The sequence below is a fragment of the Xiphophorus hellerii genome, chromosome 22, assembly GCF_003331165.1.
Source record: "Xiphophorus hellerii strain 12219 chromosome 22, Xiphophorus_hellerii-4.1, whole genome shotgun sequence".
NCBI lineage: Eukaryota > Metazoa > Chordata > Actinopteri > Cyprinodontiformes > Poeciliidae > Xiphophorus > Xiphophorus hellerii.
In genome coordinates, this window is record NC_045693.1 from 23,442,979 (window position 1) to 23,731,336 (window position 288,358).

The 288,358-nt window shown below is 39.5% G+C and overlaps 6 protein-coding genes across 24 annotated transcripts in view; 4 read left to right on the forward strand and 2 right to left on the reverse strand.

Annotated features, from left to right (window-relative positions):
• The first annotated feature begins 23,007 nt into the window (after positions 1 to 23,007).
• On the forward strand, positions 23,008 to 171,227 carry slc8a1b (solute carrier family 8 member 1b). Of its 2 annotated transcripts, none has more exons than XM_032552898.1 (11): positions 23,008 to 23,596; positions 36,186 to 37,112; positions 39,951 to 40,115; positions 40,627 to 41,417; positions 120,800 to 120,909; positions 137,418 to 137,563; positions 141,896 to 141,995; positions 157,499 to 157,684; positions 158,672 to 158,761; positions 164,856 to 164,959; positions 165,077 to 171,227. In XM_032552898.1, the coding sequence occupies exons 2-11, from the start codon at positions 36,237 to 36,239 to the stop codon at positions 165,347 to 165,349; spliced, it is 2,841 nt and encodes a 946-aa protein (XP_032408789.1). In that variant the 5' UTR covers positions 23,008 to 23,596; positions 36,186 to 36,236; the 3' UTR covers positions 165,350 to 171,227. The 2 variants fall into 2 exon arrangements, with proteins under 2 accessions (XP_032408789.1, XP_032408788.1); XM_032552897.1 differs by lacking the exon at positions 120,800 to 120,909 and adding an exon at positions 120,310 to 120,428 and having other exon boundaries at positions 23,010 to 23,596.
• A 16,670-nt stretch (positions 171,228 to 187,897) lies between these two features.
• Positions 187,898 to 193,940, reverse strand: LOC116713700 (uncharacterized). 5 transcript variants are annotated; one of them, XM_032553929.1, is made up of 7 exons: positions 193,795 to 193,940; positions 193,363 to 193,593; positions 191,636 to 191,827; positions 189,966 to 190,135; positions 189,705 to 189,854; positions 188,952 to 189,124; positions 187,898 to 188,878 (listed from the first exon to the last, which is right to left on the reverse strand). In XM_032553929.1, the coding sequence occupies exons 2-7, from the start codon at positions 193,576 to 193,578 to the stop codon at positions 188,433 to 188,435; spliced, it is 1,347 nt and encodes a 448-aa protein (XP_032409820.1). In that variant the 5' UTR covers positions 193,579 to 193,593; positions 193,795 to 193,940; the 3' UTR covers positions 187,898 to 188,432. The 5 variants fall into 5 exon arrangements, with proteins under 5 accessions (XP_032409820.1, XP_032409819.1, XP_032409817.1 ...); XM_032553928.1 differs by having other exon boundaries at positions 193,789 to 193,906; XM_032553926.1 differs by having other exon boundaries at positions 193,717 to 193,906.
• Positions 193,941 to 201,053: 7,113 nt separating this feature from the next.
• On the forward strand, positions 201,054 to 206,185 carry thumpd2 (THUMP domain containing 2). Its single transcript, XM_032553942.1, has 11 exons — positions 201,054 to 201,271; positions 202,164 to 202,302; positions 202,388 to 202,819; positions 202,929 to 202,987; positions 203,258 to 203,335; positions 203,422 to 203,474; positions 203,598 to 203,685; positions 204,064 to 204,135; positions 204,323 to 204,437; positions 205,427 to 205,547; positions 205,766 to 206,185. The coding sequence occupies exons 1-11, from the start codon at positions 201,146 to 201,148 to the stop codon at positions 206,058 to 206,060; spliced, it is 1,578 nt and encodes a 525-aa protein (XP_032409833.1). The 5' UTR covers positions 201,054 to 201,145; the 3' UTR covers positions 206,061 to 206,185.
• Positions 206,186 to 207,577: 1,392 nt separating this feature from the next.
• Positions 207,578 to 257,862, forward strand: LOC116713100 (mitogen-activated protein kinase kinase kinase kinase 3). Of its 9 annotated transcripts, none has more exons than XM_032553054.1 (35): positions 207,578 to 207,812; positions 223,287 to 223,344; positions 223,609 to 223,699; positions 223,835 to 223,899; positions 223,987 to 224,042; positions 225,962 to 226,009; positions 226,346 to 226,388; positions 226,508 to 226,580; positions 226,813 to 226,944; positions 227,872 to 227,934; positions 228,085 to 228,166; positions 229,355 to 229,471; positions 232,112 to 232,190; positions 232,286 to 232,344; positions 234,891 to 234,953; positions 237,953 to 238,005; positions 238,208 to 238,246; positions 240,456 to 240,530; positions 246,087 to 246,138; positions 246,227 to 246,593; positions 248,986 to 249,092; positions 249,209 to 249,250; positions 250,161 to 250,245; positions 250,363 to 250,442; positions 250,729 to 250,789; positions 250,938 to 251,055; positions 251,287 to 251,345; positions 251,541 to 251,644; positions 252,892 to 253,063; positions 253,168 to 253,236; positions 253,360 to 253,452; positions 254,244 to 254,314; positions 254,771 to 254,826; positions 255,862 to 255,915; positions 256,296 to 257,862. In XM_032553054.1, the coding sequence occupies exons 1-35, from the start codon at positions 207,717 to 207,719 to the stop codon at positions 256,381 to 256,383; spliced, it is 2,970 nt and encodes a 989-aa protein (XP_032408945.1). In that variant the 5' UTR covers positions 207,578 to 207,716; the 3' UTR covers positions 256,384 to 257,862. The 9 variants fall into 9 exon arrangements, with proteins under 9 accessions (XP_032408945.1, XP_032408951.1, XP_032408948.1 ...); XM_032553060.1 differs by having other exon boundaries at positions 246,227 to 246,422; XM_032553057.1 differs by lacking the exon at positions 256,296 to 257,862 and adding an exon at positions 256,091 to 256,289.
• A 2,068-nt stretch (positions 257,863 to 259,930) lies between these two features.
• arhgef33 (Rho guanine nucleotide exchange factor (GEF) 33) lies at positions 259,931 to 278,320 on the reverse strand. Of its 6 annotated transcripts, none has more exons than XM_032553066.1 (17): positions 278,031 to 278,316; positions 274,357 to 274,400; positions 271,972 to 272,136; positions 271,531 to 271,652; positions 271,231 to 271,427; positions 270,513 to 270,620; positions 269,553 to 269,679; positions 268,863 to 268,995; positions 267,939 to 268,046; positions 267,723 to 267,815; positions 265,373 to 265,521; positions 264,524 to 264,634; positions 264,220 to 264,398; positions 263,029 to 263,483; positions 262,730 to 262,942; positions 261,096 to 261,235; positions 259,931 to 260,907 (listed from the first exon to the last, which is right to left on the reverse strand). In XM_032553066.1, the coding sequence occupies exons 1-17, from the start codon at positions 278,080 to 278,082 to the stop codon at positions 260,781 to 260,783; spliced, it is 2,523 nt and encodes an 840-aa protein (XP_032408957.1). In that variant the 5' UTR covers positions 278,083 to 278,316; the 3' UTR covers positions 259,931 to 260,780. The 6 variants fall into 6 exon arrangements, with proteins under 6 accessions (XP_032408957.1, XP_032408956.1, XP_032408955.1 ...); XM_032553065.1 differs by having other exon boundaries at positions 264,524 to 264,613; positions 277,985 to 278,316; XM_032553064.1 differs by having other exon boundaries at positions 264,524 to 264,616; positions 277,985 to 278,316.
• A 7,058-nt stretch (positions 278,321 to 285,378) lies between these two features.
• The window catches only part of slc17a5 (solute carrier family 17 member 5), an 11,651-nt gene continuing 8,671 nt past the window's right edge, over positions 285,379 to 288,358 (forward strand). Inside the window, exons 1-3 of the mRNA XM_032553073.1 lie at positions 285,379 to 285,556; positions 287,495 to 287,691; positions 287,819 to 288,052. Coding sequence (XP_032408964.1) covers positions 285,472 to 285,556; positions 287,495 to 287,691; positions 287,819 to 288,052 — 516 coding nt within the window. The 5' untranslated portion in view covers positions 285,379 to 285,471. The remainder of the gene's footprint in view (positions 285,557 to 287,494; positions 287,692 to 287,818; positions 288,053 to 288,358) is intronic.

A 288,358-nucleotide genomic window follows, 5' to 3' on the forward strand; every position in this document is an offset into this window, starting at 1 on the left:
GTGGGAGCAGCTAAAATATTTAGCATGTTCTTCTATTTGGTCTTTCCCTTGTTTAAAAAGTAAAAGACTCTTCTACAAAACCACTGCAAAAACACACTGGATCGCTGAAGTTCAGAGTCAGCAGTTTTTTCAAAGCAGATAAAAAAAAAAGAATTGAATTGAATTCTGTTCCATAATTTTGTATTTTTAAATTTTCCTCCTTAGGGTAGATTCTTCATAATTTTGCTGTAGTGAAGAGTTAACAGTTTCCTAAATAAATAAATAAATTTGTCCTTTCGGCACCTCCGTCCATGTGGTTGCCATGGCCGCAACTTCCCCTCACGCTAGCTTTCTGTAGCATTGGCACCTCTTAGCGATTTAAACATGTAAGAGATTAAATAAACTAATGACATCTTCAGCACATAACCGTGAAGGAAAAAATATTTTCGAAATTCCACAAAGGATAACATATTTATTTATTAAAACAAATACATGCCACATTTTATCAAAATTTTCACATTTTGGCTTCGGCTTTCCATTCGGGCCGCAGTCCAAATTGTTGATGGTGTTTTATGCGGCCATTAATGTGGCTTTTTACGTTTTTTTTATCCAAACTCCAAGTGTTATGGATCGAACCTTTCTTTAACGTTTGAAATTATACAAAAGCAATTCATTTCCATCCATGGCCGCTCATCTCCAGTCCTGACCGCGTGTGCAGCGGTGCGGACGCGCCTCGTAGGAACGTCTGGGAAAGAGGGTTGGAGACGGCTTTCCCCGACAGGTGGTTAAATTACATAACTCCTTAGTCATGTAGTTTAACTTAGGCTACATATTTTCTTTTCTCTGTTTCAAATTGAAAAATACTTTATAGATCCCAAAGGGAAATTAAATAAAATGCTGGTAGTGTACCGACAGCTGGAAGGGCCAGTTCTTGCCATTTGGGACTACGGTGCAGCACACGAGGCTGTAGTCGGTTAATTCACATTCAGAGCTTTTTTTGCAGCCCTATACCTCTTGTGTGTGTTTGTGTTTTCACCCTTGCGTAACACTCTTTTTGTAATCAAGGCATACAAAGTAAGAATATGTTCTACTTACATACATTAAAAGATTATCCGAGTGTTTGATGTAGTTTCATAGTTTCTCTTAGAGGCCGGGGGTCTGACTGGGGAATAAGAGAGGGTTAGCATTTATGGTACTGACTAATATTAGGAAAGATCCCGGGGCTACACTGCAGTCTGACCTCACAAAGACAGATATTCAAACTGGTGACTGTGAGTTTTCAGACTGACCGGAAAACATTACCGAGGCGTCCACTGTGATTAGCGCATGTGTAAATGTCAACCTTGTTTTCTAGTGCCGACAGTGAACAAAGCTGTGCGAGGACAGACATACAGAGCAGGGGGAAGGTGAGGAAACTGGGAAGAAAAGGACAGAAAAGCAGGGATAAAAAGAAAAGAGCGAAGACAGAAACATTTGTAGCGGAGAATTACTAATCAGCAAAATGAAATGCAGAAGAAGCTGGTGATAAAGTGAACGGAAGAAGATAAAGACAGCAAGGAAAAGAATCAGCATGTTTTTAAGACTATTTAAGATCGGCTAGTCCTCATATTTATTTAGCCCAGATAAATAACTCCCATGGTTCCTTTCCAGATTTAACCTAAAAAACACATCAAGGCTTTTAACCACATTTAGACGTCAACAGATATCTTTTTACATATCCATTTTAATATCCAAGTCATGTAGATAAATGGTATTATTATCACCTCTGGTTATTTCACAAAACTTTGCTTTGGCTTTCCATTTGTCCTGCTAATGTCTGGTTTAGTTCATCCAATAGAGTCATTCTTACAATGTTATACTTGTATTCACTCAGTTTCCATTCTTTCTTTCACTAATGTATTCACAATACGTAAGCCATTAACATGTGCTTTTAACTGGGGCTTTAAATGAATCATTGAATAATTCAAGTTCCTTGATTACTAAAAATCCTCGTGGCCCAATGATCAGCTTCCAAACTTTGTTACAGTAACTTTGTCTGCGGTAACAAATGGTCTACGGCTAAACTATTCAAAGCGCCGGAAGATCATATGCTAGCCACTGTTTTTGGCTAGGGCGGGAAATGTGAGGTACCAAATAGAAGTGAGCAAAAAGTGACAGAGACGGTCAAAAGTGTGGAAACATCTTAAACTGGATCGAAAAGACAACACTGCACGGTGCATGCGCTGCAAAACAGAGTTGGCTTTCCACAGCAGCACATCCTCGACGGTGCAGTAGTCAATCGTAGTTGCCGGACTGTTTATGCTTTGCAAAATGTGTTTACCTGAATGTGTGACAGTCACATAGCGCATGCACAAGGAGGTATGTTTTGGCTAACGCTGCGTGTACTGACTAATCGTAGTGGCTTATGTAGATGTATGTAAGCTATCAAAACAACAAAAACAACTATGCAGCACTTAGTTGGGTTAGTTACAGATAGTAGAGCTGAATCAATCTGTCACACAGAAGTGAAACTGAAATGAAGGTTTGACATGCTCTGATTGCATTACATGCAAAAATGTAAAAGAATAAATGAAATGGGTGTTGCGTCAGCGTTCTTTTTGGTGTATTTTTAATAATGCACATAAAATAACCTTAACTGGCTTTGCAGAACCTGACTTTTTTTTTTTTGTCAGATTACTCAATTAATCCTCAAAATAATCAATAGATTACCCAGTTACTAAAATAACTCTTAGCTCTGTCTGTAACTGTGGCTGGTTATTTTACTGCTGCTCTCCCCGGCACCTTTGTCTTCCTCCTCTCTTCTCCGTCTCTTCCCCTTCCGTCTGATCTGATCTTCTCTGCTCTTTGCTCTGCTCATTTCCAGCCACCATTTTAATGTCTTTTCTTTCACTCCTTCCTTTTTTGGTGCGATCAGCAAGACGCAATCTGCAAGTTTGCACATCGGTTGGCTTTCTCTTCAGCTCGTGCCATTACAAGAGAGAATACTGAAGGATTTTTTTTATCCTCTTTTTCTTATAGATTAGGGCTTCTGGAACAACACAGCAATTATTACTTCTTGTACTGAATTGGCTCTGTCATGCATCATGTTGACAAGTAGTTCTTTGTTATGCAGTTTATTGAGTTTTGCTACCGGCACGCAGAAAATCCTTGCTTTCACCACAGTGGTGCCTCTTCAAAGCAGAAACTGTGTGAAAAGGTTTCTGCAAGGCATCAATTGGCCAATCATTTGTGTACCGCAGAGAAAGGCTACTGGGCAATTTGCCATTTTGATTTGGTTTCATCCCGTAGCGCTAAATTACAATGACAGAGACAGTGAAGAAAAACGAGAAGAAAAAACATGCAGATCAAAATAAAAATCTCCCATTTTTCTGTAGAAAATGCATCCTCACTTTTTTACAAAACGCAACTCGTCTTTTCTCAGACTTGAAAGACCTGACTGATACTGAAAATAATTAACTTTGAGTCTTCTTCCCATGGTTACAACTTCCAGATAGAGTAACGTCAGTGGAACAAATTAGCTCTTCAGGATGCTGTATTCGGCGATCGAGGAAAAAGGGTCAGGGTCAAGTCATCAGCCGATTTCTTGGCCCGTCTCCATTAGAGGGGGGTGTTATGTAAAAAAAAAAAAAGTCTACTTTTTTGTGCTTTGTAATGTTATAATGTTAATCCCTCATCAAAACATGCCTGGAGTGTTGAGGTTTAGTGGTGAATATTCAACTGTGAGAGCAACTCATCCCCATCTCAGTGTGTGGTGATTTCATAATAACTCTTCGGACACTAATATGACATTTTATTATCTTTTTGTCATGATTTGGTTTGTGAAGAACCCAAAGCCAGAGACGTCTGTGACAGAAACAGACACTGTAATATAATAATAAGAAGACTTACAGGGACTGACTCCAAGGAAACAGGAAACGGTAGCCGGCAAACAGTGGACCATGTAAATGTAAGGAATGTCAAATAACCGAGAGGCTTAAACACTGACCAGTGCCAACCATTTTTCAGAAGCAAACTGGTTAGCGCCACTTTGTTAGGAGCAGAACTAAAGCTAAGTTCTTGATGCATGAGGCTGAAGAAGAGTCAGTGAGTTGAATTCATAAATTCCATTTGTAAAAACCAAAATATAGCTGGCCCATTTCTCATGCTACCTTTAGGAGTTAGCAGGACAAAATGGCTTCAAGCAACAGTTGGTAATCCCATTTGTTAGCCTCTATCTAAGCTACGCCCTAAAGAGGGCGTTCCCTAAACATCCTTCAACCTTAGCTTTGAGGGCGCTTCCTGACATGTCATTTCCTTTAGCTTTAGCTTTGCAACTAGCCAAAAGAGATGGAAGAAAAACACAGAATTATTTATTCCCAAGGCAAGGTAATTTTATTTATATAGCACATTTTCAGCAACAAGCCAATACAAAATGCTCAACACTATAGTTGGTGAGTTTTGAACGACAGCATGGTGAAGCGAAGGCCCTTACATCCTTTGAGTTCTTAAATGTTGTTTTTAAAAAAATAAAAACAACATTTTAGGTCGTGATGCTGATCCTAAATTCTGAGTCAGCATCTTTTTTTTTGATTTTTTCTAAATCCTTACAGGTTGCATTCACAGTTAAAAGAGATAAATTCTAAGATTTTAGGGCTAGGCTGAGACAGCAATATTGCAGAGTTGTTTCTTCCCGTTCTTTTGTGATTAAATATTAATGTGCGACTTTTCAGACGACAGCATTAACAGGTTTTGTCACTGAAGGACTGCTGACGGCACACGAGTCGACATACCGTTTGTTTTTTTTTTCTATGAATGAATTCGGAGTTGAAACCTTTTCCGTGGCTTGTGTATTATCCATGTGATTTCTAAAACAAGAAGAAAAAAAAATGTAATGTAAATACTTACAGTGTGATGTGCATACATTCTTTAACTGTAGCCTACTGTTTGACCTTAATTTAGCTTAACATGCGAAGAAAGATACTTTTGACCAAATCTTTCTTCATCATGGTAAGGTGATCTAAGGAGTGCTGTGCTGTTTTGTTCTGCTGTTCTTAAAGAAGACCAGGGCTACTAAATAGCACATAAGGAGAAAGAAAAGGAGAAGAAGAGGAACAAGAGAGAAGCCCTGGGCAATTGTATTTTTTTTAGCACAACCTCTTCATATCCCCAAAAATAGTTTGCTTATTTTAGACTGCCCCCAATACCAGAAGAGTGGCTGCAGGTGTGAGGGACAGAGTTGTAGACTTGCCCGTTCCTGAATAAAGTCACACCATGTAATAAAGTAAGGAACAGAAAAAAAAAAAAAAAAAACATGCTACAGGCATTTCAAATGTCATGCTCCAGTAAAAGAAGCACATGCAAGTCACAGTGTTTGTGTAGAGTGTGTTTATTGGGCTGCAGGGGCCGTGTGTGTAGGCGTGCGTGTGTGTGTGTGAGAGAGAATATGTCACCTGGAAGTGCAGAGTTGTGACAGAGTTGGTGGGAAGGGCAGAAGGCCTGCAACATTCAGGGCTCAAGAGCAGCAAAAGGACAGGTAGCTTTGTCTCCTGAAGGCAGCCGCACCATCAGGCCATGAACACAGCGCAAAGGAAGGTCTGCTGCCACGGATGCTAGTAGCAGCTCTCAAAGAGGAAGAGAGAGAGAGACACAGCAGCAAACTCCCAAACCAACCAGTGCTATGTTACTCTGAAATGTTTCTATGAGTGCAGGTGTGCCTAACGTGCATAAAAATTGGAGTTATAGCTGAGGAAATGGAAATCCCATTGGATTCCTGATATCTGTCATGCTGCAGTGTAGGAACTTTCCTCAGTGCACACGAAGCTTCTGCGTGGTGTAGCATGAAACTGATTGATTTAATGACGTATCATTGTCTCAACATTTGAGAAGCAACAGCGTAAATTAGACAGCAGGGTGAATATTTGGGGTACAAATAGTTGTAATACCCGTAGCACAGAATTATTATGCTAATTTCTTTTTTACACTTCCTAAAATAAAATGAGACTGTGCATGCTACAGTTCCATTTGAGTTTACTCTTTGCATGTTTCAGGTTGCAGTTTGAGGATCCCCACTTCTTTCTGGTCCCATTACCTGAGACTCACCTGATTCTGGATCTCCTCTGTCTCCCTTCTCTTCCATGGCCGTCCACCTCTAGTCGTTCTCTGTCTGCCCGCTCTCAAAGAAGGAGACAAGAACTGCACTCCATCCATCCACTCCAGCACTTACCTCCACAAATTCTGCTCCCCCCTTCTACCAAGGCCGTAAAACGGAAATATCAGAACAAACATCATTCCAGCTTCTCTTCTGCATCATCGTCCTCCTAAACAGTTTATCTTTCCCTCTGCAGATCGCGATGCTGGTCCTGGTGAGAACCGGACTCGTCTTGTTGCACTTTCTTACTTATGTAAATGTTTAATACTTTGCATGTCCTTTTTCCTGGAACAGGTCAGGAAAATGCCTGACATCACGTCAAGTACCAGGTGTGTAGGTGTAGGATAAAACGTATCTTAAAACTAAAGGCTCACTGGCAATAATAAGGTGATGAGGGTGGGAACCTGATCTCACTCTTGGTGTTACGCAAACATCTGTACGGCCATTCAAACACGATAAAGACAATGTTCAACAAATCTTCTACTCTTAGCTTGAGTTCAAGTGAATTATGTTATGCTCATAAAGCCACAAAAATACTAAGACAGCCCAGCAGAGTTGCTCTTTGACCAGAAAAGCTTTCTGTAATCCATCTACAGTTTGCTCAACGTCACTGTGAGTGCTGCGATTTCAAGAACCAAAGCATTAGAAATACATTCCTTCAGCCAGCGGGGTTATAGGGAGGGCTTTCTGTGTATTTGACTTGCTTCCTGCACATGCCCTCTGATCCTGTTATGATTTTCTTTCTGAGGTGTTTGAATGCTAGTGGGACACCTGAGAAGCTTTCTCATCTTTTCTTCAAGGCATTGTCTTAAGTACCCGGGTCTTTTGCTGACCTGCATCAGAAAAGCTGCTTTGATGATGGTTGCCAGTCCCGTGACACGAAAGGGAGGATGGACCAGAGAAAAATGGTTACACAGGTGGCAAATTTGAATTTTTTTGTAATAAAGTTTCTATAAGGTATTTGTTGTAAAAGTCAATTTTCCAACCTAAATTTAAAAGATCCTAGTTCCATAAGACACATTAAGGTTTATGAAGACAGAGGAAACCCCCGCTGACCCTTGACCCTGTGGTTTATGCAGCTCTATGAAACATCAGAGGTCGACTTGAAGTCTTAAATGGTTTTTATGTTTGCGTCGAGTTTGGGCCACGCACGCTTAAACCAAACCTTGGTTTTCACACTTTGTATTGAGATGTAGTTAAATGGCCCGATTGAAGGCGCTGTCAGTTTAAAGTTACAGCCTGCTGAGATGATCTTTTTATGTCTGGACCTAAATATATAGCTGGCTGACTGTAGAGCAGCTGCGTCTCTTGGCAGATTTTCTTCGAGGGTAAGACAAAGGAATGAGTGAGCAGCGTGTGGGCGTGCACATGTATGGGTGTGTGTGTGTGTTTGGGGGCATGACACACAGAAGGCTCGTCTCTTCCCCCCCCACCCCACCACCACAGCTGATGCCTGATACTCTGTCATTTCACCTCTCTTACAGTTTCACCCTCTTGACATTTCAGACTAATCCAGTTCAGCAGACTGATCACTGCTGCCCTGCAGAAACTTCATCAGTATTCAAAAAGAACCAACGGATTTCTCTCATTGAACTCCAACATTTGGCTTTTTTTTTTTTTTTTACAGCTAAGCTTAAGCATCATAACAAAGCTGCACCTGTCTCGGTCCAATCACCTCTTGACACTTGACTTGGCCCATGCAACACGAAGAAAATGTGTGCGCCACTAGGGGCTGATGACGGTCAGCTTTCAGAGGCCTAACCACCAACCACCAGCATCATGGAGACAACACACCTAATAAAAATAGCATTCAGGCCACACTCTGAAAAACAAAGCAAATGAAAAAAAATCATGACGTTTCCCAGACTTCGTAATACTAGACCAAGTGAAACCGGCTATAGTAGACACACATTTTTATTTTATTGTTTTTAAGACATTGCCTTATGTAAAAACAGGCAGTGGGCGATAAAAGGGACACGTTTTGGCCAAATGTTCACAATGAGACAGTAATCTACATGGCCGTGTTCTTTAAACCTCCCTCAACAGATGATTGGTAGCGTAGTGTTGCACAGGTTAGCAACGCTAAGTCCCATCAAAGTTCAAGTTTATAACGTTTACTTACTGTTCAATTCAACCTTATGCCGCCTTTGCTTGATTCTATAACTCACAACAGCCAAGACATGGTAATTGGTATTTATGGTTTGGTTACAGTTAATACATTTTAAAATGTAGTATGCAGCACAACTAATAGCCTGCTGAAAAAAAAAAAATTAACAAAGTTGGAACAATTGTACCAGCTGTAGCAACCAATAATTTCAGGACACTCTTGTAAAAGAGATACTGATTAAATAAAGGTCGAGCATGTGAATGGCCAATAACAAATTATACAATATAAATATTAGCAAAAAAAAAATCATTTGGACGTTTTAAAAATGTTACGAACCCATTTCATAATAATTTGCCTAGAATGCATTGAAGTTTTTGGGCCAATGCCAGACTAGTGTTTTGCAAGTAACACAACATTGCATGAATAGAAATGAATTTCTTGAATAAGAGCCAGTTTTTGCCAGAATTTGTGGTGCAGAAATAGAAATATCCTCTGTTGTGCTGCTGAAAAGGCTAAAAAAAAAAAACAGCAGGTAAATCCAGGTGTACCAGCAGCGAGTTAAAGGTGAAGCAAACATTTTCACAGGCAAAAAACAAACAAAAACAGAAACGCGAGAAAAAATACACTTACAGTAAAGCTACATTTTCAACAAAAGAAAATGTTCATAATACCGCACAGTTGGTAAGAATAGTACAAGATGTGCAGATTTAGCACAAAAAAACAACATCAAAAAACAGGCCATTTAAAAGAAATTTTAAAAATTGCAGTAGATATTAGAGACTTGTTTGTTGGGAGCAGTGATGATTATAAATTCCTACAGCTGCTGCCTGAAAGGATTTGTGATAACACTCCTTTGTGAAACTAGTCTGTCACTGAAGGAGTTGTGTACGTCAGACAGGCTACAGGAACATCACAGCTTTCTTTCTTCTTTTGATGTGAAATCTAAATGCAGGATTTCACTACTGATTTATTGTTAACCATTTTTTACTCTGGTAGTCTTATGACTTTATATGTTTGCTTACTGACCACTCAGACAAAGCCTCTTCAAATTTCTGCTGAAAAGTTGTCATATTGGCTCATAAACTTCCTTCCATCATTAATAAGTGATTATCTTATTGGCTTTATTCTTAATTCATTCTGAACGGTCAAAATTACTTCACTTTTGACAGGCGTTACTCTGTTAGCCATCATGGCAGCTGTTACATTATTGACTGTTTGCTACAATGCATCAAAACTTTTAGGCAATTCCTGTGCGTGCGTGTGTGGGGGGTGGAGGCGTGGGTGTGTGTGTGTGTGTGGGTGTGTGTGTGTGTGTGTATGTGTGCTAGTGACTCAGCGTTCTTTGTAAATGTTCTTCTTGGCAAGATTGCTCACTTCCATCCCATTCTCCAGTCAATATAGATATATCAGTATTGTGTGTGTGCTGGGATGTGGGGGTGTGTGTGTCAATGTAAATATATTAGTGCCTCCTTCCACACATTATATATATATATATATATATATATATATATATAAAGCAGTTCAGCAGTTTTCAAAGAATTATTGATTCTTTTGTGTTTAGATTGCGTTAGAGTTATCCTGCCTGACAATAAATATTTGTGTTCATTGCCATTTTGTTTGCTTACAGAGTGTGAACGAACATCCCTGGCGGTGCTCAGTCAACATTTGCTGGCAGGATTGATGATCTTAATATAAAGATATACTTAATTCTTATCTTCTCTCTTTAACCCTTTAACTGTCACGAGGACACCGGTGTTCTCATGGACCCATTGACTCACATGTAAAGTGTTTTTTGGGTGACAGTTAAAGCTGGAGTTTGTAGTTTTTATTAAAAAAAAAAAAAAAAAAAAGAATTTTTGTTTTACATATTTCTCAAAATTGCCACTATGTTGTGACAGTATAGTATGAAACAGATCATCTGTGAAAAAAATAGGCTCCTCTTCTCCTAGTGTTCCCAGAGCTAACAACAGAAATACACAGCCCAGTCCAAAACAACCAATCAGGTCTCAGCTCTGTCAATCATGCTCGAGTGATTGCTGCTCACACTCTTCCCCTTGCTCTCCACTAGTTCTCAATTGTGAATGCTCAAGCTAGTTAGCATGAGACCAATAATGGAGGATAAACAGTTTTCCTGTAATGGAAAGCTGTTCCTCCACCATTAGCACAATTAGCAGCACGTACGAGATGGCGATTGACAGCGCTAAGATCTTCCCCCTGGCTCTGATTGGTTGCTTTTGACCAATCCGATTCTCCTGCAGCCGCAGCAAGTGAACGGCCTTGATTTATTTTTTTTCATAGGCTATGCATCTCGCATCATTCTGTCAAGACATGATGACAGTTTTAAAGAAAAATACATATTTGTATAAAAGTTACACACAGCAGCTTTAGTCCAGTTTTGAATCATGTTTTCGAACAGGCTGGATGGATGACCACCTAAACACCACAGACCTAGTTTTCCGTCTCCAGGAAACCAGGCCAATGAATATAGTTGTCAAACTCTGGCCAAGACAAACAACTTTGTTTCAAATCAGCCTGCTGCAACATAGCCCATCACCGTCTGCATGCTGGTCGACTCGGTGACAGTATTCTAGGAAATTCATGTTTTCTCTGGTTATTGCCACATTTCAGGCCGAATGAGATTCTCAGCTGAATTTCAGCATCAGTTATTGTTATGGAGATTTCTCCGCAACTAAACCTGTTTAGAGTAGACGCCAGAGAGCTGATGTTAAATTAAGTTTGTCACTGTGCCACCACCACCTGCCAGCCCAAAGCTGTCATCTCAGGGGAGACGCTAAAAGGGTTTTGAGTTATTGGAATAGATACGGGGCTCGCTCCAGATCAGGCTATTGAGTTTTTATGGATCCATAATGCTCCAATATAGCTTTTACAAACTATTCTTTTTCTTTTTTTTTTCTCCTGTCATCAGTTAAACACAATGTCGACTGCAGAATGCCGATTTACTTTTTTTTTTTTTTGTCACACATCTTTCATGGAAATTGCTGACAAGATGAATTATTGAATGCCCGGCTTCTACTGTCGTACGATTATTATTGTCGGCCGTCTCGTATTTTGTCAGTGTTTTCTCGAGTCTGTTGAAGGTTTTGGTGTCAGTTCCGATAAACATGATCTACTGTCATCTATAGAAGGCAGACACTGTACTGAGTTTTGAAAAATATTGACGTGGTTATGAACTGTCAGCTTGCTAAAGTAGATTTCTGAGCTGCACCTTTTGTTTTAGGGACTATAATTTAAAGTGTTAAAGTGGCTCTGATGCTAAAAGCCTGCGCTCTGGGCTCTTTTCACCTGTTGTTCTTTTCACATTCTGAAAGATTGAACTAATTGGACAGTTTGCTTTTGGTTGAGATTTTGATTTGTGTCCCAACTGCTCAATGTCTTTAAAAAGAAAGAAAGAAAAAAAAAGTGCACACTCACTCGCATCTGTGCATGATGGTGTACATTTTGTTAGCAACACTGAGATGCACAGCAGTGCACAAAAACCCAGAGGGGGAACTGTTCTGTCTTGTTAGGAAACGTTGCTCCAAGTGCAGCCTGCAGCTCAGTTTTAAGCTTAAAGCTATAATTCTATGGTACAAAAACAGTCACTAATGACTTGCTTGTCAAACCATGAATGTGATTCATTAAATTACACCTGCTACGAGATTTGAACTGTTTGTTTTGTCTGCGTTAATTTAAGTTTAATTCTGCGCCAAATCACTTCTAGAGGGCACTTCAACTAGTTAAAGTAAGGCCCAACAGCTTTATATAGCAAAATGTTTTCCCTAAAGCAAACATCTAGCGGCAGCTGGGAAGAAAAAAAAAAGAAAAAAGAAAAGATGGGCAAATGTGTGTGCCTGTTTGGATATCAGTAAGGCTGTTTGGCGCATGGACAGCAATGTTTTTCTACTGCAGTGGGACGTTAAAACTGAGCTGAGCAATGAACGTATTAGCAGCAAAATGGTGGACACATTAAAAACGTTGCTATGCAGTAAAAAAGACAAAACGATGGCTGTGCATCCGACCAGAAATGTTTTCTTTTATCAAACTAGAGTTAACCTCTTAAAGCTGGGGTATGTTTAAGAAAGTTTTTTTTACATATTTGTTAAAACTGTCACTATTTCATGACAGTGTAATATGAGACATGAGAAAGATTGAGCTCCTCCACCTTCTCCCTAAGCTACTGTTACCCCGCTTCTGGTCAAAAACAATAAATCAGACTCAAGAGGAAGGTCTTAGCACTGTCAATCATACTTGTGTACATGCCGCTAAATGTGCTAATGGCGGAGAAACAAATTACCATTCCAGGAAACCCTCTTATCGGTGGCCATGCTAACTAGCCTTAGCATGCGTGGCAGACTGAGTTGTGGTGAACCAGCTGTGGGTGGGGGAGCGTGAGAGTGATGGACAGCTAAACCCCTCCTCCTGGTTCTGATTGGTTGCTTCTACAATCATTAAAGGGAGAAGGAAGAGGAGCTCAGTGTTTTTTTTTTCACAAGTTATCTGTCTTAAATTATACTGTCATGAAATGACAATTTTAAGTTTCACACAGCTGATTTAATGTACCTTCTTGGTGTCTCCAAGTGTTTTGTTAAAGTCAAGTCAAGGTCATTTGTAGCATATTTTCAGCATTAAGGAAGCTGAAAGTGCTTTACATCATGAAAACTTAATACAGACACCAATTGTTGAAACATGCAATCAATATTACAATTTGTCAAATGCCATCATCGAAATCAAAAGGGTCGATCTAGTGAGCAGCTTCCGAGTCAACCTTCCTCCTGACTCAGCGAAGTCACCGGCCTGCCTGAGCCGACCTGCATGGAGGCAAGCCAGCCTCGCAGGTCCAGGGAGTGACATGCACATGATAGATGGCTTGTGCGACCAGCCAGCTGCAGGAAGCGTTTGCTTTTTACAGGGAGCCACTTTTTTTTATGAAGCTGAAAACACCTTGGTATGTCTTTAAACGGTCCAGAAACAGGTCAGTCTTCTGCGAGGGACAAACACCGACAAAGTGGATTATGGGATTTTTTTTTTTTTTTTTGCTTAAACAGTCAAGACTGGCAAGCTCAGTAGCTATTACGTTTTTGTTGAATTTTCAGGAATGAACATGTAAAAACCCACTTTTGACTTTTCTCTAAGAAAGCAAAGCTAAACAAACAAAACAACTGTTTTTTTTTTTTTTTGGAAAGACTGGAATGAAGAGACTACCTTTATATAAAAATAGAGACATACACAAAGAGACATACACGGTCACCAACGGTCACATGTTTGGTACTCGGCTACATACTTGTGCACCAAATGTTTCCTGTGATTAAGATGAACAAGACAGATCTTGTGAACACAATATCATGTCTGGTCTCGTCTTTTGAGTTTTAGCCATCGTTACGCCCCTGGTTTTGTTACGGTCATGGTCTTGGCAATTTTCTGCAAGAAAAAGGTTTTGTTATTATTATTATTTTTAAAATATTTATTTACCAAGATTTAAAAAAAAAAAGGATTGAAATTAAAACGTATAATTAAAACAAGGCTGTTTTCTCAATTTTTTTTTCAAAAACAAATTCGGGTAAAGTTTTTAGGCTGTCACAGAAACTTTGCCTTAATAACACGCAGTGATTCATTGTATAAGAAATCGTCTCTGGAAACATGATGCAAGACGCTAAAGCCGGCAGAGAATGTGCTTTTTGAACTCATAGTTTGCTCATAGTTTCCAGCTAAATGATCTTCAGCTTTTTTTTATTTTTTTCTTCCCCCACACGCTTATTTTGCTTATTTTCGTGTTGTCAGCAGCAATGTCTGATTGGCGGATGAGATAATGGTTGTGCTCTAAGGAGGCGTTCTGCGCTGCACCTCTTGTGAATTCTCAATTGACAGCCATAAACCTTTACCCTGCTCCAGTTTCGAGTCTCTTCCTCCTTCCCCTACCGTCTTGTTCTTTATTTCAATCAGCTTTTCCTCGGCTAATTTAAAACTTTGTCATTTATAATGAAGCTCTGGGTAAAATTAGTGAGTAAGCTGATAAGCTAAGCATGCAAATTAATAGGGAAAAACGGTAGAAGTCGCAGACTTTCAACAGTTTCAACTGTGCCAACTTGCTTTTTCCGAGCAGAGCTAAAAATGTTTACCTGAATAAAAACCCCAAAATGAACTGAATAAATGCAATTGCCTGTTAGAGCTTATGTATGATCCGACAGCCTCGGTAATCCTGTTTACTGGACTCTAAAAACATGATGCGTCATGATTGTTTGTGCCTCGTACAAAGCCACAACCTTGCCAAATGATCAATCTGCAAGATGTAACGGCAAGGAAAGACCATTGGGTCTTGAGTTGTCATCTTTCAGGGACATAAACTGATCACCTCTTTAGTCCCAAAGGGTTCCTGTGACTTCTTCGGCCCTCATCAGCCATCTAGTGTGTCATTCTCTCTGACAACTCTCCGTTCGCTACGTCAGACTCGTTGTTAACCTCGTTTAAAAGCTGTTCGCTTCCGCAATCAAACCCTTATCTGTTCCTCTGCTCTCCGTCTCTTTTTTTTAAATACTTCTAACATGTAGTTTCCCCTCTTTGGCTCCTTAACCTTCCTTCTGTCCTCTTGGTTTTACACCTGCCCTTCTGCTCATCCATCATTTTGGGAAAATTTTCTGTCTGCAATCCCAAATATGTTCCTCCGTTTCGTCTGCATGTTTGGCATGTCTCTACAAAAATCTTTTCTCTCAATGCCCTGGGCCTATGCCTTGAGGGGTTTTCATGAGAACTATGTGATAAATCCCTCATGAAGCGGCTGGACTGGATGTGTAAGGAGCAGTCACAAGGGTGAGACAAGACTTTGAAATCACTAATCCACTTTCCTTTTATTTACTTCATGGTGTAGTAGTTCTGACATGATTTGGAAACACAAAGTACTTTGAAAGCGCGTAAAACCGTATTTTCTGCACGACAATTTTTTTCTCTATTTGCCTTTGTTTGAGGCCAGATTTGAAATGTTTCAGAACATCAAATAAATTTCAATCAGACATGAGTGAATTCAAAAGGATGTTTACGTTCACCTGTTTGTTGTCTTTACCTGCTCGTCCTTACAGGATCGCCAAGGAGATGGCGCTCGTTTCTATCAGTCATTAGGCAGGGCAACACAAGCTGTGTTCCCACTGAACATAAAGCTGTGACATTTCTAAAATAAATTTGCTTAATGAAAAAAGCAGCAATTTTGACAAAACTGGCATGATGAGGTAGTTTGGTTTTTTTTGCCATGTTGAAATTGGTTTATTTCACAAAACTGCGATGGAAACACTTTCTTTCCCGCATCGTACAAGTCACATGATCCACCACCAGATGTTGCCACTGGCTCAAACCACGAAGAAGACAACAGGAAGTAGTTGAATGATCATGGCGCAGCATATTTTTGTTAAAACTGTTTCTTATTTAACAGCAGTTGAGCAGTTTTTTTTTCAATTTTAGCAAAATATCGGCAAGGTTTTGCACACACTTATAATTGAAACACACCTGCAGAGACAATTTAGAGACCAATACAACTAACATGGAGAAGGCTTGGAGAAAACAAATTCCATGCAGAAAGACCCGGGGCTGAGATTCAAACCCAGGACTTTTTTGTCACAAGGCGATGTTGCCACCCACAGAAACACTGTGCAGTTTTCATTCATAAAGTGAAAAATCTACCAAAACTAACCTGGCTCTGTCTGAAAACGTATGAATGCTTTTTTAAATCACTTAAACAGAACCTGTCTGACATTCTGGTCAGATTTGACAACAGAGTAACTCTGTCTGGAACTCCAGCAAACCAAAGCGAGAGCCATTATCCACAAATGGAGAAAACATGGAACGCTGGTGAACCTTCCCAGGAGAGGCTGGCTTACTAAATTTACTCTAAGATCACATAGATGACTGGGGTCAAATAAAATAACTCATACAAAAACATCTGAAGCGCTGAGAATGTCTATTTCTTCAGTTAAGAAAACAACAACAAGAAAAGATCACGATGAAGCATAGCAGCTGCTTCACATTTCTACAGCTGAAACTTCTTCTCAACTACAACAACGCAAATTAATGCCATAATGTGATTGTATTATTTATCTTTTTTTATGTTTGCGTTGATACTGTGTTAATCGTCATACTGTAAGAATCTCATAATGGCCGTACTACATTCTGGGGGCTTTCTTCATGTACTGAACTCGATCGCGTCCTTTCCCCAGGTACAGGAAACTCTTGCATCATTTTGGGTCCGCTGCCTACAAGTTTGTGAATGACAAGTTTTAACTTCTGAACCACGTCATTGTGCCTACTGTCAGTGTTTTTGAACTTCCCCCGCTAACCTTGTCAGAGGCTTCTGCTCAGATTGCGAGATCCTCCATCCTTTTTCGCTTTGCTCGGTTGTCCAAAGCAATTGCATTGTCTGTTAAAAATCTGGACATTTTGCTAAAAAGCTACAGTCACCGTGTCTGTTGTCCTCACCGGTGGCCTGATTACCAAGCCCTTCACCGGCACACGATTGTCAGCCCAGTCTAGCTTCCCTGGGATGAACTATTACGACTTCCCCTGTTGAGTTATGCTAGGCTTGTCTGCGGTAACTCGCTGCTCTTGACATGTCTTGGCGTTTCCGCGACGATGCCACCCTGTCTCCGTCTCCCTAACTATGCAGAATGCTAGCACGTCTTCTCTCTGTCTCACACATAGCGGACCTCAGACCCCGTTTTCTCATTCTGAGAGTGTTTCTGTGCTCAGGAATTCGCCCGTCTCAGGCTGCTACTCATCGTCTTCTCCCATGACCTGGCTCTCATTTCACCATAATGCAGTGCAGGAAGGTGGAACCTCTTGAGGATCTGGGAGCGTCTCTCATGATTCCCTTCACCAGGATGCAAACATCACTAGGAGACACTGAAGTGCAATTGAAAAGAGTGATCAGACACTCCATATGACTTTTCTTTTTCTTATTTCTTTCTCTTGTTTCCAGATGAATCATTTTTAAACCTTAACTTAAAAGTAAAATAAGGTGTCCTCTTTTTTGCTGATAAGTTTGATTCATTCACCTTGCATGCTATTCCGGTGTGTAGTTTTTGTCACATAAAAACAGATGTGTACATTTCTACCACAGGATTAAAAAACAACAAATTTTATTAATCCCCCGGAAATTTGGTTTCCAGCAGCAGAAAAAACCCCAAAACAGTTTAGTAAAGACTTTATATAGAATACAAGGAAACACCTTTAATGGAGGAATTTGATTAAAAACATAAATAAGCAGGAAAAAGGAAAGAGAAGATTTGAGATGGACATCCTGAAGGGAACTCTTATTAGTCTCTTTGTGCCTTCTGTGATGTTATCAGAGTTTAAATGTCTTTTTAGGAAGGTAGGTTTGCAGTAAATTAAACCCTGATTCACAGCAAAATAGAAAAATACAATCAAGACATATAAAGTGACTCTTTTTTAAATTTTACAAACACCTCTGTGTAGTAGCTTTAGGAAAAGAACAAACCGGAGGCATACCAATAATTTTGTTTCTCGTTTTCATATAAAACAGGTTTGAAGACGTTGATCCAAACCAACCATAGGATGGATCCTATAGTTAAAAGTTAATTGATTTTTTTTTAAATATTTGTATTCGTATGTAAGTTGTGATATCACAGTTAGTGCTGCACAGGGTTTATAAAGGAGTTGGACACATTACATATAAAGGAAACATGTGCTTCATAACGTTCTGTGGAGTCCTGTTCATTTGAGTCCCCTCTGCATTACTTTTCTAAGTGGGATCGGATTCATTCCACATTGACCAGACTGTCTAGATCTCACTAAGACAGATAAAGAAAGGCTGAGTCAACTTGTGGTCAGTGTGAACACACTCTCAGTTTCCCTTCGTCTTCTTCCTGCTTTGGTCACCTGCCAGGCCAGCTGTTCTTCGTTCACAATTACCTCCAGAGACGCCAGCTCTAAGTGAAACTTCCCAGACTTTCTGTGTTGTTTTGCTTTGGCTCTAGTAGTTGTGCTTGAATGTTTTTGGCTTGCACAGTGTGCGACCTGTTTAGAGCGTTATTGTTTTCCTTTTGCCTGATAAACTGACATCGACGAGGTGAGTCCCGCTGTTTGCCTCTTTTCGTGACTTCATAATGATATATTCTGGTGTGGTGTGATTAGATGAGTCAAGGACTGAGACACAGACTACCTAGATGTGATTCATTTGTTTTTGATTTATCCAGAAAATCCGTGCTGCATGGCCTTGGGATACCTTGCAAAAAAAAAGTTTAATACAATTGCATAAGACAGACATCTAATTTTTGAATGAATAACTTGATTTGAAATGAAACTTTCTTATACTTGTATTGTGGATCCATGATTGCAACTTGAGAGAACAAAAGCATTGTAAACATGAACGCAAAATCATTTGGGGCAAAAAACGAAAAAGAAAATGCATGTGCCAAAATATAAAATGAGTTAATGCATAGTTTTATGTTCAATCCTTTCTTATTTTTTGCTTGATTTGACATGTTTTTTTTTCTGACCTAAATTTTGAAGGTCTCCCACATCAAATTGGAAAATGATTCAGTTTGATGATGATTTAATAAAAGGGGGAAGAGCTTGAGCTAGCAGGGGTGGGCAACTCCAGGCCTCGAGGGCCGGTCTCCTGCAACTTTTAGATGCATCTCTACTTCAACACACCTGAGTCAAATAATGAGGTCATTAGCAGGACTCTGGAGAACTTGACTGCACTTAGGAGGTGATTCAGCTGTTGGATTCAAGCGTGTTGGACCAGGGAGACATCTAAGAGTTGCAGGACACCGGCCCTCGAGGACCAGGATTGCCCACCCCTGATAGAGCATACTTGAAATTCCCTCCTTACAGATTCGCCAGTGACGGCAGTGAATGTGTGACTGCAATAAACTTGCAAAGTTGTGTGAGTAAAATGGGACAGGAAATGTCAAAGAATCTGTGGGCTTTGATTTCCAGGCTGGGCATCAGGTTGTTTCTGACCTCTTGCTGTTGCCAAAAATACTTTGTTCTTTGAATAGGATTTTTTCTACTTTATTATTTACCTTTTTGATGTTATCCAATGGTAACATTGTGGCAGACTTAAACCCACGTCTGCCACACTGTTTACTACGGTGCCATGTATGCTGGTGTACTGTTCCACGTGGTCAGATTACATTCCTGTCAGCATCAAGCATCTTTCAAGTGCATAAGTCCTTATCAATCCACACAGGACACTTGCATGCGCTGTATGAGATTGAATAGTGCTGTTATTGGGTTCGTATTGGTGCGATATTTCGAAAGCAGTGACACATGTGACTGTCGCTGCTTTCGAAATATATATATTGGGTGTGAGAGTTGCATTGTTAGTCTGAGGATTTGTAGCCATGACTCAATGTCCACACAAATCTGGACATTTAGCAAGAAACTGGGAGGAAGTGGCTTTTCTTCCAATTGCATGACCAAGCAAGTGAATAGCCAAAATCTTATAATGATTGTAAATCAATGAGTTCCATTGAAGTCAATAGATCATCCAAACGTTCAAAGGTTTTGTATATTTCACCGCAGCAAGTTTTGTACAGCAGAAGTGTTTACCTTGGCTCTGAACGCACATGACGGAGCAGCTAGAGGCGACTTCCAGAAGCGATCTGTGTCGGTGCTGCTTTTGCAGCTGCTTTCTTGTTTAGTTAAAAATATCCAAATTCTCAGGAAACATTTATTTTTTCACCAAAGGCCTTCTGCTTACATTTTTGTGGTTCTCTTGTATTTTATTATTATTATTTTTTTAATAAGGGGATGTGGGGGTGGGGGGAGAAACACCTTGGTGGAATCTCTGCTGCTTGTGAGATGACTGTGTTCCTTTTTAATGTGGCCTTATATGGATTTAAGAATGTGTTAAATAAAATGTGGCCAAAAGTGTCCACTACCTCGGCGCATGGAATGAGGAAAAATAGCTTGTAAAGCACAATAAAGCCAGCCGGAGTGTTCTCACAAACCACCCAGGAGGCACGTTACAGCCACCTCTAAAAAAGAGAAACATCAACACAGAAGTGGGTAGATGGGAGGAGAGGATTATTTTAAAAAAGTAACATGGCTTCAATATGAACTAAGATTTTATTCATTTCATCATTTACAAATTGAAATCACAAATGGCTTTTATGAAGGAGGGGAAGGAAACAGGGTGACATCACCAGATGTCAAGTTTTGATGAATTACTTTGGTAAAGTGTTGCTTCAGATCAGCAGATATGGACCGCCTTTGTAAACACAAAGTTTTGCTGAAACTAGAACAGCTTTGTTCAACTGAAGCGGGCCATGGTCGTCGTTGGCGTTTCTTCGTATGTTTCCACACCTGAAACATGGCAGTAACTTTTATCAGCTGTTTTTGGCACACGCGGACTCCAAAAGGCTTTGCTGGACCCTGTTGTTTCGCTGACTAACCCCTGGGAAACCTCTGAAAAGTTGAACATGTCCAACATGTCGCAGCAGCCTCTTGAATGCTTCGTCTCACCCAGAAGTGCAATTTATACTGAGAATAAATGCTGCTAGGCTCAGTTTATTAGTTGGGTTGCTCGTGAAGGCAATCTCTTGCAATGGATTATATTAGAGCATTGGATTAAAAGAGGGTGAATACATATCTGTGCCGCACTTTTAAGTTGTGAAACGTCTTAAACCGTGTCTTTTATTTCCGAGTTTTATCAGAAATCAATCAAAATTTCTAGTAGAATGCTCTAAAACTTGTGGTTGCAATATGACAAAACGTGGCAAAAGTGCAAATGACTGCTACTCTAAAGTCTTGAAACACATTCACTTTGTGTTAAATCACCAGTTTGCTGTCTTGAGAAATTCCCTTTGGGGTTATTAAAAGTATAGTCATTCATTCTTTGAGAAGTTTATCTATATAGACCTTAAAGTGAGATGTGGTGAAAGGATTATACTTTGAAACTCCATATCAATTTGTATAAACTCTTATTACTTTGTAGCATCTACATGTTGATCTCCCAATTGGTTATCAAGGATATGAAATCGGTATTACAGAGCCACCTACAGCCATGCAGATATTTCACAAAGGCGTTATGGGAATATTAAAAAGGTACATATTATTAAACTACATGTAACAAATTAGGAGAGTTGTGACGGACACCTTAATTTAAAGAGAGATTTTCTTACTTTGAAAATGTACAGTTGTCCCCTTGCTAGCAAGCCCGCCTTTTAATTTCCGTCATGGCTTACAGATTATGAACACGTAAAACTGTTTCTGAAATTACAACATTGCATAAGATCAATAAAATTGGATATTTTACACTTCGAAAAAGTAGCTATACATTTCTATGCAGTCACTACGTGGTTGAGCTTCCTCCCTTTTGCATGAATTACTGCATCAATGCAGTAATTGGTGTAAAGGAAGCACAGATTGCTTTGATAGCCGCCTTCAGGTTTTGGGTCTGGTGTCTCTCATCTTCTTTTTACCAGGTCATAGATTTTCTGTAAGGGGCAGGAGAGCTTCCTGGCCAATCAAGAGCACAATGATCATTTAGAAAGATTTTGGTATATTCGGCAGTTTGTGCAGGTGCCAAGTCCAGCTAGAAAAGAAAATCAGCGTCTCCATACAGCTTGTCCGCAGAGGAAAGCGTGAAGTGCTTTAAAATATAATGGAAAATGGCCACAGTGACTGTGGACTCCAAAACATGAATGGATCTGCGACAAGTTACCGACGACTGTGGAAACATCCGAAAGAAGTTCAAGCGATGTAGATTCTGTGCCACCCCACTCTTCCTCCAGACTCTTGGTTCACAATTTCCAAATAAGATGCAAACTTACTGTCAACTTATCTAAATATGAGCGTGCAGGTGCCTGTCTCTGATTGGTTCCTAGACGACGACGGAGACGTCCAATTGGTGGCCTCCCGGAGGTGACGGATGTAAAAACTGCTGAGGCGGACTTCCTGCCATCCATCCTCAGCTCATTTCAACCGGAGCCACTGTTAACACCATGTAAAGTTCTGGAGTTTGTAGGAGTGAGCTGCCGTTTCTGTTTCCTTAGTGTTCTCATGTTTTTCTTAGTTAGGGAGGTAAGTTTTTGTCATTTGGTTTATTTACTTTCAATTAGGTAAGTTGGTTAATACTTAGTTTCCTTTTGTTTGTTGTTTTCGGCAATAGCTCCCTCTGAAGTCATATGATCCACTTGCAACATCTCAATCAAAAATACATCTTTTTTTTTTTTTATATATATAATAAAATGTTCAACTTTGTGTGTGTTGGCTGCTTGGAATCTGAAGAGGATGGATCCTTCATGTTATGATCTGGCCACCCTGACGGGTCGTAACAATCACTATTTTTGTTCTTCCCTCTTTTCTGTTTCTTATCTTTTTTTTTTTTTTTTAACATTGGACCTTCTTACTCACGATATGAAATGCAGCTTTGTAAGGAGATATGGACGGTTTAATTTTCTTTTTGTTGGGCGTAAAAAAAAATGACAGTGGAAGGCAGCTTTTAATAATTAACTGAATTCAATTAAGATTTGAATTATTTTCTTTTTGTGTATCTTTTTATTAGTTTAACCCCCAACAACTATTTATTTTTTTTTTTTTTTTTAAACAGACTTGGGTCGCTTTTAACCACATAAGCGTTGGTCTAAATTACGACTGCTTAAAAAATAAAAAAAAATAAATTGACCATTTCATTGGGTTTCTCGAAGAAAGCAGCAGATTGACACTAAAAACCTGCGATGGGACATGAATCCGGGGAGGGGACATATTGACTGAGAAGTGAGGCAGGGGCTCCTACAACACGTGAAGGGGGAGGAAAGAAAAAAGGAGGGCGGAGGGTGAACTGATCTTCAGAATGTGGGGGTGTGTGTGTGCGTGTGTGTGTGAGAAGGAGAGGAAGGAACAGACGAAAGAGACCTGCGCGCACACACGGACACTCTCACGCCCACACACAAGCACTCTCGCTCTCCTCCTCTCTCTTTTCGCGGAGCCGGGGGAGAAACCGGGAAGGGAAGAATGAGGAAGAGGTCCGCTGCGCCGCGCGCCTCCTCTCAGCGAATGCGGGTTTGCTGATGAAGCGCCGCTCCGGTCATCCGATCATACAGGTCACTCAGGTCGCGCTGCATGGAAACGAGGAGTAGGCAAGAAGAGCGAAAGATAAGGGCAGCAAATAAGGGGTGGGGGGAAAAGAAACCCCAGTGTGCATGGGAATTCGGACTACTCTTCCCTCCCTTTGTGCGTCTCGGTGGTTGGATACGCTGTCTTGACTAGCGTATAAGAGCTGCCTGCGTCTCCATTACCGTTCCCCACTACGGGCTTTACCTCCGCCACCACTCCTCCTCCACCGCCTCCTGCTTTTACTCCTTCGACTTGCTCGCATCGCAGAAGAGCCGTTTTACTACTTAACTGCGAACCGTCAACTCCGGATCGAGAAGGTAGGACACGGACTCCTGGATGCTTATTTATTTTTTATGTTGCTTTTTTTTTCTTTTTTTAATTTGATTATCATTGCGGGGGTCCAGGTCTGCTCCATGGTATCGTGTTGGTGTATGCAAGTTTTTTTTTGTTTTTTTTTTTTGGGGGGGGGGAGTAAACTGGATGCAAGAAGGGGTGTGTGTATGTGTGTGTGTGTGTGTGTGTGGGGGGGGGGGGGGGGGGGGGTCAGTCTCGGAGACCCGAAGAGAGACTTGGAAGCACCATGCGTCAGATGGCTCTGGATGGGGATGCGTTCCCTCACTCCATCCTCACTCGCCAAGCTGCGCTTTTCATCTTTGATTTGAAAAGAATACAGTAAAGGAAAATAAAAACCTTTCCTGTTTGTAGACAGCTGCGTTAAGGCGTAAGCTTTGTTTTTTTTTTGTTTTTTTTATTCCCACCCTGTTATCCCATTCATTCTTCTAACCCCCCCTTCACGTTTAAGCCCATCCTCCTGCCTCACCTATTTATGGAGAGATGGTTAAGGATTCAGATCACGTTCGGATCGCCGCGCTCTCCTCGCCCCCTTTTGTTGGCATCCAGTGTGGAAGTTTGTGCGACAAACATGCGCAGTGCCCGTTAAACCAGTGGAAGGGACGGATGCGCACCGGGAGGCACTTTTGCGCAATCCTCCTGGGCCTTGCATCCTTTGCGCCAAACGGCACCGGGGCTGTTGTTGGTGTAGCCAGTGCGCTTTGGTCCCCCATCAGGTGTGTGTGTGGGGGGGGGGGCTGCAGCGTAAGTATGAATGGGTTCAGTTGAATCGGCTGGATTTGGACATAAATAATAATAAAAATGTGATTTTTAGATGATGGGTTAAGTCAAACCAGCATTTATTGCCCAGATATGACTCTACATACAAGCTTCTTTTGTTCAATCAAGGGCTTTTTTTCCCCGCAGATGACTTCATTTTTTTTTATGGGTATGACACAGAGCAACTGTGGGACATCAGCCATGAAGTATGAAATATTTATTTATGACGGTGAGCGGGGAAGAATGAAATGGTGCCAGGGGTCTGAATCTGCTTCATTTAGCCGTTTTTACAGCAGGGACGCTGATGGAACCGGAGGTCTCATGATGCACCAGCCATGCTTCGTTTCAGGCAATGAGATGGGATCTGATAAGTTCCCACATGATTAAAAGCTGCTTTTATTTCTAGATGCGTGTTGGGAGTTTTGGGTGGCTCGACATCAAGCAACCCTCCTCATTTTTATCTTTTTTATATATATATATATATAACTAGCAGAGGTTGTAATCACAACTTTTTCCAGGCTTGTAGCCATTGCAGTGCAACAACTGACTGGTCAAAGGAGACGGTGGCAAATGAATGTCTAGGCAGAGATTTATTGTGGTTGGAAGACAATAACATGGCATGTTATGTAGGCTTGAAACCGTAGGAGCCGTGCTTTAGGCTGCATTAATTGAAATTCTGCTTTTTCTTAGACTATCTTATGCACCATACCAAAAGGTCCTTGTACAAACCGCAGCTTACAGCAAATGGAATGATCTGATTTAAAGGAAGCTGACAGAGGGCCGACGCTGGAATTTTTATTATTTTTTTTCAAACTTTTTGCTGGCTGCTCTCAACCCAGTTTGTTTTTTATTTATTTATTTTTTATTATTTAAGAAAATATGTCAATCGCAGACTCAAACGTGGGTTCTCTTTGTAAACAAAGGTAGTTTCAGAGTTTGCTTAAAAACAATCCTTAGATCTGTGTGAAGCTAACAGTTAGCTCTAGCTAGCGTCCTATCTGATTTATAATATCACTTTTAAAAAAAAATACACACAGCATGCAACTTTGATATGAAAAGATATCACTTTAAGTTTTTTTTAAATGTCTGAAAAACAATCACAAAACACCATAATGTAGCCATTAGCTGCTGCTGTATTGCTCCTCTGATTCTTCCAGAAGTGTTGTAAACTTTAGCGTTTGTAATTATGTTGACATTTTTCAGGTGACATCTTGCGCTTATTCCCTGTCCTCTCTTTGATTTTTTTAATTTCTTTTTTAGATGCTGCAGTTTCCTGGAGATTGAGTTGCAGTCAGGTGTATAAACAGGAGTACAGCTCACAGTCTACCTTTGGTGAACATGGAAATTGTTCAGCTGAGGGGGGGAAGAAACACAAAAAACTTGTCAGCAGCCTATTTTGAAATGCAGGAAGATGAAGTCTAGCAGCGCAGTACCAACGGGATATGAACGTTTTGTGGTTAAAAATTCCTCTTAAGTGACCAAAATCGGCTAAAATATGAGATCTATTTGGACAGCCTTCCAGTACTGTTTCATCTAAACTCTAATGCAAAATACTTTGACTACAGGAAAGGGAACCAGTAGGGATGACTTCACACAACCTCACTCCTAAAAATCCTTTTAACTGTCAAATGTAGCGCATTTATGTTACAGCCTACATTACCACGATTCCTCCAAATCACACCGACTCATTTAAGATGGAGGATAAGTCATACTATTTATTATTATTATATATTTTTTTTTACATTTTGGTCACTGGCTAAAGTCATGGGGTTAATTTTGGTGAACGTAAAGAAATACTTCACATCAGTGAAACGAGTCACCGGACTAAACCAAGCAGATCTTTGATCAGCAAATGTCACGCGTTTTATCCTTGACAAATAGACTGAGTGGAAATATTACCCTCATGAGAGTGTTTCCAGAAAATATGGGCCCATTTTTCTCTTCGGCAGCTTTTTGAATGAGGTTGGAGTAAATGTTAAAAAGAACCCATTTGTCGTTATAGTGGGGTCAGACCAGGATGGGAGTCAGACGCTTCTACCTCAGGAGAAATCCGTGTGCCAATTCCTAAACAGTCAGTCTGCGACTGACCTGGTTAGAATTGATGGAGGCGCAGCAAGACGAGTTTTATCCTTCCACGGAGGACAAATCTGCTGGCAAGATCAGGTGTCATGTTAAATCAGGGAAGATTTGTTGGAGCAGCCGGAGTTCATCGCTACGCTAAACCCTTGCTAATGCAAATATGCATGGAAACGGCTGATTGATGTCCAGCCTAGAACTTGAGGTTTTTACACATTTACTGACCTAATTCATTTAGGACTTTTTTTTTTCTTCCATAATGCAACAATCCTGTCAGGTTACCGGTTGAGTAGAGTGGGCATCTCCTCGCTCTCACCTCTGGTTCTGAGCTGGTCATCAGGAAAATGTCCGACCAGAACATCGAAATGGAAGTTCACACTCGGCCTAGGTGATGGGCCGCTCCGCTCTGTCGGGAAGTGAATGATGTAGCTGCATGTAATCCACAACAAGAGAGACTCGCTATGTTGAATCCAGCTGGGGAAAGTGTTTCCCGCAGTCATGTATTCCTCAACAAATCCACTTTCCAAAACTTAACTTTCAGAGCTAAGAAAGATGATGAAAAGATTGTGTGCTAGATATATATATGTATATAAACCCTTAAATGCCGTCTTATTTCAAAAGCTTTTATTGATGTTCTAGTATCCTCCTTTAGCGGTTAAGAAGTGTTGCTCTTTGGTTAAAAGAAGTGTCTTGATTGCCACTACAGTTATTAGTTATTCGAGTCTCTATCTTGTGAATCCAGTGTGTATTTGATGCCAGATGATTCTTTTGGAATCTCAAAACAAAATGATTTGTTTTCAGTGAACCAGATAAAATAGTGAGATGAAGTTTCCGAAGTTGATCCAACATTGTAGAATCCTAAAGACATTTTGGCACCTTTTGTTTGAAGAATGTTAAAGAACAATCTCACAGCTCAAGTGGTTTTGATACACCATTGAAATCATCTGGTCTTTGTTTTTCTAAACTGATCCAAACTCAACCTAAAGAGTAATAAAACGCACAGAATCCACACTCTGTATTCAACAAAACCGACATGAAAAAGTCACATGAAGTGGGTGTGATTTGAATAACATTGCTTGGATCATGTTAATCTGTCAATTTCCTTTTTCCTTTTGTTGTTTTTGGCCCATTGTTTGTGTACATTGCTCTGTTGTCTGGCCCGTTTTAGTCAGGCTTCGTCACTTTGACACATGGCTTCACACTTGACTCTAGAATAAACAGAGGGTCAATGGCAGTCAATGACAAGGTCATGTCATTGACTGGAAGGACTCAAATTTTTTGGTTTCAAAATGACCTTGAACCATTTCTCCTTCATGTTTGACAGTTGGCAAGAGGAGAATTTTGGTTTTCACAAGACATGATGCCGTATGGCAGGGGTGGCCAACCAGACAAAGACCAAGAGCCACATTTTTTACCAAGTCACCGCAAAGAGCCACATCATATGCCATATGCATGGGCACACATGAACATCAACCCATCCCTTCCTCATACTCATACTTTTGCTCAGCCAGATTTATTGTAAATTTCACACACTATTTTAACACTGAAGTGGCGCTGAAGGTTTGAAGCCTTAAAATGCGACAAGGACACCTGACATATAAGGCAGAATGGCTTTCCACTACGTTCAACAAAAAAATATAAATTCTCCCACTCTGTCAAAAACGTCCTGTGTTAATCTTCATATTTTCGTTTTCCTGTGCATTTTTTCCCTGCCATTTTGAGCGCGAAAGGTTTACTCATGATTTTACTCTTACTGAAAAACTGCGCACATGCGCATTTGACGAAAATACCGCATTGCACTCAAGCGAAGCGAAACTTGGATATTATAGCGACCCTACAGTATGTGCTAAATGTTACTGGATGTTACGCTGTTTAGAGATTAAAATTAGAGTGTATGATTTCCCATTGTCCGCGAATGCATCAGGATGGATGAGAGAGCGAGGGGGCGGGGGAGTGAGAGTGAGGGGTGAGCGGAGGGTTGTGTGAGAGCAGATGGCAAACGACTGGAAAGAGTAAGGCTGCAAGAGAAACAAAGACTGTTTTTTGTTTGTGTTGTTTTTGCGTGGTTACGGCCAACAGTAATGGCGTGCTGCTGTTGTCGATAATTGACAGTTCATTTGACTACTTTTCGTCATTATTGCACGTCTGGCAGACTATATGACCGGAAGAGCCGCATGGAACCGGTCAAGGAGCCGCATGCGGCTCGAGAGCCGCGGGTTGGCCATCCCTGCCGTATGGCTTCCAAACTAGGACATGGACCAATTATGGTTTATTGAAGCCACTTTGCTGATTTCAATTAACTAATTCAATTAATCATGGAATGATCTCACAATCAGCCTCAGATTAATTGACGGCAACAGTTGCTTTGACCATGTCATTGCTGCTCAATTCCCCCCATTGGCTTTGTATTTATGTATGTCCAGTCCAGCAAATGGCCACACAACCTGATTTTACAATTGTCACCAATCAACCAAGTGTTTGTTGATTTGCAGAACCTCACTGATGTTTTCCCTCGTCAATCCCCAGTTAGTCAAAAGTGTCTCATTTTCTCACAACCTTTCCTTCCTGCTCTTTTTTTATTATGAAAATAAGGAAAAAAAGTAATTATTTTATTTTGTCTGGATTAAAAAAAAATCTAAGAGATGAATGTGTCTTCCAAACTCTGACGCCAGTTCTGGGAAGTGACTTTAAGGCCTTTTTTTGTGGAAAGTTTAAACTATATAGTTTATCCCTAAAGATGGCAGACCATATCTGAAGCTGCACCACCTCTGACCCCAATCCCCTCTGCCGGTCCTCTTTAAAGCGGTCCTCTCTATAAATGATTAATCCAGTTAAAAGCTCATCATCCTGCTTTCCCACTTCATTTTGATGCCTCATAATGTGAATAGTCTTTTGTATTCTTTTGGATGTTCTCTACATTTGATCACGATGTTGGATGTTTTTCTGCATTTTTATTTTAGAAACGTATTTTGGGAATTCAGCTTTCAGCTTTTAATATCTAAAATCAAAATGATTTATCAAGGGGTGTAATAAAAATTTGGATTGACGTAGCAATCTAAACTGAATCAAGAAAAAAAACCTTAAGCCGCTTAAACATAGAATACCAAAAAGTCCAATTTATTTTAAGAAACTTGCTATGCAATGTTGACTTCAATTAACTGTTGGATTACAATTGGGGGGAAAAAATTGGGCTCATCTTTGTGTATAAAAGCAGTTTATTTAAGATGTTTTTTTGTTTTTTTTCCCCACAACATGTAACTAATTTGAAATGGCAGTGTTGGTCATTGACCAAAGCTAGGACTAGATTTATGTTTTCAGGTTTAGATCTGGTCCTTATGAGGTGCACCAAGTAAAATGTTTACTTAAATGTCACTCACCGTTTCTCTGAAATGCAGCTCATCTAAAATGTTTTTGTGCCGCTAGTGGCCTTTTATTTATTAGTTGCCTGACAGGAAGAAGGGCAGACACGCAGTGAGTGGCCTGGGGTGTGGAATCGAATCCTGAACAGCTGCGTGGAGGACTATAGACTCCATATTTGATGCTACTGTTGTGAGCTGGTTTGGTTGGATTTACCCAGAATGCCTTGTGCTGTAGTCTGCTTTTTGCTTTTGAGGCAGTCCTGTCCACTTGCATCCACACATACGCATTCAAATCGCACCGGAGTTCAAAATTCAGATTCAGAAATACTGTATTGATCCAAAGGGAAATTGAATGTTGTGACTCGTATCAATTCAGATTCTTCAGAGAGTTGATATGGATAGCAATGGCTGTTGGCAGAAAAGATCTCTCGTAGCAGTCTGCATTACAGTGAGTCCGAAGAAACCTCTGACTGAAGACACTTTGTTTTCCCAATAAAGTCTCATGAAGAAGATGATCAGGGTTGTTCATAATTTCCTTTTCATGAATGATGTATGTGAGAATGTGGCTATTCTTATTTATTAGTTTTTTTTGTTTGTTTTTTTGTTGTTGTTTTTTTACCAGTTATTTGTTATTTCTTACATTGTGTGAGAATTGTGAGACAGTTGTTTTTTTGTTTTTAAGCATATGTACTGACTGATGGCACTTTTTAAATTTCGTTGTTCTTGTGACAATGACAATAAAGATTTATCTTATCTTTTCTGTGTTTATGAAGATCTCTCTTTGCATCATCATCTCCAGAGGTTTCACATTCAGTCACAATTCACTTCAACCAAAACGAGACCCAGGTCTTTAGACAGACCAGAGTTTGCATTTTTGATCCGCATCAAAATTGGATTGCGCATTCACCCCTCCCCAAATAAATCTGACTTCCTAGGCAAACCAACTAGAGTAAAATTAAAGTGGACTAAACAGAGCTGGTGTGAATTCACTCTTAAAGGAGCCCAACGGGTTTGCAGGATTTCCCTCAGTGTATTATAAGCCTGGCTGGCCACCAGGCTTTACTTGTGCCCTCACCAGGCTTAGCATTGTTAATTTTTCTTAGTTGTTTTTTAAATGATTGCCTTTTTTTAAGTTTATAGTTAGTGTTTAGGTATTAATCTTCCAGTCTTCCAAAAATGCATAACTATCAAGTAATATTTTCAAATTTCCTGTCAACTTTAACATCTTTTGACTTAAAAATTTGCCGGCCAGCTGGATGACTGCCCTAACGCCCCGGGCAACGGGCTTAGCAAGTTTTCTGGGGTAAATCCTGGGTTTGCATTCACTGTATGCATTGGAGCAAAGTCACTCACTGGTAGTTGGTTTTCTTTTGAACCAACTTTGGTTGTATAGATTTTGTTTTCTATTGTTTTGAACATTGTGGATTGTGTAAATATGTCAGTGGACAGATGGACCCAGACAGTGAGTGGGAAGTAATTAGGGGTGTGGGTGTGGGTGTTTGTGCCAGATTGATCACTTTCTTTTCTCCAAGTGTTATAACATGAGGATGACTTGGTTTGAATGGCTTCTGGGCAGACTTAGAGTAAAAGCTCCACACCAGTCCTAATGAGTTTATCTTCAGCTCCCTGCTGGGGTTACTTTGTATCCACGTTTCCTTTTTTGTTGTGCTCCTGCACAAAATCCCAAAGGTTTTATTATTTACCTCTTTGGAAGACATAATTGAGTAACTTTTTAATACTTTCATTTACGTCCCTGTTCTAGTCTTTTTTTTAAATTATTTTTTTTTAACCACAGTATATATATATATATATATATATATATATATATATATATATTTTTTTTTTTTTTTTTCCCAATATTTCTTGTTTTTCAGTATTTGCCTCTGACAAATGGCAGCGTTGGGACCAAAGTAGCAGGTCGCATGGTTTTAGTTTCCTCAGCTTTTGTTTTCTGACCGTGTGCCTTTGGGAATCCTGATTTACGGCTCCCATTTCTGGGCGTGTTGGCGTCTTTCTTTGTTAATGTTGCTCATAAGACAACCTGTGATATATTTTTAAAACATAATTTTCAGCTCTAAACAATTCAAGATGTCAAACATCTAATTCGAATTCAGTGCTTAAAAAAAAACGTGCCACATTTTCAGCCATATTCTTAGGTATTACCGTTTTAATTGAAGTTATCCCACTAAACAGACTATACTTTGGTTTTGTAACAGATTTTTGGGCTCCGAGGACATTTTATAGTTTGAGATAACTTTAGCAGTGTTCAAGTAAACAGCATAAAATGTCACCACGTTGTGGTGTGTTATTAAATATATTTCTTTGTTCTTAATATGTATTTAAGGATTTTATTGTTTTCTTTGTCCTTTGGCTAAATTGATCAATCTGTGTCCATCAGGCCTTTTTTGGTGCCGTTTACTCCGTTTCAATATACATTTTAAGTACACTACCATTGAAATTTTTTTTTAGTTCCCTGATTTTGAAATTCCTTCAAAAGTTCAGGTTTGTGTTTACTCAATTAGCAGAAGGTAAATTTAAATGTCATCCATCTGATGGGAAAAAAATTAACTTTTTATTACTTATGCACAAAGTACTGCAAATGATCGTAATCAGGATTGCTGGCAATGATTTTACACTGCTGGCCTTGGATATTAACAATAATACGAAAACCCTTTGCACATGTGGTAAAGGGGAGTTTGTCTTTTTTTTCCCTCAAAAGGTTCTTTTTAAATGCTGAAAGTCGCATTCGCGAGGTTGGAAAAAATAGAATATTTGTGAATATTACGCATGATTGGAAGGAAGCTACTAATGGCTTTCATTAGAGAAGTTGCATCAAAACTATTTCTATACCAGTCATTTAAAAGAACATTTACTCGTGTCCAGTAGGAACACAAAATGAAGGTTTCGCGTTACAAAGTCGCCATGGTTGACCACATTTTATTCAGGGGGATTGTCAACTGTTGCCAGATAAAACTTAACATCACAGGTTGTTCTCAACGGAAAAGGCCAACAGTCCGACTCTCAGCTGCGGTCACAGTTGCTCATGTGGCCCTTGGAGTTAAATAATTTCCAATCCATCGGTCTGTGACATAAAATCCTGCTGGAAATTTAAGTTTGTGGTTGTAATGTGACAAGAAGTGGGACAGATCAAGGCAATGTGTTCTTCTATGTTCCATTACAGATCAAACCCATTTCATTTGCTTTTTGTCTCACTTTAATCTGCTAACGAATATCACAAATGTCGCTGTAGTGTAGAAAGAAAAATAATCCATCTCATGTTGGCGCCAAAACGGACTCCGATTGTAAATCGCCGACTATTTCCGCAAGCCGTTTTATATAAAATTACTGGTAATAAAATCTTGGTGATGCTCTTTTCCAGTCTTCTGAATGGTACAAAGAACAGCAAATAGTTGCAAGAACCATCGCAGAAAGTAGTGATAGCTGTTGTGTTGCCTCCTGTTTGCTGCGGTGTGACCCAAACTGGCACCAGGTATTATTTTAATGGTTTTCTCCTGAAACTGCTGTACAGGAGAGAGGGAGTCTTTATAAGTTATTTTATTTATTCTTGTTGAAATATTTGAAGTGAAACGACTATTGGAAACCCTCGCAGTGATTAGAAGGTGAAGTTTGACAATTAAATGTATTTATGACCCGTTGACTCCGGCTGACGTTGTGGAAATGAGTGCACCACATCTGCATTGCTATGTTTAAATTAGGTGTTGTGCATCAACCTTTTTTTCTTTCTGCTAATGAATATGAATGTTGTAATTCTCCTAGGACTCAAAGAACATTTATGCACAGCACTGTACTCGGTACATAATTTCAGCACAGCTTTTTCTCCCTTCAATACTAAAATGTAAAAGTGTTCCATTTGATCATAATCTAGGAGCGCAGCAGTCAGTAAGCTGATTTAATGACTGTATACATGTCCAGTTTAAACAGGTAACACCTGTACACATTTAGAGCAGTTAAAGTGGTGTGGTTCGCTGCGGTCAGTAAGCCGTTCCAAAAATGACATCCCTAAGTGAAAACGGGCAAGGCCCAAATTATCACCACATGTAGCTTTATTTGACCACACAACACTGGGTGTAATGCTCAGAGGCGTAATGTTTAGGGAATTAAAACTTGGTTTTTAGGTTTTTATAATTGTGATGTGAATTTCCTAATGTCTGAGCATGTTGGGCCGGCAGTATTTAAAAAAAATTAAAATAAATAAAAAATTCCTGCCTCCTTTATTCAGCCCAAATGTTTCAATTCTCATTGGACTGAATTCAGCGCCAGACAATGCCAACACCCACAGACATGTTTCTGAAGACTACCAGTTTTGGTTATGTCACTTCTCATTTGGCTACAAATGGTCTGACTTGTCCAAAACGTATGAGTTCTGTGGTGGGGAAAGCACATCTGTCGATTAAGTTGTGCACGTAATGGCCAGCATGTGAGGGAATAGTGAATTATTGTCCAATGGATTCTGTGGAGGGAATGATTGTAAAGAGAATTTAACATTTTTATGTTAATCTGAGTGGAGACAAAGGTGGGTGTTTGATGTAAGCTAAATGCCCTGATCTTCTGTTAGAGAAATCTAATCTATAAATTCTTTTAATATAGTCTTGAGTGTACAAAAACATAAAATATTCCACCATGTCATGTCATTATACAGATTAAGTCAAAGTAGAAGGTCTGGAAATTAGTCTAATTATGTTTAGAAGTAATTTGAGTTTCTTTTTACTTTTTCTTAGGGAAGAGTTCCTAACACCCAGTCAAAGGGACAAACCTCATGGAGTGTAGTGCAAAGCAGGGTCTTCAAACCGGGCCTCGAGGGCCGATGTCCTGCATTTTTCATTTATTAAATTTTTTTTTTATATCTTTGCTTCAGCACACATTCATACAACGAGCTCACTAGCAGGACTCCGGAGAACTTGACTGCATACTGGTGCTGCGTTCCAGTTGCACGTGGAACTGGGAAATTCTGACTTCCCGGTCTGAAAAAAGATCAACAGGAACGCCCCCCCCCCCCGAATTTGATTTCCCACTGGGAAACTGGGAGCAACTCCAACTGCCTCCAGTTACGACTTCGCGTTTCAACATGGCCGCTCCTCGCATCAGTTGTAGCAAGATGTCGTGGAAACAGGTTTATTTAATAAGACGCAAATAAGAAGGAGTCCAAAATTAGTGTAGCATGTAGCACCCGAGACTCTAGGCAAATAAAAAGCGGTGTTCACTACGGGAGGTGAAGCTTAAAATGATGTTTGTAAGGTGTACTGAACGTAATATTCATGAATGCAGCCATGTCAAAAACCAGACTTTTTAACTGGAACGCTGTTACCTCCGGTCTGACATCAAACCCTGCTCCTGGTTGAGATTTCAAAGTTAACTGGAACACAACATAAGGAGGCGATTCAGCCATTTGAATCGCAGATGTTCAAATGCTCAGATGTGTTGGACCAGAAAAACATCTAGTCTGGTGAAGATCCCTGATATGTGACCGCATTAGATTTTCCTTCTAATAGTTTACATGCTTTTCAGCTTCAATGTCCTTCCAACACTGGAGGCATGAGGATTTAAGTTGCCAATCAGGTTTTTGTTTCCTATCTGCCCCTGCTTTGTGGATTTCGTAAGAAAATTTGCAACGCACTGTGACCAGCTAGCGATGTCAAAATCTTAAACACAAAACTTGAATAAACTTGAGCTAAAACACTCCCCAGTGAGGAGATTTGGAAATGAGTTATGAAACCTGAATTCACTCATGTTAGATCCATGTTAAAATGAATTTGCAGTTTGCAGGTCTACTGGATACACTGACTACTTGTAAACAAAATGTGCAAAATGAAGAGCTTCGTAAGGTGACATTCACTTTAAAACTATGCTGAACATGTTTTTCTCAGAATCTGCACACACTGAAAATGGTTCACCCTTTTCCCCGCTTAGTTAATTCAAGTCTCACATTCAGGCAATTACAATGCAAAGGTGTTCAAATCAGCAGGAAGACACAACCAAGAAAATCTAATTCAAGACTTTATGTTAATTGCTTTTTTAAAACAAAGCATTATAATTCTATAAAGTCTTTAAAAAAATGTTTTAGTTCCAATATAGTGTTTTTTTTTCATTTTAAAGAATGGAGAGAGAGTCTTTATTATCACACAAAGGGAAAGTTTAGTTGTGACAGCAGAATCACATAAATATATATATATATATATATATATATATATATATATATATATTTTAAATGAACTGAATTTCAGCTACTTCAGTTTTGGGAAGAAATTATGTCTAAATCTCACACACCCAAATCCACAGCCATTTTTTTCTACTGTTTGACTAACTATCTTTTCTTTGTTCTTGTCTCTCTCTGTCTCTCAAGGTTCAACATTCCCATTAACCTTCAACTCCTGGTCCGGGTCTCGCCATCAACATGGGCTTCAGGTGTCACTCCTCTGCCCTGTCTCCTGTGCTGAGACTAGTGATCATTACTGTGATCCTCCTCCTCAAACCCCAGAGTGCGCTGGGCGGTACCGCTCCCGAGCACAGCCTGGGCAGCTCCGTTTCGGCGGTGTCTACAAACAAAACTGAATGCAGCAAGGCCGAACAGTGCACAAACGGGGTCATGCTGCCCGTCTGGGAGCCCCGAAACCCGTCCTTTGGAGATAAGGTCGCCAGGGCGACGGTTTACTTTGTGGCTCTGGTCTACATGTTCCTCGGCGTGTCGATCATCGCGGACCGCTTCATGGCATCGATAGAGGTCATTACGTCACAGGAAAAAGAGATCACCATCAAGAAGCCCAACGGAGAAACCACCACCACGACGGTCCGGATCTGGAATGAGACGGTCTCCAACCTCACCCTCATGGCGCTGGGGTCATCTGCTCCAGAGATCCTGCTCTCCGTCATAGAAATAATAGGTCACGGGTTTGAGGCCGGCACACTGGGCCCCTCCACTATTGTGGGTTCGGCGGCGTTCAACATGTTTGTCATCATCGGGCTGTGCGTGTACGTTGTGCCCGACGGCGAGACGAGGAAGGTCAAGCACCTCCGAGTCTTCTTCGTCACGGCAACCTGGAGTATCTTCGCCTACATTTGGCTCTACCTGATCCTGTCGGTGATCTCCCCCGGCGTCGTGCAGGTCTGGGAAGGCCTGCTCACTTTCCTCTTCTTCCCCATCTGCGTGGTGTTTGCCTGGGTGGCAGACCGCCGCCTGCTGTTCTACAAATACGTGTACAAGCGCTACCGCACCGGCAAGCAGCGTGGCATGATCATCGAGACCGAGGGGGATCGTCCGCTTCCATCCAAGGTAAGCCTTCGGGATATGACACAGCTGTCACTGCTACAGTCAGTACCAATGAGGTTTTTGTAAAGATCTAAACCATAATAAAGAAATCTGAGTTAAGTTTGACTTTATTATAACTTGATTATGTGTTGCACAGTTTATTTTGGACGGCTTCTCCTGCTGAAAGGCAAGGCGACATTAATGATATAGCTACTTGTAAGCTGAATTCAACTCGAAGTGCTTGTATGTAGGTGTTAACAACAACATACATTAAGGTAAAATGAATCTAAGATTTTGATTAAACAGATTTTAAAACAAAGTGAAATAAAAACTAGATTAAGAGTAAGAAACGGTAAATAAAACAGTTTTTAATCTTGTTTTTAAAGCGCGCAAGGAGTTGGCATTCCTGAAGCTTCTTCCAAGTTTTTGGTGCATAAAAACTATTTTTGGTGCTTCAGCAGGTTTAGTAAGTTTGATTCAGATGATCTTAGAACTCAAATCTGCCAACATATTTTAGGCATTAATATGCCATCTTTATAAGTTTGATGTATTTGTTGAGACTAAAATCAGGATCCATGATCACATGAAGATTCCTGGCTTGGTCGGAGCATTTTAAACCAACAGACTGAAAGTGGGCCCTGATTTTTAACCTGGGCTTGTGTATTTATCAGAACAGCCGACGAGTAAAAAGAGAACAGAATCGTCATTCTTTGTTTGTCCACACATTGCAAAAATTTATTTTATCAGCAGCATAGTATCAGGTAAATGGAAATCACACACATGCACATAAAAGGGGTAATTAAAAATGACATGGAGATGGTGCAGTAGTATCACATTCACACAATGAATTAGATGCACTTAGTTCGCTGCATGAGTTTATGGGTATTTTGTATTTATAGCTACTAACAGAATAAGTGTATTAAATCCCATCAAGGTAAACTGATGCAATTAAACTTATCACTGCAAACACAAATAACCTCTGTAATTTAATCCATTTCCTGTTTTTGACTCCGATCAGATGCTTTGTGTGATGACGCAGTGTATTTATGTAATTACATTTCCGTTGCTGTGGTGAAAACCGTCCTGTTATTTTTTCACTCGCTGGATTAGTCGTTTTTTTGAATTTTGGAAACTGTGCAGAATTTCTTTGCTGGATTAAAACTTCTCCATTCCTACAATAAAGGCATTTTATTTCAATTTCCAGCTGAGGGTAAAAAAAACAAACTCCAAATTAAAGCCAACAGTATTCCTTAAGGAGGAGTTTCATAACTGCAGGTTAGGCACTTGGTTAATAAAACATTCTCCTAGGTAAAAAAAAATGTAAATGAACATTTTAAGTTTTCACTTGACTGATCACAATAGAGAACCAGAACTCAGATTAGAGTAGGACCCAGATTTGGTTTTAGTCTGAATTGTTTTACTTGACATGGCTAAAACATATTCTAACAATTTAATAGTTAGATGTTAAGTTAACAATAACACCTAATATTATGTATTATACCAACAAATAATCGAATAAACTATTACCAGTTTGTTCAATGGGAATAACTTGAAATGTATTTGTTTTTTAGTTATGTTGAAAAAAATGCTTTACTTTTTTGTAAAGCCAACTTGTTCAAACGTGTTTTCTCATACTGATTTTCGTCCGATGCCGAGTCACCGACGTTCACATGCCACTTAAGTTCACTCAATTTTGTTTTATGACAAATTTTATTTTTCTTGTCCGTTACTGTAAAATGTTGGTCTCCACTCCAGCACAAGGTTAAGACGGTTTCAGTAGAGCTGCTATATTGTTTTTTTCCCCTCAAAACTTCAACAAACACTAAATTAGGTTTAGTTTAATCACTTACAGGAATATCTCACACTGCGTATATGGCTGCTAAGTCTTCAGTAAACACTCATCTTGCCTCTACTGAGGATCTTTGTGAGCTGAAGGCGGAGGCCATGCAGAGATTTGGCAATTGCTAGTTTTCGGGATTAAAGTACATTGAATACAGTTACAAATGTAACTTTTTAATACAGCTCAGTTTGCATTACACTGATAGACCAGATGCTGCAGCGAGCTATGCAGTCGCTCATTTGCTTCTATTTTATAAGGACATTCACAATAAAAGGTTGGAACGTTTAGCTGTGGTAAATGTGTGGTTCTCCCTGGTTGTTTTCTTTTTTTACTAATACTTTTCTACTAATACGACGATACCAAAGTGTCAAGTGCAACCATGCTGATAGTTTTATACAGCAGAAGTTGGAGTTACTGTTAAGACAATAAGTAGTGTGGTAATTACCAAGATTTTATTATTATTTTTTTTTATCCTTCAAAGGACAAGTATTAACTACTTTCCTCCTGGGCTTTTTTTTTTTTTTTTTGGAAGGATTGTCTCGAATAACCAAGAAAAAATAAATCAGTCCAATTTATTACAGCCAAATAAATAACAATGTATAGAAACAACAGAGAAATGGAAATGGTTTACAGTTTCAGCACTGGACACCAACACTATGAGTCCTTAAGGGACAAACAGAGAGTGGCCCCCAGCAACATGATTCACTTCCTTTTTTCCGGCTTTAACAAAGCTACACCCTAAAGAGGGCGTTCCCCTATGCAGCCATTTCATAATGTGTGTGTGTGGGGGGGTGTACATGTGTGTGCACGCAAACAGATAAGATATAAATCTTGTTTTTAAATTTCATCATTTGGATCTGAAATAGAAAAATTACTTTCACCTTAAAGGAAGGAACAATCCTTTATGGGTTTTGTAATATTTTGAGAAGTTTAGTTTTTTTGTTTTGGTTTTTGTTTTGTCTTGGGTTGCTGATAGTCATTGTAACTCCTTTTTTTCCTCTAAATAATTTTTGTTTTTCTAGGTGGACATTGAGATGGATGGAAAGATGCTGAATTCTCATGGTGTTGACTTCCTGGACGGTCCACTGGGTTTGGACATAGATGAGAAGGATCTGGACGAGGAGGAGACCCGCAGAGACATGGCCAAGATCCTGAAGGAGCTCAAACAGAAACACCCCGACAAGGAGGTCGGTATCTCAGCTGAAGGGATTCATTGTCACAGCTGCCTCACTTGGACTTTTTTCCTGGAGGTTTATTTCCTCTGTAGGAAATAAAATGACAAATCTGCAACAGATGAGATGCAGTCCAGCTTCATCGTAGTAATGAATGGTCAAAACTGACAGATTAAAGCAAGTTCCAAAGGAAATAAAGTAGCTGTGGCAACATGCTGGTTAAAAATTAAAATAAAAGATCCCTGGGATAACAAACCCACTCTGCTTTGGTCTTAATGCCACACAATTTTCATTCACAAAACATTTCAGCTGGTGAAGGATGTGCCGCTTGCTTAAAAGAGTCGCAAATATCAATGGTCAATCATGTGTATCTGTTAGACGTCAGACTCCAGTGTATTTACTTTGCATCTCTTACATAGTCGGTAACGGTTGGCCAATCCATCAGTGATGAGGGACTCAATATATTTAAATCAAAATCTTTTTAACTGCTTAGGTGAAAATAATTCAGTTGTTTTCCTCTTACTAGGTGGAACAACTCATTGAACTCGCCAACTACCAAGTGCTGAGCCAGCAGCAGAAAAGTCGAGCTTTCTATCGGTGCCAGGCCACCCGACTCATGACGGGCGCCGGCAATATTCTGAAGAAACACGCTGCGGACCAGGCCCGAAAGGCAGTCAGCATGCACGAGGTCCGCTCGGATGCCGGCGACAATGACCCCGTCTCCAAGATCTTCTTTGAGCCGGCCTCCTACCAGTGTCTCGAGAACTGTGGCACGGTGGCTGTGAACGTGGTGCGGCGAGGCGGCGACCTGGGCAAGACCGTTTCTGTGGAGTACCGGACGGAAGACGGCACGGCCAACGCCGGCTCCGACTACGAGTTCACGGAGGGTGTCGTCGTGTTCAAGCCGGGCGAGACCGTGAAGGAAATCCGCGTGGGCATCATCGACGACGACATCTTCGAGGAGGACGAAAACTTCCTCATCCACCTCTCCAACGTCAAGGTGCTGACCTCCGAAGGCGAGGAGCCGGAGGAGAACGAGTCGGCCAATCACGTGGACTCCGTGGCCTGCGTCGGCATACCGTCGACGGCCACAGTCACGATATTCGACGACGACCACGCCGGTATCTTTACGTTCGAGGAACCCGTTTGCCACGTCAGTGAGAGCGTTGGCACGATGGAGGTGAAGGTGCTGAGGACGTCCGGAGCTCGCGGTGTGGTCATGCTGCCCTACAAGACTGTGGAAGGGACCGCAAGAGGCAACGGGGAGGACTTCGAAGACTCACACGGCGTCCTTGAATTTCAAAACGACGAAATCTTGTAAGTAGCCCCTTGAGCACTATTTGATTTCAAATCGTGATTACTGCACAGTAACATTTGACGTTTGCAAACCACAATTTATGGTTGAGGAAACGAGCCTGTCCAGTTGTGTTGGTAACGATGTGGGAAGCAGAGATGTTGGTTTGATGTGGTGGCCACATGACGCGGCGTGGCGGACGGCTCTGCATCAGTAATCCAGGAGATCCAACAATCCCGTACCTGTTAGCTTCTACCCCCTCCCTCTTTCAATTCCTCCCCCCCCTCATTTCATCTCATTTATTCTCATTGAACTTCTCAAGCCTGCGATTTACTTCGCCATGCCGCTGGTCTCCCCGAGAGGAACGCATTGATTTCTCCACCCTGTTGTTCTTGCGCAGTCAGCACAACGGCTTCAGCCGCCACTGCTTTGGGAGAATGGAGTTACTGGTTAGGTGGCTGCTGGTTTGAATTTTAATTAGACGGAATCTCCTTGTTGTTGGAAACTGAGTCAGATGTGCAGAAGCAACCCCGGGAGTAGTTGGTTTTGCTGGAAAGGGCTCAAAAATTCCACCAGCAGGATGTCGGTGAATGCCAAGAACGAACATGTGTTTTGTTGACTTGAGTCTGAAGCACAAAAGCCTTTTAAGCCATAAATCAAGTTGCTCTTTTAGATGGCCTTATACCTTGTGAAAACCTCCCCGGGCAACTGACTGTTGCAAGCTAGTGGCTTTTTTTGTTGTTGTCTAGTCAGTGAAAAGGGGCTTTAATTTAAGGATCCCCGCAGTGAAAGGATGAATCTCCTGTTCAGAGCTTTACTTAGAGTACTTGTTGGACGGTGAGTCATGGTAAGCATTGTGATTGCTGTTGGACCACATTACAGGAAGCCTTTTGGCTCCACTGGTAAATGCAGCATCTGTAATCTTCATTGTGAACCACTCGGTGTGGGAAACTTGATCCAAATATCAACTAGGACGTGGATCACAGCCACCAGGGTTTTCTTCTTAACAATGTTTTTACTGAGTCACTGAATTTGGATTTTAGGTTTCATTAGGTTGTATTTAGAACTGTAGTTTTTTTATTTATTTATTTTTTATTGGGTGGTTGACATTCGCTCATCTACTTCCTTTATCATATGTACAAGAAAAAAAACCCCCGATCCCTCAAATTCCCATGATGCTCAGCTCTTTGTTTAAAATCATTTTCTGTAAGACTTAAGATGTTGATTTCTCATGTCGTTTTACTTTTGTCAAACAAGACGTCGGTGCTTTCAACTCCTCTCCATAAATTTTTTCTTTTTGTCGTGGCCTTAAGATTTAAGCAGGATACAATAAACTTTCCAATTTCAGGAGTTTATCCTCGTATGGCTAATTAAGGAGAGATTTTTTTGACAATATTAATGCAGGACTATAATCTACTCATAAAAATGGGATTCACAAAGATCTGTCATTGGTTATTTGACAGACCTCATTAGAGCTGACCTACTGCAAGTTCCTCTCCAATAACTCTGAAATGAGATCTTGAATTACGTTTGCTGATGATGTATTAAATGACTGCTGCAGGTTTACTGGACTCTTTGGATAATTAGAATGATTCATTTTAGGTTCTAATAAATCATTTAGATAAATCAATCTGAACTAATTTTAGGTTGGTGGTTTGTTGGAGTCAAAACGTGCTGAGATGTGTGCTACTTCTGTTTTAAGTTTGTACGCTGTAGTTGCTGGCCGTTTTGCCCTGGTGGAGCTGGAGGAGTTTTGATGAGCTAAAATGTCTGTCGCTGTTTTCGCCCTTGGAAGTGAAAGTTGTTCCAAGTGTGAAAGTCAGAAATGATGCCTAGAGTAGAAATTCCTACTGGGGACGTTGGAGGGTGTTGAGTAACTCCAGCTTCAGTTCCCAATATTTCTTTTGTGCACAGACAACAAAGTGGAAGCAGCAGGTCTAAATCTTTTTTTTCTTCTTCTTCTTTCTGATGGATTTCATCATAATAAACCTGTTGTGCATACAGTTATAGTGTCAAAATTGGCTCATTTAGTGTTTGGATGCTTATCATGGAGATATTTCATAGATTTTTATTGCTAATAAATAGCAAATCCCACCAGTTTACTGACTCACGATGAGAACAAAGCTTCCTGACCAAGTCAAATGCAGCATTAAAGCTCAGTTAGTCCTTTGTTTAAGCATTTAGGATTAACATGACCTACAGTAAACCAGAGGCAAAGTAGGATTTATTGGAAACCAAAAGCTAACTTGCAGTCCTTTTCAGATATTGGCTTTGCCTGTTTGACCCTCCAGGTAAACTGTTTGCTTGCGACCAAGACTGACTCAAGCAGGATTTTTAATCATATCTTTGAATGCAAAATGGAGTAGAAAGTACAAAGTTGCCGATATGAAAATAATTACATTTGCTAATGATTCTTCATATTCACATGCGACTGTTTTGTCAGAGACAGCGGTAAGCAGACAAGTCCATCGATGTAACCAGAGGGTGATTTCTAAATGCCTCCAGCAGTTGTCTGTCCTGGTCTTCAGCGGCTGTTGATCCATGATGAAACATGACATTTGGTTAGTAAGAGGAGCTGCTTGTCTTGCTGCAATTAACAAACAAACAAAAAAATAAAAAGCTGCACTCAGAGTTGCTTATTATTGATAATTGGTGCAGAAATTGGGGAAATGACAAACATTTTGGTAAATAAATGAGGAAATTGCCCAACATATTTCCAAAATGTTTCTAGTTCTGCTAAAAGTTATAATTATTATTTTTTTATTTATAATTTTTTAAAAATAGAAATAATTTAAGACATAGTACATGCATAAAAATAAGTTCAACGTGGTTTAATTTTAATGGCTACTCTTGAATTCACGTTTGACTTCATGTTTTCTTTAATGCAGGACTTTAATGTAGGACTATAGATTTTTGCGTTTAATCTTTGTTTCTGTTAATTAATTTTCTGCAGCTATATTGCATTCGCGCTAATATTACTTTGGATCCCTAAACATTTTATTAGTGACGAGGAATTAATAAAAAATATGTTTAATACCTGCTTAAAGGCCAAGTTTACTCAATTCTAATTAAATATTACTATACCGCAGCAAAAAAGGTAACATTGGGGCAAAAAGGATTTTGTCCCGCAACAAATTAATAAGTAGAATACGACACAGAACATTTGATGCAATTAACCTTTTAGGAAACCTAATTACCTTTGACTGTTTAGCTCTAAATGGCTTTATTATTTATCTTTTAGCATAGCTCTAGTAATTGAAAAACGTGAATTTATGTTTGAGAAAAGTAAAAAATGATGGTCCAACAATTTATTGGACTCAAAGGGGGAAAAAAGGTCTGTGAAATTTTCTGGCTTTTTGTTGGGTGTGATCGAATTCTCGAAATAACATGAACTAACATGAGTCGAAGTAAATGAAACAAAAAAAAAGCACACATTACCCGTTTGCTTTATGGAATTACAAATAAAGACGGCTGATCTAAAGAAGATTGCCTGCAGATTGACTCGTGACGCGAATATTTTTCCTTCAATAAAGGAAAGATCAATAAAGGGAGGCAGTTGTGAAAGATGAGTTTGACTGGATGTGGAGATTGGACACTAAAAAAGAAGATGGAATAAAGGTTTGCCTTCCCAAAAGTTTTAATTTTCTTTGACTTTTTCCCCCCTGCCTTGTGTTTCTGTCTTCCGTTGTGGCGGTAAGACACTCGGTTCAGTTTGTTTCTGGAACAGTAGGCGAGCGTGGACTTGCATGCATCAAAAACAACTGAGGAGCAAGATTGCCTCTGTGGTGAAAAGGGTGAGCAATGACAGCAACACAAGCAAGACAAAAAATCTTAAGATAAGAGAAATTCACATAAAATACCATTCCCTGTTTCCACTGCTAATTCTGTCAGGCTAACACAAAGCATTTGACACGCACTAGTCACATTTTTCATTTTGATCCCCTCCCTAAAGTATGAAATATCCTCAAGTAGCTCAAGTTATATAATTTCCATAGTCAGGGAGCCTGTAGAGAAGCATGGTACAGTTGAAAATCAAATTATGCTCCCTCCTACACACACACACACACACAAGCACCGACACACGCAGCGAGCAGACTGCGACTTCGCACTCCAGTAACCGGCATAAATTGGCCATGCGACACACACACACCTTCTCAAGGAAAGAAAAAACAATGTGTACGCGATATTAGATGCTTGTTGGATAGGTCGACTTTTATTTTGTCACCTGGTTGAACCTGAGCAGTTGTTCAGTTAAGAAATGTAATCAGAATTGGAGTCTGTCCAGCAGAATGAGTAGCAGAATAAACACAGGTACTCTTATATTTTCTTTCCTTCAATCACTGTGTTAGAAGTGGATTATTGTTCGGCACGCAGAGTACTGCATGTGTTAAGAATTGCAACATCTTTCCCAAACAATAATTCCGCTCGACAATTGTTGGCAAAAGTGTGCAAACTTATGAGAGTGTGCTTAGAAATGCTATTTGCCCTAATCTCTGTTGGCTGTTTTTCTTTAGACTCTGTGCTTTTTAAGTCATTATTTTTACTGTTAAAATAATAATAATAATAATAATAAAAAAAGGTCATGATTATATTTTTGTCGTATTGCCCAACCCAAAAACTGGTATTTTCATGAGCAGAATATTTTATTTCTTTCTTTCCCATGTGTCATTGCCTCAGTTGAACTGGTTTGGGTTTTGACCGTACCGTTTTAATGTCCTCCTTTCCTTACTCTTTCTACTATGCACTACTTTGTGCTGGCCAGTCACGTACAATCCCAGTACAACACACCGACGTTTGGGGTTAAATATGACTAAATGTGGAAAAAGTTATGAGGTGATTCAATGACATGTACCTCTATTTTTTCTTTTTTTTTATAGCTTGACGTTTTCTTTAACTGCATTTTTTTGTGTGTGTGTGTTTCTGTTGTTCTCTGTTGGCCAGGACTCCCGTGAAGAAGAAGTTGTTGTTTTTTTTTTTTTAATTGTGGCAAAATAAAGGTTAAGTAAATACTTTTTGCAAGGCACCAACTAATCCCCCTCTACCAGCAGTGGACAGACTTGAAATCTGTTCGGTTTTTGCCAGATTGCGCGGCGTCTTTTGATTCGTTTGTTTGGCGCTGCCGAACGAAGCGGACCAGAATCTGCTCTGAAACGCAGACACAAACCCACACAAGCTGTGCTTTAGGAGGTGTGAAGGTTGTTCTCATGTTGCAGGGAACATGTAAAACAACACCTCTCTTGGCAAGAGGCTCACACCTGTTATAGTTCGTGTTTGAAACGGAGAAAAATAAAAAATAAAACAGTTGATCTTGTGATTTCCGTCACCGGGAAACTCAAGCGACTTACACTGGGGACGGACTCGAACAAACCGTTTTTATTTTTCAGATTCTTTTTTTTTTTAATTAGCACCTACTCAGATTAGCACTTTGCTCATTTTGAGAAATTATATTGGCTGTTGAAGGAAAATAGTCACAAAAAAAGGTTTGCTTCACCCAAAATCTGCTTTCCATATCTCAGGAAGCAATGATCCCTTCTCTTACATACTTCCGCATAAAGGTTATTTGGCAATGCCAGATGCAACCCTCTTGTTTACCGTAAACAACACTAAATCACTGCGAAGATTGTGTTAAAACACCCTATTAAACGGATGCCTGAACTGGATTGCTGTGCGTCTTTCTTTCACTTCAGCCACAGACCTTTTTAGAAGAATTACAAATGTGGAAAATTAGTCACTCTGGCCACTTTTCGGAGTGTGACGGATGACAAAAAAGTGGCAAAAGAGGAACTCAGAGGAGAAGGAAAAAGGAGGGGAGGTCAGCAGGCCAGCTGCCTCCACAAAATAATATTACCTTGGCAACTGGATTCCACTGGATGAAGGGAGGAAAGAGTCATTGAGAAAGAGAGAGCCGCAAGAGGGAGAGAGTGATAGAGTAAGAAAGGTGTTGTGAGGAGAAGGGGGAAAAGAGAGGGATGGACCAAAGGGCCAGATGGGGGAGCTGTTTGTTTCCTCATTCTTATTTATTTTTTTCCTCCTGCTGCCAGATGCATCTTCTGATTAGCTTTATTTTCTAATTTAGATCTATCCACGAGAAGTGCGCTTTGCCATAATTAAATGAGGATGCTGAACAAGTACTTGACGTCCCGCCGCAGCGCACACTTCACGACTCTGAAAACTATTAGCTCCAGGGTACGGAACGTGACGCGCCGTTTCTTTTCAGGTCCAACAAAGACACAAGTTGTTCCGAGTCAAAATCCAGCGCCGCAGCTCCATTGAGCCTCTGATGTGCTGCAGCGAAGTGATTCCTCTGCCGTCATTCTTACAGTCGTGTACCAGTGTCCCTTTTTCCAACACGGATAGAATTTGGTTTTCGTAGTGGATTGCTTAACTTTTTCCCAGTCACAAGGTTGCCATGTTGTCCACTGAGCTGTCCAAATAAGCAGCCGCACCCATTTCCAGCAAAAGCTTGGGGTTTGCTTTTGCAGTTCACAAATTTGGATACTGACTCATGTGTGAGTTGAAAAGTGTGACTCTGGGGTTTGGAGATCTGTATCCTAAGACCTTTTTTTTTTTTTTTTTCCCTTAAACGTGCTGTTTAATGGTGTTTAAAAAATCTGTTGTGCTGTTTATGATGTTTGGCTTTTTTGGTATCTGACTAAAATGACTAGAGTTGGGAGTCCTCTCTAGTTTTCTAGAGATGTTGGTCACATTACTCGTGTTTCCATAGCAGTTTTGCAAAATACACTTATTTCGATGCAGCTGAAAAATCACCTCATCGTAGCGCAAAATGTTTAAAAAAAAAAAAAAGTTCTTATTTCTAAACTTGCATATTTCCTTTATGCGAAATTTTATTTAGCAATTTTGCAGTTATATGGTCAATGGAAATGCAGCTACTGTTTCTTACAAGGTGGATGAATTTGTGTTAATTTTAGGTTTTTCTAAGTCTCTTTTGTGTCAAATTACTTCACACCACCATTTGATGTCTTTTTTTTGCCTCTACAGGCAAAAAAAAGGATGCAAAGCTCGCTTTTTAAAAATTTAATCACAATTATAGCTATAACAAGGATAGCAAAAAAAAAAAAAAACAGTTTTATGCAATTTTTAAAATACTGGTGGATCAGCTGATGATTTGGGGAAATAAATATGCTTTTTTTTATGTGGTAAGGTAAATGTTAGCGGAACTGGTCAGAAAAGTAGGGTAATCTGTCAGTTTTAAGCAATATGTACGCTGAGGTGAGTGAATCTGGTTTTCATCACCTTGTCTCAGTGGGCGTAGAAACATTTAAGTCAGATTAAACCAAAAGCTTGAACTGCCAAAGAATTAGCATAGCTGAAAAATGGCTGCTGTGTAAACGACTAAGCCACAACAGGTTGTGGGATAGTTGGTTCTTTTGTTAGCTGCAGGTCCATTTATTGAGGTGTAGCTCCTTATTGTTGCAAATCTGGGACTTTTCCAAACAAAACTGCTCATGTTTCTGGTAAGAGGTCGCTAGATTGTACTTTTTCTATGGAAGGATCCGCTTTACCAATCAAAATGACAAGAGTGTAATCAGTCTAACACCACTGCTTTACCTAAAGTTTTGTTCTAGTCGGTCTTTTGCAGTAGGAATTATTCAAATTAATGAGATGACATTGTGGATTACAATCTGATTCAGTGACATAATTATGTTTTGCTACATCACAACATCAGCAGTATTGGAAGACATAAATTTCTTGATCTTTTTTTTTTTGTTAAATCTTGACTTATCAAATGTTCAGCTCAGATAAACGGAAGCTGCAGCTTGACACGTCGACTGAGACGTGCATTTGGAGCACGGTAATATGTCTTCCCTGAATTTGTGAATTGTGCCCACTAAGCCCTGGGAAGGCAAGTGGGACTGCTAAAGCCAATAAAACAAACAAACAAACGATAAGGCCAATGTGCCCGTATTTGCTCACACAAAGACTGGCAGTGGGTGACGGCTTTATGGTTTGCAGTGTGTAGCTTATCTAATCAAAATAAGAGCTCCAGTAGGATTCCTAGCCTGTCTGCCCCAAGTACGCTTTTAATGGCCGTATTTGAGCTGGTTAATGCTGTCGTGCTGATGCTAATTATTTTTGTTGTGCCAGGTCCAGGATGCAGGATCTGAATGTTACCAGACTATAGTGCCCCGTTTGTCAGAGTGTTGGTCCGTGTGTGGGATTGATTCTGATTTCTCCTGGGTTTCTCCCATTGGAGGCTTTTTTTTTTTTTTTCCCAATTCAAGGAAGCACCAAGGTATGTTTTTCTTCTGGCCTTGGAATCATCCAAAATACGCTGAACATCAGGAGTTCATACTCAAATGGACAAATCTAAATCTGCTACACTAGTTGCATAAAGAACTTGCCAAGAATTTTTTTTTTAAATGACTATAAAGCCATTCTCAAACAATGGTAGCAATGTTTCTTTGTGTGTTTTGTCATTTAGACTGTCAATTATAAGAGATCAGAAATTGTTCTTCCAAGGAGAAAAAGTGATATTAAGGTTTTTTTTTTGGTTTGTTTTTATTTGCATTTTTAGAGACAGGAGCATTCAAATTAAATCTGTTTTTATGTTTTAGTTTGATGATTAATTTGTGTGATTGTGCATTTAAGAATGTCATTGGGTTAAGGAGGCACACGAAAATAGTTCCCACAAAATCAAGACCACATTTTCTGCGGGCAGACGCCAGCATGCGTCTGTGTGAACTCATGCGTGCTTTTGGATTTACTCATTAACACATGAACACTCCAGCTTGACTTGTTCGTTTCCTTTTCTTCCTCTGAATGCTGTTCCATTAGTGCCCCGTTGCCGTAGGTAACCACGCCAATGGCTGGTGCGCTATGCGGTCAAACGCTCCCAGTCGTAGTAAAGCTCAGGCTATTTCACGCTCCGATAGGCCTCTCTTTCCGTGGCTTTCCTTTAGTTTTCCATTTATTGTACTGTACAGAGAGAGGGAGCGAAGTGTGAAGACGGGCTGAGGAAAGGGCAGGAAATCAATGGATGTGTGGGAAAAAAAATTACTAATAAATACGAAAGGACAACAGGGGCGAGTAGGCAGGTGCATTGAGTCTATGAAGGGAAGTTGCCTTTAGAAACAATGAGTACAATTAAAGCGAGTCGGACAAAAATGCGAACACTCTGGGCTTTCAGATTAAAGTTTCTCTACTCGCACTCATGTTACGTCATTTCCTGTTTTTCGTAACCTTTTATTATTGTCTTCATAACTTATGGGTGAGAACAAGTGGTTAAGTATGTCTTGGTCAGTTTTCACACATTCTCCTATTTTTATAGTTGAGTAGTTTTTGAATAAACACGGAAACAAATAACCGACAAAATGCTAATATCAAATGTTTAATGTGCAGTATTTTAATCGTTTTGAAATATTTCCTTGTGTCATTCTAATCTATTTGTGCCAGAGATACACCCAAATAATTTAGTAACCTATAATTCAATATTTTGTCACATAATCACATTTCTTTACCAGAGACTGAATAGATAAGAAAAAATACTTTCATTGGTTGTCAAAGCAGGAATAAAGAAATCTGACATAAATTCACACCTGGTTGGTGCAATTGCCACAAAACACATGGCCACTTTTGTAACATAAATTGCGCAGATGTCACTGCGAATGTAAAGTCTGACAAGTCATTATTTGAGTTTCTTTCGGTATGGCAACAATTTGGTCCAAACTTGACCATCTTGGCTGAATGAATAAAAAAGAAATCAGAGGAAGGACAGATTTAAAAGCCTTCCAGGAGTAGTTCAGTTTATTCAGGCTGTAAAATTTGTAGTAGATACCAGGAAGGCCAAGTGGAACACAGCAAAGATGCACCTTTTTATCCATCTGAGGCTTCAACCTTCGTCTGTCATGGAACGTGATTTATTTGGAAATTCTGGCTGCTTTTTGGACCAAACAGATAAGATAAACACCAACACTGCCGTTTATGTAATGCTCACTGTACCTATTGCAGCCTGTAGCAGAAAGACAAGAAAAAAAACTGTTTTCAGGAAAGATATAATTTACTGGCATTTACACCCAAAAGTCAAAGATGTACAAAAAAATTATGTGATTGGAAATTGGTGACAAAACTCTGATTGGTCTGATTTTGATTAAAAGAGAAATCAGTTCCTGCAGTGCAGAGCAGATCTCAATTTAAGATTCAAATTGCGCAGATTTAATATGGATCATTATGCAGACTTCATGAATTGAACACATAAAATATACAACAATTTATTTTTTTTCCTAAATTGGCCTGATTAAACCTGATTAAAGCACTTTCCAATTGGAAGATTCTCATGAGCCTTGCAACAGGACCGGAAAGTCAAACATTTGATCTGGGAAAAAAAGTTCAAAGTTGCATTATGTGAATCTTAAATGTCACGTTCATTAAGCAGCACACTGAAAAATAATAACTTAGAAAATTGTAAACATAACAGTTGAAACAATCTTTGTCCTTGATAGGATAAATCTGGATTTTTAAAGTCAATTGAGAAATCAATAGGTAAATGGTATCTGTATTTCCACCCAATTTTACCTTTAAATACAGAAAAGAGTCTCCCTTAATGCTTGAGCGCTTTCAGCTTTGTTTTATACCGCTTTATCGTTTTCTCAAGTTGTGTACAAATCAGAGGACAAAACATCCGATCTTCTTTTTGTCTTGCAAGCAGCATCAGTGGTAGCAAAGAAAACAGATGCAAGTGTTAAAAATAACTAGACCAGCTAAGCCAGATTAGGGCTTTAAAAATTGAAACGGCCAAAAAAATAAATAAATAGTGAAGCTTTGTCTTTCTGGAGCAGATGTGATTTTGACACCAGCGCGAGTGATGTGATAACCTCCTGACAGCTACTCCATGTACGTATCTGTTGTGTGACCTTTCAGTAACCTGGACTCATGATGAACAGATTACATTAGAAAGGATCAGCATTCCACAATAAAGGCGTATTTGAAAATGAACTTAAGTTTGAGCTTGTCGGATTTGCAATGGCAAACATTGTTTTGTTTTGTTTAGTTTTTTTTTGGTAAGGCTTTCAGTATTTTGAACATTTAGACACAACTGTAAAAACATTAAAATGCCAACCTTGTAACAGTTTCTCATTAAAATGGCAGCCTAAATGATGATGATGATAAACGATCCAGTTTGCAATACTAACCTGTACAAAAAGCTGTATGGCATAAACTTGGAAAATGTGTCTTTTTTTCTGCTCAACACTCCTCTGTCTTCTTTAGTGCTATAATACTCGGTAAGAAGCCTGACTTTTTAAGATCTTATTCTCTTTTTTTGGCACCAGAGGCCATTGACAGTCACTAAATAGGAAATGGGTGGTGGGAGGAGGAGGAGAGAAGGAGCGGATGTGCAGAAAAGGTGCAAAGGCCAGGAATTGATCCCAGTATGGCTATGCCATCCCACAGCCTCTGCACCATGCAGTGACCCTGATGTCACATTTTAGGAATTGGAGAAAAAGAAAAAAAAATCCAAATACACAAAAATGAGCTCATCCAAACACGGTAGTAAAAAGAGATGCTACTATATAACAATTCAGCTGCTTACTTTATTGTAAACTTTTTAAACGTGTTAAATAAGACCTCAACATTGACACTGAAGCCCTATATCAGCTTCTAAAAAAATCAAATCAAAAAATCAAATAAAATTGTGTTGCGTAAACGAGCTATTCACTAATAGCTCGTTTACACAACACAATCAGGAATTTAGTTAAGTCATCAGTTCCTTCCCATAAGTTGCCACTTCATCCCAACTTTCATTTCGGAACTGTCCAACCATTGCCTTTCCGTTTGTCTCTTTGTAGTTCAATATTTTTTAAAATAAAAATGATCATAAAAAGGCCCAAATTTCTGATCCGTGTCTAATTGCTAACGCTGATGAATGACTCCTTTTACTTTTTCGGGCACAAAAAGAACCAAAGAATGAATTGGTGAAGGTCCAGAATCAACAGCAAAGCCAACACCTTTTGTCAAAATAGTCTGTCATGTGTTACTAATGCCCAGTTCTCAAGTCTCCACCCAGAAATAGGTTAGACTGAACAGGAAAAAAAAAATCCTAAAACAAAACAAAAAAACATGCCAACCCATCTGTTCATCTGAATTTGTATCAGTTACCGTTGTGTGTTTTTTTTTTTTTTATAGTTTATTTAGCATACTTCTTTTTTCAGTGAGTACTTTGTCACGGGAATCAGGTTGTTCAGATGTTTATCATTAACAGCTACAGCAGCGGGCATCTCCTTTTATAACGCACCTCATCTTTATCAGTGCACTTCCAACTTGGTCTAATCCTTTTTTGGAAAACTTCTCCCTTGTTGCCATTTGACCAAAGCTATGCTGGCTATGTTTACATGCTGTAAACAGAAAATGATCACACAGGGTAAAAGAGAGGGAGGCAAGCAGACGGGTGTGGACAGGGGAGGGAGGGTCGAACAAAAAAATGCTTTCGGGCTGGGGAGAGATGGGAAGCACTTCTGGGTACTCGATCATGTACATGACTTAAGAATCTTTTCATACTAAGATAGGTGTACAAAGTCAGCTACAGCAGAAGTCCGGCTAAGTGGTCTAATCCATCATTTATCACATGTGATTACAATGGAGCAGATATATTAGCCTTGTTGGATCCCCGTGCTTGCGCACAGCTCCATTCATCAAAAATGGGAGAAGAGAATGAAATCAAGTAGAGGAGAAAGTGATTAATATGTCTTGGACAAAAAAATGCCTGTATAAAATATTAATGCAGCCCAGGAGCATTATCAGACTTAAAACTATGGACAGTCGTGACAAATCAGCCTATGGCTGTGAAGGCATGGCGCAAATACCACTTGTAGTAATTGGTTTGCCTTTGGTGGTACTCTGAAGAAATACTGGTATTATTTGCATGATAAATCTAACATGATCTGAGATGGAGTGGATGGTATTACACTAGGACAGGGGTGTCAAACTCCAGTCCTCAAGGGCCAGTGTCCTGCAACTTTTAGATGTGCCTCTGCTGCGCCACACCTGAATAGAATAATTAGGTCATTAGCAAGACGCTGGAGAACTGATCTACACAAGGAGGAGGTGATTAAACCATTTCATTACAGTGTTTTGTACCTGTGGCACATCTATAAACTGCAGGACAGCGGCCCTTGAGGACTGGAGTTTGACACCTGTGCACTAGGAGGAAATGATGCGTTCAGTTTACATTTAAAGTCCAAACTTGGAACAGGGAATAATGACAAACCAATGACAACCAGTTTCAACTCTGAGCATGAAAACCAACGGCCATTACCAAGACAAGGAAATATGTATATATATATATATATTTTTTTTTACTTTGGCTATGATTAAGTTTTCTATTTAAGTGTTTTTGAATTAAATTTTCTAGGTTGGTGTCTGTGGGGAAGTTAAAGGTTTGCGAATCAGTAATGTAAAGAAGGGGTTCACAAAATGTTCCATGCCATGAAATGGCATTAGCTACTGCTGGTAAACCCAGAGACGAAGCTACAAAATATGTAAGGCAACGCTGACTTTTAAAATGTTTGTTCGTCTCTTCTGTTCACTATTCAATAATCATTAGTTTCATTTAGCAAAAGGATGGTTCCTTCAGTCGTTTTCCTGACAGAAACTTTGCACTTGCTACGTTAGCTTGAGGAGCAAGCTAGCTCAACGAGAAAGATGAGCATGGCAAATAACATTTCAATAAATTATTTTTTCTTGTTTTATAATGATTGAAAAGCTGAATCTATTTTATATATAAAATCTAAGGGGTTTTTTTTCATTTCTTTTTTTTTCTTCCCTCCAGTTCCCACTAAAAACCGCTGCTTTAGAGAATAAACACTTATCCAGTTTTAGTATCAGCATTAGTGTTAACTTTGAGTCGTCTTCACTCTGTAGCAGCTTCCACTCTAACAGTTGTTAGTATTGCGTTGTAAAAGTCAGCAGGATGCATACACTGACTGGAAAACGGTTTTAATTTACGACTAGCCACTCACCTTTCTGGCCAAATTGAGCTTAACAAAAAAAAAGAAAAGCCAGTTTCGGTCACCAGCCATTTTCTGGGTGGATTTCCAATCTTATCTTTTACACTTCACTCATGTGTGGTCCAGAATTGGAACCCTGAACCGCTGTGTGATTCAGGTAAACACTTTCTGCAGATAAACTGCGTGGCGAGCTGAGAGCTGCGTTTATCCAGAGAAAGCTAAACTGATTTCTGGTGCTTAGTGGCTCATATCACTGCAAGAGATTTGATGCAGGACAGTGAGTCGGAGCTTATAGGCGGAATATATATCTGATGGCAGTCTCTCTCTCACACACACAATCACTGCTTCTTTGATAGGGGCACTGCTGGCTGCACCGAGAGAAAAGAGACACGGCATGCCCTGCGGTTAAGTGCAGCTCTGGACGGCGCACGCACACGAACGCACACACACCATTTGCTGCAGCGACTGCAGTGAGAGCTAATATGCACAATCTCCTCTGTGCAGAATCCTGGGCTTACAGTGATTATTTATCCATCTCTTTTCATCTCTTCTCCCACTCTATCGGTGGAATACAAAGCTGTACGTACAGTATAATACGTCTTCATGCTTCCTCATTTAAAGAAGCTCATCAGAAGAATCCAGGCTCTGATCTATAATAGATTTCACCTTTTAAATCCAGTCGAGGTGTTGAGGGGATTTGGATAAAGGGGTAGAGACAGCTAGTGGGTGTAGAGCCGCGAAAAAGCTATTTTTTTTCTTTTTTCTTTTTCCTAATATTGTAGATTCGCTTCCTATACAGGATCCTCATTATCTGGAATTTTAATATGAAACGCCGTCATTCTTAAAGGTTTGGGAGCGTTGTTGTACATCAGTGTTGGATTGCACACACTGGGTTTGGTGGGTTTGAGAAGGAATATTCTTTAATGATGTAAAAGCCTTGCAAGATGAGTTTAGAATGCAGCGTACAATGACTCGATGCCTCAATGCCTCAGTTTGCCTTTTCCAGTGTGTAAAGTTGGGGTTTGTTCATATCATAAATACATAAAGATTTGTTTCAATTCATTTTCGTTTTGTTTTCTTTACAAACCCACCTTCATTACCTAAACTAGTCTTTTATCACCAGACTGGACAGAATAAAATTTCTTTTTGGTAGTTTTTGTCTATTTTTTTTTTCCAACTTCTATTTTTGTTCACTAAAGTTGTTTGTGATCATCTCACCACAGCAGCATTGAAAATCTAGTATTGTCTGATAACTTGTTGGGCTGCCCAACTAATGCCAGAAATTTTGATTGAGAGGCGTTTCAAGGACAGCAGCTACACCTTTTGACGAATGATGGCTTTATTGCTTTCCTTGGCAGCCACAAAACTCTGTTTCCAACTAAGACAGAGTTTCTCCGTCTAGACATGAAGGCTGCTATGAACCCTAAATCCCGATGCTTTGTTACACATCAGTCGAAACCTGAAGCAGTAATAATGCAAGGATTAATTACCTGCTGTCAACCAGTAAAACATTCGGGACTAAGCGTGCACTGCTGGACAGAAATTGCTGACCAAAGCATGATTTCCCTGACCTGTCATCAAATATATTATAGAGGCTGTTCCCTTTTTACAAATGCTGTTGGGTAGATACTTGCCATACAAGGACACACACACACACAAAGATATATAATTTAGCTCAAATATATTCTCAATAACAAAGAAATCACATTAGTTTTTTTCTTGCTAGCAACATTCACATAGTATAAGCTAAAAGTTTGGACTCAGTCAATATAGGGCCAAACATTTGAAGTTATTTTTTTTTGCTCAAATTGCCCTTAAAGAAACTTTCCACAGGGTTGGGAGTATATATTCTGTTATCAAATGTCGCTTTTATTGATCAACCTTTTTTAAATTTGTTATTCAGTTTAGCTTTAGGTACATAAACTAAATTTATCAACTTAAAGAAAACAAACTGGTTGAGGCAAAAGTAGCTACTTCTAAGAAAGCAAGAAAAAAAACAAAATGCCTGACAACGGTTTAGTAGAAATATATTCTAACTCTTCATATAACAGTTAAATTCTTTTGTCGCAAGGTACACAAACGAAAGTGTTTTTCGTTTTGTCTGTAAATTTGATTTTGCTTCCAAACCTTTGGCCTTTTTAAAGTTTGCTTTATGGATCTTGTGCTGTTGCGGTGTGGACAGTAAGCTACTATACATACTGTTCTGAACAAATCTTCACAGCTGTACGAATTTCATCCAGTCTACCCTCCCATCAGTGTTTCAGTAGCTGCTTATGGCTGACTTTAAGTGAGGTTGTGCGTATGGCTGTCATGAACGGCTGGAGTCTGTCCATCCAGATAACGATATTCCAGGAAGAGAGCTGATCTAACATGGAGAGAACGCTTCAGTAGATCCATGTACATAAGTCATATGTGGTCAAAAAGTCAACTCTGTAGAATGAGATGTGATTTTTATCTATAGTAGCATTTAGATAGCCATAGCATGCGCACTATGATGCTGTCCTCAAAGCAGTTTTGTCTCTGGTCTTCAGAATACAAAATGTAGAAACGCCTTCAGAAGAATTTGGTCTCCAGCGCTACCACTGCTCACTCCATGGCCTTTCCTCTCACTGTTATAATTCTGTCTCTTTCACTCAATACCCAAACTTATGACCTGAGGTGACTGGGTATTGTCTGTAGCTTCCCTCCCCTTTAAAATGCTGCCCTGGTAGAAATCAGGGGCTGCAACTAGTGGTCAGAGTTCAAACAACTTCCTTAAAATCAAGCATTTCAATTCTTTAAAATGATATTTTTTGTATAAATATTAAACCCTGTAAAACCCAAATTAAGCTGCTTATGCACAGACATTTCAAATGTATGCAGGGAGGCTAAATCCAACAGCTGACATTTAATATAAAGTCTCTATAGTGTGTGCGCTAATTCTGCTGATAAATTATTCAAACTCTTCATGTCAGCTTGAGTCTGCTGGGATCCGACCCGACTAGTTCTCCGGTGTTCCCAGGCATAAAAACGCAGTTTGGGAATTCCAGCGGGGAATTCCCCTGGTAGCTTTGATTCAGAAGAGGCTTTTGGTCCTGTTAGATGCTTGTAAGCTCTACCTTTCAGTCCTCATGTCGGTGGGAGGCCTCAGACAATTTCAGTATTACAAATGGGAGTTTTGCGATCGACGTTCAAACTCCAGTGTTGCGTAAAGATTTGTCCCGATTCTTGCTAATTCTGATTACTCTAAGAACAGCTGCAAGTAGGCGTTCTAGCCTTTTGCGAGCTGTCATTGAGTGGTTAGCTGACTGCTTGAGGCGATGTGTAAAATAGTAAAATAGTATTTTGATATTTGACATTTTACAATATGTTTAGCATGTGGTCATGAGTGTCACCCTGCATGTGTGTAAATCCTAAAGTATCTAAATTCCTACCTCTAGAGCCAAGATTTCCAAAAGACTAACACCATTTTTCAAACCCAGACTGCTTGATAACTGAGGTCAAACTCAATTGGGCAATAGAGATCAGCTTTGCTGTGATACTCTTGGCCTTAATGTTGTCTGCCTGAAGTCTTTTGCTCCCTCGCTGCCTGACATGTTGCAGAAAATTGTTTCCTTTTTAAACAGCTTAGTCATCCTTAAAAAAGCAAACTCTTAGACTCCCTCTCTCTGTTACTGCATCCATAACAAAGAGCCTGACCAAGTGACGCTCACATGGTGTTTACTGATCAGAAAGGATGGACTGTTTTGAGTTTTTGACTCGGTGAAGCTGAAATCTGCCCATCGCCAGCTGACTTGTTGGTATTATCTTCTTTTGTAGACTTAAAAGAAGATTATTTACCTTCAGTTAAAATCCTTTGCAAGGTAGAACTATTTTCCAGACACACAGTCTTTAAGCTCCTTGTAAAAGCTGAGGAGGCTAGGCTGAGTCTAATATTTTTTTATATAGTTCCTTAACTCCCAGATGCTCGCCATAACTTAGTTTTTGCTTTGTGTAATACTTCAACACTCTGGAAAATCACTAAACATCTGGATCCCACATCAGACAAATTTACTTCCCCCCCCAGTCAAAGTTATGAACATAACTTGGTTGTTTTGCTTTATTCGAGACGGAACTTAGTTTTTGATTCTATAAAATCTGTCAGAAAAAAAATCCTCCTAATAGAGATTCTTCCAGAAGCTTTTGTTTTTTATTATGTCAGGCTCCAAAGACAAAGCTGGTTTAAACTTTCTTAGAAAGCAACGCTGAACAAATGTGTTCAAATAGAAGCTCCTTGCCAGTGTTTGTTCTTCCAGTTGCATTCTTGATAAACTATGTATATCCTCAGCTGCGGTGTATTTCAGTGTTCCAGGTCAAGGTCTTGCACAGATGGTGTACATGTTTCAACAATTTAGAAATGCATTCCTTCTCTTCCTCGAATGTTTTAAAAGAATGTGAGGGCATCTCTAAGTTTACTGTCGTAAGCTTAGACAGTTTATTTACTGTCGTAAACTTAGAGCGTAAACCAATTCAAAGTCTTTATTCAGATAAATTGCTACTGATTCAGACCAGAGGTTCAACGTTAGCGAGGGCAGTGCACCTGATTAAGAGGAATAAGGTTATAGTGAGTTCACTTCTTATAAATTATACATGAGGGAAACGGAGGCAAAGCTGCTGACACTTTTTTTCCCCCTCTCTCTTAGTTGGAAAAACGCTATAATGGCAATAAAATTCTTACCAAACTTATTCATAGAACTCCAGGCCACCGAAGTTCTTTTTTTTTCCATTAGACGCATTTTTGAAAGAAAGGCCCTGTTACATAATCAGGAAACTGCAGATAATTTACTGGACTTAAAAAGAAATGATGAATGAACTCCTCCTCGCGCTGTGAATATTTATTGCAAGTAAACGTCTCTTCTCGGTCTGCTGGAATGTTTATACCAACACGACTCGGAAGAGGGAAGCGGCGGCCGGTGAGGAGGCAGCTGGGAAACGTGTTGAGTGAAATGAAAGGAGTCAGATTTGGAGAGAAAAGTAAATCCACACTCTCATCCATCAGTAATGGCAGGCTGTCTATATGTTGAAGGACTGAGCTGTGCAAAAAGTGCCCTGGTGGGCCCTGCTGCCCGTCGCCGTGGTGACAGGCATCTCCCCTGTGAGTCATGATTGGTCAAACGGATTGTCAGTAAGCAGAGAGCCTGGGTGTGTGTGTGTGCGTGTGTGTGCTCGCAGAACAATTTATGACTTCACATGGTGGCAGTGAGAAATGCCCTCATGTGTTCTCTGTACTTCATGGATTCTCTCTACCTCTCTCTCTCTCTCTCTCTCTCGCTCGCTTAGAAAAACACACAGGTGTTATTTTCTTCTTCTGACCCTGGAGCAAATGGTTTTTGTTGAAGACATGCAGGTTAATCGCCAGGGCTGGAGAGAGAAGGGTGGTCAGGTTTGGCTCGGCAGCAATGCAAGTGAAGATTTAAAGTCGGTAGGCGAGGAATAGAGCTGTGTTGTAACAAACCTCAGTCGTCATTGTGTACATTGCATTTGCCATAAAATCCTTGGATGTGATATTTAATGTACTACATGCCTGTTAGCATAGTCGGTCAGTATGTTACTGTCATGTAGAGCTCAAAATCTAAATATTTATGCAACGTGCAAGTTTATTTGCCGATGAGCGAAAGTGGACTACCAAAATAAAAGCTGTTTCTTGGGAACTTCTACATAAACGTCTCATGGCGAGACTGAATTGCTTCAATAGTTGCTCGTCGCCTCTTGTTTCTTCTCAACACGCACAGTGTTTTATTTTGATAGTCCACTTCTGCTTAGTTAATTAGCATATTTAGCTTGTATGCATGTATAATCTACATATGTAGCTGAACTAAATATTTAGCTTAACTAAATATTAAGTCTAAAATGACATTTATAAATATATGAAAAACATGGTAAAAATATGATTTAGATATATATTTTTTCCTCTTACAGCAGGCTAAATAACCCAAATTCTTCCTGTTAATTTTACTGTGTAACTTTACAAACGGCTCCCTATTTTAACAAGGATGTTGTGTTGACACACACATGAACACGCCAACATGCAGACTGGCCAAGCTGGGATTAAGTGGCCATTTGTAATCTTTGAAATTTTTCCTGCTTTTCTAAGAACATAGAATAAATTGCATTTATTTTCCCAAATAGATCGTAAAGCCATTCTGGGTGTCTAAATGTATTGCTACACCTCTACCATTCAGCATTAGAACTGCATATGTGTTGGAGCATGACTGACTGACTAAAATAGATCTGTGGAAGTGTTGGTGCTGGAAGTATATGAACTGTTTGGTATTTTCATCCTCTGAGAAGATGTTATAGCTGTAGGAGCAATCCATCATTTACATAAAGATCTCATGAGCTGGTTTGGAACCGGAAGCCATAAAACATCGCAGAATTAAAATGAAAACATTGAACTTTGTTTCATTAAGGTTGATATTTGTGGAAAGCCATACTAGACACTTTAAAGCATATCATGAAGCTAACCACATCCCTTTGCTACCATGGTCTGGTATCGTTTACGGTACATGTTAGAATATTGCTTCAATAAACCCCAGAGTGTGCTGTAGCATCAAGCAGCTCTGAATTTGGGATATCAGCTGATTGTGTTCTTAAAGTAGCACACCAACTCCCATGATGCCTTGGAGGAAGAGAGACAGAAAAGCAAAGGCTGTTTTCCAGCTGTTTTCCATTTCTCATAGTTCATCATCCTGTCACAGCTTTACTCATTTTATCTAAGATGGGTATTTTCTTTTATTAACTGAACTCTTGGATTTCTTTAACTTGTTCTCTGGAATGTGAAATGCAAAATATAAAAAGGGTTACACAAAGGCAGTTTTGGTCCTCTATCCTAATGAAATTAAATTTTTTTGTGTCTGGTTTCAGTTGCTTCCATTGGGTCTCCATTAAGATTTCTTTATTCCTGGTGGTTGGTGATATATATTAGGTCAAATAGTCCTTTGAAGTTTTACACACTCCAGCAAGTGCATTATAAAGTTAAAATTCACTGAGCAGTGTTGGACTTTTTTTTTTCTTCAAAGCAGAATTTTAACAGTTTGTGTCTTTAACCTAATTTGCCAAGGCCTGAGGCAAAAATAGTACCTTTTGTTGCTAGTGTAACTCCGCAAAAGGACATAGTAGGATTGCAAAAACAAAACTACAAATTCAGAGCCTTGTCGTCTGTCTGTTCTGCTCTCCGTCTGTCGTTGAGCAGCAGAAGTGTTTGTCTAGGCTGTGCTTGAACGTGAATTTCTACCCAAATTCAAGCTGTTTGGGTCCAGCTCTCGAGGAACAATGTCCTACATGTTGTATATGGAGAAAACCCAATTATTACTGGTTTAAGACATTTTTGATTTGCTCATCATTTCTCTATTTGCATATAACTCCAGTTTGTTTATTGGGATTTATGTGATAACCCAGTGAGCAGTTTATTTACCACAATCACTGATCATTTTCTTTGAAGAGAACTCATTCAAGCAATATTTTTTTAGTAAGTTTCTTGTATTATATTTGTATTTTTTTCATTTTTGGTAAGTAGCTGAGCTGATATCTCGGTTTGGACGTGGCTTATTTAAACTATGTAATCCAAAGGTGTGTTTTAAACAATGAATGAGACTGGCTTTATGCCTCAAGCTGCAACTATTTTTATCTGTATTAAAGTAGGGCAAGCAGCAAATCAGTTTAGGAAAAATAGATCAGTCTAACCATGACGCTTGTGATGTTACACTCTGTTCCCAAGACGAGGCTGTACACCATTTGGATTTTCATAACATGTATGGAAAATGAAAAATCCGCTGTCATGAGTTAAATGACTCCTCTGTTTATTTTTTTCATTCATGTTCCTGACTTTAGTTTTGTCATGTTTCTTTTGATCTTCGTTTTGAGTTTGGGTTGTGGTTTTTATTTTGGTAATATTATTTCCAAATAATATTACCAAAGCAATATTTTCAAATTTTCCCCTACAAATTCAAAATGTGAGAAGCTTTCATCCTCAGTTGTGCCAATTAGTTTTTTATTCTATTCTCACCTGCTACGAACACTTTTTAGGGAAAGAAATACCTCACTGTTTGGGCTGGACTTTAAGCACTCTTTATTTTTTCTCAAACAGATGATTAGCAGGTGCTCGACTTGCTCAACTGTCACAAACTGATATGAATTTGCTGCTTTTTTAAAAGTGAGGATTTGTGAGGTTTTCAGTACTAGGGTCGTTACCTTTTGTAGAACGATATGGCTCACTCTGTGCTTGTTGAAAATTAAACTAATCCTTGGATTTGAGCGTGGCTAGCAAAGTAGACAGATGTACACTAAAGTCTGTTTGTTTCAACAGACTTCAGGGGGCGCTGTGGTGGTGCAGGGGTTAAACACAACCCACATAAACAAGCCGTAGTCCTCGACACGGCCGTCGCAGGTTCGATTCCCGGTCTGGTGACCTTTGCTGCATGTCATCCCTTCTCATATTACCTACATTCCTGTCTGAGCACTTTCAAATAAAGGCCTCTAGAGCCAAAGAAAAAAACCTTTAGAAAATTAAAAACAGACTTTAACAAATTAAACTAAAAATGTTTATTATAGCAAAGTACAATTTTGCTGAGTATTAAGACCACTATTTAACAAGAAGCTTTGTCTTGGATCTTTTCTGTTTGGTCAGACAATGTCCATGGTCTACGTGTTTTATGTAAAATTTATTTTTTGAGCCTTATATGTTATTCCCTCATCAAAAACATACATGGATTGTAGCTTTAATTCTTTCATGCATGTTTGGGAAATTCTTTAATGTCCCGTTGTTGACAATCAGGGGTTCATAAACTCTGGCTCTCACAAAGCCCCGCCTATTTCCCCAAAGCTCCTCCTTGTCAGTCCAATGTTCCTGAGAACCCTTGTAAACAGCATAGTAGAGGAACATTGTTCTGATGATGTGCTGAAAGCAGAGTGTTGGAAAGAGTAGGAGCTTCTTAAAGAGACAGAGGGCCAATTTCAAGGCGTCAAATTGCAAAGTTACATTTCTTTTAAGTGATGTTTGATTATGTAGAGCATTTTTAATTACTGACAGAAAATATCTGGAGGTGGGAAATCAGCTGAATTGGCTGGGGCCAACTTATACAGTGTCTGCTTGTTAGCTTCCAACATTATGGCTGTTTATTCACCTTTATTCACCACAAGGTGCTGGTCTTTCAGCTGCAGGAAAGAAAACTGTAACTGATATCAACTTCAAAGAACCTCACTTCAAACAAAATCCAAGCCAACCCTTTAAGAAATGGGGCATCTTAAATTGGAGTTAAGTGGTGCATTAAACAAATAAAATAAGATGTTCATGGCAGCTTAGATGCCATGAAAGATGCCACCAGTACAAGGTTAGCATCAAACCTCTTTTCATTCCTACAGTAATTGACATCAAACGACATTAATATATGGACCAATCCAGAAGATACTTGTCAGAACTAGATGGGCACAAAAAATATATATACATATATTTTTGTAGTATTGCAGTATTTGTCCAACCCCTGACACTTTATTGAATTTTTTTCATTATATCCGTGGATCAGCTGGACAACTGTCCCCAAATGGATCGACGTAGGTGGTTGTGGGTGTTTTTGGTGTGGCAATGGATTTTTGTTTGTTTTTCATGTTTTGGTTGGAAATTTGATTCAAAAGCAACCAGCCTGAAGCGGGTCGAATTGTTGGCACCACTTAGCGAGCAGGGGGGAGTAAATGACAATCGATGCCAAGCAAGCGCAGCGTCAACAAAAATGTGAAACAACCGACGTGTTGTGAATAGAAGTGAATGAAAATGAAAAGACAAGAAGAGTACGTGGCTGAAGAGGGAGGCTTATGGAAGGTCCGCTGACGGGATCCAGCATGGCGAAATGGAAAATGGATTCATGCTAATTTTAGCTTTTAAAAGACAGATTTACAAGCCATGTAAATTACAGCTTCAACTGCATGCTTTACATTCTATCATTTTTATCACGTGCAGTATTTCATCAATTGCCCAGTCAAACGCAGCCTATTATTAAACCACAGTCCGATCTGTTTCTTGCTCCTGCTTACAAACTCTTGTACACAACCTGAGAGAGTGAGCAGCGGCAGGAGACTCAGGGCTGTAAAAGGTTTAGCCACAAACATTAAAAGATACACAGTCTGCAACACACTGATTAGCCTACTGCTACATGTTTCTCTGCTGTATGTCACAGAGAGAACAAACAGGGACTAGCAGACACTGGCCATGCCCTGCTGTTTATGCGCTGGTCCTTCTGTGTGTTGGTGTGTGTGGGCGTGCGTGTGGTGCGCGTTTGTGTGTTAAAGCCCCTGCTGTTTGGCAGGTCTCATCAACAGTATCCAAATGAGCCTCTAGTATCTGTGTCTTTCCTCCGCTGCATTTAGAGCACAAACATTAAAGTCCTAAAGCTGTTTGTGTGCGAGGCTGTCACTTGATGTTTCTTGCAAGCCCTTAAAAACATCCTCCGTTAGTCTTCCTACCTCTTCTACTTGCAGCACGAACAAACATTTCTTGTCCAGTCCACCCCCCTCCACTCCTCTCATCCCCATCTCCCTACACACACACACTCACCCCCACACACACACAGTGTACAGGCAGCTGCCTCCTACTCTGTTTTCCAAATATCCCAGTGTGCAGCTTTCATTTTCTTTGGAAAGAACATAATTTTGTTGGAAGCTTGATGCCATCCAGTTTTCTTAAAATGTTTCCAAGAGCTTTAGTTTTGAGTTTGTAGCTATAATTTGGATCCACGAGAAGACTTACTCAGTTGGGGTTCCACAAGGGTCAGCTCTTGTACCACTTTTATTCTCGTCAAACATCTTTTTTTTGCATTTGCCTTAAAACATGTTTTTTGTTGATGGTGATTTTTTTTTTTTTTCAGATGAAAAAAATAATGTTGGTTCTTAGCTTTTACTGCTTGAAGGTGTTTTTTTTTGTTTTCTAAATTCTTTCTAAATACAGAGCATTAAAAATAGAGAACCTAATCTAGAGCATATAAACTGAGGTTGAGTTAAAGGTTATAATAAGTTGATATGTATTTGTTGTGTTGTTATGAATAAATGAAGATTAGTCGTTCCTGGAGGCCATCTGGATGTAGGCCAAAGAATCAAACACTTGTTTACTGCATGTAAGGAATGAAATGCCTACAAACGTTTAAGATTGTAGTTTTAATGTGGGATTAATGGGAAACGATGTGCAAGATGGCTAAAGTGGTAACGTTAGAGTTCAAGTGGATTCGTCCCACATAGCAGCTATGCTTGTGGTAAGGCTGTGCACCATTTAAATAATTAAATCTTCTCCTGATAAGTTATGCACATTTATGTACTTGCGTGCAATGCGTCTTCCTCAACAGACGCCGCTTTTCCCCACGAGGGCACATCAAGCCACACTTTGTTTTCAGTTGGACACTGTTGCGAACATACTTTTGTGCAAGCGTTCTTGATAAATGCATGTCTTAGTAAGGACTTGAAGGAGAAGGTAACCATAAAATGTGCTGTGTGCAAATAGAGGGGAGGGAGGGGAAAAAAAGGAGTCTGGAAAGAAAGACTGAAGAGAGAAATCATGTTTCCATTGCTTCACTGAGAGACGGGGAGAGGAGGCCATAAGGAGGATGGCAAAGTGACAAATGTCTGGACACAAACTGAAGCCAAAAGGAGATTGGTCTGCAGAGGAAGGGCCGAAGGAAGAAAAAGAGGGAGAGTATTATATGTAATTAAAACTGTGATTACTGGGGTCTGAAATCATTTCTCCCGGACAGTTCTGTTGGATTTGGCTTCTTGTCGGAAACGCCGAATGACATCAGTCGTTTCGCCGAATGTAGGCGTGAATGCGCGTGTGTGTATGGGTTAGCACGAGATGCACTACTGGTTTGAGTTTCTCTCATGTTCCTGCAACATGTATCGGTTAGATTCATTCGAGATGAGACATTGTTGAACTTCTTACAGTTCAGTGCGCTGATCCAAGACCATCTAATGTGTGGTTCGCCTTGTTCCTATAGAACTCAGTCAGACTGAGTACAGCAGCCCTGACTGGTCCTTCTAACCACCTGTGTTCCTTTTATAAGGGGTTGGGGAAAGTAGACATTTGAAGACTTTAAAAGATTTTAAACTACTTTTCCGTAATAAAAAGGGTTTATGAACAGCCCCCTGAAACGTCCCTCGGCATGCAGACATTGGGGTAACTAGCCCAAGATATTCACACGAGATGATTGTTTTATCTGTGTATGTGTTTATGCAGCCTTTCAAAAACCAAATTTCCTTTCAGGTCCGCTCTGTAATGTGACAGGGTACCCAGCAGCTGGCCATGTAGTTTCTCAATGACATGACTGCAGCATGAATGAAAGTTCCTCTGAGCTCTTTTGAAAACCAGGAAAACATGCTTTGGATGACCTAGATTTAAACCAAACCAAGTTTTTACTGAAAAGAGTAGTCACTGAACTTTTAATGTTATAAATGTCACTTTTTTCGCACTTCAAGCAAAAACTATTGGAATAAACTGCATTATTTCAAAGTTTTTCATAACGCTAAATCTGCGTGTTGACTTTCCTCAGTTTGTGTTTCAGTTTGCTGCTGCAGCTTTTTTATTTTTTTATTTTTTTTAGTCTTGACAAATCCAGTGACTTAATGTTGGATTGAATCACCGAAACTCTTCGGCAGTGTTCCTAAACCATCCCATCCTCTCCTTTCACAGGTGGGATTACAATGATCATTTATTCATGCTTGACATGACAGTTGCAGCTCAACGTGTCTGTCCTTGGCAAGACGCTGTATGTTTTCCTACCAATTCGTCTTCTTAGGTATTGATTTAGGAGGTTTGGATTAGGGAATGAGTTGCTGCGGATCCAGAATACTTCAGGCTTCAGGGAGAAAACTCAATGCTTTTCCTTATTATTCTAGAATTGTGCAACTCATGGCGGCAGCAAGTACTTTATATATATATAATTGTTTGTACTTCCTTGCTCTGTAGCTATCATTTTTAAATTCAGACAGCTGAAAGATGGAAATATCCCCCGACTAATAACTGGGTTTCTAGCCGATACTGATAAATCAGATATTTTGCAAATTTAATCACTTTCTATCATTACCGTTGGCAAAAAGCTGCAGCTCACCCGTTTTGATTCCCCCACTAGAAATGCTGAAAACACACCCATCCCTCCCTCCATTTGTTACTTTCTACTTCTTCGTCTCTTTCCACCATCACTCTCTCCGTTTTAACCATCCATTCAATCAACCTGCTTTTGTTACAGTAGCATCTGGTGTGGATTGATGTCCCCCTAAAGTGAAAGATTGCCACACCTTTCTACTCCCTCGGCCGTTTTGCTGGTAAAAGAGGCTCATAAAAATAGACGTACACACAGGCAAAAACACACGCCGCCAGCCTAAGCAGATATTTAATTAGCAAGATGTATTGGTGCTTTAACTTGGTGCTGGATAAAAAAAGAAAACAAGCAAAGGGCCTGATTGATTTTGAATAGCTCTTTGTGTTTATATGCATGTGTTTTTTTTGCTGTGTGGGTGTGTGTGTCTGGGTGTAAGCAGTTTCCACCGTACCTATTCTATTTTAAGACTACTGCTGACATGAAAGGAAAATAAGAGACGTGTTGAGTTTTTATATAGTGACAGGTTAATCAAAAAAGATGAGATAAGGGTGAAGTCATCAAGCTGGAGGAGGTCAACAGGAGGAGTGGGGTGGGGGGCTTTCTGTGCTCTGCAGAGGAAATCCTGAAGCTTGGAGTGTTAAAACACTACAGAGTGGCACTCTGCTCTCCTTATCCCCTCTCCTTTTCCATCCTGTTTTTCTTCTCTCTGGGGACCCTCGTAGGAATGTTTCCATTCCCAAGCATTCAAAAAAGGCAAACTTACAAGGGTCAGAGGCTGTGGGGGTGGGCGTGTGTGTTGGCGTGCCTTTGTGAAGACTCTGAGAAGAGCAGAGTAAAAAGGAGATTGGGTTCCCGTGTGTTATTGATCAGGTCTCTCCTAAATCATTGGTTATCAGGGACAGCAGCAGGCCCAGCACATTACATCACCTTGCTGTGACCCAACACACACAACACACAAACACACACACACACCCCGTCTCCTTTTATGTGCTCTCATAACAGAGCTTTTTTTTTTCCAAGTGAAAGTCTAATCAAACCAGGCTTTATAAAGCCATGACTGAAAGTATTCAGAATGTTTGTTGAACCTTGAACTGGTTCAGTTTCTTATTCTGTAGCACAAAAAATTAAATAAATAAAAAAAATGCTGCATAAAAATTGTACCTAACTTTTACAATCTGGAAAATCAAACATTTAATAGCCATGAACACACTGGAGCACTCAAAAAAATGATTACGGATGCACTGGTGAGAAACTTTGGGCCGATATATCAAATATTACGATTTGATATTCCTATGAGATTTTTTTTGTTTTTCTACATAAATATTCCTAACCTGAGTGAAGTTGCTCCCGCCCACCCACCTTCTTCAAATCAGACAAAATTGGTGTCCAACGTTTGTGCTACGTTTGTGCTGCTCTGCAAAACTTTTCGTTTGTGCCTCTATCATTTTAATAATATTAAGAAACGTTTCTAAAGGTCATGAAAGGTCAACCAGCCCCTCCAACTTCTTCAAATCAGACAAAACTGGTGTCAATCAACTCGACTACGTTCGTGCGGCAAAGATTTTTGTTTTACCTTTGAAATCAATGAAAGTTTAAAGGTCAACAGGTCAACCAGCCCCCTACCCCCAATAGGCAGGTCTCAAACTCCAGTCCTCCAGTCGCTGTCCTGCAGTTTTTAGATGTGCCACAGGTACAAAACACTGGAATGAAATGGCTTCATTACCTCCTCTTTGTGTAGATCAGTTCTCCAGCGTCTTGCTAATGACTTAATTATTCTATTCAGGTGTGGTGCAGCAGAGCATCTAAAAGTTGCAGGACAGCGGCCCTTGAGGCCTGGAGTTCGACACCCCTAGCCTATAGAAACGGCAATATGATTCAAATAAATATCAACTATTAACAATGGCACATTTTACTTTTCAGATCAATATCGATACGTAAAAAAAGGACCTACATCAGCCAATAGAGACGTGACAAAGTGACAGATCTTTTTGAAAAACGGCTCCTTTTATGCTTCCACTGCTATGCTACACTATGCTATGCCATGGCTGCATGGCTGTGCCAAATGCACCTCGTCTCCTCACTTGTCCCTGGTGTCAGTCAGGCTCCCCTGTTCAGCCCTTCAACTCTCCTGCAAATATGAAGTGGATCTAAAGTGAAAATCAATCATGGCCTGCAGCAGTTTTCTCCACTCACCTCTGGTGATTGCATTTCTCTCAATTCGACAGCCGGTGTGGTAGTTTTCACTCTGCAGCTCTACCTCAATGCTGTTGCCGTGTTCATACAGCAGGATATGAATATAACATTGGAACTTGCAATTAGCATAGCATTAAGACGTATGGGTTTAAATTTAGAAACTAGACATCGTTAAGCGTGTTAAATGAGCTCTGTTATTGCACCAGAATTCATCCAAGTCAAACTTTGTGTAGCAGAAGTTTAAATTGGAGATACGCTAACAGAAATAAGTATGATCCTTTCTTCCTGAAATAAGTAAAAGATTCAAATGCCTTTTTCTATCCCACCATCTATGAATATTCAAATATTTGAGCGTCTTGAGTTCAATCTAAATCTTGATTTCACATATGATATTTTGTCCAGAGCCTTTTTAATTACACAATTTCAATTTAATGGAGAAACATTGTTATTATGACACCCTGAAGGGGGAGAGTCAGAAAGAGAAGCTTCTTAAAGAGACAGAGGGTCAATTTCAAATCATTAAATTGTGAAGTCAATTTTCTTTTCAGATCATATTTAATATATATTGCTTTCTTGTAACAACTAAAGGTAACAGTCTCTCTATTGTCCTAACAATACATAATTCTGCCCCTTTAGGAGATAATGGTATGAAACTTTAGAGACTTTATGTCTTTAGAAACTTCTACTCAGACAACAAGACTAACTGTGTTAGCATCTCCGGGGAATAAAACCTATTTGCCTGCCTGTGATGGTGGTGAAGGAACTTCAAATACCTTGTTTCTCTGGAACAATGGAGCATGATCTGCCATTTAGAGAATTATAGGCAGTTGTTCAGACTTCATTTAGGCGACTATATGGGAACAGCTGGAGGCTGTCCCGCTCCGTCAACTCTGGAAGCAGCAGGGAGCGCTAACGTTCAGGTGACTCTCTAAAGACAGCAGGTGGTTTTCATATATAACGTAGAAATGACGAGGGGTCCTAATGCACGCTGGAATCCGTGCAGACCGCAGCGTGTCTTCCTTGTAAAAACGGCCCTACTGTTGACCTGATTCTAAAGGAAAATATGGCCGCCCAATGAGGAGACAATACATGATTTAAATGCGGCTCTTATAGAGGTTATGCTATCTAAAAGATGAGAACATTTTTTTTTTTTGAGCATCTGTGAAAACAGCTGCTATTTACAAGTCAGTTTACGATAACAGCAGGTGGTTCTAGGCCATCAAATTCTGTCAAGAGACAACATGAGGGTGGATAGTTTTAGGGAACTGCAGTATATTTAGTCTATCTCGTTTGCCAAGAGACTTCCTGGAGACAGCAGAATGCAGTTAAAATGGCATTAAAACCATCAAGAGACCACAAAAGGGCGAAACCGCACACTTTCCGTATACAAGTTGTGGAAGACTCCAGCCGCATAAAGGCGATCAACGCACATCAGTGGCGCTGCTGATTAAACAGTTTAAGTTCCTGAAATGAGCTTTGTCTCTGCACACATAAGCAAAATGGATCAGGAGTGCGCTAAAGGTGCTAATTGACACATTAATTGATGCGACGCACCAGCTTTGTTCCTTTATAAATCCCTCCGTGACATTCTGTTGCAAGGTTGTAAAGTTTTGTTGACACTGAGGGAGAGATGAACTTGGCATGCCTTGCCTTAGAAAGGAGCCGTACAGTAAACTGGCGCAACGTCTTACATGCGTTTTAACGATTCTTCACATTCCTCAGTCTTTGTGCATCACCGCGAGTTTGTTGCTAAATTAAGGATGTAGCAGGTTCCTACCGTCAGATGCTTTCTGATGTGCTGCTCTGTTTAAAAAAAAAAATAAAAATCTGACTGCTGTTTGGTAGACAAGACTAACATTTAAATGAGTTCACGTCCTGGGACATCAGAGCATTCTGCTAAGGTCTGCGCTGACCGAAGAGTTTTGCTTCATCATAATGTGCTGCCAAAAGGTCGTTTCTGGGCCTCTGGTGGTTTCAGAATGAATTAGACTCTGTTCATTAAATACAATGGAGTTCACGGGCTAACATTAGATACACGTACAGCTCTGTGCCTTTGACTGTTTTTCTTTCCCTCGGGTCAGTTTAACTTCTATTACAATAAATTTATGATCAAACGTTTCCCCAGTGTGTGGCTTTTATACTTTTTTTTTTTTTTTTTTTTTTTTGCTGAACATCGAAATGCCCTGAATAAAAGCTTCCCGCTACTTACACACACATGCACTAAAATCAGTGGTTTGCACAAATGTTTTGGGGGGACAGGTGCTCAAATAGGGGAAAAAGGGAGAATTTATTTTTATTTTCTTACAGGCACAGCTTGAACATCATGTGTGTGTTTATGTCCACTTCAAATCAATAGCCGTGTGCCGTCTTTGGCCATACACAATACACGTTAACAGAAAAAAGAGAAAGATTTTAGAAGGGCACTTTTTTCATCCAATGGAAAAATGGAGGGTGCTCCAGCGCCTCCTAGTGTCTGACTGAGCTTTCTTTTAACTAAAACTGATTTTTGGGGGGTTTATGGGACAAACCAACATCACATAATAAAAAAATTCATAAGTGTGAGGAAAATCTTATATGCTTTAAAAAAAAAACTATTCCAAATAAAAATCTAAAATGCGCAGAATGCTAACGAGTTTAGCCACCAAATCGGCACTTTTCCGATGCAAGCCCTTCTGAGTTCTGTCTGCCAGCCTCGCACATCTTGAGACGAAACATTTTTTTGCCCGTTCTTCTTTGGGGAAAATTATTGAAGGCATCAGTTTTGAAGTTTCACCACAGATGTTCTCTTTCATACAAGTCTGAACTCCAGTTGTGGCATTCTAACTTACCAGAATGCTTCGGTCTAAACCTTTCCATAACTCTGGCTGAATGGTTTTAAGGTTTAGCTTTAGCAGTTTCTCTTATCCTGAATCCATCCACTTCTTTGTAAATGAAAGACCTAAAAGGATATAAACATTTCTAAAAGCCACCGTCGTTCAAAGCTCTGATTTCAAGGTTAGAGTGAAAATGTCTGCTTGTCTTGTACTCATTTAGTCCTTGGCGGTGCGGTTTCACGTTCTTGGCCAAGCAGGTCCTGAACACGGGGGGGTTCTTCTTATGTTTATTATTCCACCAGCGGTCCCCAGTGTTGTTGGAGGAGTTCTGTATCATAGGCTTAATGTCGAGGCCTTTCTAATGAACTTTAAGCCCATCCTCTGCTGTGAAACAGCATGGTCCAACATCTGTCATAACACAAACTGTCGCACACATGCATACACGACGCGCACGCAAGCACAAAATGACACAGAGCAGTGCAGCAGGAATTTTTTCCGTAGTGGCTAATGAATGCCATCCTTTTCTCATTTTGAAAATCCCATCATTTCTCCTTCCTGGCTTGAAGTGCTCCCTTCTTATTACAGTATTTTTTTTTCTTGTAGACTGGTGTAGTTTTCTCCTAAAAACCCTTTTTTTGCATCGTTTCTTCTTTTTTTTTTTGCTAAAGTCAATCATTATTTTAGCGTGCGATTGTTAAACTGACAGCTCTAAGTGTTGGATGAAAGACTCTAATGGAAATCTAACTAGTCTTTGTGACAGACTTTCTCGGAGTAAGTGGCCTTCCCTCTCCCGTTATTCCCAGGGGTCAATCCCGCTGACGATCCCAGCAGCACTCTAGTTAAAAAGGGGTCAGCTATTTGCTTCCCAGTGGATACCGGCCTGCTTCCGTTCCCCACTTCCACTGTCCTGGTTCAGCCAACTTATTAATAGCCTCTACCTATTCCAGTGTCTGGGAGTTCATGTGTGTTGCATGCCATTTGGAGCCAGTGGGATATATTTAATTTGAAATACTTTTGAAGATGCAGCTTGGAAATAACAATTTAACATAGTTTAAGGGGTGAAAGGTATTATCTAAATTCAACTTTTTTGAGCTTTGTATCATGTTATAATGTTATTATTCCCTTGTCAAAAACCTGGAATGTTGTTTTGATTCTTTCATGCATCCTTGAGAAATCCGTTTATCTCCCCGTGGCACCCATCCATGGGTCTCTGGATGCTTTCTCTCACAAAGCGCCACCTATATACACAAAGCTCCTCCTCGGCACATGCCCACATAGCGTATGTGCCCCACGCTATGTGCACCCCTTTCCACAAATTCCCTCACTCGGCTCCTCCAGACTAGCGGCAGCAGCAATTAGCAAACACCTGGTGGATCTGCTGAGCTCTTCATACAAACTATTTCTCCGTCAAACGCGCCCAAGAACAGTTGTAAATGGTATAATGAAAAGGCATTGTGACGATGTGCTGAAAGGTGGAGTACGAGCCAGAGCTTCTTAAAGAGACAGTGGCCAATATCAAGGCGCCAGTTGAATGTCTATTAAGCTACGTTTGATATTCACGGCATTTTTAGAACTGAAGGTAACATAGTTACTTGAGTGTGCCTGGAAAATACATGTTGCCGCTTTCACTGCTTGGCGAAGAGGATGGTACAGAGGAAAGTTTTCAGTATCACTGAGCTGTTTAAATTTGGAGAATGGTGTAAGAAGATTCTAGAAAAGAAAAGGTATTTTCTACATTGTTTAAACAGGCCTCCACAACTGTAAGAAAATAAGAGAAAATTTAACATTTTACAAAGAGCTTGCTCTAATTTATCCTAGTTAAGAGTTTGGATATGTGGGTGAATTCTAGCTACTCCCATTTCCTCCCAGTTGGGGTACCTAGTCGCTCTGGATTGCTGCTTGTTGTGTGTGCGCTTACGTAGTGGTCTAGTTTGAGTTGCCCTCTGATTAACCGCCAACCTCCTGGCACGTCATAATGGACATCCATTTAAATATTAGCAACTAGCTAATAGCATGTTTACGGCTCTATTACTATTTGGGGATCAGCTGCCCAACAACCTGGCAAAGATGAACTGGGTGTAGAAAATGGATGGAAGACGGATTACAGTGACTCACAAGGTGACCTCGACTCTGACACTGTGTATTTAATAAATACCATACCTACTTGGAATGCAGTGATCCAATTGATCTAATTCCTTGTTTTGATAATTAGCTTTTATAAGCATTATTCTCAGAACAGTGGATGCTGTTGACCACAAGCAAAGCACCTAATTACATACTTAAACTTCATGATGTCACTTTAAAACGTTTTCCACAGCAACTGGAATCAACTCCTTAGGGAGAGACTGCCTTTTTTGTCTGTGTTTCACAGTGTGGGGGTGGGGGCGTGGGCGTGCGTGTGTTTAATGCAACACGGGTATCGTCAGCGAGGGACCCAGAGTTGCAGCAGCACACAGAAACACACTCATTTTCCTTAAGGGAAGAATCTTCAGAGCAAAGTTCATCTAAAAAGAAGTTAAAAAGCAGAGTAGACGTTAACGTGGCAACACACGCGCTCACACACACACATATGCACGCACGCCGACGCGCAAACACCCTCCAGCCTCCTTAGTGTATTATGGATTTGACCTCTAATATGCTAATTCTCTGGATGCTGTGGGTGTTTACCAGATACTTGCGCGCACACACCCACACACACAGAGCACTTCATAAGCACTTCTGCAAAGCAACTAATGGCACATCTTAATCAGGCAAAGTGATGGTACTCAGCATAAAAGCTTGAGTAAAAAAAGAAAAAAAATGCACATGCAGTTTTCTATATGCTTTTCACTAAAAATAAGAACTGTAGGTACAATAACGTCAACACCTGACCCACTTTACACATCAAGGGAAGGTACGAACACGAACGTGCATCGACTTCCTGTAGGGGTCGGCTGAGCTTCGGAAGGATAACTCGGGCTTCCTACTTGAGTTGGTGCTTGTGGGGTTTTTTTTTATTTTTATTTTTATTTTTATTTTATCCCCAGCAAGTGAAGTGCACTGTGGAGAGAAGAAAAAAATTCACAACACAAATATTCTGAGAGAAAATGAATCCAAAAATGCTCAAATAATCAAACCTAATTCATATCAATTTACAAAACAATGCCATTGGAACATGATTATGGAGCACTGCACTCTGCTTTTCTCTAGCCTCAATCTCTTCTACTGCAGGCTTCACACTGCCACCATTAATTGGAGAATAGAAAAATGCCAGTCAATCAAAAAAAATAATAATTACCTGTACCAAAATCTATTACAACTACTACTACTACTACTTGTATGTAAATTGGTTATTTGCACATCCATGCATTTGTTCTTTTTTTTTTCCCCCAAATTGTGTGGTAAACATAAACACCCTTTGGCAGAGCACTACGAAGTGAACATCCCACCATCAGCATGTCTATATAAGGCTATAAAATGAAAATCATCCATACCAATATCAAGTAACTTGAATACGGAAGAGGATTAGGGCCAAAAAAAGGAATAATAATAAAAAAAATAATTCTAACTTTACTCAAAATTTACTTTTCTTTTTTTTTTTTTTCCAGTGGCCCTGATATTCTTCCATACTTGGAAGTCATAAGAATCATTGCATTCATATTGTACTGCACAATTCTATAGGCTGCCCAGTTGTAACAAAATAAAAGGTTGTGCACCCATATGTGGTTTTGTGTGCCATTTACTTACAGTATCTCCAGCCATTGTTCAGCCTGTGACGCTGCTGATTAGTTTCTGTGTGCTGAATTATTTTTCTCTGCAACTGTGTAATTGTTGCTTTTCTTTCGTCAGAGTGCAAGGAAAAACCTAAACCCTGCGGAAAAGTGAAAATCACCCCAAAAAAAAAAGAAAAATCTTTGTGGGGTTCATAAATGGAAACTTGCTCTCTTCTGTAAGGAGGGAAAACGGAGGCCAACGTTCACCCAATCGTGTTTTATGTAATTGCCTTAAATCTCAGACCATTGTGGTACATAAATCAATACATTTAATTCCTTTATGGGTTTTTTTTTCTCTCCCCACTTAAGACTCAACTTTTTCTAATGGATCTAGTTAGTCTTATTAAGGCAAGCTTTGTAATAAAAATATATGTTCCAAATCAAATTTGGAGTTCAATGGAGGAACTTTTAGCTTTCTGAAAACACTGACGATTGGACAAGTGCTTCAGATTCTTTTCAGTAAAAAAAAAGTTCACACTTTTTCTCCGTTTTTTTTTTTTTTTCTCCAGTCGCTTCGGTGCTCTTCTGGATTCTTTATTGAGCATTTCTCAAAGCAGTTTGTACAAACAGCAAAACACCATGGATTACCTTTGAAAGCCAGCTTCTCAAAATCCTTAGTTCATCTCCCAAAAGAAAATGTCGATGGCTGTGACTGACCACTGAACAGGAATGAAATGTATTAAACCTTTAAGTGAAAACGCACAGAGAACTTCCAGCCCCTTTTTTGTCATTTTGGTAAATCTTAGAATTAGACATAAAAACTTTATATAGATTATGTACACAAACAAAACTGAAGTTTCCTTCACTTTTCTTCCACCCTGCTGTTTATGTAGCCTTACACTGCAGTTTTAATTTCTTTTTTCCAGCAGTTTTTGCTAGATGACTCTCTCAAACTTTATGGCCTTTTGCTGACTCTGCACTCTGAGGCCTCTCTACACGGTTCTCATCTCTGATGATCTTAGTTGCACCAGCATTCAATTCATCTATTTTTACTCCCCTGTAGAGCTTTGCTTCTTTTTAACTATCTGCACGTTTGTGCAGAAACGCAGCGGGGTCACAGCAGCGCTGCTGGGCTCTTATTTCATATGCGTGCACACAAATGAAATATCAACCGGAAATGGATCTTGTAGTGCACACACACACACGCACACACCCCTACAAAATATTTGCTTACACTGAACTACGGCAGGTTTAGCGAGTGGTGTGTGTGTGCGTGCGCGCGTTATGCGCTGATATTCCCCACAGCGACCATGATTAGTCCGCTGTTTCTCCTTCCTCATTTCCCACTTGGTTTCTCGCTACACACACAAGTCATTTAAATTGTCAGAATATGCGACGGCGCTTTTGTGTTGGGTTGCTGAAGAACACAGGAGACCTCATTCGAAGGCTGTGAAGATGATGAAAGTGGAACGTGGGCGAGTTGATGACGGTAAGTCCAGCATTAGCTGGTTGTGTTGGGGGAACTTTGCAATCTTGAAAGGACTAACAAGCAACAATCTGGTGTTACAAGCGCAATAAATACAAACTTCTAATGTTGGCTGCTGTTGGGTCTTCCTATGGAGGACCAAACTAGGTTGAGCTGAGGTGTGTGTCACAGTCAAAGCTCCTATAAATATTTGGAAATTGCCCTTTTTCCCCTTTCATTAAAAAGTAGCAAAATAAAGTGTGGTGTGGAAGGAAGGAGGCAAAGATCCCCCCCATTACTTATGCATGTGCTCATTAAACCAAAACCATGTGTGCAAGGTATTGTGAGGTCATGGCTTGGACATATATCGGCATGTATGCGGCAGAATGACACGTTTGTGAACATTTCAGTCTTTTTGGAAAATTGTACTAGATAAGGTTAAGCCTAAGAATCACTACTCCCAATAAAGAAATAATCTTTTGACAGATTTGCAGTGGTATGTTGGGGTTTATTCACTTATAGACAACGCTAGTCATTTGGCACCACCGTGTTCATCTTCAAACCAAAACTGAGATGGAGAAGGCAAGAACTGAGGCGGTAAATAGAAAAAAAGCTTCTCAAACCCGTACTCTGTTGTCCTCAATGGGTTCTACTTCAATGTGAGTTGCAACATATTTCCACAATTTACCAATCCTAGTTCGGATTTTGTCTTGATGCATCTTTTGCTGCATCTGTGTAATGCCCTCTGTCTTATCGTAAAAAGAAAATGGATCAAATATTCAGATACCAGTCCCTTCCTTTCCGTCATCCTCACAGTGACATTGCAAAGAGAAACCAGGAGGCCATTACTCCGGGTGAAGAAGCGGTGGCTCGATGTTTTTCTAGCTTTCCCGCAACAGTGAAGCAGTTAAGGGTGAAAAATGTCGGGCTTGCCCTCCAGCGTTCTCAGTTCCTTTTGATCTTGCAGATAAAAAAAAAAAAGATAACCACCGCTACCTGACTAGCAGGCAGGCTGAAGCAGGGATGGAGACTGGAGATGGACTGTCTACTGTGACGCCTTTTCCTCCAGAAGCACAGAGAGACAAAAGAAATCTCCACGAGGATTTGATTTTACCTACGTGTGTCAGTACAGCACGCCCACCTTTGCTGCTGCAGTCATCTTTTATTTATCTTCTGCTCTGGGAATTTACATTTTACATCCGGTGGTGTGGAGGTGTCCGTGTGTTTCTCTGGATCTTACTTCCCCACCGGTGCTATAAATATGGTCAGAATATTTTTGTTTCCTGGTTCTCCATATTTTTGTTTTTTTTTGTATGCAATTAAGAAAGTTTGTGCTTTTTTTTTTGTTGCTTTTTTTCCAGAGCGAAATTAAGGTTTTTAGACAGATATGGAGGTAGAGATATTTCTGTGATCAAGCGTGATAAAGTAAGATTTTCTCTGCTTGATTCGAGTAACTTCCTGATCTAAAGCTCATCAGACGAAAGGCGAGGGAAGGTGTGTCATACGGCGTCACGCCTCTTAATGCCGACACACACGGCTAGGAGCGTAACAAATGAGCAGCGAGCGCCGCTAATCACTGGAAACTGGAGCGTTTCAATCAGAGACGTCAATGAAGAAGCAATTAAGCACAAACCAGCGAGTGCGAGCAGGCGTGTGTGTGTGTGAGCCATACACAGGTTGGGAACGTGTGCGGGGTAAATGAGGTTAAAAGCTACTTTTGGAAAGCCGAGCGCTCCGGTGAATGACCACAACTCCGCGAGTGATGGATAAAAAAAATAAATTAAACAAAAGCATTTCTGGTTGCTTAGATTGTGATTGGTGCGTTTGTTAATGAAAAGAAAAACAGAATGCCTATTCGATCAAGCCGGTAAACATGAGGCCTTAGTTGGTATAGTTTGTTTCAGAGCTGACGCTTCTTGTAACAAATGTCTTTGGGGTGGCTTTTATAGTCTACAAGGGAATGACATGTGTCTCCCTGAATCAGTTACTGGAGCTGCAAAAATCTTCAGAATGTTTCTCTGTACTGGTGTTTACAAAATGTAGTAAAATTGTGAAGAGGAATTGGCTCAGATTGTAGTCATTTCCATTTACTGGTAATAATCACATTGTGATAACTTAGCAAAATTCCTTACTATATTACAGCATGTTTAACATGAACTAACTGCTTCTTATTCAAGCAGATAAAGAACCAAATTTTTTACTGTGGCTAAAAATGTAGTAATATTACACGTGCAATAATTTCATAACAATTCACTAATTGGATTTAGTGTTTATTGCACAGAATATCATTCCTTTTGCTTCTCTGCTCTGTGGAGAACAACACAGAGCTGGACGGCTCATCCGATGTAGCCGTCCAGCAGTCTGTTGCTGAAAGCCAGCCTGCTGTATTAAAACAGTAGTTCTTCTGTAAGAGTAGATTCAGTTTGACTTATTTGCGTTTCTCTACCGAAGATATTTGTAAAGTTTCTTTCCTGCACGTAAAGGTGTAGGTGCCTTTCAGCCAGCTGACCAGCAGCACCGAGGTAGCTTCACACAGCGAGGGAAAACTGTCGCTTCACACTTCCTCCGGCATCTTCATTTAAAAAAATGTAAACCTTACATAAACAACTAACCTCAGATTTACAATTTAAAGTCAGTTTGGAAGCTGCTGAGAACGATCAGCGCATGTTCTGCTTTTAGGTTTCTCACAGTGGTAACTTGTGGAAAATTTCTGTAACATCGTTTTATTTACACACGCTTCTAACAAATATGTTTTTATTATTGAATTGCTTTGTGGTTGAATTAATCTAACCTTTCACAAAGCATCGTTTAGTATTTATATTTATCTTATTTGGATATAGAGAAAACATGATATGGCAAATTTAGTAATAGTTTCTAAGTGCTTCTTGGACTGTATACACCTTTTTGCTAATCTGCTCAAGCACAGGCTCATGTTAGCGGTTCACTTAGTCAGACTGTCTGCTCCGGTACGACTTTCAGTCTGCTGCTCTTGGCAGATGTGGTTTTAAAAGTGAACTTTGCTGTCCCACTAATGACACTTTGCTTGTTGTAAATGGGAATATTTAAAAACAGACAAATTCATCTTTCTTAATAGCGAGGGAAAACTTCTTGTGCCTTTTGGCCAGCTGATGGGGAGGAAAAAAATCTCTGGTCAAACTTTCTTTGAAAGGATCTTATCTTTTCTTTTCATGTTTCTTTTTTAAATCTGAGTGTTTGAAACCATAAGTTTTTAAAACCTCAATGGCGGTAACCCGATAGTGTCTATAAAACATGCTGTTGGTGTTTTAGTTTCAGTCACACTCAGCCTGCATGCTGCCTGTGGTGTTTACCTCTGCTAAATTTGGCTGCGGGGAAAAGTTGGGAAGGAAGAACAGCTGCCAGTTTATTAGTCAAACTGCTCTTACTGCGGATGATGCAGCTCTTTTTTTTTCTTTCTCATTACACGCACTAAAGGAATCTGTTTCCGATCAATCCGTGGCTAAATTAAAAACTTGAAGCCAGAGTTGTGCGGAAACTTTCACAAGCTCAACAATGCCGTTTATACGCTAAATTGGATGAATGGACAAGGCTTAATGGGTAAAAGGTTAAGTGGCTGATAAGAATTTATAAAGTTCCCCGTCTCGTCTGATTTTTATGACTTCGGAAATCCTGAAATAGTTAGATTGATGACCAATATCCTGCAGTACTGTTCAAGATGGGCTCTTCCATGCATCTTAGCCTAAATGGTTCTTTCCTGCAGCTTAATCACTATTGATTCCCTGATGCTTCTTTTTGTTCCTTTGGTCCTTTTTTTTCTCTCGTGTCAAACAGATTTTTCTTCCTGCTGCCCACTAACCTTTAGATTATTCATCTTTTCTGCTCTGTTTTTCACTTTTCTGTCCTTGCATAAATCCTTTTCGGTGACAGGAAGCCTCCCTTTGGTTCTTTCTCTCTCTCTCTCTCAGTCCCTCAACCTGTCTGCTTTACTCGTCTTTCTCTCTCTCTCTCTGTCCCTGCCTGTCCTCTGTCAGTTCTTGTTGCAATCCCTTCTATCCTTAAGACATTGCTGCTTGTTTCTGCCTCTAATCTCTTGTTCTCTCACATGCTCCGTCCTTTCAATCTGTCCTCCATTCTGTCATTCTAGCCTGCAATGACGCACCTTTTAATAATCCCTTCCATCCAGTTCTCGGCTTTCATTTCTTTCTTTGTCAAAACTCAGTCACACGACTTTAATTGTACTCTTTTGTTGTCCGTTTTGCGTTTTTCACCGGTTCACCCTTTAGCTACAAAGATAATAACAATCTCTATTCAGTAACAACTGTGCAGCAGTAATAAAAAACAGTTTGATAGTGAAATATAGATTCCCTCTGCAGGATTTCATTCAAATGAAATATTTTTAAAGAGCGTCCGATAAAGCCCCACGTTCTCCGTATTTGTAACTTAAGTCGTGTAACGCTAGGTAGCACGAATCAAGATAATTAGCTAGCTTAAGTAAACACTGCGGGCAACAAAATTTGTAAAGAATTGCTGCCTTGGTTGCGAGAGGTTTTTATTAACCCTCGCAATCGAACGCAACTCGGATTAAAAAAAAGAAATTTAGAGAAAGCAAGAGGTGAAGTTGGAAGTAAAGTCCACTAGGTTTGCTTCAGACGGTTTGACCCAGTCCACAACAGACGACGGCAAAGTAACTTCAAACATTAAATTGGTGCTAATCTGTTTAAACTTGAGTCTCATTGGTTTCCCTGCGTGTTCACCATTTGTCAAAGCCACAAGTACTCGTTGTGCCTCAACAGTGCTTCCGAATTGGGAATACATTCTGAGTTGTGAGCAACTCAGAATCCTACCAAAATGGTTTGCTTGAATAATTTCTCCCTTTGACTGTAGTGTTTTATTTATGTCCCTGAAGTTATGCCGTCGGCTGATCTTTCATGTCCACCTTAAAATGCCAGGCAATCAGCCAGGCCATATTTTGGACATATTGTGTCTAAGTGATGATCTTAAGTGATGAAACCTGGTCGTTTCAACCACTTTCACATACTTGTTTAAAAACAAGAAAGTACAACCAAAATTAGATCTTCATTCATGTAAATAAATGTCTAGTTTTAAAACGATGCTCCGCATGCAGCCTCCGCCAGTGTTTTCCTTGAATGCCATGAAATGCGTTTTTGCAGAGCCTCACCGCCACAGAGACCTAGAAACGTGTTCAAACCTGACGCCGGCTTTATTTTTTCCCCCCACTCACTTTCAATCTCTGTCAACATTTCACGTGGCTTCCTCTCTCCGTTCTTGCTTTGCGAGATTTCACAGTGGCACACGTTGTGGATCCTACTTCTGTTTCACCCCTTCTACTGCCTTTTATCAACCATGTCATATTAACATCAGTTTTCTCCACATGCTGATTAAAGATTGGATGAACAAGAAGCGGGAACAACTTCCAGACAAGGTCTCTACCTCTCTGCCGAGCTGAGGAATTTAAGAAGCACTTTATTGATTGGTTTCTTCAAGGCAGTGTTCAGAGAAAGGAATGGATGTGTGTGGGCATGTGTGTGTGTTTGTGTGTGTGTGTGTGAGAGAGAGAGAGAAATCTGGTGTTGCTACAGCAGGATTATGTTTATGCTCTGTAATACTGTCTGGTCAGAGTTTGCCTCTGTGCTAGTGGTACTTACAGTATTTGTGCAGTCTTCTTTTATTTTAAAGAATAACATAGTTCAATAGCAACAGATTATGTAGCAAAATAAGTTATTCATTCTCTTCCTAGATATTGTTCTCTGACCAAGTATGACTCTTAACAGACTTAGAGAAATGTTCTCTACGGGATTTTCTCTGAACTCTCTGGGAAAAGGTACGGTTCATGTAAATAAAAAATTTGAAAGACACAGTGAACTTCTTTCGACATGCGTTTGGCATGTTGTTCAGTTAAAATCCTTAAAGCAGGCTTTATAAATGATTAGTTAAGTCCCAGGGTTGTAGATCTTCCAGCACTAGGTCACACTTTCCCAAATGTCCCTAAGCAAAAAAAATATATAAAAAATATTGCATGAGTATTGCTTCTCCTAGACTTTGGAGTGTATTATTAGGGATATATTGGTCAGAGATGTGCAACTTATTGCTGATCCCTGGTTTCTGTAAAGCTTTTCACTTTTCAATATCAATTTGAGCTAATTTTGATTTTTTTTTTTTTTTTTTTAGAGAGAACTGCTTCCAGAAAACCAGAGCAGTGCTGTTAAACCATGTTTTACTAACTTTCAGAAGAAAAAACAAATTTAATTCTAGTAGCTAATCTGACGCCAAGCATCTTATGTTAACTATTAGCTTTATGGCTAGTTGCTGATTGCAAATTTCAGTTTCTCTTGGTATTCTGTAACGAACGGAGACCCGGAGATATAAAAAGTTGCCAACATTTCCAAATACAACATTTTCCAAGAACAGAGTTCAAAGTTCAAAGCTGAACTAGTTCTGGGTTCGTTTGCTGCTTTGTGTATTTCACCGAACATCCCCAATAGCTACTATGAAGCAGGAGTTTGGTGTAAAGATGATTAAAACAGCAAAATATGAAATTGAGAGAGAATATGAAAGTGTCAAAATGTAGCTCTTTGTGGTAAACTTAATGAGGACACACCTCTGCAGGCATGATCATTTTCTTACATCTTTTTGCTTCCTGTATCTTACTTTTTAAACATGTATACTGAAAAACATCAAAATTCAGTCTTTTTTATACAGTAATCACCTTCATACCAGAAGTTGCTGTAGTTGGTGTGATCTGGTAACTCTTTAGCACGATGCGTTCAGTGAGCAGAAAAAAAATGTGGAGTTGCGATCATCATGTTGGGATGATCGCAACATACATGCTTGCGATCATCCCTGGCTCATCTTTGCATCTCCAATAAACTCTCTTTCTTTTGCGAACCTTTAAAGGATTCTCTATTTCATTATCACACATTAGCAACATGAAAACATTATATAAAGTCATATAACACCACAGAATGGGCTGCAATGCCCTTCCTGTTGTTCTGCTTGAAGGAAAAGGTGAAGAAACTGTCAGAAGAAATGATTATTTTTTAGCTCAGGAGGCGAAATCTTAAAGATGAATTCCATCTTTTGATGGAGAAAAGGAGCAATGTTGGACGATCTTCCATTAGCACGTCATCAGTGCACTGATGGTCTCTGTGTTCATCCTGTACATCCCAACTCCTGCTCACCTCTTCCATTGGTTCTTTACCTTTGTCATATTTGGGCTGGCTCGAAGCGTTTCATGTCTTCTCCGCCCCGTTTCTCACTCTCGCCTTTTCATATTCCTTCTATCCCTCTCCTTGCCATGAGTGGGCGGACACCATCGGAGGTGAGAATTGAGCGTGTGAGAGTGTGTGCAGGTAACCATGGCAATGCTGTCCTAATTGGCCAATGGCCTGGCAGAATGATTGGCAGCTGTTATCAGTGAGGGCTGTTCATGCAGACGGGCAGGCGAGTCGGGCAGCTCCAGATGGGTCCTTCAGATGCAGGGGGAAGACTAACCAAAAGACTATATTTATAAATCTCTCCCTTTCTATTTGAAACTTGAAATGCATCTCGCCCTGGTGACAAGGAAGGGATGACATGTTTGTGAAAGTGCCAAAACTAACCTCCTTTTTAGATTTGTGTGAGCAAAACATGCTGTAAGTAGGAATCATATTGCTTCCTCCTGTCTTAGACGGGAGCAGTTTACGGTGAAAATGTGTTCGAAGTAGTAGGAGACTTGGAGAGATGTTTCATCTCAGATATATATAGAACACAGGAGAATCATCAGCTGATTTTACGGGTAGATTTGAGTGGCTGCCTTTGGTAAGCCAGCCTGAAGTCAGCTACTAGTCCTGCTAGTCTACCAATAAACAGTGTTGTTTTCTTCAGAGTGATGGTGGAATAAGAAATATTTCCAGTTATCATAGTTTTGTTTTTCTTGTAAATGAGCCCAAATGTCTCTGATGTTGACTGATTTTACGTTTTGATTGTGTATGTACATCTATGTTTGTAGCACCTGCTTGGTTTGGTGTTTAAAGATCAATTCTGGCTTTCATTGAGTTGAGACACTTCTTAGATTTTACTAGGGATGCACATTATCGGATTGTTAGTCGATATCTGACATTCCGATCTGCTAAAACTCATTTGGCTGATAACCGATACTAATACCGATATTTTTCTTTTCTATAACTCCTCACTGAGGCTATATGGCTTTTTCTACTGTGGAATTAAAATACTGCATTATCTTTGTCAATTTAGCCTGCTACCAAATGTAAATGCTAAAAAGAAGGCTGAAAATGATGTAACACTTTCAACTTGATATCAAATTTATTTATGACGTTTGCTCTTTCTAAGGCAAAGACAACACTCAGTGCAAATTTGATATTATGCTGTGCTGCAGGCGTCACTGTCACTGGTTTGTCACATAAGAACAATGCCTTTTATATCGGAGTTATTTTGACAGAATGGCCAATGTCCGGTGTTAAATTTTGCAGCTAACATCGGCCGATACCATGGCGATAATATCATACCATTTATGTTTTCATCAGAATTTCATCTGGCGTTCTTTATTCTGCATAAGACCATACACTTACGTGTTTTTTTGGTTGCTTGATTTTGCCAAATACAAGCATGGGCTCCATTTTACCATTTCACATCGTACTCATGTCAGATTGGTCTTTTGAGTTGTTGAGGTGACCACCGTTTCCTGCAGCTTCTTCATTGGGTCACTTTCCAAATGCTTGATCCAAATGCTTTGTGAAATCATTGCAATTGTCTGGCACATTGCAAGCACACACATCTTTTTGCAATGTCGGCTGCAACCATATTCCAAACTAAAATGTCACGTAACGGCATGGAACAATGTAAATTACCTTATTTTTGACATGACCTGAAGAGTTGCTAGTTGCACAAATGTTATGTCCAGCAGGGTGACACTGAGAATTATTGTCCAAGTGGCAAGGTGAAGCCCGATAGATTGCTTTGAGTTTAATTCAAATGTAATGAAGACAAAAGCAAAGGGGGAAAGTGTAGGAAAAAGGAGACGAGTAGAGAGAGAATACAAGACAGACAGTACCCAGAAATCTGTTTCTAGAACTGCAGAAACAGAGAAAAAAAACCCCAAAGAACCAAGAAACCATAGCGACAAACAACAAATACATACAAAACAATAACTGAAACATACATGGCACAAGTTAATACAAGATGTATTGGCATCTGCAGGCCGACATGGAGTACATCCGAAAACACCTGAATCTAAACACTTGTGCTCTCTTCCTTGGCCTTTTTGCTGACTAACACAAGACACACACTTCAACGGAAACATGCTTTTCCAGCCAAGGAAGGGCAGACGAAGCCGATATAAAGGAACAGAAAAAAAATGTTTTCCTCTGCATCACACTCTCTTCCTCTGACTCAAATTCTTTTTCCCTTCACATCACCCACACTTTTTTTTTTTTGCTCTCTTACTGCCACACACACACGCCTGCACACACACTTTAAAGGTCTCATTGTTTAGAGAACCAGGGTAAACTAGCTGAATATTTTCCATGACTTCAGGCTGTTGCTGCCGAGAACCTGACACGCTAGTTTGCACACATAAAACACACACGCAAGGGTACAATCAGCGCTTGATGCTGTAAGAGCAAATGAGCAAATCAGGGCTGTGCAGTTAGACTTTTTCCTAATGTTTACAGAGCTCATGCGCTGTGGCAGTGCAAAGAGGTCACAGCTTTTATTTGAGGACATGTCAAAGGCCTGGCGTGTTGTTTAGCTCCAGGATTGAATGTGTACTGACCAGAGACTCGGTTTTGTCCCCGAGTTTGTGTAAGGGATTTGAAAGTTGTGGCCACTAGTCTGTCGTCCATTCTGTCATGATTGCCCCAGTAAAAACCTGGTTGCACGATTTCTGTTAGATAATTTCATTTGACATTGGAAATGGAAAGAAAATCTGACAATCAGCAATCAGACATAATTTTTTTTTTGTCTAATCATCCAAGTTATAACTCTACGCCAATGTGATTTAAAGAGCAGAAACTAGTAATAGGTGGATCAGTTGAGGATAAATCTGATTTGAAAAGTCCTACAAGAAATTTGACAATTTTACGTCACTGTATGATGAAAAAGTCCAAATTGAACTGTTGGACGTTGCAAAGGGTTCTACTTTTTTTTTGTATTTCTATAAATATGAGGTGTCAGATCATGATCATTTCAAGTTGGGTATGTCCTAGAAAAGATTCCACAATATTTTACAATATTTTTGTACGTTTCAGCTTGTTACAATCCATATTTTAATATTTAAAATAAAATAATGTCCTGAGTACAGTCTATCTTTACAGTTCCAGATAAATGAAAACCGTCCATGCCTTTCCATTTCAAAAATATGGCTCCAAAGGGTGTTGGTGACAGAAAACTGTTTTTATAAGGGGATTAAGTACGTACATGTAGGACATTAATAAATACTTCTGCATTCAGAGTCTCTGGAGGCTTTTTACCTTGCAAAATACAGCTGATCTTTCTGAGTTGTTTTGTTTTTAATATGGTATTTTAAGCAATCGATTTCAAGACCACACCTGAGTAAACAAATCCCAATGAGTCATTACCCTCAACAGTCATTTATTTTTACTGCAGGGGAAAGAACATTTGAAGGAACTGTGAGGATTCGCCAAGTGCTTAAACTCTGTTTAACCTCTTTCACCATCCACGTCTTTTTGATTTGGCTGCAGCACATCTGAAAGTTGAGCACGGAAATGTTGGGCAGTTTCAGCTCGTCGAGTTTCAAAGTCATTCGAGTGACGTTGCTGCTGGTGGCAATGTCCCAGAAAGGATGCTTAGAGATCTCTCACCACGGATCGGTTTGGCAGAAAAGGCAGGTGAATATAACAAGTATATTTACCAAAGCCAGGGTCGAGAAAGAGGAAGTCAGAGAAAAAGAATACAATAGAGTAGTTTTGGGAGCAGGAAAGAGACCTCAATGGGTCCAACAGAAATGATTGCTCCTCTGCTGACGGTCACACAATCATTCAGAGAAATTGTTTGATGCCAAAACGTCACTGAGTTGCAACCCAGAAGTTGGTTTTGGTAGCTTTGTTTTGTTCTATTCTGGGATTAAAATGGAAAGGCTTTGTTTGGAGGAAAGTGTGCAAAGTAGGGGTGCAACAATGTCAGTTTTCTGTCTGATCGCAGATTACCGATCTTTAAGATGCCTGACCTGCTGATAACGATTTTTGACGAAATGTCATTAAATATTGCAAGAAAGTCGCTGAGTTGGTAACAGTGGGGTGACTGTTGTTAACTGCAAACGTGCAGACATGACCTAGTTGCCTGGTCTGTCTCTCAAGGAAGAGCAGAAGAGGACAGTGGTTGATTTTTAGAACTTTGCCGAGGCAGATAAGACCGGCTTACGTATTGGCCGATTGCTGACCTCCCAAAATTAAGAAAATCAGCGCCGATAGATCGGCGCACCCTTTCTGCAAAGTGTCTAGTGAATGAGTTTTCCCGTACGATCGTACTTAGATTAATTGGTGACTTCTGGAAAATCTACAGCGTCATTAACGAACATGTCATCACCTCCATAGCATGTGGAGTCATTACTCAAACGGCTCCCATGTCCAAACTCATCCCTGCAGCGTTTTGTTGTGCCATGTAAGAAGCTTGTATCGGTGCTCTGCTTTTCTTTGATGTGAAACTAGTGCAACACCACATCAGGGAGCATTAATATTGTATTATCACCCGCCACCCCCCTTGCACACACACATACACACGAACGAACATGCAGAAACATCCACAATCTTGCCTGAGGAAATTCAGTCACACGAGCCACAGACTCGCCCCCCCAAGCCCCCCCGCCCCCCATCACATGTGCAGCATGCTGAGACTGCTGCATCATTTCACTTTCACTGCAGCAAAGTCTCTGCTGCGCATGTCCCTGTCCAGCCTATCAATGCAAGAATTAAGTTAATTGAAACAGTGGCGCTGTAATGAAGTGGGACTTAATTTTGTGGGTGTGTGTGCTTTAATTGTTTAGTTTTTTTTTGTCCTTGCATGCATGCGTTGGAGCTTTTTGGTCTGCAGTTTTTACGTAGCAGTTTTTCTTATTTTAGCCACAAACGGAGCTCTCTATGTGCAACTTTCCCGTTGTTATTACGATTGCGGTGAAAGGAACATTAATACAGAGAGGCAGAAAAATACACTTGGCTGGAGAGCAAATAAATAGCACAGTTCCTTCCTTTTGTTTCCAACTTCAATACCTAAAATCTTGTTTTTTATCCACTTTGTCTGCCTTCCATTCCCCTCCATCTGTTATCTCCGGTTTCATACATAATTGACCAGGGTGGTTTGGGGTAAGTAAAAACTACTGGCGTAAGTAAGACAGACTGATGGATAGTTGGCCCTGTTTCCTCCTCGACTTATTTACAATTAGATTATTTGTTTTCCACAGCGGAACCCTTTGTAAATTAAATTATGTCAGTAGAGTGAGTGGCAGAAACATACGTGGGTTGTCTACGGCGTGCCTGAGTGCAAACAAAGGGGGGCAAGGGGGAAAGGGAATCCCTCACAAAATCAAACCAAACCACATGTGGAGCTTATCTCATCTTCCTTACAATCATGTGTGTGTGTGTGTGGGGGGGTGTGTGTGTGTCTGTAGTATGTTAAGTGCTTCCATATGAGACGCGCGCGCTCGTACGCACAGACACTCTGGGGAGTGAAAAATTTTCCATGTTTAGCTTAACATGACAGATGTTGACTGCCACGCTGTAGTTCCACAGCATACTGTGTCACTGTGCCTGGACTATTTTTAAACCCTTTCATGACTTTACGAACAAAAAGTGCAAACCAACATACAGAGCCATTCATAGGTGGAAGATGTGTAGGGATACATTGACGCTTTTTTTTTTTCTTTTTCCTTCAGGCAAATTTCCCAGCGTTCTTGGTTTGGATTCCAACATTTAGTCTCAGCATGTAGGTTTCTTCCTTGTGTGTGTGTGTTTAAAATTTTGACAGATCATTTCATGTGGTTACTGTTACGTAATGAAATTGGTTAAACTGATTGGTGTGCTGTGGTGCCTGAACAATGCTGTTCTTTCAGCCATTTGTCCAGCAGTAGTAATAGAGTTGACAGATTTGATTTGCTGCAAAACGAGCTGATGTTCAGTGGATGGGTTTTCCATCATTTCACATTGGAGCTCCAGCTGCACTTCTCAGGATGTTTTCTATCCTTTTTCCCCCCCAAGACAAGATTTTTTGTTGTTGTTTTTGACACATTTGCAGCAGTGACTGTCCTGCAACAGCAGGTGGCGATAATGTCGACATTAGGAGTCATCAGATTTTCTTTTAAGTTACAAAGTAGCTGCATTTCCATTTACCATAACATTGCGCAAATTGGAATTCAGAAAATCAATCGGCTTTATAGAAGCAGTAATTTTGAAACAAACTCACATTTTTCAATCATTTTTGAACTTTTTCAAACTGCAGAGAAAATACTATTTTTGCATCACACGCGTCACACCAGTTGGTTTACAGCAGCAGCGTGTGTATTTGTAGGCCTTGGACTCTTTGGACATTTTGTATGGTCTTTCTGGTCTTTGTAGCAAAATCAGACAATTCTCTACATTCTTGATGAATAACCTTGAAATTATTCAGCTGAGAAAACTGAAGCTTTCTGGTCAAGGTTTTACTACATCTACTAATATAGCCTTGTATCCCATAGAAACAAACATTTTCACTCTGTCCTGTCTGAGCTGTTGGCATTCCAGCTAAGATTTTTTTCTTCCAGCATCTGTGTATGCTGAAGTTAAGTGATAATAACTTCACCCATTCTTACTTAAAACAAAAATTCTGTAGGTAGCTCTCAGTGGAAAATTGCTTTCACAGACTCCAACCTTGAAGCTGTTAAGTCTGTAATAGCGCTGATGGACACAAAACTAATCAAATGTTCTTTTTTTTTCCCCCCAAAAAAGGAAGTTGCTCCATTTATTAAACATGGCATCAAACATCTTTCTTGTCGAAGCGCAGCAGCAGGTGCATGCAGAGGAGAGGTCAACTAAGGACAACCTGTTCTAGATCTGCTCAGACAGATTTGGGTTAACATTTTCCATTTAGGATGCCTGGATTGAAATCTTCTTAAGAGCTGCAAAAAGAGGGGGAAAAAAAATTAGCCACAACCGAAGTTTATTATAAACATGCAATCTGGTATGAAAGCAGGAGTCTGCAAATATTTGCATGTGCTCACAGGCAGAGCCCACGTTGTCGTATCCAGTGACTGTAGATGTTATGTTGGAACATTTCTGGGGGTGTTTGTGTAACAAGCGCATGCATTCAGATAAAACGCACGACGACAGAGGAAGGCTTTAATCCAAGAGGAAGAGCAGCGCCACAACGGCCAGAGGGAGTTTTTTGCGGTCCTGTTGCATCAGTCTATGACTTGTAAATTTATGGCACATTGTGGGTGAATTAAAATGCAGATTGTACCCAGCAGTGTCCTCAACCAGCAAGTCCAAGCACCGCAGATGGCTGCTAGGAATCGTTTTAAGGTCTAGCTGGTGACGTTGGCGACGTGCTCCAGACTTTCTTCTTCTGAACGGCTTGTTTTATTAATCTGAAATGGCTAAAGTTTAAACTGAAGTGCTAATATTTTAAGCCAAAAAAACGACTCGACAGGTTATGTAGACTGAAATAGGGAGGCGTCACCCTTTGCAAGTTGCTTTGACTTGACCGCCCGTCCTCTCCAAAATGGGTCTCCTCAGGTTCTTGTTTCTCTATATGGCTTTAAATGTAGAAGCTAAAGAAAAGAAATTCCTGTAAAGGAGCGCCCATACACAGCTGATGAGTTCAGGTTCTGTTTCCTATGGGAGACAAATGGGGGAAAAGGCACCGAAAGTGAACAGATGGAAAATATGCTAATAGCAGAAGGGCTAGTGAATTACAGTTTCATATTTCTGTTTATCCACATTTTTCTATTTTTACGGCCGCTTTAGGGAAAGACGTTTAACTTTAAACTGTAATTAATATTTTTGTTTTATTTCATTTCGCCTTGCTTGTTCTTGTACACATTTAGGCAATGAAAAAAAAAATGCTTTTATCAAATTAGGCATCAAAGACCGTTTTCACCGACTTCCAGCTGTACATCAAAGCGCCTTCCATACACGTTGTCTCTCAACCCAGCCTAAGCAGATGCTGTTAGGTGCTGATTCACTGAATAATGCATAGACGCTCTCGCTCTTATTAGTGTAATTTCGAGGACATCTATTTTTAGATGTTCTCAAACTTTGTGATTTAAACTGTAAAATGTGTTTCTTTCATTTGTCTTTTGACAGCAGAAGTCTTCATGTCAGAACAGAAGTCTCGAGTTATGAATTGATGAACATTTTAGTCCAAGTTGTAAAATGGTCTCGACTTCCAGGTCCCAAGTAGATCTAAGGCCCTTTCCAGGTATTTTAAGCTAGCTGCAGTCCCAGACTCAATGAAACCTCCAACCCCTCGCTGTGCAGCCATGTTTTGCTTACGTCATCTTACAAACACAGGTGTGTGCTGCTGTTTTCTCTCAACTCAGTCATGGTTTGTCCTCTGAAACCCTAGTCATTACGTTTCACAGCATTCAAAGCAAATTACTGAGGACTAAATGTAACAGAGGATTAACTGGAGTTATGCATTGATGTCTTATGACCGAATTAACAAGTCTTATTAGAATAAAATGCTAACGTTAGCCTAGCATGTCAGAAGTGTTCTGCATGAAAGCAACAGTTTTCCTTTTACATCTGGGGTGACGTTGGTAGGGGTTTGTCCTGTAAACGGTGCATTAAAAGCTGTCTTGTAGAAACTACTTTTGGGATAAAATATCCATGACGAAGATAAACTGAATGTGTTTGAAACATTAGTGTGAGAGTCGAAAAGGGGGGGTACTGGAGTTGACTGTTAACATGTTGTGTGGTTTCCTGTTGAATTTAAAGGCATATACATTGAACCGATTGTTAAGCCAACATCATAATGTACCTAACAATTTGATACTTTTCAATAAACTGTTGTGATATGCAGTCACCGGCCAATAAAGAACCGAGTAAATGTGGGTATTATAAGGGGTATAATTTCATTCTTGTAAAGCTCTCGTTTTCTCTTTCTAACTATGTGTACATATGGCTTGCTTGCCTGAGGTAACCCAAAACCCCATTCTGTAAATGTCAGAGAAAGCAGAGGCTATCAGTCTTGCTGTGGTGTAAATACTAGCTGCTGTTTATCAAAGGTCACACCAAGCTGGGTTCACAGCAGAGATTAGTCGACCTGGCTGTCGGTACAGCCCCCGTCGTTTTTCCAGAAGTCACCCGTCAAACCTGAAGATTTCACACTGCAGCAGCTTCTGTCTCAGACAGAAGGGCACAAGCTAAGCTGTGCTACTCACACAACTTGAATGTACCGCATCATGCAGCAAATATGAAATAGAAATGAGAAAAGGTAAAAATAACAGCTCTAAAATTACCCACATAATACACATTGTGGTTTTAAGTGTGAAGAAGTATGTGAGTGTCGTTGTATTTGCCCTTGTATTTGATATGTTTAATGGCTATTTTTCAAACATATAGTACATGGTGGGGACCTGCTGCTCATCTGGACCAAAGCCTAGTTCCCTTGAGCATTACTTTTTGTAAGGTTAGTGGTTAGGTTAGCTGTGAATTGAGTTGAGGTTAAGATTAGGGTAAAAGTCTGGGTTAGGCTGTAGAAATGAATGGGAGTCAATGTAAAGTCCCTCCAAAGATAGGGAAACATGACATAACGTGTGTGTACATCAAGCTGCAATGACTAATCTTCATTCAGAGAAAGCTGGAAGATGTTTTAGCTCTGAAGTACAGTCTTTTAGCTATTCTAAAGACATCCTATTGGGCTAACCGTTTACTGCCATCAACTGTAAAATTAGCCGCTGATTTAGAGCTTTTTATTGGTGCTAAACTAAAAGATTATTATTTTATTTTTTTATAACAATCTTGAGTTCAAGAATGAGATTAGCTGAATTTATTGTGAACAGATTTGTTGGGACACAGTTTGAGATTTCTGAAACACCTTTTCCATTGTGAAAACACAATTTCAGATGGTTTTTTTCTTGGTTTTTTGGACCAACTCATTCTAAGTCGTGCATTAAAAACAAACATTAAATGGAACAATGGAACTTGGATTAGATAACACTATGCTGGTCTTTTAGGACATTTTATTGATTTGCGTAACCCAATATAAATTGAGAGTCTTGGTTGAAAAAATTAAAAATTGTAATATCCTACATCAACTTGTGCAGTGGATGTCAAGTTACGGTTGTGATGTGACATTATGTGTCCTCAAAGCACCTTTTAAGTAAAATATATAATTATTATTATTATAAGTACTTATACTGCTTCAAACAAGGACGTTACCATGGTTTCTGCTTCACGTGGTGGCAGACTTCCGGGTATTTATGCTAATTTACATTAAGATGTATTTATGGGTGGCGACAGGACGGACCAGCAGCTGCGCTCTATTTTCTGCAAACTAGGATTTATAAAGTAAAGGTGCACGGCCATGTGTGGCCGTGCACCTTTGTTCCTTTATGCATGTTCCTTTATGCATCCGATTTTTCTTGTGCGGTGCACTTTTCCAAATTTTTCCGTATGCCAAGTTTTAGTATGAAAACTGTGCACTCTTTTATGCATGATCATTACACATTCAATGTTAATAAGCAGACTTTTCCACTCATTTATTTTCTAAAACAAACGTTATCTTCTAAGACTCCTGAGGTTACACACTCTCATCCACCATTATTATGTTTTTCACCCACATGACCTTTCATCAGAGTTGCATTTCTAATTGCACCAATACCAGAGAGACGTATCAATGAGGATTAAGTGATTATTATGGCTCTGAAATCCAAAAAGGCTTTTAATCTGTGTACTGTACTGTCTGTGTTGTCCTCTGGTGACTCTTTATAACCATCTGAATGCAGAATGTGTCTGTAAACTCTTAACTGGGACGGTCGTGTGTTCAGATGTTACACCTGGCAGTCACATTTTGTGCAGTAAGCACCAAACATGTTAAAAATAAAAGAAAACCTCTTTGTTTTAGTAACACTGCTACTGCAATTATGTGTTTTCCAGCCACATGAAATTATTTTATATAAAATCAAGTAACTGTTACCTTGAGTTAGTACAAAAACGCTGTAAACATAAAAAAATGACTTAAAGGAAATTAGATTTTGCAATTTAACAACTTGATATCGGGTCTCTCTTTAAAACTCCTGCTCTTCCTGAAGCTCCGCCTTCTGGAAGTCATCACAACATGGCTCCTCTATTAATCCTCTAACAGCGTTTTTACCAGTGTTGCACTGAGAAGTAGCTCCTATAATGAGCTCAGCAGGTGCAACATTCCACCAGATGTTTGCTAATTGCTGCTGGCTAGTTTGAAGGAGCCGAGTGGGGGAGTGACGGTGGAGGGGGGCTCTCTGTAGCTTAAGCTTGGAAATTGAAGTTGTGAGGAGGAGCTTCGTCCTCGAAGGCGGGGCTAGGTCCACCCAGACGTTTTGCACAGCTGACCGGTTGCCGTGAGAGATTAAAGGATTTCTCAAACATGCATGAAAGGATCAAGTCAACACTCCAGGTATGTTTTTGATTAGGGAATAAAATTATAACATGATGTAAAACTCAAAATTGATTTTACATGATACTGCCCCTTTAAACACGCTACCTGGAGCTTTTGCGGTTTCAGTTGGAGCAGCAGGGTATGATCAAAGTTTCACCAAACGTTAAACATAAGAATATTACATATGACATAAACTTGGCATGTTGTTTGGATATTGGGTCATTACAGTATAGAAATTGTCTAAATGTTAATACTGACCCTATAAAATTACTAATCCTGTTTACCAGCAGGCTTTTTCAATGGGAAAATATTTATTTACTCTTTACTCAGGTAGTGACCTTAAGCTATTCATGAATTAGCTGGCCAATTACCAAAGTGTTCCCCCTGCGTCTGCCCTGATCGTCCTTTCTTTTGCAGTGTTTAACCCAAAGCACCAAAAACTACATTCAACATTGATGGATAAATCCTCTTAAACTCTGTTTTACTGAATAAACTCTGCCATGTGCCTGTCAGGGGACTGTTGATAACTTCTGTTGTAACCAGCACAGTTCAGATTCACGTCCAAGTAGTAGCCTTGTTGTTTAGAAGGTATCCCTGTGAGCCGTTTAATCAAAGCCTCTGTCTGCGCAGATTTAAAGCCACTCAGCTCCATCAATCGGCCCCAGCACTCAGGTTTCGCTCCTGAAACCTCAGCGTTTCTATTCTGGGAAGTTTTGATGCCGCTTATGTGTTGCTGCCTTGGAAAATGATGCCTGTGTGTTTTTGTACATAAACGCAAAAGCTATTTTCATAGTTGCACCTGGTCTGCTTCTTGCCAATGTTTGCTAATCCCAGCTATGGATATCTGCAGAAACGATGCATCGTTTTTATGTCTAAATCGGTTGAAAATGACTTTGATCACTAATACACACACACACCTGTATTTTAATATTCATTGTTACAGGCCTGCTGTTAGGCATCTACAGACCACAGGAACACTTCTCACATTTTCACACCAGGGTAGGCGCCTTGTTCCAAATGTAATTTTCCACCCAATTAGCGGCATTATTACGTTATTAGTTTTTAAACCCCCTTCTGTGTGGAGTTGTTGTGGGAGTTGTGATGAATACTGAGCTTTTTTGAACTTGGAAAAACACCTGTTGACGTCTGTTCAAAAAACCTAATGTATCCCTCCGCTTGGCAGCCAAGTAAACTTTACTTTTATACAAGTGAATGGATACTTATTTCCAGATTTTATGTCTCTGCCTTAACTGAATGATACAATCAAGTATAATATTTCATTTTTGCCATCCAGTTATTAATCATATTTTTCAAGTACTGCGTATTTGTTCTTACTGACATATTGAGCCATAAATATGGAGATCCAGCAATCAATCGGGAAGATATAAGAATCTATTAAATTCCCCTTGTTGGTTTTAGTCAAATCATGACAATAATTTTGAATCAATAAATGCTGGAAAGCTAAGAACTCATGTGAATGCATTAGCCAACAGCTTTTAAAGTAATTGAGTTTTAAAATATTAGGAACACACTCTGAAAATTAGGGACAAACTCTTTGCATAAATAATGATAATCTTGTAATTCCTTTGGTTTTTGTAGGACTGGAATCTGCCACTTTCATAAAGAAACTTGCATCACTTTTTTTGTTTTCCTGTTTTCTAGAGTAAATGACATGAAATTAGTTACAATCAGCAGATCAGATCAGGAAAAGCCCTGTCTGCCATACAGGGTGTAATAAGCAACTGGGAGGAGTCAGTATTTCAAAATGTGTACAAATAAAGAATACATTTTCAGATTTTATCTCCACAATAAAAAGCGTCGTTAGTGCAGCACAAGTTGATCAAATGGACTGGAACGTAATGCATTCTTGAAGAGTATGTTCTTATGGGGACGGGGACAAAGAAAAACTTTCAGACCTGACGCGTCAGACGTCAAAGAAAACCCAATCAGCTCATCTCTGACTTTAAGCTAAAGCTCAAATGTGATTGCTTTTATTACATAATTGCTCTGTTTGCTCTGCTTATTGCCCCTTTTTTGGCAAAAGTACCAGTGGAAAATGTCCAGGTTGACCAGTAAATGATTCACTGCGATGATGCTATTAGTCACAAATGGTTTGTTTCAGGTGCTACAGCTGTATGGAGCGACATCAAAATGTTTGTTCTGAAAACATATTCAGGCTTACGCCATTAAAGCACAGCAGCAAAAAAAAAAAAAAAAAAGAGTATGAGGGATAGTTTTCATGTTCTTTTCCCTCCAGCTCCTAAAAATTTTAGATCTTTACAAACCTATTTAAAAATTTGAATACAGACAAATTGCTTCCATAATGCAATGCTAGTTTTTTTGTGTGTGTGCGGTATAAGTGAATGGATAGGAGAGTTGGATCCTGCAATCGTTTAAAGCAAAGTCAACCTCTCCCCACTCATCAGTAAATTGTTGATGATTATACCAACGAACCTTCATGCGATCAAGTCGCCAGCTGACTAGCCTCAAAGACTCAGCATGTCTTCATAAAGTCGCATCTTTGTGTCGAGTGATTGATATGAGTTCCACCTGACCATGCCCGGCCCCCCGGCTGTCATTTCGTTCACGTTTAGCGGAACGTAACCGCAGGGAGAGTTGAACTCCGGAGCAGGTGGCACAATGACGACGCCTTTGCCGATGAAACGGAACAAAGGGGAAACAATTTCTCGGTTGCATGCGCACAATCACGCACGTGCATAGACATGCGACGCCGACCGCACGCATTTCAGGTATAGCGGCTGAAGGGAGCGGAAAGGAAAGGGAAGGTGTGCAGCTGTGCAGCGCACCCTCCGTCGGTACGTGCACAGCTGCATGTGTGATTAGAAAATGTAAATTAGATTTATGGTGAAGCTGTAGGAATCTGACAACTGTAGTGTGAAAGTCAAAATCTGAACTTTTTTTTTTCAGCCATTTGCTACTGATTACACTGTTTTCTAAACAATTTAACAAAATTAAGTCTATGAAGCTGTCCTCATGCATAATGCAATACTTGTTGCGTTTTTTGGCTTCCAAGGTCAAATGCATTGAAAGGACTGAAACGCATCTTTTGTTGCAGTAGCATAATTTCAACATGCGGTGGAAATATTAACTCAGCCATATGAAGCAATAAATGCAAAAACCATCTGGTACATCAGATGAACGCAACGTTACAAAACAAAAACTTAAACCTTCTGCATGTTTGCTGTATCCAGAGCAGAAAAAGGAACGGAGGGACTATTTTCCCTCCCTCTAGATAAACTGAAAACGGTGGAAAGCAGCTGTGAAGTATAAAGCAGTTCTAGTGATCATCTTTTTGTGCTTTTTCAAATCTTGACAAACCAAAGCAGGTGTTTGTAGAGAGAAGATATAACCTTTAAACCTTGAAACGACCACAGATGGGTATTTGACTTCATTCAGAATCGGCTTTATTCACAAGTTTGTGAACACAAGCACAGCATTTGACATTGGTCCCACTTTTCTTTCAATGAGAGCATTTGACATAAAAGAGCTTTAAGAAAATCGATTTATTTATTTTTTTAAAATATGCACATATGGAATATTGTATACAAACCAAACTAGTACACAGCCGAATTTAATGGAAGTTATTTGTCACCAAGTCCAAACCCTGTGCTTTATGCTGTGCATGCTCCTGTTTCATCACAATGCAGAATTATACAGGCAGGATTTCTAATTAGTTTGATCATAGTGGTTTGTGTTTCTCATCCCTTTTTGTTCCATCAGTTTTACTAGTTTTATTGAGTTTGTCTGCAAAAGCTAAGCTAACATGAGCTCACATGAATGGATTTGCCCAAAATGAAATGATTACACCGATTTAAGCTCAGATAAACTATGGAATCCCACATTAGAATTTTTTTTTTTTTTTTACACAGGGAAATTTATTTATTTATTTATTTATTTATTTATTTATTTATTTATTTTTGGCGAATAAAAGCCAAGTGGAACACAACGTCTAAATTACTTTGCTTTGAATGTCTCGAGGTTTGATGACGCAACATTATCGCACCGTTTTCGTCACGTAGGTGATGAGAATTTCAGCACTCCGATTTTTGACATATAAAAGGCGATGAGGTCCACACGTCATCTCGGATGCGATTGCCCACGTCTGTGTGTGAGAGGCGAGTTGTCTCCGTGTGCACCCAGCTGCCCTCTGACCTTCAGTGAAGCATAATTGAGACAGACAGTTGGCCTCGGCGAGGCGCCTGCGACCTCTGCACCTGGTTGGCGCTGCGCTGTGACTGGCAGGTGTTGCAGGATGTTAGCAAATGAAACCATTGTTTTGTCACAACATCGACCTGCCACTTTCACAGCGATGATGGCAGGTGCTCAGAAGCGAAAGATGCAAAGCGTCTGGCTGCATGTGGTGACAAATTGCCTGTCCTGCAATAAAAAAACTAACAAAAATTTATTGGACTTTCTTATTTAAGATGTTAGGAGTTTTCACTACCTAGAATTTTGTGTGATATATTAGAATGTGTTCACAATTAGTCAAAACGGGGACGTCTTTATGATCTGTAAAGAATGTTTTGTCCATTATGGTCCAACTTTTTTTGCACAGATGGATCTTTTTAAAAAAAATTATTTTTATTATTTTAATAATTTTGCCCTCAAAACAACATTTTCAGCAAGGGTGCACTTTATCTTAGTAGGGTTGTTGTTGTGTAACCTCAAGAAGAAAATAGAGCTGTTGAGTTTGGCCATACAGTTTGAGGCAGAGGGAACTTCAAGTATTATGTTTTAAATGTTGAATATCTTTGAGAAAAAAGCTCACAAGCCTCCACAATGGAATGAAAAGTCAATATAAACATGTTGTTTGGCCTAATTGTGCCTTTTCCCCAAAGAGATGTTTTTTTTTAATCTAAGTAAACTGTTCATTTTTCTGTTTAATTTTGCAGTGGTACATGGCAAAGTGTAAAAACAAAATTTAAAACAATAGCAGCTACTGCAAATTTAAAAGAAAGCCTTAAATACTGTCTAACTTTAATGAAGTGGTAATGTGGTAAATTCTTGCATAAATATATTTTGCTGAGGTTGGACTGTCAAACTTAAGCAAGACTTGTATTCCTGGTTCAACACTTTACTTTTCAGAGCACAAAATCTGAAGACAATTTAGTACGATTAACTTAAAGCTATGTTCTGAATTTGCCTTCCGACATCACTGGTATCTTATCAATGAGTCTTCATCTTGATTTATGCTAAAGTGATCATCTGGAACCTATTGTTTGTTTGTTTGTTTGTTTTTCTGCTGTCTATACTGGAGCTGATGACACACTTTCTATCGAGATGTTGAAATAATATGTTTTCATTTTGTGCAAAGGAAACAATCCAGTGTTTCCATTACATTTTCTGTATCCTCAATTATGTCTCTTCTAATTCAAAATCTTGTGGAGCTTTAATTCTTCCCTGCTTGTTTTCCTCAATGCAGTTGTGTGTTGTTGTCCTGTTTGAGTTGTAGGTACAAACCCCCCCACCAAAAAAACGGACTTTAGGATTAGGATTTATAGAAATCAAGCAATGATTTTTGTATATGCAGGGTTTCTTTCTTCAGCTTTCACACACAATGCATGTATAACATTAAGCGGTGGTATGATTAAAAATCTAAGTTGGTAAAAGTTGATGTAAAAGCCTCTCTTTGTGTGCTGTCCATGGTGCTGAAGCTTGGCAGAGAAAAGCCATGGTATGTTATAAAGGTAAAATTGTCATTTTATCAGAGCCGCATTTAAAGTCGAAGCTTATTTCCTATTGCTTACTGTGATAAATAATTGCTGTTTTTTGTGGATTAAACTAATTTAACTGGGAACAGTTTGACCTGTTTTCGATTCTTAGGCTAATTAATGTTTCACTCGGCTGATTGTTTTATTTTACATGAAGAACAATAACCGCCTCAGCTTGAAATGCTTTCTCATTCCTTGAGATTCCTTATATTTGTAGTCAGATTTGAGAGAAGGAGGCCTATTATGACTCATTTGAATAGTTTTCAATTTACCAAAACTGTTTCTCTGTATTGGAAAGCCCATCAAATGAAACCTATAAGCTACCCTGGATCAATAAATGTCTAATCTATTAGGAGAGTCCGCGAAGGGACTTAACTTCCTTTCAAGACGGACGTTTAATGCCGAGAAAGAAAACCCTGCATGTCTTGAGCTGGAATTCACTTTTATTGATCTTTTTTTTCATGACTGTCATGAGCTGAGTCAGCACTATTGACAGGGGGAGATGCTGGAACGAGCAATGTGCCAGACACACACACACACACACCACACTTCATCAGACTTCATCAACATAAAACATTTGGACTTAAAGTTATAAAGACTTGGAGTACGGTGCCACTAACGCTCCAAAAGAGTCTTAATCTGTCGACCAATGTGGTTGTGGAAATTCAAATGGCAGCAGACAATCAATGTTTCATCCCAGTGGAGTTCAAACCTGTTCTCTCATTTTGGAGGGTTTAACACAGAGGGGGACGGTTAACAAAATCTCTGAGGAACCGAAATGAGATCATCATTACATGAATCTACTTCGCAAAGTATTTGTCACTAAGCAGTATTGCACAAGTAAAGCCTGGTGGCCCGCCAGGCTTATAACGTACTGGGGAAAACTCTGAATGTTAATTCATTCAACTGTTATTTGAGCCTCTCTGCTTTTTTTTTTCTCACCACCTTTTTTTTGTTTGTTTGTTTTGTATTGTGATTCAACACCATAGTCTTGCATCCCATACGAACTTGAAGACTCTGCCGTTGCCTCTTTTTTCTTCTTCTTCTTCTTTGTATTCTGTGGAGCAACTGCATTTCTGACTTTAAAAGCAGAGCCGGTCACTCCTGTGGATTACCGATAAGACTTTGATCTTTTAAACGCCGAGGAGGCTGAACGCGGCTGCCGAGATATGAATCTGGAAAAGTTGGCGCTTGCAGTGTGACGCGCCTTACTATTTGAGCGCATGGTGGTGAGGCCTGTGCCTTTGCGCACAGTTGTGGCAACGTGAAGGTAAAGGGTCTCATCTCCCAAACATTCCTGCCGGACACTGACACCTCAGCTGCCAGCTGTACGCGCTTCACTGAGGACGTCTGCACTTCGGTTCTCTGTTCAGCCCGAATCACCCAGAGGGCAGGGATTACTGCAAATCTATTGAATTGCTAAATGTCTCTTATCTTCCTCAGCCTTGTACTGGTTCAGTCATTCAGATCAGCAACGGATATAGTAAAGCCATTGGAGTCTTGGTCTTGCAGTGTTTAACTAGCTTACTAGAATAGAGTCATGTAGGTCTAAACAATCATTATCATTTCAGTTTGTGTGTTGTTGTTTTTTTTGGAGTGGTTACATGGGATTTTGTTGATTTTGTTGTTTTTTATTATTATTGAAGGCAGCAAGGAAAGGATTCATATTTTGCCTGTGTCCTAGAAAGCTGCCTGCTATCCGCTCTGTCCCTGGACAGGCGACGGCAGATTAATGGGATAAAAATACCAGCTGTTTGTGTAGGTGTGCAAATACTTGTCTGTGATTGGCTGACCCTTTCCTGAAACCCATTCGTTTCCAATGCTCCATCGGGGGTCAAATGTCGGCATGCCAACATCGACTGACTTCAGGCAAAGTATCTCAGTCTTCTGGGTGGAAAAACGCTAAATATACGTGTACATAAATGTTTCCCAGATGCATACAGAGACTTGGGTTTGAGTGCTTTTCAGTCTGTCTCTAGTAAGCTGCACCGTTTGTGTGTCCATATGACTAAGATGTGACAGGTCAGCTATGCCCTCTCAGCAGGAGACTTGCTTTTCACCTCGTCTGACATCCTGTTGGAACATAAAACTTTCAGCAACATTTGTCATAGTCTGAGGAAAATTCCTGTCTGCCAAACTATGTGATGGAAGACTTGACCGTTACTGGAACGCAGCAGCAGGATAATAATAATAATAATAATAATAATAATAATAATAATAATAATAATAATAATAATAAAAAAACTCTCATTCTTATTTAAAAGCCTTTAACCAGCAGAAGATTCATCTTCTTTTCATTAAGATGCTGGTTTTGAGTCCAGTAAGAACAGCATCAAATCTTGAGTTGATTAACGTTTTTGAGGATTTTCCATCCTGAAAACAAGGTGAACATAACTCATCTGGAAGAACCACTCTCCCTCTGAAACACACCTACATGACCAATCATACTCAGCATGATTCATCCATATTTGGCTAAAAAGATTACAGGGACAGGGAAGGGTCAAACAGGGGAGGGAACAATGTTCAATGTGTTGCCAGACTAATGTTGAGCACATGTTTGTAGATGCAAGGAGTCTCCAGAAGATCACAGGAACTATTTATGGAGTATCACCTTGGTTCCATACTGTAGAGTTTGATGTTCTGATAAACGAAGGCTGTGTTTGTATTCCAAACCAAACAGAGAGCTGGAACAATCTACACACACACACCCACCCACACGCACACACACACTGTACACCTGGCGATGAACTTCCAGTCAGTCCGAATCTAACTTTATACCTGAGGACTAATAAACCAACTTGTCCTCTTTCATGCCGTTCTCATGCGCCTCTTTGTGTCTCTTCATCTCTCTAAATATCTTGTCCTGCCCAAGGGCATCCGCAGGCTGGGCCATTCAGAACGGGCGGCGGAGCCATTACACCGACTCAGAAACCGTTTCACCCTGGCCTCATGTTGCCACGGTAACATTCCGATTCATCTCCCCACTCGCCTCCCGTTCTCAACAGTAGGCTGGCTATAACTGAATAAATATATGTTTTAATTAAATGGTAAGCTCCGAACCCAGTTGGATTCACCTTTGTGCGAGTGATGAAAAGAGCAGAGACAACATGGGAGAACAGAAAGAAACAAAGGCTAGAAGTATATTAGGAAAGTCGAGATTAATATCACTGATTTAGAAGCCCTGATTAGCCACAGCGGTTATCTGCCGTTCTGCTGCAGACTAGCAAATAAATCCCGCAGGACCTTTTGAGCTGTTGGGTTTTGTCTCTGTGGATTGAATGTGTTGCCCAGAGAAATGAGACGGCAATCTTGGGAGTCTGAAGGGGAGATGGGCACTTCTGTTTCATTTTGTTCTTTTATCTGTTCCTAGCAAACAGATAAATGGGGATCTGGTGAGTAGATACGGCCTGTGGAGGGAAAGGTACGGGGCTGATTGGTTTGGGAATATATGCAGGTGTGGTGTGAAGGTGAAAGGGGGGCGAGGGCCAGTAGGCGGCTTCTTCCCAATAAGTTGACTAGCAGAACTAGTCAGACCCGCTGGCCACAAGGTGGGCTTCAAAAGTATTCAGATACTTTGAGTTTTTGCTAATTTTGTTGCAGCAAACTTCAAAGTATTTAGAGATTTTCTGTGATCCACCAACACGACTGCCTGCTTTGCACATCTAAATAGTGAATATTTTGCCCTTTTTTTTCTCTTCTTTTCACTTGGTTTAGGTCATCACTTTGACTGGATCATTCCGATACATAAATATGCTCAGATCTCAACCACTATTGTGGCTCCGGCTGTATGGCTAAGATGTTTGGATTAACCTGAATTGTTTTGTTTTTTTCATTAATTCATCTTCCCATCAACTTCGACTAGACCAGAAAGTCATGCTGCTACCGCCACCACCTTTCACCACAGCGTTGGTGTGTTCAGGATGATGTACAGTGTTAGGTTTCTCTCCACTTCTGTAGGCTAAGATCCTCAAACCTCATTTCATGGGACCAGAATACGTTGGCATGTTTTCTCTCAACTGTCTCTTCTTTCAACTCTGTAAAGGACAAATTTGTGAACTGAACCACTAACAGTTATTGCAGAATACGTGGTGTTATTGTAGGCTCTGTGTTCCTTGGTCTTCATATTGTTCTCTTCAATGTTCTCCAACAAACCTCCGAGGTTCGGGAATCAGAAAGTTCAGCTTTGTTCATTAACTACATGACGTTTAAAGCTATTTTATTTACTGCTACCAAACAAAACATGATGCTTATCACACTTATCAAGATTTCTACTTATAAAATAATGAAAAAAATATTTTCCTTCTGCAGCATGATTATCTGCTATTTTGTTAGTGTATCACCTTCAATTCTATTAATAGATTGAACTCTGAAGGCTATGCTCACAAGCCTGGGAAAGTTGGGACTTATTTTCATTTCCAGGTGCAAATGGGTTTGGGTCGAACCACGCCAGCTGACTGAGAGGGAAGTGGATAAAGGAGGAAGGGAATAAGTCTTTTGTTGCTACGTCAGACTAATATGAAAGCCGAACTGAAAACTGAAACAGAGCTGATGAAGAGGAGACATAAACAGGACATCTCAGTTTGTGCCAGGAAAAATCCATCTGAAAATTGGACGGGCAAATTAAAGAGATTTTTGGAGTTGGTGTGTAAGTGTCACCAGAGAGGCGTGGAGTGGAGTTGCTCTGCCAACTGGGATAGTGTGCCGCTTCGAAATGAACCCCGACAACAACTGGAAAAGGAGAAGGGGAAGGAGGAAGAGAGACCTAGGTTAAGAAGTTACTGCAGAACTCTCTTCTTTTCTTCCATCATCTCTTAGATGTTTAAGGATAATAGCAGAGACCGTGGGGGGCAGAGGGGCAGAGAGGTTTATTGTACGGTTTCCCTCTCTTTGAAATGCGCCGCCTTTTGCTTTTCTTGTGCTGCCTTCTGTGTGGCCAGACTTCGCTCCGGCAGACGGTTCAAAGCGCTGTTTTCCGGGACCAAATGAATGTTTTGTCGTTGCACGCATTGCTTGTTGTCAACGACGCGATGCAAGTGATTATGGACTGTCGCTACATACTTGTTCAGAAGGCGTGATTGCAGCAGGACCACGTCTCAATGCAATCTGCTGGGTTTGCATGGACAGAAAACCGAGATCAAATGGAATGCATGCATGATTGGGTTGAATGAATCTTTTTTGTAAAGTGCCCTGGTATTATGTGTTCTGAATTAGGGTTATGTAAATAAACTGAGTTGAATAGATGCATTTTTGAACTCCAAGCTTCCACCTACTAACTGACTTGCAAATTTTAAACGATTCTAATATTTCTTACAGAACTACGACACTAAAAGTTTGAACAACTTTTGATAGTTTACTGGGGTTATTCATACTTGGAGCATATGAATATTGGAAAAGAGTTGATAAGTGAATTTTTAATTGATCTTTAAAACAAATCCTTTGTTTCTTTGGAATTGTTTTTAAAATTTGTATCCTGTGCTCCCTTTAGTATTCCTGCTTTAAGTTGTGCTTCGTCTCGCTCTCTCTCAGCCTGAAATGACCCACAAAAATGTCTGAACATGTTGTAGAAAATACTTTTACTTCTTTTTTTTTTAAACACCCAACTTACATTGAGAATTGCTAACATCGAGTGTCCCTCCCACAGTAATGACCTCCACACTGAAGAGTGTTGAAAGCCCACTCTGACAGCACTTGGCATTGAAAAAGTTTATACTTCCAATTGTTAGACCTGTCAAACGCAGGTCAAGGCCTGCCGAGCTTAAAATCGAATCCTGTTGCCAGCCAATAGCTCCCTACATCGCTAATATTAACTAAACATCATCAATACCTCTGTTTTTAGAGGAGTTTCATTAAACAAATGTATTTCTTGGATGTAACCCAAGGATGGACAGTTAATGTGCTTTATGGGGCACTTGAACACATTTATCTGAAAACATGTTTCCATGTTTTACTAATTTTTCCTGCCAATCTTTCTAGTCGAACAAAAATTAAAAACTTTCCTAGTACTAAGAAACGTGGTTGATATGAGGGAATTGTCTGCATTGCTCCATTTCTAGCAGCAATGAGAGCAGCAAATTAGTTGAAGATATGAAAAGTAAATTCTAAGTTCTGCTGTAAAGAAATATGCCTGAGGATTCTTATCGTTTTTGCCCAGCTGCAGAATGTCATTTCCCTACTTGTCGTAAGCAACATAAAAGCAATCCGTTATACTTTAAACGCTTGTTCTACCAGCTGCCTGCATTTACGTTTTAAAGGTTGTTTACCTGGGTTTTCTTGAGTACATTGCCTTTACTGCTGACTTGCAAGGCATTTGAGCATGTAATTAAAGAAAACAGAAGAGGGAATGGAGGAAGTTGGCAAACGGGGGCGCATGCATCAAAAAGAAGTGAAGAGGCTAAATGAGGGTAAAATAAGCCAAATAAAGATTGAGGGGTGGAATGGGCTCTTGCTGTTTAAGAGATCAAATGGAGTAAATCTTGAAAGCAAAAATGGGTAGGGGTGTAATCTCCCTTTTAAACTTAAATGAACAGAAAGACATAGACTGCAATTTTTTGGAGGAAATGTAGTGGAAATTGTCCGTTCCTTGTTCCTGGCATGGGGTTAGGTTCTGGCTCCGGCTGAAAATGCACGGGGGAAGAAAGGGTCCTGTGTGGCTGTTTACTGCAAAAGTGTAAAAAACTAATTATGCAGTTTAGCAACTGTTAATACCATGAGGCATATGTGTAAGCATCAGCGTGACACTGGTGTCTCCGGTGTAAGAAAAAAAAAAAAAAAACGGGAGCATGTGGGCACGTTTGAAAGCAGCACCTCTTAGTTTTCTGAGATAAAACTGTTCCTTTGTCTAGTCAGTGGAAGGCAGGTGGTGCAGATTTTAGTTATTATATCACAAAACTCTGGAGGTAAAACTAGATGACCAGTTCGAGATGTTACGAAATGGGAGTTCAGAAGAACAAAAAAAGTTCAGAAAACTTTTGGGAAATAAAGAAACAGCTCGACTGAACGTCGACTGTGTTTCAAAGAAACTGTAACCCTTGTATAACATGCATGTTAACGTAGTGCAGTTTTATGCTAGTCTAATTTGTAGCAGCTCCTGAAGCCAAGAAATGCTAAGGACATTTTATTCTTTCACCAATAAAATAATATTGGTGCATATTATTGTATATATTTTAAAATTAGTGATAAAAAATAAAGTCCAGACTCTGATAAACTTTTAAGTAGCCCTTTAATTTAGTGTTGATAGGAGCTTTAGCATCGTTAGCAGCTAATAGTTAGCCAGTTGCTGTATTCCCACAGTGCTTACAAATCATTGGTTAATTTTCTGGTATTGTAGGTTTTACACTATTTTTACACAGATTAGGCATAACATTATGACCACTGGAGGGTGTAGTGGAAAATATCAATCTTACAATGACACTTGTTGGAGGGCGGGATGCATTTGGCAACAAGTAAATACTTTCCTGTCAATGTTGATGTGGTATGAGGTGATGACTAGAAAACTGGTCAAATCTCCCAAACTTCAGCTCATATGGGGTATTCCCAGTCTGCTGTGGTCCGCATCTCTCAAGTTATCCAAATCACCGATTAGCATCAAGGTTATGAGCATTTAAGGCTCATTGATGCATGTGCATCTGTTCTGATATATAAAAAAAAGTGTCAAATTGCTCAGTGCATTGCAATTTGTTCCCTATTGGGGGTCATAGCTACAGATCAGTCAAGATGCCCATTCTGAACTTTCCCATTGCTGATGATGCATGTAGGAATGGAAGAAGGTAGTCTGGTTGCAAACCCCATCCCATCTCACTGCTCCCCATCTCTAAAAAGGAATAGATTTATCATACTTGGATGATAGAACAACAACTTTCTCTTTATTGGGCCGCGTTTCCGCTGTACGATTCCCTGTGCGGGTCTCCTGAGTGCTCCTTGTGTATCTTGTTGTTTTTAAAGTGGAGGAAGTGGCTGCTTGTGAGAAGCAAAATGCTAAACATAACTCAAATGGAGGCGGTCAATGTAGGCAGAGGAATAAGCTTCTGAATGACATCTAGACAGAAAATAATTACGTGGACATATCTGCTTTGGATACAAGTGAATGAGAAGATCCAGATTTAGAAGGCAGCTGTGGCAAGGCAGAACAAATGCGCTGGTTCTGGTTTATGTAACGGGAAGAAAATAGATTGTTTGACGTATCTGAGGCATCGAAATGCCGATTAAACTGCATGCATAAAAGTTTATCGAGCTAAATTAACTTTTTTCTTTGTAGTTTCGTTTCCAACCTGCACATTCATGTTTACACTTGGCAGGGCAAATAGTGGTGTTTTAATGTGTTTGTTGGTTTTGGGGAGGGGAAAAAAAAAAAAGTTTTGCACTTTTAAATATGAACTAAGAAAAGTTCAAATAAAGGGACAGAAGAAGAATCCAACAGCTCCAACGGACCGTTGAGCAACCTTTTCTGAAAACTGCGCTTTGTGTCGAGGCATGACGAGTAGAAACGAGGTGTTTTCTCCGCTTCCATCATGGCTCGTGGCTCCAGAGGCTAATCAGCCCACTTGACTGTGTCACTCTCTGTGTGCTCTGCTCCCATCATGCATCTGAGATCTCATAAATGGCCTGGAAATATTGGAGCAGTGCAGCTGCTCTGGCAGCATCAGCTGATTAGCATTCATATAGTTTATTTTCTATAGCTTGTTTCTGTCACACACAAACACCCATGCGCACGCCCGCACACGCACACACACACGCACACACACACACACACCCCGTCCCATCTCATTCTGCGGAGGTTTGATTGGTACATGTTTAGCAGGAGTCACGTGTTTGTTTTTCCAGCCCGTTTTGTTTTTGCCCTCATTGTTCCACCTCCTCTTCACCAAGCTCTGCTAGCTTTCTCTAATGTTTAATGTTTGTACATTTTGTCCCTGCATGAACTTGACTAGTGTTTTATGATGAAGTCAGCATTAATAAGTCCATAGAGGAAAAACCCTCAGTTGAAACTTAAAACAGCTTGAGGCTGTTTTACTACTCAGTCGTATTTGAACACGCCTCTGGAGTGGAGCTCTATTTAAGGTAAAGTCCTCAATTGCTTACCTTAACAGTACATAGATGTGTGTGTGTGTGTGTGGGGGGGTGTGCGTGGGGGTGTGTGTGTATGTATATATATAAATATACATTTGGTTATTTTTTTACCCTTAAGTGCAGTGATGTTCATTACAGGTACAGACTTCCATGTCTCCAAGGATACATCTCAACAGATGACTTTTTATTTTTATTTTATTCTTTTTATTCCCCTCTAAATGCGAGCGCCACGCACTCATTTGTGCTTTTTCAATCAAATTTACAAGCTCCCCGAAGACATTTCCTGTGTAGAGGCCGTCTGTGTGTCTGCGAGGGAGTCCCATGGATTTTCCAAACTCCTTATTTGGTTAACAAGCTACACTGCAGATAGGAATGATGGGGGAGAGCCAGGCACAATGTGGAGAAAGTCTGTGAGAAGATGAGTGGAGGGTGCAGGCGGGGGGGAACTCCCTGTGATGATAGGAAATGGCTTAATCTGATCCAAACACACACCAACAGATAAACTGTTAGGCACAGCTACGTACGCACACGCTTTCACCGGTGACATAAAATAGAGAGTGGCTGCTGTTTATGCTTTTGTCCACTGATTTGTGTATCGCTGTCGCATAAAAATGACTTTCACGGTAAACATTGTTGTTCAGAGGCCTGCTCTGTTTCAAACTGATGAAGTGTCTCTGAGCAGGGAAAACAAGTCACTGTAGCTCCTCGCCAAACTTTCGACCCTGGCCGAGAACATTTGAAAAGTTTCTCACGTGGAACTAGAGCGGATTACGGAACATTTTCCTCTAATGGATTCATCCAGAGACGTACCTCTTAAAGGGGCATAATTCCACTTCCATCATGCTCAGTTTTATTCATTTGTTGCTGAATGTATTTTGGAGTACAATGATCAGTATTTACCCCAAATAAGGTTAAATGGTCTGTATGAACACTGGTATGAATGGATTAATGGATTAATGGATATATTTTTCATAAGCTGACTCTTTCTGATCATTAACCAATAAATTGTGGGACTCGTTTATCACGGTTTCAGTCTCACGTTTGACTTTTTTTTCTTTAATAGTGGTAAATATCAGTAGGAGTCATTTCTTGCTGCAAATTCCTGACTTGGAGAAATCAAAACGCTTCTGGCTTCATTGGCATGTTCTCTTGTCTTTCCCACTTTGAAGAATTGGAGAAGAGAGAAAATATCGTCTGTTGTGTCATTTTTCCCAAGAAGTCGTGGATTACCAATTCATTTGATCCACATAAACACACACAAAAGCTGTGACCACATTTAATTTACTGTGATTGTTGGAATAATAGTAGCACAAGGAATTTTAAATGGGAAGGTTTCTTAACATTCTTTTGAAAGCTTTTTATTATTATTATTTTTAAATGTATGATTATATTTAAATATAAAGTATATATATTTAAATAAATTAAGGATTTCCTAACATATTTTTAACTAGCAGGGCTAATAAATGTGAGCGTTGCTGTATTTTCACCACAGCAAAATACAGGCTTACATAAAATGAAGCAAGATGCCGTGCATTTAAATACTAAAACATAAACAAATTAGTGGATGGAATATGTTAAAGTATCCATATGGTTGGCTCTAAGCAATTTGCCATTTCATTGGATTTAATTATTGCAAACCACAAGCAACCGTCAGATCATCAAACTGCACCGATTCCCCAAATGAAATAAAATAAATGACTAAAGATGCCATGGGAAGCAAGTATCTTGACACTGAAAACATTTTTTTTAAATTCTTAAACAATTAGTCATAACCAAAGCCACATGGCTCACTGAAATATAGCCTTTAATCTCCGTAGACCAAAGGGATCCAGCAGCAGCCCTGCTGCAAAAAGTCTTGGCATTTCTGGTTTCCTCCAGCCGTATTATTTGTAGGCCTGTTAGTGAGCAGAATGGATCTTATTAGCGGACGTCTGGCTGAGTGCTGCTCATCTATTGCTGTGGTTTCCAGCTCTGGTTAGCATCATTATCGTCTTAGCTGTATAAAAGCCGGGGTGTAATAAAACCACACACGTACACTTGTTGCTCTCTTGTGGAAAACTGTGTCAAGCCTACAGTTTAACCGTTACTTAATTTATTTATTTTTTTAATCATAAGGTGGCTTTCATTTTATTGAATGTTGGTTCAGAGGCACTTCGGTGAGCTTTCCATAGGAACAGACGGCCGCGGGAACGCTTCATTCCTGCAGCCACAGTGACAAAACATGTACATGTTTCCCGTGTTTTGTTTAGTCTGACTGAATTCAACCCACCAGCAATCTGCTCCACACAAACAAACACGATCGAGCTTGAAAGGCCAGTTGTTTACACAAATGGACAGATAACGCCCACATTCATAAGCAGTGTGGACGGCAGCTATTTATGCAAATGCATACATAAAAGAATATGCACGTTGGCTGTAGTTATATAAATGTCATTACTGCGAGCGATCCGGAGCGACGGGGTTTTAATCAGTTGGTTTGTCCGAAAATTATCTCGTAGTCCATCAGAGCACACACACACACACGCGCACACAAGCAGCATTTTTCTTAACATAAAAATAAAGCGGTGATTCCCAAAGTCCAATTTTCCGATCCAAATACGTCAAGGCTGATCGTCTAAAGGAGGGGAGTTACCCACACCCTGCCTGCTGTGCTTCATGACTTCCTGTCTGTCCATCTGTGTTTAATGCCAGAGACAATTTTCTATTAGAATTAAATATGGACCATAGCAGAAGGAAAACTCTTTGGAGCACTATCTGTTGTGCAAAGTGATTCAGATTGTATTTTAATTTAAAAAAGAAGCACTTAAGTCTCATTAGATTTAGTGGGTTGTAGTCCCCATAAGATTGGGACTTAAATATAACCTGAGACTGTAAAAAGTACATCTTTGCCATTTCTAAAAATGATTTAACATTTAGCTTTTTGATTGAAAGCATACGAGATGCATTGATCTGTAAAAACATGTATCGGTAGAGCTGCTGGAAAAGGAGGGGCTCATGGAGCGCAAAGAAAACAAAATAAGTCGTAACTGTGACTCGGTTCCCAAATCTCTTACTAAGGAGCTAGTCAGATTTATTTATTTAAAAAAAAACGAAACTATAAACTCATAGAGCAGGCTGAAAAACAATAAAATGATAAATGTATATTTGTACTGTGAAGAAAAATTAGAGGCATGCAGCAATTTGACAGGAAGGCCATGAGAGAAGCAGGAAGTGAGACACGAAGGCAAAGTAAAACACATCCGCTTTGGGGGAAAACATAGCCTTTGCTTTCCTACACAATTTCACAGCTCACTCTGGGCTTTCTTCCATTGACTTTGATTTCTCTGGTAGACTTTCTGTTGGACCAATCAGTGAGCAGGAGGAGTCATTGCGAACGAGGACCTCGATTTTCTGCGCCGTGTTAGAATCGTAGTCAGTCTGCAGGTTGAGCAACGGCAGCAGAGGAAGCGAACGAAGCCGTTCAGTTTGTGTTGGCTAAGCTTCCAAATACTGAGTTGACATGAACGGCCGCTTCGTTTGGCTCAGCTCTTCTCTCTTCGCAGTGGAGGACGGTTGCTTACAGCGCAGGCAATTTCCAATTACCATTTTCTCAACGTTCAGTTTGTCATTTCTAAAGGAAACTGAATATTTTTCTGTGGTAAACGGAAAATGATACACACAAATTGTTCTATATCTGAAAATTGTCACATTTGCGTACCCTCAGCTGTAAAGAGAATTCTGAAACTATAGCATCTGTGTCAGCAGAAACTAGTCTTGTATTTTAAATCTGTAACAAAACGTACACTCCGTTTGTCTTGCAACAGAAACAAATGGCACTTGTTATCCGTATTGCTACAACAGCAATCGGAGAATCCTTTAGTTTCTTATAAGGTGAGCTTGGAAAATTACGTGGACACAAAAATTGATGGAGCGAATCAAGAGCTGAAGAAAAACAACAGATGCAGGGAAATTGTATTTTTGTCCAATCTCATCTCCTGCTGACAGAGTTGGCATTTGTAGTGTACACGACTGTGTGTGTGCGTGTGTGGAGCTCAATCTTCTGGCTGCGTCTTTCAAAAATCTTAATGTTTATCTGGATGGTTTTCTGGACGCTTTCTCCGTTTTAAGCGTTGGAGAAGTGCTTTCCAAACACTGTCCAAACTTTTTACGTACGAAGGCTCAGCGACGGGAACGGCAGACGAAGTGGAGGGAGAGCAAATGAGAGGAGATGCATGCAATTGGGAGAAGCACTGGAGTGGAGATCTGTCACAGCTGCTCAGATTGTTTTTTTGTTTCTTTTTCTTCCTGCTTTTTAGCAAAGTCAGATGGAGGGCATCTCTGCGGAAAGACGGATATACACACATCGCGATCCCTAGAGTAACTTGTGTGTGGCTGTGTGCATATTTGGATTCCTGCAGCCAAAATTCCTTTAGTGTGCTCATGTGGGGGGCGTGAAGGCTGGCTAGTGTTAAAAATGTGTGAATGCTGCCATGCGAGTGTGATACCACCTTTGCCTGCGAGCGCCGCTGTGTTGACATCCCTGTGGGGACAAATCTGACTTTGAGGTTGCAGGTGTGGTTGAGGCTTTTTGACGACTAAGGACGCTCACTCAGGTAGCAAATATTTAGAGAAAAAAGTGTTAAAAACTTGTGCATTTTACATTCAGTTGGTCCATTAGCTCATATTTCAGCACATTTAATGAATTTATTTTGAACAGAACGCACAAAAGTCAACACATCTACTTTAAGGATCGTCGGCAGATTAAAGCACAGTCTCGGACAAGGAGGTTCTGTCGATGAAAATGTTTTTTATTCGTCACACATGATACCGAAGTCAAAGCTGTGCAGACTAAATGCAACGTGAATGTTCGTAAACAGATTCGCCGGCAGTAGAAAGACTCAGATGCACATTTCTGCTCTGGAAACGATCTCTTTCTGCGGCTGTTTTTTTTTTTCAAATAGGATAAAAATAAAGCCAGCTGATGATGATTATGTACGTCTTGACTGCAGCGCTGAAGTCCATATACTTGTGCATTTTTCTCATCTCGTGTTTGGTGGTCGTCTGTGAACTGGCATTCTAAAACAAGCTAAAAAGGACAAAAGATTTGGGGAAATATTTGCAGTTGCGAGTTTGAACACAGTGTCTTGCAAGAAGATTTGTGCTGTTTGAAGTTTTTACACATTTTCATGTTACCACAAACTTATTTATTGTTATGTTTTTGTGGTGTTTTGTGGTGGACAAAAGTTGAAAAGTGTGTGTGTTTTTTTTGTTTTGTTTTTTTGTAGTAACCTTCTAATAGGTGTGTATTGTTTTCTGGGGCATTTTATGGAAATCTGGGCATCAACTCAGGTGTTCTACCCTGTCTCCTCAGTGAGTGGTTTAGGATTTATTTTTGGAAGCAAAACACAGGCTCTGAAACATTAGATTAATCACACAAAACATTTACTACATCGCCAGTTTGTTTTAAATGGTTTTCTTTACTAGGCAAACCCAACTCAGAGCTGTTTTCTCATGTTGACTGCCGATCCTTTGAGTCCCTCTCTGGTCGGCTTTATCGAGGTGCTATCTTTGCTCTTCTCCCTGTTCAGATCCGTCCTGCTAAAATAAAGGCAACAATCACTTCTATAAAGACATTTTGTTGCTTCTATCATGATGTACTTGATGTTTTATTTGTTTGAATTCAAGATTGTGATCTTACAAATATATGTATGACGTAAAAGCCATACCAGTGGTTATGTTTTACTACTGACAGAGGTAGCTGTGAGGTTTCTCAGTCATGACATCCTGAGTATTTCCATTTATTCAGCAGTGAGAGTAAAGTTCTCAAAGGCGCCACCTTGTGGAAAAGGAGAAGTCGACTCCATCATTTCTTCAGGGTCGGCCTGGTGGTCATGGGATTCTCTGCAGCAGAAGGGTAAATCTGTTCTCCATCTGCTGCTGAGAGACAAAGCTAGGCACAGTTATCCCTCTAATGCAATAAGCTAAACTCTGTTGCCTCTCTTTGTATTTGCCTGTGGCATTAGAATATATATATATATTTTTTGTTGTTTTGGTTTTTTTTGTTTACAGCGTTAGAGTGACGCAGTTGATTTGACATGTGATGCATAAAATTGGATGAATGAACACCACTGTGTTCTGTCAGAAAAACAAGTGGAGTCGAGCTATTTTTGAATAAACGCTCATAATCGATGACGTCGGCATCATCGTCTCGTCGTTAGAGACGGCTGCGTTAGTGTGTGTGTCCCTTTCTGCTTGAAGAGGTCGCATGTATCCGAGCCGTTTGGCGAGCCTGGGTTCAAATGCAATGCAGCGTTTTTTTCACGGAGCGTTCAACACGGGCTCCAGATCTGTGATCGGAGATGACGCTCACACAGGGTGTGTGTGTTCCCATTTCCTACCCCGTGGGCCGGATTACGAGTTTTCTCTCTGCTGCCTTTTTGTCATTGCCTGTAGTGGATTTGGATCAGACCGAGGGTTTTGTTCCGGACTGAAAATGCAAGATAAACAGCCATGTCTGCAGGCACTCGTTCACACACGGAGCACGAAATATAGCGTCAAAGATGACAGAGGCCAACTTCAACAACGAACGCCCTCAGTTCCACACACTTCACTGTGAGGAGTTTCATAGATACAACCACACCGTTGTTGCTCAATAAAAAAAACGGCTTCCAGGAGATTATATCCTTGATTTCTCACATTCACACATTGCTGTTGCATTTCACAGCCAGGTTTGTTGTTGTTTTTTTAAAAATATCACATCGAATAGGTGAGGGAGAACAGCAGGACAAAAGTCACGACTGTGTATCACAAGTTTTGATATAATCATGTCTGTGCGACGGATGACTCGAAGTGGAAATCTGAGCTTACATTCCCAGCAGAGTGCAGACAAACGCTGATTTCAAGAGGTACTCGCGGTGTTTCATGTGTCAGTCTCACATATGTTTGATTGTTGACTGGTGTGTGATCAGTTTATATTGACCAAATATAATTTCAGTATTTCTGTATCAGTGTAGCATAAAATGCTTTGAGCGGTCAGTTTGGCTGGAAAAGCGCAATGTAAATTCAGTTTGTTTACATTTTATTCATCGATCATTTAAATTATGGCTGGTACTTTAGTGCATTTTTAAAAAATATTACATAGATTTCAACATATATTTAAAAAAACAATTACATACAATAGTTCCGGCAGGAACCTTTGTATTTATACAATTCTGGTAGGCCCTTAAATCTGATGCACAAACGCAACGGATGACGAACCCTCTTCCCTTGACCTGCTGGGGGTTCAATTTTGCCTCAAACAATGTGATGGGATGCTGGAAAAGACTACTGTGTGTGCAAGTTGCTCAAAAAGGTGTTGGCCTATGACCAAATCCTGAATTATCATCTCAAACCAAAACATTTTGCTGCAGTTACAGACGTCCCCAACACTGTCAGTCTAAACTGAGATCAGACAAGATTTCAGGGAGAGATTTGCTCATTTTTAGCCCCCTCAAGGATTCTTGTTTTTTTGCTCTTGAGTGATGGAGACTTTGCGAGATCAGTCTACCTGAGCCCAGCCTCTTGTGTTTACTGAAGGACTCTTTCTATACATGGATTATTCTAATATTTTGGTTCAGCTTCAGAATTAAACTGGAACAGTGCGTACTATTCTGATAATTGATGAACAAGTCCAGCATGTCTGGACCTGCAGCTGACTTTCGGCAGCCAGACTTGCCTTGCGCCAACATCATTACTTAGGACTAAATGTACAGTATGTGGGTCAGAGGAGGATTACAAATGCGGATCATATTTGAACCAAATAAGCACCGCTATCCGTCTTGGTAGGTGAGAGAAGTGTTGATTTTATGAAAACACGTGACACTAAATGTTTATGATTGCATGTTTGGTGCTACAGACTCTGCAGCTGAATAGTTGTAATGTTGCGTCTGATTGATGTCAACTTGTCATATAAGTCTGCAAATCCCAAACTTCAATTTAAAAAACATGTTTATATACTTCATGCACCACTTCCAGTGGTCTTTAGCGTTTATGTGTTTGATGTTAACAAATGGACTTGGTATCTACTTTGAGTTTAAAATTGAATGGAGTCCTGATTAGGATGTTTGCTGAGCACAGAGTGGCTTTCACGAGATCCATCTGGTTTGTACTGATTTGAGCTAATTTAAATGCATCAAAGATGAAAGAGGCAATAAATAATCCGTCTGTCTCCTGATGTGAGCCTGTGGGGAATGTGGCTTTTTTTATTATTATTATTATTTATTTCCTGCTTCTTCTTCCAGTTTCTGGCTTGTCCTGTCCTCACTGTTCTGCCTTCTTTATCTTCTCCTTTTCCCCTCTGCCTTCCCTCCCGCCCCTTCAGTAAAACCATCAAGGTGAAAATAATTGATGATGAGGAGTACGAGAAGAACAAAGCCTTCTACATCGAGATCGGAGAGCCTCGCCTGGTGGAGAGCAACGACGCCAAAGGTCAAGAAGAGGGTGAGCCGCCTGACCGGTTCTGAAAGCCGACCATGTGCAGCTCCAGAGCGTCCGCCATACCGCAGTGGCTGCATGCTGCTAACACGGAAACTCCACAGGAGGAGACGTAGTTTTCAATGTTCTGACTCTTCGTTTTACTCTCCTCCTGATGCGTCCGGGGTGGGGGGGGGAGCATGCAGCCGACTGCGGGGTCACCTCATCTCGCCACATCTACCACCTAGCTTTGTTTTGTTCTTGTGTAATCGTTTTATATGTGTTTTAATTTGCATACCTTGTCATGCCATTTTTTTGTTGTTGTTGTTGTCTTCCATGCATGAATTTACCACCTTCCTTCTGTATGTGTTTGTGTGTACGTGTGTTGTCCCATACAGGAAGACCATAACCGTTAGAATCTTAGACCGGGAGGAGTACAGTAAGGAATCCTCCTTCTTCATTGTGCTCGAAACCCCCGAGTGGAGACGCAACAGGAAGGAGCAGACAGGTGTGATGGGCAATCGGCATCGATCGTACACTTTAACTCTCTCTTAAACTTCCCTGGTTTCCAAAACTTGGAGCGGCGGGGCAATTCCCAAATTGTAGTGCATGATTTGTGGTTATGTTATGTCTTTCCTGTGCAGCATGTCATTGTCTCAATGGACATTTTGCTTTGAGTTGAGCTTTAGTTCGATTCCAATTGAAATAACCAAAAACCCAATGTTTTTGTCAGTAGGTAAGTAAGCCTACTTCCCCAACCCAACAACTCACTTTTCCACAAGAGAAATGTGGGAAAAAAAATTTACTGGTAGTTTTATACTTTACCACGTAATCTGAAGGTTTTTGCCTAAATGCAGGTGGCACTGATTGACTCAAAATTTGTCAATAGTCATCAGATTTCAATACCAGAGTTTAGAGTAATGGAGCCATAATTTGCCACATATTAGGCTTCATGAGGCCTTGGTTTCCATCTTTTTGTGATTGTCATATTTTCTGAGACTTGGGTTAAAAACTTTAATTGAATTTTCTTGCTGACTGAACTACACAAGCTGAAACTCAAACTTTAAACTGTTAAATGAAAGGCTTACCAATATCAAGGTATAATGAGGTTTAAAATGCTTTTATCACAACTGTACAAATCTTCTTCAGCTGTGCAAAAAAGTATTTTTCTCCCCCTCTTATAAGATGGGCAAATTTGGCGGATTAGAAATGTCCAGTAACAAAGATGGGCAGTCGTGTTGAATATTAAGAACCATCACCCTTAACCCTATTTCTAAACCTCAGTTGGTAACCTAGAAGCAGCAAGCGTGTTAAGCAGCTAATTGCAGGTTTGCTACCGGAGCATACACCCCAACTAATTCGCTATCTAATATCACACGTTACTCTGTAAAGTACAGAATGGCAAACTGTAGAATTTTTGGAGAAATAAATACTTAAAAACTACTCAAACTTAGCTACATTTAGGCACTAGTGTTTTATATTTTTGCTCAAATTGATCCATGAAAATGAGAAAAGTGGTTGTCAAAAGCAAAATCATTTTGGATCATTTCAAAACGGTTTGAGGTGACAATTGTTGCTTTTCCTTTAACTGTGGTATTTTAGTCATACTGTTAGGAATTGCATATTGTATCAACTTCAAACAGGAAGGTACACCATGTAATTTAACCAAAAACGTCGAGCCAAAATTCTGTGAACGGCATCAGCAGCACATGGAAAGTAGCCCAATTATGAGCTAACAGCACTTAGCTCGTCTATCGACTGTGAACTATGTAGTTTACATCAATAAGGCAGCAGTTCTATTACACAGATGGTAAGCAAGGAGAACTCATTAAGCAGTGTGCCATTATTCATGTGTTAATTCTGAGTCATGGACTAATTAATAATGCATTGCCATAATGTGATTCGCTTTATGATTTGTACTACTAATTGAACTGTTACAACACTACCCTGGTGCCATAACAGCTGAGTTTTGTTTTTTTTAAGTATAGAACGGTACAACAGTTTTAAATCACCTGTAATTTCATTATATCTCCAAAACAATCTGACTTTCTATTAACGTTTTAGAGACGATTTGATTCGAAGTTCCCCGGTCTTTCTGAAGGACTCTCAAATTCTTTCATTGAAATCCAGCTGCTCTCTGCCATGTACGTAACCATGGCAGCACGTGGTCCCACATTTTCCTCCACACATGAGAAAAGTGGACATGTTGAAACCAAAAAGACTAATTTACTAAAAGACACCAAAATACATCACCATTCATTTCACTACAAAAAAGATATAGAGACACGCATATATAATTGATTTATGCTTTGCTACTTGACAAACAAGCGTATCTAATTTTCTCAAGAGGGTATTATTTTAATGTTTTTGTTCATCTAAACTTGTGAAGGTCTATTATCTATGATGTAACTTATGAATTCACTGACAAACCAATACAAATTTAAAGCACTTTTTAATGTAAATATTACCCATTATGATATTAACACAAGCCAAAGTATTTCTTAAGGTCGTATTTTGACAATATTTGAGTTGAATGTTTAGTGAGCTCAAATATTGACAAGAAAATAACAGTTTGCACACGAGTTACAGTCAACGAGTGCTTCTGTTCAACATTTTTTCAATTCTTATATTTTTAAAAACATTTACTCCTTTTTACGTGGAAGCGGAATCACACGATTCACTCCTGTCATCATCTTTGTTTTATTTTTTTTTTCCTTCAGGCTGTGCGGTCGCCTATCTACTGAGAAGATGGTCAAATGTTAAGATCTGCTTTTCACTCGATGCAGTTTGAAAATGTCACTTTTCAGATGTTCACATAAAGCCTGGTGACGGAGCAAAAAGACAAACTATAGGCAAAATGGGAACAATGTTGTTAACCAGCTGACCTAAAATAAAAATGTTACATTTATAAATGTTTACATTTTAGAAATACAGTGATGGTGGAGAAGCCATCGAAAGCTGAATCAGCTTACATTTCAAAAAAATTCTGGCTTTAAGAATAGCATGTTTAATTACTCCAAACATCTTAAGACTAACTGATAATGGCCTAAAATATTTTTGTAGTTACGTGGTAATGCGTTGTAGTGGTCAAAATTGTACATTTCTGTATAAAATAAATTCCAAATTGTAATATTAAATAAAGTCTAGTTGTTTTTAGGCACTAAACCTCTCATGGCATAAAGTCTAGAGATATATTTTCCCACTTAACTCGTCTAAATACTTAACTAAGTATTTTCCCACTTAAACTTCTCAGTCTAAGCTCTTATAAATGACATTGAGTGCTTTAAGTTTTCACTCTTGGTTGAATTTACATCCGACACCTTTAGACCCCAGAAGTTCGTAAAACCTCAAAAAAAAAAACCAACCTTTTCCTGAAATCATTGCTAAAGTCTCATCTCGTTCAGACGACTTTGATGATGACTCCTTACCCCCCTAGATGTAATGGGCAATACTCTTCAACTTCTGTTAGGTTCACACTGCGCATAGTTTGTTCCATTCAGTTCTGAAATCACAAGAAAAATTGATCTGAGGGCACATTACGCTGGTGAAATGCACACCCTGAATCTTAACTCTAACGTAATTAGCAGCATCACAGAAGTAATTTCATCTGACATGGCCACAAATCAACAACATGTTAGTCAGCTCAAGTTAAATCAGCCCATTACTGATCTTCTCTTGCCGTCTAAAAGGTTTTTTTTTTTGTTTGTTTTTTTTTGCCATTAATCTCACCTCAGCTCCTCTGCGCAGCCTGATTAAAAGCAGCTTTCTCTGCGTTTGATTCACTCACACACTTAACACACAGCTCAGTGCCGCCATTGTGGTGATAGTAGTGTGTGTGTGGGGGGGTGTGTGGGGGTGTGTGTGTGTGTGTGTTTACCAGCCTTCGACGGTGGTTGCATAGTGATCAAATACAAAGGCTGGATATCACATTATCACAGTCAGGAGATCAAACACACCTCCAGGGACACACAGAGCAGACACTCGCCATCTTCAGGCTGCAACTGGGTTTGTGTGTTTAATGGCTGTTTTATGAACTGATGTGGTTCTCTGTGCTAAATGAGCCCAGCATAGAGCTTTATTGCTTTGGACCGTTTCAGGCTGCGTGTGCATGTTGTTCATGCATATGCGTACGCATTTGGGAATTTGTTCACAAAAGCCAGCAAAATCTTTAAAAAGAAAAGAAAAAAAGTTGGTCTTGGTCTATGTTTAGTGCCAACAATATATAAAAAATATATTTTAAAAAAAATTGTTTAAAATAGATTTATTTAAACGACTTCTTCAAAAATATATCCATTTTTTGTTCTTTTGGGTTTTGTTATTTTTTGCCAAGTTATGGTTTTATATAGTCTATAGCCAGTTACAAAGGGTCATATTAGAAGAAGGGCGTACCATATAAAAAAATATCTCATATATTGCACCCTAAAATGTTTTTTTATCCATACATGTTGAGTATATGAAACTGGAATACAAAGAAAATAACAACAACAAAACGTAAAGCAAGTCTCAAATGTTTTTACTCTACATGAAGTCAGTATAAAATATTTTTTACTTTTTTGTTGACCAATATTTCTGGCTGTGAATTTGATTATTCCGACGAATAATCGAACTAAAAAAAAAAAATGCACATTTTGCAGATTTTCAATTTAACTCTTTTTGATACAATTAGAAGTGGATTAAAATTGCAAACAGACAAATGACTCCATTTCTGTAATTCAACCACTAAACCTGGCTTTCCTAATGAAGTCTAAACAGCGATGTCAAGAGGACATGTGGGTGATTTTTCATGTTGTTTTTGGACTAAGTGGGCGTTTTGACCTGAAATGTTCATAAGATGTCCACTGGACGTCAAGTGTTTTGTAGGAAGTGCTTGGAAGAAGTTAAACTTCAGTCAGTTTGGATAATTTAGCTGTAAATGCAGCATTAATTCTCCATATGCCTAAAAATGCTGCATTCAAGGCTTTTTACTGTGAAATTACTGACCAACAAAAGCCATTTGCCCATTTATAATAATAAAACAGATTAACACCAGTATTTTTCCTGAAGCACATATATTCACTTCATGCTATAAATTTGCATTTTACAGCAAAAATGAGTGAATTGTGTCAAACGACTCGATCTTCTTTTCTGTCCCTTGTTGCTGTTCAATGATCAAAGCGCCGGTTCTCCCGGTTAACTCCCCTCTGCGCGTTACAGAGAGACTCCTAGATGTAAATTTGATTTTTTTTTCTTCATGCATTTTCACACATTCTATCAGAGAATTTGAAATAAGCTTTAAAGTACCCTCCATCAGAGTCGACAGCTGAAAAAGAGGAACAAAACACTCAAGTGTTGATTAATTAATGTGTGTTAATTGTCCCTGCAGACATAAAATCTGGGGAAAAAAAGAGAGAAAAAAACCCGGCTTGTACAGCCAAGTGATTTTTGGAATCCTGTTAAACTTATTAATTAAATAAATTAAAGCAAAAAGTATTTTATACTGACTTCATGTAGAGTGAAAACATTTGAGACTTGCTTTACGTTTTGTTGTTATTTTCTTTGTATTCCAGTTTCATTCTCCATTATTGATCCAGTGGCGTAATGATCATGATACCAAAATCAATAAATTAAAATAATCATTAAAAAGTACATTTCAGTAGTTAAATTGAAGTCAAAACTTATATACAGTAGACTGATTGCAAAAACTGGAACGTATTTTATACATGTTAATCTAGTTGAGTTTGCCTTGAAGCAAAAAATTTAATTTAATTTATAAAATTTGAAAAGAAAAGAGACATTTTAAAGAAATGAGTACTTGCATAGATGTTTCTTTAATGTTCTGTTTTTGGCTCTTTTTATTTCCGCTTTGGCAAATTCCAGATTCTTTATTTGGTTTAGATCAGGGGTCTCAAACTCCAATCCTCGAGGGCCGCTGTCCTGCAATTTGTAGATGTGCCTATGCTGCACCACACCTGAATAAAATAATTAGGTCATTAAGGCTCTGGAGAACTGATCTACACAAGGAGGAGGTAATTAAGCCATTTCATTCCAGTGGTTTGTACCTGTGGCACATCTAAAAACTGCAGGACAGCGGCCCTTGAGGACTGGAGTTTGAGACCCCTGGTGTAGATCAAATCCTTTGCTGAGGTATAGATTGCTTGTGCCTGCTTTTATACCAGACTTCTTTTTTCCACTCAATTTTCTACAAATATGCTTATATAAAGCTCTCTATAAACTTTTTTTTAATATTCACAACGATTCCATCTTGTTCTACTTATGAGAAAGCTTCCAATATAGCCCCTTTCGGCAGTTTCCCCAAGGCCGATGTGAACTTGTTGGTGCATCTGGTAGGTGAATTCTTATAGAGTGATCGCAGCATTTGTATTTTTTTTATTTTTCCTATGGGCATAGCAGCAGACCTCACTTAAACCTTTTTGGGTTCGCGGCTGAATATTTCCAGTTCTTGAGCTGGTGTGTGGTAGCCCCAGGACAGCAGGAGGCAGAGGAGAGTTCACTGCAGCCTTTGAACCTTTTGTCAGTCATCAGTGTGAGGGAGAGCAGAGCGTTAGGATAGAGAAGCGCTGAGGGGGAAAAAGAGCTGAGAACACATCCGCCCTGCAGAGATCGGTGACCCCCGTGTCCTCATGCAGTAACATGTGGTGCCAAACTCAAATGGGGGCAAACCCAAACTTTTAAATCTCTCCATATCGCTCCATGTCTCTATGCAACACCCCTCAAACCTCTACGTGTTTTGTGGCAACCACATATTTCAGTTTATTTCATTTGGATTTTTTGACAGACCAACATAAAGTTGGTCATCAAATAAATCTACTAGTTAAAGTTGAAGCTACAAGTCTGCTCGGGTGACGAGTTGCTTTAAACATCCAAAGACTTTTGGCTTTTCTTCTTTGCAAAATGCCTCTCCGATCATCAGATTGGATGGAAATAATTAAATTCTCTTACGCCTTGCCATAAATGACCCGCTGGATGGATTTAGATTTTTACTTTCACTATTTGCTTTAATTACAAGTCGTTTGTGCTACTAATTAATTCGCCTGCAATCAGTTATCTGTGTGAACGTTTTATGAGCCCAAAGCTAACTGCGTGCGCAGAAGATCTGCGGTGACGTCACACAGCAGCACACAGTTTACTAAAACAACAACCGATGAAGCTTTTAAAGTTTGTTCAGCAGCTGGCCGCGTTGTCACAAAATCATAACAAGTCGGAGGAAGCTAATAAAAAGAAAGGACAGCTAATAGCGACGGCCTTTTATGAAGTGCTAACTGTGTGGACGTTTGTCTGGAAGGGATTGTGATGTGATGCGCCTCACTGCTGTCATTATATGTGATATTTTCAGCCTCTGTTTACATCCAGATTTACTGTGTCTGCTGGTGCAGAATTATGTCTCGCATCAAATCAAAAACGCATACAAAAGCTGAATAAAATGCGATATGACCGTCAAATTTTGTTTGGGTGTAAAGACCATAATCGGGTCATCCAGAGTGCTGTAAAAAAGTCTCCTCTAGGTCAGGTGGGGCAAAAAGAAGCAGATTTGGGTCACATTTGCCTGCTGTTTGAACATCGCCTAAAGGTTCTCAGCCACCTGAGCTGCGAATCTCTGGATCTCCAACATTGAAATTGGACAAATTTGCAGAAAAGTTACATGACATTAATAGTTCCAGTTCCATCATCCCCGCTTCTGCATCTCCTCTCCCGTGTGAAGGGGTGTGTGTGTATGTGTTTATAATTGCACTGTGGGGGATGTGAATCGAATCGACGCAACATAAGTGCTTTACATTTAAAGTTTAAGGCAAGTTACGAGGCGACAGGGAAACGGCGGTTGTGGTTTAGATCGGAGAAACTATAAAATGAACTGCGATGCTTTCTCCAAATATTGAAACGTGATGATGCGACAGCATCTGCGTGAGTTTAATTGTGCATTAGTGCAAAACATCCATCATCATCCCCAGCACCAAATAAGATGGTGTCAAAGCACAATGAAATAATTGGAGACACAACGCTGTTGTGCTGCCGGAGTGTGTATGTTTACCAGCATTTCTTCATATTAGGACTGATCATTAACGTGGACAAATTGGCATATGTATAATGGCAAACAGCATTAGATCACTTTATGGGTTACCTTAAAACGCCGTTGTTTACCCAACGACGATTAAAACCAATCAGCAGATGATGCACATGAATGTTTTATCTTTATGGCAGCAATATCTAGTTAATATTAACAACTGCGCTACTAATGATTTATGGTGTTCGGGCATAATTGGAGCTGTAAAGTCATCATATTATATACACATCTCATGGTAACCACTGTAAATAAAGAAGAAATGTAGCTTTCAGTCTAATTCATTTTAAATGGGATAAAAAATAAAGCTCTCTACTGTAAAACTGATGGAGCTGTTAGAAGGTGACCAGCACTGAAGCAACAGTTTGCGGTATTTGGATTGGCTTCACATCAAAAATACTCAATACGCTCTCGAAGACACTTGTATCAATTACACTTTTACACATTTCAAAACTTTCTTGTGCTTACAGTCTTGCGCTTTTATGAGGAACCAATTGAGCCGCTCAGGTTAGTTCTACCATTTTGTAGCTCACAAACTTCAGATGCATTAAGAATTTTTTATTTTATTTTTTGTCAATTTACATTCAGTGTAATTCAGTTGGATGTAGAGCACACCTGAACAGTCACTGGTTCATGAACACAGTAATAGTATGAATTTAAAAAAAATAAATCTTAATAATCTTCCTTCATTTCAAGCTGTTGTGAACTAAACCTGATGAGCAAAAACTGCTGTTTTTATAGCTGCAGGCAGTGACGTACAAGAACAAGTTTCATGGATGCAGAGGATCCACCCAATCACAGGCTGAATCCTTAATATTGACATGGACATAATTATTCGTACGATACTTTCTCCCTTTACAGTGCATGATCAATATTTCCAAAAATCCTTTCGCATAGAATTTTTACCCCATTTTTTATATGGCTGAAGTCAATTATTACCACAATAGGTCACATTATGTGACCAGAATATCTTAATTTAACAGAATTTATGCAGACATACATTACTCTTCATACAGTGACATTCAACACACAGTTTAATGTGTGGCCCGTGGCGATGCGATACACAAGCGAGAGAAAACACACCTTCGTGTGGAGAACTTTCAAACTCTGTAGGGGGGGAAAAAAGAAAAAAAAAGTCCAATCCAGGTTTCAAACCCAAGAGTTTCCTGTTGCAAAGCTGCTGTGCCGATCGCTGTTCTGCTGCTCACTTTTCAAACGTCAGAGCAAAAATGTTAATGGATTGTAATCATTAAGAACCATATAGCAGGTTACTACAGCAAGTTTGTTTTTTTTAGTTTAGGTGGATTGTTGATTCACAATATTTAAGCAATGTGTGCTCTATGAATCTGTTCAGCTCACTGAAGAGTTGGAGGCACTGTTCAGCCCTGTGGTTGTTTTTACTGCGTTTCCGTAGAGTTGAACTTGATCACTCTATGATCACGTTCTGTTGATGCAGATGATGTCTGAACCGTGACAGCATGCAAACAGAGCGTTCCATGATTTCCTCAAAAATGTTATTTTACCTCACTGCTATCATTCTTCAGCACGTCATATCTGGCAACCTCAGGCGTCAGAATCATGAAGACTTTCAATCTTTTCCATGACAACCAGATTTCAGAGTGATGATCACTGGCAACGACTGCGTCGGCACGCTGTTGCTAAATCAAACTAGACAGGACTGGATTCAAACGTAACTTCTGCTGAGTAACAAGCCATTCATAATTCAACTGATAAGTAATTCAGCTTTTTTTCCAAAACTCTGAATTACGTATCAAATAATGTATTATATTAAAAGTGAAACATTTTAATTGCTTTGAATTATTGCTCCCCCAAAAGTTCATTTTTGCAGTGCGCAAAAATCTTTCCACTTATTAAAGCCAGCTGGCAGCAGATGAGGGAAAAATGAATAATCGTCCCCGAATCACACTTCCATTAAGACTCCAAACAAACCGACGGAAAATGTCAAGTGAATCCGAATTGTCTAGCGCGATTTCGGTGCTTGAATGTCACACTGTAATTGGTCATCACTGAATGGGCGCATTACAGAAAGTCTGCTAAATACCAAATCAACAATCATAAAACCGCTGTAATAACAATTGGCACCAGCAGATAATTCGCCGACGAGACGCAGACAAAAGATCCCCCCGCACCGCCAGGCGTTGCTTGGACGTGTTGCTGACAAATCATGGCTGGTAGACATTATTAAGCAGCTTTTGTGTGGAAATGTCATTTGTGGTTGCTAGGGGCAACAGGATAATCAACCGCTGAGCGCGGCGCCTTGCCGTTTGAAATCACAAGCGTTTTCTAAATGAATCGTCATCGTCAGACCTTGAGTCATGTGAACAGTTTGATGTAAAATCACAGGTATTGCACTATAGACAATCTAATTATTTTTTCACAGTAAAATTTGAGAAGTTGATCGAGCTGGACATTAGTGGTGCTAATCTGTCAGAATGAAGATGCTCTTATAGTCATGTCAAAACTTGCTTTGGAGAAAATGATGCGACCTTTGCAAAACATATTTTTTGACCACCTTACATAAGCCTTTCTACAGTTTCAGGTCTTTTTCCTGTTCCTCTTGTTGAAGCTAAGACGTCCAAACGTTGAGACAGCATAACATAATCTTCTGCCTTCACTTGATTCTAGTTTGTCCCTTCCTCATCCTCTTTTCGTATAATACCCACACTTGCTCCTTTTGCCACCGCCGCCTCCTTTTCTTTCAGCTCTTTTTCTTAAAATCCTCCTCAGATTTCACTCCTTCTCATCTATCAGCCGTTTTCTCAGCCCATTTCCTCTGCATCTTCAGTCACTCCTGTTGAACTACAGACCCCATTAAAACATGACATGGTGCGAAGTCTCACCTACATAACAAACGCATGCTACCCCCTGTCACCATTTCCTGTGCAATGTTTACACCTCTGACAGAACGTATACTATACAGAGCGGATGCTCGGTCCAAAAGGAGGAGAGAAGGCAAACAAAATGGGGAGATGAGTGACAAAAATTAAATACACGAAAAGGAGTAAAATGTTTATCACACAAAATAGAAACATAACCCTGCCAATTAAGAATGGAGGAAATCCAGTAAACAAAAGCAGAAAGAATTAAATTAGATAAATTTATCAAAACTAAAACAAACAGCCAAAAGCGTGGCAGACACGGTTGGAGTTGGAGACCTTTCTCAAGTTTTTTTTTTTTCCTCCAAGCAGTCATTTTCTTCCATCAGCTTTGCTGCAGTTGTACAGATTTAAAGAAACACAGCAGTTCTGAAGAGCATTATCTGACTGAAATTGTATCTTTTGTTCTCCCCATTGCTAAATCCTGAACCAGCCTACGGTTTGAGCTAAAGAAGTGAGAATCTCTGGGCAATCTGGACAGAACGTGCAAAGAAAAATAGCCGAATATCCCTCTCTCTGCATGTGCTGCTTGCAAAATGTTATGGGAAAAGACTAAGTGCCATCTTATTGGCAACAGGGGATTGAACAAAGTGTTAACAGCAGGGGATCCAATCATTGTTGAAGGCAATTATTCCCTAATGTAATTTTCCCCGTTAAATAAATGTTGTCGACGTGTTTCAATGACAGGCTGTGCTTCTACAACATAGGACGAATTTATTTAAAGCTTATTACACATTACCGACCTGGGGTGCCAATCTGTATGGCTGGTTGTGAGGGTAATCATGATCACAGTGGAAAATTTTAAAAAGCGAACCGTCATAGGTTTCTTTTATTATTATTATTATTATTATTATTATTATTATTATTATTATTATTATTATCAAAGCAGCAGCAGTGATGGTATAGGAAATGCTACTATTATCTCCATTTGAGCTCATTTGCAGCTGATACCCTCTTGACTGCAATATTGTGGATTCTGTTGTGTGAACAAGACATGGATTTAGCGGTGTCGTCCGTCTGCTGAGGCCAGTAAAGTAAAGCCGAGTGAACGGGGGAACAATGTAAGACACAGACAGATGAAAACATCTTGTGCTTTAAATCGGGAAGTAAAGACTAGGAGGATGAGGTCATGAAACAGGAAAATGGAGATTAAGAAGGATGGGAGGCGGGTTATATAATGAAATGCTGAAATTTCAGGATGGGACGCAAATTATGCCCCTTGCGTATTTTAAATCCGATGATTTAAAGGTGCAGCACAGGTCATAAAATAAAACCTGCCCGAGCTAAAAGCAATTTAAAAAAACCCCAAAAAAACACTGTTAGTTATGGAGACGGCTTAATAATCTTTCGTTTAGAAGTCCTTGTGTGGAGCGACAACCGGAGCAATACCTTTGTTTGTCCTCTGGCTTAAAAGCACCCTCATTTGAATTTAATGTGATTCATCCGCAAAGGGGCAGAGAGGGGAAGCGCCGCAGGATGAAAATCCAGTTGATGAATGGTGCGGCTTCGACTCGATGTGGGATCTCTCCCCGCAACATCCACCCTCCGCCAGGACCGTTAGCACTCACGCAGACGGAGGCGAGCCGAAACGGATACTGGCTGGTCGTCTTCGTCCCACTCAATCTGTGGCGTGGCCTTTTAATTGAGTTTGTTCGGTCAACATTACATAATCTGTGACGGTGTGTACGTTTTTGCATGCTAACCATGATAAATTCACTCCAATTAAAGGGGAACCTGGAGAGGCATGCAGTCTCCAGGTCAAGCTTTATGTGACTTTAAGATAAGAATAACAAGGGATGTGGATTTTTCTTTTTCCCCCCCACTCGTTTTGAAATACATATCTCATAGGAGAAAGCAACTTATAATTCACCACATCTGCATTGAATTGTGGTGGCATCTAGTGGCCTTATGCAAGACAAATGGTACAAGCCCGTTTCCCACCAAACAACCAACCAAGACACTTCCACTAACCATTCATTTTTGATTCTTGGTTCTAAAATTTGTGGAATGACTCATAAAGTCTTGGCTCTGACAGCTAGATAACTATGCAAATTTTTTTACTTGACCAATCAGGAACAAGAACTCACGTTGGCTCCTTCACAAAATATCAAGTGTTTGATTAGGAAAAGAAACTTCTTGATGTCCGTTTTGGTCTATTCATCAAAAAGCGGCAATAAAAGCAGCGAACAAGTCACAAGGAAAGAGGTCCAAGTAACATCCTGGACATGTTGCCGGTCTCACAGACATTAACTTAGATCAGGCCTATAAAAAAAAAAAGACATCCAACCCGACCCTAAGCCCATTCCAACGCAACTAATTGCCCCTAATTAGTGGCATAAGCTTGAAATAAACCCGACACAGGATAGAAAAGCGCCACATTTGCTGTACTCCATTAAGTCAAAACATGTCATCAACTACCAGTTCTATAAACTTCCAGACCTCTCACTTGTTAGTACAACTTCTGTCATTTTTAGCATTAGCTTCACATCTTCCAGCTCTGTTGTAACCACACGGGGAGTCGAGTACAAATTTTCTGGGATGTGACTGATGGGAGCGGGTCCATGTGCACATTACAGTCCAATTTCTGCACCTTACTTTGTTTCCTCAACAGGGTAAACCACTTACTCCTTTATTTAGATTACAATCAGATTAACACAACTTTATATCTGTGCTGAATGTATTGTAGGCTTATTAAAAACACGCCACAGAAGCATGACACGCACATCAAGCATATAATTCTGTCCCAGCCCAAATTCCAAGTTGGGCTATAAATCTAAACTTGTACAGAGCAAGCAATACTAGCAAACACTGGTAGATGAGGGCAATTTAGAGCGATCTATTAAACCCAACAATCATGATTTTGGATTGTAGGAAGAAGTCTGAGCACCTGGGAAAACAGAAAACGCCCAAGACAATGTTTGATCCTGGGATTGTTTTAGCTGCAAGCTAACGTTGGAAACAACTGTTGTACCAGTAGACGTGGGTTTTAAAATACAAAGAAAGCAAGTGTCTAATCAGAATGCGCACATGGAGGCCTATAGTTAACATTGCAGATATTTCCCATGCTCTTTATCCGGTTAAACAGCAACTTTTAGCAAGAGACACTAAAACTGTGAATGCTGCAGTAAGGGAGAAAAAACTGATGCCCCTGGTGCTGGTTCCCTTTCTTATTCTTATTCTGTATGTGCAGGTAATCTTATATACTCTATGCAGTAACTCAGCTAAGGGGAACAAATGACCCAGGAGTTCATGTAGACTCATAATCTTCAGGGCTATAATGGCAGGCCCTGGCATTAATAACCGTACTCCCATGGAAAATTTGATCAGTCAGCCTCTCTGCTCACTCAACCTTTTGTTCATACTAGCAAGTTATGAATCTACAGTAAGTCACAGTTACTGACACAGATCTTAAAGGCGGGGAAATACTGGGAGGGCGCCGCTGCATTGAGGTTAATCAAACCGACTTTTTTTATTATTTGGTAAAATTAAAAAGATTGTAAACCGTCAATTGTAATCTCCAGTGCTATCTGGTCTAGCACTATAACCGTGTTATGAAACAGTTCAAAGGTGGAAAAAAAAAACTATTTATAACAATATAATTACACAGTCTGAGTATTCAGTGTACTAAAATTTCTATGTATAATGCTATTTTAAAAAACGATGGTTCTGTCTTTTGTCATTCAAATTTATCAAACGTGACTCTGACAAACCGGTAGGCCGGCTGGTAATGTCAACATTTAGAGTATACCATTTCATTTTCATAACTTCCTTTAAAATTATGTTAAAATTTTAAATGCGGTTACATGTCCAAAATAACCGCATTAGATGAAGACCAAGCTAAAAAGACAGTCGAAATTTTCTGGGGATGTCAGGTGTGTGTCCCAATCGATTTATCAACTGGTAAAGACGCAGAAAGTAGTGATGGTGAAGTTTCTACCTTAAAGTTTGAGTCCATACAGTCCAGATTAAAGTTGAGTAATCAGGGGAAGTGTTTACCTCAGAGGAGTACTTTTGAGGCGTTAAAATCCATCCCGAGTCATTAAATCAGAGGTAACCACTTTACATGCAAACAGAATCGTAGCCACATGAGCTCAGCAACAAGCGGAGCAACAACAAATGTTTCTGAAAAGTTATAAGCATTAAATTAATTGGACTGCATTGCGATGCTGACCCATTATACACTCCACATTTATATTTAGCATTTAATTGTGTGTGTGTGTGGCGTCATTCTGGCTACAGGCTCTTAAAAGCTCACCTGTGCAGAAATAGCTAGCAATGACATAAGAGAAGAAATGGATAGTAACACTGGGTGCAAATTATTTTTTGGAAGTTGTTTATGTTTTTCTCAACTGAATTAGGACTATTTTACACCGCTGAATCCAAAAATTTACATCCATTTTTTTCAATCAGGTTTTCATCCTAATTTGGTTTAGAGAAATCTGATCCTGATTATGGAAAAAAAAAAAGAGAAAAAAATTGTTTTCTAACAGAGTGTATTAATTAAATGTTACAAACTTGGATGTCTGTAAATTGAATAATAAGCACTGACAAGGGTAAGTACATGTAAATTGAACATTACGTCTTCATTGTGCAAATTTCTCCATCTCATTTCTGTCCTGATGGAATCTCTCCCCAGATCCCAGATTCTCAGGAAACCGATCCAGATGTGAGAACACTAAAAGTCGTGCATTTTGATGCTCATGTTGCATCCATAGTTCAGAAAGTTGACCTGATTGAGCAAACCCAATGAAATTTTCAGAGTCAGCACATCAAAATGACCTTAAAACATTTTAAAAACCCCAGACAATTTTTTTTTGGCTGTTGACCAATTGACTTTTCAAAGTTCATCAAAGGCTTTAAAAAATAAAACGACACAGAGGTAGAACATCCGACAGCTTGCTTGCACTACTTTTAGTTTTCTGCTTGGCGTTTCATAAATTTACTGGAAAAACTATTGTGCTTTGCCTGGCGTCACCTTACACTGACCTCAGTTGGTTCTTTCATCTCCTGTCTGTTCGGTCTTTTCACTACGGTGGCAAATAACTCTGGTGATTAAAAACTAAAATTCTGTCAGAAGTCAAAAGAGGGCAACAAAATATCTACTTCAGTCCTAAGTAAGACCGTTCCCCTAATGTGCAAATTCATGTGTCAGCACGTTCCTCCGTACGCTGAGTCACCAGAAGGATTTAAATCAGCAGTTATGCAAGTCTCACTTTGATCCACATAATCAGTCTATTTTACCAGAGGGATTAACTACACCACCCCAAAGTGGTGGGGAAAAAAGGAAAGTGAAAATACTGAAAGTCAGACTGCAGCAGCAGTAAAATGACATGGATAGAAAGCGAGCTACAGGTAGAGGAGAGTGGTCGTTGGTGTAATGTAATCTGTGGAAAGCGCCACAGGATTTCTACCAAAATGCATTGAAAAGATGACTTGTATATTATAATGCTATTAAGCAACCTTGGACTCTTTGCTGTCCAACGTTTTGAAACTTTGTCATTCAAATTGAAACCTTTAAATCCACGTTTTATAATTGTTTTATAATCATAGAGTTTGTTCTACTTTGCTGTTTGATCTGGTTTTTTTTGGGGGGGGGGGTTTGTCAAGAAACCAATTCATTATGTTTACAACAAGTGTTAAGCTTCGTGATGGAGCCATCACATGTGTAATGTCATTCTGCTCTCTGTTTTTCTACTGGAAGCACTTTCATATGTAGGAGCACTCACTAATCTGCTTTGAAAATTGATATAAAGCGAAATATGATTTATTTAGGTTTCATACGTTAAATATTCATAGATTTTCATGCTAAATTTGTTGCTAAGCACTTTAAGAAAATCCCACAAATGCATTAATCAGAAATTTTCCCCTCATCCTAAAAAAAACCCCTCTACTTTTCCCTCTCTGTTTCTGTTCAGAAACTTTGAAGATCAAGGCTTCCTGATTGCCTACAATGCCAAAACCTGACAAACTTTCTCTAGCTTTGTACTAACTCTACCACCTGATGTTTTATATATATATATATATGTATATATATTATTGTTTCTCTCCTGTGATCTTTTTCAGAGGAAAAGCCAAAGGCAGAGGGGGAGGAAGAGGAGCCCCTGACAGGGAAGGATGAAGAGGAGCGACGTATAGCAGAAATGGGTCGTCCCATGCTGGGAGACCACGTCAAACTGGAGGTCATCATTGAGGAGTCGTACGAGTTTAAGGTAAGAAAGCCCGAGTTCCCTTTTTTTTTTTGTAGTTACGGCTATAATTGGAGCCATGCTGTTTGATTGAGTGTATTTATGTCAGGGAGGCTGCTGTTCAGTCATGCTTTTAGACTCTTGCTTTTCTAAATCTGTACTTTAGTTCCTTTTTTTCAGAATTTCCCCCTCAGGCCTGCAGAACTTTTCAGAACACAAAAACTCCTGCTGGATCTAAGTGCTCCTCCGGTTCCAGTCGGCTGATTTTAATTTTGGTTACCGTCGACATAACGGCATCAAAATTAAAGAGAACAACTTGACCTTGCACTTCACCTTAACGTGTGTGCGTGTGCGTGTGTGTGTGTGTGTGTTTGAGGTGAAATCCGCTCCACCCCATCAGTCTTAGTTTAAATGGTAATCCGTAAAGTGATTGCAGCATTTACTCATGACCTTGAACAATGAGGGGATTCAGTTACGGAGCAGTTAGTTTAGAGACAGATTGGGGGAATCACAGTGGAAAACACCATTAATCATTACTGGGAATGGGCAATGAAACGAAAGTAACATACAGAATCCATCAATGACAAAACTGGTTTATGTTTCAGTAGTCAGTCCTGTCAAACGCTGTTGTACATTGATTCTGTTCGTCATATTTATAAAGTCGCCTAAATATTAGGTTGCTATGAAGAAACAGTGGTTCACCTCACTGGTTTTATTGGATCTGACAGACCAGAGGGAGTCAACATGTTTCTCCAAATCTCTGCATTGTCTGTTTTGTGTTTTTTTTGTCTGAGGACATTAAATTGATCTTGTTTGTTTGCAAAAGCTTTAAAAGTTGTTATATATATACAGTATATGTATATATATTTGCTGCCTTTGCTTGGGTTCCTGTTCTCCTCCATGAAGAGATATTGATAAATACCTGCTGAAATATTAATCTAAAGACAGTTTGAAAACTTCACACTGAAAACATCAAGTAGGTCCTGTTCATTATACGTTTTAGGACAATGTTGGCCACAGTGTGTCAAATTGCATGTTGAAAATGCTAAGCTGAAGATAAATGACAAAATACATTAAAAATAACAATCAAACCAAACTGTGTGATCAATAAAGGATAAATAAAACTAGATTAGACTATAGTGGAAATGAAATTAGAAAAATAAGTCATCGCAGCGATTGCTGAAAGATTCTTCACATTTGTGTTGAAATTTTGGCAGAATAAATTCACCAAACTCTCATAAGTATCTGCATTATTTGACTGACGATGCACATACGCTCAACCATAGAGAGACAAAGAAGTGCACATCAACCACAAGGTTACACAAGTGCATACTTGCAAAGTTCAACGTCAAGAGAATTTACAAATGTACGTCTTTGAACTGTAGCATGTTTTTCTTTTTTTATTATTTGCACTGCAGATATTACGAAACGGCTTTTCCTCTCATTCGCGCTGTGCCTACAAACCAACACACTCGTAATGACCAAACAGTGGAAACGCAGCACCGGTTCAGTGTACACACTTTGGCATGGCAGAGTCTGCTAAAGGACAACATTAGCATTGGTCGGAGCTGTGTGACGAGGACACCAGCTGCCCTGTAAACACCTGCCACTTAGACTGTGTGACAGTCTCTCTGCCCAGCTCAGGGGAGCATTAACTTTCACCCACATTTGGCCTCGAACGAGAAGCTTCAGCTCCGTGAAGTGGCTTCAGTCAGTCTTTGAATGCTTAGAGAGAAAAGGTCTTAAGAGGCAGTAAGGGAAAACGTCCCCGCATCCATTGGGAAGTTAGTTTGTTTCCACGTATGAAGACAAAATGAGAACCACTTCCTATTTTCACAGCCAACTTGAAATAAGGTCGTATTGATTGCGCCGCATTAAGCTGCTGCCAAGTTGCACAAATGCCCCACCAAAGCCACTGCCACATGTTGCAGACAATCGAACCTCCTTGAAGCGAACGGGAAAGAGTCGCGTCACATCTGTGTGTCGTTTTCTTTCATCTCCCACACACTCTCTTAAGACGGGCTTAGATGTAATTACCATCCATGTTGCGTTTTGTGTGCGCTAATGCATGTTCTCCTGCCGGTCGCTCCACCTACACGCTCACTTCAGACAGACGATTAATAACTCCCAGTAATGGCTTGCTGCTTGACGGGATCCCATACTTTGTCGAAGGCTCCGGCGCATGAAATTATACTTCTGTGTGCCTCTTCGTGGAATTGGATCCCGTAGTTATCCGAAGCGCCGCCCGTCAGCCGGCTGTGGAGTGGCATGGAGTTTGACATTAGGCGACAAAAAGCAGAGGGGAAGTGCCGCATCTTTCTAGCTAGGCTGAGTTTAAAGAAATGAGATGAATTTCATATTAATGCTGATTATCCAGCTTATAAGGGGGGAAAAAATGTAGTCTTAAAAATTAGCACAGATGACTTTCATATTCCTGCATTTCTTCTGGATACTCGGCTTTTTCACATTTCCAAAGTTTCACCCTTTTGTAAAACTCCAAAAAGCAAAGTCAGCGTTCACAAATGACATCTAGGCGATGAGATATTCCAAAGACCGCACTGTCCGTGCACGAATGTTCACTCCACATACAACAGAGTTGAAATGGATGGAAGTGTGTGTGTGTGTTGTTTTGATGAAGGAGGAGTTTCACAGCGGCGGCGAGGCACTGTTTACATCCCTGAGCACCATTCAAGACCATTAGCATCTCATTTCTTTCTTCAGAAGTGCACAGAAAGAAAGAGCGCCATTCCCACTGCTCCTTTGATTAGCGTGTGTGAGTGATTGCGTTTGCTCGAGTGTTTGTGTTACCTTAATCCGCCATGATTCCTTCCTTTTTAAGGATTAACTGACATCCAAATGCTGAGAAAACAATGAGAGCAATCAAGCAAAAAGCAGAAAGTCTGAGAGTGAATGACGATGTTTTGGGGAAAATGCAGAAACTGTCTAAAATGAATTCTAATAATTGTTATAGATATACAGAGAAGCTACGTGGAGAGGATCAACTGCAATAAAAAGTGCAGTAAAACAATTAATATATTGTACCTGAAGCTGTTCTGTTATTTAATTTGATTAACTAATTTAAATAAAGCCATTTTCACTACGACGCTATTTTTGTTTAAAATCCTTTACACTGGACTGTTTACAGATCAGTGCTTCTCAATGAAGTTAAAGTTAAAGCAATGATGGTGAAAAACACAAAAATTAAATGATTAAAAAACAACAAAGACCATAATAATAAAAAAAAGTGTAAATATTTCCAACGTTCAACACAAAGGATGATCTCCCTGGGTTTGGTGTCACAAGATTCAGAAGATTTGAAGGATGCTGGGTTGTTTCCGAAAATAAAATTGGCCACTCCAACCCCAAATTTCACAATCTGTTTAGAGATGAATTGAAAAACAAGTCTGTTCTTTGAGTGGATCTACACTGGTTTCCTTTTGCAACACCTTTCTTTTATAAAACAAATCTTGGGAGTGTTTTTGGTAACTTCAAAATAAAACACAAGTAAAGCAAGTAGCTGTAAAGCTACTTGCTTGTTTAAAGAAGTGATGAGCTTCTTTAAAGTTCAGCACATATTAGAGGTCTCCTATCGCTCGGCTTTGATTATTCTGGCAGAATAGGACGTTATCACAAATACAATTTTCGTTTCTTGTGACGGTCTCAACCTTTGACGATGCTTCAGATTTGTTGTTCATCGTTCATTCATTATCAAAGTTTCCAAAATCTCTCTGTTAAAGCATAAAACTATTTTTCTACTCCAAGAAGTAAAGCGATGTTTTTCTGTTGCATTTGTCACTGAAAATAGAAGAACATGGAGATTAGTTTCTTGCTTTAAGCTGATTGTACGGTGAAGTTGTTGAATAATAGCAACACTTAAATGAGTGCTTTTTGGTTTATTCTATATCTTTCCTCAATAAGGTGAATAAGGCAAAAATCTTTATTTTTGTATTTTCCGTCAACAGGCAGAGTTAGTCATGATAATGTACTGCATTGCTTGACGTGAAGCTGGAATTGAGTTGGCAGTAATCCTAGATCAGGAGCCTTTTTTATTATTATTATTATTTGAAATACAGTCATATAGACATAAGACCATTTCTTACTGTTTTTATTTCCCTTCATTTTTTGTGTTTTGATTCAGACGGTAGCCAATTTCCCTCTCTTAAAAGTGATGGTTGGTTTCTGTCTTTTCCTGCTATTAATTCCAAAGCTCTGACTGAAAGAAATCAGAAGAATTGTTTCCCTTTTTAGTTTATGTGACCGTGGCTCCAAGTACTAAACTTACCCGAATAATGACCTGACACGGAAATTCCGTCTTCGGTAATAAGAATCGTCTTTTATTTCTTTCCGTCTGAACAGAACACGGTGGACAAGCTGATAAAGAAGACCAACCTGGCTCTGCTGGTGGGAACCAACAGCTGGAGAGACCAGTTCATCGAAGCCATCACTGTCAGCGCAGGTAAGGCCATAGCAAATAAAAGCTGGGCTTCACGCGCCCGGATTCGGCTCTCCGCCTTATCTGGACACGCTTAATGATTTCTGTGAAGCGTGTGTTTAATAGTCCGTTGAATTTAATTTACTTTTAATCAGGACAGCTGAGGTTTTATGTCTTTTGAGGCCCCTCGTGCGCTCTGCTTCACGCATGCAAATGACGAGCACAACCTGAAAGATTAGAAAACTCGCGCGTGACGAAATGGAGAGGAGTAATATCACGTACCCGATGGTTGGTTGGGTGTAGATGTTGGTTATATTTGTTATCGAATGGTTTATAACTGATAAACTTTAACTAAATGGGATGTGATGGAAGAAACTGTCCTCAAATATCCTACAGTTCATTTTGGGTCCTTCAGCTCCGCTTGCAAACGAGCGTAAATCCACCAGAATTGGAACCATTTATCAGTTTCACTCAGCATTTAGGTGTGTTGTTTTGCCACACAGACTAAGAACTTACCGCATACGTTGAAAACACCTTTAATTTCTGTTGAGTGAAATCTGTCCAGCCTTCAAACTGATGCCCACGTTCCCCTGTTTATCAAAAATAAGCAATATTGCTCCTGGAGGCTTTGGGTGACTTCACCTCACTGAGGAATTACCATCCCATTCTGCCTTTTCATTTGGTATTTGTTTTACTCTTGGAAGCAAAATACCATAACATATGACAGATTATGAATCCAGATAAACATTAAATTACATGTCAGCTGAGCCGATTTTAGCTGATGGCTTTAAATCATCAGCAGTAAAACATGAAAGCTGTGAGGAGAACATCTTTAAATAATGCCTCTGTTAGGACAGAACTCCTGTCCTAACAGTACTTTTGCCACTAATGGCTAAATTATTTGAAAGTTGGGTAACATGAGTTAAATAGCGGAGATGTAGAGCAGTTGATGAGTTTTTTAAATACAAAAGGTTTTGGCTTCAAAAGACATCCAAACAGTTTAAAGATGACGTGCCCAGCATAAACACAGCATGCAAAATAAAATGATTTTATTTTATTTTTATCAAATACTGACCAATCGCATCCTAAAATAAGCTGACCACCTGAATTTTCATACTCCATTTACGTAAAATGTTAAATTATATATTAATGTTATGAATTTTAAACCGTCTGAGCCTATCAAAGGCGTAAGGGTGTTTTCACACCTGATAGTCCAGTAGACTCGGTTTGATTGGGGACCAAATTTGCAGCAATAGTTACAATTTCAGCTGATGCGGTTCACTTTCACCCTGCACTGTGTCGAACAAACCAAGCCCTTTTAAAAGCCTGTTCCCCTCCTCACCCGTGGTGGCGCCGCAACAAGAACCACTGAAGGAAACGACACAAAAACTTCTGAGCAAGACACTGAGCGCAAGTTCGTTTTCATAAAATGCAAACAAAAATGGAGTGGTGTCAGAATTTAGCGGTTGTTGGTTTTCTCTTTCTCCCACTAGTGCTAGACTCTCGCATTTATTTTGGTTGTATTCACCCAGAATGCCCTGTGCTACAGTTGGCTTCCTGCTTTTGGAGCGGTCTCCAGTTCTGCTTGGCATTCACATTTGCATTCAAACTGTGCCAGAGAGTTTGCTTTCTTTGGTCTGCATCAGAGTTTGATTACACATTCCCACCTCCTCAAACAAACCAGACTTTCTTGTCAAACGAACTAGGGCTTAAAGCAGGGCTAGTTTGAATTCACCGTAGGTTACGCAGCAGAAGACAACAACCTTATTTAAGACTTCTTCCTCACTTTGAGGTTCAGCTCTAAGTTCGTAGCGATTCAGAGCATGCATCCCTTCCAGCCTCAGAGTAATTCGGAGCCCTATCTGCTGCTCTTGTGAAAAGATTAATTGTAAGATAAAGGAAGATTCGGTGTAGCGCCTCATGCTAGCACAGCTCTCCGTGTCTACAGGCTTGTTATTGTTTACTCGAGAAAATCCGCCGTGTCCTCATTATCTGCAGTAAAAGGTGAAGGTCATACCTCAATAACTGTACAATCAAAGGGAGACGCAATAGAAAACAATTAGTTTTGGCATGTGAACGAAATACAAATAATTGAATTGATAATTGTGATGTACAGCTGAAAAGAAATCCTGTTTGTTTCAGACCCATTCATGTAGAATCGTTGTTTGGAAAGCTCATACACTTAAGTGTCTCCAAATTAGTTTGTCTGGTGGGTTTCTGTGTGTTTGTGTTTTTTTAGAGAGCCTGTTCCAGTAAAAAAGAATGATTGTCTTTACCCTATTATCTGGGATTAGCTTGTCTACAGTGACAGAGTTCAGTGTGTGTGTGTTGAAGCAGTAGAGAGAGCACAGTTTTCCCCTTTAATAGATGCATTTATTTGGACACATTCTTGGTCTTACGGCACACGTGTGGCATAAGAAATCACATTTACATTAATTACGTTTCTGCTTAATTAAATCATTTAAATCCTTAAAGATAACATACCGTACAAAATCCACATTTCTTGCCCTTAAACACATTTTGTTGTGTGCTTGGAGTATCTAGTTGAATTTAGTCTCTCCTAGTGCTGGGTAGACATCTTTATATTCTTCTTGGGTCATATTTTTCAGTCCGTTCAGTTTTCTCTGTCGCCTGTTACGCTCTTTTAACTGTTACGTCAAAAAGTATTTGCTGTGGAACTGCTGAACAAGGTCATAGACTTTCAGCTAGCCCTTTTCCCTTATCCGCCATTTTTATTTCTCACAGCAATTTTGTAATTTAATTTCAAGGATGCCAAAGCTACAAGTGGATATGTCAAGATGTTTGGTTATTGACCCACACAATTCATTACAACATTCCTCAGCATCATGGTGACTGAAACCACTCATCTTTGAAGGGCTTGTTGCCCTTTGGTGGGGGGTACATGTCCTAGAAAAATTAAGATTTGACCAGGCAGTTTGAAGAAGTTCTCTGCCACTATCAAGAAGGATTTTAGAAAAGACTTTGTCTGATTGAGACGCCTTCTTTAACTCCTTGAGGAGGTAACCGTACTGCGTGTTTTGAATAGTGTTACATAAACAGTTTGGCATTGTTTTTACCTTTTTTGTCTTGGAGAATGATCCAAATGATGCAGTGATGTTCTTGGCGCCAGCGTTAGCTGCTATCAAACTCCAAAAATGGGTGGAGTGGGTTAGGGTCTGCAGCCTGGAGGAGGCGGGGTGTGAAGTTCCGCATTCATATTTCAAGAGACGGCACCAAAATGAGTTTCTCTGACACATCTCAGAAAGGGGATAGATGGGCTTGTGGAGCTACAATAATAGTAGTCTCAACTCGTTTTGAGACTACAGCCTGGCAGTTCCACTTCATATCTACCTCAACTGAATGATGTAAAAGTGAAACAGAAGGCTCTAAAAGCAGGATACAGTATATCCACTTTATCACCCGGACACACAAAAAAAAACTTTTGTGCGCACTAGGCAAGGAAAACTGAGTTGCTGTTTTTTTCTCTTTCCTCTTTTTCTGGTTATTTAAACATGAAGCCAGTTCAAAACTCTGAATTGAACGTTTTTGAGAATGAGAGCTGATTGGATGCTTGAAGATCAAACCAGCAGTTTACTTCCAGCTGTGAGGCAACACACGAGAGCGGGGAAAGTGGAGAGGGAACAGGAGGGCGCTGACGAGAGAAATCGGCCTCATGCTGAGTGTTAAAAGTGAAAGCACAGAAATGTTTATGCCTCGATTCCCATTGCAACCTCTATGGTTGGTATATTATACACAATGCAATATAAATCTCCATATCTGACATACATACAGAAAGGTGTTCAAGTTTGAAATACGTTTATTGTCAGTTATTTGCTCTGTTTTGCTTGGCTAAGATACCTACATGTAAATCTTCCTTGATGGGAAGAACTAACATTACTAAAATTCAATAAACAAAGAAATTGAACAAAAAAAAATGTTTTCTAAATCCACAGTATTTGGTTTTTCTTGTACAGATGAGAGAGGCTAATGATTGATCTCTCCACAGATATGAAAAACACGCCATGTCACCTCTACGGATGTAAGTGGATGATAAGTTAATGTTATACCATATTAAATGTATAATGTGGTTCTGAAGGTAAGGTGATTTTATTTATATAGTACATTTTCAGCAACAAGGCAATCAATGTGCTTTACATGAATTAGAAGGAAACACAAACAAAACAACAAACCAAAAGAAAGACGAAAAGGTAAAAGTATAAAACTACATATTGATTCCCCATGTGTAATAAGAATAAGTAGTCTGTAATTTATGAACTAGTCTGGGTTTCTCTGGATTCTTGTTCTGATAAAACCAGATGTTGCTTCTCCATGTTTGGTAAGATTAGTGAAGTGTAAAGCTAAGTGTTGGTTCTCCATGTTTGTTTCGACAAAGTAGAAAAGAAAAAGGTCAAAGATTCGACACAGAGGGTCAGGTGAGGCTAAGAAAAATGATGCATTTTTAGCTCAGCCAAAGAGAAAGACGGAACAAAGCAAGAATTTTCAATAAAACAATGAATTTGAATTAATAACATAAAACAAAACTGAGGTTTGAAGTAAAGCCCAGAGGGATTTTGTGTAGAAAGGTGAGACTTTAATCTGCTTCCATTAACTATTGCTAACAACCTCAAGTATCAAATCAGAGTCTTAATTTTAGAAAATAAGTGTCAATCTAAGTTAATTTTGTTGTTGCAGAACGTCCAATCCTTACAAGGTTTAGGTGCAACAGTGTTTATGTAAAATGTTTATTGTCCACTAGGGTGCTTAAAAAGTCACATTAAAAATTGCATGATAAAAATATGTGATAACATCTCACAACTCACTCGTGTGCTTCCTTGGACTAGCCAGCAGCATGGACAGACTGACTCTGAACGTAGAGGTCAACCTCGGACTGTTTCACATCTGCAGACAACTCAAAGAGCAGCTTTTCTTAGCCAACAGAGGCCTCCCTGTGCTTTGGCCAAATGTTTTCTGCAGGTCATTTTGTAAATAAAATGGACTATCTTTTTTTTTTTTTTTTTTTTTTGCACATATTGGATTAGTGACGCTGGAACAATCTGGAACTGTTTGGAGTTCGTTTTCCATAGAAGTCGCATCGACACGCCATGGAAACTGTTACACAACGAGCCCAAATGTAGACATGATGTAACGTGATGGATCATCCCTTCAGATACACGCTGCTGCTTCGAGGCTTTGATGTCCAGAGCATCTGTCACTGATACTGTGGTGGATTTAATATCTACAACAGATAAGCTTTGTCTAATCTTTCTTATTCCCTATCCTCCTCATTGCCTACAGTCTGATCTCATGTCGCCTCTCAGATGTTGGATAGAAATAAAGAACTTTAGGCCGCTTTCAAACATGTTTATATCTTGACTGAACACATCCTACTCCGTCATCTTCAGGCTTCAAGAGTCAAATCTAGATCTTGTGCTTTTTTATTTTGCCAAAACGCTGGAGAAGATTGAAGAGTCCAGCTTTAAACCAGCCCATCTGTTATGAAAACAGCTATGGGAAAACATTTAAGACCGTACCTTAATCTGACTACATCATTACGTCTATTAAACACACCCAACAACGCTCATGAGATCTTTATCTCAAAGCACAAAACCTGGATTTAGAGAGCCTTTAAAGTCCTCCAAATGTCAGCGGGTTGATGTGGTGCGAGTGTGTGTGAGTGTGCATGTTCATACTTTTGTGGGTTTCCAAGTCTGTGCTCAGTGGCAACTGGAGACGGTTACTGTGATTACACAGTGAAGATGGACCAGAAGACAGGAAGCAGTGATTGCTGTGTGCAGTACAGTTAATGTCGGGGAACAAAAACTTTCACTTCAACACAGAAAGTTGTTTAGTTTTGTTTTAGGCGATATTTGGTGTAAAACTTTCTCTAGAGCCTGTTTTTCAGAATGTATTTTATTCATCTGTGTCAAAATTAACAATGAAATTAGTCAAAGAAACTACTAATAGGTAAAAGAAACTACAAATGTCACTTCCAATATATTATTGTACATTTTATCTCACTAAGCACATTAGGTTTTATAACGTGACAAAATGTGAGAAAGCCTAGCAGGTCCAAAAACTTCTGCGAAGACGCTGCAATTGCCAAGGAACAAGTCAGGTTTGATGCTCATAATCTGAGACGCTGACAGGAACTTCCTAATTGTTCTTGCTTGACATCTGCATGACAACATAGATGGAAATAATTAGTGGCCATATGATTGTGTGTGTGGGCATACATTGTGCGTGCTGCCCGGAGGGCGAATCAGAACCCTGTGTGCTAATGTCATTTTCTGCAATGTCTCTGCCCTAAAGGTTATTTATGGCTAAAAGTTGAATGAGGTGACGAATCGTTCCCTAAATGTTGGTGTATATAACCACTGACTGAGCCCGACTCCAAAAAGATGTGGAATAAGGGAAATGTATTGACAGGCTATTGGAGGGACATAATTAGTTTAAATTTAGGACTGATGATGAGAGCTTCGTTCTTCAGTGGCTGCAGAGGAGCGTTTCATATGGTTTTATGGTAGCTGAGAATATCTATGGCCTGGAGCTTTTCTCAACAGTAATGGAAAGCAACATCTGACTAGAACATTTAAAACTGCGCCGACGATGTGGCCGAAGCGATTCAACTGAGTCGACTACTGAAAAAGGACAGAAATCTTCGACTTGTTTCTGTTTCACACACAAGGCTGTATATTGTTTGGCTTTTGCTGTTATAAGTGTAATTAAATCTAAAGCCATTGAATGTGTGGAAAGCAAAGCAAGCACTGACGTTCCCACTTCACAAATGACTATTCTTTTGTATTTTATGGTGCATTCCCCCCTTAAAATACACCCCGTTTAGTCCGCTTTAATCAATCTCTAATGTGTTTAAGTCTGGGTTTTTTTGTAGAGGTGTGAACGTGCAATCAAACTCTGATGCAGATTCTGGTCCGCCTAAAAAGCTAGGTGTCGGTTCGGTTGATGTGAAGTCTGGTGCGGTTCAAATGCATATGCGAATGCCAAGCAGACTCCATTATTAATATTTGCTATTAGTGCAACAACCAGATGCAGCCTCTCAAATTAAGCACAAACTGAAGGTCAGACATGAGTCGGGGAAGAAACCTTAAATGATTATTTGTGTCGGATTTTAGTGAAGCGAGAACAGTCTGGTGACTTCAAGCTTTTCTACACAGATTTTCTGCAATCTGTCTGAGGAAATTGAGTCCCATTTGTGGAGGTAATGACACCTTCATACCAAAGAATCCAGGCCCTTCTGCCTAGAAATGCACGTGGTATTGAAAACATTTCAAAAAGGAACATCACGTTCTGGGTAATCAACAGAAATGGTGCGGTACTTGAGCAGGTCGTACACATAATCTTAGACTGGCACCTTATGAACATAAAAACCTTCAGCTAGGCATGTCGGACATCCTGGTAACCTTCATCCAAGACTGGAAAATTGACAAATTGGTGACCTGGCTGGAGATGATTGGCATATGATTGTCCACAGGTCTGATGGAGAGGCACGATTGTTAGTGATTTAAGCACAAAACGTCAAGGTAAAAAAAAAAAAGAAAGATAGCAATGCTGTAGAATCCCTGATTAATCAAGATTTCATTCTTCATAGGTCTTGATAACTAAAATATTTAATGGCTGTAGTCCAGGATTATATTTTATTAACTTAAAAAGAAAATATACCAGTTTAATTTGGGAGAGAATGCATAAATAAAATACATTCAAACACTTCACATGGTCATATGCTTTGGTTAAAGAATGATTATAGAAATGGAAATGAGTAGAGTTTTTCTTTCTACTGATGCAAGGACATTGCATCACTTCTCTAGCAAGATTGGAGCTGAACAATTGATATTGATACTGAATAACAGCAGTAACCTGGACACGTCAGTTCTCAACAAAGTTTAGAAGCAAAGACAATAAAAAAAAATCTCTCTTTCTTCACAATTAAATAAGAATTTTGAAACCTCTCAAACTTGCACCATGGAGGTAATAAACAGTGCAATTTACTCCTTATAAAGCAGAATTACTTAAACCAGGTAATTCTGCTGTAAGACCAGAATTACACCAGATATCAATGCTATGTTGTGTGTGTCTGTGACGACATATCATAGGTAAATACTACAAATTCACATTGTGTGAAAAACGAATCATAAAAGTTCACAAGGAGGAAGGAGCGCACTTCAATTTAGCGACTTGTTTGATGTGTTGCTCAAACAAGAAACAAAACGGACTTAAAGCAGGCAGAGCCAACAGGAGGGCCAAAAGCCCTTCTAATGACAAATTAAAAACTACACCCTCGAGACGGCGGCATAACGAAGCCAATTTTCAAGTTGAATCCTGTTTGCTAAACAGATTGAGAGAAAAGATTGTGTTGTTAACATGGTCGAAAAGGGGAATGAACAAGACGAATTGGAAGACACATGCAGCGACAAAAGGGGACAAAACAATGGGAGGAGAGGCAGAGGGGAGGGGGGAAATCAATGGACAGGAAATCAAGGTGCTGAGGGGGACTGCTACGACAAAGAATGAGCGGGACAAAGAGAAGGGAGAGAAAAGATGGATGTTCAGCCACTCCTCACTCCACTGCCCTCTAATTACTGAATCCACATTGTTGTTCAATCACCCGCTCCTCTGGGAGGGCGTCTTATTTATGGGCGTCTGTGTGTCCGCACCCGAGGGGAACGTAGGTAATGTGGCACTCAAGAAAAAGAAGACAAGTACAGAGAAAAGGTGCATTTGTAGCGGAAGTCAGAGGATGGGCCATGCCAATAAGGTGAATGAATACAAAGTTAGGAAAGACATGGATAGAACAGCATCAGGTCGAACTAAGAGCTTCGACCTGCTTTAAAGGGGCAGTATTACGTAAATTCAACTTTTGAGTTTTGCATCACGCCATTATGTTCTTCCCTCATCAAAATCTGTTGAAGTTATTATGTGAACTGCTGCTCAGTCCAGTGCTCCGATGAACGTTTAAAAGAAGAATAATGTTGTTGTGACGATGTGCCGACGGCGAAACGTCAGAGCAGAAGCTTCTTAAAGAGACGGAGGCCCAATTTCAAGGTGTCAAACTGCAAAGTCTTGTTTTTTTTGCGTCGTGTTTGATATATGCAGTGTTTTTATAACATCTGAAGGCGACATAGTTACTTTATTGAGCTATGAAGTGATACCATGTGGCCACAGCACACATAAGACTTTCCCTTTAAGCTTTATTCCTGAACTGTGTGCTGTGTTCATGGTGGCTTTTGCTGCTTCAAAAAGAATCTGAGGCCCTGCTTAAATCACACACATGAGCTCTGTCTACTCTAATAGAAATGCAAGCCATGTTTTCAAATGTTACCTTTAATTGCATGTGAAGAACATTTATTATTGCCTAATATTAACACATGTTGCTTAATTTGCTTATCTATCTTGACTGCATTGACTTGTAAGTGTTTTGGGGGTGACAGTTAAAGGGCATAAATGATTTTGCAAGGCTCTGTATGTTTTTGTTTCAATGCACTGGCATAAACAAATCCCAAAGTTGTCTTCCTACGGTCTGCCTCGAACAAAAGTTTTTTTGTGACTTATAGATGACGAATGAGTGACTCACCAAGTCGCCGGTTATTTAATTGAGGTGTTTATCACAGACTGTGAGAGACGGGATGACTTGTTCAATCGTCAACCCATAAACCAACTGTGTTCAAAACGGTACCGGGGCTTTGAAATTCAAATGTGCTTCACGTGGATGGACAGGAGACATTTCCGGGCCATAAATCGAAAGGCTGGCTCAGGCGACGCTCGAACGTCCACGACGAAGTCCAAAGCGAGGCTTCGGCTCAGAGCTCGAAGCTTTCGTGCTGCTGGAGGACCTGCCAGCCTGACTCCGAGTCTGTGTTTTAGCGTGTGCCCCTGACAGACAGCCTGACGGAACCGCTGGTGCATGAATACAAACATGAGCATGTCATTGGGGATTCTGGCAGACAGACCACGCTCACATAATTAGTCACACAGCTGTCCGACTGCAGCACGATTTAAAAAAAAAGAAAAAAAAAGTCTCTTTTAGATTATGAAAATATGGTTGTTTCCTCAAAATAAAAGAACACGTTTTTTTTTTGTTTTTTTTTAAATGCATAAAGTGAATAGGAAAAGACTTTGAAGCTCAAGAAATAATGTGAGGCTTGTCTAAGGCCTGTCAAATCTATTTTCTGGTGGTTTCAATAATCAAAGTGATTTGTTTCTGTGACTGCACTGAAATCTTCAAAGTCCAAGTGACGTTGATAAGAGGCATAGGCAGGGACAGATGATGAATTGTCTTTCCCTACTCTGTGTTAGTGATGGTTGCCGCAGTGACCGGGAGTTGCTCGTTTTGGGTCCCAATGCGCCGACGCCACGCCTCTAAGGATGTAACGCAGCATTAAGACGGCAAAATTCTTTCTCATCACGGCGAGGTTTCTCTCAGAGCAGCTCAAAGTTGCTGTCAGTAAATGACTTTTTGTGGTGAACCAACATTAAGCTTTCCCATAATCTGTAAAGAGGCTCTCACCGCTTCGAAGTCATTTGTGGTACTCGGTTGAAAAGATACAGATGACTTATGGACGCTGCCAGAATGGAGTGGTTGGCATAGTTTGGACCAATTAAGCTACAAAAAACACAAAATCTTACCAAGAACTTCTGCTCTAGTTTCTAGTGCAAATACCTTAGTGCTTGAAATAAGGCTAAACTAACTTACAGCAAGAAATAGGAGCTTGTTTTAAGTCAATAATTCCTTAATTTTATTTTAAAAAGTTCTCTTTGTAAGTGAAAAAAATGTTTTGTTCCACAAGTAGATTATTTAACTCATATGTTGTACCTTTTCATCAATACTAAGAAAGTATGGACTTAAAACAAGCTCCTATTTTCTGCTGAAAAGTGACTAGTATCTTAGTTTTGTCTTATTTCAAGTGCACTAAGAAATTTGCACTAGAAACTAGAGCAGAAGTACTTGGAAAGATTGTGTGTTTTTGCAGTGAAGTTCAAAACTAAAGGGCTAATCACTGGTTTTAATGAGCTTTGACTAAACTTGGTCATCTGTTATCTTAAGTACTAATGATAAAATAGAAAAGTTATTTTAGTTGCCCTGTTGTTGACAAAGTTAATCAAAGAGATTTACGGAAAGTATTGAAATAGTCAAAGCTACATGGACAGAAAGACTGAAATTCTCGGCCGACAAGGCTTCATTTAAAGTGGCAGTATTATGTTTCCCAGGCTCATAGTGCCATTTCATAGCACACTCAAGTGTAAACTTCAATTGTTAAGAAAATGCTATATGTGTATGAAGTGACTTTGTAATGAAATGCCTTGAACTTGGGCCAATGTCTCTTTAAAAACTCCTACTCTTTCTGAAACTCATACATCATCATAACATCGCTCCTCTATTAACCATTTAACAACATTTTTACCAGCGTTTGCACTGAGACGTATAGTGAGCTCAGCAGATGCACAGTTGAGTTTGCTAACTGCTGCTGGCTAGTCTGAAGGAACTGAGTCAGGGAGTCGCAGGGGAGGACTGCTCTGCTAGGTGGCGCTAGGTCCACCCAGGTGTTTTGCACGGCCGAATTGTTGACATGGGTGATTAAAGGATTTTGCAAATATGCATGAAAGAATCAAGGCAACACTCGAGGCATGCCTTGATGATGGAGTAAAATTATAACGAGATGCAAAGCTTGAAAAAGTCGATTTTACATGATTCGGCCCCTTTAAAAACACGTTCAAGGCGAAATCAAAATGAAACCTGTAATAAGTGAAGTCTCCTTTCCACTGTAAGAACTCTCACTGCCACACGCTGAAGAACTCCTTCCTCCTCTCCTCGTGCGGCGGGACGCGGTTAGAGAGAAATTCGTTTCAGCAGCTGAGGTTTTCCTGCGCCACGGCTTATTTGGCCACATCAGTTTCAAACTGCGTTGCTCGTCTGTGGGCCTGGACGAGAGCCTTGTGTAAACACACTGTGTCAGGCAGGATTCTTCCAAATCTCTTGTGCACAGACCATATCACTTAAAGAGCAGAGTGCTGCAGGCGGACGTAGTCATGGACACACACCTCACTTGGCTAGCGGCCTGTAGAAACAAGCCGCAGTTCGTCGTCATCTGTCAAACCCTTTGCGACTTGATTGCGACTTTTGAACAGTATGAGCGGGCAGCGAGAGACGAGAACAATCTAGCACCTCCGTAAGGCAAGGAAGAAAAGTGTGGTGGACGACCTACTTCTATAACTCAGCTGGAATAAATTGCATTTTTTTACCCCTAATAAACCAAATTAATAGAAAATATTTCTTTGCACACACAAATTTGCAGCTGTTTGCTCTAATGAGGTAACGGCACAAAATAATGAAATGTTGTTACAATAATATATACACACATACACAACAGAGAGAGATTTCCCATGAAATTTAAAAGATAGCAGAACATTTAAGATGAAATGACAAGGCCGTAGAATGCATTAAGTTATATAAGGATGGTCAGAGAATGAAAAGTGCTCAGAAGATGGAACGGGAGAAAAAAAAAAAGAGCCAAACTGAGACCAAGCATGAGGGACAAAGGTGGAAACTGGAGGAGAGATAAATATAAATGTGAGCCAGGCAACAGAGTTAAGACAGAAGTGAGGATGAGGATGGTTGCAGTTATACTAATATGGGAATCAGAATCGGGTTTTATTGGCCAGGACTGTGTGCGTAACCAAGGAATTTGATTTTGGAATTTGAGTGTTCAACAAAAAAACAGACATTATAACCAAAACATCGACTTTAGAGGAAATAAAATGGAGGATAAAAGGAATAGTACGAGCGTGTTTCTAAAGCTATACTTTCAACACAAAAAAAGGCGAGCATTGGATGTATTAAGCTCAATAAATCTCAGAATTACCGTCAAAGAAGGCAAAAAAAAAAGAAGTTACCCAGCCGTGCGAGAAAACGGCTCCAGTCAGCCATTAAGGAGTGTGTGAGCAGGAAGGAGAGCTGCTGACGGTATGAAGTGACATAACTCAGATGACTGGACTCGTTTTATAATTCATGGCCGAGCGTCTCTGCCTGATTGAAACCTTTATACGTCATGACAGCGTCGCCTGCTGCTCTGACCTTTTGCCGTTTGTTTGTGCTTGATGATTTCAACCATTATTTTTAATTACAGACTTCTTGGCCCCTGTAGAAAAGGCATGGAAGTACTTTAAATTAACTTACCAACGTTTGCGTTGCTGAGGAACACAAAGCTATAGAAACTGCACACCTCAGTTGAATTAGCTTGCCATTGACAGAGTGAACAACCGCGTTCCCTTAAATGGCCAGATCCAAATGTTTCCTTTACAGTCGGTTAATTGAATTAGCTTTTAGCAAAAAAAGAAAAAGCTTTGTTGTTTCCAAGAGCACCAGACTACAGATACATGGAAACATCATGTGCGTGTGGGGGTGCGTGTGTGTGTGTGGGTGTGTATGCGTGTGTTTAAGGTAGAAGCTAGGATACCCTGTAAGAAATGGTTTCCATTTTTTAAAGCACAAATGTGAGATCTTTCAAAAACTAGGAGGCAGAGTCAGATGTCAAGTTTGTTTGTATTGCATATTTCAGCAACAAGGCAATTTAAAGTGTTTTACATAATTAGAAAAATCATCATACAGTCACCAATTATGAAACGAGCAATATACATTACATTTCGTCAAATGCTGTCATCAAGCAAATCCATGTTAAGCATGTGGATCAATGCTCAAGTGATTATTAATCAGAGACGACTCTAAACAGGTGGGGTTTTACTGACGGTATGAAGTGACATAACTTGAGTTTGAAGGAACTCGGTGTTTCATCTGTTTTTTGGAAGCTTGTTCCAGATTTGTGGTGCAGAGAAGCTGAATGCTGCTTCTCCATGTCTGGTTCTGGTTTATGGGGATGCATACCAGAACCAGAAGACCTGAATAGTCTAGGTTGATACAGCAGGAGCCGATCTTTAATGTATTGTGGTGCTAAGCCATTCGGTGATTTATAAACCAAAGTATTTAAAAGTCTGCACTCCTGGTTTTAGTGAGAATGCAAGCAGCAGCGTTTTGGATCAACTGTAGCTGTCTGTTTTGTTGGGGGCGGGTTTTTGTTTGGTTTGGTTTTTAGGTAGATTTGTGAAGACGCTGTTGCAGGGACCAAGATATATGTGTAATAAGTTTCTCTAGATCCTGCTATACCCAGGATTAAGAGACATTAGTCCTTTTAATCCTGGATATATTCTTCAGGTGATAGAAGGCTGGCTTTGTAATCGTCTTTATGTGTCTCTGAAGGCTCAGGTCAGAGTCCGTCCAGATTTCTGGTTTCCAATTGTAATAACTGAAGCAGCACTGTGACTCTGGATGGCTCCTCTTTGAGTTCGTTTGTTTCTGATCATTTTTTTTTTATATTAAGGCAAAAATTGCATGGACGGTTGTTACACTCGATGCTTCTGCAATTGGTGGCCAAAATATGGGGGGTGGGACTGGTGGAAAACTTTCCTCAAGTGTGCAAACGTTTGTTTTGGTCTGCTGTGGTTTGCTCGGGGGAATTGAATCGCATCGGCATCTTTTTTATTTTTTTGAAGTAGACGGGAAGTGGATGACTGGAATGAAATCAATGGGAGGTCACTGCTCTCCTTGGGATTCACCCAATCACTGCGTTTCACTCGAGCAGCGTGGAGCCTCATTTACTCGTTGGTTTGAGCCTTTTCTAAATGGAGCAGAAATGGGAGTTGGGGTTTTGGGAGGCGGGCGGGGGAGGAAGGGGTCCTGGCTTTTTTATCGAGCTGGAAAAGTAATTTGAATTTTATGTTTAAGCAGCTCTTGCATTTAATCACAGTCAATATCCACACTCTGAGAGAGCTGATCAGGATGGCTATAGCTCATGTCCTGAGGAAGTGATTAGACTCTGATACTGACATTACAAAGACGTGTTGGGCAGTCGGGTCACAAATTATTTATCTGACATTTATTTGAGTTGACTGATGAGGTTTTTCAAGATGTCAGGTTAAAGTTAAAGATGGTAAATATGGCTGTACAAGTGTAGTTTTTTTTCCCCCATTGTGAATCTGTTTTGCATATAGAATTGGAACATTGTACCATCATTGCACTTTTTTTCTTTCCTTTTTTTTTGGTTTTGTTTTCACTTGACTGTGTGTTTTATTAAACTCATCACAGATTTGACATCTCACTGTAAGCAATCAGCTTCACCCACCGGTAAACAACTCCCCTGTTTCCATGGTTATTAAACCAAACCGGCTTTGCAGAATTGCCAGCAGAAATCACTCAGGAGGCGCAGCGGAAACCAGCATGGAAAAACCTTTCGAGAATCACAACATGGGAAAAGTCAATATAATTTGGGGGTTTTTGGGGGATTTTTTGTTGTTGTTGTTTTTCATCTGAACCTTCGGCATTTCTGACAAACAACTGCACCGCAGAGTTCACATCTGCGCTTACCCGTTCGTGCTGTGTCCTTGATTCTTTCGGCTTTGAGAAATAAAAGAAAAGAAAAAAATCCCAATCAAGGCTCTGCCTGAACTCTGTTTCTTCCTCCCAGGTGAGGATGATGACGACGAGGAGTGCGGCGAGGAGAAACTGCCGTCGTGCTTTGACTACGTCATGCACTTCCTCACCGTCTTCTGGAAGGTTCTGTTCGCCTTCGTTCCGCCCACCGACTACTGGAGCGGCTGGGCCTGCTTCGTCGTGTCCATCTGTATGATCGGACTGCTCACTGCTGTCATCGGTGAGCACAAAGTCCCATAAAGTAGTTCACTACACAGATGCATCATGATTAATTAGGATATTTGTGTGAATTGTATTTAATTCCAAGCAATATATATAGAGAGAGAGAAACTCATTCATAAAATTTTTATTTCAAGTGTTTATAGTTGTTAATTTTAATAATCATCTTGCCCAGTACCACCATGGTCTGTAAAGCAAGTATTGGCACCTTTTGCAGTGTAAGCAGGTGCAAAGTCCTGTAGGGGGGAAAATATGGCTTGTCAGCCGAAGGAAGCATGAAAGGCGGTAAATTTTCCCAGTAGATCGCTCTGCTGACTTTTTTACTCGATAAAGTGGAACAACAGCAGCAGACGTCATGGCGCCCCAAATCATCACTGCATCTGTAAACTTTCTACTGGACCTCAAGAAACGTGGATTCTATTCCTGTCTACTCTGAGAATCTTAATAGTTTCTAAATTAAATGTAGATTAATGTCATCCGCAATGTGACATTTGCAAATCTTTGAACTTTGCTTAACCAATCATCAGAAGGCTGCACTTACCCTTATTGATACCTTGTTTTTTGTCATATGTTTTTCTTCCACCCAACTTTCCATTTATATGTTTAACATGTACAGGCCAGCTAACTCATGGACAGCTGTCAAGTCAATATTCTTGATATTTTATTGGCCCATCTATACTCATAATGGTTTGTGTAAAAAATAAAAAATAAATAAATTGTTAAGTTACTAGTTATAAACCGTAATTATCAGACTAGATCCACAAAAAACTTTGAAATATATCTCTACAATTGAATCAAATCTATGTTGTATGACTTTCACTTTTTCAGCTGAAATTAATTAACTTTTGCCCAATTGAATAAATTAATATTTTTACATCTCATTTGTTTACGTTGACCAGGTTGCCATTTTAAGTTTCATGCAGTGCGACATTTAGCATTTCCTGTGTAAATGACGTCACCGTGATGCACTTCCTGTGATATTTTGCAGGGGATCTGGCTTCTCACTTTGGCTGCACCGTGGGCCTCAAAGACTCCGTCACAGCAGTTGTATTTGTGGCACTGGGGACGTCTGTGCCAGGTGAGAGCATGTTCATGTTCGATTTAGTAAGGGGATTGATTTTTTTTTTTTCCATCAATTTCACAAAAACTAAAGCTTAATTCTCCAAAAAGGTGAAACAACAATTTTACAAGCGAATATCTCGACACTTATCATCAGGCATTTTTAAACGTTTTACCCTTATGGTTTATATTTTCATTCACCCACCCAGGCAGAGGCAGAAAAATGTTTTCTAAGCACCAAAATTCTCCTACCAAGCAGAACCTTGTGGGCTGCAGAAATCTCATTTAAGTTCACCGAATCCCTGCTGAGCCTGGAAACCTCCGAGTCAAACCGCGCCAGGTCAGAATGACTTCCAAACAAAGTTTCCGTCAAATAAAATCACATTGATCCAAAACAAATGGTCAGTAGAAGTTGTTTGTGAGCATCTAAGCTTTTTATACACAAAAGTAGATTTTCTTTTTCAAATTAACGTTTTATTTATTCTTAATAGCATCGCCGTTAATTAAAAATGAACGTGCAAGGCTCCTCAAGTCACTAAATTTAAAGCTGCACATAGTTGCACTAAGCGTCGGGATTCTTGCAGCATCACAGCCTTGAGGAATAATGTAGGCGCCTGTTGACGTCACAGTATTAGAAAGGAAAAAAAAAAAGCTTTTAATGACAACAAAAAAAAACAGCAGTTCTTCTGACTAATGATTATTACAGATATATTTGTAGTTGAATTATTTACTTTAAAATCATTTTTAAAAAATCCCTGCTACTTTTATTGTACATTTTGAAATGCTTGTTGCGCAAAATATTATGTTTTCACTGCAGTCCGCTGCTTAACAGACTCGCCTTCATTTGAGCTTGCTGATTCAGTGTGCAGCAACAGGTGGGGAAGGGGCTGTGCTTTGTTACCATGTACTCCACTGAGGTGGAAAAGTAAAACTCCTGGCACTTTTTTCGAAATCTTAATTGTAGGAACATGATGTTTAAAAAAATCAGTTATTTGAATACCTCGATGTTAGCAACTGTTCCAAGTCCCTCTGAAAACGCATAGGCAAGATTACGCATATCTTTTCTTCCAAAATGTTCATTATAACCTTCCATTATTGGATGTTACGTCAGCTCAATCAAATCTTTTCTTTGGCATTTAGCTCCCTAAGATCATTATGAGCAAAGTTTTCTCTGGTCAGCGTTAATCAGTGATCCCCTGCAGGGATCATTTTGTCTGAATTTTCACATTTATAATTACCAGGAACTTTTGTTATTAGTCCTTCGTCCTTTCATTTATAATACAGAGTAAGCGGTTTTCTACATAGTTCAGTTCAACTGTTTCCACGACGGCCATTACGGCCAACAGAAACAGAAATGGTTGATGGATAGACGTTTGTAGCCCAGTTCACCCTAACAGGAAGTAAAAGCGCCTGTCATGCGATTATACATTATACTGCAAATGCCAAAAGAGCAAAGAACCGACACGTTTACCTGCAAACCACGTAACCCGAGAAATGCCAACACAACCTGTTGTATTGCGAGCACAGCGTTTTGGTAGCGCAGCTCCATTCGTCAAGTTGCACTCAGGTGGTCCGTCGTCCTATTCGGGGGATGAAGGTAATGTGTTGTGTGTATCCTACACACGTGTACACACCTAGAGAAAAATGCACACTAGCCAACAGCCGGGTTCACAGACCAATACATCAGCTAGAAGTGGCCAGAAAGTCGACTGCAAACAGATGTGCACACGGTCTGCAGAGTTTCAGAACAGGAATAAAAAGTGCTAACGCCTTCCTGAGGCTGCCAGCCCGATTAAGAGAACCTCCCCGGCTTCTCTGACACACACACATACACACACACACACACCCCCCCACACACGCCAACAAGCTCACACACATCGACACGGAGAAACCGAGCCCTGGTGTGGTGGCCATTAAAGCTAATAAAACCCATCCTGTGCTGCGGTTCCAAGATGATTAACCTCGTGTATCACAGTTAGCGCAGATGGTGCGCATAAACATGCGCATTGAGCTGAGGAAAAGGAGAGAGAGAAGTGAGAGAGATGGTAACTTGAATGAGTTTGTAGTTTGAGGACTTGGCAAAAGCCTTGTTTACAATAATTAGTTTAGGGCTAAACGGTGTTTGTAAGGGGCAATATGCATTCAGAAAATAGAGGTGAGTAATGGGGCGAGAAAACATCACAATTTCCATAGAATTATAGATCTTAAATAAAAAAACATTTAAGTCAAGAAACTTTTCTCAACTAATTTTGATGTGTTCACTTACACTGTTTTTACCAATTCAGAAAATGCAATTTGATTTAAAAGTTAAATAATTTCAAAACTGCAAGGGCAGTGCACTTGCTACGTAACAGCAAAACATATTCCGTCCTAAGTCCTCTGCACCAATTTATCGTTGACATAAAATTGGCATCATTGTCATCCTTATTTCAGCAGTAGCAGTGGTATTGCTAATGTTTTTTTGCAGCCACACACAGTCACTTCGCCGCATCAATAACCAGCAAATCCTCTGCATTACATTGTTTTTGTCAGGTGCAAACGGCATTCTGTAACCCCAGACATACTATATGCATTCAGACTGTTGCATTACATTAAGCAGAGAGGATACTGCAAAATTAATTTATCATTCCTTTTCTCTATTGTCAGTTGAGATTCATACCCCCCCCCCCTCCACCCCATCCCACCCCACCCCCCTCGAAAAAAGAAAATGTGACTAGTTATCCACCGTTTGCCTTGATATGAAATAGGACTTGCTTCATTGATTTTAATATTAAATTTATCTGATTTGGATGTTTTGGTAACGCTGAGGTTGGCTTTCAAACGATCCATTTCCACCAATCAATACATCAATGAGCCCTGAGTCATAGACTGCTGTCTCAAATAAAGCCCTCGTTAGCTTGCTGTCCCACAGAAGTATCTTCTGATTCTCTTTTCCGATTAATTCATGATTTCCATCTACTGTTGGAAATTTCTGCATGTCATACGGTTCCGTGTCTTGCTGAAAGCGTGTCTAAGCTGTGTGTCCAAGGGTTAATTCACACCAGCCCTATTCAGTCCGCTTTAATCAAACTCTAGTTCGTTTGTCTAGAGAGTTTGGTTTGTTTGGGGAGGTTTGAATGCGCAACTGAACTCTGATGCAGACCAAAAACGTGAGCTCCGGTCCACCTAGAAACCTAGGTCTGCAGATGTGTAATGCATAATGTAAACGGAGACCGCTCCAAAAGCAGGAGACTGCCTATACCGCAGGGCATTCTGGGTAAATTCAACCAAAACCAACGGGAGAGCATAGCGCTAATGAAACAAATGGCTCATGGACTTTTACAAACAACATAAGAGGAACTCTACAACTGCTAAGATCTGACACTACTCCACTTTTGTTTGCATTTCAATAAGAAGGACTTTGTGAACGTTTTTGTGTCATTTTCAAAGAAATGGGTCATGGTGCAGCGCCACCACAGGCGACGGGGAGGAACAGGTTTTTCAAAAAGTTTGGTTTGTTGCACTGAGTCGGCACCGGCTGAAGATGTAACAAATGTGTGCAACTTTAGTCCCCAATCGAACCGAGTCGACCGGATTGTCAGGTGTGAGAACATCCTATAAAGGACGTGTGGAATAAAAACGATTTATATTTGATTGGTCAAAGTGTTTTAGATACTTTAGATGTTTCTGGTGGTAAGTCTGAATGTGGTCCTTGAAAAAAAATTAATGATCTGGACTTGAATGCTGGACCTGTTGAAGACTAATGAGGTTTCACTGCATTGCACAACAAGTAGTTATTCTGGTTGGGGTGGAAAAAATTCCAACCACTTGTTTTTACCAAGAGATGACTTGGGAATTATGTTTAGGAAGGGGACAATATTTACCATTTAACCTGTAATCTAAATAAAAAAGAAAAGGTAAAATTATTTAAATAACTCACAAAAGGTTGCAAAGAAAAGATGATGCTTGCAATCAGTGTTCAAATAAGATAAATCATTCACATTTTAATTTTGGGGCGGAAAATGTTTTTTTAGACAAGGACAAAATGTAAAAAGAAAATAACACAAGCCGAAAAAAAACCGACCAGCTTGAGCACATAAACACTCCCAAGCGTCTCCTTCCAATTCAGGAGACAACAGGGAAAAGAAGACCGGGAAGAGAGAGAGGCAGGAGACGTAGGCAAGGGGTGGACGGCGAGGTAGAGGAGGAAAAGGGCAGGAAGTTCTCCGGGGAGACGTGCTGTCACAGAAGGAGCCGCAGAGTCAAAGCCGCTTTGCACAAACATGCAGTGAGCTACGGAACACGCCGGCACCCACACACTCTCCCACTCGAATCAGGCTCGCAAGCACTCGCAAGAGCAACTGAAGCACACACTCGCGAGCCTTTGCCAGGTGGTGGAGGCATGGCATTAGATTGGACCCAGGTGGCCTTGTTCACAAACACACAAGCGCTGTTTATTCAACCACTTCTCTTCTGGAACTCGCACACGTGCGGGCTTATGGTACATCGGACTTGACGCAAACAGAGCCACGGTTAGGCCAAACCGGAATGGCTCTGAAAGGCATTGAGGTGCATTGGGAGGCAGGCCTGGTGTGTCTTTGCTGGACTATTTTAGTCCATTGTCTTGACCCTCGCTTTCCGTTTGCAAGCTGTCCTTCCGGCCATTCTTTTTCCATCCCACTGCAAATGCCAACGTGGCTGTCGCTGCCAGGAAGCTCTTATTCATCTTCTGTTCCTTCACCTCTCTGCTTTTACGTTGCCTTTCTCTCCTCGCTCTGCCTTGACCGGATAAAAACAAGATGGAAACTCCTGCAACAATGGCGCGGCTGGCTAATTAGCGAGAGAGAAAGAGTGCTGACCGGCTACTTGTTCACCCAAAAAGCCTATTGTCAAGATTTGGCAGCGCCTTCACATATTCTGTCAGTAAAGTAATGAAGAGCGTGGCCCCCCTCAGAGCTTTTGTTACTTGGCAGACATGAAGCTAGGAGGAGCGTTTGGGGGTGTGAGGGGAAAGCTCTTTAGCCACCCGGCCAAAAATTGTTTGTCTATGAAAATGGAGATTCATCCCTCTAAATTATTGATTAGGGGAATAAATCCCTTCTCACCCGGACAGCCAACACGGCTACAAGACTGTGGTTTCCTAATTTAATCTCTCCTGTTTGAATTTGGAAATTGGCTCTGCAGGCTTACCTGAATTAGGCCTGCGGAACTAAAGCTAAGCTAATGTGAAGCTGCTGTCGCTTTGTCGTGTCATGCGGTGTGTGTTGGTGTACGTAAACACATAATGTATGTGGGACTAAAATAGAGTATGAAGTTATCGAACATATATAAGGCTTGTGTATTTTCATGTGCCTGGTTTTGTATGGAGCTCGTACTTTGGGATGAAGGATGTGAAATTCAGTGTTAGACTGGGTCAAGATGGGTTTCGGCACTTTGTCAGTGAGATTAGTGTCTTTTTTTCCCCCTCATAATGATAATTTGAACACCTTAGAAGGAAAGTTTAATGATCTATACTCTAGTGCCTGGTTTTCTTGTTCCTCTGCAGACTGGAGAAAATTTTGAGAATCGTAACATTTGATTTGCCACTTTCTGGGTTTCTGTCCTTCCCAACTCCCTTCATTGCTTCTTTATATCCTTCCAATTTTATTGTCTTATTTCATTCCTTCGTTGTGTGCTCACTTTTTGTTCCATCATGTCTTTCATTCTTTTTTTCTCACATTATTCCTTCATTCATTCCTTGCGACCTACCTGCCTTCCTTCCTAGTCTACCTCTTTCTTCCTTCCCTTTACCTCCTTTTCTTTCTTGCGAATCTTGCTTCCTTTTAAATTCATCCATTACCATCTAAAAATCTCAAAGAATTTTAGGAAAAGTGTGAAAATAGTAGTATTTTTATAGTTTTAAAGACGAGCCTTTTGACTGTAACCTAAACCAAAGTTTATATGGCCACTATTATTTCAGTAAAACTCCCACACAAAAAAAACCCCTCCGCTGGTTATTCTGATGATATCTGTGTCATAGAAAGCCCATACCAAACCTGGGATTTATTGTAAATTTTAATATTTAAACTGATACCTGAAGTGGCATGGTGAGTTTTCTCCAATCCGTTTCCTTTTTATTCTTTCTCTCTATACAGATACATTTGCCAGTAAAGTTGCAGCCATACAAGATCAGTATGCAGACGCCTCCATTGGCAACGTGACAGGCTCCAATGCTGTCAATGTGTTCCTGGGCATCGGGGTGAGTACGGAGCTAATTTCAATGTCCCTCTTTGCTGGTTTTGCCTTTGTAGCGACGCTTTTCTACAACCTAAGTGCGTTCCGCATCACTGAGTTTGTGTCTGCCTCTGTCTGGTAGGTGGCGTGGTCCATTGCTGCCATCTACCACAACAGCAAGGGCCACGAGTTTAAGGTCGACCCCGGCACTCTGGCTTTCTCCGTCACACTCTTCACCATATTTGCCTTCATCTGTGTCGCCACCCTGATGTACCGGCGGCGGCCTGAGATCGGCGGGGAGCTTGGTGGGCCCCGGACTGCGAAGGCCCTGACCACCATGCTGTTCTTCAGCCTGTGGCTTCTCTACATTCTCTTCTCCTCACTGGAGGCCTATTGCCACATCCAAGGCTTTTAAGAAAGTGAGCGGAAGATCCCGAAGAGAAGGGTGGGACAGAAGAACCGGAAGGATAGAAGAAAGGGAAAATAAAAGAATGGATTCTTGGATATTTAAGGTTGTCTTTTTGATCTAATACTCCCTCCCTCTGTGCAATATGTTAAATGACAAATGAATGGATGTATGTACAGGTGAAGGACTTTCAGACGCACTCAAGAATCTAAAAATGCGGTGAAAGGAAGCAAAGACGCACGGAAGAACATCATACTTGAGAATTAAAGCCACTACAGAAATTATTCAACTGATGGCAAAAAGGAATACAAAAAAAAAAACATTTCTCCCCTTACTCCACAAATCCTCACGCATCAAGCTATCTTGAGCAAATTCATGTTTAAACGCATAAGACAAACTTACTGACATGCACAGATGTGATAAATGTCTTTTCTTCCAGATGAATCTGACATAATCCAAATATCCAGCCCGATCATCAGTGCTCCAAGTGTGACGATGTGGCCTAAACAGGAGACCTCCTCAAGTTGGAGCACTGATTCTCTTGTGTCCAGCTCCAAAAAAGTGTCGGTGCGAGCGTAACCCACAGTAAGAGCAAACCGGATTCTCGGCCACATCCAATTATCGACAACCATCTGTGTGTCTGCAGGAGTATGAGGGTGTGTTGATGTGCTTAGGCGCGGTAGGACGATGGTAAACTACTGTGAAAAAAAAAAAAGCCTCTTGTTTCTGCTGTTGCTGCGTAAGACAAAAAATGCTATTGTTCTTGAGGTCTTCTTGACTCTCACGGCTTGTAGAAAATGCTGAATTGGGAATTTCTGTTCTGGGAGGGGCCCGTTCCGTGTGGCGTAACTTTGATCATCGTCGGGGTGGCACGTGTAAATACTCTGAGGCGGACGCACGTTTCAACTCGATTGATTTCGTTCTGAATGTCTTGGTCAATGCTGCACGCCTCACCCCCTCAACCCCCTCGAAGGGCCCTTCGCTCTTGTTGCTTTATAGTGTAGATGTAAATGATTTAAGGTCCTTTGTCAATCAAAGTTGGTGGTGGGGGTTAATGTGCTTTTACCTTTAATAAGGCCATGTCTGAGAAGACGCACTGGCCACTCTACCGTTAAAAACTGTTAGAGAAACCATAGTCGTCGCATTAATATCAAAGTTAATCTTCTTTATTTGTTTTTTGTTGGGGTTTTTTTAACACTGTGGGAACGTCTTATTTTTCCACAGTTGAGATTTCCACAACCCATATTTCAGTGAAATCATTGAAAATCACACATGCAAATATCTGCAAAACCTGATGGACTTTCTGTCAAATCTGTCCGACACGGCTTGACTCTCTAAACAAGTTTGGACAACATCCCGTCTCCTAAGCAACCCGGTGCCGGTTGTCCGGTGAAATATTTGAATACTTCTAATATCAAGGGCTTTGTTACAACAAAATACTAATTCCTGATTCTGGCTTTTGGTTTCTTAGAACAGACGTACTTTGGTCAATGGTGAGGCCAATGCAACACATGATGATGAACTTTGTTGACTCTTACTTGATAGAATTTTGCTTCATAGGAGAAAGTATCGAGTCTGGTACCAAGAAGTGCTTGATTAATGTCTCGATGTGCTCAGATAAAAATCACATCCCTTGTTGAGTCCTATCCCATTTCGACTAACACTTAGTCTTTCTTTAAGCTACATCAACTCATAACACGGCGTAGCTCCCTTCAGACTGAATCACAATGGGGTTTAGCTACAAGGCAGTTGCCATTTTTTTTCTCAAGTGTCTATTTTTTAAGACCAAATATTTAGTCCAAACATAAAAGTCAGTTGATAGAAGAAAAAAAAGGCTAATGCACAATTTTAATAACCAGGTTGTTGCCTTGCAAAGGTGATGATGCGCCTAAATGATTTCAGCACGTTGTGTTTATATGTTCAGACTGTTGAACATAAGACCTTTATGTCTCTGAATCACTGGTAAAATTCTAAAAAAAAAAAGGTCCAGTTTCAATCATGTAGGACCCAAATGGTTGTCCTATAAATTCCGTGTTACTACTTTGACTAAATTTAAACCTTGGCACACTTCTATGGAAGCTTAAGAGAAGAATTTCATTGTCTGATTGCAGAGAGGCAGTGGTCCAAATGGCAAAAAAAAAAAAAAGATTACGTTAAAACATCAGCTTTACTGTCCGTTCATTCTACCTACCAGACTTTTGCAAAACCAATCAAAACTCATCCAAAACCGCACATTAAAACGATGAACGTACCCTCCGAGATGTTGGTGTTAAACTTTACATCAATGGGGGAACAAAAGGAGCCCAAAATATTAATAAGCCTAATTTGACTGTGAGAAGTTTAGACTTCAGACTGTTATTTTATTTATTCAGCTACAACCATAAGTATCTCAGCGTACACACACTTGTACTATAGCACTACTGTATGCAACTTAATTGGCAAGTATTTCCCATGTGAGATGGTTTTTTTTGTTTTTTTTTACTTGATGTACAATAAACAGTATTTTAAACTATATCTGTAAAATAATTAGTCTGGACTAGATGTAAACCGTTGTAAACTTAGCAGTAATTTTGTCGAAGACCGTTGTCGATGCCAGTGAGAGTCGAGCCAGAGGCCTTCATTGGTCGTAAATCCAGAGAATTTTGAAGGACATTGTAAATGTTCTAAGTTTTATAAAACAACTGAGTAGAGTTGTAGACAATTAGCTGATAGTAGAGGACGCTTGATCGGATACAGATCCAACAACCTGGCTCAGACAGCCACTTGTGTTGCTAATGAAACAAAATGACGGAGGAAAAAAAAAATCCGACTCTGGAATATGAAAAGCTCTGTATTAGACAGCAGTTGTCGTATGAAGCCTTTGGAGTGGCAGTTTACCCCTATTTTGCCAAAGGGACATCTTTCTATCAGAAATATTTGTAACCCATCCAGTAAATGGTTTTCTAATCAACATCTCTTTCCAAAAACACCAAATATACTATCACGTTTCTTTAAGGAGCTACAGGAAATGGGTGTTGTTTAAACCTTTCTAGGTCAATTTTTATGTATTTGTCTCTTCACTGGCATGGAGCTGAAGGTTTATACACTGTAAACAACTTAAAATGAAGTTATGCTTGCACGTGCAAAAAAAAAAAAAAAAAAACAACGTAAGAAGCTGCATTAACTTTAAATGACTTCAAGACATGAATTTTCTTAGTCGTTGCAGAAAGTCTACAGGAATGAAGCACTTGCGACAATGCAGTTTGTTTTTGCATTCAGACCATCTGTTGCACAATTTTACCAGAAGCAAACGTTTTTCTTTCGCTAAAAGGCGAGCGTTCTCTCTTGCAACACCAGCATTGTTGCACACAGTTTCTTATATGCCTACCTTGACTGGCGGCCTTGGCTAACGTGCAGCTAATGGGAGAGGCTCACACCATCAGAACCAAGGTGGGGAAGCTAATTTACTGGCTAGCAAATGTTTAGCGGCAACCAGCAAATCTGCTACCTATGACTGTAAATACTAAACGGGCAGTTTTTTTTTTGTTTTTTGTTTTAATTCATTAGCCTATATTCTTATTAAATAATTGCAATAGCTCTCGAGTTAGCTTCGTGGCTTGGGCCTGCGAGTAACAAGTCTAGAACACAAAACAAAAGCAATGATGGATTAAACAAATGAGCTGTAGACTACAGTCATTTTGGGGCTTTTTTTTTGCTGTTCAATAGTAAGATTTTAATATGAAGGAAAAACCTTGCACTGCTTCATGTTGCCAAGTGAAACGGCTACAGAGCCGTTTTGCTAGCAGAGTTGCTTTTGCTGTAAACAGGTTTTGTTTTTTTTGTTCTGACTGATTTACACAGTAATTACAATGTTCTTGTAAAAAAAGATAATAATAATAATCCAGTGGTGTTGAATCAGTTGTTAACCATTAATAATGTTGCTACTAATGTAAAAGTTGATATGTCTCTGTTGCCTAATTTACTCCTTGACTTGACCGACTGTCTGACAGACTGAGAAATAAATACATGCAACACTGGACAGTCAAATGAAGGACGGAAGGACGGACGCCCCCTCTGGTACGAGATGAGCAAAGAAATGTACTGCTGGGATTTTAAAAAAAATCTAAATAAATGAAAAGAAAGTTACCAAGAGTTATTCTCTACCTTTAAGGTAACGTTTAACAAATAAAGAGAAGACAGAACGAAAAAAAAAACCTGTGGAGGACGAAGATGAAAATAAATAAATAATGAAGTTACAGCCATACATTGATTTCTGGGCCAGTGAGACAATGGACTCCTTCTGCCCAGCATGTGTATTGTTATGAAGTCTTATCTGTCCTCGCGTGTTTTCATTCCCCTCCTTTTTCTTTCTTTCTAAATGTCCTGCCAAAAGTAACCAAAAACAGACAGTAATCTTTGTTCAGTTTCCTCCCCCGAAAAGCCACCGTTTCACCCGCCCTCCGTCTCCCAAGTTTTCCATGTTTTGGAATGTCGATGTGCTACTTGTTGACACTGTGCATGAATGATGACATGCCTGTACATAGTTATAGAGAATCGTATCCCATTCCTATGGTGTTTTTGACGGGAAGAAGTCTGAATGTTGTACAGATTTGGATCTTTCCGTTGACCTTCTTCTTGGTTACGGTTTGGTGTAGAGCTAATCTTTTGTGTTATTATGTTTTTTTGTTGATTCAATCAAAGCTGCAGAGTCTCTGAATGAATTGCACATTATCATTAACCGAGATTTATGTTGAAAGAAAATAGAAAAGGCAATATCTGCTGTTATTGAATGAGAGAGGAGATAGCGGAGTTATATATCTTAAATCTATATGACGGTTGCATGGGTTATTTGTAAAAAATAATTTAAAAAATCTTTAAAAAAAAAAAAAAAGCAGAAAATGGGGGGTAAAGGGAGAAGAAATATACATGGCTTGCTACTTTTAATACCATGGCTGTATTCTGACAAATGAAGAATACTGTATGTACATCTAAATGTTATTTTGTCTTTAAAGAAATCATATTGTGTATATACTGTACAGTGTTATCAGTGGGATGACCTATATGGCCATGCGCTAACCATAGAGAATTAATTCAACATATTTATTTAAAAGGAAGAACACTCGCTACACTCAAGAATGACATATATTGCCTTTTTGGAGAAGTTAAAAACTTGTCTTTCTCTCTGCCTTGTCTCTCCTTTCCATAAATTCAGATTTTTCTTTCCTAGATGGCTTTGTTTTCCTTAACTCTACTGTCTAGTTTCCTGCGCCCTTTATTTTCCAGTTGGGTTTTTTTTAAAGTCGAGCGATTGCCGTCGACTTCAGGCCGCGTCGCGTTTTCTGTCAATCTTTTTAGCCGTTTCTGTCTTGTACCTCTTTATCTAGTTACGCACAACATGTCTGCATGTGTCCTCAATGGTCTTTCTGTCTCAAAGAATCGCTCATCTGTATTTAAGTCCCCCATCTGTCTTATTTTGAACCATCTGTTAGATTTCTTGGTTACTAAAGCCCTTTGAGTTCACATTTCATTTTTAATCCCTCAAATCGCATCTTTCTTTAATACACTCTGCCTGTCCTTCTCCCACGGTGTAGTCGGAGAACTTCACGTTTGCTGATTGGGTGTGTGTGTGTGTGTGTGGGGTTTTTTTCTTTTCTTTTCTTTTTGGGAAAATGGAACAATAACACAAGTTAGGTTTGCAATAATCTTTTTTTTTTTCTTGTTTGTTTTATAATTCCTATATGCCTCGTTTCTTTGTCGGCATGTACGTGTGTTTTTAATTTTTGTTTAACACCAGTGGGTTAGGCAGAAAGTTGCTCTGTATGTGTGTCGCCACTAACTGTGACTGCTCTCCATGGTACTTCTGATAAGTCCACTAAAATAAAGTTTGGGATACCCAGTTTCAAAGACAGCTTGTGTCCACTGCCTTTCTAAAGTGTGTACAGTTTTGAAATCGTTTGAACCGGCGGGGACCAAACAAAGGTCACACCAGCTCTTTTGTGCTACGCAGAGAAGACAAAAGTGCGGTCAAAGTCATCTGTTTTAATCTCACACAACACGACTGACGAGGCGTGGGAGAGTAAATCCAAATGTAGAAAACTGACACCCCATTTAATATGATGTTCTTTCAATAGAAATGTTCACATATGTCTGAACTTTCCTCTCTTTAAAGGAAAGTCATTTTAATGCAGGACATCACCTACAACTTAAGCTTGCTTGACTTATTCATTACAGTGCGTTCACCCCCGAAAACCTTTTGAGCGTCTGGTTTACATTCAAAGTCTATGTGGAGGCGAGTCGAGGGCTGTTGTGGCGCGGTTAGAGCGTCTGGCTCAGCGAGATTTGAACCGTTCGAAGAGTCAAGAGCAGGGGTCTCAAACTCCAGGCCTCGAGGGCCGCAGTCCTGCAGTTTTTAGATGTGCCACAGGTACAAAACACTGGATTGAAATGACTTAATGACCTCCTCCTTGTGTAGATCAGTTCTCCAGAGCCTTAATGACCTAATTATTCTGTTCAGGTGTGGTGCAGCAGAGGCACATCTAAAAGTTGCAGGACTGCGGCCCTCGAGGACCGGAGTTTGAGACCCCTGGTCAAGATCGTCCAACGGGAAACGACGGCTAGAGCTGACCCGTCAGACGCGCCCTCGACGCGCCTCCACACAGACTTTGAATGTAAACCAGACACGCAAAACACAAGGGCAAATATATCTAGCGTCAGCATTCAAAGTGCGCAGGCGTCGAACCTGAAGCGTTGGACTTCATTTTTGACACGTGTAACACTTTTGGTTTGAACGCACCATTAGACAATGTCAACATAAATGTGTATCCTGAAGCACAAAGTTAGCACAAGCTAGTGTTGTCACCTTTGGCTGAAGTTACTTCTCTGACATGTGCCCTGTAGCCATCTGCCACTCTTTAAAATTGTCCTGAGGAAATGTTTACCCCCTCCTAACTTCCAGCTGTGAGATGTTTGAGGGGTATCTTGCCCGAAAAGCTCAGGGAAAGTCACCCCACAACATCTCAACTGGTTCAAGATCTGGCCATGGACTCTGCCCATCCCTCTACATTTCAGCCCGACGGATTCTTTGGTATGTTTTGAGTCATTGATTTGCTAACAGAGTCCAAATATGGTTCAGCTCATACATTTTTTCCTTAGAATGTTTCATATTTCTGTCAAGCACTCTCTGATACGGTGGGGTTTTTTTAAGGTGAGCCGGTCAGGTCCTGCTGCAGCAAAGCCAAAGGTCAAATATTCTTCAAAATGCTAAGAAATGCTGTGATGTGCCTATGTATTTTTATTTTTTTTGGAGAATAAATGTAGGGGTACCTTATGTATTTCTTACCAGATTATACTGAAAGTCTTCAGCTAAATTAAAGACCCTTTAAAAATATGCTACTATATACTACTTGAATTGTTGAAGTTGATATTGAAGAGCAATTTATCCAAATAGCCTCGAAAAACTGATCATCATTGGGCGTCAAATTTTGACCCGGCCCAATTTCGAACAAGATCCAAGTACATCGTAATCTGAATGAAATTGGTTTTGCATGTGGAAAACTGAATTAAATTGCTAAATAACGAACACTGAATTGGTTCCAAGCCCCCTACGTACCTCGCCTACAGGACAGCAATCAGCAAAACATGAGCAGCACCCAAAAACAATCATTGTAAGCATAACAGAGTAATTAACCCTACATCACCGTGTTGCTCGACACATTGTTCAGGGAAACAAAACAATGAGGACAACGAGCACAGTATGAGATTTTGTGTATGTATCAATCTAGCAATAAAAACAAATCTATTTTTGAAACGACATCCTTCAATTCCACATAAATTCCCATTATGACAATGTAAAACTCGCGATGTAGTGTGAGGCGGCTTCGTTTGAGTGAAGGTGTGCGACATTGCGCACGCCGCTTTGATTCCTCTGGAGGTGAACACCTCCAGTGTTGGCTGCTTTGCCTGTTCAGGCGCTGAGGGAGGAGGGAGCAAAACACACAAGTAGAGTACAGGAAGCAGCAGCAGCACATAAAGCACATTCCTTCACATCAAACCCAACACTGTGGAAAGCATGCAGTGGGCTGCCTCGCTCTCTGGATCGTGTACTTGCTATTGACATCCTACACATTTATACCCAGAGGAAGAATTTACACATTTGATGCCAGTTGCCAACAACACTATCTGCCGAAAAAATCGGCAACAGAAGCGGCAGCGGTGTGTTGGCTTCATCTTTAGAACGAACACTGATCGACAAACTCTAGTCACCGGTGACTTTTCATGTCTGTGACGCCCTAGAGAAGACTTGGGCAAAATAAACTGTAAAGTCCTAAAGACTTCAAGCAAAGGCCAGGGGCTGAAGACAGTTTAAGAAAATATTGTGAAAAGTCTTGAACATCAAGCAGCGTCCAAAGTAGATAGCCTGGTAAAAAAAAAAAATAATAAATGAAATAAATAATTGTAAGGCTTAAGGTTTATGTGTGACGTAATGGGGTGAGGAAATAAAAACTGGCAAATAAAAAATGGATTGAGCCGTTTAAGATGAATGGAGTTCAATGAATTGATCAAGTTATCGATGTCCAACCAGAGCCATATTCTGAAAAGGGCATCAGTCCAGCTCTCAATTCCTCTTAATTTTATTCCAACTCTCTCTATATACCAGCATGGACATTTTCAAGAGTTTTTTTTTTCTTGTTAGTTTTGTTTTTATCTGTACTTGGAAAACAAAGACTTGCTAGCTTATTTTCTGCATGCTTGTGCAGAGCAGATGTGAGCTTTGAGATAGACGGGCGTTGTATTGGACTCCAAATGGCGCCGTGGACAAATGAAGTTGGCTAGGTTTTACTAATGTCGCCATTGGTTTTTATCATTTGTGGACTCATAGTCTGGATGAAAGCAATTAGTCCTTCAAAGACAAAATCGTCCATTTTAAAAATATTTGTATAGTTGGGGACTAAATTGGGGAGCTATATAGTATAGACCATTCAAATATTCAAAGCTGAAGGATACACCTCGAGGTTTTACATGATGTTGCTAAAAAGGTAACTGCCTCATTAGGCTGACGTGTAAAAGAAATTTAACCTGCATTTCAACCTTTTGCTCATTGACAGCAATGAGGAAAAAAAAAAAAAAAAGCTCCTGACTTTTGAGTCGACAGCATTGCTTGGTGCAGCTGTTTTTTGTGCTTCAACAGGACAGTAATGAGAGTCAAAGGTGCATTAGTTCCACAGATTATGAGAAGTGAGGATCATACGTGCCTTTCTCCCTGGTGTTTGAGTCGTGAATTAGAGAGCGTTCTCTTAAAAACACAAGTGACGTCAGTCTTCGCTTTTTACTGTTGCTGTGTGATAAGTAACAGCCATCAACATTATGATTACGCAAAAATATCCCCTAATGTTCCCAAATATAAACCCAGATGTATTTGTTTCTTCAGGCTTCACTGAAGGCCTTCAACAATAACGCTCAGCTGTTCTATTGGGAGCTGCATTCTTATTTGAGTTGAGCCAAATTGAATTTCAGCCGGCCATTCTTCTCCTTTTTTGTCTCGACATCCCATTAACATCAAAATGCGTTTCCATTTATTTAGTCCCTCCCGACAAGAAATGTGGCATTTGCCTGAATGCCTTGTGCGTCTATTGACTGTCATCTGACTTGTTCACTCATTGTGACGGAGATGAAAAGCCACATTTGAATCGGCGCTGATTACGGCTGGCTGTTTTCTTGTTTCCCAGCTACTTTCGCAGCAGCTTTTCTTTCCAGCAACACTCTTCTTTTCTGTTGCAAAAAAAACAACATTTGACTACAGGACTTATTAAAGCTCTCTGTACTGTAACAGATGTGAAATTAAATCATTTATTTTCCAACTAATTGTGAATGTAGTTTTTTACAAGAGGAAAGGAGGTTTTTGAGACGACCAAACAAGAACTCAAAGTAAAATGAAAAAAAAAAAAGAGCGAGAGAGAGATTCATGTTGGGAATGAAATAGGTGTTGGAAGTCAATTGAAATATGACATGCCCTGACAGAGCACAAACATTTTATTCAAAATATACATATATACATATACACATAATGCCCTGAGACAGAAAATCAAAGAGGGCTTCAAAGTAGAAACCCCAAGTGTGAAACTGTGTTATAGGCTTGTTTTGTTAGATTTAGGAAATATTCAGACAATTTTTTACTTTTTGGTTGGTGCATTGAAGTATTCAGTTTCATTTAAAAGAGAAACTGCGTTGGCTGAATTGAAACAGCACTTCAATTATACATCACTCAAAGCAACCCAAAGCAGACAAGATCAACTTTTTCTGCAAGTTTGTCTGCATACTTCAGTTGCGTGTGTCGAGTCAGGTTTGTCTTGAGGAAGAAATTATAAGCCTTTTTTCAGGTGATGCACGCAGTATATGTCAGTGGTTACTCATCATGCGTGCGCGAGAATTCAAAATAAACTTAATTTTCTAAAACGTGTGAAAGATTTTGGCGTTCATCCACAGAGTCCTCTAGGGAAACATGGGGAGAATGTTTTCTTTTGCGTTCCCTCGCAGTATGCTTATTTGCTGGTCTGTTTTGTATACAGTCACGAATGTCAATTTAACATTTCAAATATATACACATTTAAAGAGCCTCAGTGAAAACGTGCTTATTATTATTAACTTTTGGTGCAAAAAACTGATTGAAAATCGATTTATTCGCTGCATTTTTGTTTGTGTAAGGCTGAGATGGATCGGCACATGAAAACGGCCCCTTTAAACCATTCAGACCAACACAAGAAAGACACAATCAAAACTGTCAGATGACTTATTGCCCCGTGATAACAACTCAGAAATAGTCCAAATAGTTTGAATGTATTTTTTTATTTCTTTCCTTCTTACGGAAGTTTCTGTTTACATCATAGGTTTGTGGTGCATTTCTATCCTAAAGAAAAAGACATAAAACTTCAGATATTTCACAACGAGATATTAACATGCATGGAAAAACCTGATGATAACCTTATATAATAGCAGAAAGTACGATGGCCACCTTAAGAGAGGTTTACAGTATCCAAGTATGCTGCATGAACAGTGATTATTGATCAGTAGATTATTGCGAGAGAACGCACAATTAAAAAAAAAAAATCCTCCATGTCCCCTAGGGGGCTCCATGTTCATCGGTTCATCTTCTAATTCAAAGTCAGTAGACTTACGAACTCTCCTGGACATACATGGGAAATTTTGCAGATAAATGTAAATATCTGGGAAATTTTCAATTTTCTATGTTTCCTTCATGTCTTCTAATGCCTCGTTTCCATGTAGGGCAGTGGTGTCCAAACTTTTTGACATTAGGGCCAAAAATGTCAAGTTGAAAGTACTCTGGGGCCACAGGATTTTGGCATTCGGACCAGTCCAAGTACACCTCGCGGTTTCGGAAACCGCACACATTGGTCGTAAAAAGTCGTAAAGCAAACGCGGGGTCAGTGTGACACCGTCAAACCGCGCACAGGATAAAACACTCGTGGGCTCCAAATGACCCCATCTCTCAATACCGTAGGCTGGTTAAGACGTCCTGAGTGTTGACAACAAAATATATGCTGTTGTTCCCTGTCAAGTATTAAATGGGCAGTTGTAATGGAAAGTCTCTTTTTTTCTCATTTTGTTATTCAAAACGGTCTTTTTCTAAGAAAACACCTCTCATTCTGGTTACCCTAAGATGTCAGTCATTGTATCTTTTGGATCGTTTGTTGGTTCAATGTAACTGTCTTTTATTTTTCACAATCACATGGCCAAGAAATGGCTTTCTTCAGGAAACTGAACAAAATGCTAAATTTCAGCGTTTCTAAAGCATATGGTCGGCTGATCGCTGCCAAAATGTAACAGGCTGTTTAAATGTTACTCGTCTTTTTAAACAATCAGGATAGAGTCTATTGTCCCATAACAGCTGACTAAAAGATGAGTTTAATTTTCTTTCTTCACACTGCCACTGTGATGGATTGTACCCATTCGCAGTGATTTATCTTCCAGACTCCCAATTGCATCCTCTTCCTGTTTGAGGAAGTTTGGGCTCTAATTTATTATAAACAAATGCCTTCCCTCTGACCATTTGATGTACTTCTTCAAGGACCTGTATTTATGAAGCGCGTCGCCGAATGAGACTCCGCCGGCGCTTGTTTTATGCTCCGCCGTCGGTTCAGGTGTTTGCCTTGGTTCTTCTCATCGCCTCCCTGCTGCGTCGCGGCTCAAAATCTTGTTAGGCCGTCCATCAAATTGGATTTTTAGACATGTTCTCGTCCGCTCGAAGGTTACCGGGCGAGAAATGATCTTTGAATTGAAGTCTTAACAGTGCTCGCGTGGCCGGCCCTGAATGCTGAGCGTGGCCTGAAGCCGTCACAAAGTCTGCGTTGGCTGTCAAATTACGAAGAACCACTTAGCGAACAAGAGGAAAAAGCCTCTGAATTCTTTCTTGTGGCTGCTTGTTCCTCTTTGTTGAAGCTGTCAGTGCTCAGCTAAAGCCTGTACATTTAAATGTTGATTATGAGGCTTTCAAAAGCAAGACTGAAGGGCAAAGGTATAATCCACGTGAAGAAAGCTGTCGCACCGAGCTGTTTGTACTTAAGGTAAGTTTTTGTACTTTTAGGCCAACACTTGATTGTCTGGCTCAGCTTTTTTTTTTTTTGCACAAAAGCCTTTTTATTTGAGCCATTTGTCTGGTTACGCCAAGTACACAAGTTGTATTTTAGATGACTAGTGCTCTGTCACTGAAAAAAACTTTAATAGAGCTCAGATCTGATTATTTACCGACGTAAATGCGAGGCGTTGGCTTTCTTTGGAGAATATCCGTGTGGGGAATTGTCTGGACAACTGTCATAGTGTGGATTTATTATGCAACTAAATGAAGAATGAAAGAAATTCTCAACCCACTACTTTAATTTTGTTTCCTGTTAAAGTAAAACCAGTGTCCATTAGAGTCTCTCTTGTCTCAGAAGCGGAGCAGAACTTGCTGAAACAGCTGCCAGAACTCTGACAGGGTTCTGAACCTCTGCTTCTCTAATAAACAGAAAATAATCACTGGGATGATTTGTCGACTGCCACTCTCAAGACAATATTTCTCCCAATTTCCTCCTTCCCTCCTGGGACAAATCATCACACAAGTCTTCACTCCATAGTCTTGAATTTTACCTGGATGCTTTGCCATCACCTACTTTCCTTTTCAGTAGATGTGTGTGTTACTACCTTTGGCTGCATTCAGCTCGTTTTTATAGTTCGCATTTTTTTATTCACACATTTCCTGTTTTGAGACGGAAATCAGAAGACGACTCAAATTGAAACATTAAAATGGCAATACGTACATTTTAAGAAAATGTTGTGGGGTTCACCACTGATTAATTTTATTAAGAGTCTATAAGGAGCTAGGTTGGTTGATAAGGCACTATAGATTTTCTGCTTTTGTTACTAAGAATGTTTTAATGAACTACATGTGTGCTGTAAAGGGAAAAATTTTAAGGAAGCTTTAAACTTTAGAGGATTTAAAACATTAATGAACAACACAGTTGTTCCCTCTTCACAGCTGGCAATAATGGACCTTTAATACATAAAATGTTAACTATGATTGATTATGCATCACAGGCTACTTCTAATCTTGCTGTTGGAGTGGAGCGAGTGGAATCCAGCGGCTGCGCTGAGGGATGAAAATCACTCAAATAGCCTCCGTGACTCTGCAATAACGCTAAGCGAATAGCAGGCTTATGAGCAAATTCTTATGAAATCACTAAGAGCATAAAAAGTAAAGAAAATGATTGCATAGACGTTCACTAACGTTAGGTCAGTTTTTAATGCATGCACATTTAGCTTCATTTGTTCCACTGATTCTGTACGAACATGTCAGGTTGGTAAATGTAGAAATTGCCGTTTTCTGCATCCATGATGCGGCCAATGCCATGCTGCATGGTAGAGTTTTTGTGTTTATGATGACACGCAGCGTTTTGTGTTAACTAAACAAAGCTTGCGGTCTGATGTCCAAAAAGGAAAATACTTGTTTCATCAGACCAAAGAACTGTCTTCTTGAGGTCTCCCGTCTGAATTTGACATGAATTCAAAACTGTGTTTTCTATGAAAGATTTTATTTTTTTTTTTTTTGCTACTTTCTAATACAGATCGGACTGGTTTGGAGCCTGGACAACAGTTGTTGAATGTGGATCTGCTGTTATATTCCTAACAGTGGACATGCATGGAGTTTCCTTCAGGTAAATTGGAATAATGTTATGAAGTTACAGTATATAGATCTAAAATAAGTGACTCAAGGAAATCAGCTGGACTTTGTTGAGGTAGCTTGTACCAACTGGAATCAGTTAATTATAATGTGACTGTATTTTATTATAATTTTAATTGAATCGGACAGGACGACTCCCAATTCAACGTTTACACTCGCATGTGAAAAGTCACTGCAAACAGATGCACAACTATACATCCATACATCTTTGAAAAGCAGAAGTAGAGCTTCCTGCACAACCAGCAAGAATGCAACAAGTGGTTTCTGGACAGCAAGTCAACAATAAAACACTTGTTTCTCCAGCAGCCATTGTACAACGCGTGCAAACCAGCTGACTAAATGTCAGCTGCTTGGGTTGCTAGGTGACGGGCAGTGACTGCTGATTTGTGACTTTACATTCAGACTGTTCATTTTCCAGACACAAAAAGACATTAAGTCATTGCCAAACAAATGCTTGGGTGTTTGTTTTTTTTAAGCGCTGCTTTTAGAAGCAGTAGAAACCCAAATTGAAGTACAAGAACTTGCAAAATGTGAATTTTGCCTAATAGGTCCCAGTTAAAACATCTCCTTGATTCATGCTTTAATCCTAAGGCAGTTGACTTTCTTGTTTCATATTCTTATATTTACATCACTATTTTGAACTCTCATATTCAGCATTATGTGTGATGGCGTTAAACCTAGAAAGCATTTACCACACAAGTATTTACCTTGACAATGAAAAGATGTGTGAATTGAGTGATTAGATTTACCGTGTGGTTTGGGGGGTGGGGCTTGGGGGGGAACTAAAGGATCCGTACCCTGAACAAGCTCTGTCCGGTGACGCCCCTGTCACTTAGTCCTTCTCTCTTAGATTTGCAAACACCCACACACACACTTTAGAGCAGGTTACTCTGTGTCAGTGACTGTTCTCTGCTGAGAGGTTGTGGGCGATGTGATGATTTCGAGTTACTGTGGCAATTCTCCGTTGCCGCGGTGACGCTTCTCTCGACAACCAAAATGCAGCCTGCAATCACAAACACCCGCGTGCCGCTGACTAACACCCGCACTCAGTGCTGGAGAGGATGAGCAGCATGTCGGCGCGGCACACGCGCACGGCTTGCAAACATTAAGGCTCTTGACGTGGCAGTGGTGCTCTCAAGACATCATTTAGACGGGTCCCCACGTCAAATTTGCTGTGATCTGTTGGAGGAAATACTATACGATATTCATTATTGGCATTGCACTGCAACCAAATAAGACTCTGTTCAGGTGTTGAGATAACTAGGTTTTACTCTTTTGTCCAAAGAGCAACATTTTTTGATCTTTGTCTACGTTCCCTCTGGTGCGCCGTAGTCTGATCTCCATGCTCATTGAGAGCAAATGTTTCGCCGAGGCACTCCTTCCACGCCACGTAAACTTGTGTGATCTCTTTCTGACTGTACAGGCACAAACTTTCATGTCGTATCAAGACCCTAATGTAAGTCCCTGGATGATGTTTTCATTGTTTGGAGACTTCTTTTAGGATCATACGGCCTGCGGTCAGGGTAAACTTGACCGGACAGACCTGGGCATGTTGGGAATAAATACATAACGTTCAATTAATTAGAATATCACCGAAAAGCCCATTTATGTTAGGAACTTTGTCACACATTATTTAAGTTAATTTTACACACACAGATGTTTGAAAGCCTGTATAATCTGTTCATTATGATGATTTTTCCACTCACTGAAATGAAAAATATGACATTTAAATTAGAACATTACAACAGAACAAGAACAACAATAAAAATAAAAAAAAACAGAAATGTGGGTTTAATGAAAAATATGTGGAATACCTACTTAAAGGTTGTTTATTTTTTCAGAATGTACTTTTATTCTTACAAATCAGCCTAATCTAAATATTAAATATGACTCACTATACAGTCAATTTCACAGATTATCTGTCTCACACTGTAATGTTAAAAACAGAAACATATTTTTATCAAGTTTACAAGCTGTACCTTTAAGGACCTTCAAACATATCTAAAAATCAGATTTGGATTGTTAAACATAAAAGTTTAACAAACAAATAATCTAGCCTAATCTAGGATTTTCAGTATGCAGATAATTCCAGCTAAAACTGAAGTATGACATGATCAAAAGGTGCAAACGACAATAAATACTTTTGCAAGGCACTGCGGCTCATTATCCCTCTTGAACAATTATGTTTGAGTGTAAACCGCGTCTTCATTCTTGGAACGTGTAGATTACATGCAAATCATACATCAAAAGATAGCTGAAGTGTTAGAGCAAGCTTAAAAGATTTGACCACACTGGACGAGCGTCACTTGAAAGAGCTGCGTCTGTGTGCTTAAAATTAGGAGATGACAAGATTTGGCTGATTAAATAGCACAGCAAAATGAGGAGGGAATTAAATATGAATGGTTGCAAATGAAAAGTAAAGTCACCTTAATCTGGAAGCAGCTAGAACGAAAAGTGGAAGAGAATAAAGGAGTAATAATAACAGCCCCAGTCAGACAGCATTAATTGAACAGAGACCAGTAACTGGAGCTGTGACGCCTGACTCACTGGCAGCAAAACCTGGCACACACTCACACACCAACACGAGTTTACCAGTTCCATTGCCCCCCCCTCTTTGCCTATCGCCATTATGTCTTATTTTCCCAGCCCCTCGCATGCCTTCGCTTGCCGCGCACACACCCACAATCATTGTCACGAAAGCAGACTCGTCTTCCACATGCCTGGATGTTTCATCTCCGTTTAATCAAGACACAGACCCTCATGCACACTCACACACAAATCCACTCGGCCTACCCCACTCCCGCCTTGACATTCACGCGCGGTCCTGCAGCCACACAAAAGCTCCTTCCGGTGCCGCTCGCCCACCTGCCGCACGGCAGCAACTCAGAGCGAGAAAGCATCTTTTCAGCCTCTCGGAGTGAGAAGCACTTAAGGAAAAGTGCCATGTCTCTCAAGCATGTCACTCAAAACGTCCCCACCGCCTTTTGCAGCTTGCGTCTGCTCTCACGTCCACGTCTTCTGCAGGTAAGGGATTTGTTGGTACTTCTGTGACCTTTCATTGGGAATGTGGCGAAAAGCACATTATTTAAATGCCAGAAAGCTTTTTTTTTTTTTTTTTTAAAGGAGCTGCTAGCATGGTAATACACATGTTCTTGCCACAGGAAACTATCTCAATTAGGCACAGCAACAGCTTTATGAATGATTTTGAAACATATTTTTCAGTTCAAGTATGTGTAGATGGGTTTGTTTCTTGATGACATTGTTTCCATAGATTGCCATGACCTAGAATTTCTTCATTTTAACACTTTTGGTCTGAGTTGTGTCTTCCCTCTCAGAGAAAACATGAATGGGAATCTACATTCATTGGTTTGACTGATTTTAGACCTAGAACTTCTTGTGTTAATGGATCACCTTATGCCAGAACAATGAATAACTTGGCTCTGAAAACCATAAAGACAAAGGCGGGGGATACTGGACTTTAGGATGAACAAAGCTAGCCAACGTCTCTTCATCAATCATAAGAAAATTCAGAATTGTACATTCCTATCATGGTATGCTAACACTCCCATCTCTCGTCAACCTCTCGATTTCCCATTGACCCTTTGCAACTATATGTTACCTAAGCAGGTTGAGGCGCCATGATGGATGTCGGAATATTGAACAGAGCGACTTTGATTGTTTTTGCCAGCATAGCTATGGTTTCTAGTTGCTCAAGTCAAGCTAACTTGTCTGTGGAAGTAGCTCCTCTAGTTGGGGCTCATAAACTGCAAATTTGGAATTAGCTAGCTTAGAAACTGATTTGATCAAATCACCGACTTTGCCTGAATTCACACCACATGATTTCCATACCGGAGTAGAATTGAAAATGTACAAAAGTCTTGATATTTATATCAAGTTTTTTCGTACATGGTAAGCTACATCATGGTGGGGGCATTCTCTGGTTACTAATCAATAGAAACCATGGATGCTTTCCTCCTAAAAAAGTTGACAATAAAATGACAAGTTTGGTTTGCATACTTGTCTATTGTACAGCCGACTAGTCTTACAGTGAAATCTACTAAATAAAGTTGATACTATAGGCTGTCTGTTTTTTGACAAGCCTCACGAGAGTTAGCGCACACACAGGTTGCTTGGAGGTCCGTTGTGGCTGAGTGGGGTGCTTTCTGAAGAGCGTGGTGTCACGTGCAAAGGGTCGACAGTGCCAAGAAGAAATGTAGCCTATAAGAAAGACTTAGACTTAGACTTGTACTTTATTGATCCTTTGGGAAGACTCCCTCAGGAAATTGAAGTTACCAGCAGCTCCCAGGCAAAACACAAAGTTAACACACAGTAAGCAAAAGTGCAAAAGAATACAAAATACAAATTAAATACTAAGGTACACACCAAATGTGAGTAACCAAAACCTTAAATTATGCAAGAAAAACCTTAAATTATGCAAGAAACAAGGAATAAGAATATAGAATATAAGTAAATATAAATACAACACAAAAAAAAAAATATAAGAATTTGACGGATAGATTGACCAGTGATATCGTATTGCACTATGTGGTTTGACCTGATAAGTATGGAGAAAAATACAAGGGGTCACTACTCCTTCCACCCTCTGTCCTGTGTCACCTCCCCCCCCAATGAGGAATTGTACAGTCTGAAGGCATGGGGGACAAAAGAGTTCTTAAATCTATTGGTCCGGCACTTGGGAAGCAGCAGTCTGTTACTGAACCGGCTCCTCTGGCTGCTGATGACGACGTGTAGAGGGTGGCTGCTATCGTTCATGATGTCCAGCAGTTTGTTCAGTGTCCTCACCTCTGCCACCGTCACCAGAGAGTCCAGCTTCATGCCGACCACAGAGCCGGCACGCCTGGTCAGTTTGTCCAGTCTGGACGTGTCCTTCTTGGATATGCTGCCTCCCCAGCACACCACGATGTAGAAGAGGACACTGGCAATCACAGACTGGTAGAACATCCAGAGCAGTTTGCTGCAGATGTTAAAGGACCGCAGTCTCCTCAGGAAGTACATCCTGCTCTGCACTTTCCCATACAGGTGGCTAGTGTGTTTTGACCAATCCAGTTTACTGTCCAGCCACAGCCCAAGATATTTGTAGGAGTCCACGACCTCAACCTCAGTTCCCTCTAATGCGACTGGTCTCGGCTTTGGTCTGGACCTCCCAAAGTCTATAACCAGCTCCTTCGTCTTAGCAGTGTTGAAAGTGGTGGTGGTGACTTTTTACCGCTTGTCTATCAGGAGCATCCTAACATATTGCGTCACTTCCCTCTGGATATGCTACAGGATCACCAAAACCAGGACCAACAGTCAGAAACTGTTTTTGTTTTCTCCACAAACCATCACTGGGCAAAACCCACACTTGTCCCGCTTAATTTTCATAACTCTTCCATGTATACAGCACTCCCAAATATTAATACATGCACCACCACACGAGACAGTGTGCTATTCTTCAATGGAAACCCTATGCATTGGTGCATTCTGGTAATTTAAAAAAAAAATCTATTTCTATTGATTGTAACTTATGGTACAGGCACATGCTGCCACAAGGGAAGCTGTGTGTAAGAAAAAACACAAATAGGAGCGTGTTGAAAAGATGGAAGGGGTTATTTCTAAAGCTCACGAACAAAGAAAACAAGCAAGCAAGAAGGAAAGTCTTGTCTTCAAGAAGGGTGAGATGCTGTATGGAGGTAGTTGTAGAGATGTGAAAGTTGATGAGCCATGTTGTTGAAGACGGTGTAAAGAATTGTTGAAGCTAGGATAAGAATTCTTGACAAAGCAGCAGCAGGAGGATTTAGTGCAGAGAAAGAGCTGTACAAATGCAATATTTGCCTTGAGGGTGTTGACAAAGAAGTGTGGAAAAAGTCTAAGGGACTTTCCGTGTGTCTGTATGCATCTAGTGAAAGTAAACGGTGGCGTGCAAAGAGAGGAGCTCTGGTACTGCATGAGGAGGTCAGGCGGGGTAAAGAAGTTAGTGAGGGTGGTACAAGACACGCACAAGGACAGAGAGATGGTGGTGAGAAACAGGACGCACACCTTCCTAAAACTTCCCCTTGTCAGTTCCCATATTTTCCCATAAGTCTTGGGAATCATTAAGATGTGTTTTTAGAACATTGTAGCACAGGCCTCTGCATTATTTTTTTTTCAGAAGCGATGTATTTGTTACCTTCGAACAAATGCCCAAGGTATTTGGGAGGCCATTTGTGCCTTGCGACCTGGATGAATCACTATGTCCACTTGAAGAGTAGACCAGCCACTGTTTCATGTTTTCTTCATTTATTGAAAATGCTTCTCACTGTGGTTCACTCCTGTGACAGTCACCAGCTCCCCATGACCCTGCAAAGATTAACAGGTATAGCCTCTCTCAGGTTGAGGATTGCATTTGACTACATTTTATTGAAGTTACATACAATAAAATGTATGTAACTGCATTTTATTGGCTTTGGTCACAAAAAATAATGTTTCTGGACGATTAATCGTCCCAGAAGGTGCCGCGATAAATGATAGTATTATTTTGAGACAATTTGCCAGTAATTTAATGATGGCATAATAATGTAGAAATTCTCAAAGATCAATAAGCTTTAAATTCCAATTAACATTTAACACTGGAACTGGAAGACATTTTAAATATCCAAAATAGACAATACAACAGAAACAACTAATAAAATGAATTACCAAGTCTCAGGAAACAAAATTATTCTTAAAAAAAGGTTTAGTTGAGACCAAAACTCCAGACAGAAGACTTTTATCATCCAGTTTTTGGCAGAAAAAGGAAAACAATAAGTCACGAAATTAGAAATTATTGAGTTTGTTTTAATTTATTATACGATTAATGGAGTTATTGATTATTATAACAGGCCTACGATGGACAGATATTGTACCCTATGTACTGCTGTAAAGAAATTCTCGCATGTGCCACCCAAAAGATGCCGCAATGACCAACACACTATTTAAAGTCAGCCTGTATGATGCAGACACTCCATCTGCCCTGATAAACATTAACTCACCTCAGCATTCTCAGTGCTTAGACAGCCCTTATTTAATGGAATTTTGCTAATTAACTGAGCCAAAAAATGTTTTTGACTAATTTGAGGCTCTCAGACTGTGTTCAGAGCAGTGACATTTGATTCAACAGAAGTAACCTCAATGTAAAGACATGACAAGACTTGATGTTCCACTAGACGTGCTTCCCTCCTTCATCTTTTGACTCGTTCGCCAACACGTCAGCATACAGGGTAAGATAAGAACCGATTTTACAAGAGAAAAACGTTGAGATGGTTTGGACAAGTACAGGGTGAACATATGCAAAAACATAAATCTATTAAAGCAAAGACATTTAAGGCCATAAATAAATGTTGAAAGACACTAAGGATAAATTAGATTTTTTTTGTGTGTGAAACTTATGTGCACGTTTTATATGTTGTGTAAATTGAATTATCACTTGCAGACAAAGTGAGACGTTATAGTTGTAGCTGAGTTTTGCACAGGCAGCTTGAGACGAGATGAAAACTGTTCTTCTGTTTTCTCACATTTATTTCCCAGAAAGGTCTTTCCTTTTAAAATGGATTGTTAATACAGACAAAATGTTAAATGGCAGTGTTAAACAAAGTGGTCTCGGTGTAACAATGCAGCTTATATGTGCCAAGCAGTTAACATTCGTGGCTCAACTTAACAGTAAACCAGACAAGAAAAAATGAACTGCAAATAAAAACAAATGAGCAGGGAAAAGTGATGTAGGAAAAATATAGTAAAAGTAAATTGCAGAGTGAAATTAAGAACTCCTGCAAATAGTTTTCAATGCTTTTATTACTCTATTATGTCAATTTGTTTTATAAACGTTTTCCCATGTTCATTTAACACATTGCTGTTTTTTTTTGGTTAGAGTTTTGTGGAACTCTAACCAACTGTTCATTCTCATACACTAATTTTACTGAGCTCGTTGTACATCAACTTTCTCAAAAAGAAGGAGTAGCATTTGGTTGTACCAATCCATGAGGAAAGAAGGCCTTGTAAAAGGAAAAAGTGATTTAATTTGTGTTGGAAGTAGCTATTAAAACATGCTCTAACCCTTTGGGGTATTGATGATTTGATCTAATCATCAGAAATTTTTACTTTGAAGAAAAGACTGGAACAGTGTTCAAACAAATTGTAAAAATGGAGGAGAATGCTTACCTTATTTCAGAAATCAACGTAAGTTTTAAACTTACTAGATAAATACGCAGACAGATTTGTTATTTTTACACCATTTGAAGATTTTATTTCTGTTTATTTTTATAAGTTTGGCTAACAGCACATAAAAACTAAAAATTTTGTTTCTCACATACTGAGAGATATTTGTTGCATATGATCAACAAAAATGACTGCTTTGTCTTTACGCAGAAATGTTATGTTTTGGCTTAGAACATCAAAGGAAAATAGTACTGATTAGTAGTGTTCCAGTGTCCAAGCATTTAAATTAAGTGGAAGGAAAAAGTGTGGCACAAAAAAGGTGAACAAACAAAAACAGTTCTGATAGAATTGTGAAGAAAACGCATCTAGAGTTTGTAAGAGACTTAAACCACATAGAGAATCTTTGGCCTGTTGTCAAGATGAAGATGAGCGGAACCAGAACCAAGCTGACGGCCACTTTTTAAATCAGTAAACCAGCTGTTTGTCTTTAACAGGAAGCTGAACACATTTCATAACAATACTGAAAACCAAAGTTTACTCTAGCCTCCAGTCGGTTGTGATACTGCAGATTCTGGCATGTAGCAATTGATTTTCCTGTAACCCTGGTGGTTGCAACTCAGGTTTGCTACTCTGCTAGCAAATCAATAAAAATCTTATTTCTGAGTGAATTACGAACAATAAAGGTCGGATTTTCAACTGCATGAGAGCAGCTTTTCATTTCCCTTCAGCAGCGGACTGACTTCTCGAGCTTTCTGCGCTTGCTGAATCCGGCTGTGTGCGAGTGAGGCTTTCCTCTGGCTCCGTTTCGACAATACTGAACTTTAAACTCGCATCTCGCTCACTGCTTTCCTTTGGCTCTTCTCCTTTCGGTTTCGTTTCTGCTCTTTCTTTGTCAGATGGTACCTGGGCCTCGTCTAAAACGTGCCCATCTTCACTTTTTTCTACAGCTTTCCTCGCGCCCGTCTTGTTTTTACGTTGCAGATCAGTTCTGTGCGTTGCCAGTCTCTCGCTAGCATTGACAAAGTAATTCTCCAGCTCTGCCACAGGTCCTTTATCAGAGAAAAGGTGGTCCAGGTATGCCTGAGAGTAGATATCTGAAGTGATGAGGTCGAGGTTAACTTGGGAGGACGTGACTGTGCCAGAATTTAGCTTTCTCCGACCTGGTAAATACAGTTTATTTCAGTAAAAACAGCCCAACTGATGCACAAAGTAACATTTGGCAACAAAGTGTACCGATTTCATCCTCCAGGACAGACAGCGCGATGGTCACGCTCTTTCCCGTCTCTCTGTCTGTCACAGTGAGGCCTGTCATGGCGCCCTCCTCTGGCACATCTTGGGAATGGTCAGATTTTGCCAAAAGACCTCCTCGGCATTTCAGAACACAGACCGTAGTAGATTTATAACACCTGAAAGAAGAAAGATCAAGGTCTGACAGGACAGAACGATGATGGATGTGTCGCCTTATGAGACATTTCACGAGACGTGTCTTAAAAGTTCTTACCAATTAACGCCGAAAGCACTAAATCAGCACATTGTGGAGCAGTGTCACAAAGTTTGTCTCATTTTCCATGTGCGGTGTTGATTATGTAAGAGTTGCAGCTATTGACAGGCTGCCAGAATATCTTTACTGACTAACCTCGAGCTGAAATGTTGGCGCTGCACTTTTCTGACAGAGCTAAGCTGAATATTGAATAATATTGAAAATCCGTCTCTGCTCTTGCTCTGGCTCCCACTACCAGCATGCTTTGTAAAGGCCATGCTTCCACAGAACACTTATGTTTTTGTTTCTTGGAGATGGTGTCAAAAAAAAGAAAGAGATAATTATCACGAGTTTTCACACATTTCCCATCATTCGGCAGAAACACTAAACAGCACAGTTTGGCAGATTTGAGTGTCTATGCTCCTTCAATCCATTCATAAATCAATCCAGGCATTCATCTAATCATCATATTAGTCCTTCCCTTTCTCCTTCCATCCATCCATCACCTGTAGGCAGCTATGATCTGTTTGAGGTCTTCCAGGTACTGATCCATCGCTGCCCTTGCAGATAAAGGCTCCGCTTTGTCCTCAAAACAAGCGAGATGAACCAGCATCTGGGTGTGAAATGCGGCTCCGCAGGCCCAGTGTCTTAGAGATCTGCAGGATCGAACAGGAAGAAGAGCCGTCTAACCCGTCACAACCTCTTGTGTGACGTGCGTGTCAAACACGTTGCCTTTCCACTCCGTCAGTTCCTTCTCGGCACTGTACCTGGAGTCACAGCCGCCCCCGAGCAGACAGGTCTTCAGCCGAGTGAGGATGAGGCTCAGCTGGGCCTCCAGCCGGACCGAGTCCTCTATCAGCCTCCTCTTATCGCTCAGGCTGATCCTGCACCGCTTCAGGTACTCCTCCATCACCTCCTGCAGCTCCCACACTCTCTGCTGCAAAACATTTTTAAACATTTAAAAAAGGTTCAACTGAAGGGCATTTGATGTCAAAGACAAAAAACAAGACCAACTAAAGACACATACAACTTTATCGCAGTCAAGTGGATGCAGAGAAAAAAACGCAGTGCAAAAGTTATGTGGGATATTAAAGGTGATCTAATATGCACAATTCATATTTTGTACATTTTTATACCTCTAATTGGGTCTCAGCTGTTTCTAAAAACAACACAAGTGATTATAAAAGTCCACCCATCTGTTTTTTGGCAATAAGTTTGTGTTTTTTTATTGTGTGGAATATGAGCTGCTTCAAAAGCCTTCTGAATGTGACCTCACCAATCAGCAGGCCCAGTCCGTCACCTAGCAACCCAAGCAGAGCTCCGGCCTGTTCGGTCCACTGTTTTTACCGTTGCATGCGCTGTACAGTATCTGTGATATTTTGTTGTTGACTTACCATCCAGAAATCACTTGCTGGATTCTTGTTGGTTTTACAGGAGGCTCCACTCCTGCTTTTCAAAGATGTATGGTTGCATAACTGTGCATCTGTTTGCAGCCATTTTCACATGCGAGTGTAAATATTGAGTTGGGGGTTGTGGCCAGCAGCAACTTGTTTGGATTTAAAGCGACAAGAAGCCCTAAAAAAATGTTGGTGCTCAAACAGGAACTAGCTAAAATTAAGTTTTATTCTCAAAAAGCTGCAGAGCACAAGAAAAAGTCTAAGTTTTGGGAATGACATTTTTGGCTTGTACAACACTTAACCTTCTGCTTCACCATCTTGAAATGCCATCGGCGAGGTTTCAATGGTTACATCCTAACACTTTCCATCCGTCAAATAGTTCTTCACACCTTTGATGCATCTGCTGCCTTCACACTTTTCATGAAGCTTATGCCAAAGTCCAGACACATGTGGATGTTATTTAGATGCTCTATATCAACATCAAAAGGATTTTGCAAAGAAAAATAAACGGAGATGCACAGAGCTTTTTTGTAGCTGATTTGCAATGTCCAGTTTTTGCAAAAGCTATGACATTGCTAGCTCTGGGTGATTACAATTTCACTTTAAGAACATAAATCCTCTTCATTCAGTAATGTAGTCTGCACTGAAGATTGTTGTTATGGGCATGACACAGAAACACTTAGACACGGTGGAAAAAGAGTCAGAGCTCAAGGTTGGTCGTGCTGAAAGTTCGACCAACATTCAACCTGAAAATATTTTTCGGTAATTCTCTAAAAATACATCATTAATTTGTGGCGTTCTCTTTAATTGACGTATAGGAACGAAACTTATCTCAAGTAGGTTTTATCGAGAGCTCATCAGCGCAGACCCTGAATGTAACAATCTATTAACTGAGTTATTGAAGCTGACGGGGGATGAAGATGTGGAATTATTTTGACGAAATAATTCAGAACATAAATGCGTCAATAAAATTCGGTAATACTTCAAGAAGCCATTTTTGCTCCCACGTATTTCCCGCCGCGCTTGAACAGAGGCTTTACCTGACACGACGACGAAGCCGCTGGGCTCCCTTTCACTCCTGCTGACTGTTTCGATGACCAGGCCACGTCCATCACCATGGTGACCGCTAAACCCACCAAGCCAGCCAGGCGTGGCTCATCGGAGAAGGCAGACAGTCGACCAATCAGATCCCTCAGGTAGGTGGGTGCCCGCTTGCCAAGGTCACTCTGAATCTGAAGGAAATAAAGCAAATATATATAAATGTATTTTTGTAAAAAAAAACAAAAAAAACACCCACAAACACATATGACACAACAGCTGAAGTAAGATGTTTACTGTTACCTAATAAAAAAAAGGGTTTTGTCATCATCATCATCATATTGGTCCCTGGTTTCCCTGTGTATTTTTAGGTGACCTTGTCACAATCCCCAGCAGGCCTCCAAGTCTTTCTTTCTCTTTTATAGAGTTCTGCTTCACTTTGCACAATCCCTCTTTATTAACTGATTCAAGGAAACAGCCTCGTCCCGCTCCTCCCATTAATCTCCGCCCGCACTTCAGTGGATTTAGGGCCGATCAATGAGCATTTCATCCACTCAGACGCTTTCCACACCGAGTCTCTGTGCTTCGCTTCCTTCAGACCGCAGGTGCGTCTCAACAAATCGGAATATCATTGAAAACATGTTTCATGTCAGTAATAGAATCCAAAAAGTGAAATAAAATATTCGTTAAATCAACCTCAGGAGAGGGACAGGCTGATTGAGTCGATGCCGCTCATGAAGTAATTTATGAAAAGTAGACTGAAGCAACGTTCCTCACATACACAGTGCATCTTTTTCAGCTGCTTTAGAATTCTGTATTAAAAATTCTTCTTATTTTTAGTAATTGAACTGAATTGATGGTTCTTATTAGCTCTAAGCCATGATTATACAAATTTAGACAAATTTGAATTTGTTTTTGATTATAATACTTGCATTAGCTTGGTGTTATTTAAGACAGATAAGTCCGTGTAGTGAATAATACGATGACATTAACAATATATTTTTATTTTTTTCTTTATAGTTGCCCTTAAAAAATTAAATCAACTAATTGGCTTACCATCAATACATTTACATTAATAATTGGATATGAAAAATTGTCCAATAGGAAATTTTCATTTATTTTATTTATTTATTTGAAAATATTTGACCAAAGTGAAACTAGAACTATGCCACTTGAGAAGTTCTGAGTTAGACATACAAAAGGTTTTTTTATTCTTAAATGTATACAGTATGTATATTTATTTTTTTACTGTTTTGGCTTAATTGCTGCTCTGAGTTTGTTGCTCTTTCAGCAAATGACCTTGTTTTGAGTCTGTACATTCCACTTAATGATTAATAACTTACTAAATTAGTTGCCGATTATTTCAATAACTGATTCACCACAATGAATTATTTCAGCTCCCATTTGGTGTGATAACTGTCCACGAGTCGCGCAGAAACAGGCTTTTTGATGCACTCGAATTCAAGTCCAGCCTTTGAATAGGCCACTCCAAAATCTTTTTTCATTAGCTTAATGGTTGGTGGCTGGGCATTTCCTTCAGATTTTTCTGGTAAGGAGCAAAATTCAAGGTTCCATTAATTACTGCAAGTTCAGGTCCTGGGAACCAAAACAGGCCCAGACCAGGACAATACGCCATGTTACAATGCAGGTACGATGACTTTTTTTTTCTAAAAACCACGTTAGATTTACGTCAGATAGAACGGGATGAACTCGTTTAAAAGATGTTTACCTGTTTCAGGTGTTCTTGAAGACTGGTCTGGGAGACAGAATCCTCATTTTGATTGGCTAGGAGCAGAGGGTGCACTACTGCGAGGTCAGGAACCGCCCCCCCCTCCACCATGGCATCATACATGACACAGCCAGCTGTCTTCTTCAGCTCAGCAAGCTCTTCTTCGGATGACATGAGCTGGCCCATAATGCATTTTATATTTGCGTATATATTCATTATTTATCCCAGCATCTGAAAGAAAATAGATTTTTTTTTTTTAAAAAGGGAAGTCACAGCTTCTTTCCTAACCTAATTAGAAGCATCATCTAAAAATATTAAGATTTTACAGAGAAAAAAAGTGAACTGACGACCCCCCATGACATGTTTTTCTTTCATCAGTCAACATTTACTATTCAGAATATTGCGAAAACATTTCTAAATTAGCACCCTAACGTTTTCCAATAATCTTCTAGCATCAGTTCAGTCCATTTCTCTCTCACAGCAGAAACCTCCAGTCGCTGTGGGTATGTTTTGCTATCTCGTTTCCTCTTTTCTTCTTCTTCGGGTCTGTTGTCCTGATGCAACAGTAACGACATTCACCAAGACAACACAGCGGCATACTGGAGCTTTGCAGCAAAACTGCACCGCCTCCTGGTGGTAAAAATCTGGAAGTACAGAAAGACTGATCGCAGCCTGAGAAAGTTGTACTATTCTACATGTGGAGAGTCGAAATATCACGAGTAAGTTGTGTGCACAATTTACATTTATTATAAATAAAAACATATTTTTAATATATTACTTAAATAACTCAATAATTTATTAAATGCAATAAAAATGTTTTCCAAATAAAAAATTACTAACATTTTTTATTAGTTAAATAATGCATAATTATTTTTGGTTTTGTTTTGTTTTTACGTAGCTCCTTTGCTTCAGTCTACAATAACTTAATTTAATTCAAACTGTCAATAAAGCTCATCATATAGATCTGACTGGGCAACCTGCACAGTATGCTAACGGTCCATGCTAACAAGCCCCACCCACCACTATCAGGTCCCTCATCTTTTCAAGGGAAGAAAGTTGCAGGAAATGTAGAAATAATTCAATGATTTTAACAAGTACATTACTAAAGCATGTCAATAAAAAAATAGTTTATTTAAAGCATTTCATCCATTCACTGCTTATCCCTGCTGATATGGCTAGCTGGTGCCTGGCTTTAATGATTAATCAATTTACTGGATTATGGCCCCCCATGCATGTCTATACCAGTGTATAAAAACATCAACACCCATCAGAGTATCTATCTTACTCTCTCTCTTAGAAATATCTTAAAGGAAATCATAATGACTTAAGGACCTTGGAACAGTTGCACACTCTTTAGCGCTGTGTTAAACATTGAAAAATGGGCCAAGGGCTTTTGGCTTTTTTTATTTAGCTAAATGGAACGATGGCCGTGATGTTTTTACTTGATAAAATATGGGCCGAGGGGATTTGGGATTTTGTGAAGCATGAGAGATGTTCTTTTTTTAAACTGGGACAAGGACTTGAGTGCTGTCAGGTCAGGGTTTTGTGTGTAAAACAGCTGCAGCTTGATGGAGCCCTCCAGGCTTTCTTGTGGAGCGCATCAGGTCCATGTTAACACCTTATTCGGCTGGTAATTTATGGCGTGTCTCCTCAGGTGCTTGATGCCATTCCGCTCTTGTAGCATACACCTTTTTGTGTCCTGACCCTAAATGAGGTGGCAGCCTCACCTGTCAGACGTTATTGAGCTTCGCCGTTTAGTGCAGCAAAACTGCAGATGGTGAAAGGGCTCAGAGGTCACATTTGAAAAGGAAGCAGTCGCCAGTGATTAACAAAAGCTATGTTTAACTTCACAGCAGAAACAAATGTGTTTCTGTAAGTAAGTACGCTTGTCAAATGTTCACTTGTGCTGCTAGAATTTAAAAGTTTGCTATTCTATATTATGTTTATTACTAATGTGTTAACAGTTTGTGTTTGTGTGCGCAAGTTTTTAACCAAACGTGATTAGCTAGAGCTAAATATACAGTTATTTCACACATTGAAAAGGTAAATACTTTTCCTTAAATATTTGCATGTGTGTGCTTGTTTGTTTATTTATTTATTTATTTATTTATATTCAGTCATATTGAATGACTATCATCACTCTTATGTATATATTTTATAAACTTTATCTCTTCTGATTATATTTGTATTATTAATATTTAACACCTTAAACATTAAGGTGTTGATATCTAAGGTGTTAAATATTAACACCTTAATATTTAAGTATAACTCAAATATTAACTTAACCTCAATATGTAAATAGTAAGTAGTTTATTGTACATAGAATAGAATCTATATACAATATAGAACATTCTATTCTATTATGTTCTAAAAGTTTTGTTTACTTTTTTTAATGAAAGTGATAAAGCTAAAGAAAAAAAGTATTGTCTCTGTTGCTGTTTTTCAAAGTTCCTAAATAGAAAACAACGGGGCTGCACAAAAATGGCCTGGGCTGCATGTTATTTGTACTTTTCAAATAGTTTTGTGTTTTTGTTGCTGTTGTTGTTTTTTAAAAGATATATTTACTGAACTTTTCAACTGTTGTAGACCCATAAATATAATCTCTATCAGGTATTAGCTGCATATACATAAATAGAAAACAATATAGCACAGTACAGTATGATATTGACTTGTACAAAACTGTACTCTCTAGTATTGTAACATTAAGGCTCTTGCAAAGATTGTGGAAATATTCAATGTAATGTATGGTTTTGTGTTTTTAATTTGTCTAACTATTCGTGCATGTTCGGCCTTTAGCTCTCTGTGGCTCCCCTCTGTGTCGAGTACAACAAGCCGACTGAAACATTCAAGTTGCACATGTGACATGGAAATCAGCCGTGGATGTTTTTGTCTGCTAAAAAGGTGAATTTGACCAACACTGAGTTCATCTTTTAAAAATGTTAAACCTAAACTAAAGAGAGCAAGCATGTGAAGCAAACCATGCGTGAACCGACACTTGGGTCTTTCATCATTTCCGTCTCCTCTCTCTCCCCCTCCGGTCTGCTCTCCGTCTCCCTGCCTCCTCTCATTCCTTCTGCTGCTGTTGATTCTGATGGCTGCTGTCAGGCCCTAGCAGAGTTTACCCGTTCGGCTCTGTTGCTCGGGGAGTTTGTGTTCGCCTCCCTGTCTCTCCGTGGACCTTAAGCCCCGGTGACACACTTCACACTCCTCTGGGAGCAATAAATCTTTAAATGTGCTCACTTCCCAACGTCACGCGTCTGCGTTTGGAAACAGCCATGTAAGCACGTATGTACTCTACATGACTAAGTGGTGAAAACGCAGCATGCCGCCCGGCTTCTTTGCTCACCCCACCCCACCCACTTCCACCTCCTGTCTCTCTGCAAAGGTCACATTTCCATTTGAGAGCGAGGTGATGATGAGAGCAAAAGAGCTAAAAGAGGGAAGAAACCATGAAAGAGGGAGGAGAGAGGAGTGGAAGGGGCACGGATGAGAGGGGGATGATAAAGAAGGACATAAGATGAAGCAGGTGCGAAAGTGACGAAGGAAGTCAACAGATGGAGTTGGGCCACCTTAAGACTCACAAATAGTCTGACCTTTTTTACACGACAGCCTTCGTAAGCATCACTGAACAATAAACATCGCAATCTGATTGTGTTAATTCAAGCGATAAAACCCCTACCTCCAAACTTAGAAATTAGAAGTGCTAAAGTTTATGAAAACCCCGTCAAAAGTTGATTCTTCTGACTTCTGCATCCAACCATTAAGTGGAAGGAAAAGGTGTGGGTAGAAAAGGATTCATGAGCAACAGAAATGATTGGATCCTTGCGGAGACTGTCACACAAAGACCGTTCAAAGGTTTGAGGAAGATTCACGGGGCGCGGGGCCTGCAGCTGGAGGCAGAAGTTTAACAGTCAGACATCTACATGGAAGAGAGGCAATAGAGGAAATTATTGGGGGGAAAAATAGACGTAAGTCATGTGTAAAGTTGATCACAAACAACAGGAGAAATATGTAATACAATGCTCTTATCAAGTGAGACCAAGTTTCAACTTTTTGGACTTTTTGGTTTTCAACATGCCTTGTGCGGTGGATAAATCCCATCACTCTCACTCTGAACATATCGGTCCCAAGGTAACACACGGTGGTGTGGGAAAAGGGAAGATAGTCAGAGTTTATTGGAGGATGGATGGAGCTAAATACATGGTAATATTTATAGAAAACCTTTTTTGAGGCTAACCTTTAAACATACATACCCTCAGATACTCTAAACAAACACAGAGAAAACAACAGGGGACTGAAAACAAATGCAGCCCACACTTTCAGATTTTTATTTGAAAAAACAAACAAAAAAATGTCGCATTTTACATTCAATTCCCAATGTAATGAACTGAAAGTCGTGGTTGCAATGGGACATAACATGACAAACTTTACAGGTTGTGAAAACCTTTCGTGCAGCTCAAACATAGCTTGTATCAAACATGGCTGCGTACTTTTCTCTTAATTCATTCACATAGTTTCCCACCTAAGCATGTGAAAGTCCGCCCTTCACCCATGAACCACTGGAGACCGTTAGACCTCCCCTTCTCCCCACCAACTCTGCCACTTCTGTCAAATTTACATTAAAATTGTTTCATTCTATTTCATATTTTTCACATAAGTCCTGGTCGATTGATTTCACATTACAGCAAATCCGTTAAAAACGGCCCCACCCCTGCTGCTCACTGCAGGACACATCTCATTCATCCTTTCATTTATGCTGCTTGGGAAAAGGGCTTGTGTTTGGTTGATTGTGTAAAGCTGTGCAGACATTAAGGCTTTTATCTAACACACACACACACACCCATGCATGCTGATACACTGCATCAAAGTCGACTCTAATTAGCGAACATGATGAAGCCGTAAAACAATGCTGCTGTTTTGCTGTGTCGTTAGTCATCAGTCTAACCTTTTCTTCTACATTTTGGCCATTACCGCCCTTATATTCTCTCTTTCTGTCCCATTTATGTATTTTTTATTGCCCCCCCTTCACACCCCTTTACTAGCCCCCCCGTAACACCACCGCCACCTTCCCCCATGAAGCATTTAATGGCCTCCATCTACTCCATCCACAGAGCAGGGTGGAGAATAAAAACAAGCCTAATGTACAGTAATAAATCAGAATTTGACTGCTGCAGCAGTCGGCATCAATTTTGTGACACTGCTGTGTTCACTTATCAAGCAGTGGAGCTAATTATTGCAAATGGCAGCTATTGAAAAGTATCGGTGCCATTCTTCTGCATAAACCTTCGCATAAAATGGAGATTAAGCTCACAGTAAAGCAAACTGATACAAATCAAGGCTCAAACTGCGCTGCATTAAACAGAATTCCTCATTTCTACGTCAGTAAGTATATTATTGTCTGTTCCAAGTTTCATCCAATTAATGCTCATTTAAGTTTTCTCCATAGCATTTGGACGTGACACCATTTCTGACCATGAGACTCTCAGACTTAATTAGCTGACCTAATATGTGTCCACTATTCTTCTCGTGAAGAAATCTGTACGCCAGGAGATAATTACAAATTCATCTTAACAAGGGGCATAATGAGACATTCAGCTCATGGGAACACGACAAGGTGAGTGCATAGGCTCAAGATTTTTGGGTAAAACTTAGAATTTCTTTTCTCTTTTTTTGCACAGTCAAAGTAAAGGTTTTGAAAAGAATCAGAGTAGAATATTCTCGAGCTCGTTTGTCTTATATAATTCTGTCTTTATGCTTGTCTAAAGCCGTCCTAATGCCCTAAAAGTGCTGAAAATGCGTCATTTTCTTTTCTCTTAAATAAAATGACGTTTTCTACGTCTAAAATTATGTTTTAAAGAGTTTCTATTCAGTGCAGGCCGGTGTTCCGGTTAAGTTTTAAGTCGCCAAAGTATTTTTAGATTTCGACTGAGTTCTGTTTGCGGCTGTAGTCTCACAAGTGCTCACAAAAAGATTTTCATGGGAAATCAAAACAATCCCATGACACATTGCAGCATCAGTGCAAGTAACTCAGTGCCTCACTTATATCCTTCACATTACAGTGCAGTAAATGATGGCAGGTCACACCAGACTGTCAATGTCTGAAGAATTTATAGCAGAAGACAGCGGCCAAGACACTCCATATCAACCACAAAAGGAGATTAAATACTCTTGAGGTCATTCAAATACTGGAGAAAAGAGGGAGATTGTGGAAAAGTGTGTGACAAGGCATGAGGACAGCTGGGGATAGGAAAGCCATTTAGGGTAAGTGTAGTGTCAGAACACATTAGGTTAGAGGATGACTGGTTATAATCAGATAAAAGAAGAGAATCTGCTGGGAGCGCTGACTTCATCTAAGGAACATACTAGTTTTTGTCTCTGCCTTCGGGAAACACCAAGTCAGAGCTTCCTCAACGTGAACAATGCCAGCGAAAAGTTTATATGGGCATGGATGTCATAACAACATGGGGCAAATGCAGTTTGAAGAAAGGGATAACATCCCTTATCGGTGTCTGACCAACCTGGCAACCAGCGTAAGACGGAGTTGTGCTCATTTTATATTCCTCAAACCCATTATTGAGGTTGGAATAATGGTAAATAGTGTTAAATTACTCATTTGTGTTGTTTTGTTAAACTTCACTTATCCAATCCAATAAACAACACAAAATAAAAATCAACAGCAGAATAAAGTGGGGGTTTTTTCTGTGGCAGAGTGTATTTGGCAAGTTTTTCATTGGTGCAGCCCACACACTCCACTCGGCCGCTCAGCGCACAAATGCATTCTTCTTACAAATGTGGCAACGTTTAAAAGGAATTGCACAGGCTTTCTTTCACTGCCAAGACGCACTGTTAAAACAAGAGAAATGATGTACCAAAGAAATTTCCATAGTATACAACTTGATATTTGGCTACCAAATGGAGAGAAACCACATACTTTTCATAGCCATCAGCAAGTTTGGCTGCATTATTTGACTACTGTTATTACCAGAGTTGAAACACAATATATAGATTTATTACGCATAGATTGATGTTTCAAGATTTTATTTATTTACGATTATTTTCTCCTTAAATGTAATGAAATGTGCTTAATGAAATGTATGTTTAATACCTGCTTAAAGGTTCTTACTTCCGAAGATACTTTTAATCTGACAAATGAGCCTCATTGGATCTTATATTTTACCTAACTGTATGAGATACAGCCTGCTCCCAATCTGTTATGTGACGATTTAATCTTCAAGCAAATGTTTTAAATGAGTCATTAAAGCTGCAAAATTAATATTAGTCATATCCAGGGCATGTAAACTTTTCACAGGCACTGTCCATACTGTTGTAGGATTTGGTTCTATCCAAATGAAACAGAAAGACAAGTTTTAGTTGAACTCGTGTGCATGTGTACAACAAGACAACTGAAGATAAAACCTTCAGTATTAGAACTCATTGAGGTACCAAATAAACCATAATATCTAAAGCCTAGTTTGTGGAACCTTGGGCCTTGTTTTACTTGCACAAAAGCAAAAAGATGCTATCAGATTTAAAGATTAAGTTAGATTGCTCTTATTTAAAATTATTGTCGTCAAGTAAATAAATTACCTCTCTGTTTACTTGTCTTTTCATTTTTTATTTTTTATTTTTTGCAGTAGATTTCGTCTTCTGCGAAAGAGAGACCCCTGCTGGTCGTTTGTAGGTAAACGTCCAAGACGCATTTCCGTTTCCGGTGTAAACAAGCGGGTTTAACGGGGAAATCAAAAACTGTTGTTGTATTGGCGATTGTTTCTTACCGGTTCAAATGTTTTCGAACATAATGCCTGAAGTGCGAAGTGAAGACAGCGTGGTTCGCTACTACTGCACTGCTGGCAATGGCATGGAGCCGATTTTAGTCGACGAGGTGAAGAGAAAGCTGTCTGCTCAAGACGTGAGTGTTAGCATTTCTAATGCTACAAACATTCATGACAACAGCTGGCATGTTCACTGGGTGAAATGCTAGTTTGTTGGGAGACTATTATAAAAGTTATAACAGCGAATTTATTTAAGCTATAAAATGTATTTTTGAAATTTGACCTAAATGTGAGTTACAACCTCACAGTGTTATTCGGGTGTTATTTATCCGTCTTACATCCTGGTTATTGTTGTTATCATTTATGGCAACTCAATGGAATCCAGTATTTAAACCCAACCCAAACACTTACCCTGACCACAACCATTACCAGTAATGGGGCTGAGCAAAATTGTAATCCTATGCTAACCATAACCAAAACCAAATTCACACCATAGCTGTAAACCTTAACCAGAACTGTAAAAAAAACGGGGCAAAAACATTCAATTTTGGTCTCATAAAACCAAAGTTCATTTTCTACATTTTGCTCTTCCAAAAAGGGAAGATTTGTTGAGGTCCTGACCGATATTTGTCCTGTCAACAAATTCTGTCCCCTTAGCTTTGTATTTCTGCAGTTCCTCTAGTCTAGAGTTACCATGGTGGCTAATTTACATACAAGTCCATTTGTTAAATAGTGACTTATGAAAACCAGTGGATTTCACACTTGTCAGATTTTTGTCAAGCAGCATCCATTAAGTTGCAAATTTGAAATGCTGCTTTATTCATTTCTGCATCGTGTTCTACTTCATTATTGTACTCTACCTTGTTAGCATGTCATAAAATGTGTAGAACTTTGTCATTGCAGTGTGAAAAAAGGTCACTATTCGAAATGTAATTCAGCTTCAATTACAATGAGTGCTGGGTGACTAGGAATGAGTTTCAAATATTCTCAAATGTAAAGGCTACTCGTGTTTTCATTTTTGGACTCCAGGTTTATCAAATTCCTGGAAAGGTGTTGTTCAGCTCCTCTGCAACAATCCACAGAGTCTGTGACCTAAAAGCTGCAGAGAGACTTTTCCTTCTGTTGAAGCAAGACTCTCCTGTGAGGATCTCCACACACACCAGTCCAGGTACCAGCCAGGCCCCAAAACAAGAGGAAAACCTGTACACATGTTACGTTTGTATCTTCAGTAAAGCTATTTTGCTCATTCCTAGCTAAAACTGCGTCTGTGCTGCAGTCCAGACTGTTGGGTGACAGGTGTCAGTGGATCAGTGCTGTAAGGACATGGAGTCGCCTGCAGGGGGAGCTGGCAGCAAGCAGAAACGCAGTCACAGCAAGCACTACCCAGAGGAACAGAGAGAAGGGGAGAGGGTGTGAAAAGCAAAGTGGTGAGGGGGAGAAGTGTCTCCAAGAGTCCAGGAAACGCAGACATGAGTTTACGTCTGAGGAGAGCGATGAGAAGAGACGGAGAGGTAAAGAAGAGAACGCAAGACTTTCACCGGACCTGGAAAAAGCGGATGATGTCAGTGAACCGACAAAGGTGTGTGCTGATTATTCAAAAATCAAACTGGAGCAAAATGTGGAAAGCTGCAGCAAGAACACGGATGACTTGGGAAAAGACGCTCCTCTGGGAAGCGTGGAGAATGGTACGTACGGTTATACTTTTATGAATGCATCGCTTTGTCAAATCACGGCTATAAAGTGATGACTTCTGGGTGATGAGAAACAAACCATATTTGCTCTTTTTTCCCCCAGTTTCTTTTAGGATTAACTGTAAATGCAGTGGAAAGCTGCATAGATGCATCAGTGCACAGGTAAAAAAAAAAAATCCTTCTTAGTGAGATTTTTAATTTTTGTATTTTATTCATGGATTAAAACAATACAGTATATATAGTCCGGCTGTGACCTTGAGGGGGGTCACAGATACAGTAAATATCACTGAAATAATATATCATTGAATATAATAATATTAATATCCAATATCTGCACCAATATCTCAAATGAAACTGTGCATTTTTTTGTTACTCCTAAATGAAAGGTATCTCTATTAGGTGATGATAATGTTACTATTTTATGATCTGTAGGAGGTTAGCAGAGTGATGGGGATGGGTCTGAGTCGTCTGCTTGGATGGAAGGCTGACCTGAAGAACCCTAAGCTGGAGGTGAACCTTGTTTTTAAAAGATTTTTTGCACATCTATTGTGTGTATTGAACTAATAATATTTCCTACAAATGGGTCATTTCTGCAGATAAACGTCTATCTGAATGATGATTACTGCCTGCTGGGAATTCCACTGACCAGGTTGATGCCAAATACAGTTTTGTAGATTTAGAATCTGCTTATTTAGAATTATTAATAACAATAGACTAAATTTGAATTGTTTCTTACTGTTTTGATATGTGACAGTCTTTTAATGTCTTTCAGGCTTCCTCTGGCTAACCGGAGTTACCTTAAAACCGCGGGGCTGAGGTCTACTGTAGCCTGGGCCATGGCTTCGCTGGCTCACATAGAGGTGTGAAGACACACACCTAGAAGGAACGGTCACTACTGCTCCCTGTTCTCTCCACTTACGGATAATAGCTCAAACCCTTAGACTCATATTTGTCAAAGATTTTGTTTCCGATCTGTTCTTGAAATTGAACCAAACATCATAGTTAATCACAGTTAGTTAATTATTAAAGGAGGATTCAGTTTGATTTTTGAAGGTCCAGGTCGGCCTCGATAGCTCTTTTTCCATATAATGAGAAAAATTAGCATTAGTATATTCAAGGGAGGATGTTGCATGATGCAAAAGCAAGTTTTGTTGGCTTTGTTGGTTTTAACAAGCATAATTATGTAATACTGACGGTAAGCTGTTGTACTTTTTAAAAGTGTCGTGTCTCTATCCCAGCCAGGTTCCTGTGTAGTCGATCCAATGTGTGGAGTGGGAACCATCTTAATTGAAGCTGCAAAAGAGCACATGGTAACAACACCAGCCTGTTTAATTTATAGAAGATAAAGCCTCTGATAGATGTTTGTTTCTTCTGGGTTTGGCTTGGTTTGTGCCAATTCAAAGAAATCTGTCTGATAAGTTGCCATTGTAGCTAAAAACAAAAAATGGTCTTGTAATAACTGTTGAAATGACGACTGTCTGCCACTTGGTTCCAAAGTCTGCCTGTTTCTTGGGTGTGGATATTGATGATGGCCAGCTACAGAAGGCGGATGAGAATGTGGTATTTGCAGAGCTTCAAAGCAGAGTACACCTTCTGAAAGCGTCGTCCACGGGTAGGAAAATCACCGGATTATTCCAGTGAATGAAACGTCACACCTCTCACATACCATGTAAGCCGCACTTGGCCACCATTGTGACAGAATTGACATGAATGTGACTCGGATACTGCAGCAGCTAAAAATAACATCAGTTACTCTCGTGCACTGTGGAAATGCTTTTACCCGCCTCGGAATTGCGGATTCTTGAAATAAAGATGCCTGACCTACCGTCTGATTTTTGGGTAATAATTATCTTTCCATTTAGGGAAGAAATGGAAAGAAGATAGAAATGTAATGAAAAAGTAACACACCCAGTCATGATGCAGCAGAACGCTGTGAATTTCACCCCATTATCATTGGTATGCATACACTGATGTGTCAAAATTTCTAGACAGAATCTCCATAAGTTTGTCATGCTTTGACGCATTTAGCATTTGTATTTTAATATACCAATATACATGGCAAGATGCAATAGTGTGATCCATCTTAAAGTCTTAGTGTCCAGAGAGACAACAGGAGTACTTTAGACATGGAGCAATTCTAATGATTTAGAGGTCAATGGGGACACTCTTTTGGTAAAGAATAATTGATTAGGTAGACAAATGTATGAGCAAATATAGACTCAAAAAAAAAAAACATTTTAAAATGCACATAGTCTGTGATTTTCGACAACATGAGGCGTTAAAAATCTAGTAAAATCTTCCAGTTTGATTAATTCAGTATTCACTCGGCTTAATTTTTAAGAAAACTAACTTTAATTTGGGTCTTCCTTGATCAATAAATGAAGAACTAACATAATTCTGGTCAAGTAATGCGTAAAGATAGACATTGTTTTGTAATCTACAGAGCATCTTTTAGAAATTTAACTTGACCTTCGTTTCTGTGTGGCCGTAGTTGTGTCTCTTGTATGGGGATCTTTCTCTAGAAGTGGAGTGTGATTCCTGTTTCGTGTATGTAATTACCTCACTGCCCATTTTTCTTCTTCTTCTTCTTTGTGTGAACAGCATTGCCTCTGCCCAGTGCCAGTGTTGACGCCGTTGTTTGTGATTTGCCATTCGGCAGGAAGTTTAGCACCAGAACAAATATGGCTGAGAACCTTCCGGTCATCCTCAGTGAGATGGAGAGGTTTGTTTTCTTTGTTAGTAAAACGTTTTTGGTGAATAGGAAGAAAAAAAAAGTTTTTTCGTTTTACGTTTTGTAGTTGTTTTGTGTTATGTAGAATTCCTTGCATGTAAGTCACGTAACGCTCTTTAAGACATTTTGATGTGGCAATCAGATTTAAGTAAACATGGAAAGACGAGGTTTAAAGTTGTCATTAATTCCAGATGTGTTTGTTTTTCTAGAGTACTCCGTGTTGGTGGGACCCTGGTGGTGCTCCTGAGTCCTCAGCTGTCTTGCCTCCTGAAGAAACTTCTATCGCAAACAAACTGTGGTCCAAAATTCAACGAGGAAGCAGAGCCACAAACCGGGATAAAAAGCTGCCTCGTTTCATCCTCAGAGCAGCACAATTTGCAAATCACATCCTCATCCTCCCAGGAAGCTTCAACTTTTTCATCTCTGAGACACCAAGCAACCCTCAGAGTTAGCTTAGGGGTGATAGACGGACTCATCCACAAATATATCAAAACACTTGCTTAGTATTGATGGAAATTACATTTGGAATATTTCAATGTCCTGTGTCATATCATGGCAAAATGTGCTCTTGTTGAAATGCTGCGTTTGTGTATTGTGGATGTATAAATAAAAGTTACTACTTGTCTAAATTGCTTTGAATTTCACAAATGCAAGAACTTTAAACGTTGGACTCTAAGCCCTCTTTCAGCATGCTTTTATTATATTATTTAATACTTCTGAAAATGTTAATCTTACAAAATTTTAATATTTGTAGTTTTCCATAAAATGAGTGTGTAGTGTTCTCTTTTTTATTTTTTTAAAAGCTAACGTATATCAGTGTTTTTAGATGTTTATTATTAAAGAAATTCTACAGATCAGAAGTTAACTTTGGTAAAGAATAATTTGGATAATTTTGTTGTTTCTCTTCTCCAGCTTATCAATCAATCAATCAAATTTTATTTGTATAGCACATTTCAGCAGCAAGGCATTTCAAAGTGCTTTACATCATTACAAACAGAAACACAACGCAACATAGAATCAACAATCAAAACACGACATTAAGTCAGGTTCCATCAATAAATTTGTAATTGATTACATTTCAAATACAATTTTAAACAGGTGGGTTTTTAGTTGAGAATTTAAAAGAAGTCAGTGTTTCAGCTGTTTTACAGTTTTCTGGAAGTTTGTTCCAAATTTGTGGTGCATAGATGCTGAAAGCTGCTTCTCCTCGTTTGGTTCTGGTTCTGGTTCTTATATGATTATACAGTGTAGAAAGAGGGAGTACAAAGTCTACTTTGAAAAAGCTTTTTAAAATCCTGAAAATAACTTAATTTTGTTTTTTTCAAAGCATTGGAGACATTTTTAAAAGAAATGTTATATGTTGTGTTTCTAGATCTTTGCCAATTTAAGAAATTGCAAAAGACCATGTTCCCTCTTTACTTTAACACTCTGCACTATTTTTCATTTATTTATTTTACTATTAAATATGGTGCGCTCGAACATCGTCAAATCCAAAGCAATTGGGCTCACTTTAATGTTGAGCTTGGCTTTCTCTAAGAAAGATGATAAAACTGGAACGTTTTTGGTAACGTAGCTGACTGAGCTGAGGCACATTTCTGCCATCTGCCACTAAGAAGCTCTGCTTAGCCCAGTTTTACACTTGAGGCACCAGACCAGGCAACACACAGCTAAGTGATTTAATTCATTTCCTTTTCCCTTAGATTCAGGCGCCGCTAAGGGAGAAGGAAATGAATTCTTTCAATTCGTCCCTGCACCAGATTGCAAAACAGTTTCACTGTGATTGTATTTGTGAAATCAATAACAGAATTAAATACAAAGAGGTTATCTTTCTTCTCTGGCATGATATGAATATCTGCTAAATGTAAAAAAAAAAACAAAACAAAAAACTATTCTGAATTTCCTAAAAGTTTAATTTCTACATTTTGTCAAAGGTACAGGGTCATTTTGGCTCTTGAAGTTCATCACCCTAATCTCCTTTTGACAAACATCATGGAAAGGCTATGCCAGGATACCCATTGCGCATGCTCGAAGCGCAGTGGAAGCCATGTTGGAGCTACATTGGATTCGGGCTGGGATTTTTTGACGCCGTATGTTTTTCTTAAAAGAAAACCAGTTTTCGTACTTTTGTCGGGGTTCGTCAGCCGGGCTCGATTGTAAACGATGAACTCCAGTGTCGACCTGTCCAGGCGGAATCCGCAGGAGGATTTTGAGCTGATCCAGCGGATAGGAAGCGGCACATACGGAGATGTATACAAGGTACAAAAAAAAAACTGCAGGGAGGGAGCATTGAACTGAGTTCCATTATCGGACACAGCCTTCAGACGTTATGTACACTTTTTCTTCCTTCCGTTGGTAACTATGTAGCACTAAGCAAGTCTTTTAGTCATGAGTTATTTGTTTCCCTTGGTACGTTAAGAGCATGTTTTTGTTTAAACTACTACAGGTGGGGAATTTTTCCTCCAAGCTATTCATATCCATGATTCCATTGTCGGACACAAGATTACGTCTTGTTGATATGTGCGCTCTGTTGTTGTTCTTTTTGGTCCACAATTTTCCAACAGTATGATTTTTTTAGGGTTGGCATACAGTTTTTTTCTAAAAGTAAAACCAGCGCACGCCCTGACAAGACAGAATTAATTATGCTAGCTGTAATGGTGGTTGTTTACTTCTTGATGGGACGTTTTTAGCTAGCTGTCCGACAACGGGTGCAGGTAACCCTAATAGCATACAGAAGCTAGCCAGGAGCTTGACTGTTTCGTTGAAACGTTATTCAAATAGCTTTTGATATTTCTCTCTTTTTTTTAATGTCTTCAAACACGAACCCTCTGTTTTAATCGTAACACGGCATAAATGTTGCTGGGTTTCACCCTGACAGGAACTGACAGCTCTCCGCTTGGGCCAAGTACTTTTACCAAAGTCGGTGCCTATGAAGATATATTTATTTATCTTTACTCGTGGTTTTGACATGCTGTATATACGTTTGCTAGACACAATCATCCAGGAACCTGAGAGCTAATTTCTGTTTGGGCCGTCTTCCCTGTAGTGCTGGGGCTGTTTAGTTTGGGGCTCGACTTTTTCCAGGCCCTGCGTTGGAAGCAGTCTGGGATTCAAACTGGAATTCAGTTCCGGAGCAGATTCCTAAGACGCCATGGAGCAGGCTCCATCAAAACCACATCAACGACAAGCTGTGGTAGCAGTCGTATAAAACAAGCAAGTAACCATACCATAGAAGAAGTGTTTGGTCCAAATCTACATGATCTCTCGTAACGTAATGGGAATTCTGCCAGAAACGGCAAATGGATGCAGTCATGCAGAATAAAGTTGGTACACCTCCATGTTTTTGAAGCTTACTGCAGTCAGACACCATGTCATCCTTGTAACTGGAAAATCAATCGAAATATATTGCAAATTCAAACTGGGAACTAAAATGATTTATTTTGGAGACCCATGTTAACTCCAGAGCGTGTTATTGGACAGATCAGCTCTGATAAGAGATTGGCTTGCCAGATAAACAAAGTCTCTTCGTTTTTCTGTCATTTGCGTAGAATGCAATCAAATGCAGCAAAACGACAAACAGTTCTGCATCTGACCTTGTGACAACTGACAGATGAAACCTCAACCCTTAAGTGACCACTGACTGAATAAAGTCTGATCCGTGCTATCGCCACTATTTCTAATTTTGAGTGATTTCAGTCATTCCGATTTGCACAGATGGTGCAACATTTCTAGCTGCTTGTTTTGTGTTCCTTCGCCCTTGTGGTTTTTAATTTGTCAGTCATGGCAGGGTGAGGCATTTGGCTGACTATATATTCAGGAAACATCTTGACAGTACAAGATGATGTTGGCTCTCTGATGTTGGAAATTGGAATATTTTTCAGCTCAGCTTTTATCAGTTTCTGACGTGTAAGAAATTGGTCAGTATGACCCTATGGACATACTCTCTGGGGTTTGTTTTGCGTATTGTAAGCTGCCCCGCTGCAGCTAATCTTGTTTGTTTCTAATTAAAGTTCAGTATCTTTGCCTCGCTTGATGCTGATAAGTCTGACTGAATACCTTCAGCGGGAGACTGGGCTGCGTCTGGGGCTGAGATGTCTGCCAAACCAGTGACAAACACCTAGAGGTGCAACTAATCAATTATTCTATCGATTATTTAGACGTTTAGTCGATTAATCAGATAAAAAATGGCGCATTTTGCAGATTTGTCGTCAAACCAGTTAAACCTTTTTTTTTTTAACAGGATTCAAATAAACAAATAATTCATTTTTTAAATAAGAAAATAAACATTTTATTGCCTAAAATTCAATAACTTAGCATTCCTTTAGTGTATGTTTCATCATTTGTTGATTGATTAATTTTTGCATTAACTGATAAGCGGATATCAAAAAGTGCTTAATTGGAGATTTTTGTTTTGTAGAGAATTTGAACCATTTCAAGCTAAAACTATGCTACTTAAGGAGTTCTGGGTAAAACCTATTTACAGAAAAAGTTTTTTTTTTTAATCTTAAATACAAAATGTACAGTTTTGGCTTAATTACTGCTCTGAATGTGTTCTTACAGCAGATGGCCTTTTTTGAGTCTGTATGCTCTGTGTGTAAACAATTAGTCAGCCACTGAATTAGTTGACGATTATTGTTAAATAATTGATTAATCTTGCTTAATCGATTAATCATAACAAATCCCATTAATCATTCCAGCCCTACAAACACAAGACTTGTTATGTTGCATGGACTCTGCTGGCATGCCTTGGGTTCACATTGAAAACAAATGGTTTGCGGCGGATCAGAGCTCCAACCTGAAACTGCTGGATTAAAGGATGTGCTGCGAGCACCGGGCCATTTTGGTAAGCCTCGTCGATGCCTATATTTGGTTCTACCACGGCGTGAAAAAGTGAGGCTCGGATAGGAATGTTTGAGCAGGAAACAAAGCATGAACTCCGCTAGCTTGTTTTCTCCTCGGTTCGTAGCTAGGCCTCTCCTTCTGTGTTAGTGACTGAGGAGGGGGGATTGGCCGATGCAGGCGACAGACCAGCATATCACATCTTTGATCCTCTGAAGAATTTGCCCTTAGGGAACCAGTCGTGCCTAATTCGTATGCTTCTTTCAGTGTTAGCCAGTTTTTTTTCTCTTCCTCTTTTAAACACTGGTTTTATTTGACTGGGGAAACTATAGAGACTGTAGATTTCAGTGAGGTGACCGATTATGAAATACTGATCAGTCATTAAATTAGTGCTATGTATAAGTCTAAAAACTCAGTAGACTTAAACTACAGTAAATTACGCACCTCTTGTCTTTAGACTTAAAGTTGTTAAGACCCACATAGGTCACTTACCCATGACATTCCAGACGGTGCAGTGTCTGTTTATGACGGATATTTTTCCCAATGGAGAAATTCCACAGGCCTTCCTTTAAGTTCTCACCAAGTATGATACAAAACAAAGTTGCCTATAGTCTTAATTAAGCTACACTCTTGCTGCATTCATGATTATGGCTGCAACTAACATTTTAGCAATCGATTACTCTGACTGGCAACTGAGGGAAAAAACTGCCACATTTCTAGACCTGTCACAATAGCAGATTTTGCCGGACAATAAATTGTCCCAGAAGTTATTGTGATAAATGATTGTTGTTTTGAAACCACATTTAAGTATTATGTTGATAAGCTTGCATAATAATGCAAGCTTGTGCTCTCAAAATACAATGAACTTTAATTTTTTAAGTGGAAGATATTTTAAATATTCAAAATGAACGCAACAATAAATAAAACACAAATTAAAAACAAACACAACTGAAACTATACATAAAATAGATTATAAAATCTCTGTAAACAAGTGGAGTTCTGAACGTATTAACAGGTTTATAGGCAAAGTTTGTTTTTTTTTATCTTCATTTCATTTTCATAAATATATATATCATTCAACAAATGGCCTTTTTTGGTCTGTATACGATAGTGAACAATTAATTGATAACTAAATTATTGATATTTCAGTAGTCGATTTATCACGATTAATACAACTAATACGATTAACCACTTCAGCCCTACTCCTGATATCAGTATTTTCATATGGACCAATTTGATTAATTCTTTCTTATTTTAGCTATTTTACCCTCTGTTTTGATATGACTCTTCGATAATTTAGCACATATTTTATGTTGGTGGGGTCCCGGTTATTGGGGTGCAGGGAAAACTTACAGAAAATGTTTCTCTGCTTCACCACCAGCTAAGTAGCTTGCTTTGAACGTCACAAACTTGAACAATTTTTGTTTCAGCTACTTACCACTCAGCTTTTCACTTGAACCGAAAGCCATGTGGGATTATTCGAGCACAGTGGGTGCCACAGTCGGCATGAATTATGAAAATCTTTGCAGAGGATGACAAACATGTCATGCTCAAAACAAGCAAAAAGTTCTATTCCCAGTTTTAGTAATCGGCAATGTGAGTGTGGCCCACTGCCTTTTTACCACAATAACTGAAGTTTGCTGCATTAAATCAGTGACATGAAGATAAAAACCTGACAATGATGAGCCTGGTGTTCAGTCACCGCTGCTAAAGCTGCCATATTTACTGATTTGTCACTTTTATTTGGCTGGAGGAGAGAAACCGCTTTTTTATTTTGCATTCCCACATTCTCACTCGGAGTGCCTGAAAAACGGCTTAAATAAAGACAAGTATCAGCTTGACGTGTTGCTGTGAATCCATGATAACTTGCTTCAGTGGCGTTGCTTTGATATCTGCCTTTACTTGTTGTGCCGCAGAAGAGTTGAGATCAAATATTTACCTCCACGCTGAAGTTGTCTTCATCCTCTTTGGGTGACAATGTCGCGGGTTCAGAGATGGGAAGCAAGGTGGTGATTAATTAATAAGTTTGTCCTAGAAGCAATATGCGTTCGAGAAAAGCGTCTATCTTAGTTTATTTTGCAGAAGCCGCATTCTAATCCTTGCTGAGTCATTTTTACCCCATGGCCTGCCCCTTAGAAATCTCATCCAGCCTACATGATCAATGGTGGCATGCAGCAACCTGTTGCGGTTGCAAAAATTACTCTTCAAATCCTATTAAAACCCTACAAGCAAAATTTAAGATCGGGCTGGCTTTGTTTTTAGAAATCTGTCTTGTCATGTAAGTAACAATTGTTGAAACGTTTTTTTTTTTTTTGGTTTTCTCTGTAAACTATGGGAATCCTGTTCTAAATGTGGCCAGACCTCAACGTGGATATGCATGTGGCACAGCTTGGCAGTCGTGCTGCAGGAATTCAGGAATCTGTGCTTCCTCCCGTCCTTTTGTGCACGCTCGTTCGTCTCCTATTGTTTCATGCTGTTCTGACGGAGGAAGACGTTAGGGCCAAAGAGCTGTTGTGCGACACGCACGCACGCAGAACGAAACGATTGTACGAATACATGCACAGCCACACCGACACAGATGGCTGCAGAGTCACAGTCGAAGCCGCTGCTCTAAAGCTATCCTGTTTTTGTCACAGTTCCTCCTCTTGTTTGCGCGTTCGTGTAGATACACAGGCGTCAGCTGGTATGAAGGAAGCCTCTGTGTGAAAGTAGGGTCACTCTAATCATTTCTGAACATGTAGGCCTGATTTTGATGGTTGTGTTTCTGTTCTACTGATGAAATTCATTACTTTCGCATTCAACAATCCTTTTATTTATCCAAAAGAGAAAATCTTCGAAGAGTCATGGTGGCTGGTATTTTACTGTAGGCAATAAGGATTTCTGGTAGCAGACAGTCTTTTGAGCGAATCTGAAGAGGCCTCTTTAGGTTCACCACATCAACATGTCCTGGATGACATCATGAATCTCTGTGAAAGAGATGGAGTTGAGGGTGATGGTCAGTCTGTAAAGAAAGTTGCGATCTCAACTATTTGTGCAAATTCAGTCATCGCTTGCAAATTTTGCGCGGACTTGCGATTTTCACCAATCATTGCAGCTTTACCTCAAATCTGACCAGTCACCTTGGTGATTTCATTCTTTTCTGGCCAGTCATTGCATCTCAGCTGAGTTTTGACCAATGCCCTTAGCCTCCTTGACTTTAACCTCCTGTTTCATGACTAGTCTATAAAAGCATGTGTGACACAAAGCAATATTGGCCTCAAAAATGATTTTGAGATGTGCCACAGGACTTATTTATGCTGTTTCAATAAACATGGGCATAACTGTCGCAAGTTACGCTTGGGACATGTTCCCCACACTTCACATATCTGTGCTCTCTGACTTCTGTATTTTCTTCAGCTATTATAACTGTTTAATCAGCCATTAAGATCTGGTAACAAGATTTTCCAAGCAGTCTTTAAACACACCACAAGCTTACACATGTTGATGCTTGCTAGTTAAATCATTAATGGCTAATCCAGGCCAGTATATCATATTAAGCTAGTTAGCAAGAATTCTAATGTTGTTGCCTATTTTTACATCCCTTGCCAGCTAGTTAATGCCAGAAATAAAACCAATCTTCTTTCATTTCTGTACAGAAGTTGTGCTCACCGTTGCTTTCCACATATTTAAAAGAAATCTTTTTATGTCGCAGTGGGAAAGTGGGAAGAGCAAAAGAGACAGGTGTGTGCAGCAAGTTCAGCTATTTTGTAAGATCATTTGTGTTTCCCCCAGAAAACCTGCCAAGCCTTGTAGTAGTGGCTCTGGGCCAGTCCACTAGCGGCCCACCATGTTTTTGTGTTTAAAAAATCTTACAGTTACAATTTGAGGTACACAAGTAGGCACCGTAATCTGGAAATGATGGTGTCTGAGGCCAACAGGCAAGTGCAGGGATTTCACAATTTGTGAGCACGCCCTCGAGCCCAGTTCAACGCATCAACTATAGACCTAGCTTATTCTGTCTTTACTGTCAGTGTTATTAGTGTTTATAAAAAAGACATATTTAAAATAAAAAAAATTATGCTTAGCCTGGTGGGGAAGGGGTATCAAGTAAAGCCTGGTGGCCCGCCAGGCCTATAACACACTAGGGGAAACCCTAACCACGTTATGGCAAAAATAAAACTTAAAAAATTGGCAACTTTGACCACAACTTTTTAAAAAATGTACCACAACATCAGTAATTTTAGGCTAGAACAATCACAGTGCAACATCCTGATCGTTGGACAAGAGGATTCAAACTTCCTCCCTCTCAAAAGTCTTCAGAAAGAACCAATCAGAACCAATGTAGCATCTACTCCGACATACGGCCACCATGACTGCCGCAGCTATAGAAGACATGCATGACTCAGCCTCCTCTGTAGCAGTGTCCTATTTCTAACCTTTACTGTTGTTCAGAGGTTGGTGTTGAACACAAAGCTGTGACGAAGCAAAACCAGATCTACAAGGAAGTGTAGAACACAGAAGGATATGAGCTTCACCTCTTTTTAGGCTTCTAAAAAATAGTAAAGTTTCAAAGTTAGGTGTCTGAATTGCAAACTATTTGATTTCAAAATCAAATAAAGAACATTCTACTGCGTCATCTCCTTTAATCTTCACAGAAAGTTTAAAACAAAAAGGAACATTTTGATCAAAATTTCTCTAATTTAATATGTTTAGAAGTGCTGGTGTTTTGCTTAAATGGGCAGTTTTATCCCCTGACACTCAGATGAGTACTGGAACCTGGAACTGGGTTTTTACAAAGTGAAACAGGAAAAATGAAAATACTCATCTGGAAGTGCAGCTAGATAACCCACATAGTACAGTAATAGTACAGTACAGTTTTTAATACATCTTGAACGTTTCCATAATTTGTTATGTTTTAGGTCACATTCTTTAACATATACAAAAGTGATTTTATATACAAAAGTAATGCGCGATTATGTAATGAAAAAACAGGATGGATAGCTTAACTTTTTTAAAGTAAGTAAAACTCAAAGTTTTATTCAGATATCTTATGGTACTTTTGTGATAAAAATAAAAGTGATGATAGGAACTCTTTATTATTACTTTTTTTTTTTAGGTGACTGTAGGGCTGGACGATAAATCCGTTAATTTTTTTCGGCAATATACGTCTTGGGTCTGCAAGAACTGCCATCTTGTTTGGCAAGCATATTTTACAGCTTCTATTTACTTTCAATTTGAATTCAGGTCAACGCACATAAGGAAATATTGAAATGAAAGACATTTTTTTAAAAGATATTTTCTGCCATTTGCAACCTTCTTTAGAAAAAGAGTGGGGGGAAAATTGACTAAAATTGAATTTGGTATTTTATTTTTAAGCCTTATTGCCCAGCACATAGGTGCATGGCTGGGAATGTGTGTCAGAACAGTTATAGCCTCACAAGCGCAAATATTGCTCTTGAAAAATATACCTATTTGTAATACCCTTCCTTAGGACCCCAGTCACATAAAGAAGTGTGATTTATATGATCAAATCGTAACTGCCTTGAATCATATTTTTTTAAATTTGATAGTTATTGAACAAACACTGAAAACAAACTAACAATCCTGACAGTCGAGACAGTTTATTTTTTTAAACATCATTAGTGACAAAAATACATCAAAATAATAGTCATGACAAAAAAATTTTCACAATAAATGATAAACGATACGATAAATGCCCGCTCAGAGTCATGTGGAGCTTTAGTTTTCAACCACACAGTTGCATGTAGGTTTACAAGTTCAGTTTTGATCTGATTTGACCTGAGCGCTTTCTTCCACATTTGCTGTTCCCATTTTATAGCTTACGTAGATTTCGACCTTTCTCTTTCTGTTCTCGCGTCCTAACTGTGGAGCTCTACATCTCCTCCAAAGTTGCAGCAGTGTGTGAAATGTGTGTTCTCAGAGCAGAGAGTCTGGAAAATGCTGCTTCAAAAGGAAATCTACCTCCGCATGCTCTAAGCATGCAGCATATTGAAGTATTCGGGTGATTAGAAGAAAGGTGTGTTCATTTAAAAGCCTACTCGAGAGGTTTTGGATCATTGTGTTGCATGTTTCCACATTTAGGGGGTGTGTTTCTGCTTGAGTGTCCGGGTGTTTTGTTGAAAGACAGGTGTTGCCAATTCAACACACTTGACTGGGTCCAGCCCTCATCTCAGCCCTCATCTCACCTGTTTCTCACCCCCTAAGGGGGGTGAGAAACAGAGACGATAAGATCAGGGACAGGCAGAGTTGCAGCTTTGCACTTCTGTGAAACATTGTTTTTTCTTTTTTTTTTTCCTGTTAGTTTTTCTTTTTCATTTCAACTTATATAAAGCATGAAACTCTTAAATCAGGTCAGGGGGGATATTTGCTTTGGTCAGAAACTTGACAAGACTTGAGAAACATAAGGATTGCTAAGAGGAAAATCTTAAGACTAGTAAGGGATTGTAAATATTTTACTGTTTTAGTCTTGCCTTAGGCCAGACTTTAACTGGCCCTCTGAGGAGCTGGAACAAAACAGCAGAGGTCGAGGTTTAAAGTAGTTTACAACTGCAAACAAGTGTTTCTTTAAAAAATAATAATAAATTCTCTTTTGCAGCTTCTGTGCTTGAACAATGGTTTGATAATGTCAAGCAAAGTGATTATGAGAAGTTGGAGTAAAAAACTGTAAGGATTGGCTTGTAATAAAATACAGAGTTGTGTTTGGTTGTGATGTTAAAAAGTGCAAAAAAAATGTACTTAAAAGACCATAAACATTGAGTTTGCTAAGAGCAAGTTATTAATGTTCTCCAACAATGATGCTTAGGCTTTGTAAAAACATAGCCAGGTCTTTATATAAACAAATATCTCTGCCACGTTCTTTAAAAAGTTTATGTCATACACATTTCAGAAAAATTTCCATCCACATAAATCCGCCTCAGAACGTGGTTTTAAACTTGCCAAACCCAGGTGGCAGTGTAGAGCAAAGCTAAAACCAGGTTGCTTTAAAACAACCACAACTTCCCGTTAGGAATTAAACGTGGCGCCAGGAGGTTCATTTGTGTGGACGGACACATAGTAACTACTTTTTAAACAGGGTATTAGAATATAAAGGTAATAAAACACAGGACAATATTGATTGGGAATCATGTTAAAGCAAGTATATGGACATATTGATGCAATATTTATTGCTAACTGTAATCATCATGACCTTAAATATGCGTTTTCTCGTGTATACACGCAAACACAAATACAGAGTTTTCTCAACACTCCACTTTGGTCTGCGTTTTTATAAATAACAGATTTTAGTGATATCAAATGGGAGTTTTCATGTGGATGAAAGGCCAAAAGGCATCAAAACGCCATTTGTTTTCCCAGATATCCGGCTACGTGTGGATCAGAGCCGAGCCTGTGTGTTTGCACTGCTTCTTGTACAGCTAGTGATATTGAAGACATTTTTTTTTAGGTCACAGCGGTGACTGCGTTGTGCCAGAGGCAACAGAGTTGTTTGTTTTAAGAAAGGGAAACAGCTTTTTATTCAGGACGACTAATTATGTTGAATCAAGTGCCATCAAGATAGAGAAGAGGTGTTCTGGTAAGCTAGAAAAGGGTAGAAGGTAAACCCACCAGAGCTTAAACCCAAACATGAATTTGCTTCCTTCGAACATGTTCTTCTCAGACATTACCCAGTGCTTTGCATTCCTAAATGAAACTTCTCTGGATAATGTCTGGAAAATTTCATCACTACTGTGCAAGTAAAAGAAAAAACTGTGATCTGAAGTGACTTAGGGCAACTAACAGAGCTACGTGTTGCCCAGTTTGATCTTTTACCGAAAGTAAGTTGGACTCCACATAGGTTTTGAATGTTGTTGTGGATGTGTTTAATGGATGATGTGTCATTTAGAAGCATTGTCCATCATTTATAAGAGGTTATATAAGAAACGTAGAAGTCCATGCCTTATATTTTTGCTAATGCCATACTTTTTGTCCACAAAATCTGGGCTTCTATGAAAAAGTCTGGAATTTGATTTCAGTATTTTCCAGGATAAGAACAGAAAATAAAAAATAGTAATGGAGGATGTAGAATAAAAGTCTATGTTCAGACGTTTATTCCTTCTCCATTTTTTTGGTAAATTATTTGCATTTCAAAAAGTAATTTAGTCCAATCAGAACTTTTACAGAGTATGTCTGAGTTTTAATAATACCATGAACGTAGAACCGCAGGCTGTTTGTTGTGATATTTTCAACTGCGTTTTGTTCCTCTTGTCCACATTCAAAGAGGGACTTTGGTGAGAAATGTTAGATGGAAAAAAAACCTGCTTCCAAAATAAAGATGAAAAAAAAGACGGCACATTATCACTTTCTCGGCTAGAATGAACATTTGAGGTTTTGTAGCTTCCTTTTTGTGCCCACATCTTTATCTTTTTATCCAGTGTTTCTAATAAACTTCAAATGTGAGCGGAAAGATTTAGTAACTGAGAGGAAAAACTAAACTGTTTCAGGGAATTTGTAGCTTAGCACTACAGTGCTCAGACACTTCTTCTTTTAATCTATAAAACCGGTAATGTCAACGCTATCGCCACCTGCTGGCAAAGCATGGACAACACAGCATTTTTGACTATCAGTGAAGATTCAGGCTTTTTTTGTTGTTATAAAAGCAAAAGTGGTGTAGTTGAGGACACAGTCTAAGGTTTTTCTTTTAACTACCGTACTAAGTCCTGACTTTAAAATTCCAGATCTCGGTTTTTTGGAAACCTTATCATTTTTAGTCCACCAAAAAATGCTATTCCTTGCTGTCTTTTTATTTTATTCTGCTTGTTTTTACAATTTGACCAGGTTTTGGTAGTTGAACTCAGTGAGATATTTTGGCATTGCTGTTGTGAGAATTCAATTAAAGGAAATAAAACATTTTTCAATGCTGTTGCTTTACTTCATATTTACATAATAATGTGTAGAAAACCTGGAAACATGTCTTTCTATTATTAGAATGGAACTTTAAATTTCAAGAGTACCGTGGCCTGTGATTAGCATTCACATGATAATTGCTAAATTCATATTAGTATCGGTGTAGGAAAAGCATTAAGTGTACCAGCTGTAAATACCTCTGAGAACAAGAAGCTTCTAATAAATATTTTGCTCAGTCCTGCATGAGTTATCATTTTTCATTTGATCTCAAACTTTATAAATTGAACCCTATGCTTTTAGTGTTCAAAATGCCACTGTGTTTAAGATCTTCACTTTATACCAAACCACTTTATTTCTCAACCTTAATCACTTTTTCCGTTGCCCCATGTCGGCATCACTGAGCGCCTAATCAGCTGTTGCTGAGCACTTTGGTCGAGCACCCAGGCTGCACCGCTGATGCAATTTATTTACAGTGCATCTAAACTGCCAACTTGACCCAGAAAGCACAAAACAGTGCCATGTTTTGTTTTATTATTAGTTTCCAACTCTTTTTAAATATACCTTAAAGGAAACTGCTTTGTTTTTCTGCTGCGTTAAACAGTCTCAGTGTTGACGTTTTGCTGAAATCTATATAGTAGGGACGATTTAAAGAGAGAAAAGTAGTTTATTTATTTTTATTTCATGCTAAAGAAAACTAATTGATTGCAGTGAGGTGTTAGAAAATTTCAGTTAGACTATTAAAGTTTCTGCCTGTTTCCAGGTAGACTTAGTGCTTTTTGTAAAAAATATTTTTTTGACTAGAAATAAGGGGAAAACATAGGCTTGTGTACTGGTGCCACTAAGGGAGCCACAGACTGATGTGAGTCATCTCTGATCTGTCTGCTGACTGAAAACACGCCGTCTCTTCTCTCCCTGCTGCATCTTCTCTCTGTGCACCCCTTTGTGTCTCGGACCCCTCCCTCCCATCGCGTTGTTGTGGTGAGGGTCCGTCTTTGTCACTGCCCCTCTGCCTTTACTAGTGCTTGTAACTTTACATAAAAACCCAGCATTTCTTGTACGTCATCACAAGTCAGTGATGGGTGACGTTTTCTTTTCCTCTTTTATCACTAGTTACTTCCATTTTTTTCAGTTAGTCATTGCAGCACGCTGGTGTGGGAAGTCCAGTGGGGTTTTACTCGTGATGTTTCAGTTTTCCTCAAAAAGCTTGATGGCGGTCAACATGAATGGCTGTCTCAATGTTATCTCAATGCTGAAAAGACTTTATGTTCCTATTTTCCTTACTAAGTCTTAAAATGCATTAAGCTATGTATTAAATTTGTACATTTGGTCCTTCTTTACTTCTATTATTAACCTTTATGGGAAACTGCCTGGAACTATTTGTTCTTTGATTTGTGGCTCTGGCCAAATGAATGAATGTGTTTTTATGTGGTTAGTACAATACCAGAAAGGCAGGACTTTGTGAAATCTTTTTTTCTTTTTCTCAAAGCAATTTTTCCTTCATCCATATTTTAAAACTCAAAACACCTGAAAATATGCTGTTGATAGAGTTAAGTTTATAAAAATTGGCGACAAGCATGAGTGCATGATGCATGAGTCGGATCAAACGGCTGTTCAGTAAATGCGCATCTTGCCTCTGCTGATGATCTTTGCATAGGATCATCAGCAGAGGCAAGATGCCTCTGCTCATAATCAAAAATCATAAAAACCATTTGACCTAAGGATGTTGAGCATGCATAGCCTATAATATTAGCATCCAACAGCATATGCTTTGATGAACAATTTTGGCACCTATGTAAGATAAGGAATAGGTCCGAAACATATTTTAATTTACTCACACATTTAGTTCTCCCCTCAAACCTGAACAAGAACTGTGCTACTAAAACTGACTCGCAAGTTCAAAATGGGAAAATAAATATCCAAGTTACAAGGTTAATTTTCATAGTTCATGTAGGTCTTCAATTTAAATAAATGGTCATACAGTGGAAAATGTTTTATAGAAAGTCTTAACTCATTGAAACTGAACAATAAGTCAAGTTTAAATTGTTGTTGGACTTGTTGGGGTACAAATAAATTCCTTAAGGCAGTTCTCACTATATAAAAGCTATTTGAATGTGTACGTTTGGTAAATATTTATCCAGGGATTTAGCCAGAAACAGGGTGGATCCTTAACTGGAGCAGCGATGCAACAAAGGCTGTTGAGACATGACACGTTGCTCTCAGGCTGTTCGGGCCGTTTCAATTTTTCTCACACCTTTCGGGTCCTGACATCATCAGCTCATGTCTCTTTCATTTGCTCATACCCACTTCTGCCTCGTCTCACACAGTCATGCTCACACTCTGGAACTCAAAAGAAGCAGGCTGTTCATGTCTCCTCTGAAAGCCCATCTTTTATTTATGTGCTTTATCTATAATTCCTTTCCTGCGCCGTTGGCACTCCCGCTAAATATAGACTTACTTCACTATTTATAGAAAGGATACTCTCTGTATTCTGTTTTTCTCTCTTTCCTGACAATTTCAGACTTTTCTGACAAATAATCAAAAAAAAAATGCATCCCACATTCCTATGAAAAGCCATACATTCCTCTAACAGCACACACACATACTCCCACAGGCAGTCTGAGTGTGCTGTAATAGGATATGAATGAGTTATGTGGGAACTTTATTGCCCTTGGCTCCAAACACATGTTGGTGAATCCTAAATATTCTTGGTAATTCTGCAAACATCCTGACAATATACATATCAGGAGGAGGAACTCCACCATTCAGGAAATAAATACAGAAAATGACAGCTGTAGTAAAATTGACCGTTTACAGTGTGAAGCTTTACATCTTCCTTGGAAGTTGTGGCGCAGTCCGTGATGTATTACTTCCCAGCAAAATTACTCTTTAACTACTGTAATATAAGATGCGATAATATTTGTATTCAAAATATTTCTTCACTGCCTCCTGCCATCCTCGGTCATTAACAGTTTATACTAGGTCCAGAGGTGATGTTACACAGTGTGTATGAAAGAGCAATCGGTGTAAAACAGAGTGTTATTGTTGCAGTTATCTGGTCTGCAGGACCTGATAACTTGACAGGATGACAAACGTTATTATCACCGCCTCCGTCTAAGAGCAAATAATTTGGTTTCAATGGCTGTACTTAATTTGCACATCTGTGTAGAGACGCTTCTAGTCTTCTCTAGTCTATGCTGCTTTTTTTTCTTTCAAGAAACGGCCATTATATGACCTATCTTACCTTAATATTTATTTAGTTTTTAATTTGTAGTTATACTAATTTTTGGCATGTGTTTCAAATTCCGTGACCGATCCCTGAACCTTCGTCTGATGTTTTGGTGATTGTCTCACATGTGCGCCATTATGCTGTGTGAACTGTTTGGTAGGTAATTTGGGGGTCTTGTCACAGTTCAGCATCTGTGTGCTCTGATAACTGACTGAGGGTTGTGAAGTTATCATGAGTTATTGCTTTTTGAAGATAAGTAGAAAAGTCTTATGTACTTTTTTTTTTTCCCACAGTACGTTCCCAGACGTTGCTGAATGACGTGTAAAAACAGCTGGACAATTTATTTTTCCTGCTGTTGGGGGGGAAAAAAAGTTAAGGTCTGAGACAGAGACACTATGTGCATTACAGAGTTGATTTTAATTATTGGGATATGTTTTTTACATCGTGGATTGCAATAAATCCAAACTATATTGTGATATTATTTTTAAACCTATGTTGATAGGTTTAAAAATCAGAAGATCAGATTTCTGAGTTTCCCTCTTGCTGGTCATCGTCAGGATTCAGTGCACTATCGAGTTTCAGTGACAATATATTTGAAACTGATTTCTATGATAGTATATACAGTATGTCACTGATTAAACCTGAATATACCTCACGTTTGGTGTTTTGAAACAAAGGAATAGATGCCGTCCATTATCAGCTCTGTCTCTACCTTGACGTTCCACAGTCATTGCTGTGAAGTTTTCCCCCGATGCACGAATCAGCCTCTCCTCTTTTCATTCTTTTAGGCTCGTAACGTAAACACAGGGGAGCTGGCTGCTATCAAAGTCATCAAACTGGAACCGGGTGAGTTGCCTCATGTTTGCCTTGGTTTATTCCCTTTTTTGTCCCTATATTGGAGGCTCTGTTTCTTTATCAACTTCTCGTTCCGAGAAGAGCGATCCTCAGTTCTTTTTTTTTTTTTTCCATATTCTTTTCTTTGATGTTCCCCACTTTCCCTTCTCTGTTTCAGTTATATCTATCTCCTCTTTCATTAAATAGTTTCGTTAGTAGCAGTAGTGTTACCATGGCAGTTAATTATCGCTGCAATGATGCTTGCGTTGACTGCAGGGGAGGACTTTGCTGTCGTCCAGCAGGAGATCTTAATGATGAAGGATTGTAAACACTCTAACATCGTTGCCTATTTTGGCAGCTATCTCCGGTAAGAGTGTGAATGTGTAGTAGTTGGTGATAGCTGTTAATAAGTTACATGTTTTGGTTATAATCTGATTGTTAGACATTTAGAGTGAGCTACCAAATTTAATGCTGGTTTTTTTTTTTGCTTTTGTTTGTTTAGAAGGGATAAATTATGGATCAGCATGGAGTATTGTGGAGGTGGTTCTCTGCAGGATATATATCATGGTAAAATCTATATCCATGTCTTTAGCATTATCTTTTGTATGTTTGTCATTTTTTTCTGCAACTGCTTTTTCTTTTCTTTCTTCTCAGTAACCGGGCCTCTGTCAGAGTCGCAGATAGCCTACATGTCGCGGGAAACCCTGCAGGTGATGTTTACACTCGACACATTATAGACATACAGCATCGCTGTCGACTGCTCTGCTTCAGACAGAATGCCTGCCCTCATCCTCTTTGTTTAAGAGGACTTCCAGCTTATTGGAGGAACACTGCATTCATTTCCTTTTGTCTATGGCTGTGTTTCCATCCAATTATTATATGAATTGTAAGTGAACTTTCAAAATGTTGGAAATAAGAATAATGCGAATTAGGCGGGTTTCTATTTGCTGGTTTGGAGCGTAATTTCGTCAGATGTTGACACTGCATATGACTGTAATAAACCAGATGCAGAGGTTGCAAACAAACTAGCATTGAGAGTTCTCCAGACCAGAAGTTTGAGGGTTTTTCCGAGTTTCGTGCCTCTGGCGAGGCACACTGACACACCAGTGGGTGGGGAAGTTCGCTACATCAAAACTTGTTGGGCACATGTGTTCCATCTCCACTTTTTTTTCCCTTTTTTTTCTCCGAAGAGTTTTTGCGGCCCTAGTGGCTCGTATTTTTTCAACAGTAGGCAGACAGGAAGGAGGGTGAGGAGAGGGGGGAAGACATGCGGCAAAGGTCGTCGGGACCGGGAGTCGAACCCGCGACGTCCGCGTCGAGGACTAAGGCCTCCAAACGTGGGGCGTGCTAACCCCCTGCGCCACCACAGCACGCCCCTTCCATCTCCACTTTTGCACATTAACTGTTTTCTGCAAAAGCTTATAGTCACATCAAATGAATGTTAAAACTTTTTTTTTTTTTTTTTGTGAAATTGAGGATGTTTATTTTTTTTCCAAATTTTTCCATTTCCAATCAATCTTTACTAATGCGATATTTCAAAACAAAAAAAAACATAGATGGAAACATGATTTAAGATTATAACAATGCAGTCATTTTCACAAGTTGTACATAATAGTATTAGCCGCACAAATCAAAGTAAGTTTGCATTGAAAAGTGATATATTTAAAAATAACTTAAAAATTAAAGGAATATTGCAAATTAGAATTCAGATATAATTAGAATTGATACAAAATAAAACCCTATAAACCTGAGGGGGTTTCTCCCTTTTTCTTCCTTATATTCTATCAGAACCAACAGATCACCCATAGCAACAGTTTTTTTTTGTGCACATTGATGAGTTCAAGTAATGTTGATACTTAAACTGTGCATTATGGACCAAAAGCGTGAATGACCAAAGCAAGTGTTAAGGTTTTAGGCAATGGTTTTTAAACTGTTTGCCACGTGGGTCAAAAAGTAGAACGTTTTGTGTTTTTTGTTTATTTTACCAAATTAGCTCATTAAGAATGTTTTAATCTACTCAACAATAAGCTAAATAGTGTTTCATTTTTTGTAGAAAAAAAATAAGTAAATCATTGTACTACCAAAGCATTAAAAAATTTCTAGCAGGTTTGCCTTATGAAAAATTCGCTTAAAAATTTCAACATTTTGAGGGCGTGGAAGGCGTCGATTTCTTTTTGCTATTTTCTTGATATTAAATTGTTTTTCTTTTGCTGGATTTAGCACATGGCTGCTTTTGAACAAAGTCGCTATATTTGAGGTCCTGTTTCTATGAAAATAAACAGAAAGCAAAGAGCATGTGATAAAAGAGTATTGCTTTGTGTTGTACATTACATTTTCCATTTTAAGATTTTCTTTGGGCGGTGAAACTTTTAAAAAAGCGTCGTTCTGCATCGACCAGCTGCGCTCATAGCTCACAGACCGTTCTTTGGACACCACTGGCTTTTTTATTTTTAGAATAAAACTCTTAATCTTTCTTAAAAACAGAAAGTATAAGATGTTGATGTTAAGAAACCTTATAAAGATACATCAAATTTTGTTATTTTAAAACTGAAATGAATCAACTGTCTCATTTCTATCATCTTATTTTGGTCTCAGTTTGACATCAGTAACCTCGTCATTCCTTTCACAGGGTTTATATTACCTACACAGTAAAGGCAAAATGCACAGGGATATTAAGGTGAGCCTGAACTAAAGTCTGCTCCATGTTCTCTTTACCAAAATCTAATTAGATACTCCCTTTTTAGTTTGCCTGTTTTACTCTTTAAAATGTTGTGTGAATTATTTTTTAATAGAGCTTTATAGATGTCAATGAAACATTTAATGGCTAATTTCATCTCAGGCTAAGATAAAGTCCATTTTATTATTATTATTATTGTATAATTTATAAAAAAACATCATAGTTAATTGGAAACATCATAGTTAATTAGGTACATTTTTATGTATTACAAGTATTTTTTTGTGGAGATGAGCAGAAGGTTTTTTGCTACTTTGTGGTATCTTTGGGCTTTTATAGGGAGCCAACATCCTCTTGACAGACAACGGCTACGTTAAACTTGGTGAGATCTGACGCTTATCCTCTGTTTTTAAAGATCGAGTAAGATCAACTTCATTTATCGACATGGGTTTTCTTTGGCTTGTTTTTCTTATGCTCTTTCTTTCTTTTTTCTTTCCCTAGCTGATTTTGGCGTGTCGGCCCAGATCACAGCCACTCTCGCCAAGAGAAAGTCATTCATTGGAACGCCTTACTGGTGAGTTTTGTATGCGGGTATCAGTGCAGGTAGAGTGACGTTAGACAGTAAAGCAGTCTCTCCCTGCTGCTATGTTGGAGTCATGACTTAGTCACATTTTCACTGAAGAGTTAAACAAGGGATTTAGGGAGAAATATGCTAATTTTTGATTATAAGAACAAAAAGGGAATTATATTTAGCTTCTACGTCTGTATCCTTTCATCTTCCACCATGGGTTTCTCTCTTAATCTAGGATGGCTCCGGAGGTGGCAGCAGTGGAGAGGAAGGGGGGCTACAATCAGCTGTGTGACATCTGGGCAGTGGGCATTACTGCAATTGAGCTGGCAGAACTACAGCCGCCCATGTTTGACCTGCACCCGATGAGGTAAAGCTGTGTGTGTGTGTTTATTGTTTGTTGACACACTTCTGTAGTGATGGCTGTGTGTTCTTGTTCTGTGTGAAACAATATTAGAACATACTGAACTAAAATAAAGAGCTTTAGTTGTTTGGGTGATTAGAGTATTATGTCCTGTTTAGATTGTTCTTGAAGGGTGATTTCACACCATGACTCAGTGTGACGAGGGACCAAAATTGTAATATTTGTTAGATTTTCAGCTGCTGCACTTTGTCAAACGATTCCAACTTAATTGGAAAACTTGTTCTCCTTTTCCTCCTTGCCTGTGAGGGCGCTGCACCAAAATCTACTGAAAGAAACAAAATGAAAGCCTTCAAAGAAGACATGAGTGCAACTTCCTCCTTTGCAAAATGTAAACAAAGATGGAGTAGCGTCAGATTTTAGTGGCTGTCTTTGGTAAAAGAGCACGAGTCATTTGTCCCTCTAACAATAGACTCTCACGTTAGTTTTGATTGTATTCACCCAGAATACAATCTGGGTATCGCAGAAAGTGCGACTTGGTCCACTTTCTACTTTTGAAGTGGTCTCTGGTCTGCTTGGCGTTCACATACGCATTCGAATCGCAGCAGAGTTCACGTCAACCGAACTGAGCCTGAAGTTTGCTTTTTTTGGCCCGCATCAGAGTTCGACTGCTCATTCACGCCTCCGCAAAGCAACATGACCAAAACTAGAGTTTGATTATAGCGGCTCATGAATGGACCCTCACTCTTCTTTTCAACTTAAAACACTGATCAAAACTTAAGATCTGGTCAAGATTGGAATATTGCTTTATATCTGTTTTAAGAAAGTGTTTTTTCCTTTTTTCTATGATTTTAAATTTTTTTTTTGGTACAATTCAAGACAACTACTGTGCATAATTCCACCACTATCATTTGTTTCCCTCTTTGTCTCATCCAGGGCTCTGTTCTTGATGACCAAGAGTAACTTCCAGCCTCCGAAGTTGAAAGATAAACTCAAGTGGTGAGAGTCACTGACTTCTTTATCATCTTCATGTTTATCAAAGAAGCTGTTGGCGTTTTCACCAGAGCCATGGCATGAGCTATTTGAGGGTCAAAAGTTTAACTCTTTGTTCTGTTTTTGTTTGTCTTCTTCTCTGGTCTTGACAAACAGGACGAATAACTTCCATCATTTTGTGAAATTAGCTCTTACCAAGAACCCAAAGAAGAGGCCTACGGCAGAGAAACTGCTGCAGGTGAGAATTGAAACAAGATAGATTTACTTCTTTAAAAAAAATAGCCTTGAATGCTATTTGCAAGACTTTATATCAGTTGCATTTGTAGGAGAATCCTCGTCCTTTCTAAATGTCATGAAATCAAGTTTTGATGTATTTTAGGTTAAAATTTCTACACTGAAATATATCCGATATATCATGATAACTGCAAAAACATCACTGCATTTACTGGTTGCTTTATGAACCTATTAAATTACTGTTATACTATTCTTTATGTATGTTATAATCTTAGAAATTCCTCTGGGAAATGCTTAAAGTGCTTGAATTTGATTCTGTGAAAGGCTTAAGAACGTTTTGGGCTGTTTTCACACCTGATAGTCCTGTTAACTCGGTTCGATTGGGAACCAAAATTGCAACATTTATTGCATTTTCAGGTGGTGCGGTTCACTTTCACGCTGCACTGTGTCAAACGATCCAAAACCGTTTTTAAACCTGTTCACCCCCTCATTAGCCTGAGGGGGCGCTGCACCAAGAACCACTGAAGGAAACGACAGGAAAACCAGACATTAGTGCAACTTCCTTCTTCGCAAAATGTAAACAAAAATGGAGTGGTGCCAGACTTTAGAGGTTATAGGATTTAGGTTGACCACTAATTATTTCTCCCACTAGTGGTAAACACACATATTTGTTTTGGTTGTATTTACCCAGAACTCCCTGCACCCGTAAGACGCATTCACATCAGCCCTGTTAAGTTTAGAGGTGTTTCTGTCGTTTCCTTCAGCAGTGCAGCACTGGCAGGCGAGGAGGTGGAATAGGTTTTTCAAAGGGTTTAGATCAGTGGTGCCCAAAGCGGCATCCTGGAGGGCCGGCATCCTGCATATTTTAGTTCTCTCCCTGGTTTAACACACTTGGATCAAATAATGGCTCATTAGAAGGTCTAAGAAGAACATTGACATGCTGAAAAGGTTATTAGCACCACCCTTATTACCAGCAGGGAGAGAACTAAAACATGCAGGATGCCGGCCCTCGAGGACCGACTTTGGGCACCCCTGGTTTAGATTGTTTGATACGTTGACCACACAGCCAACCACAGCTGAAAATGCAAGAAATGTTGCAGTTTCCCCTCCCGCCCTAAATGGAATTGAATTTATTGAGCTATCAGATGTGCAAACATCCTCAGCTGACCTCCGTCTCCTGTATCTCCTCCAGCACCCGTTCGTCTCCCAGCCTCTCAGCAGGACGCTTGCGATCGAGCTGCTGGACAAGTCCAACAACCCCGACCACAGCACGTACAACGACTTTGATGACGACGAGCCTGAGCCCGAGGTAACCTTTCACCTTCTGAGATTCCGTCTGTTTGAAAACTAAAGTGCTGCCAAGTATAAGAAGCAGATCAGTAAGGAAGTGATTGTGATTTGCTGGATTTTGCTTCTTTCCTCCCTTTCTTAAAATATGTCCTCATGTCTCCTCAGCTGGCTATTCACTGATCCCCAGCTGTCATATCCTCTTTCCTCATGCTCTTCTTTTATTTTCGCCCTCGTTTATGTGACTCATTCTTTGCTTTTACTCCTTCTCCCCTGTTTCTCTATTCTTTCGCATTTTGGCACTCTCCTCTTTCCTCTGTCTTTTACCTCACTTTTCCTCTCTCCTCCATTTTTCTCCTGTTTTCCCCATCCCCGCCTCCTTCCTCCCACTTAGTTTAAGTACAGAGGTCATTTCCTCCCCATAAGCCCCGGTGCTCGACGCGCACCCCGCTTTGCGGCCCGTAGGAAGGTACTCTTGTCGGCTGCAGTGATGTCTTTCTAACACAAGCTGTCTGTTCTTTGAAAATGCTTCTGAATTAGAACTACAGCAGCGACTGAACACAGTTGAGAATTTCCATTCTTTCCTCTGAATCCTGGTGTTGTCATGGAGTTCGGCTCTGGCATGTGACGCATTCATGGATTACCCATGCAGCTGCATAATTACTCTAAGCATTCATGGGGGTTTTTTTTGTGCTGATTTGAGTGTCAGCTGATTGTTAACTACCTTTTCTGGTCAGTATGTTAGTCCTTTTAATATTTTATTAACTTATGGTTTGATTTGATGAATTTCTTAAAGCCATACATGATTCTGGGGTCAAAATGTTTTAGTTTTTCTGGAAAGAAATTGCCACAACCTCTCTGTCATTATCGACTAACCATGGCCACATCAGTGAGATTTTTCTGGCAGCTCTTTTAGGGATCTTATATGTGTAACGTCTCTAAGGAAACACCTGTAATTCATCCCAGGTCTGTGAGAACAGCGGCTGAGATGAAGATGTGGTTGATGAAGACAGCTTCCATAGCTTCACATGTTCTAGTTCTCTAAACTGATTTCTTATAGACACAATTAGAGGAAATTTGAATTTAGAATAAGACACTTGTCTTATATGTACAACTCCAACCTTTGACAGAAATCTATGCAAAATACAAAAAAACATTTGCAAGGTTGTATCCCTATAGCCAAAACTCTCAAATCGTTTTTCTCATTTTGTTGTGACGATCGCACAGCTCAGTGTATTTTATTGGGTTTTTATGTGACTATCTAAAGATAAGTAAACTGCTATTGTGAAGTGGAAGGAAAAGAAATAATTTAAAAAACATCTTTTAAGATGTAAAGATCACTAGCGTGTCCCTTGAATTTGTATCCAACCTCTATCTGACTGTATTTTGTAGAAATTGTTTATTTTGCTACACATCTCTACCAGCTTTGCACATTGTGTGTGAATCTCAATTTTCAAATCTTGCCACAGATTCTCAGTTGGGTTTAGGTCTGGACTTTGACTTGGCCGTCCTAACACATGATTATGCTTTGATTTAAGCCAATCAGGTGTAGCGTTTGCTGCAATGGATGTTTAGCGTTTCCCTGTACTTGTTGGAAAAAAAGTATCTCCAAAGCATGTTGCGGCCATCACCATATTTTACTGTGGGGCTGGTGTACTCAGTGTCAGGTGAACACAACAGTATTCAACAAGAACAGGACAACATTTTAATTCTGTATTGAGATTGTAGCACACGTCTTAATTCTACGTATAAGTTAGGTGATTTTTGGTTGCACTTGATTTTATTTGCGTTTTAGAGTATAGGGGGGCCAAATACAAATTATCTCCATATTTCCATATGTATTACCATAAAAAACTATTTATTTTTCTTTCCACTTAGCAATTATACACCATTTTCTTTTGCTTTATCATAAAATCCCATTAAAAAACTATGAGAGACTATGGTTGTAATTTGACAAAGTATGAAAAATGTAAAGAAGTTTGTGTGATAAAGTTTATGGATCTCCACGTTCACCTGCATTTTAAAGGATGCAGGTAAAAATTATATTTTAGGTTAGGAAGCCATCTTCATCTCACATTTGCTGTCGAAGTTTCTAACCACTTAAGGGACTGTTATGAGAATGGATTTAATATTGACGAATCTACTTGATGACTATAATTATTTTCATTTTTGGATTGAGACCTCCAGTTCTTGATCAGGCATGGCATGAGTTTGTAGTGTGTTGAGCTTTTCTGTGAAAAAATATCTATACTTCCTGAGATTAAACACTCAAGATAGGATGTCAAATTAAATAAAATTTGTTTTTATTTCAATTCTTGGAGGTTGGGAGGGGAAATAAGCCTTAAAATTATTGATATTCTTGTCTGTGGAATTGTAAAAACAAAAAAAAACCCTTACATTTCTTGGGCCTTTAAGACTAAACTATACTAAAGGTTTTGATGCTGCCAGTGCAGAAAGATTTGTTTTTCAGTGACTCAGTTGCTACGTTTTTGGTCTCCGGCCAAAAGCAGTGGCTAGTTGTTTTTGCAGTGTCTTGAATCCTGCGCCATGGGAAATGGCAGAAGGATTAGGGCTTTTTCTTCAAAAACAGCAGTAGTCTTAAGTGCAAAGTACACTTATACGTCATATATAACATTTGAACTCCTCTGCTCTTTCCTTTTAGTCTCCGGTCTCGGTTCCTCATCGGATCCGCTCCACCAGCAGGAGCACGAGGGAAGGAAAGACCCTGTCCGAGATAAACTGTAAGTCAGAGCGCACTGTCTTAATTTTTTTTCTCTCATTTCATGTCCATCTGCCAAAGTCATATTCCCCGTCTTTCTCCATTGCACCTTCACAGTCGGACAAGTGAAGTTTGATCCTCTTCTGAGAAAGGAGACAGAACCTCATCACGAGCCGGTGAGTAATGAGGCGTGGCTTTACATTTGTCTGCATGTGAACGAGACCGTGTGGTTTGAATTGCACCTGCATTGTTGTTTCCAACCTCGTAATACGAAGCACTCGTTTCTGTCACTCCACAGGGAACCATATATGACCTGTTATTTCTTATAAAATACATTGTTGACAATAGTCTCTGATCTTTCCCGCTTGAAATTCTTTTGATTTGGTTCATTCATGCAAGGTCAGTTGGTTCTTTAGGAAGATTAGTAAGCAGGGTTGGTTGACAAGCAAGTAAGGTAAATGAGATCAGCAAGTAAACAATATCAGTTGGTAAGTTAGTTTAGGAAAAGCAGATGATAGTAAAGGTAGTTAGTAATATTTGAAAGTGTGCATAGTTAGTTAGGTTAGTAAGCAATTACAGTGAATGTGAATGCAAAGTTAGTGGGCTAAGTAGTGTATGAATATAAAGTGAGTAAGTAATGTAAGGTTTATAGAGTTAGTTAGTAGGTATGTAGCTAAAACAAGTTGATAAAGCTCATAAGCAAATGAGTAAATTATGAAATATATGTATGATTGAATTGAACAGATTTTTTTTTTTTGCCTTGAGACGACATTTGTTGTGAATTAGCTGTACATAAACAAACTGAATAAGGTGAAGTTTGATAAGTAAGTTTAGTTCATGAGCAAATATGGTTAGTAAATAAGCTTAGGTGGTAAGTAAGATTAATCACTAAAGTTTTCAAGTAAATTGGTAAGTGTTACTTGTCAACCCTACTTCGTTGGCAAGTAAGGTTGGATGGCAGGGAATGTTAGTAAGCTTAGTAATTAAGTACAGCTGGAAGGTAAGCAAGTTAGCTTAGTAAGTAAATATGATTACTCAGTCAATGTACTTAATGTGTAAGCAAGGTTAGTGAGTTGCCTGGGTGAAAAGTGTTTTGCACATTAGGAGTTAGTTTTAACCACCCAAAGTTTACTCATGTTAGTTCGGAGACAGTGTGATTTTCTTCATCCAAGGGATTTTGAAACAGTAACACATAGAAGCTAATAGTCTGAGTTTATTGCTTTGTTGTATTTCCTGGGAAACCCACAATTCTGATTTAGATTTAACATCACACCTAAAGACTGTTTCATTTCTAAGACTGAAAAAAAGGACATGGCCCATTGCTAGCCTTAAATGTGACTGTTTACAACTTTAATTGCTGCTTTGAAGCATTGAAGCTAAAAAAAAGAATCTACAAAGTCTGTCCTGTAGTCAAATTAAATGATGCATTTCTCTGGCGCTAAAACACATTTCTGCATTAAACCACACATTTGGGTTTGACAGTTTTGAGGAGGAACATGAAACACACCATAATACCTTCTGCCTCTATCTACTGTTTTTAGACTACCTGAAATGGTTGGTGCTTTTGAATTTTGCTTTTGGAAAACAAATGGGATGGGGCAGCTTTCAGACACAAGACACTTTACTTCCACATTTTCACCTTTCATATCTACCTTTCCCTCTGTCGTCTCTGTTCTAGTTGGCTGAAATAAAATCCAGCTACAATTAAGTCAAATCCCTGCCTTTCTCTTTCCTCTGTGCAGCTTCACCCATACATTTTATTTAAATAATAACACATTGTCCCTAGCGCCACATTCACTCAAATTTATTCATTTTCTTTTCAGTTTCAAATCTACTTTTGAAACTTGTGACATATTTTGTTTTCAGCTTTTTCTTCTTCATCACAAACTTTCACCTTTCTGACCTCCATTCACTCAGCCGACTTGTTTCACAATAGAGTCGATGAGCCATTACCTCATTATTCTAACAATTGATAGCTTCTCTTTACAGACCAATTTGACAGCACAATGAAACACTGAAGCAATTTTTGCATAGCACCAGTTCATAATGACCGCCATTTACAGTAAATGCTCCATGTAAAACAAACATGCTCCTTTCATATCTAACTACAGAGAATCCAATTGGTTCACTAGTCGGTTCATTCAAATACTGCACAGTACATCCAATCAGATTAAGATCCAGATACATGCATCCAGTTCAGTCCCATTTTAACACAATATAGTCAAACATCAGAGTCACTGCAGACTTTATGTTACATCAGATAGAATCATGACCCATTCCGGCCTTTTTGTTTGTTTGTTTTTTGTTGTTGTTATTGAGCTCTTAGCAACTTTAATAAAGAAAAGGCATAAGATTCATTTATAGCTGATTAGAGACAGTTGATTTTTATCCTTTTTGATTTATAAATGGATGTGTTTACAGTCTTTTTTAAAAAACATATGAAATTGTGTTCCTTAATTGAATGCTATTGATTCTTTCCTTTTGGGTTTTCTGGTTATTAAATAACATCCTCCTCTATTATTTTTTTCCCTTCTCCTCTGTTGACTTTAATCACCCCACCTGTTCCTCCTCTGTCCTTTTTAGCTCTGGTTTTTAGACTTACGTAATCTTTTCACTCATTCATCCTCCTTCTCACCTATGTGCCTCGTTTCCTCTCTGTTATCTATATAAGTCCAGGTTAATGTATTAACTGAGGTCTCTCTCGCTCTGTCTTGCTGACCAGTGTGATTCTGAGCCCTATCTGGACTGTGTTGAGGAGCTCTACTATACCGCGAGATCTAATCTGGTAGTACTCCCTCTGTCTCTCCCATTATTCGTCATCCGTCTATCTACATACTAGCTGGCTTTTTTTTTTTCCCCTCATAGTTTACACCTCTTATCTCCGCTTCCACCTCTTTCGTACGTTCCCTCATGTTCTTCGTAATCTCTTATGAAAAGAAAAGGTCTTTGTTCTTATGTTTCCAAGTTTTGCTCTCTGAGCCACTGTTGTCTCTCTTTTTGTTCACTTTTAGCTGCACAATGTTTCAAATATATTTACAGTGCCTTGCAAAAAACTAGTCTCTCCTGTTGAACGTTTTCACATCTTCATTCATGTTGCAGCCAAAAACTTCAATGGGGCTTTTTTTTCTGATAAACGACACAAAGGTACACAAAATTATGGAGTGGAAGAAAACTAATGCAGTATTTTCAGACTTCTGCAAATAGCGACTTTCTCAAATGGATTTTGTCTGGGCATGCCCAGTTGTGTGCTCCAACCACAGTTTTTTATGATGTGGTTTTGCTGTTCAATTTGGGGGTAATTTGATCATGAATGTGGCTTGTAACAAACTAAACAAGTTTCTCAGGCTGTCTTTTGACAAAGGCTGTCATCTTGCCACTCTCTCATAAAAGCCAAACCTCTTAGTCGCGTCTTTGGAGAGCCTTGTTTTCATAGGTTCAGAATAGAGATGCATCGATATGAAAAAAACAATTGCCGATATTTACCAATATTATATCTCACTATTTTTTTGACTTCACCTCTGCTACAGGTAAACTCCCCACAATCCTGTGCCATACTTGGTCATGTGACATGATAAAAATGACTAATATCGGCCGATGCGATGTTATTGTCGGTATATTGTGCGTAGTTTAGAGATATTCCTCACTCCTTCTGTATTCAGAAGGATTGAATGAAGCTCTGTGAAATGTTTTCAGAAGTTCCAGTGTTGATTCATGATTTAAGGATTTATCTGCTGTAAACCGTGGTCTATTGCCACTTTGCTGTCTACTGTTCTCTAAGAAACATTTGAGGCCTTCTCAGAACAACAGAGACGCTTTTACTGGGTTTTATTTTGGGTCATTATAGTAAAGTTGGGCCGAAAACGTCTGCCACATTCTCCCAAGTTTTCCAGTAAAAAAAAGTTTGATGATAATTTTTCTTCTGTACGTTAATCTGTCACAAAAAAACCCCCCAATGAAACACATTGAATACGTTGAAGTTGTTGGTTGAAAAACTCTGTGAAAGTTAAGTAAGTATGAAGATGTTTGCAAGGCTCTGGAGGTCCATCCTCACGATGTCGGTCATCTCTTCTGGTCCGTCCGTGTTTCTCTCTCTTCACCTCTTTTCCGACTTTCCGCTTCACTAACTTGTGCTTCAGGTGTTACTGTCACATGATTATCACCGTTGTTCATTGTTGTTCTCTTGTTATGCTGTATATGAAATGCACACTGTGACAAACATACAAATGTACAGAGGAAGGTTAGAGGTCCGAGTCGTACACAGAGCTGGAACTGTGAAACGATCTTGCATCAGTTTCATGCTGTACATGTGCTGAAACTCTTGAGTGTTTGCTGCGTTGTGCTGTTGTTGTTTTTTTTGTTTTTTTCAGCATATCTGATCTTTTTCTTCACAGACTCTCACCTTCTCTGTTCTAACCTGAATTTTGTTTTATAACTTCTGACCTGCTGTAGTTGACTACAAGCACGGAACCTCTGATTTTTTTTCTTTCTATTTTTATTTTATTTTATTTTATTTTTCAGTACGTGTACTTTCCTGTTGCATGCTTAATTCTCTTTGTCTTGTAAAATGTTCATGCAACACAGCAATGCTCTGTCTGTGGCTTTATGTAACAGATCCAAAGCCCAGCTTCTGATTTATATTGGTCTAAGTTAATCTAAATATAAGCCAGCTGACGCAGGTGATTTAAAACAGAATATAAAAATAAATATGTTGAGTCTAATTAATACCAGCTTCCTGATCCATCAGTACTTTCACTCTCTGGTATCAAAGAGTCTTACTTCTAAAACTTAACTAACCTAACCATAACTAGAACACTTTAAAGTAGTTTTAAGTTAGTCCTGAATCTGGACTACAACTTTTTTCAAATATAAGTTGACATATACAATTAAAAATACATTTAAAAAATAATTTAAAAAATGTATTCTTATGAAACGGTTCAAACCTTTTCTCAATTCCTGGTTGGTGTCTTAAGATAAAATAAAAAAATTAGCTTTAGCTTCAGATAATCAACAAAAAGGCTGGAATATATTTCAGCTTTAAGCTATCTCAATGTGTCCACCTCAGGATTATTTGAAAACAGAAGTTTTGTGACCAAATATGGTTAAATTATACAAGATATTATTAATTTTTAAGTACCTTTATTTCAAATCAAATCAAAAGAGTCACGACTTTAAGCGTAACGTGTAAATGTGGTTTTGACTCTGGCAAAATTATTTGAACAGTTCAAAGCGTTTTGGTTGCTCTATTTATTTCTGTTTCATTCTATATCTTGACTGAAAAATACAGAAAGTGGGATAGAAATTTATAAGCACATCATACCAAAGTTACACAAACTCAGTTTTCAAGCTTCCAGGATATGTTAGGTTTTTTTCTTCTGTAGGAATAATTAAATGAATAAATAAAAATTCAGAAAACAGTAGAGATATTTTACTAGTAATGATTGTAAAATAATGGAAAACATGAATCCCACTTTTCTGTAAACTCCTGCTGTCCATGTTTTGCATATTAAAATTAATCTTTACAGTTTAAATTACATTTTATATTTCTTTTTTTATGCAATTAATTTTGTCTGTATTGGATATTGATAAGATAATTAGTGCTTTCTATTTTCAGAGGGAAAAAGTGTAGAAACTCTAGGATTAGTGGATTGGATCTATTATGAAATTCCAACGTGGTATTTTTTTAGTTCCTTGCTCAGAAATTTTTTTCTTCTATTGATGTCATGAAGAAACGAATGCATTTGATATACAGGACTACGATACTAATGTGATTTCTTTGTCTTTTAGGACTTGCAGTTGGAGTATGGCCATGATTCACCAAGTTTTCTGGCAGGAAACAAGTAAGTAGATGATTTTAAATTTCCAGTTTTGCTCCTTTCTCCCTCTGTTAGACATGTTTTAGTGTTCAATCAATAGACTAGTCAAAACTATCAAGGTTAGGAAGTGTGGACTATACTTTGTTCTAAAATTAACGCAGACGAAGCGTTAATTTTAGAGTTATTTCGTGTAAAACCCACTCATGTCTGTCTGCGTCTTAAACAGAAGCCTTCTCAAGTCTGTCGAGGAGGAACTTCAGCAGAGGTGAGTCCGAGCCTTTTTCTTTTTTTCACATCTGGTTGGACTGACGTGTTTAACTTCGAGTGTGTATTTTAACCGCATTCACTCATCAGCGGATCATTTAACGGCAGGACTAACGGTGTCAATCACGCACAACTAATGCCGTCATAATAATGACTTCGGTGCTGTCACAGCTCTGACATTCCAGGTTCTGCTTCTCTTGTTTGTTTGTTTTCTACTGTGGCTTGCTTTATGCTGCGACTGGAAAATGCTGAATTTCTTAGGAGCTTCCTGCAGAGAGCATGGCTCACACACACACACACATTCAGTTACATGCAATGAGTCACACATTTTAAAGATGCAACCGACGTAATTCTACCAAAACATACTGACAAGACCTTGGAGAAATTCTTATGCGCTTAAATGATAATTGTTGTTGTCCATGTGCTTTCTGATATTCTGAGATTTTGTGAGCTGCGGGAGAAAACAGTCCCTTTGAAATATTAGCTTTTTTATTACATTTTTAAAAATGCAGTTTTCTACTTTGAGGCTCAATAAATAAATGAGTGATCTCACTTTGTTGTATTATGTAGAACTGCTCTAATTAGATAGCAACATTCACACTAACGTGCATATTTAAGCAGGAAAGACTAGAAGTCCTTCATGCAGACACTATAACTGGTTACATATCAGGACTGTCGACTTTGATGATTGATGGTTATTACAGTTGTTATATCAAAAAAATGTTAACTGAGGCTTAAATGACTTTCTAAGCTTTAAGCTGTTATTTTATTCCCAGATTTATTGACAGTGTAGCTCTGGGTCAGGTAGAAGTGTACAGGTGTTGGAGAGTTTAGTAAAAAGAAGATGTGACAAATACTTCTGGTTGAACAGCAAAAGTTGTTTGAGAACATTCAGATGTGGACAACGTTGCTGGCACCCCTGGTAGAAGATGGGTTTAAAATATGAACTACTTCCTTCTTTTACTGCTACAACAACTTTTCACATGAAAATAAAATTTAGGGGCTTCTACTGAGTGGGTAAAAATAAAGTTAATCTGTTTTTAAGTAGATTACTGTTCGCATAATTAATGATACCCCTTTCCAGGCATTAAATTGTAATTGTAATACTTACCGAAGTAATATTTTTATTTTTACCATCCTTTTCAAGTTTAACTAAATTTCCAGGTACTTTTATGACTTGCATTTCAGAACTTTTTTCCATAAATAAAGTGTCGATGACCGTTAGATGCCATCACCATAGCAACCAGTTGTTTGAGGAAGATGCCACTGGCAAAAAGTGTTTGTTTTTTTTTGTCTTACCAAAACAAATGTAAATATAAAAAAAGACTGTATGTTGATCCTCTCGGTTTGGTCAGATAAACACTATGCTTAAGCTTTTAGGCTACAAAGCTCCAGGTTGGCTTCTGAGCTTCTGCCTCACAGCTCCTTCAGACTAGCTACTTCTCAGTGAAACGTTGGAAGGGTTGCTTTAGGGGCGCCTTCCTGAAGGTGGAGTTTCAGAAATAGCAGGAGAGAGGCCCTATTTCAAGGCGTTAATATTTCTCTTCTGTCATATTTAATATTTGTAGCATTTTTGTAACAACTGAAGTTACCATAACTACTTGATTGTGCTATAAAATGGCACTATGTGCCTGGAAAACCCATAATACCGCCCCTTTTAAAATAATAACATTTGCTGATAAACAGAAAAGATGTCATTGGGTCTAATGATCCATAACGTTTTGCCAAATCAACACAGACGTTGTTCAGTGCGAGATTCTACTATATGCTGTGGAAGTTTTATTTATTTTTAGATATCTTCTTTTCTTTTTTTTTACATCTTTACCTGGGGTGCCAATGAATTTGTCTGGGTCTGTATGGGACAAGTTATCTCCAGTGATAACAATGAGGCCACAGAAAGTATTTAGTGGAGAAGTGTTTAGTTTCAATCAGCGCAGCAGAGTGAGAAATGTTGCCGTTAAACCCGAGGGACTTGTGTATTATTCTGCTGGACTGGAATCCTTCAGTCCCTTCAGATCTGCCCTGAGTTTAGATCTTAGAGGTAGTGTGTGAACCGAGCTTTACTCAGCTCTCCCTCCCCCTCTTCCCTTCCTCCTCCTCCTCCTGTTGTCATCTCCCATCCCTATTTGCTTGATCTTGCCCCCATTACTTCTCTCCCCCACTGCAACAAAATCTACTCCCCTTTTTGTTCCCCCACCCTCCTCTCCCAGGGGCCATGTTGCACACTTAGGGGATGATGAGGATGAGGATGATGATGGTGCAGATGATGATGAAACTCACACTCAGTAAGTTCCCGCTCAGTCTCAGAAACTGGAAGCCTTTCTCTCCTTGTCTCCACATCTTTTTCTCCTCGCAAATGCCAAAAGATGAGTTTGAGAGAGAAACGAGGAGGAAGGCTTCTCGTCTTCTCTACAGTTTCATCCACGCGTCTCCATGCAGCACGAACCACCATCATGCCACCTGTGTGTGTGTGTGTGTGTGTGTTTTTTCACACTGCATCTGCTGTCTGATGTGAAGTTTTAAAGCTACTAACAGTTACTGTGAAGGCCTCTAATGCACTGAATTAGAAGTATGTTTTAAAAACAGATATTCATACCGTTAGGGTTTTCCACATTTCATCATAACAAACACAAACTTTATTGCATTTTAATTGGACCTTATGTAAAAGAACGGTGTGGCAATTTTTTCTTGTGAAATAGAAAGTGTATTATGTATGGTTTTCAACTTTTTCACCATTAAAAATCTGAAAGCACTTCTATTCAGGCCATTTCGTATTGCGTCCAAAAAATGTATCCAGTATAAATTAGTGAATAAAGTCCACCTGTTTGTATCTAAACCTCAGTATAAAGTTGCTCTTTGAGGACCTGAGCACTTTGTTAGAGATTATTGCTGAATGAAAAGCACAATGAAGACCAAGTAACCCAACAAATAGGTCAGGGCGAAGGTTGCAGAGACATTTAAAACAGCATATTCCAGTGGAGGGCACACTTTAGCTAATGCTACAGTTGAGAGCTAATTATTTTTGTTTTCTTTAAGGACTTTCTACATAGTTCTATATATCACTAAAGACAAGATATTATTGTACAACAGCAAACCTAAAACAGGTACTTCTCACATTGTTCACCCGTGATGAGATTCAGCAAATCATTTATGTTTTTTTTTTTCCCTTTGGACAATTGACTGATGTATTGTGGGTATTGTGACTGATTCCCTACCGTGGTCAGTTAGGCAAAATTAGCAACACTCTACAACTATAAAGCAACATAGTTGTGAAATGAGACATTTCACTCATTTCCGTGAGTGAAATGTCTGTTCCAAAAAACAAATCACTTCCTGAAGCACAAAAACACAAGTGGTTAATGATAAATTTGATTCTGTTGAGGTAGATTTGTTACAGTTCATGTTGTCATTACTACATGGTAGGTAACAACATCGCTAAAACTAGCTGTGTAGCATTAACTACCACTAAATACTGTGTTGGTGTAGTGCTTAAGCATTAGGAGAACTAATGATTAGCGATTTAGCATTAGCGCAGCTAACATTTTAGTCGATACCTACCACTGGTGTAAGGGTATAGAACAATATCCCAAGCACAGAACACTGTTCAATCCATCATATGGCAATGTAAAGATAAAAACACAAATGTAAACCTACCAAGACGTGGCTGTTCTCCTTAAATGAAAAGCAAGGAGAAAGCGTTTTTCAGAGGAACCTAGAGGTTCAGTGTGCAGAGGTCAGCTGTTGACATTTTATCTAAGAATAGCAAGAGAAAATACTATTTTTCACAATCTGTTGAATGTAAAAAGCTGACAGAGACAAACCCCAAAAGACTCGTGAGTGTAATTGCACTGAAAGGTTTTTCTACACAGTGTTGAATCAGGTCAGCTGAATAGAAATGCAAATTTTTCAACTAAATGTTGAAAACCACAAATCCATTTTCTTCTATTTTGCAGTTCTTCTTTCCCCCCCCCTTTTTTTATTTGTTGTAACCTAGAATCCCAATAAAATTTACTGAAGTTTGTGGCTGTAAGTTTAACAGAATCGCTTTTTTTTGCAAAGTCACTGTAATTTCTGTAGTAGCATTAAAGTTTCACTCAAAGCAACATCAGACATTAGTTCAGTTTCATTTCTTTCATAGGTGGTCCTTGCAAAGTTTTCTTCTTGCTCTTCTGCCCTCCGCTTGCATCACCATCTGTGTGACTCCTTGCTCCATCTGTGTGTGTTTACTCAAACTAACGTCTGTCTCCTCCTTCACCTCCTACAGTAAAAAAAAAACAAAAGTAGATCTTCTATTTTTGCGTCAGACCCAAAGTACTGTGGTAGGCCAAAGTATTCCTTGTCAACAATATTGCCCACCACTTTTAGAAATGGATACTTTGCTCTTTGTACGTTGTTGGATTTTAGGTGGTAACAAAGCACTCATACAGTGAGCTGAAAAATACAAAGGACATGAAGAACATGAAGCTGGAGTCATTGAATTGCGGTGTTCATGGTGGGGGCATGTTGGCTCTGATTTGTCTTTTTAAAGACTTCTGCTCATTTATTTGGGGAGGGGGAAGGGGGTTAAGATATTGCATGTTTGGAAAATTATCCCCTCTGGTTTTGGATGCTGTGCAACTGGAAAGACGTTTGCTCATAATGTCTTTACATTCGGACATTTGTGACGTGTAACCGAGGCAACAAGGTGTTGTTTTCATTACTGGAGGCGGCAGATAAGCATCTCAAAAGCTCAAATTACACCTAAACTATGATCTCTAATTCTGGAGGAGTTGGGGGAAAAGAGGGTTTATGGATGCAGAGCAGGACGAAAGAACAGCGAGTGAAGGAGGAATCTCTTTCATCAATTGTAATAGGCAGATATCTTATCCCAGCATCTTTTTCTGCCCAGCTTTCTACCCATGCATAGAGATTTAAAGAGGTGCAGCAAAAGGAAATGAGGTGGATTAGCAGTCCTTTCCAACAACTGATGGTGGCGTGCAACATCAAGTATTTTTGGTTTGAAACGAACAAATGGGGCGTGGGATGCAACTGAACAGCAATCAAATTCCATTTGGTTCAATTTTCTTCACAAAAGAATTAGAAATGTGTGGTCAAGTCAGCCCAACTATATAGACAGATTCAAATTTAGTTACCTGCATTCCAAGACACTGACGTCAACCATTATGCCAATTAGCAGCAGAACCAGGCTTGTACTTTTTGTGTTAAAGAATTGGTCAAAATAACTGGCAGTAGTAGCTACTTTGGTGGCTTCATTTATGGAAGAAACACAATTAAACAAAATAAAAAAGAAGAATCTCTGACTCAGTAGTAGCATCCATAGCATGAAAAACAAAGTATATTTGGGCAGCAGTAGCTGCACCCAAGAGCGTTAAACATACTAAGTGCATCATTTGTAGAGCGAGAACACAATGTTGTTGGCAGGAGTGCTTGAGCTGATGGCCCTCTCCTTTATATTTTTATTTTATGCACATGCATAAAATGTGTGCCGGCTGTTATCCTCATGCTAGCTGACCCCATCCAAATACTTTCGCTGGTTGAAATACAGAACAAGTTGCCGTGCGCCATCGTCAACATATTATCTACATCAGATTCTGCTGATCAAAGCAGATTAGATGAGCGATGGAGGTTTCTAAAGTGGTCCCATCCAGCTGCATCAGAGTTGCTCTGTTTTCACACATGTGGAGTAAATGACTCCTAATGCGTTTGTTACTCTAGGAGCTTCTTGGTCCTGTCTCAGTTGACCGTGTGTTTCACTCCACTTGTTTCGGTTTCGAGCTCTGTAAACACGTCAGTAGATCTCGGAGGAGCAGCTCCTGAAAAATTCAAGACCAAACTGTTTGTACGTGTAAAACATCTCAGCAGTTTTCATCTGATAACAGCATTTTTTTTTTGTTTGTTTCCTGTCTCGTGTGTATTTGTTTTCATTTCATTTACTGACACCTTCAATAATGATTTCTGCCTTCTGTATCACTCATTATTCATTAACATGTATCTCTGTTCGGCATGGGCTGGCATGAGTCTCATTGTATGATAGCAATGAGTAAAAGTGTCACAGTTTGTTATGTATCACAATATTAACACTGATGTTAAAAATAAACATGTTTAACGTGAGCTAGTAATTTTTTATTTAAGGCAGAAAAGCAACAATTACTTCAACAACTGACTACTTTATCTGCCTCGTCAGGTAGCTAGCCTGCAGTCAGCTAGCTAGCAGACAGGCCTCTCATAGCTTGCTAACTCTAGATCACAGGTGTCAAACTCCAGTCCTCGAGGGCCGCTGCCCTGCAGTTTTTAGATGTGCCACAGGTACAAAACAGTGGAATGAAATGGCTTAATTACCTCCTCCTTGTGTAGATCAGTTCTCCAGAGCCTTAATGACCTAATTATTCTATTCAGGTGTGGTGCAGCAGAGGCTCATCTAAAAGTTGCAGGACACCGGCCCTCGAGGACCGGAGTTTGACACCCCTGCTCTAGATTGAAAGAGTATTAGCTTTTAGGGACGTGTAACTCTACGCTCCATAGAGCCAGGAAAAACTCTTTGGCTCTTTAAATTAAAAGGTCTTTAAGCCACAAAACATAGTTATACACCTTTAAAAGTCTTGAAAATTATGGACTTTAATTTCAGTTTAAAATAAGTGTATGAAACAATATCCCATTGTCTAAAAATTGTATTCTTCCTTCCCTTTACTTCGCCATATCTTTCTGTCCTTTCCTGTCCTTCTTTTGTTTCCTTACTTGTGGTTCTTTACGAACGTTCTTTTCTTTCTTGTCGGTACTTTACCTCTACAAATCAGACATTTTGAAGGCACCGGGCTTTGCTACAATTTTTCTATAAAGTCGCACAGAACTTTGAATCACGTCACCTTGATTCCAAGAATAAAAAATTATATGAGAAACAATAAAAGTAGCAAAAAAGCAAAGGCGAGCAGAGAAAGGGGTGCACCGATAAATTGCTACATGTGAAACAGATCTTATCTATAGCTTGTTTCCATCCAATTGTCGTGCAAATTTTGAGTGAACTTCTAAAATGTTGCAAAAATAAAAATTAGCCATGTCTCCATCTATTGGTTTGGAGTAAATCAACTAGGCTACAGGGTGTAATTTTGTCAGATATTGATGCTACATATGGCTGTAATTTAACAAGATATGGAGGGTTTGTTTTTACTACATATCTAATGGAGAGAGTTCTCCCCCAGAGCGCATTTACGGTTCTTCAGAAAAGCCAAAAACCACCTTATGCAAGCGTAAAAATCTTTCTTTTCTTCTGTGAAACTGAGGACGTTTGCTGTTTTCATCACCCTTTTCTGATGCGATACTTCAAAATGTGCATCAAGAAACATCCTCTATTGCTCTGCAGTGACAGAGAGCTGTCTGAGCGCACTTCCAGCTGGTCACTTTTCCAGGTGCTCAGTTAACAATAGTCACCCCAGTGTTGCCAACTTTGCGACTTTGCCGCTATATTTAGCAACTTTTCAGACCAAAAACAAAATATAAAATACAATGTCATTGGCCAAAATTGGGCTACTTAGTGATCTGTTATTGACTAGAAAACTGCAATCGGTGCACCAGAGTTACATGGTCAAAAAATGATACAGAATAAATACTAAAATAAACATTAGGTGAAAAAATTGTAAGGTTTTTGGCAAATTGTATTCTATGAATATAGAAATTAAACCTCAATGTGTAGAAATACACATGGATTTCTACACATTGCGGTTGTGTGTAAAGATTATTTTCTTTTAAAAAAAAAAAAAAGAAAATAATTTTTCACTACTAATTCTCACAAATCTGGTTTTCAGTCAGTGTCGCTTGTACTAAAAAGCTGTCTTTTCATTCCCCAGCAAATCAAGCACTATCAAGAGGCCAAAGGAGCCACCCCCACTCCCTCCGAAGGTAGGAGTACTTGTCGTTTTCAATCAGTTTGTAACTTAATATATAGCGGAAGAAAAAAAAAATCCAACTCCTCTTTATTTACTCCCAGCCTAAGTCTCTCAGCTCCTCCCAGCACCAGCCTCAACACAAAAACGATGATGGCCAATCGCACAATGACGACGACGGAGGGGGAACCATCAAGCGGTGCCCGGCCCCAGAGACGCCGAGCCCCGCCAAGGCGTCCACCAGCGTCCCCCCGCGGCCCCCGCCCCCGAAGCTGCCACCCCACCGCCGCAGCAGCCTAGGTAACGACAGCCCGCAGCGCAAAGACGTGGAAAGCTCTGCCCCAGAGGATGATGATGATGGAAGCTTTAGGCATTTCTGGGAGTGGCTCCACACGCCTCACACAGAGGAGGAGCTGGAGGAGGCGTGGGAGGTGCTGAAGGAGGTGAAAGAGGAGCAGGAAAAGGAAGAGAGTAAGAGCAGCTGATTGGTAGCCGGGTAGTGTCCACAGACCCTGTTGTTCCCTTCAGTTTTTTTTGTTTTTTTTGTGGTCTCCCATTAGCCAGTTCTTGTTCTTGTAGACTAACTGATGTACCTGTTCCATGAGCCCATTAACAGCAACGCTTTTTAAGTTTTATTTTATCCTTTTCTTTAAAGTTCCTTCTCTTCATCAGCTCCTGCTCCGTATCGCTGTTTGTCTTTTCTGAAGTCTAATTATTTTCCTTTTTTGTTTTTTAATCCAGTAAGTCAAAAGCTACTACCGCTTTCCCTCACTCTCTAGGAGGAAGAAGTCACAGCTCAATCAGAGTCAGATGATCATATGATGAAACTAAGAATTCAGTTGATGCTCATATTTTACAGCAAAATGAAGAGAGAAAATAGTTTGCAGAGCAATATCCAGGGTCTGAATTTCAGAAGGGTTTGTTGTGATGCTTATCTGAGATGTTTCTCCTATATAGTGTGTTTTAGCCCCAGGCTGTGAATCAGAATGTTTTATGCTTTCTTCCAGCATGAAAAGGATTGCTAGTTCCAAATCTGAAAAACATGTTTATTCTCACAAATTTGCTTAGTTTGATGTAGTCAGCAAAATGCTATTTTAGTTGTTTGATCATGTTGGTTGTCTTGAGCACCGGTTGTTTTTTCTTCTTTGTTTCCTGCGCCTTGCAGTGTGTGTGCCGTTAATTGTTTCACATCAGAACCTCAAAAGTTACTGGAGCCCCGTTTGCCACAAACCATGTACAGCAAAAAGAGGAAACTCTTGGAAGAGCTGATAAAATAAGACCAGAATTTAATATTTTTGGATACTTGCAAAAGTGTTGAGTTGGAGACGGCAAAAGACCTAAATGTGGTGTGAAGATTCACCGCCCAACAGGACAATGACCCCACTCTAGCTGCAATGGAGTGGTTTGGATCAAAAGATACTCACCTAAATGTGACAAGGAATTTTTGGCAGCGCTTTAGAATCGATATTCACAGGTACTCACCATCCAGTCTTACTGAGCATGAGCTATTTCGCAATGAATGGGCAAAAGAAATTAAGGCTCTAGATGTCCAACACCAGTCAAAGTACACCTCAGAAGTCTTTGAGGCTGAATGTCAGCTGAAGATTGTTCTGCAAAGCTTTCACTGAAGAAGATGGAACACAAATTCACGTTTTTTTTTTTTTAGATTTTTATCCTTCGTTGTTTGTATCACTTTGTGTTGCGCTGCCAAATAAAATCTCAACAAAATCACACATCCTTAAAAAGTCTTAACTTCAACAGAAATTAAGGCCTTAAAATATCTTAAATCCATTAGAATTTAAGATAACATATTGACATTGGTCTTAAATACGTTAAGTTGGCTGGACAACATTTGTTTTTCCATTGACCAACCCTTACGATGCTTTGTGCATTCTATGCAAAAAAAGCTTGGCCCTACTATAAAAAATACACAATTGCTTTTGGACTTTTCTGTCATGATGAAGGTCTTAAATTTCATTTGTTGTCTTAAAAAGTCTTAAATTTGAGTTGGTGAAACCTTGGTCAAGTATGTGGCAATATAAAAACTGTCAAGGGGCATAAATACTTTTACATGGCACTGTGATTTCCTCTGACAGGTCATACCTTCTTTCTGTTTTCTTCGCTGGCCAGGGAAAAACTTCCTTAAGCACGAGTGTGTGACTTTCTGTGTCATTGTGGATGGGGTTGCTGGGCTGACAGGACCGGGTAAAAACAAGCGTTTGGTCACGACTCGCGGATTCCTTCTCACCATCGAGATATTGGACTCATTTCACACAAACAGGCTTTCCAAACTTTCCCAAAATGACTTTTCAGGACAACAGCAGAGGAGGAGATAATCACTGTTTTCTGTAGGTCTGTCTGTGTCGGAGCAGCACATTGTCGCAACAGAAATAACTTCACAAACAAGTGCTGCGGATAGGAGTCAGAATTTTTTGACGTTGGCCTCAGTCGCTCCGCTCGCCCTCGCCGATTTATTTCCGCCCGTCCACGCAGTGCTGACAACACTTGAACCACACCCACTCAGCAGATCAGAGGTCTTTTGTCTTTTCATGCCACCGGTGCAGCTTGTAATGCAGCTTCTAATGCATCGTCTTGTGTGCGCAGAGGTTGTTTTGTCAGCTGCTGTCCAGCGGTAAGCAGTTGGCACATTCACACCCTTCATTGCTCATGCATTATATTTGACTCTGTATTCTTCCTGCTAGTCTCCTCCCCACACTCTGCTCCCGAGTTGTTTTGCCTGTATAATTCCTCTCTGTCTCCAGTACCTCAGGTTAAATTGTTCGCATTATGACCAATAAATATGTCTGAAGCCTCTCAGCCGCACACTCATTCAGCCGCTGTGTCGCTGGTGTTGTTGTTTTAGGTAATGGACTGAACTCTCCCCATAATGGTGAGAGAGAAAGTCCTGGAGAGAGGCAGTCCACCATGCCCCCTAGTGTCCCCGTACGGAAAGACAAGAAGGATGTTCCCGTAAGTAAACGTTCTACTTGAGTTCCAGATTAGATATTAAACAAAATATTATTGTATTGAACCGTTTGTTGAAATAAGCACCCTGCTAAATGTTTTTTTTCTTATCTGTGACTTAGAAGCCTATCAGTAACGGTCTTCCTCCAACACCGAAGGTCCATGTAAGTTTCCGTGTCTTTTGTGATCACAATGGACAGAATACCCACAATTCAGGGTTTTCCAAGAAAGCAAAAATCATTTTGTGGAGCCAATTTCAGTTAGTTTAATTGGTTTTTAGTTGTTTGTCTTTTAAGAAAATGGATGGAGTTTACCGTTTTCCAAGCAGTCAAACAAAGATCGTAACAATAATTGCATACGTAACAGTCCGAAGAAGAAAGCGCAGTCTGGAAAAGTATGAAATTTGATTTTAATATTTTACATGTCTGGATACATGTTAGACAATTAATAATGGAAAAATTTTGATATTTCTAGACCAGGAGTCTGTAACCTTTACCATCCAAAGAGCCATTTTTCCCCAAGTCCAGCTAAATAAAACTTGAGAGCAACAAGTGTTGCATGACCTCTTAAAAAAAGACATGTAATTTTTAATATGTCGCTGCTACTACAGGAAATGTGACATTTTTAAAGAACCACCATTTTTTTCCAGCTGTAAAATGCAGAAAACCATAAAACATTAGCTAAAAGAAGACAAATACATTTTCTTCCAAGGGATTTTGATATTTATGAAAAAGTGCACTAGGTTTTTTCCACCTAGTGGCAAGAAAATTAGATATAAAAATGTTATTGGTACTTTGAGTGTCATTCTGTTGTGGAAATTCAATATTGAAAAGCTGCTAAAAGCTCACATCTCACATTTTTTTATGACTTGGTGTTTAATGGCATCCCTCTCTAGAAACATCTTTAGTAAACTCCTGGTGAACTTCTATACTTATAGTTAGTGACCAAATGATTCTGTTTGATAATTCCACCATATTTGACATTAAAATATGGCGCAAAGATGGATAACCATGACAACAGAAGAACGTCAGGCTAATAAAGAATAAAGTTATAGATCATCTTTCCTGTTTACAGATGGGCGCCTGTTTCTCCAAGGTGTTCAATGGCTGTCCTCTGAAGATCCATTGTGCCACGTCCTGGATCAACCCCGACACTAGAGGTAACCAAAAGGAAAACCCATCTGGGTTCAGAGCAATAAACGTAAATCTGTAATCTCTTTCTCCTTTTACTTTAGTTTGTTAAATCTTAAGCATTTTTTTGTGTTTCTGGGCTTCAGATCAGTATTTGATATTCGGAGCTGAGGAGGGAATCTACACGTTAAACCTTAATGAGCTTCATGAGACGACGATGGAGCAGGTCAGACACAACATAATAAATGCAAAACATCATTTGTTAAGATTCTATGCGCTTAACTGGGATTTAATGTGACCAATGAGTGGATGAAAAAGTATACTTTTTCTTAACTTTTTTAAAAAAAAGTTCTTATTTTAAAAATTAAACTTTTTGATTATGCATGAGTTGCATTCTTGCTGAATAGAGAAACACAAGTAATTGTAAAACTATCCCAACTAGAACATTGCTACTTAACCAGTTATTTTCCTGTAGTTATTGCTATAAATTAAGTATTTCTGTTTGTTTGTAGCTCTTCCCTCGGAGGTGTACGTGGTTGTATGTCATGAACAATTGTCTTCTTTCTATATCTGGTGAGTTGAGAAGCTCGTTTATATTGAACAGACGACTAATGTCGTATTCGTTAGTTTTTTTTCTGCTGTTTTGCATTCCTCGTTAGATTTTTCAGATTTCTCACTCTGTAATGACCTGGTGTGTGTGATGAATAATGTCTCGCTGCAGGAAAAGCCTCCCAGCTGTACTCCCACAGTCTGTCCGGACTCTTTGAACAGGCCAGACAGCTGCAGAAGCTACCAGTAGCCATTCCCACACACAAACTCCCTGATAAGATTATCCCAAGGTAACGTCACTGTCAGGAAGTCCAACCTGTTAATTATTTACAGTCTCCATTTTCTTTTTAGCCATTTTATCTTTTCTTTTATTTTTTTTTGTAGGAATCAACTTTTATTGACTTGAAGTTAAATAGGTTAACAACAACAAAAGCAGCGAATTCAGAATAAAGTTTTTGTATATTTACCTCAGGTTAATAAGCCTGTTTTGGTGAGTAATGTTTGCTTGTGCCTGATTGTAGGAAGTTTGCTGTTTCCAATAAGATTCCAGACACTAAAGGATGCCAAAAGTGTTGTGTGGGTAAGCATCTGTCATGTTGTTCATTTTACAACTCTTTAGCGTATATGTGCGTGCGTTATAAAAGTCAATATTTTAAAAAAAAATCATATTGAAATTTTTAATTCAAGAAGTTTCCTACTATTCAGGAAATGGTAAGATCAAACCAAAGGTTGTAAAGAAGACTTGTGAGTGATAATGTGTGTCATTTTCTGCTAGTCCGTAACCCGTACACCGGCCATAAATACCTGTGTGGAGCCTTCCAGTCCAGTGTCATGCTGCTGGAGTGGGTGGAGTCCATGCAGAAGTTCATGCTCATCAAGGTCAGTCCCAAACTGCTCTACATTATGTCAAGCTCTTTTTTTGTCTTATAGTTCAGCAAAACATGTTTTACTTGACTAATACACACATAAACACAAACACATTTAGTATATATACTGTATATATAAGATGGGGAAAAAAATCATACCTTGATTATAATCTTTATAGGATAGTACAGCTTCTGAACTGCAAACAACGACTTCTAGGTCTTTCCTAAATACTCCTTTTTCTCAAAAAATATTGTAAGCATTTTAGATTACCTTTTTTTTTGTTGAGAGCAGAAAAAAAACCCGACTGCGCGTTTCAGAGCCTGCTCGACCTTAAAAGCCTTAAATTCATGTATTTAAAATGAAGGCCTTAAAATGTTTAAACATTTTTAAAGAAGTTTGACTTAAGGTCTTAAATTTAGCCTCGGAATGACTATTTAAGCTTGCATGTTCTATTTGGGTTTTTTCTGTCAGGCAAAAGTTTGAGTCCTACTCTGACATCCTCATTGTATTCAGTGACTCGAGATGGCTAACTAGCTGCTAATATACCCTTGCTAGCTAGTTACCTAGCTTTTGTACATCTATCAAGTAAGTGCAAATGTATCGCCAGTTGGCTGTACATTTCTGTGGAATTATAGGTCTTAAATTCCATTCATAATGATCTTAAAAAGTTTTAAATTTGAGTTCCTTCGAAATCATGAAAAATATGGTATTTATTTTTAGAACTGAATACATTTAGAAAACATTTTTTTCCAGCCTTTTTGGCCCTACTTCTGTTTTGTAAAGGACAAAAATCTAAAGATATCTGATCCAACGCTTTTGTGTCTGAATTGGCTGCTTCGCCTTTAATTGGCCACATCACATCTTGATTTTAACCATCAGTTTGTTTGACTGATGTTTTTGACCAACTGATTGCACTCTCACTATAAATAATTTTAAGAAAACTACTAACAGGCCATTTAACAGTTTTGGGGGAAACTTTGAACTTAGATTGAACCGTTAGGTGCCTACCAAGACACTAAGATTTCCCTTTCTTTATTTTACAACAAGCCAAATGAGAGGAGTAATACTCAAAAACTGCGCTAGATTATATTTTGTCAAATGTGCACAAATCTAGAAATTCAGGTCTTTTAAAACTATTAAATTTGAAGATGAAGCATATGTAGGACTTATTCTTGACTTGGCAAATATAATCTGCTATCTGACACAGTTTCACATCTGCAAACTTTCTCCCACATTTCTAATTCCTTTTTTCTCTGCAGAACATCGATTTCCCGTTGCCATGTCCGTTGGAAGTCTTTGAGATGTTGGTGGTCCCGGAGCACATGTACCCTCTGATCTGCGTGGCGGTCAGCAAAGGAACCGAACTCAACCAGGTGGTCCGGTTCGGCACCGTCAACCCCAATGCTACCTCCTCCTGGTTCACAGAAGCAGGTCAGAGCGGCGTGGCTCTTTCTGGGGCTTTTTATTTTTATTTTATTTTAGCGAGAAACAACTGGAGTCGAAACTAAACCCGGTCCTGATGTTTTTCTTTGCAGACATGCCGCAGACATGCGTGATCCACGTCACGCAGCTGGAGCGAGACACTATTCTGGTCTGCCTAGACAGTGAGAAGCACAACTTCTACTCATCTCAGCGTTTACATTTTTAGACCAAATGAAAACATATTTACAGGTCATACTCTGATTAATTTTTTTTTTCTTTTTATCTCATCTTTTTTTGTCATTCAGGATGTATAAAGATAGTGAACCTCCAGGGCCGGTTAAAATCCAGCCGGAAGTTGTCCGCTGAGCTCACCTTCAACTTCCAGATCGAAGCTATAGGTAACGGACGGAAAACAGGCTAGCTGATTAAGAAAGCTTTTGAAACAAATTATTATTACAGTAATGTGGAAAAAAACATGACTTTCAATTAAATATCCTATTGTTTTAAAGAAATGTTCACATATCAATGACCGATTCCAATTTTCTGGAATAGGAATCGGTAACACTTTATTTGATAGGGTGTGCATAAGACTTCTTCCTGTTATGAACCGGAAGAAGTCTTTATGAATGTTTATTTGGTAAATAATTGCATTTTTAATGCAAAGTTGCTTTAAAAGTGCCATATTTGCATTAAAGTGTCAAAGTTGGTACCTCTAATGTACTTTTAATGCAACTTTGCATTGAAGGTGTCATTATTTACCGAATGACTCTTCATGACAACAGTCATAAACATTCATAAAGAACTCCTTCATGTTCATAACAGGTGTTATGTCGTATTTATGACAGTGTCATGTCAGCCTTGTGCACATCCCTTCATATAAAGCATTGCCTAGGAATCTTATCTAATTGCACATTAACAACAAAAAATAACTTTGTTTTTGTCATGGATAAAATCTAAGGCCTCTAGCGCAGGAAAAGGTTAGGACACCCTACCCCCGAATAACAAGTATGTCTGTAGACGTTTCCAAAGGAAGACATTTTTTAAGGATTACGCCTGATTGGACAAAATTAACGTCTGTCGTTCAACTTTTTCTTACTTGTCCAGCACTGGACTTTCAATTATCTATTTAGTTTCACGATAAAAGCCTTATTTTTGATAAAAGCAAAATGAACGTCTTCTTTTTCCGCAGTTTGTCTTCAGGACAGTGTTCTGGCCTTCTGGAGACACGGCATGCAAGGTCGAAGTTTCAAGACTAATGAGGTTAGTCTGACCTTTTAGAGCTGACCTGTGTTTTTACAGTAGAATGTACTTTATTGAACCCCAAGAGGAAATTGCTTTTTCCACTCTGAAATAAAAAATTAAGATCACGATAGAGTTGTGGGAGATGTTTACCACTAGATAGTAAGGCAATAAGCTTTTTCCTCTCTGGTAATAAAAACTCTAGCTTTGTAGATTGTATGTAATTGTGACACTCCCGACTAATCACTCTAGATTTATCCGGTCAGATTGTTTTGCTCAGAAACGAGAAGTTAGTAACAGTACCATCATGCCTGTTAAGATTAACCGCTAAGTCTAAACAGGGAATAAAACCTAGTGGAAATATGAGGCTGACTCATTGTAGAGTTTTTAACCAGTCTGTAGATTTCAGTCTGCAAATTTCTGTCCACTTTCTGTCTACCTTGAATCGACAAGAATCTGTTTGTTTTTTTTCCCTAGATCACGCAAGAGATCTGTGACAACACACGCATCTTCAGACTACTGGGATCAGACAGGTGAGAAAGGCGTCCAGTTTCACTGTTGCACGTTTTCAGATAGACATGAACGGTCACGGCTGGAAAATGCTAAGAGTACAAAGTGTAAATCTCTGTTTTCTGTGCATAGTTCCTTGCAAAAGTGCCCTGAACATTTTCACTTTTTGTGATTTTTTTTACAACTGCAGACTTTGATGTATTTTATATAAATGACCAAGTATGGCGTGTGTTTGCTTTTTACCTCCCTTTACTCCTGTGTTACACCTAAACAAATGAAATCCAGTGTAATCAATTCCCTTTACGAATCACTACAAAAGTAAACGTCGTCCACTACGCGAGATTAACAAATGCTTCTGTTCTGTGAACACCTCAGATGTTTGTTTTTGAGGACAGTGTATTTTTGAAAATCTCATCTAAACTGTTCCATCCATCATCTGACAATTGAGAGATTGTGGAACAATTACAGATATACTACAATATACATCTGTAGCAACTAAAAGGCCAAAAGAAAAATGTTTAAATTGTCTCCATTACAGTCCTCACTGTGATTGAAACACTCATAAATCCGGACAATAGACCTTGAGGTTTGACTTTGGAAACCAATGATTTGGAATATAGTAGCTTCATGTCTTATAATGGCCCATCCAAAGTCAGGACTTGAACCCAACTGAAAACGAATGCCTCAAGCTTCAAATGTACTACACCACCTCAAAATCGCACTAAAATGCAATGAAGTGGTTGTAATAAGAAAAATGTTCACAGGGCATGGTTACTTTTGCAAGGTGCTGCAGATCCTCTTAAACCAGTTTTTGGTTTCTTGTCCTCATCGATGTGTGTTAACGTAGCCATATCAGAACACACAACACAATTCCCAAACATAAAACTATCACTAGCAAAGAAGTTCTGTAAAAAAAAACAAACGATAATAAGTTGGGAACAAATGTTGTAGAAATTTCTGTTCAACTTTTAAGCATTTCTTTTAAGTGTGAAAAGTCTGACTTGCCATCCACACACAAACACACCATTAACATCCTCTCTGCTGCCTTCTCGCTGAAGACGAGCTGACGGTAGAGACCCAGACTCTGAGGACAGAGGCCGCTCTCTGCCCAGGTACAAGCACCGCTCACCAGCTTTTTTAAAAATTTTATTTTTTTTGTTCTTTCGGGATTCCTTACAAATTCCTCTTAAACGTTCTGGAAGATTCTGGTGTCTACCTTACTACTGATCCTCTTGAGTCCAAATAAGGGATGATGTCTCACGTTACAAATCTATTACTCTGTTCAAGGTGTCGTTTGGGGTGACCAGCCATTTTTTTCCCTTCTCCAAATAACATCCTTCAGCCGATTTCTCCATGGGTTGCTGATTGACCGGACGTTCCTGCATTAAATCCTGTTTCTTTATCATTCCTTTTACTCTTTTGATTCATGGAAATCATGCCGTATTCTTGTTTTTCTTTATTTTTTTATTTAAATTAACCGCGTGTGTTTCAGGGTGGTGGTGTTGGAGAGCCGGCCGACGGACAACCCCACAGCCCACAGCAACCTCTACATCCTGGCGGGCCACGAGAACAGCTACTGAGTCCCCTCCCCCCTCCTGACCCTCGCACTTTCGCCGCAGCGCCGTCTAAACACCCAACCGCTACCGCAGACAAGGGAACGATGACACGAGCCGGTAGTCACTTTCATCCCAGCACCGCAGCTTAACCCCCTTTCGCCCGCCTGCTTGGTAACGTGACCGGGAGACTAGGAGAATTTGTGAATGCAGATGTTTGCACCCTTTTAAACTGCATCCGTGTGTGTGTGTGTGTATGTGAAAGGTGTTAGTTCGGGGAGGGACTTCTCTTGGATTTGTTTATGTCAAAGCAGAGTCTAAACACTCGGCGTGAAGACGCAGCTTCCCACCTTTCCCTGCAAGACTGCACATGGAGTATAGAAACATCCAGAATACACACCAATGCTACACTAGTTCTTCTTGTAATACTACTGCTGTCTGTGCCGAAGCTTCATAGAAGGGCCATTATGCCCCAGAAATTCACCCCTGACCCCCTTTTGTCTTTCCTCCATTTTTTTTGTTTTTTGTTTTAACGGTCCCTTTATTTATTGTGGCATGGCGTAACTTTATTAACAAGGACGGCTTTCTTCATTTGTCGTAAAATGTTTGTTTTAAAGGCCAAAAAAAAAAAAATTCAAAAAAAGAAACCAGACTAAAAACTTTTGGTTTTTTTGCCACTTTCGCTAACGATAAAACCCCAGTACCCGTCACTACACCACACAAGTGCTTATTAAACCCTTATTTAATTCTTTGTAAATACTTTTTTTTTTTTATGGCAAAGTCAAACACTAAAAGAAAAAGTCTGGTTGTGTATATAGGTGTGTCAATAGCTGCTCTGTCGAACCTTGGAGACACGAAGAGGAGTCCCAGATTCTCAAATTTCTTGTTTTTTTTATGTTTGTTTTGTTTTTAACGTGTGGCGAGGTTCGGTTCTCTTCAGGTGGACGGCTTCAGTAATCGGACATTTCCCCGCAAAGATATCCCGACGAACACACGCAGGGTGCGGATGCTCATTTTCATCCCGCATGCATCATTTCCTGCCTCATCACTTGGAGTTCTGCCCCCTTTCAGTTTTTAACGCTGTTTTATTCAGAAATATTGCTCCTATTTTATGTTCTTTTTGTTATTGTTATTATTATTATTTCCTTTTCTTTTATTGAACCACTGGTATTTGAAATTTGCACAACAAGACGAAATGTGTTTCATAAGCAAATGTGATGTCATGATAGTGTGTGCCTGTAGATGCAAAGTATGAACATGGAAGTGTGTGGTGTGCCGGTCTGGTTATCAGGATGAGGTCGCTTTGAAGGAGCAGCAACAAATAAATACAACCCAATAAATTAATAATTTACACAGAAATAACTTTTGTTAGTTGATCTCGCGAAAGGCGACTCGTATCACCGACAACGAAATACGCCCCTCCTTTTTGATATCGACCAGCCTACACCGTCACGCCCAAGCACTCTTTTCCGATCTGTTCTCGTCAGTAGCATCGAGGTTTCTGATGAAAAAAAACTACCCACAGCTGAAGTCCACTCTATTTTTTTCCCGGCGTACCTCATGGCTTCCGATAAACACACGTAAATTGACGTCGCTTCAGATGTGTATTCACCCATAGGCATGGGCTGGTCACAAGTACGATTGCTATTGTACTTGTTACCATAGGCATGTTATTTTTTCACGCTGACCGTCAGCTGGCTGAAGAAAGACGTTTTTAAAACTTTTCCTTGCTTAAAAAAAAATACTAGTCTGTTAAAGATATTTCTGGTTACGAGAAACTGTTATCGACGTTCTATGGAAACTAAAGGAGCGCCATGTTTTCAACTCCATCCCTAGACATTTCAAAAATGTTGTAAAATGTTTAGCTTTGTGAAATTCTAATCCTCATCTCTAGAGAGGCACGCATGACGAGACATAAAAACCCCTTCGTTTAGCCGATAAACCACTTCCTGCCTCGACAAAGCAGCTGGAAGTCCTCTGCTGCCCCCTGCTGGTGTGTTTCTGAGGCTCACTGTTTCTCATAGCCGATGAAACTTGCTGTTTCAACCTTTGAGAGGAGAAATTCTGGGCAGACGTCATCTGTGCTGGCAACTACATACGGATATGGTTAGAAATAACAACTACAGAGTGAAGATTGTCTTTTTCTAGTAGCAGACAAAATATATTTGAAAAAGCTAGAAGTTAAGCAAGTAGATGATTTTAAAATCCTATAAAAAAGTAAAAGCCCCCAAAATGAGAGAAAATAATCTGTATTTGCCTTGACATATGGGGTTTGTTTATTAAAGGAAACTTTCCCCAAGTTCCATTTAATCACAATATTTGGAGAGCTTCTTATTTTCACAGTTATCTTTTATTCTGAAAATGCATAAACTGGAGACACTCATTGAAGAGATGGAAGCCAAACCTATTCTAAATCTAAGTTTAAGCCTCAGTTTAATTTACAAAGTTCCTTTTACACTTAAAACCATACATAAAAAAAACAAACAATAAAAAAAATGATTCAGTAACATTGGGATTTCTTTTATGTCAGACGAGATATGTATATATATTTTTTTAATATATCACTTAAGCATGTTGTGGCCATATTTAGATAGTCTACCTCGTGATTTATCTTAGATTTCAGAAGAAATAAAAAGTCCAATCTCAGCTGGTTTGTGTTGAACAAATCATGTCTAAATCTCTTTAAATTCTCAAATAGCTCACAGCACCTACATATTGTCTCATAATTATTATTATTTTTTGTCTGAATTTATTTCGGTGCACCTGATTTTTAATTTTTTTTTTTCTTTTTAGAAACGCTTGTGGATTTTCTTGACCAAACTGTTTCGGTTGCTTCATGTCGTTTCTTTTTCCTTTTCTTGACTTTTAACCGTACCAGGCATGGGAAAATGTCCATCAAGAGTTCATGTTCGATCGCATTATGCCGTTTCCCCAACTTCCTCCCTCTCATATGGGATCCTAAAAATGCTGAAACCAGACGAAGTCTTCAAACAGCCTCTGCTCAGCCCGAGTCAAGTATCCTGTAGAATTAATCTGTTTTAAGATGTTTTGGGTACCAGATGTGTGAATTTTCTGGATGCAAGAAGATCTAAGTGGCATAAACATCACCGCGTTGGGATTTCGTTAGTTGGAAGCGTCACCTGCCTGCTGCTCATTAGCTGATCAGTGTTAAGTATTTCAAGTTTTTCCCCCAAACTCCGTTTGATCCTCGTCTCCTTCCCGATGTTGAGCAAAAAAAAAAAAAAAAAAAAACCACAGCAGGTGACGTCTCCTCTGTCGCCGTCGCATCACTTTTGTTTTTGTTTTGTTTTCATAATGCAATGCAAAACGTTATAAAGTGTAAATAGTGTAAAATAAAAATGGGTTTGTTTTACATACTGTATAATTGCCTATATTTTGTTTCAGAAGTGTAACAGATTTATGAGATGACAGGTTAACACATTAAAAAGAAGGAACTGAAGCCTCCAGCTGTCTTGTGATTTGTTCATTTGCGCTGCCTTAAAATACTGCAAAAGTATTTGTGTGTTTTAAAACTTTGAACGCAACGATGTGTGATCAGGGATAAAGTTGCCCACACTTTTGAGATGATTTATTGTTTGTTTCACTTCACACTCGTGCACTACTTAGCACTGGTATACCACATTAAATCCTTCTAAACTACATTAACGTTTATGGTTATAACAATACAAAGTAGGCAAAAGTTCAACGATTATGAAAACATTTGTGTGGTACTGTGAATTTGAACAGTTTCAGGTTGCAACGTGCTAATAGATGTTGGCGTCTTTTAGTGTTACAATAATTCAACGATCTGCTGATCGCCAGAAAAATAGCCAGTGAGAACTTTTATTGAGTATATTTCTCTCTCAAGATAAATTTAGTGCAGGAAAAACACAAGAACATTTAAATAAGCACAGTAAGCCCTTACAAACATAAACATTGTAGCTGTTAATATTTCCTGAGTATATTGTAGCAATTCTGGATATATCGTAACTAAGATGAGCAGAGGAGTCATGTCTGGAATTTATAGTTTGAGTAAAAACAAAACCCAAAAAAACCTACTGATTAAAAGGCTGAAACTGGCATGAATGGGTTAGTTGGACAAAAAGAAAAGCAACAAAAGAAAATTGTAATTGACTACAATCATGGGATGAAAGCGCGAGCTGACTGAAAACAAAATTACAACTCATCATTTTGACTCTTTTAAATCAATCTTCAATGTTGCAAAGAACTGAAAACAGCTGAATTTAACATATTTTGTAGTTTAAATAAAAAAAAATATCATTGGTATTTGAACTAGTGCTTTCCTTCAGTTTGAAGGTTTGGGGGTAAGACAGACGAAAACAAAACACAGGTTTCAATTTGCGGAAGGTCGTGTAGCTCATACAATGTTTATACAAAGCAGGGAAATACCCACTAAGCACAAGTTATACAGCTGTGCCACGGTTTATCTCCAGGTGAACCAGTTTGGGAGTTTTCATCGACGTTTCATGTTCACCGTTTTGATTCTCTGGTGTCTTTTCTCCTCCCTTCTCCTTCTTCTCATCAGCAGCCCTGTTTGGAAGACAAAAAAAAAAAAAGCTTAAGAAAATACCTTCTATCAGGTGCTCAAGGTGGCACAATATTTATTTATACTTTCACCGACATTATTCGTCCTGTCTTGACATCTTTTCTAATATTTGTTTTGCCCTTTTAAAACTCACACAGTGCAGAGTGCATCAGCGGTAAATAACCGTGCCTACTTCTTTTTGAAGAGTTTCTTGAACGAGCTCCTGAAGCCTCCCTTGTCCTTGCGACTCCTCTCGCTGAAGGGGGTGTGATTATTTTCCTCTGTTGTGCTCCTCCACTTTGACTCGTCAGCCCATGACTGGATGCCCGAGTCCTGCTCAGGTTAAAAACCAGGATTTATTTAGTTTATTCACTCATAAAAAGACACAGGAAGATAAAAACTGATTCTATTTTTCCCCTTTTAACCAGCATTGATATCAAAATGTCAATTTGTCTTTAGCATACAGTAGCAGTTGTTACCTGGGTAGCTTCTTCTGTTGCCCTACAACAAACCAAATGCCTCCTGCCTAATGAAGCCCCTTCAAAAAAAGGCTTTTAATACCATTATGATCCTATACTTAGGTTTTTTACACATGGTAAAGTGAAAAATACCAGTAATGTTATTGGGTTCTAAAGCCTATATGATGTATGTGGAAAAGTTCAGTTCAGGTTTAAACAATTGAAGTATTGTGTGCTTCATGCTTGTCTCAATTGGAGGTGGTCTTAATCCCAAGAAAACCTCAAAAAGTGACCTTTTCTATTTTTTGCACAATTGTAACTAAGTTTTCACAAATCTTAAATTGTTGTTTAAAAGAATCTTGTGTTCAGTGCAGAAATATTCACCGACCATTAAAGAGACATAAGCTTTTTAACCATTACAGTCCGCAGTCCTTAGAAGACACCAAAATGGCACGGAACATTGGCACCATCTGCCACTAGCGGTACAGAAATGTTTTCTTTGTTTTTTCACAACACTAGGTGGAGCCAATTCTTATTGACCTAATATACAAATAAGCAACAGAACATTCATTTTGGGTGCAAATGACAGATTACATTGCTGGCAGCGTTTGCTTTCCACAAGTTTTTTATAAGGGTGTTTTGGGGAATTTTGACTATCCCAGACGCACTGATGTTGGTTGAGAAGTCCCTTCCTCTCTGTCTCTGCTCTAATTGGTCTTAAAGACGATGTTGGACTGAGAGGTTAGGACTCTGGATTTGAGACATGGATTTGAACCTCTTTATGGACTTCACCTTCTGTTCTGGTTGAAATAAGAAGGGGTAATCCACAAATTGTCCGAAAGCTCTTTGTGAGTTTAAGCATTAAGAAGTCTTTTCACTGGAACTAAAGCATCTGAGTTCATGACCTGGAATCCCATTCCATGAAGCCATCTACTGTTCTTGAGCAAACCTGAAGGTCACATGAAGTTTGCTCATTAGCACTACAGCTAATGACTGTGGAAAGTAAGGGTGACTTCTGCTTGTGATGCCTACAACATCCGGTAACCCTGGTCTGTGACATTATGGTCTACCGCTTTGTGGCTGACTTACTGTCATTCAATTCTGTGATTTCCTGAGAGCAACCACTTCTTTTACAATTGTTTGTAAAACTGGATGCTAGTTGCATATACACCTGAGGCCACTCTGATTTGGAGGGGTGAATGGTATTGGCAATATTGCCCCCCCCCCCCCCCCCCCCCCCCCCCCCCCCCTTCCTTTCTCTTGCCTGCCCAGGGTTTTGCCACCCTAGATATAAAGTAATTTCATTCATATCAAAAATCACACCTGACTGCCCTTGAATTTGCTCACTTATATTTCTTGTGATACCCACAATGTTGAGCAGTCCGTGAAGATCTGGACTCTGTTTGTCCGTGTTCCCCAGGGGACTGTGGACTTTATGCGACGGGGTGGAACATTTACTGCCCTTACTGCCCTGACGCTCCAGCTTGGCGTGGCTGCCCAGTCCCACTCTCTGGAGGTGGTCTGAAAGTGGTCCCACATCCAGACCACTCACTGTGTTCTCCATCTGCAGGCCATTCAGTGACTTTACAGCAAAGAAGAAGCAAACGTTTATTTATGTTTATTTATGTCAATGTTGACCGAAAAATCTATCTACTTAGGTGTGCTCACCTTACTCTTACGCTGGCTGGCTTGAAGTGGTCGATGGAGATTGCGTCTTGTCACGGCTTCATCTGGTGACACACAACTCCGGTTTGGCAGTTTGCTGTAACCATTACCTGGGCTTCCTCCATTGCCAAAGACATCTCGGTTTGTCGGCACATTGATTGCCACCGCATGATGAGATCCCTGGGGGACTTTGGGGCACTTCACAAAGGCGATGTCGATGGAGGAGTCCGAGGACGCCGATGAACAGTGATCGAACAGAGATGTGTCGTGAAGGGAGACCCCATCTTCGTCATAGAGACTCTCCATCCCTGGAGGGTCGGGAGGAAGGAGGAACTCCCCGAGGGCATCGGCCAGAGCCGAGCCGGGCTGAACCTGACGAAATTCAGCCGGTCTGGTGGGCACCTGATTGTGCTGACATGATCTCTCAGACATCTCAGTTTCTGGGATACTGCCAAGACCTAGAGGCCAAATATTGGTCAATCAGCTTACTAAACTGCAAAGGCATTCTGGAGAGTTACTCTACTGCAGTGTTTCTCAATTTTAGTCCTCAGGAACCGCTGCCCAGCAAGTTTCAGCTGCATCCCTACCGCCACACGCATTACTTGAACAAGTGGGTGAGCAACAAACTTCTGCAGAAGAGATCATGCAATCATTTGAATCAGATGTTCTACATTAGAGACACATCTAAAATATGTAGGGCAGTAGTCCCCCGAGGACCTGAATCGAGAAACACTTCACCCAAGTCTCCAAATGACACAAATTCATGGCTGTCCTATATTTTCTCTATTCCTGGATAATGGGTTTTACTGTGGATCAGTGGATTCTCAAGGTTTTTGAAATGGCTTGGCAAGCCTTTCTGAGGGTAAAGATTTATATCGCATCTGTTATTGAATTTCTCCATTATGGGCAATGTGTTTGGTTTATTTTAAGCTAATTTCTTAAATTAAATTAAACAAGTTTAATCACTGGTGGTGTCACTGACTTTTGCCACTATGTTGGCCGTTAGTCAAACTTGATAGTGCTCAGATACGCTTTTGGTAGATAGTCAGCATGAACGTGGACGGGAAAGCTATGTGAGACATGGAAAACATATTTGACCGGACATCAACTTCTCTCAATTTATTTCATCTTGCTTAACAGAAGGCAGACTAAGTGGACCTGACACAACAGCCAGCAGCTCTTTCGACCACATACCCGTTTGTTTTGGATTCCGTGAGTCCAGATTGTGACTGAAGAACGGCACCTGGGACGGCCACTCTGTGTTATAGCAGCGACTCTGTGGATCTTGACTGTGATCCCAATCCTGGAAGCGGTGGGACTGGATCTGCTCCAGGAGACACTGCTTCCGGCGCTTCACCATGTTAGCATGTTCCCTGTTGAAGAGAAAAGGTCATTAAATTTTGCTCGAAGGATTTCCCAGAGATCTGAAATGGGCAGCATGCTTGTAATCTGTTATCATCATATAAGAATGAAAAACAAAGCAGTTGAAAACACTCACAGTATTGCATTACTGCCAGGATAAGGTGAACCAATGTTGTTAGTTTGAATCCCTCCCTCCACTGTCTTTAACAGCTGCTTCATGTTGGACCTGCTGGTGGACCAGAGCAGATTGGACAAACAATTTAAAAGGGAATAAATTCAATGTATTCACCTGGCAGTGCCGGTGTTCTTGTATAAATTGTGCGAGTCCATACATGGGTGGATGATGGATGGATTTGAGATTTAAGATTCGAGATTACTGTATTGATCCCTACAGGGAAATTATTTTGTGCAAGCAACACAAAAATAAGCAAGTAAAAATATAAATAAAAGTATGTTGCACGGCTGGAAAGCGCCAGCCATGCAACATACCACAAACGGTACAACACAATCAGGGGTTTCTGTTTTTACTCTATCTTGACGAGTCTTGAAAATACTTTTTTATTATTATTATTATTATTGTTGGGTTTTTTTTCACAAATAGAATAAAAGGCAACACAAATGCAGAACTGTATTTAAGATCATTTGTGTTTTATGTCCAAAAACCATTTCAGATTTAAACAAATCAAGTATTTTACATTTTAAAATGTGATTTGTTTAGATAAAATGCAGTTCAGATTCCTAATAATAACAACAATAATATTGATGATGATTTTGCACTGTAAATTAAATACCAGCATCAGCTTAATGTTTCAGCTGTGGTGTACTGTCGTACGTTTTTTTGTTTTTTTTTTGTAAAAAGAAACTTGTCTGGAGTTCAGCTGACTGATTACCCCACCACATGTGGCTGTGGCGCCCTGGGTGGGGAGCCATATCCTTTATCTTCCACTGGCTGTGTCGATGCTTTGTGTCGGGCGTTTGCTCTGACCTCTGCACCTCCTTGCGGTTGAGCAGCAGAAGCTCCTGGTTGTGCTGGAGGAGGTGGTGGTGCTGCGCAGTGAAGGACCTGAACTGCTGGATGCAGACCAGCAGCAGGTAGTAATCTGGGTGATCTGCATCAGTCTGTCTGAGCAGGCCCTACAAATACATATATATACATAAATATATACATGAACATTTTAATCATTCAAACATGCAAAGGGAAAATTCAGTCTGAACCAAATGATGAAAACACACATTTAAAAGATTTAGTTTAGTTTATTTCTGTTATGTTGCAGTGGATATAATAGTTAGGCAATAGGTCAAGTGAAAGATGCATATTAATTATGTGCGTTAAGAAAATAAACTGTGTACATGTGTAAAAATGCCTTAAAATGACCCCCCCCCATCCTCCCCCCATTCTTTCATTAATACCCCTTTTGCCAAAAAATACTGGCTTTATTTTGATTTGACCAAGTTCCTGTTAAAACACTTGAGGACCCGTTTTCCACTCTCTGACATCAGTGACCAGATTTTTATTCAAAGATCCTTTTTAACTCACCTTTAGTCAGACCAGAGCACCGAGTTCCAGTCAAACTTGCAGTGGATTTTTGCATGTTTACCTTTTTGACAGTAAGTCATTCTTGCATGTTGGCAGGAAATATACGGGCTGTCACTTTTGGTACAGTTCCAGTTTGTTTAAACTTAACTATTGCCTCACATGCAATTTTTGGAGGAGCCGCTGCTCATGAAGAGCTGCATGTATCAGTGTTATTGAAATGACATGCTCTCTCTTGTCATACCCATTTTGAAGCGTCTCTAGGAAAAATGGAACTGTGTGTCACATTACACCGTGTTCCAAATTATTATGCAAGTGATATTTTCTCAGATTTTCTTAAATGGTCAATGCAAATGATGGTCAGTATAATTTTCAAGTCATGAACTATTACAGTATAAATCAAATTTTACTGAACAAAGCTCCCCATGAGAACAGTATTTTTTTTCAAAAATAAAAAAACTCAAAATGCACTGTTCCAAATGATTATGCACAGCAGATTTTCTCAACATTTTAAGGATTATAAAGAACTGCAAACGGTCATTTTTTGAATGTGCAGCATTAAATGGTCACATGTACTAAAATCAAAAACTATTTCAATCAAAAACATCTTAACAGACCGAGTTCCATGTTAACATAGGAGTCCATCTTTGATATCACAGAACAATTTTTACATCCATTGAACTTGTGAGTTTGTGGAAAGTTTCTGCTTGAATTTCTTTGCATGATGTCAGAAAACCTTCCCAGAGCTGCTGAGGTCATTTTCACACCTTCATGGACTCTGAAGGGCCGACCAATGATTCTCTCCCCATGATTTCGGCCCACAGCATGACTCCACCACCTCCTTGCTGACGTCACAGCCGTGTTAGGACGTGGTGGCCATCCACCACCAATCCACTACTGCGTCCATCTGGACCATCCAGGGTTGCACAGCAGTCATCAGTGAACAAGTCTGTTTGAAAATTAATCTTCATGTACAGCTGGGCCCACTGGACCGTTTCTGCTTGTCAGCTCTGGTTAGGGGCCCAATAGTAGGTTCATGCACCACAAGCCTCTGGAGGATCCTCCACCTTGAGGTTCTAGAGGCTCCAGCAACTTCAAATAACTGTTTGCTGCTTTGTAAGGGCATTTTAACAGCTGCTCTCTTAATCCGATGAATTTGTCTAACAGAAACCTTCCTCATTTTGCCTTTATCTGTACAAACCCATCTTTGTTCTGAATCAGCCACAAATCTCCTCACAGTACGATGACGCTTCAGTTTTCATTACATATCCAATGTTTTCATACCTTGTCATACGGCACTACACTATCTGATGATTTTCTTCAGCAGAAATCCTTTCTCTTTCTCATGTTGCTTGAAACCTGTGGCCTGCTTAATAATGTGGAACATCCTTCTTATGTAGATTTCCTTTAATTGAGCTCATTAGACAAACTAATCGACCAGCTCTCTGAAATTAATTATAGTGATTCAAAGAGCCCTGACACACAATACCATCTATAAATTTAATAGCACAACAAGAAATATAATCTTTATGACACTTAAATCCAATTTGCATAATAATTTGTAACACGGTGTATATTTATTGAGAACATGGCTCTACCTAAAGTAGTAAAGATTTTTTTCCCCCAAAATGTTAAGCTAGTTTTTGTGAGAAAAAACCCCCAATCAATTTTCCCTAATTTTGGATATTTTTTTTCCACTTTATGAATGTATATAAATGTACCTAAATTGAAATGAGACAATTTTCTGCATTTTTAATATAAGACTAATTTAACTAAAATGAACTAACATTGTAGATCCCACCTGTAACAGCAGCAGGTATTCTGGGATCCTCTGGACTGGCTGGAGGAGCAGGGTGTAAAGCGAAGGTCTGGATTCATCCCCCAGAACGTCACGCTGGCGGTGGCAGGAAACGGCCAACCAGGTCAAGAGGAAAACAAGTTAGTGTTTTACATAATTCAATCGCTATAGAAGCACTCGAAGGTGTTTGAAATTGTTTTGTTTTTTTCTTAATCTTACATCCACAAAAGCAGCGGACTTCATGGAGCTGGATGCCAGCATGGTGACAACGGACAGACAATCGGGAAGGTCTTTCAGATAGGAGACGTAGAAGTCCAGGAAATCACTCTGAGCGGAGAAAATCTTTTCATTTGTTCAACTCATGTGATTTTTACCCCCTTCAGCCACACGTTTGGTTGTAAACTGCTAGAAATTGCGGTTTTCCATCACATTTATAACACTTGTTATAATAGGAAAATCATCAAAAGTGAGGAGTGTGCGTAAGCCACGAATGAGAATTAATCAGAGATGTAGTTGAGAGGAACAAAAACACTAGAGGAGCTGCTGAGACCAAAGCATGTTCAAGCATACAAGTGGACTATTCAAAGTAATGAAACAAATTCAATTGGGAATCAGAGAACCGTTCTGTCTGTAGATTTTCAAAGATGACGTCGACACACCCCTACAGACTAGCAGCTGTTCTGAGACTGAACACAAAGGCCTGCCACACCTTTAAGATCATCTGATCGCTTTAAATTTGAACTTATTTCATGATGACTTTTTTTTTATTTATTTCTAAAGCTACATATTAGGAGATTAAAATTACAGTTCTGGATTTGGCGGTTTGGTTAAAAAGTTACTAAGTAGCAAATATTATTTGAGAAAGCTTATTTGTAAAACATTTTTACATTTTTTTTCCCCCCACTTCACAATTACAGACGACGCTGATTTACGTTGGTCCATCACAAAATATTCCAGTGAAATACATTGTTGCTTGTTGTTGTAACGTGACAAAATGAGGAAAATCAGTCAGTAAAGCCTTTTGCGTGGCTCTATAATATCTACTAAAACAACACACATCAGGTCAGACTTCTCTTAAAAAACAGAAAGATTAACAAATAAAGTTTTCCCACATTATTCTGTAGAGTCTAATTCCGTGCTTACCTCTTTGCTAGTGAGCCTCATGAACACATCTCCCATGATGCCTTGCCACTGACACCTGAGCACGCGCTCCTGCAGAGTGTGAAGGAGCTCCAGGTGCTGCTGGATCAAAAACCTCAAGGAGCTGGGGAAAGGACTGCAAGCAGAAGGGAAAAACAGGGGGGATATTTCAAAGAGTAACAGTTTCCTTCAAATGTGATCATTCAGAAATAAGTGAGGTTAAAGTCATTTATTAAATCTGGCGTGGACCAGACATCGGCGTCCAGGAGGCCCTTAGAGGCCAAGGCGGGAACAAGCTGTCTTTTCGGCGGCTCGCGCGACAAACGGCAACGTGTTCAGCAGGTTAAAGCGAAAGCAGCCATTTTTAAACACAATTTGTCCGAGTCCAGCGGTGGCTGCATTTCATTTGGGTCTTTTCCTCATTGGTAGCACGTGTGTGCTGCAGCAATTACAATAACAAGCACTGTCTCGGTAGTGTTTATGACCTTCTCTTATTTGATTTATCTATTTCCTGTTGTTCCATCACCGTCAGCCTTCAAATTAGCTCAGAGGGCCGGTTTGGGAATGTGAAGCTTCTCTCAACAAAACCCTGCTTTTATCTTGTTAAATATTTGATTCATTCCTCTTTATTCGGTAAGTGTCCCTCCCGTTAACGTTAAATGATTCTGTTTTTTTTTTATTGGAGTGGGCTACCGTTTGTCCTTCGTAGTCGGAGCTTCGGCTCCGTTGAAGGAGATGTTGGCCTTCAGTAGCAGAGACAGATGGGACACGTAGACTCTCTCCGACTCCAGCAGCTCCAGCGCGGCCCGCTGTCGCTTATCTGCACGTATAAAAACACAAAATGTAACTACAGCCACATTTACTCTGTAACCTCGAGGACTTGTTCCGTTTCAGAGTGCTGCTACTCAAGATTCCCAACACGACAGAAGGAAGTCTAAAAATACCAAATACATGGTGAGATAATTTGAAAGAATCTCCCCATCTAAATAATAATAAAAAAACTGATTTAGAAATGACACAACAGCAGCAGCAGCAGCAACTTCCATTAAGTTTGGAATTTATGACACAGGTACTTTACCTACTTTTACATTGATATTAGTTACAAACAATTCAGCTCGGTTTTTAGATGATTATTTAGTTTGAGTTCATTATTTAGTCATTAATTGTACACATTACCCATTTATAAAATTGTTCCATTATTATTTTAGTTATTATTTCAATTGCTATTATTGCTATTATTTATTTATATGCCTTTGTTGAGTTTCACTTTAAATATTTAACTGTAACCTTCAGATTTTATCAGACATGGGATTTTTTTTTGTTGCATTTTTTTACATTTAGTTTTAGGTAAACATTTTTAAATGGAAAGCTAAAAGCTATTGGCTTTAGTTTTAACTTTATTGAGTGTTTCATTATTATTCATGGTTTTTAAATGACCATTTCTGGTATTCTTCTTCTGTGGAAAACACTTTGTTTTCCCCATTTGTATGTAAAAGCAGAAGAAAGATCTTAAAACAGGAATAGGTGATTTCACCTACAGCTTTTTATTTATTTTCTTTTTGCCCTCAGAACATGAGGGCACTGCTTATGACAGGCTAACTTGTTTGTGATTAATAGTTTGTAGATGTTTTTACAGAGATTTTTCTTACTTACTGTTTTCAGTCTGATTGTTGGAGATTTCCATCTGGTCTCTGTTGTTCGTCTTGTCTCCCCATGACGGAGATTTCTGCTGCTGCTGAGCCTCCTGGTCACAAGTGGCGGCTGTAACATGTAAACGTGAGCATGAGTAAAAGGAAAATATACATATCTATGCAAAATACTTCCCTCGTGTCTTTATGGCTTGCTGTAAAGGAGCCAGACTTTATCTCAGTATTTCTCCAGGCTTTTGTTGGGTGATTTTCATTTTTTGACAGTTCTTTCAGTCCTTATAGCTCCAGTTCCAGACCATTACAGTTTTTCTGTTTGTTAAGTAACCTAACTCTAAAAATTATATTCCAGTTATACTTGACATAGAAAAAAAAAAGGGATTTTTCCACCAACTAAGTAATTTTAAGAACTACTTCAGGGTTCTTCAAGAAACTCTGCACTTTTCCAAGCCCATATTTCTAGATTTAAAAAAAAAAAAATTTGTAATAATTTGAACATTTGGGTACAAAACCTCTACCTCAAATTTTACAAATCACGAATCAACTCGAAGCTGAAGTTCAGTAATGTGTTGTAATGTGTTCAGTAATGTTTTACAACTTTGTCTGGTCATATTTATCAATATACATCAGTACTTTTTAAAAAATATATGTTGTTTTTTTTTGACGATTTGCTTGACCCAGTTTCAAACACTCATTCTGTCAGAAAGCTTGAGGGTCAACACTACCAAGCATGGATGAACTTTTGCCCAGGCAAACAGACTCGCTTTGTGTAGACGTGTTGCTCCTCTGCGGCGACTCGCCCTGAGGCAGAGTCGGGGAAAAGCTCTGATAAACGCTGAGCTCTGATTGGCTGGGTGTGCAGATGTGCTCGTCCCCTGACAATGCCAGCACGTCTGACCTGGAGCTCTTCCTGCTGCTGGACCTGTAGGTCAGCATAAGCGTAAAAGGTCAGGTTTAGATGAAAGGATAACAGGAAAATGATCTCCACATGAATCAGGAGGTACATTGCGTTGTTGCACCCTTACCTGTGTGGAAGGGGGATTATATCCTTGTTGCTTTCGATCTGCAGCAGCTCCATCCTCCTCTGCGCCTCCCTTTGTCTGTTGGACATATCTCTAATGTGGAACAATGCCACATTCAGCTCCTCCTGTGAACAGATGTCAGGTAGAAATGGGACTGGCACGGTTGACTAATTATGTGTTCTGTAGATACAAAGACGCACGCGCTGGGAACGCGTACCGGGTGAAATACGGAGGGCCCACTCGACCCCTCTTTTGACTGCGGGATGGTTTTAAACTTTGCTCGAGTTTCAGACACACATTCCCGCCTTTTGAATCTACAGCGGCAATCATTTTCACCCTGAACTGAATTAGTTTTCAGTTCGTGCTCTAAATCATGTTACAGAATCCTGTCTGCGGCTCCAAAAATAGAACCTGCACACGTTTCTGTTTTACTCAGTCTTGCACCTTAAATGTGTTGAGCGAGTTCTTGAGGCCCATTATCTTATTGTCCACTTCAGTCTGATGTGCTTGGAGCTTCTCCTCCAAAACGTGGTCCCTCTGACGCAGATCGGCCAGCTCGGCCACGGCTGCGCGGAGCCCCTCACGCAGCTCCACCAGCAGGCCCTGCACCTGGATCACATGGAGAAAGGCTAACGTCATCTTCCCAGGATCAGTTTAAAGGAAGAGTCACCGTAAAACAAGCAATAGTAGTAACGATTAGTAATTAAATCAAGTGTCTGTGTGTATAAATGATGGAAAAGTTCTTATTCTGTGATTAAACTGTACTAACTAACAACATTTCAGTGAATATAAAGAAACACTTTTTTTCAAGCACTGTGCATAAAAGTGCACAGTGTTTTTATGCACACCTACCTACATCACCTACACTACCTTTGGTGATGTAGATAGTGTGGCCTTCTGCTCAGAGCGTCACAGTCTGGGGGCGAGCCACCAGGCAGGGAAAATAGAGGGTTTTCTAAACATAGTGACAAAGTATAAAGTAAGCAACAGTGTTTCTTTCTTCCTGACCACACCCCTTCCACTCTTCCTCACACTTAACTCGGCCTCTTAATGTCTCTTGGCTCCGCCCACTTTGCTGAGATTCTTTAAAATTTGCCATGGGAGGGGCTTAGCTTTCACAGGGGGGGTTAGTTGCACTTTAAGGACTGACTTTTAACACCTGTGAGCACCTCATGAGTTGATACCATGGAAGTTGGTGTCTGATTGAAAGCACTACACTTGAAGGTTAATTCAATTAAAGACCTGATATCTTATGTTTACACTTTTGAGAGCGGCTATAGATTGACCAGGAATTGAAAATAGCCCAGAAATTATTCTACCTTCTTGACAGATTCTTTACAACAGTTTGTGAAACATGTTTACTATCAGTGAGAAATGTGAGTTCCTAGTTTTTACCAATTTATTTTTATCAATATATTTGAAATCAGTGGTGTTAGTTCCTGACATCTCCATTACTTTAGAAATTGTGTGTGTACAAGGGGCGGCCAAAGCGGAGGCTGCCCGATGGCGGCGTTTATGCAAGGACCGCCACTGGTCCCAGTAATTTGAAAAATCTTTTTGATTTGATGACCAGTTGTTTAGATTTTATGGTTCTATTTTGTAAAGTACATTCTCAGTGTTTTGATTTCTTTGAAAAAAAACAGTTTGTTTTTTTTCCCTCTGTTTATTTCACAATTCACAACCTCTGTAACCGAGTAACTGTGTTTGCTAGAGTTTCGTGGAGTTTCCCTCTGGAGTCTACGGGTCATTCAGGTTTTATCTGTTCTCATTCAGTCTTTCCAGTGAAGGACTTTAAGTATGAACAGCCTTCCTTCATTTAAAGCCAACGTTTCCTACGCTTATCCTATATCAGCACCAGTCTCTGTCCACACGGGTCTTCTCCTGTGGTTTCATTCTGAGTTTTCTCATGTGTCACTGATTGAATTTATTTGATGGGGATAAGTGAATCAGCTCATGGGAACATTATGTGGGCCAGGCAGCTCTCTTTCCTTCCTTCCTTCTATCTTTCCATCTCTGTGTTGTTCTTGCTCTCAGTCATGTGAAAGGCATCAGGCAGGAGGCTCAATAGAGCGTCTGTCCTGCTCGCCTTTGGTTCTTCCTTCTGAGAGCTGACACTGATCTTTAACATCCCAGTACCTGGAGGCTGAGGATCGGATGAGTTTTCAGGAAGTTCTCCTTATGTCTCTGTTTGTGTTTTTGTCTTTGGCTAACATAAAGTTTAGTTTCTCTATATTGGCAGCACCCATAAACACTAACCAGTAGGCTTCAGTCCATTCTTCCTTCCACTGTAATGCAAAGGTAACAAAGTTTTCTTTTCCCCCACTTCGTGGTTGGTGGCTAAGTCTTAGATTAATGGTTTTATATATTCATTTATGACAAGAAACTCCAGCATAGATTGTGTTTTCTTTAAAAATTATGTTGTGGTATCTTAAAAACGGCAGAATTTTCTTGGCCTTCGGTGTTTAGAAGAAAAAAAACAAAACAGTTCAGCTATCCAATAACGTCACTACAGTTTCCAACCTCGGAGCCACAGGGCAAGAATGGCAACAGATTGACTTTTTTTTGCAACTTGTGACAAAAATGTGTGCTTTGGGTGTACAGATGGTCACCTCTGATGCTCTCAATTGTTTCCTGTCAGAAGATCCTCAGTCGACAAAAGTAGGAATGTAACGAAGGTTTACTTGAACAGATTTTGAACCTTCTCTACTAGATAAAACACAGTAAGTGATTATTTTAAAGTAACCTGAGGCTACGGTAAGCTTTAAAGAAATACCTGACTCTCTTCTGACTTGTGACACAACTATTTTTTTTTTTTTTTTACTTATTTACCTCAGAAATCTCCTGGGGACGTTCCTCCACACCTTCTGTTGTATCTGCAAGAAGGAAAATTATGTAAATCAGCAGCAAAATACCAAGAATTGGAGGTGTATCATAAAATTCTATTGACACCCATCAGGATCAGAATTAATAATACACTTAATGTGAACCCAGGATCTTATTTTCTACATTCTGGCAAAAAAAAAAAAAAATCTGAAATCACATTATGGCCTCAGCGAATAGATTCACTTATTATTAGGCAGCTGATGAAAACAGCAGACTCAGAATCACTTGAATAGTAGATAATAAGACACGTATGACATTTTTTAAATGGATTTCTAAGCATGACAATAACTTTGAAGTACATTTCCCTCAAAGTCCACAGTTATCACTTTATGATAAAGAGTACTGTTTTGATTTAAGCAACGTATTACTCTGTTAGTGCCTGTGCATGCAGCTCAGTGCTCCATGAAGCACCAACCTTCTGAGATCACAGGCCAAATCACATTGATATCGTCTTTAAACAATCAATTCACTGATTGTTGGTCAATTCCACACATTTATCAACCGCAATACAACAAATGTATCGCTTATTAAAGCAGACCAACATATTATGGATTTTAATGTGGTAAAATTGCCTACCCCAGACCCACTAGCAGAACAAGTCAGAGTCGGGCCGGGGGGCGGGGCTAATGACCGGGCCCTTTATACCCAAATAATAAAGCTCATGATAATTTAACTTTACAACAGATGTGCCCACAACAGCGGATCTTACAAGTTTCACCACCACAGAGAGCGACTGTGTCATTCTGAAATCCATCTGACATGAAGTACAACAAACCAAGAGAACAACAGAAGCATCAGGCTACTGGTCACTAATGATGGAACAACACAAATTCAAATCAGTTCAGAACCGCTGATAGCGTCGGTCTTGTAAAGTTTTTTAGCAACCATGAACCAATAATGACTAGGGCAGCCTACTATGTAATCTACTGGGGCACCATTCTATATAATCCTACATACACCATGTTCAACAGGAGATGGCCCGCTTTCTCCAGCTCTCATCAGACTTGATAAAGGCTAGGATCCCTGAAATCATATTCTGCCTCCCATCCGGGCCCCTCCACACCCCCGGTGGGGGGTCCGCCGCACCCCCCGAAGCTCCGCCCTTGCTAGACCATGACGGATATTTTATCCCACAAAAGTTGAGATAGTTCGCTTCACCAGTCATGGGAAAGGAGTCTAGATCCCTGACTGTTAGAGCACAAGTTTGTTCTTGATGTTTTTTAATATGCTACTTATTAGTCAAAAGCATTTTTCTTACTTCCAAGAAATGTAATTGTCAACGACGAGTCTGCCTCTTCCAACTAAATCAAAAAGTAATGGATTTTAGGTGCAAATGCAAAGCATTTTTGGACGGATCGCCGCACAATGCTGCCGTTTGTCGCCTAAAATGCCACAGCACAGTTTGGGGCTACTGTCAAAACTGCAGAGGGTCATCTCAAATACGCATGACACATATTTCATCATGCATAATTGGCTAAGCCCGCTGGCACAACATACTGCATGTCTCTGAGCGAGCTAAAGAAAGCGTATCAAGTGTTCAACAATCGAGCCTTTCTGTCTGTGGGAACGCGGCGTGTCAAATTTCCTGTGGCAACTCGGGGTCGTGTGCTTCACTTCAGCTTCAGCTGCGGAAAATTGGCATCAAGATGTCGCATCGTGCCGCTGTCCTGAAACAACCCGGGGATTTCAAATAAATATCTAAAAAAAAAAAACGCTCTTGGTGATCCAGTACGCAGGAACATGTGATTTTATTTGAAAGGAGCTGTGTTTTTTAAATGTCGCAGAGATTTAAAAGATCAGTTTTTTAAAGTGTCCTGGACAGGGACACAAATGAACTAAAGATCAGTTACAACAACAATCGTAGCACACACATACGTTTTCAGCTTTTGTGCTCAAATAAGTTAAGCAAAAGACAGATTGCTCTTCCCGTAAGTCTTTTAAAAATCCTCTTCTTTTTCATGTCAATGTCTATGAGACACAGTGAATTTAAATGTTTTTGTTTTCTAAAGTCTGTACAGACACCAAGAGGGAAATGGCGTCAAGTTAATTAGCCTAGTTTTCTAATCTAATGAGATTTGATTCCTGTGAGTTTAAAACAAGTTTTAAACCAATGCAATTTAATTGTACAACATTAAAAGCCAACTGCAGCTGAGCGACAGCACATAGTGAACTCTAAATAACACTATCATCAGCATTTAAATGGAAAAATGAGTAAACATTATTGTAATAATGAAATGAAGTGTTCCAATGACACATGCCTGAGGGACACCATTTGCTGCAGTAAGTGAATCGGAAGTGAAGTTTGTTGGCAAAAGGTAATTATCAAAAGCTGTTTGTGAGATGCCAATGCTTATAAGTCTCCTTTACTTGCAGTGAAGGTAATTTTGATCTTAGTTTTCAACATTATATTCTTTTTGTAAAGTTAAAACAGGCAAACTAATAAAAGCTAATTTTTATATAGAAATGTCAAAAATGTTTTTCTCATACGCGTAATCTTGTAAAACAGCTTTTGAAAGACGCAAGAAGGAGCTTGGTAACGGCAGACATGGCTAACACATGCCACAGAAAGAACAGAATCCTTTAGCTTGCAATGGTTCGTAAATGTTTTAAATCAGAAGATGCAAAACGGCCATAAGGCACGAAAAAACAGTCAAGCAAATTGACCTCTTGGGGATATGAAAAGCTGACCCAGTTGCATAATGTATCTGCATGCTTCTTTAGTTCTGGGCTCCTGTTTACTTGAATTGGAACCTTTCCAAAGGATCCACGTTGTTTATGTTTCATATTTGTGCCCTGCATTCAAAATCCGACAGTGATTGCATAAAGTTTCCGCCATGTTGGACAAAAAAAGCCTACAAGTTTGCTGTATTGTCTTGTTTTTCTTACAAACTGCAAATTCTCATAATAAGTTTGTTTTGTGTCAATTATGAAGAAAAAAATGGAATATTGTCTCACATCCTCTTATTTCCAACAACACCAGAAAATATTTTATATGTTTTAAATTTGCCTTTAATGCACTGGATTTAAAATCCATCCATTTTCTTTACACTCTTGTCCCTAGTGGGGTCCGGAAGGGTGCTAGTGTCTATCTCCAGCTAACGTTTCGGGTGAGAGGCGGAGTGACCCTGGACAGGTTGCCAGTCTGTCGCAGGGCGGATTGAAAATCCAAACTATGGAAATAAGTAGATGTATCTCTTTGCAGCTTTGTGATTGGACACTCCGAGTTCTCATTGCTTGCTAAATGGAGAAATATTTTACCAAAGAATAGCAACAACTTCACACACTGGAAACAAAAATTACATGTCAGATAACTCTCAAAGCAAGATTTAGGAAATACTTAATATCTGAATAAAATCTTGTGTATTGTAGCAACTCTCAAATATGAGCAGTGTCTATAAAGACATTTTTTAAAATTACTTTACATTGTTTCAACTTTCTAATTTGAAAAGCGAGATAATCTAATGAAACTTGGCACGAAAGAAGTCAGAGGACTTCTTTTCTAGCGTATTAAGCTTCATGGCCTGAAGAGTACATTATTTGAAGCCATGACGATTCAATTATACGTATAACCAACCTGGGTTGTGAGAAGTTGCGACTGACGTGTTTATATAAGTTTCTACCTTCGGGCAGATCCTCAACCTTCTCCTCGGCTTCTGTTCCATCATTCTCCATCTTCAGATAGTCCTTTTTAGCCCAGTCCAGCTCGGTTCGCGCGGTTCTGAGGTACCTTGTCCAGCCCCAAATCTGACTTCAGCCTGTTCCTCGCCAGTCTTCTTCTCTTCTGAGGAAGTCTATCATCTGCTGCAATCTCTCAGTTTCTCCTTACTGAAGCATGTGAGTCCTGTGATTCCCCGTTCTGTACAAAAAGCTCCTTGTCTTCGGCCAGTTGAATGGATAGAGGATAAGGAGATCAGAAGTGGAGAGGGAGACGTTTGTTCATCATACACTCGTAGACTGTGTAGCTATGTCATTGGACATAAGGAGGCGTGTCTGGTTGTTAGTGAGGATGATTTACATAGGAGTGTGTGGGACAAAAAAGAGAGGCAGTTATCGCCGCGGCCTTGAGAAGTGCCAGTTGAAGGTCGAATTAAGCTGTAGTGTCGGAAGAATGATGGATGTGGTGGTAACGCAGCGCTCTGCCAACACATTCTGCTGAACCATGGAGGAAAAGAAGTCCACCTGCCGCATCACAGCATTAAGTTCAATGGCAATCGGGCCCTGCACAGGACAGTGAGGGGAGCTGAACAGGTCATCAAAAACAGAACCAGCAGATTGATGATTGAAATGCAAATCAGCTGCTGACCACTTATGTACTTTGCATAATTGCACTTGTTTTTTTTGTGTGTCTGTGTGTGTGTTTCATAATTTACTAATCTGTTAAAGACGCCAATCAAACACTGTCTTGTTTGATTTTATGCAATGGATTACACAAGATGCATTGTGCAATGATTTGAGGAGAATTAGAGATCACCTGTTCTTTGTTGACCTTCTCTTCTGCTCAATCATCAGACTAATTATTGCGACTGCACAATTTGACTAAAAATGATATTTGCAGGGGCCTTCTAGAACTAGCCCAGCCTCTTAAAGATTTGTATATTTTGTCATATTACCACCAAAACGTGTATATATTCTACTAGGATTTAATGTGATCGCTTTATAATCTCACAATGACAATCTAGGATGTGTGTTTTTTTTCCTTTCCAAATAAAATCTGAAAGTGTTCAGGCCCCCTGAGTCAACACTCAGTTGCATTTTGCTGCAGTTGCAAGTCTTTCACAGTCTGCTTGTCCCTGTTTCTGGACTGTTACGGTTGCCAATTCCTCTTTGCAAAGAATATTTGGAGAATGTGTGAGCAGTCACTTTCAATTCTCGCCACAGATTCCTCATTTTATGTTCCTAGATGCTAACCACAGTTTTGAAGCTCTGGCTCAAAGGTGACCCTTCTGCCCCAGTCATGCGTCTTGACATATGACATGATGCTGCCACCGCCATGTTTCACAGTGGACATGGTGTGCTGCTTACCATGATGCGCAGTGATAGTTTCCCCCCCCCCCCACATGAGGTTACATAAGCGAAAAAGTTTCGTTTTGCTGTCACATGATGAAAATAAGTGGGAGCACATGGCTTGTGGTAAACTGTAACCATGACGTCTTACCAACCTCTCCAATTAATACTCTGCAGCCCAGGACTTTCACATTAGAAGATTTTAGATTGACCCTGGAGTTTACATGTGAATTTATTTCCATGTTGTTTGGTCATTGAATAACCGGTGAGGATTTCTTACCCCACAGCTGTCTCTCCACTTTTTTTCATCGTGTTTCTGTCCGTCTCTGGTCTTTTTTACTGGATGTGTCTCCCTGATTTTTCCACCCATTTCTCGGTGGTTTGGACAAAAAGGCCCCCAGACATCACAGCTGCTCCTCATCTTCACAAAAAAACCCTGTGTTTTGAGGTTACATAATTCCCAACACATCATTTGATTCTGCCGTTACGTGTGAGTTTGCAAGAGAAGAATGCACTCTTCATTTATCGCTATACAAAAAAAACCAACAAAACAAAACTTGTGTTTCTTACCAGTAACTGAGTTCAGAGAAAATGTCATGTGGATTTTGTGCCTGTGGAGCTGAAAAATATTGATTTATTTTCAGTAAATGGAAATTTTAAAGTTCATCTGCAAGCACTCTCCTGTTTAATGCTTTTTTAAAAACTCATTCTCTTCAGTCCGTTTTTTTAGATATAGGGAAAAGGAAATAAATCCACCTTTTATGTGTTTTCAGCTAAAAAGGATCCCATAAAGCAGAGGAAGGTAAATCATGTTGTGTCCCATGATGTTATAGTGCAATCCCTCTCAGATATTGCGACGGCCCCTGCTGTGCGGTCCTGTGTGTGGCGAGTAAATTGTTTATCAATTAGGTCCTCGATTGTCGGAGGTGCTTCTAATTACCTGGCCACCTGGAAGGTATATAAGGAGCGCAATTCAGTTCATGGGTGTGGCTGGCCAACGCAAGTACCAGACGCAGACGACCTGGAGATCAAGGCCTCGCCGAGAACCGGACTCCCTGCTGAGGAGGGTCCAGGCTGAAGGGTCTATTACATCTTGGGCTGCCGTCTATGGATCCCCTAGACAATTAGGTTCTTTTAAAATAAAATGCCTCTAAAAGGCTAAAACTTTGTCTGGTTGCCGTGTCCCCCTTATTTTTTGTCTGCTCTTTGCCTCCAGCATGCTGAGTTAGGCTCCCCATCATAACAAGAGTAGCCACATGATATGCTTATGCAACAGCCTGGCTGTGTGTCACACTCACAGCAGCATCCTGCCACAGATGAAAATTTAATATCCCACTTCAAGGCCTGACCTTTATGCAAATACTTGATATAAACGCAGAGATAAAGGCGGAAAAAAGGGTCTGTGACACGCAGAGTATTCTAAAAAAGTTATTTCATTTTATGGCAGGTGCAAACAGTATTATAAAATGAACAGTGAAGATAAAACATACTTTGTCAGGCTTCTTTGGTCAAGCAGTTGCTAGAGGGCATTTTCATAATTTGTGAGTAGGCAAGCAACAGTGTACAGTTGGTTGACAATCCCAAAAACGCCCAGGGGAATTTCAGAGTCAAACACCTTGCGCTCTTTGACCCGGCGAACGAGGCACTCCACATGGACCCTGAGCCGTGCTATGGCCTTCGTCTTCCTCACTTCCCCTGCAGACATCTGAGAGCCGCCAGAGAGAAATGCTGGCCTGTAAACCTTGCAGGGTACGATGTCAATAGGAAAGCCTCTGTCTACCATGACAGCCATCCCTGGTTTTAAGAGGGCGAGGAGACCAGATTCACGCGTGATCTTCTCGTCACTGATGGACCCTGTGTGCAGTCTGGAGATGAATGTCACTGGCCCGTGAGGTGCAATCCCAATGAGCCCCTTCAGAGTGCAGCGGGATTTGTAAAAAGAAGACACCTCACTCTGGAGGAGAGGGGAAGATGGGCACTGACACCTCAGCTCAATGCTGTCAATGATGACTGTAGTGTCAGGGCAGTCCTCGAAGACTGCGGGTAGATTTTTGTGAATCTGATCCTGGGGTATCCAGATTCTAATTGAGCCGAGTACCATGAATAAAAAGTTGCTCCATGTTGTGATGATCCGGATGATTGTGGACTGATGGACGCCGTACTGGTCCGCAAGGTCCTGTTCCTTGGATCCACGGGCAAGGTAGTTTAGGAACAGAAAGAACTCGTCAATGGGCTGTAGGGAATGAGTTGAGGGAGTGGCGTCGATGTTTTGTCGAACACTGATCATAGTTGGGAGAAACGGCTCAATCAAGGCCCAAAAACGCATCAGGTGGTCATATGATGCAAACCTGAAAAAAAAAAACACCAAACAAAACAGGTAATAATAAACTGAATATTCTTTTGAAAGTGTGTAGCTGCAATCAAAAACATCTAGTAAATCGCATTACACTGTCTTCCCCTTATATGCACCAACTATAATGCAAGAAAAAGTGAAGAACAGAAGTGGTATTTGTCCTGGCAAGCGTCCTAAATTAGCCATTTTTGGACATTTTGGCCTATATGTGCCATTTGAAATTCCTCAGGGTTTTTTCTTAGGTTCTCTTTTTGCCCTAACTTATCTCACCATGAAAAGTTATTCCATCTAATAATTGTTTGGAGGTTTCATTTAAGGACCCACCAAATATGCATTTACCAACTTAAAAGAAACATAAAGAGGAATAGTCTAGTCAAAAATCTCAAAATGCTGGGACAATGGAGCCAAGTGGGAATATTCACTCCAACATGAGATTATGACCATAAAGCAGAAAATTATTTATGTTTTGGGGTTCAAGAAGTACACTTATTCCCTGCTTTGGATAATTGCTCTGTGAATTTTTCATGTAAAGAGGTAAGACATGGAAAGAAAAGTTTGGACTTTAATTTGACAGACTGATTTGGCTCCAATTGCCCCTTTGTTACTAGTATGGAATGATTTTGCGTTGCTGCTGCCCACACCTGGATCAAATGATTGCTCGTTAGTAACATGGGTTGTTTGTCCTATTTGCAATATCTGGTCAAATTTGCAATATAAACATTAAAGACTTTTTGTTTTTGTATAAAACATTTGGATGAGTTCCCTAAATTGACTTAATACTCTTTATACAATAGACACATACATCAACGCACTTACCTTGTGAAGAATCTAATGTCCTTGTCAGAAGAAGCAAAACGGTGAATGCCAAAACACTGCTTCAGCATAAGGCTCCCAATCTGTTCCTGTGTCTTCTGGATTTTTTTCCTAAGAATATTATTTTCCAACACTAAATCCACTACTGCAGTGGATTTAGTGAGCCTGCAGGAACCTGCAGGCTCAGGAACTGTGGCATAATTATGTTCCTTAAGGACATTCATAGCTACTTTCTCCAAACTCCTCGGTTTTGGACATGGGAGAGAGTAATTGTTCCACTCAAATAATACAGCTACAGCTCCATATTTCAACCGACGTCTTCCCATTTGTGATGCTGACTCTTTGATATCCTGAAGTTTGAAATGCCGGCTACACACGCGAGTGTGAGCGTTAATGACCAAGTTTTTCCTGCAGATAGCCACTATCCACTGTTGCCTTAACTCAAAATTAGAAGGAAAATGGAAAAAACTAAGTCCTCTATTACAGCTACTAGTCATTGGGCAAAATGGCACACAACAGAACTCCGCTGTAGCCCGAAAATGTTTTAGCTTTTGAGTCCTTTTCATGGTTTAGCTCCAGCAGCTGCCACCAAAAACTATAGAGCGCGTGGCAACTGGAAGTGATCAACGTGTGTTAAATGTAAACGGAAACACGTCACCGCAAAAGATGCCTTTGAAATGTGGTGGCGGGGAGCGCGGGCAAGATGTGGAGGCCATAGTTCTCAGCGTGGTTGTCCTGGGCTCGATTTCTGGTCTCAGGCCAATATGTTTCCCCCTTATGTCTACTTACGGTTACTAGTATCAAAAATAAAGTATATTTGAAACGTTGGGTGAGTATATTTTTAACGGCACTGCATCTTGAAGAGCCTAACCATAATATGACAAACTTGCTTGCCATACAGAAAACCTTTACTTCCTGTCCGCTGACGCAGATCACGTGACTTAGTTTGTGTTTTGCGGATGATGGTCTTATTTGGAAACGGGGAAGAAATATAAAATTTATAAATGATAAAATGCAAGAAGCGTTAGGTAAGGTAGAAGATTGGGCGCTAGAATGGGGATTTCGAATTTCAAGTTCAAAATCTAAATTTGTTAACTTTACTAATAGGAAGGTAGGAACCAAGATAAAATTAAAAATGTATGGTAAAGAAGTAGAAAGGGTAGATAAATTCAAATATTTAGGTTTATGGTTTGATAAAAAGCTTACATGGAAAATACATATTAGTAAAATAATAGAGAGAAGTAAAAAAATATTAAATATCATGAGATGTTTAAGAGGTAAAGAATGGGGAGCAGGTAGGAAAACTTTGAAGATATTATATATTGGACTTATTAGATCGGTAATAGATTATGGATGTGTGGTATATAATTCTGCCTCCAGTACCTTATTAAAAGAAATAGATAAAATACAGTATCAAGCGTTAAGAATTTGCTGTGGGGCAATGAAGACAACACCAGTGTCAGCACTACAGGTAGAAATGGGGGAAATGCCATTGGAGTTAAGAAGGAAACAATTAGGAGTAGGGTTCTGGGCAAACGTAAAAGGGCATAAAAAAAGTTATCCTATAAATAATATATTACAACCATGTCAAGAAAATGTTAAGAATGTAAATGTAAATAGTTTTGGATGGATAATAACTAAAGAAATAAAGGAAATAGGATTAGATCAATGTTTAATTAGCCCGGTGGTGGATTTTTCATGTAATCCACCATGGATACAAAAAGAGATGAAAGTTGATTTAACATTGTTGGAAGAAGGAAGACAGACAGTAGAAGGAGAGGTGGAAAGATACATAAGAAGGGAATATGGAGAATACTTACAAATATATACAGATGCATCAAAAATGGTAAATGATAGAGTAGGGATAGCATTTATAATTCCAGATTTAAACATCATGGAAAATAAAAGATTAACGGATAGTTTGAATGTATACACAGGAGAGTTACTGGCTATTTCAATGGCGTTAAAATGGAGTGAAGAATTAAATGACAAGAAAGTGTTAATTTGTTCTGATTCAAGTAGTGCATTAATAAGTATTATGGAACAAGAGTCGAAAGCAAGACAAGACATATTGATAGATATAAATAAATCAATACATAAAATGGGGATACATAGATCTACTGTCAAATTTATTTGGATTCCGGCGCATATTGGAATAATTGGAAACGAATTAGCAGATACATTTGCAAAGAGTGCGAGTAAGAGAAGTGAAATTGAATTGAAAGTTAAGTATAGTAAAAGTGAGATAAAGAGTATAAGTAAAATATATTACAAGAAGAAGTGGCAGGAACAATGGGAGGGTGAAAAGAAGGCAAGGTTTTATTATAGTATTCAAAAAAAAGTGGGGGAGTGTAGAAAGGAAAATAGGAATAAACAAGAGGAAGATATTATATCTAGGTTAAGATTTGGACATGTAGGGCTAAATAGTACTTTGAAAATAATAAATAAACATAGTACGGGGTTATGTAATTTTTGTGGAAAGTTGGAAACAGTTGTACATATTTTTATGGAATGTAATAAATATAATCTAGAAAGAGAGGAATTAGTAGAAGAGTTAAATAGGAATAAAGTTAAATTAAATATTAGAGATCTGCTACAAAAATCTTCTGGAGATGTGGTTTTTAATTCCGTATTTAGGTTTCTTAGAAAAACAGGTCTAATAGGGAGATTATAGGGTTTAGGCATCTGGTTCATACTCCAGTCCAGAAGGTGGCGGTAATGCACCTGACAGTTGTTTGCCAACCGCCATAAAACAAAAAAGAAGAAGAAGAAGAAGAAGAAGATCACGTGACTTAGTTTGTGTCTGCAGAAAGGCTTTCGTTCCTCTCACCCTGGTTACAGTGATGACTCTCGTTTAGCTGCTGGTCTACTGGCCACTTCCTGCTGAAAACATGGAGCGGTACGACTCTGACACGGAGAAGGACGAACAGCAAAGGCCGCTCCTTCACCGAAGACAAGACGACAAAGTCCAGAGAGGTAAAGACAATAGTAAAAATAATAATATTTAAAAAAATATCTGCAGCTAATAGAATAGCAAGGCTCACCCAACAGATGTAAGTCGGTGGTTTGGTTTTCTTTGTTTCAAGAAAGCAACCTGTGAGTTTATTTAAGTTATTTTTAAGTGCACTTAAAGAAGAGAAGCTCCCATTTCCAATTTTGTTTTTTTGTTCACACTTGTCAACAAGAACTTCACTCCTTGCCACCAACTTTTTTACATCGCCAATATGTTTTGAATGACTTCACTGGCTCTCAGGTGTAACCAGTAAAATATCCGTATCTTTTCCTGTTTGTCTTCGTGGAGAACCTCCTATGCCAACCTCAGTCACCAGGCAGTCTTCTCTCATTAAACAGCTTTATCTGAGCCAGGGCCGCCATTATTTACATACATGCATAAAAACTGCGCAGGCAACGAGCAATGTTCAGATGTAAGCATGCCGAAGCACAAGTTGCAGCTACGAGTCTTTAGTGTTGGAGTGTTTTTTTAACAGACTATATGCAGTTGAATTTTTCTCACAAGAATTCAACTTTGCTTAGAAAGTTGTGCCAGTGCTGGAATTACAATTTAAGGAAGTGGTGCTTCCCAATTCTGAAATAAATTAGGATATAGTAGAATCAGAATGGTCTTGGTCTACCTGCGCTTAATGCAAAGTTTGGAGATTTATGTACAAGTCTACGATGACTAAGCGTTTGCATGTAAATTAATTAATTACGTCATTAGTACAACTACTTCTGCATCCGAAGGAGGTTATTCGAGGTGGACATATGAGCATGTGTATATATATTATTTTTTCTTTTATTTTTTTTGTTTAATCAGTAAAAATTCGTGCAAAAATCTGTACATTTCAAGTCAATTGCTCAAAATAGCCATTTGATCAACAGTTATCAGCATTTTCAGCTTAAAGATGTTTTAGTTCTAACTTTCTCATTGAACCAGGATTTTTACCTAAAGCAAAAGCTGGTGTCTCAGGCTGTCAGTCATTTTAGACGACCATAGTTGGTTATCTTTTTGATTAAGAGGAGCAAATAGACTTTATTTACCCTGATATAATAGTTTTGTTGTATCTAGGGGGGAAAAAAAGTTCTTTACTACATAACATTGAAATGAAAAATTACGAACAAACTTGGTGTGTTTATGTTTACAGCAGATGCCTGAAGCAATTTTGTAATGAAAAAAAACGCCCAACATAACATTCATGTTGCTCTAACATGAATGTAATAAAATAAACTATTTTGTTACATTTTTTAACATTTCTATTTTATAACATTTTATGTACAAGCTACTTAAAAGAATAACAGATATGTTTAATTTAAAAACAAAATGTACTTATTTAAAATAGAAGTGCCCCAGTGATATTTTTTCTTTTTTTTTTTTTTTAAAGGATTCATACTCGGTCTTGAAAATTTGGATTGATAATTTTCCAAATTTGAATCCCTACTGGGGAAGACAAAGAAAAGAGCATGAAAAAATGTTTGTACAGTTTGTTCCATTATCTAATTCAAGATTTAATCTTTTTTCTGTCTAATCATATATTCTTCCGCCTGATACAATATGTAATTGAGTTTTCAAGGTAAAAAAAACCCCGCACACATGAAGAGAAGGAAACAAAAGAATTTGTCATTTTTACTTAATTTAATGACATCTTTTCTCTGTTTTCCACATTAAACTTGCACAAATAAATTTTTTGAGTACTTTTTATGGCCTCTTGACCTTCACAGATGGAGGTGTTAAAGTGGACCTGTGGTTCTGAAAGTAGGTCTAGTACTGAAACAGTTAAAAACAAACGTATTGCAGACCACAAATCTGGGTTTCTCTAATTTCTTCAGTAATAACTGTCGTTATTGTCCAAAACGTTGTGGACATGACTGCAATGTTTTACTGGAAATTATTTATCTGTTTTCTCCTCCTCCGTTCAGCGCCAGCATGCTGTTCTTCCCGCTACGGCTTGGCGCTGCTCTCCAGCTACGGGTTCTTCGTGGTCTACTCTCTGAGGGTGAACCTCAGCGTGGCGATGGTGGACATGCTCAACAACACCCATCAGTCCAGCAGCAACCACAGTGGCTCGGTGTGCACCCCCCACGGCAACCCCGTACCACCCAAACACAACCAGTCAGTGAGTGTTACAGCCACATTTGGTTGCGTACCACTGTAGTACCCCTTAGTGATTACAGCCTTCTATTTTCAGCATTCTAAATAGCCCTACAAAAAAAAAAAAATAATAACTTGGCGTGTTCTCTCAGGCCGGTGTGTACAACTGGGACTCTGCGACTCAGGGATGGATCTTGGGCTCTTTTTTCTACGGCTACATCCTGACGCAGATCCCCGGCGGCTACCTGGCTGGCCGCTGCGGAGCCAAGTGGCTGATGGGATTCGGCGTTCTGGGAACCGCCCTCTTCACGCTGCTCACGCCCCTGGCCGCCGACCTGGGCGCGAGCTACCTCATTGCAGTGAGAGTGCTGGAGGGGGTCGGAGAGGTATGCAAACAGGACGCTCCTGGCAACACGGTGGTTAGAGTCAGAGTCACAAAAGTGTTGGTCTTTATAACAGTACGGACATAATTTGATGAGTTTTTGCACAAAACAGAGGAAAAACAGGATCTCTCCAAGTATCAGTGCTGTGTTTATGACATAATACTCATTTGGAAAGCTTCATCTGAAGGAGTTTATGAGAAAACTGTCCTTATAAAAAGTAAAGTAGTTAAACGTTAGACATCGGTTGCATCAGATTTGTTCCCTAGTCTTTTATTGGAAAAGGTTTAAAGGGCCGTTGTTGTGTGAAAC

What these genes read in the sequence shown, in the direction of transcription:
- slc8a1b (XM_032552897.1), top strand. Translation starts at nt 36,237, where the DNA reads ATGGGCTTCAGGTGTCACTCCTCTGCCCTGTCTCCTGTGCTGAGACTA. An exon ending in ATCGTCCGCTTCCATCCAAG is followed by an intron (nt 37,113 to 39,950) that starts GTAAGCCTTCGG and finishes TTGTTTTTCTAG; the next exon opens with GTGGACATTGAGATGGATGG. An exon ending in AGGAGTCGTACGAGTTTAAG is followed by an intron (nt 137,564 to 141,895) that starts GTAAGAAAGCCC and finishes CCGTCTGAACAG; the next exon opens with AACACGGTGGACAAGCTGAT.
- LOC116713700 (XM_032553929.1), bottom strand. Translation starts at nt 193,578, where the DNA reads ATGAATATATACGCAAATATAAAATGCATTATGGGCCAGCTCATGTCA. An exon ending in CGGCTTCGTCGTCGTGTCAG is followed by an intron (nt 190,136 to 191,635) that starts GTAAAGCCTCTG and finishes AATGTTTTGCAG; the next exon opens with CAGAGAGTGTGGGAGCTGCA. An exon ending in TGTCCTGGAGGATGAAATCG is followed by an intron (nt 188,879 to 188,951) that starts GTACACTTTGTT and finishes TGTATTTACCAG; the next exon opens with GTCGGAGAAAGCTAAATTCT.
- thumpd2 (XM_032553942.1), top strand. Translation starts at nt 201,146, where the DNA reads ATGTTTTCGAACATAATGCCTGAAGTGCGAAGTGAAGACAGCGTGGTT. An exon ending in CTCCACACACACCAGTCCAG is followed by an intron (nt 202,303 to 202,387) that starts GTACCAGCCAGG and finishes GCTCATTCCTAG; the next exon opens with CTAAAACTGCGTCTGTGCTG. An exon ending in CTGGGAATTCCACTGACCAG is followed by an intron (nt 203,475 to 203,597) that starts GTTGATGCCAAA and finishes AATGTCTTTCAG; the next exon opens with GCTTCCTCTGGCTAACCGGA.
- LOC116713100 (XM_032553054.1), top strand. Translation starts at nt 207,717, where the DNA reads ATGAACTCCAGTGTCGACCTGTCCAGGCGGAATCCGCAGGAGGATTTT. An exon ending in ATACCGCGAGATCTAATCTG is followed by an intron (nt 234,954 to 237,952) that starts GTAGTACTCCCT and finishes TTTGTCTTTTAG; the next exon opens with GACTTGCAGTTGGAGTATGG. An exon ending in GATCAACCCCGACACTAGAG is followed by an intron (nt 250,246 to 250,362) that starts GTAACCAAAAGG and finishes TCTGGGCTTCAG; the next exon opens with ATCAGTATTTGATATTCGGA.
- arhgef33 (XM_032553063.1), bottom strand. Translation starts at nt 278,075, where the DNA reads ATGATGGAACAGAAGCCGAGGAGAAGGTTGAGGATCTGCCCGAAGGTA. An exon ending in CGCAACTTCTCACAACCCAG is followed by an intron (nt 274,401 to 277,984) that starts GTTGGTTATACG and finishes TCCTTCTTGCAG; the next exon opens with ATACAACAGAAGGTGTGGAG. An exon ending in AATACCTGCTGCTGTTACAG is followed by an intron (nt 265,522 to 267,722) that starts GTGGGATCTACA and finishes ATGTATTTGTAG; the next exon opens with GGCCTGCTCAGACAGACTGA.